Below are 243,793 nucleotides of genomic sequence, written 5' to 3' on the forward strand. Positions count from 1 at the left end.
CGTCGCTGTAGTTCTAATACCTCGTAACCCAGAAAAGTCTATTTTTCAGGAGAGGCAAAAAACTAGTTATGAAATGTATGAGAATCAATACAAATGATCTGGTTTTGATTAAGCGAAGCTCTTACAATATCGATGTTAGGCAAACAGTGTCTTTTCTATTACATCCGGATTTTATTCAATAATATAATTGCATCATTAGTGCAAAATCGATTTTTTCTGGGTTACTATGTATTAGAACTACAGCGACGATATGTAACGTTACAGTCTGAACTCAATAGGTTTAAAAACACATTTTTTGCTGTAATAAAAATGCCATTTTTAATCTAAAGAACGTTTAAAACAAGTTCACTACACTAGCAGAATTTTTCTATAAAGTAGGGCAATTTCAAATTCTACTTCTAAAATTATGTAACGTAACAGTCCATGTAAAAACTGTTTTAACGGTTAGGTAAGTTACAAAGATCATCATCTTTTTATTTTAACCAAAAATGTTAATTAGGAATCAGACTTTTAGCTTAAAGTATAAAATATTTGAAAATTATTCAATTTAATGGATTTTCAGATAATTTTGTGATAAAATATGAGTATGAATGTAACGTAACAGTCCGCGTTTTGGTCCATATGGAGATTGCTAATAAAACTATATAAAACTATTATAAAAGCAGCAAAAATTGTTCTTTAAATGAATATCAAATACAAACTTAATTTTAACATTTGTTTTAAGTAAAAAAATATATTGTAATAAAATGTATGTGCAGAACCTAGTGCATTATTTTTAGGTACAATATTAATAAAATTGCTTTAATTCTTTAAATTAAAAAGAAAAAAACTTATAATCTGATTTATATTTGAATTTAATTTTAAAATAATATTACTCCAAAAGCTTTATGATTTTTTATATGTACAAAAATAAGAAACACAAAGTTAATTATGGTACATAATTATTTTTTTTTGCTCCAGTAGTTTTTGTGTTTTGGTCATTTCGCTCAGTTATATGAACTTAGCGAATCAAAAATAAGTTAATATTTTGTTGCTGGATAGTAACGTCAGCAAAATAGCAACAAAATTTATAAACTTATTTTTGGACTCCCTTACTTCATATAAACTGAACGAAATAACCAAAAAAAAAAACTACTGAAGCAAAAAAATTAAAATGACCCTAACTAATTAGCAACAAAATAATAAACTTCTCCCAATTCGATTTGCGAAAAGTGTTTCGCTAAGTTCACACTCATTAAATTTGTGCCTCGAAGCTGTCATTTATTTATCAACAACTTACAGCAAAATACACTCAATCCGAAATCTTTACAAATGTAAAAAATCAAAACAGCAAACTAAAGATTGATGCCAGAATAGAAGTCACACTCTATGTTTGGTACATAAGCCATAACAATGAAGTCAGCCAAATAGGATGTTTATTTCGAATTACAGAGTTCTCTGTTTGGACTGCAATTGTCCGTGTAAGTAATTGGCTAATCTCCAAGGGCCACGAATACATTAAATGGCCTCAAGGAGATGTCATTTCTGAGAATTGTCGTAAATTCAAAGCCATAAAGCAAATGCCAGGTATAATTGGCGCCATAAATTGCTTGCATATTCCCATTGAAGCACCTAAACGAGATGCCAAATCTTATTTAAACAGTCCAAACCACTATACCATAGTTTTACAAGCAGTTGTCGATGCTGACGAAAAATTCGTCGATATTTGTTGTGGTGAACCAGGTTCATCGACTAATCGAACTGTATTAACTAAATCTTCATTATACAAAAGAGTTCAAGACAATTATGTTAAGTTATTTCCTTCAAATACATTCCTTTTGGGTGGTGATGCATATGATGCTACAAATTGGATTGTGCCACCTTTCAAAGACAATGGTGAACTAACAGATCAGCAAAGTTTATTTAATAATTTGCACTCTGATACATGGATGGTGGTTGAAAATGTTTTTAAAAAATTAAAAGGGCGATTTAGACGGTTGAATAGATTTACACAACAACAAAATCCAAATTTAGTTAGCAACATCATAGCGAGTTCCTGCATTTTGTATAATTTATGCATCATCAATGACGATCAATACGATGTATTAATTGATGACGAGGAACAAGTTCTTGCCGGGGATAGCGATGAAGGGGATGATAAGGAGAATCTGGAAATATCTATGGATCGTCGTCAACTTTTGTTTGATTATCTGTGTCAAAAAAATATAATTTAAATGTTAAAAAAAACTATAATTTAAATGTTAAACAAAAACCTAGTTGTTTTATTTACATTTTTTTGTTAGTTTCCTGAGTTTATTTTAATCTTTTTCAGCACAATTGTGAGGGTAAGCGAACTTGTATTTGGAATCTTTTTGCTATGTGTTGAGCAACATGAACGCATGCTCATAAGGTCGAAATTGATTATGTGTTCGCTAAGGCATTGGCAACAGATAAAAGATGGGACGGGTAGCGGGAATATTCTTTAGATTAAGATCTTCTCTGTCATTATGTGAGGCTCTGAGGCCATTTGTCAACAATCTGATAGGTCCTTATGAGAGTGACTTTAGACCAGGAAAGCCAAATATTCACATTACGGCAGGTCTTTGAAAAAAAAACTGAGGGAAATCAAATCTATACTCACTAGGGCGTCAATTATTTAGAACAAGGCTGAATTTTGAAAATGTACAGTGGTGGCAAAATAATTAGAAACGTTCTCTTTTGTTTACAAAATGTTATTTTTTTCTTACTATGTATAAATACAAAATATTAACAAATTTTTAGCAAACATGAGTGATGATACAATCCTTGTAACATTTTAGGAAAAAAATTTTAGAATTTATCCAACAAAAAAAAAATATTGCAAAAAATCTAAAATATAGTCCAATTTTGTGTGGAAATATAATTAGAAACATTGAGGAAAAATTATTAAGAATTATCCTGTTTTTGATTTTTAGCATTTACATTTGGAAAACTTGGTGAATTAATTAAACGTACAATTAATAAAGAGGACTATCACCAACTGATATCTATAAGTTGGTTTATGTGGTTGCAGTCCTCGAAAATGCCACATGTTCCGAAAAAAAAAAAAAATAAAACGTCCTTAACAATTCCTGACAGACCAACCTCTTATATTTGAAAAAAAGGAGGTGCAATAAAAAGCAGATCCTTAATAAAGTATCGAGCTCTTCAAATGTCTCTGAAAATATTTCTAATATTTTTTATTTATATTAAGAACATACATACATTTTGAAAAGAAAGAGTGTGTTTCTAATTATTTTTCCACCACTGTATACGGGCTGAAAAGTTTCTAAATAAAATTAAAAATTAATTTTCAATGTTTTCATACAAAATATCGATAAATTGCAGGCAATTTTGAAGTGTTTTATTTAAAAGCTCAGCAAAACTGTAAACATTGATAGACATTTTTCAAAGTTAGTAAATATTTTAAGCACTAAAAAGAGTGCACGATGTTTAGCCAGTTGAAAATAACCGATAATTTTGTTGTTTTAATGATATTGACGGTTATTTTTTTATTGCTCAACATTTTCCTAAAAAAATAAAAATAATTTTTTCGCGCACTCTTTTTAGTGCTTAAGATATTTACAAATTTTTAAAAATTTTCTATCAACGTTTACAATTTTGCCGATTTTTGTCCTTCGCACCTCACATCACTAAAAACATAAAAGAGTAGTTCAGTGCCAGTGGGGGGCTGTCCTATATCCTCTAACTGACAATTTGTCTAGTCTAGAAAGTTTATAGTGGAAATTGGTGGCTGCCTCTTACACATTAGAGTTTTTGCACAAGATTACAAGAATCATTTTATGGTGAACGCTGAACAAGGCGATCATAGCTGATCTTCATATATGTACGTAAATTTATCATGGTGTGAAATTCTTTGTTCCGCTTTCAACATGACTGATTTGTGTGCAACTTCAAGAGCTCTGTGGATGATATCTAATAGAAAAGAAGGTCAGTTCGTGAACCGATTCATTCACCAATTGCGTGTGCAGATGGCACCAGGATTATTAACTGCTTTCAACAAGCTGTATTAGTATGGTGCAGAGCGATGGAAGAACAGACAAGACTTGTTCGGTTTGAAAATCGCTGAAAAACCAGTAATGGCCAATTCCTTAAAGCTACAAAAATAAATAGTTGTTTCGACACCAGCAATTGCATAAACGAAAACACCATAGCAAAGAAAATCTTCGAGTCTCAAGGATTACAAAGTAGTAAACTAGGGATCGTGTACGATAGTAATCCAAAGTGTCAAGAAAGATACTGAACACGGGAAAGGAGCTCAGTGTTAGCTTGTAAGTTATGCTGTTTCAAGATATAATAATTCATTCCAAACAAAACAAGCACTTACAGATTTCTTACCAAGTTCAAGCCTCAAGAGAAAATTTAGTTTAATATTTGCAACAATTTTATCAAAATATACTTACTTGGAAATAATCTGACTCATCATCAATGACTTCGGTTCTCTTTTCGCCATTACGATCATACTCCAATAGTCGATCTCGTTGTTCGAGTGCTTTTCTTAAACCTTCACCGCCACCTTTTTCCTGCAAAGTCTTTTTCAAATGATCACCTTTTTTGGTAGAAGATTTGATCAATAGCATTTCTTCATTTGAACAAACCAATTCTCCACAGAAGAGACATGGTCCACTGCCTTCTTGTTCGCAAACAATCCGACCGCAACCCAAACAATTATTAACCAATTTATGCTCGGTGGCTTCGCAAACACACGGACGACGTCCCTTGAGCATAATTGTGTTTGGAACTTTGCCATCATTCGAAAATAAATTGACAAATTTATTTTTCTTCTTTCCGCCAGCATTTTCAATCCCCGATTGAGAGACAGATGTGGTTCTTTCTTGTTTCTTATTGGCAATTTGATTTTTTGTTTGCTGTTGGTTTTGATTAGGGGCTTTTTTATTGGGAATAGCTTTGCCTAGAATAAACAGAACTTATTCTTTAGAAGAAATACTTTTATTTAACAGAAATAGAAACATACTGAATAGCCTTTGTTTGCAATCAACCATAAAAATACGATGTTCTTCATAATCAGGATTTAATAAACTTGCGAAATATTCATCGAACTCTTCCGAGGATTTCAAAGTCATGATATACCTGTGATGAGGATTATGTTAATTTTTTAATGGTTTTTTAATTAAAAGCAACTTACTTGATCATATCATCTGGAACTTCAAAATCTAAACAAGTAGATAGACGATCTTGAATCCACTTTTCCATTTTAGTTTTTGAATTATTTGAGAATAAAAATTTAAAATTTGTTTTTTGGGAAAGAAAAGTTTTTTTTCTAGTGTTGTGCGTTGTCAACGCCAGATCTGTCACCTGTCATTTGAGAAGTAAAAAAATTGTTGTGGAACACATGTCCAAAAATAGGCGCGTCCTATTCCTTAAAAAAATCATCTTTGGGGAACTAGTAGAGCATTGACCACTTTTTTCAAAACAACGAAAGTAAAAATTATTTTTCTCGCTAGCGCAATTTGTTTGTAAAAAAGCGCATACAAATTTATTTTAGACAAACAAAATAAGCTTTCTGCATCATTTGTTTTAATTTTTCCACCCGAAAAACTATACTAAAATGCGTTTAAAATTATTCACTTTTTGAGCCGATGGTTTGAGATTTCGGAAGAGCTTGTAAAGATATTTAATACAGGTCTTATAAAAAATATTGAAATTTTTTTGTCCTTGATGTTGTTTTTATAATTTCGATAAGACTTGTATTAAAGAGCTATACAAGATCTTCCGAAGCTATCTATCGAATCTCAAAGCTTCGGCAGAGCTTCGCTAAAGCTTCTTATAGACCTTTTAGCTTAGGTAATACCTTTACCGAAGCTGAAATGTTAGTTGGGATAGGAGCTATATAGGTGCGATAGCACTTTGGTTTCAAAATTCAGAAGCGAAATTGTTAGTTAGGTATTTTAACAAAATTCCAAATTGGAACGTCAACGTTCAGGTGTGGATTTTTTTTATACAATTACCTGTACCGCAAACCTTTCCGGTGTGGTCAAGCCTTGATTCCATTAATTAGTCTTGATAGTATCCGTTTTTTATCATCCCACTTGATCGTGATCTTGCTTTTCATCAGGATCACGAATCGTGATCTCATGTAGTTGTTGTAATACGTGTTAATTAATGATCTATGTATATGGATCAAGTGAAATAGTAAAAACTGCTAGTATTTTTAAAAAGGGTATATTGAGGGCCAGTTGTACAAATATTTAATCCGTGGATCAGCAACTTTTATCTTCTGTAATCGGTGGTAAGGTTCCGGTTTAACACTGGTGCAAGGTCCACAATTGTAAAAATAGCCACATCCATGCTTGAACCGAAGTTGACCCGCAGCTAATCCGCCGAAATCGGTGGGTTAAATTCCTGATCCGAGGCTGAACCACGTTTGTACAACTGGACCTGACAGTTCTGTGACAAAATTTCTATCACGTCAGGGGTCGAATTACGGCACACGGTTACGATCATACGTTAACGTTTTTACTATTTCTGTCTCTATTTAATTATTAGAAAACGATAGGGACACATATAGCAACCATTCGTTAACGAACGTATGCCGTAATTCGACCCCAGCTGTACATTCGATTTATTTTGCTATGATATAAAGTATGTTCAGCGAGGTTTTTTCTAGATCAGAACAGGACAGGACAGCACAGTTTCGTGAGAAACGTCAGATCAAGTTAGAACAGTCATTTAAACGTCAGTTGTCAAAATAAAAAAAAAAACAAAAACAAATTGTAAATTATATGAATTTTTTGCTTATCGGTTCTCGTTAGTTTTATTTATTTTTTGAGTTTTTACTGCGGAAAATATAATGAAAAATTGTTTTTAGTTAGAAAAACCACGAGCACCCGAGAAATATTCGCACAATTAAATCAAAACAAAAATAAAAAATGACAGCTTTGCTTTTGACACTTCTCACGCATCTGTTCTAACCTGATCTGACTCAAAAGCAAGAACAGAAAATCCTGTTCTAAACTGTTCTAGTTTTGTCAATGAACAGGAAACTAGAACAGTTCAGCACAGAAAAAATCTCAATGAACAGCAAAAAGCTGTACTTTTCTGCCTAGAACAGTCCAGCACAGCGTCAGTGAACAGACTTATAATTCCTTTTGTGCTGGTGTTGTAATCATCTTATAACAATAAAGAAAAATATGGGGTATTAACGAGCTCCAATACAAATTATCGAAAAAATAACTTGTATGGGAATTTTATCTCGGATAAAATTTACATTTATTCTGGCAAAACCTCACAAGAACCTAACAAGGTGAGCTGAATTTGATTTTGTGAGGTCTTTTTACCACAAAAATTTTCGAATTTGTGATCTGCTCTGAAGGAGGTCACAACTCACAAAGTTGGATTTTCACTTGTATGCTTGTATATATAAACTAGTTTATATATACAAGGCTTGTATGAAGTTTGTGAGATATAAATCCTCACAAAATAGAGTTATGATCACCTTGGGAGGTTTTTGTGACTTGTGAGGTTTGCCAGAACAGGGGGGTTTGCTCGATCTGCGTACCAGGCTTAAAAAAATGTTGAGCCAAAACTATAATTGTCGGATGCATCGGACGAAACGGAGCGGAACACGGAACAGCGCTCGCAACCGCACTCGACGGATGAAAACTTGTCAAAAAAATCAAAGAAAACAACAACAGAACATGGATTTGACATTAGCTTCCCACTGCTTCCTCAATTATATTTCTGGATTTACACTTTTACAACGATACAAGACCATTTGCATCGAATCGTGAAACCCCCTATAGTTTTCAAATGATATCCCAAAAAGCATTACAACAACACCACAAAATCCCCACTAGAAAAATCGTCAAATGTAAATTATTCCCATGTAAACCCAAATTCAATCAAACTTTTGTCCATAAAATCAAACTACCTTATCATTATTTCATTTTTTCTCTTCACAAGATATTTCTATTCCTAAAATTTTATTTCGTACTGTACACTCCACCACTACTTTCATATAAAATTTATCGCTGTCAGAAAATCCAAATGGGCGGAAAGCAAAAAAAAAAGAAACTTCTTATATTTTTCTCTCTTCAACCCTGTTTAAGACAACCAGAGCAAGTGAACAAGATATATAAAACGAAATAAATCCAAAAAGAAATAAGCAAAAAAAAAATCATACTCCAAAAAAGAATAAACGGTTTTTTTATTCAGTCAAAGAAAAGACGTGCGGACGACGGATAAATAAAAGAAAAATAAATTCTGTTATTTTGTTTTTTCCCCATCAAAAATTATATACATAAATATATATACGTCCCGCTATATTCCTCTCGAATTTACTTGAAAACGATTTAAATCAGCTGTTGCAATTTACTCTCTCAATTAAAAAAAATTGAAAAAACAACCTCAATATCAAATTGGAAATTTTTATTATCAAAAAAAAAAAAAAAAAAGAAATAAAACAAATCCAGATTCAGATTTGTGTGCGTCTCGTTCTCGTCTCGCCTTCGTCGTTGTCATCCCAGACTCTGGTGTGGATCTCCTTTCTCTTTGTGGCAAATTTATTTTTTTTTATTCGTATTCGATTCTCTGATCTGCTTTGGCATCTCGGAATTCACTCAAAAAGCATACAAAAAACAACCAAGAAACAAAAATGTCTTGTGGTTATTAAAAAAATCTTGGTTTTCCGTGTTTTTCTGCGGCATAGTGAAATTTTTGAAAGAAAGTGCTGTCAATTGTTTCTTTTCTGGTGTTGATGTCAGCAGCCAAGCTTTATAGAAAAATCCATACGCACACCCCTTTTTCACTCTTGTCGTCTTCGTCGTTGTCGTAACTCTCGTAACAATAATTCTCCCATTGCCACCCCTAAATCATCCATCGTCGTCGTGCGTTGTTGTTTTTTTTTTCTCTATTGTTCCTTCTTCTTTCGCTCTTGTGAAATTTGTTTATGCAAAAAAGGTTTTAGGTTTTCTATCGACCAAAGTTAACTAAGAGCTGTGTCGGTTATCGGTTGTTATCCAACTAGAAAGAAAAAATCGTGAGAAAAAAAAGCCTCTTCCACGACGTAACTTTAGTCTTTTATCTCATCGTTGTCGTCCACCCACTTTTTACCGACTTTTCTTTCTTTCGTCACTCTTCACTCACTGATTTCTTATCATGTATCGTATCGGTCCAATTGGACGTAAACCGAATTTCCATTCGCGTGAGAAATGTCTAATTGGCCTTGTGTTAGCGACCTTGTGCCTATTGTGTTTTGCTGGAATTTTCTTACTTCCCGATAATTTTGGGGGTGAGCGCGTGCTCAAGGTTTATAAGAGTTTCCAAAAGGCCGGTCCGGAAATTTTTATACCGGCTCCGCCATTAGCAAATAATGGACATGGTAGCAAGGATACAGATCCTCATGTGTTGGGTGATCGGGTGAAATTACAAGCTAAAATTAAAGAAGAACTTGGTGATATTCTGGATAAACCAGAGATTCAGAGGAGAGGTGGTAGTGATGAAGCTAATGGTGGTGGTGAAGTTGTTTTAAATGAAAATGTTGGTATGGCACCGGTTATTGAGAATGACCTTCAGTCACAGCAACAACATCAGCAGATATTAGCAATGCAACAGCAGCAACAACATCAAGTTGTTGGAGCACTGCCACCACCAGCGCTGAAGGGTTCATTGAATGATGATGGACAAGAGATGATGCCAGTTGGAGATGTTGCTCAGATGCAAATGCCTATGGATGGGCATCCAGATCCTAGTGCGGCGGTGGAGGAGAAACGTATGAAAGTTAAAGAGGTAAGTGATATTGTTTTTGATTAAAGTTTTGTTTAAGTTAATTTTTTCGTTTCTAGGATATCTTGAAAAGTTGACAATAGTAGGGTTCAAGAAAATCTTCTCTAATTCATATCTATCAAAAGAACCTAGAACCTATAGATAATAGCCTTTTAAAACTTGAACTTGTGTAATTTTATTACCTGGCAACAGAAACAAGTTCTTAAGAAAGTAGTTCAAGACTAAAACAGAGGTTATTCACCTTATCAAGACTTAAATTTAAAGGGATTTACATAACCGTTTTAGCTCATTTAAGAATTCTCAGGTATATCATTCTCAGTCCCGTTGAATTGTATATAAATGATCTCATTGATGTAAGCAAACTCTCAATGTTTTTATAATTAGATGAAATTCATGGAAAACTTAACGTCAGTACCTACCAGTACCAAAGTTGTAAATGATAATGAACAACAAATTACGCAAGTTAAATAAATAATATGTACAACATTTTTTGACAACCGCAAGCAAAACCACATATAATCCATATTTTCTTATCAGTAGTTTTGTATTAGTGTTTGTTTTACTTTTTTTGTGAGTGTCAATAAAAATAAATTTTATTAGTAACATGTGTGATGAGTTTTACTGTATTGCCACATAAATGAGTAAACAATTTAAATGGTTGGAAGAATCTTGTGAATTTAAAGTAGGTATTTTTTTTAGCATTTTTTTTTTTCAACATATTGAAAATAGAAGAACATAATAGCTGCGTTCCTTTGGAAATATTTATCTACTGCTTAGTACTTAAAACTACTTTGAACTACTTTTGCTATACTGAAAAAGTAGTTCAAAGCAGCTTTAAGTACTAAGCAGTAGATAAATACAGTCAAACTTCTTTATAACGAACTTCTTTATAACGTAATTTTCTCTATAGCGAATTTCATTTCGTTCCCCTTCCCCTTAAAAAACATTCCATACGAATTAGTTTCTTTATAACGAAGTTCCCTATAACGAAATTCTCTTTATAAAGAACTAATTTTTTTTGACCCAAGAGCAAATTCGTTTCTTTATAACGAAATGTCAATTTTCAAATTTTAAAAAAAGCTCACTAGATTTGTATACCGAGTTTTAAAAGGGAACTCCCCGTTTTGGCAAGAATTTTCTTAAAGTTATTGTATGTATGTATGTTTGGATGCATGAAAAAGGGTACATGTGTTTTAGAAATTGTACGCATATAGACAGGTGAATCGTTCGTTTGAGTTTACATTTTAAGTTAGCCAATCACAAGGCTATTTCGCTATGAGAGAATATTGATAAAATTAAAAGTGGAGAAAAGAAAAGTATGTGGCTGAAAAATTTGATGTGTCGTTTAGTACACTATCAACAATGTTAACTAAAAATTTTAAAGTTATGATTCATGTGCATGTTCAATTTCAAAGTTGATATGTTTTAACTAAAAAATATAAATGAATAAATTTCCTTAAGATGAGTTCTTTTTTGTACCATATTATTTTAAAAGAACACATGCAGTATTAAAAAATAAATTTTCTATATAACGAATTTTTTATAAAACTTCTTTATAACGAAGCAATTTTTTGTTCCCTTGAAGGTTCGTTATAAAGAAGTTTGACTGTATTTCCAAAGGAACGCAGCTAATACATCAACAAAGAGATATGTACCTCAAAATTCTGCAAAGTATAAAGTGTTTTTGTTTTATAAAAACACTCGATATAATTAGACGGAAGAAAGCAGTATCAAAAGATGCACATCCAAAATTTGTTTTGATTTTCTATTTACATTTGAATAATACTTATAAATTTTCTAAAAGTCTAACCATAAAAATATGATAAGCGTAGAATTTAATACTGCTTAATATAGTTAAAACAAAAACCTCTACCTTTACCCCCTGTCCATTCTCAACAGTTTTCTATCTTAGGAATGTCCAATACAGGCAGTAAAAATAAAGTTTTTAAATAAAAAAAAATAAAGTATGTACTTTGTACTTGCCTGCCAATAAAGGGTTGTCACAATGGATCCATAAGGGTCTAAGTGTGTCAGGTAATTTGCCTGACAACTACTACAACCTAATGGCAATAAAGAATTTATTGACACGAAAAAAAAACTTTTCCTCCAAAATCTTGCAATGAACTTACAACAGTCCCAAAATTCCAAAGTATTTCGCTTGAACCAACTTTACTGATTATGAAACACAATAAGGCCCCGCGTTGTGTGTGGCATCACAGTTGAGTTCTTTAATAATTGAACGGATTGTATTCCTCATTCCTCTTACAAACCCTTATTTCGCGATATTTAAAAAAAACTGATGCATATCATACAGAAAATTCACTCTATTACAATTCTATATTACAGAATTTCTTTTTGGATACAAAATTTTAATGGTCTCATCATTTTTGAAGAAGAATTTTGTTGTTTTCAACAATAGATCACATTTTCGCATTAACTAGCATAGCCAGAAAATAAGTTGAAATTATTAAAGAAATTATTTGTTTGTTGTGTAGACTTCATAGCAGCGTTTGCAATAGTCAATCTGGCATGGCTGAAAGTTCTTGATGGATTATAGAAAAGTATTATCTTTTTCAAGTGCAACTGTCTGTGGTACATCTGCAGGTGTATTTTAATCCTTCTCATTTTAAATGGTGACTTTAAAGATTATCGAATTTGGAACTCACTCGAACTCGAACCACATTGAGCGTAAGCTTTGCAGGTAATAAAATAAAAACACTCCTCTACGGTAATAACTTGGTTTACAAGCACACAATCCTTTTACTTTTCAACTGCAAAAACACTAAAATATAGGATCTGCATATCAACTTCTTGAAAACAAAAGTAATGATTTTTGAAAACCGACAAATAAGGCTTGGAAACTCAATGACCAGTCGATAAATTTAAACTTTTCACACGCGGGAAGCAGTACTCCCTTTGTCTTTCTGAGCCCACATCCCTCTAGAACACCTATACGTACGGTGACCATATTTCTAGAAGCCGGGACAGATACAAAATTTGTTAGATAATTTTGAAAATAAATATTGATTTTTCAGAAAAAATATACAAAAAATTAATTCTTTTAAGAAGACTTCTCATATCGACGGTTAAACTTCATAACCTCGTAAGTCGTTCTTGCAAGTTTTTCAGAAATCAAAAAACAATATGTTGTGTTTCTTGTTTTTGTATGGGATCTATCAATACGAGTTTTTGAATTTCGTCATTTCTGAAAAATGTTCAAAACAACATTGTTGAACTGAATATAAGAAAAGATAGCTCTGAATTTTCTGAATTGTTTGCATTAATAATATTTTTTCGAATTTTTTTACTTACGAGGTTATGAAGTTTAACCGTCGATATAATTCTTCCTTATTTTGATATCAAGATTGAAATGATTTTTGGGAAAATTTTCGTTGAAATTATTTAAGCCGTTTACGAAATCAAGAAAAAGGTTTTATAATAGTTACGTACTGTTAATAACTTCTAAGAAAATATTTTTTCAAATAAAGTCGTAAGACCTGTTTTTTTTAACATTAAACATTTATTTTAAATGATTTTTAAATTGTATAGTAATTAATTAAACTTTTAACATGTCCTTAAAAGTTTTGAAATTTACCTGGGTTCTTTACTCTTCCATTTTAAAAACTAAAGCCTAGTCTAGAGGCGAACCGAAAATTTTTATATAAAACCAGCACAACGAAGTCATAATTCGTAAACAAAAATTTTGCTTTTCGTTGCACATTACGCAGCTTAACCAACGAAATTCTTACCTGTGCTTGAATATTTGTAGAGTTTTTTTTATCATTAGTCACTCACATTTAACTGTCCAGGTAATTTTTCTTTATCCAAAAGTTTTTTGACTCTGAATACCTACATACTTAGAAACTTTTTTGTTTTGGTTCAGCAGCGTAGGTACTTTATCCGAAAAATTAGAAAAAATATTCATTTCAAACCACTGTTTTTCCTGTTTGTCGTACAAAGTTTTTATTTTGAATAAAAAAATCTGAAATTTGCAAATACGGGACAGTCACGGGACAAATTACAAAATACGGGACACTTTAATAAAAACCCGGGACAAGCTGTAGAAATACGGGACAGTCCCGGGTAAACTGGGACGGATGGTCACCGTACCTTTACGTCAAGCCCTCGTTGCAGGGTTGTAGAATCTTTGCTTTTTGTAATAGCTCCATCGTCAGCAAATAATAACAGATGCACTTTTGGGTCCGTCACTTTACCTTCAAGCAGGTACTTGGGGACTGCAATAAAAAACAGAAAGCTCAAGACGCTTCACGAAATAGCCAAAAATCCACAGTGAAAGGGGTAACAGTTTTCTAAGTTTAACCATTTTTTTTAACGACTTATTCTATCAAATCCAACAGATCAGACACCAAATATTAGCCAAGACTCAATACTACTTAACTTCTCTTTATCAGTTAGTGTCTGGTTATTATTCAACTGCTTTTTTGTTTCAGGAAGCATGAACAAATTGTTACAAGTTTAAATGAGATAAACCGGAAGGATTAAGTGTTTGTACATCGAAATGACAAGTTTATTCACCTAATGTTACCAGTTTCATGCACATCCAAACAAGACTATACTAATTTTTTTTTATATTCGGTGTAGATTTACACTCACGTTAGAGTTAGCTCATCTTGCAATTTATAAAACTTATATTTTGGCCAACGCGATTAACAACCAGTTTCTAAAGAGCAAAAGATCTATTTAGTAATTTATTAATTAGTGACATGCTGTTGGTTTAGTCTGCATTCGCTTTATGACTTTCGCTGTTTTTCCACTGCAAAACTTGATATCTCTCGACTACGAAAGTGAAAACATTTTGATGCTAAAAACTTGATATTAGCAGAAAGTGAAACATGTTGTATTTGTTGGTCTTTCATAAAGATTTGCATAATTATAACTAACACAAGATCATCATTATCTCGTTTTTTTTTTGTTTGTGTTCGCTTGAGGCATTGGGCCACGTTCATAGTTTCATAAAACCACCTTAGAACAATATTCTTATACCTACACAAATATTGTTGCGTTGACATGAATCACAATTCAAAGAGCACAACAATAAATTTTCAAATTTGAATAAAGAATTTTTAAAGAAGCTATTCTCTTCTTTCTATTCTCTCCTCTGCTAGGTATCTTTTCATTTGCAAATTCTTTTTATAGCTCTTTGTTGTTGTTGGTAGCTATAAACTGATGGTTTTCATTCAATTCAAGACTAAAGGTATATCATCTACAGACCGGCCGGCATTTTTCATTTGAATTGTTTTTTTTTTTTTTATTAAAATTTCAAATAAAAGAATCTTGGCGCCAGAATTAGTTCAAAATGAACTCAATGATAAATTACATTTGCGTGGAAATATATTCAGAAAACTTAAATAATTGTTTATGTTTGTGGTAAAAAAAATTGACAGGTGGTTTCAATTCTGATGTGTGTAGTTTAACTTGCGGTATTTATAAACTATACAGAAATATACGAAGGCAAGTTTTGGAAAAATTGATATTTTGACGCTTTTGTTGAATTTTACTCCCACTTATATTTCAAATGTATAGATTTGAATATTTGATTGAGTCAGAATATACTAAATAGAAATAAACATTTATGACTTCTTGAAAAAGCTACTTACATTAATGAACTTTTAAACGGTTATTAAAACAAATCCCAGTTATCAGTAAATATTATTATCAGAAATAATCATATTGATACCAATCTATGGCACTTCAAATTTTTAAGTACATATTTGTCTAAGCTTATTTCATTCAATTGAAATCTTATCTCGATGAGTTTATAGTCTAGATTCAATAAAAAAAAAAACTGATGATTGTTATCAGCAGCGGTCACTTAACTTTACAACATTTTAAAGATAAGAACTGCAAATATGTATGTAGACATGCATTCGTATTGTGTGTTTAAAAAAAAACTATAAATATATTTATACAAAAATCAATGTTTGCATATTTGTGTTCTATGGAATACAATACCTTTATTGCAAATAAAATAAAAGTTTCCAACGTCGTAGGTGCGTGCTATGGGAATACAAAATGCAACACAGAGATGTTAAAATAAGCTTATTTAAATAAAAGGTTAGCAAACCTAAGCTATAAGCATTTAAAGACTTCACCGAAAGAAAAAAATTAGAAAAATCTAGATTCGATGGGCGTTGCTGTGATCGAGTTTTTAAGGTTTGTTTATCAAGGGGCACCGTAGTGCCCAGCCAAGTTCTCTAGCAACTTTGGCACTACACCCTTATTTACAGGAAACAACTCAGGCCATTTTCGACCATCTCTAACTTCCATACAAAAGATGCCAAAAAGTTCAAACTCGCTTCATTTGTTGAGCTGTTCAAAACCAAACTCCTTACAAGAGTTCCACTACTTACAACTGTGTTCATAAAAATAGCAGTGCTCTCCAAATAAAACAAAAATGCCTATATTATCGACGTTATAAAATATTTCACAAAAACTTCAAATAACAAATAACAAATTAAAGTATTTTATTAATTTTATTAATATTACCAGAAAAAAATTAAGATTGATTTTTTACCGTTGCTTTTGTCACAGATATATCAATTTTAAAAATTTGTGGTTGTTCACAAAAATATCAGTGCATAGCATTGTACTGCATCTATAAGGCAAAAAGTAAGAAAAACTATAAATATAACGTATAATATATGATCAAATAAATAAACTAATAGGTATTGAAAGTGTATTAATTTTAAGATTACAATTAATTCTTTGTGGATTAACCGTTATTTTAATGACTGGAATGCATCTTCGCGGCCTAAAGTCCATTTAATTTTGACACCTCTCGACTGGTATTGAAATCCACAAATCTCGCACTAACTCCCACAATTCTTTCGAATTCTTCGGTTTCACCTCATGGACCTCATTCTTTACATTCCCCCACAAGTTTCAAAGTGGTTAGGGTCGGGGGATTGTGTGTGAAACTTCATAGCGCATACCTTTTTCTCCTGAAACCATCATTTTGCCCCTTTGGAAGTATGCTTTAGGCCATTGTCTTGTCGGTATACCCAAAACAACTGCATTTCCTCTTTACCATAGGGTAAAATAACCTCCTCGAGAATTTTTACATACTCCATTATACCCTTGATGGGCCTTGATGGGATAAAAAGGCCCAACCCCGTTGTATAAAAAGCACCAGTTTCGCACCGCCATGCTTCACTGTTTTCACGGTGTATCGTGGATCGTTTGAAGCATTTTTTGGTCTTCTCACATACTCCCGACGACCCTTGGATCCCAAGAGGAGTAATTTCAATTCATTATAAATGAAACGTTCATGCCAAATTATATCACCTTATCACTATTAAAACCTCTTCTTACACCAAGGAGTTTTCCCACCAAGGCACTTCCAACAAATTATAGTAGCGTAAGAATTCTTTTTTTAAATCAACAATAGCGTCACCAGTTCCAGTTAGGCCAAGCTACTTTGTGAACACATTATATGGGCTACTCAGACGTATTCACAGAACAGGTCTTTTAGGAGCAGCTTAGCCGACCCCTCTTCCTTGGATTCATTAAAGGACCTGGATCTTCAAGTTGGGGGCTCCTGCCACTGGGGTCAATATCTAACATCCTAAACCTACTTTTTCTGAGAATAATTATATTATGACTGCTTCAAGAAAAAAATTTGAACCAAATGTTTTAACTTGTTATTATGAAGTATGTCTAAAAGCTTAAAAATTACATATTCTCAATACTAATTAATGTAAAAAAAAGACCAAAAAGTTTTAATGAAAACTAACCGAGACAAGAAAAAACCTTGAATATTTGTTTCCTTTAACAAACAATTGCGAAATAATTTAGTGAATTTAGTTCTATGTACTTTCCATGGCCTTTTTTCCCATAATTTTCCATAGCTTAAAACAATTTAATGTGTGTATAGCAAGTTAAAACAAGTTGAGGTTAAGAAAACCTTCAAGCCATGAAATACATTGATTGTCATGCATAAGTGAACATCAACCACATCAAATTAATAACATTGTATGGATAAAATCAATAAGGCATGAGTACTCGAAAATATAAAATTATTTTAAACATTAAAATAGGTATTCCAAACAACATGCTGCTAAGATTTCGTGTTTCCAAAATAATTTTTTATTTATAATCGACTTTCTTATCTCCATTATAATATACTCCAATCATATAAAGTAGGTATAATATTTAAATCGACCGGAAATCATTTCGCCGGTTGCTGATGTTTACAAATTTTGTTTGTATTAAAAAAGCAATAAAACAAAACAAAAAAGAGAAAGACAAATATCCCCCTTTCTGATTTCTACAATTATTTTAAATCGAATCAAAAAACTACATCGCAGCAATAAAAAATAAAATAATATTTTTTGAACAAAAACAACCCAAAACCAACTAGTGTCAGTGAAACATTTTGACATTGGCAATCAGCCAAGTGAAACGCACGCCACTATTTACCGGCGAAATCCCTGGCATTTCTTTTCACCGACTCTTCAAGCTCTTATGCACTGGCTTTGAAAATAAGTACTCATACGCCATACGCTATTTCGATTCCATCTGCACACTTATTCATGTGTCTGTTTGTTTGTGTGCATGCAATATGGAATTCCTTTTGTATGTTTAATCAAATTACCAACACCTACACAAATTTGGCTGTGTCATTATTATTGTCACGTTTTCTAGATTTTCTCTTCTGGCGACTATCAAACTAAAAATGCTGCTGGCAACAACGGTGACTGATCAATAAAAATAAAAAAAAACTGTTTGTATTATACTCGTACGTAGGCAATCGTAGTGTTGTAGGTATAACAATCTCAAACCGAGATTGCTCGAGATTTTTGTTGAACTTTGTACTTTGAGATCAATTTTGGTCAAGTCTCCAATTCCAATGCACAGACATACACATTGTAGACTAAAAATTAAATACACATTTTTGTTTAACTTGTCTTTTCAGTATTGTTGTCAAATGTTCTAGTTTTTTTTTTCGATGTCTCTTTCTGTGAGTTAAATTTATAAAGAACACGTAAGCGTTGTTGTCGTTGTTGAATCACAAATAAAGCTTAAACATAAGGGACTTATATTGAGGTCACTACCAAAAAACATAAACGAATGCTAGCCAGCGGTTCTTTTTTAAAAACAATTTGAGTGCAAATGACCAAAGCTTAGAGTTTGTTAATTCACAAAACAAAAATATAAAAAAAAGAAACAAGGAAATGCTTACTGTTTGCTGATTTCAGAATTCAAGAAACATTTCCTCATTTCGTAGAATGAGAAGAAGAAGAAGAAAATAAAATACACTAAAATTAACTGACGAAATGTGTTAATTTGGTTGGAAAGATTTAGGTCAGTTAGTTAATGAACTTGCATGTACATTGGTGATTTTTGTTATAATGAACACCGAGAAATAGATATTGTACTTAGTTATTTATGTTAAGCTTTGTTTTTAAGATATTTACTCATGTAAAAATTAATTAAACTAAATAAATATTTAGGAAGAGGTTTATTTCAGTTTGTTTTTTTTTTTACGTGTTAATCGATTCATCGTAAGGAGAGGGAGAGTCCACAGTACAGTCTTACTTTTAATTTCTTCGATCTCGTCAAAATACAGTGCAAATAGTAGGGGCTTAAGCAGCACCCTTGTCTAAACCCTATCTGGAAATTGTTCAGATACTTTGTTCAGATACTTTGCTATAAAGGGTCAATGCAGAAATTGTTGAATCGTACAACAGTTCTAAAATGTTTTCAAACTTTGTCAGGTAACTTTAAAAGAAATTTCTTCGGTCATGACATCATCCAAACTTGTTCAACAGTGCAGAGAGCAACTCTCAATACTAAGCGGAAGCCTCACAATCACTCTTGTCTGGATCTCAGAACATAGTGGTTTTGAGGGCAACGAAAAGGCGGATGAACTGGCCAGGCAAGGATCGGCCCTTCATGAGTCGCTAGCGGAAGCAGTAAACATTCCAATAGGAGTCATGAAGGGCAATATCTTCTCAAACTATTTAACAAAAGCTAATAATAGGTGGCACAGTTTGACTAGCTGCGCCATATCTAGGAAAATCTGGCCCACCTATAATAAATCCAAAACCAATGATTTGATCTCCAGACCCAGAAAAGACATCAGCAGTATCGTTGCGGTGTGCACAGGATATTGGCCGATAGGGGAACATGCAGCAAAGTTGGGTATTAGGGTGACCATCCGTCCCGGTTTACCCGGGACAGTCCCGTATTTCTATAGCTTGTCCCGGGTTTTTATTTAAGAAACTCGGGACGTATGAATGTCCCGTACTTTATAATTTGTCCCGTAATTTTCCCGTATTTCTACATTCTTTGAAATTTGTATTCAAAATTCTAATACTTTGCACGGAAAACAAGAAAACAGTGGTAGGAAAATAATAATTTTACTAATTTTTCGAATAAAACCATTAGTTTTTAAATCTTTTCGTCAATTATTTAGTTCTAGCTTGTGTTTTTCAGGTTGAAAAGCTACACCAAAAAAACTTTATTTCAAATAAGAAACAACATAAAACTTTTGAAATTAGGCTGGATTCTTTCTTAAGACATATTAAGGCCGTTTGCGAATTTAAATAGTTAACCCCGTGTAAAATTTTTTGACGCTATTGAGGTGAATAAAAATATTTCAGTTGTATGGCTTATTGTTTAATATTTATTAATGTTAATAAACAACTCTCACTATTTTGATTTAAAAAGTATTTTTTTAGAAGTTGTTAATAGTACCTATTATAAAACCGTTTTCTTGGTTTCTGACTTCCTCGTCAACAACTTAAATGATTTTAACGAAAAAGTTCCCATAAAATAGTTTAAGAAATTCCGATATCAAAATTTGGAAATTTTATGAAAACCCATTTTATTTAGGTATTTTTTTTTTTGATAATGAATGTTTTCAAAACGATCCAACGAATTTTGTATCTGTACCGGGTTTTCCCGCTAGAAATATGGTCACCACTTTTTGCTGCTAGAAATAGGTATACCACAAGATACTTACTTTGGACCAGCAAGAAATAGAAACGGTTTTTCATTTTTTTGCCCATCTCCTGCCCTCGCTAGGAATGGAGTACTCTATCTGGAGAGTGAATTCTTTAATGTCATAGATACATAACATCTCAGTATCAAAGATCAAAGACTTGATCTCGTTCCTCAATGCAACAAAGTGGATTTAGGAATGCCTTAACACTTGTTTTTCCCCTTTTTAAAACCAATTAAAAATTGACTTCAATTAAATCCATTTATCACTCACAGGTTTCATGAGTTTTGGTATTAAAACGGTGTATTCTGCGCTAATTGGGTCATCAAGCTAGGTTTGCTTTGACCGCCATCTCTACCTATTTACCAAGGCCGATTGAATAAGATATCCGCGATTTTTCATTTAAAAATTTGCAATATGGTCTCTAAAAGTCACTGAGGTAGACTAAATCGATTTTCTAAAGTCACACCCGTTACATCCTAATTTTAGGAGATTGTGACGTTGAAAGGCAGGTTAACAAAATTTAATTTTAAAAATATATTAACCATAAAATATATTGGATGTTGAAGCTATTAAATACCTTATTTAGTGAAAATTACACAAAAACAGGAATAAAAATGAAGTAACTGTTTCACTCCCGATACAATGGAAACACCCATATCCTTAATCCATGTGAAAGTGGAGAAAATTTATGAAGATCACAGTTTTTTTTTTTTTTTTTTTTTGATATACTTGAGTCTATAGGTTTTTTTGCTGCCCCGAAATCCAGATTTGGGAGCCGTAATGAAATTTTTAAAATTGTTTCCTAATCATTGCGAGAAGCAGTAAAAAGAGTGCTAGGTCTCCTACCGGACAATTTTTGAGGGTTATTAGTAACCTGTTCTGGTATAATGTTTTGAAGAGCAGTTTCTACCATCTCAAATCATAATTTAAAGGCGGATAAAGTGATGACATTTTCAGTTGACTAGTTCTTTTTTGCTGACGATGCTGCATGGATTGCGACAGGTTTGGATTCTACGTCAAAATAAACGTTTATATTTATTTAGTTCAGCATTCAAACTACTAATAACATGTATGATGGCAAGATGCTGCTGTATCTGAATACAATCTATATATAAATTAAAAATTTTGACAAACCACACTTTAAAGCGTAAAAGCACCTAACTGACTAACCTATAGAAAAATTCAGGGGCAAACATTTAAAACAGGTCAGAGAACGGTTTTGAGTTTACATAACAAACAACAAAGTATCTATGTTATCAGTTGATACAAATTATTGCAAATGTTCTACTTGCAGTAATTTGTTTTACACTGACTTAAGCAATGGTGGTTGCAATTTCTAAAACCAATTGATTAACACCTTTACACATTTTAACCAAATTTACGTTATTTGATTTATTTGGCAAAGAAAACTCCAAACAGGTTAAAAGAATTGTGCCAAGTCTAACATCGATGTTCTTGATACTTATTTTGAGCTGATTGATTGATTTCAAATTGACAAATCTATGTATGCTAGAAGAACATAGATACAACATGTGTTGTGTTACTATGACAATATTGTTTGTTTAAAACCTGACATTATCTTGTTTTGATAACTAAGAATCCCTGGTGATATAACCAAAAATCAAAAAAAAAAAAAATTGAATAAATATTAACTGAAGCAGTATTTGTTTAGGTTGACATATATTTTTTTCTCTATTTTTAAAATTACACATAATCTTAATGCGATACAATACAAAGTTCTTACAAATCATTTTCAAATTCATTATCACTTATCACTTTTACTTTTTTGACCTCGAATTTTTGTTGTTTATTCATCCATAATCAACTCATTGCGTTGTTTGTATAAAGAAAAGTGTTGTTTGAATACACAGAAGCCCATGAGCCATGAATAATCTACCTAACGCCTATTAATACAAAGTTACCACTCTTTATTGATGTAAATTCAAGTGGAATTACCTACTTATAAAGATAAATATAGAACACCGGGTATATTGAAGTAGTTTAGTATTTGAAGGAAGTTTGTAAATAAAATAGAAGCCAATAAAATTTATATCAAGTGGTTTGTTTAGGAAGGAAATTGTGAGCAAATAAGGTAATAATGCGGATAAACAAGCGTATTCACCTTTAGGCTATAAGTTCTTATCACATTTTCTATAAACACTTAGCACCCACGTTGACTCTTGACAGGTATTTGTATAACTTTGCATAGAACATTATCGGATAATGTAGTTCAATGGCTTTTTTATCATCAGAAAATACTTTTTACGTTTCACTAGCTTTGTAAATGCTCTTTGATTAGTTTTTTACAATCTTAATTTATGGGTTCATAGGAAATAGTAGAAAATATAATACAACAATATTTTTTGTTTTTGTTTTTTTTTATGCAGTTTACTTGTATGTACTTAAAAATTAATTAGCCTTATAATTATCATGGAGTGCTAATTAAAATAAATTTTGTGAAATGTTAGCTGACAAAATTCCTCAAATATTCTAATAATTTGACACTGTTTTACAAATCGGTGCATTTGGAATTGCTAAGACTTTTAACGATACATACCTAAATTGACTGATCTTTAAACTATTTAAACTATTGAAATATTGTTATTTTTTTTTTTCTGAAAAGACCTATAAATTCAACGCTTATCCATTTTTAGGATTTTAGAGAAGCAGTAATTTTTTGTAGATTATAATAGAATGTGAGTACAAAATCAGTCCTAATTTTTAATGAAATCTCCCGGGAAAATGTTTTCGGAAAAAGAGCTCACAATTAAAAAAAACTTAGAGAAATTTGGCTCCTTTTTCGGTTTTCCATCATTATTTACGAGAAATAAAAAAAAGTATAAAATTAAAATGAAAAAAAGAACGATATTCTAATAATTTTGTTATTAACAATTATAATTGTTTGATTGGGAGCACATCTCCCAAACACATTTCCCCGGGAGTTTTCATTCAGAAAGAGGCTGAATATTTTCTGATAACTTTAGTTAAAAATGTTAAAAAAAAAAAACAAAATACTAACATTTTTAGCGCGATTGTTAACAGAAAAAAAAATGTAACATGTACAAACTTTCTTTGAAATTGTTAAATTAACATTAACGATTTATGAGCTTCTCGAAAAAAAAAACTGGTATTTTCAACAATTTACGTACTTTCGACATTTTATCTTGAATAACTTATTAACTTTATAATATGTATGTATTAGTTTGAATTCATTGATAAATTAAAGCATTTAGTTTTCAGTGAATTTGATATGCCAAAAGTGAAATTGGTTTACAAAGGAGTTAATTTAATTTGCTTGCTACAATTACTCCAGTCAAAGCGTCATTTGACCTTGCGCACAGAGGCACTGTCAGTTTTTATTTCATGGATCGATAGGGGTATATTTGAAAAGCTTAACCCCAATTTCTCACCACCTGATCATTCTTTTTATAGGCCAGTCATTATGTCGGAAAAAACGGCTTAGAAATGCAAAATGACCGAGAAAGCTAAATTTTGAATTTGTTGTAGAGGATGCTTAAAAAAGCTTAACTTGAAGTTTTCGACCAAGATTTCCTATGAGCTTTTTCCGCCATTTTGAAAGAAATGCAAAATGACCGAGAAAGCTAAATTTTGAATTTGTTGTAGAGGATGCTTAAAAAAGCTTAACTTGAAGTTTTCGACCAAGATTTCCTATGAGCTTTTTCCGCCATTTTGAAAAAAAGGATAAAATTGGTTTTTTGACAATAACTCGGCTATCTGACGAGATGCGAAAGTTTTACAAGCAAGTTTTTTGTAGCTTTTAATGAGTTCTACAATTCATGCTCACAAATTTTTTGTTTATCATGAACCGTTTTCGAGATATCGATTAAGAAAGTCAAAAACTTAGGACATGCCATTTGTTTTTTGACATAATCTATTTTTGGGTGATGAATATCGAAAAAAAAATCATGTGTGCAATTAACACGTGGTAGAAGTGAAACCTTAAAAAATCATTTTTCTTGCAAAAAAAATGAAAATCTACCTATTTTTATTCTATCACCTTCAAATCCATGTTTTTTATATGACAACCTATATAAATTTTATATCATCTGAAAGTTTGTTGTCTTAGCTCAAAATATATATATCGATCAGCTCTATGAGACATCTACAAAAAGATCTAGAATTTTTTGAACTCGATCAATTTCCATAAAAAAAAAACGAAAAAACACGTATTTTTATCTTCTCACGCTATTTTTACCTAACAACCTATACAAATTTTTACACCATCTGAAAGCTTATTGTCTTAGCTCAAAATATATATATCGATCTATGAGACATCTACAAAAAGAACTAGAATTTTTTAAACTCGATGAAATTTCATCCAAAAAGCAAAAAAAAACATTTATTTTTATGTTCTAATGCTATTAAATCAATTTTTTTGTTTGACAACCTATAAAAAATTTTATTCCATGTGAAAGCTTATTGTTTCACCTTGTATAATGATGCATAAATCTTACTTCAAAGATGTCTACAAGAGAAGTTAGAATTTTTTAAAGTCAACCATGTCGAATTTCCAGACTGAGATTACGGTACTTCCTACACTGGTAGCTGGTCATCGCCAACAGATCTCCACATGTGTTTTGAGGTATTAAATTAAATTTTTTTCAATTTAAGATTGTGTAACTTGTAGAGCACGTAACGTTATGTGTGATATATCAAATAAAAGGTTATATTATCAGCATGCGTGTTAAAGTTAAAAAAAAATTTGTATGTGCACTAGATCAAAAGATATAACGTGTGTTGGAAAAGAACATCTTTTTATCGTTATCTCCGAATTTTGAATATGAAATTAATTGAAATTTTGTACAATTATAATGTATTTAATTACCTATCTACAATACAAATTTCATTTATCTATCTATTAAAACAAAAAAGTTATAACAAGTTGAAGTCGTGTCGCGTTTTCGTTTCATCTTGTTTCAAATCACTACGATACTAAAGAAGTTTTCACTTCAAAAATTATTGAAATAAAATTTGTAGACCACATTCAGACCTACAATGTCGTATTTTTATATTTTTTTTTGGACACGATAGAAAATATTATAAGGAAGAGAATGTATGTTTATTTCTTGGTCTACAATAATCTGGAGCAAAGATATTAGCTTAGAAGTAAAATATCCCAAAAAATGCATGTTTGTGAATAACTCCGCTAAAAAGAATGATCAGATGGTGAGAAATTGGGGTTAAGCTTTTCAAATATACCCCTATCGATCTATGAAATAAAAACTGACAGTGCCTCTGTGCGCAAGGTTAGGCCCTTTTTTCCGACGCTTTGATTGGAGTAAATGGTGTATCAAAAAATTCGTAGAATGGCAGGGAAGGGAGAAAAATTTAGCATGTGTTTATTTTTTTCTGTACAATATATTCTTAGAAAAGTGTAGGTACTTTTTCTTCAAAGTCTTTTTGCAGTTTTGGGAATAAAGTAAATAAAAAGGTCGAAATCTTAGTTTTGAGTTGGGTTATTCTATATACCGAAATTAAATGTATTTAAGGCAGTCGTCAGAAGACAAAACGTCTTCTGAGAATTGCAAAACCAGATCCACATTTGTCCACTTTGCTCTTATATTTTCTATGATGATCCCTTTTCTACTTACATATATGTAGCAATTGATAAGCAAAATCCGTTCAGTAGTAGTTTTATGAATAAGGTTTTCGTGTTCAGAGGCATTGTAAGGAGGAGTTTATGAATATGGCTATGTATGTTTAATGAAATATGCTCAAATTATAGAACCCTTAAAGACTAAAGATGTAATATTATCGGTTTTTTGTTTGTATTTCTTCATTTTTAACCCTCTGTAGTCACACCTCTTTTTTGCGAATTTGGTTTATACTTTTTCATGGCGCTAGAACTTTTTTCGGTCTCACTATTTTATGGAGAATCATATATGAAATTAATGTAGAATTTTCCGAGGAATTCGAATACCGTATTCACAATTTAAAAAAAATATATTTTCACCCTTATAAAGACACTTTTCTGTGACCACTTTTCATTTTTGTCCTGCCAAATTCGCACCCGTGTGCCGACAGAGGGTTAAACATAAAAAAATCTCAAAAAACATAGTGTTCGTGTTAATCTTCAACAACATTCAAATTAAGTAATTAACTTGTTCGTTTAAACAATTTTTAATTGACAAAACATCTTTTTACCATACTCTTACAAGTGCCAACTTCCCATTTGCACTTTTAAAAACGTCTTACGTGTTATGCCTTCTATGAAAACTCATTGTTGTCATCTTCTGGGTATAAGTATATTTTCCCAGATTTTCACTTCTCATAATTCCCAACGTGTTATGACTGTTGTCACTAGGTGGCTTTTTCATTAATTTGTGAAATGCCGTCAAAGTTTTTAATTTTTCTTTTTAATTATCATTGCAGAGTTCACCACTCTTTTGGGGGGCGATGATTGACGGCTCCAGTACGACGACAATGACAACATCGTTGTCGTCGTCGACGACAGCCATTCTACGTATAAAAGCTTTATACATATAAAATACAAGTGCATTTTTAATTAAATGCGATTAACTGAATATGAAAATAAAATGCACACCGCACAAACTGCATTAAATGACGCTGTCAATGTCTTTCTCTCCTCTCTGTATTTTTGTGTGTCTCTTTTTTTTTTAAATGGAACTATTCAAAGAGCATTCCGATGAGAACGTCATCATTTGGCTGGATTGCAAAAGCTATGACAATCTCCCTCGAGAACGATACGTAAATGTAATTAACGTCTCTGACAGTTCGTTTCATTTAACTTGTATTATTTTATCACGATAACTATACTCGTCGTTGTACTCGTGTCGTTAAGTTTTAATGTTTTTTTTTGTTTCGTCTTTTTCAAAGAGCATATTTCCGAGACGTTTAACAGATGCACATGTGCAATATACATTTTAGGTACAGTGCTGTTAAGAAATTTTTTTTTTTTTAAGAATTTATCTTCTGATATGATTTGGAAAAACCTTAAAAACTTAGGCGTGTCTTAAAAATCGAAAAACAATGCTACTTGAAATAAACGCACAGTTTGTCAGCGCTTGCTTTAAATTATCTCCCGAAGAAAATCCTGATCCTGACATAGCCCTCAAGCATGTACCTACAGAAAAACAGCAAAAAAAAAAATAAAATGTGTGATTATTTCACCAGGGGCCTGTTTCAGAGTAAGCTACATCTGCTACCTCAAAAACCAATAGGTGAACGTCTGGAAATACTTTGTATGGTCTAAATAGTGCAAATGTTCAAAAAAAAAAAAGCTTCGAGAAGTCCAACAGGCCGCAACAATTAATGTTGAAAATCGTTGATGTAGTTGATCGATGGGTCATAGGTAGTTAGGTACCTCGTATAGTATTCGTAAAAAAAATCGAACTCATGGATGCGATGTGCTTTAAACTTTGTAGTTAAGAGTTTTTGGTAATACCCTAGGGAATAAATTGAAAATTTACGGTATTTGTCATATGAATAAAATGAAAAAGTTATTTTTCTCAAAAACGCTATAAGGATTTTGAATAAATAAAACACGTGTTATTTGGCAAATAAAGTCCTACTTTTGAAATTAAAAAAACTATTTTTTGAACCGTTATTGACAAAACCTGCTATAGAACCGTTTTTTTATTTCTGGCTTCCTCATAATCGACATTCCGATTTTAAAGAAAATTTTTATAAAGAAGTGTCTAAGTACCCGTAATATTTATTGTCTTAAAATTGCAAAAACGTTAAATTTTGGTTTTTTTCTTTTGAAAAATACATTTTTTTTTTAAAACAGGCTGATAAATTTCTTTTAAATTTTGTTTTTATGTGTCAAATAATATTTTTTTCAGAATATATCAAATATTAAAAAAAAAAAAATGTTTTTTTGAATTTTTATAAAAAACAAAAATAATTAACCCTTTCGAACCCAAGCTATGAAAATCAATATTAAAAAATGTTTTTTCAGTATTATCGTATCAAAAACATAACAACTAAGAAATATGAATAGCAAAAAGTTATTTTCCAAAATAATCCAGTCAAATAAGGGTTTAACCTCGGAATGAATGTTAGTAGAAATTTTTTTTGCTCAATATCTTCCTTTTGCCATTCTATAAAATATCTCAAAAGTCTAGAAAAATCTCATGTCCGCTTGTCGCGATTTCAAGGTCAAATCGCGAAATGGAGATTTTCAAAATTAGCAAAAATAGGCTATGGTATTATATACACATATGATACATGATTTCAAGGTATTTTTTAATGCTGATTCCAAAAAATCTAAAATCAAGACAATCTGACGTCTCTGGAAAAAGTTATACCTGTTTTTCATCTGTCAACTCATATTATTATAACAGTTGCAAACTTACTGCCGAAAAACCCTTAAAAGTTATGGTAGATGAACCAAATTTTGCATGAAGATTTAAGAATCCATCATTATTAAAAATCAAAACAATCCATTACAAAAAATATATATACCTACGAAATAATGGTATTTTTTGATGGAGCGGCAAATTTTAGGATATGCACTAAAGAAGATTCTTGTTCATCTAAGGAATAAGTGCTAATAGGCTAATTTTTTCATTTTAATCTTTGTTTGGATATTCTTTAACTACCCTCAAAAATCTAAAAAAATCTCATGTCCGCAAGACCTAATTTTCTTGGTTTGAAAATAAGGTGCAGATTTTGAAAAATTAATAAGAAAAGTTTAAATTTTTATATGTATACCAACATAAGCGACATGATTTAAAGGTATTTTTTAACACTAATTCCAACAAAACTCACAAACAAGTCAACCTGACCATCCCTGAAAAGTAATGCACCTTATTCATGTTGATCTGACACCAAAATCTGAAGTGTAGTTTTCCAATTTTTTAAAATCTGCACCTTATTTTCAAACCAAAAAAATTAGGACTTGCGGACATGAGATTTTTTTAGATTTTTGAGGGTAATTAAAGAATATCCAAACAAAGATTAAAATGAAAAAATTAGCCTATTTGCACTTATTCCTAAGATGAACAAGAATCTTCTTTAGTGCATATTCTAAAATTTGCCCCTCCATCAAAAAATACCATTATTTCGTAGGTATATATGTTTTTGTAATGGATTGTTTTGATTTTTAATAATGATGGATTCTAAAATCTTCATGCAAAATTTGGTTCATCTACCATAACTTTTAAGGGTTTTTCGGCAGTAAGTTTGCAACTGTTATAATAATATGAGTTGACAGATGAAAAACAGGTATAACTTTTTCCAGAGACGTCAGATTGTCTTGATTTTAGATTTTTTGGAATCAGCATTAAAAAATACCTTGAAATCATGTATCATATGTGTATATAATACCATAGCCTATTTTTGCTAATTTTGAAAATCTCCATTTCGCGATTTGACCTTGAAATCGCGACAAGCGGACATGAGATTTTTCTAGACTTTTGAGATATTTTATAGAATGGCAAAAGGAAGATATTGAGCAAAAAAAATTTCTACTAACATTCATTCCGAGATTTACCCCTTTTTTCTCCTTATTTTACTGTATTAAAATAAAAAATAGCAAAACTAATGTGTTACTCTCATGTTACATGTAAGTAACATGCACTGCCTATGACCACCAAAAAAAGTCGGACAACTGAGAAAATAACTTTTTAAGCCAAAAAGCAATACACTTTCTTGATTTACATTTTTTATATCTTTTTTTCAAAATTATGAGCATATTAAAAAAAAATTTTTTTGCAAAAAAAAAAAAAATGTGAAATTCAGTTTCTTTTTCGATAAAAAAATTAGAGGTATGATATTTGACTAAATTTTTGTAATAATCCAGTAACTAGGCATCATTATCTTTCAATGAAGCCATCGAAACCTAAAAAAATATTTTATGGAATATTTTTTACGAATTTTTAAAAATATGTTACATGAGAGTAACGCTGGATCCGAAAGGGTTTTAAAATAAATAGGTTCTTTCACAGAGAAAAATAGACCACATAAAATAGAACAAAAGCAATAGGATTTCTCTATAGTTTTCATCCAAGAAGGAAACCTTATTAAAAAAATCGGGTTTTCCTTATTGTTTTAAAATCTGCACTTGTAGAGTCTTGCCAAAGAAAAAAAAAATACGAACCAACGCACTATACAAATATTAGCTACAATTTTTGTTCCAGATAAAAAATAAAAGAATCAAATTTTAAGAAGATTTGTTCATGAAAATAATAATAAATCTCCATGGAAAAACCATATTAATCGTTGGTTTTTATAAGGTTTCTTCATAAAACAGTTCAATGAGGTGATCTGTTGGTTTTTAGGTGGTGATATTTTTGTCTGTGTACAATTTTTGAAAAAAAAAAAAAAATCCAAAAATCATTATTGTACGAGAAACTAAATTGCATACTCAGTTTAAAAATTAAAACCATTCAAAAGGGTGTTTTCATTGTTTTCAGAACAGTTTTTAATTTATAATCTTTGAACAACAAGAACATCTTGAAGCTGCTACCACCAAGTGTTTATGGCTAGAGTTACAACAATCATCAGACTCCTTTATTCCATTTTTATGTGGAGTCTATTAATTTTCAAGTTTAAATATTATAATAGAATTGACGGAAAAAGCAGCCTAATTGCAAGTATTATGAAACTTAATTTTTAATTTAATTTTTATATTGATGAAAAAATCAAAATCAAATTTTTGTTTTATTGTGCTTTTTCTTTTCCTTCTGATTTTTGTTTAGAAAATTAGACGCTACTAAAAAAAAACATCAATCATATTTTTTGCACGATTTGCGGAAAATTCGTCGAAAACAATTCGTCGAATTACAATTCATCGAACACAATTGATCGAAAAAACAATTCACCGAACAACAATTCTTCGAATGACAATTCGTCGAATAACAATTCATCGAATAACAATTCATCGAATGGCAATTCATCGAACACAATTGATCGAAAAAACAATTCACCGAACAACAATTCCTCGAATGACAGTTCGTCGAATAACAATTCATCGAATAACAATTTATCGAATGACAATTCATCGAATGACAAATTCATCGAATAAATTATTAAAAATCATAGGTTGCCACCACAATATCGTGACATATCTTTTTGTAAAGCTAGTAACTTTTACTCTAATTTTGCATTTAAATAAAACCGTTTTATTAAACCTTTTTTCCAAATTTTTTTTTTCAAACACAAAATTTTGAAAAAAAAACTAAAACAAAAATTTCAAACTAATTTTTTTCAAAATTTTATGTAATTAAAAGCTAATTTTGTTTTCAAAGATAAATTTTAACATTCGTTTTTAAGGAAGCAAAGAAAACCCGATGCAAAAATGTATTGTCGTTTTCGAGAAATTAATAAAAAAAAAAAACAAAACAACTTTTTTTTAAGAAAACACTTAATTATTTGTTTTACGTGGTTGATTTAGTGTTCATTTTCTTTTATTTTACGATGAGTTTGGATGCATTTTCCGCAAATTCTTCGAATGAAAATTCTTCGAATGACAATTCCTCGAATGACAATTCGTCGAAAACAATTTATCGAATCAACATGGTTTCATGCTAAAAAGATCAACGGTTACGAATCTACTTTCATTTTTGCAAAATTGCTCCTTCGCTTTAGAAAGTGGACAGGAACTCGACTGCATTTATACAGACTATTCTAAGGCTTTTGATCAACTTTCTCATGACATCATAAAATTTAAATTAAAAATGTTTGGTTTTCCTATAAGTTTTATCACTTGGATTTCTTCTTACCTTAAAAATAGATCATATCAGGTGAAATTCAGAGGGACCTTCTCAAAATCGTTCATTGCCAAATCGGGCGTCCCGCAAGGTAGTCACCTGGGACCTCTTCTTTTTATTTTAGCTATTAATGACGTACCGTTATGTTTACGTAAGAGTGAAATTCTTATTTTCGCAGATGATATGAAAATTTACAAAAGCATTAGCTCTGTGAATGACCGCATATCCTTGCAAGATGATCTTGATAGATTTGCTATTTGGTGTACAAGGAACGGTTTAAATCTCAACCCGACTAAGTGTCAGACGATGACCTTTTCAAAGAAAAAAACTCCTAGTCTGTATGATTATAAGATATCTCATCACACTTTACTCCGTGTGCATAGCTTTAAAGACCTTGGTGTTAACTTTAACTCCAACCTCGATTTCTCAGAGCACATAAACCTGATTGTAAACAAGGCCAATTCTATGTTAGGTTTTGTCAAGCGTTGGTCGAAAGAGTTTAGGGACCCTTACGTTACATTAGCTCTTTACAACTGCTTAGTTCGCCCCCACTTAGAATACGCATCTCAAGTTTGGACACCTTTTTACAGCATCCATATAGAAAGAATAGAATCAGTCCAACGTAATTTTATTCGTTTTGCCTTAAAAGGCTTACCATGGACGGACCCTTTTAACCTTCCTTCCTATGAGCATCGAATCAATTTACTGCAGATCCAAACCTTGTCTCAAAGGAGAGTAAATAACGACCTTGTATTTATTCATCAACTTATAACGGGTGTAATTGATGGCCCGGATCTGCTTAATTCTATTAATTTTAACTACCGGAGAGGTGCTTATAACTTTCGTAGCTTAGATTTAATAAAATTACCCCAACACCGTACTAATTATGGTATGCATGTGCCCTTAACTCGCATGTGTAAGCTTGTAAATTTGAATACTAATCTGTTTGATTTTAATATTAATAAAACTAGTCTGAAAAAAATACTAAAAACCAGTGTACCACGCTCATAAACTTTTTTTTTGTATTTATGTTCAATGTTTACTGATTCTTTTCTCATTTAATGTCTTTATACCTAATTGTATGTACATATGTATATTGAATTATTTTTTTATCAACACTCTTGACTATTAAAACATTTTTGTTTTAAAATTTTGACACTTTCTGAAAATTAAACATGAAATATTAAATTTATTTTTTTGTTCATTTTAAATTTTTTTTATTTTGCACAGATATAATAAATGCTTGTACTAAGCAGTCCCAATCTTTGACCTTCCTTTGATATTCGTATTACCATTCTCTTTACTTATTTAGTTCTTTTTAATTTGTTTTTACCTTCAAAAAACACTAAAAAGTGCCGATACGATAATCATCCGCAAATGACTTCGTACTCGGTGAAAATGGACCCCAGCGCGTGCGGTATCTGGGGGGGAAAGAGGCGTGGGAATAAAAAGAATCACAATTCATCGAATGACAAATTCATCGAATAAATTACTAAAAATCATTGGTTGCCACCACAATGACGTGCCATACCTTTTTGTAAAGCTAGTAACTTTCTCTTTTAGTTTGCATTTAAATAAAAATGTTTTAGGGAATTTAAAAAAATTTCAAAATTTTAATATTTTTCTAAGTCCTAAATGTGAAAATTTTTCTAAGTCCTGAAATATGAAACATTTTTCTAAGTCCCGAAAAAAAATTTCTTAGTCCAAAAATATGAAAAAAATTTCTATATAATATTTCACGACTTAATAAAATTTTTCACATATTAGGACTTAGAATAATTTTTTATATTTTTGGACTTAGAAATATTTTCAAAATTTTTAGTTTGAAAAAAAAAAAATTCTTAAAACATTTTTATTTAATTTCAAAATAAAAGTAAAAGTTGCTCGCTTTACAAAAGTATATGGCCATTGAATGAAAATTCTTCGAATAACAGTTCCTCGAATGACAATTCCTCGAATAACAATTCGTCGAAAGCAATTCATCGAATGGAAAATTCGTCGAATAAATTATTAAAAATCATAGGTTGCCACCACAATGACGTGCTATACCTTTTTGTAAAGCTAGTAACCTTATCCTTCAGTTTACACTTAAATAAAAATGTTTTAGAAAATTTTTAAGAAAATTCAAAATTTGAAAATTTTTCTAAGTCCTTAATGTGAAAAATTTTTCTAAGTCCAAGAATATGAATAATTATTCTAAGTCCAAGAAAAGTACGTAAAAGTAAGAATTTTGCTGGGAAAAAATTCCAAAATGTATTTGGACTTCAGGACTCGAAAGAGTATCAAGACACGAACCGAAAACCACATTTTGCACAGTCGGACCTAGAGTCATTTGGCCGCCATTTAGTTTTTTATAAAAATTTTACTTTTTCACATAACTCACGTATTTTGGAATCTACAGAAAAATAATGTATTGTAAACTTGAAGATAATTTAATTTCCTACCACAAATGTTAAATAACTTTTTTCGATTAGCCCTCCGGTTTAAGAGTTAGGGTGGTTTTTTTGAAACACGTCAAAAGGCGATTTTCTTATTTTTGTCATATCTTTTTTATTTAAGCTTTTTTTGAAAAATAGTTCTTAGTAAAAGTTGTAGATCTTTTTATTACCTTCATTTATTATCCTGACGGTTTTTCGATTTGATACACTGTTTTCGATCTGTAGGCAATAAACTTCAAATATTGCCACCATCTTGGAAAAATGGTAAAAACTATTTTTTTCGATATCTTGGAAACCGTTAGTCTCACAGAAAAAATATTAAGACTTTTTTTATTGAAAATTAGTTTCTCTACAATTTTGATTAAAGGACTTTTTTCTGTAAAATTGAAAATAAAGAAGTTATTCTTCAAAATAGATTACAATTTTCCATAGATTTTTTCTTGAAACTTTCAATCTATTTTGAAGAATAACTTCTTTATTTTCAATTTTACAGAAAAAAGTCCTTTAATCAAAATTGTAGAGAAACTAATTTTCAATAAAAAAAGTCTTAATATTTTTTCTGTGAGACTAACGGTTTCCAAGATATCGAAAAAAATAGTTTTTACCATTTTTCCAAGATGGTGGCAATATTTGAAGTTTATTGCCTACAGATCGAAAACAGTGTATCAAATCGAAAAACCGTCAGGATAATAAATGAAGGTAATAAAAAGATCTACAACTTTTACTAAGAACTATTTTTCAAAAAAAGCTTAAATAAAAAAGATATGACAAAAATAAGAAAATCGCCTTTTGACGTGTTTCAAAAAAACCACCCTAACTCTTAAACCGGAGGGCTAATCGAAAAAAGTTATTTAACATTTGTGGTAGGAAATTAAATTATCTTCAAGTTTACAATACATTATTTTTCTGTAGATTCCAAAATACGTGAGTTATGTGAAAAAGTAAAATTTTTATAAAAAACTAAATGGCGGCCAAATGACTCTAGGTCCGACTGTGCAAAATGTGGTTTTCGGTTCGTGTCTTGATACTCTTTCGAGTCCTGAAGTCCAAATACATTTTGGAATTTTTTCCCAGCAAAATTCTTACTTTTACGTACTTTTCTTGGACTTAGAATAATTATTCATATTCTTGGACTTAGAAAAATTTTTCACATTAAGGACTTAGAAAAATTTTCAAATTTTGAATTTTCTTAAAAATTTTCTAAAACATTTTTATTTAAGTGTAAACTGAAGGATAAGGTTACTAGCTTTACAAAAAGGTATAGCACGTCATTGTGGTGGCAACCTATGATTTTTAATAATTTATTCGACGAATTTTCCATTCGATGAATTGCTTTCGACGAATTGTTATTCGAGGAATTGTCATTCGAGGAACTGTTATTCGAAGAATTTTCATTCAATGGCCATATACTTTTGTAAAGCGAGCAACTTTTACTTTTATTTTGAAATTAAATAAAAATGTTTTAAGAATTTTTTTTTTTTCAAACTAAAAATTTTGAAAATATTTCTAAGTCCAAAAATATAAAAAATTATTCTAAGTCCTAATATGTGAAAAATTTTATTAAGTCGTGAAATATTATATAGAAATTTTTTTCATATTTTTGGACTAAGAAATTTTTTTTCGGGACTTAGAAAAATGTTTCATATTTCAGGACTTAGAAAAATTTTCACATTTAGGACTTAGAAAAATATTAAAATTTTGAAATTTTTTTAAATTCCCTAAAACATTTTTATTTAAATGCAAACTAAAAGAGAAAGTTACTAGCTTTACAAAAAGGTATGGCACGTCATTGTGGTGGCAACCAATGATTTTTAGTAATTTATTCGATGAATTTGTCATTCGATGAATTGTGATTCGATAAATTGTTTTCGACGAATTGTCATTCGAGGAATTGTCATTCGAAGAATTTTCATTCGAAGAATTTGCGGAAAATGCATCCAAACTCATCGTAAAATAAAAGAAAATGAACACTAAATCAACCACGTAAAACAAATAATTAAGTGTTTTCTTAAAAAAAAGTTGTTTTGTTTTTTTTTTTTATTAATTTCTCGAAAACGACAATACATTTTTGCATCGGGTTTTCTTTGCTTCCTTAAAAACGAATGTTAAAATTTATCTTTGAAAACAAAATTAGCTTTTAATTACTAGCCCAGGGAAATTAGTAATTTAAATCGCATTTTTCACGTTACAAAATTTTTTTCATGAAATGTGTTCGGGTGGTTGTCCTTATCATAAAAGTCAATTTGTTGGGATAATTGGAGGTTGGGAACAGCCGCCATCTTGGAAAAGAGATTGGTATCGTTTTTATTGAATAGCTCCATTGTTATTCATTTTAACAAAAAATGACAAAGGTAAGACTTATTAACAATAAAATTATCTAAGAAATGATATACAAAACAATTCCGTGAGTTGATTAAATAAAATTTTATAGTTGGTCAAAGTGCGGGCTTGTATCGCAAGGTTGGGACAAAATGACATTTTTTCATATATCTGACGAACTTTTGATTTGTTTGGATAATTCTTCATGAATGAATTGTTGTACTTATAATTACCTATAAAATGAGCCCACAATCGTTATTGTCACAATCGTATTGTAGAAGTAATCTAACTCCGAATCTCTCCATGTACTAGTCAAAAGTAAGAAAAAAGCTGTTTTTTTGCTAGTAGGCCGAGAAAATTTTGGGAGTAGAGGTACAACCAAAATATAAGTACGCAGTTTTGCAGCCATACGCGTGTTAATGTCGATTTCGAAGGTCTGACAACTCTAATTTTGTGCTTTATACGGTTTTTGGGGGGTTAAATAACGTAAGTTTTCCAGTTAATGTGAATGGGCTAAATTTATACTATTTGAAATTATAAATATACAAGCTGATGCTCTATTATTTTTCCTAAATCTGGACACCCCAATCTTGAGGATGTGACCAATAGAACTATATATAAACCTTTTATACGATTATGTTTTAGAAGCTTTTTTTGTTTAGATTTTTGTTTGTTTATTTGAATTGAAAAGCCTGATATGGTTAGTTAAAAAAGCTTATATCGTGAGTTCTATTAACCCCATAGCCAAGATTGAGGTGTCCAGATTTAGGAAAAATAATAGAGCATCAGCTTGTATATTTATAATTTCAAATAGTATAAATTTAGCCCATTCAAATTAACTGGAAAACTTACGTTATTTAACCCCCCAAAAACCGTATAAAGCACAAAATTAGAGTTGTCAGACCTTCGAAATCGACATTAACACGCGTATGGCTGCAAAACTGCGTACTTATATTTTGGTTGTACCTCTACTCCCAAAATTTTCTCGGCCTACTAGCAAAAAAACAGCTTTTTTCTTACTTTTGACTAGTACATGGAGAGATTCGGAGTTAGATTACTTCTACAATACGATTGTGACAATAACGATTGTGGGCTCATTTTATAGGTAATTATAAGTACAACAATTCATTCATGAAGAATTATCCAAACAAATCAAAAGTTCGTCAGATATATGAAAAAATGTCATTTTGTCCCAACCTTGCGATACAAGCCCGCACTTTGACCAACTATAAAATTTTATTTAATCAACTCACGGAATTGTTTTGTATATCATTTCTTAGATAATTTTATTGTTAATAAGTCTTACCTTTGTCATTTTTTGTTAAAATGAATAACAATGGAGCTATTCAATAAAAACGATACCAATCTCTTTTCCAAGATGGCGGCTGTTCCCAACCTCCAATTATCCCAACAAATTGACTTTTGTGATAAGGACAACCACCCGAACACATTTCATGAAAAAAATTTTGTCCCGCGAAAAATGCGATTTCATGCCCATATTTTGACTAATTTCCCTGAGCTATACATAAAATTTTGAAAAAAATTAGTTTGAAATTTTTGTTTTAGTTTTTTTTTCAAAATTTTGTGTTTGAAAAAAAAAATTTGGAAAAAAGGTTTAATAAAACGGTTTTATTTAAATGCAAAATTAGAGTAAAAGTTACTAGCTTTACAAAAAGATATGTCACGATATTGTGGTGGCAACCTATGATTTTTAATAATTTATTCGATGAATTTGTCATTCGATGAATTGTCATTCGATAAATTGTTATTCGATGAATTGTTATTCGACGAACTGTCATTCGAGGAATTGTTGTTCGGTGAATTGTTTTTTCGATCAATTGTGTTCGATGAATTGTAATTCGACGAATTGTTTTCGATAAATTTACCGGTGACCTTTTTGCACATCACTGTATTTCACTTGTGATTTAGGCTTTATAAAGTACCGTCATTCACCGTAATAAAACAACAGATGCCTTTGTTTGGATCGCCCTAGTTTCTATTAAATAAAAAAACCATGCCATTTATGATTTAGCTTTTTGTTGTATTGTTGATGTTTTATTTTTCGAACAAATCCCTCTCAAAAACGTACTTAAATAATAATTATTTTGACCTATATTTTTTTTTACAAAACAATAATAAAACAAACCACAAAACAATAGACAAGTAGGACAATGTTCATTAACACCATGCATTTGAAATGAATTCAAAAATTTATTTTTTAAAAACCAAATTCCCATCACAACATGAGCTTTTATTTCACTGATGGTTTGTGATGGGAATTTATAGGAATATCCTTCTAATATTTGAATTGAATATTTTTTTGTATCCTTGGCCTGTGTTTGATTGTGTGTTGTGTATGTATTTGTGATATAATAATAATTCATCTCTCTTTCATTCTCTGTGGTGTTACTGAAAACGACATCGTTTGAATTTTCCACTACGAAGGATGCCAGAAAATGGCAAATCGATTTTTATTAAATTATTACTTTTGAGAATTTATAGCTGAAACATGTTTTTGATTTCAACAACCATGGAAAATGAATATCAAGATTTAATAGATTGACGCATGGGAGAGTTTTAATATAGCAGTAAATATATCTAGTAGATATAAAATTCTTAATTTATTGAAATGAAAGGTATCAATCAATTGAACTACATGGGCAATTGAATTTTATGAAATTAACTAATTTGCAGCTTCAAGTTCTTAATTTATTGACTTTTTATCTTCAAGGCTTATTTTTAAGGCAGTGTTGTTTTTTGCTTGAAACACTACGATTGTATTTCTATCCACTGGGCAACACGACCAAAATATAAATAGTTTGAGATAATTATGCTATTGGAGAAATTTCTAAAGTTATTACCAGACAACAGATGCAAACCGTGTGTTTTTTCGCTTATTAAAACAAAAATAAATAGTGACATCTGTTCTCAAGGCATCTGTTTTAGGTTTTTGTTATTTTCATATGATACAAATTCCCTTGTTTTATTTATTAGAGTCCTAATAAGAAAATTAAAGAAATGTTCCTCTACATCTGAAACCGAAATCGGTATGGCGGGTATTTCAAACGTTACATTGCTTATAATTTATTTTGGATGCAGGTATTAAAATGATTCTTGAAATGAACAATTTTATAGAACAATTTATTCAAAACAACAATTAAAGTGAAGTAATTTCGCTATACTTCATTTTCAATTGGAGATTGCTGTTTTGCCAAAACTTCGGTGCGAGATAACAACCTTTTCTTTATGGACTTTTGTCCCGCTCAAGTGAGACCAGAGTTTTTTTTTTAAGCTTAGAAAAAAGCAAAACTTACAAGTTAAATTGCAAATGTTTTAAAATATACAAACATGTCTCCCCCACTCACGTGGGACAAAAGTCCACATTTTTGTTGTTGTTGTTGTAAAATGTGGGACATAGGAGTAAAGCTGAGGCTGCTATTGGGATAGCTGCTTTCAATTAATCTGTTCTTTTACTGAGCAGAGATCAGTTGCGATTGCTCTTAAATATAGCTGCTCACTGGACGAACAGGCGGACAGGCCTCTGTCTTACAAAAATTCAACCTAATCCGATTTGCTGTGTTCTTTTTTTTTCTTTCTTATACAATTAAGAACATAAAGCGATCAAGTGAACAGGGAGAACAGTAAAAATAATCTAAGATCTTAAAGATTTCATAGTTTTTTATAAGAAAAACTGCTCTCTGTATTTTGTAACTTCACTGCTCTTTTTCAAAAATGTTCTCGACTTTTTGAAATTTCACTACTTTTTTGTGAGCAATCTTTTTCTCATAAAATTATTTGATTAACGATAAAAAAAGGAAGTTGAGTAAAGTTTACAATTATGATGATCAAACAGAAAAATTCAGTTTGAAATTCCATTGTTTCAGTGCAGGCATTATGGGCGTTATTTTTTTGATTAACAATTTCGAAAATGGTCACTTTTTTCAATTATTTTTTTGTATTCCATATTTTCAATCATATTTCAAATCAGGATGAATTTTAAAGAGTAGTTTGCGGCGTCAACTGCAATTCAAAGAGTGATTAAATAGCTGCTATTAAAAGCTGCTCTTTGTACATATGTGCTGCTCACTGCTATCACTGCTCTTTGATCCATCTTTGACTGATTGTTATTAATGTAATTGTATACCGGAGCGAGAGTCAATGTAGTTCTGGTACAAATAGAAGAGTCATGCTTTTATACATACACGCTGCATTTATAACGTATTTATAAAAATCTTTTAGATTTAAAAAAAAACTTTGGAAAAAATAAAATGTCATCGAAAATCCTCACTTTCCTAAAATAGCCCAAAAATACCACATACCATATATGAAAAGAAACTAACATATTTCAATCATTTAAATTTTCTTATAGTAATCCTTCCGTGCAATCCATCAAAGGTGTCAAAAAAAAAATTTTCTCTCAAGATTGTGATTGACATTAACTAAAGCTTAGTTTGTCATCTTATACAAAAAAAAAATAATACAATCACTTCCAAAGCTTGTGTGTGTTATGTACCCGTTCAAAAAGGTACACGAAGATTGTAAATCTTTTTTTGCAGAAGTGACGACAAAAAATTGAAAAGAAGAATGATGGTGCATTAAAGTTTTAACACTTTTTTCCCCTTTCTTTTTTGTATTATTTTTTTTTTTTTTGTTCAGGATGAAAATCGTTTCTATTCACAAATTGCGATAAGACATCATCTCTCCTTTTTTGGGGTAGGTACTTCGGATTGATGATGGAACACAACGCGCTCGAGGGCATTGTTTGAAAAATATCATACACTTGAACTATTTCGTAGACGTTCATGACTTGATAATATACTTTTTTTTTGTTGTTGTTGTTATTCGTTCTAGACAGTACACAAAAAAGCATTATAAAAAGGGGGTTTTTGAGATACCAACAGGGTGTTAAAGGATCTAAATTTTAAATAAACTTTACAGTTTTTTAGAGGTTATTTTTAAAAGCCATGGCCAAGGTCTTAAATTTATTATCAAGGTTATGGTATATTACTCAAGATTAATGGATCTATGAAAACATTAGGAAACTGTTGTTGATTTTTTCCCATCCTTGGTATTTTAGACAAGCTTAATATTTCATATATGAAAACACATACAAAAAATCAGAACACTCTGTTCCATTCCATTTATAAGAAAATCATTGATGCAAGTTCCTTGGAAGGAAAAATTCTAAAGAAATAGGACGACGACAAAAATGAAAAGATTCATAGGGATAGTGTTAAGAGTTGTAATGAATGTGCATTGGCCCGAATAAAAAGCTTTAACAGAGTAAATCCATGAGAGATGCATTTTTAATAATGTTGAAAGCAAAAAATAAAAAAAAAAAACTTAAAAGACGACAGCTAAAAGATGCTCTTTTGTATTCATTAGTTTGACAAAGAGCATCGATTTCTATCAAGGGTATATGTTGTCTATATCTTTCTTCATAGACATAAAACTGGGGCTCATAATAATTGTGAATGTTTGAGTTAAAGTAGAAGAAATAGAAAATATAGTACTGACATTGAGTAAGGATACGATATTGAAAATGATAAAAAAAACATTGCATGTTTGTGTGTTCTTGAAATTTGACTTTTCAAGGTTTTTGCATTTGATAAAAATAAATCAGAGAAAAACAAGAACATCAAACGAATGATAACTAAAAGCAAAAATCATAATTAAAAAAAAAAAAAGAAAGCATATTTGATTGGAAAACAAAAAACCATGAAACTGATTTCGACGAACATGTAAGAATCCTTTTTTCAGACATTATGATTGAAATATTTCGTTTTTTGCTTTTTTTTTTATTTTGATTGAGCAACCTCAAGGGTATTAATAGATACAAGATATGTAATTGAAGAAATATTTATTTTTTAAGTATATTTATCAGAGAACAGTAGGGCTTTTCTGTAATTGTAAGCACCAAAAAAATCATGAATTATCGACCTATTTTTCATGAATGTTCAAATTTATAGTTGCTGCGGTTTTTTTTAAGTTGGAAATAAAAAAAAAAAAAATTATGCAAAAATTGCAATTTTATTATATTGATTTTTTTTTAAATTTTGGTTTTTGATGTTTATAAATAAATTACTACAAAGTGGCACACATATTTTATTTATATTCTTTCTTTCAAAATAATATTTATTACAAAAAATATTTTTTTTTTACAGTTTTAATGATTTTTCTAATTTTTTTTTCTAAACTTTTTTGGACCTCAAGTCCAAAGTACTTTAACTATAACCTATAAATTTATTTAAATACAAGTTTAAAAAAATTAAGTTACTTAATCTTCAAGGTCTTATTGTAATTGTTTTTTCGATAAAAGTTTATATTTAAGCAATAACGGGATCAATCAAAAATAACAAAAAAGGGCAGAATTATGTCTGTACTACCTACTACGTTATTTAATGGCGTTTTGACCAAACCTGTTTTTTATTTTTTTATCTCACAATGTGAAATGAAATAATTTTGAGATAATAGTGTGGTGGCCTCGATTCCCGATCATTTTTTTTAATCAATCCCAAAACAAGCGTTTTTGGAATAAAGGGACGAGTAAAAATGGAAATTGAATTAAAAAATTTCCTTTTTTTTGGCGTAAAAATTCAAGAAAAACTAGTTCAAAAAGTAAATTGTAAAAATGACTACTTTTATTAATATAATGATTCATTTTTCTAATAATCCAAAAGTTGAAAACTATTGGAAGTTTTTTTGACTCAATTTTATTTTAAATTTAAAAGATCTATGACTAAACTCAACTTAAATTTAATCTTTGACTATTTCTGAAACATTTACTAAAAAAGTTAGCTGTCAATTTTTGCGTATTTGAGTTTTAGAGAAATTTTTATAAAAAAAGAGATTATTTTTATTCAAACTAGAAAGTTATGTGCGGTCTTGTGGAAAAAATCGAAAATTTCAGGTTTTTCATTCAGGTTGCGTGGCATCCGCCCAATTTTGCTGAATTTTCATCAAATATTACAGAGCACTTCTGTTCATCGCAGAATCTTTACACTTGGTAGAATGATAAAGCTGGTAGTTATTACAGTGAAAACATTTTAAAAATTAAGATATTTATTCACCCACGTGTCGTGATATCCGGCAAAAAAAAAAAAACAAAAAAAAGTCGGGACCAAGAACTTTGTTAGGTGATTTTCATTAAATTTATTGTGCTGAATTCAAAACTTTTTACAGATTTATTCTATCATGTCTACTTTTTGAGCTACACTCATCACTCTTTCCGCTATAAAGTCAAAAAAAACTAATTTCCAATTAAATTTTTTTTTTATGTTTAGTCAAAAATAAATATTTTCCGTAATATATTTTGAATTTTTAGGTCCAAATCAGAAGACGCGAACTGGAATTTCGTTCAAAAAACCATTCATTACTTTGAAAAAAAAAAAAAAAACAAGCATGATTTTGAGTTATTTATAATAAATTTCTTTATTCAATATCTTTGAGAAAAAAATAATTTTGAAAAAAATAAATACCTCAAGGACATTTTAATATGGTGTTTAGAGACTTCATAAGTAGAATAACTTAACGGTGATGTAATTCGACGTCAAATGTACTAAAAAAACGCGTTTTTGACCTGTTAATATTCAAATATTTCAAAAATGTGACGTTCCAGTGAAATTTTGACTTTGGAGAGCTTTTTTTAATGACAAATCATCAGCACATAAAAATCCTTTAGAATAGTAGTATTTGATTCATGCTCTATTTTCGTTGACGACCACTGTATTTGATCAACAAAAAAACATATCTGTTAAAAAAAGGCTTTTTTTTTAATGACAAATCATCTATAAAAATATTACAAAACTTTTAAATTATATGAAAATTTATATAAGTTAGTATTTTCTTTCTTTTTTTATAAACACTTGTCCTCATTGATTTTAAAACCCTTCATTTTTCATAAAATAAAAGCTTATTGAAAATTTTTAGGCCAAATAAAATTACCTTAATTGCTTTCACTGCAAATAACAAGCAAAAAAAAATCAACAACAAATTTTTTGAAACTCGTCAAATTCATAGCTGTATGTTTTACGTTTATAAAAAAAAATTATTAAAATATCTCAACCCGTTCCAAAGTTATTAATTTTGCAACGAAAAATGAAAATCTGGGACACTAAGCGGCGGCAGTGGCATATTCTTTCTACAATAATTAATTCTTATTTTCCTAATTTGCATACAACAGGCTGATTGATTCGAACTTAACCTAACCAACTGATTTTTTTAGATAACACACAAAAAAATGGATCACAAGGTATCTATCTGATAATTTTACTCGAATATATTACGAGTGGAAATGATAATTTTATTCGTCTTAAATAGTTAAGGTGAATTGATATTGAATGATAAAAATTGACTCATATTTTTTTCATTAAAATTCAGTCACGGAAACTTAAAACGAACAATTGACGTCAACAAAATATTCTTACTTTAGAAGATAAAGATTAAATTATTATCGATGCAATGAACTAGAAATTCTTCTAACATCACGATGTCTCTGATTCAAATTATAATCCAAAAAATTTCCAAAGTTTAAGTTCGTGTATACATTACGGTGACCATCCGTCCCGGTTTACCCGGGACTGTCCCGTATTTCTACAGCTTGTCCCGGGTTTTTATTTAAGCAACTCGGGACGTATAAGTGTCCCGTATTTTGTAATTTGTCCCCTGATTGTCCCGTATTTGCACATTCTCTGATTTTTGTATTCAATATTTTAAATAACTTGTACGGAAAAACAATAAAAAAGTGGTTGGAAATTAAAATTTTTCGGATAAAGCCTAGTACGCTGCTGAAGCAAAAAGAAAATTTTTCTAAGTCTCCAAAGTCAAAAAACTGTTGCTGCAAGAAAAATTGCCTGGACAAATAAATGGGAGTGACAAACTATTGAAAACTCTCCATATATTCTTGTAAAGGTAAGAATTTCGTTACCTTAGCTGCGTATTGTGCAACGAAAAGCAAAATTTTCGTTTACGATTTCGTTGTGCTGGTTTTGTATGAACATTTTCGTTTCGCTTCTAGACTAGGCTTCAGCTTTTTTTAAATGTTCGTCAATTATTTAGTTCCAGCTTTTTTTTGTTAGGTTGCTACACCAGGTAAAAACGAATAAAGAACAACATATGGAAGAGTAAAGATCCCAGATAAGTTGAAAAACTGTTAAGGACATTTTGTGTTAAAGATCATACAATTTCAAAATCATTTGAAATAAAATTGAAATGTTAAAAAACATCTCTCCCGATTTTGATTAAAAAAACTTTGATAAAAAAAAGTTATTAACAGACATTATTATAAAACCATTTTCTTGATTTCTGATTTCGTAAACGACTTAAATGATTTCAACAAAAACGCTCCCATAAAATCGTTTAGAAAATCTTGATATCAACACAAGGAAAAATTATGAAAACTCATTTAAAAAAATTTAATTTTTTTTTTAAATCAATATTTTCAAAACGATCCAACGAATTTTGTATCTGTCCCGGGTTTCGCTTCCAGAAATATGGTCACCGTATGTATACTTAACTTCTTTCGTTCAATTTGTCTCCGACTTGTGGGCGTCTAGAAAATGATTTATACATTTTTTTTGTTCATCAAAGTTCACTGACATTTTACTTCCCATAAAAAAAAAAAACAAATTATATTCATCAAAAATGTATCGTTAGGGGTGGCCATTGTACTCGTATATAATAAAAGAATTATAATCACTGCACTGACTGCCAAGCATTGTCATCAATTCCATCATCATCATCATCTTCATCTCAAAATGTATACAGAGTGCATCAGAGACAATTTGCTATTTTTAAATGTACCGTATAGTCTAAATGCTCATTGGAAGGCCAACAATGTCTAGTAAAGAATCTTTAACCAAACGAACACTGACTTGTCGTCGTCTGTGTCTGTGCAGACGTAGAGGGTAAATTCCACTTCAAATCCGACTGTAAAAAAAAAAAAATCGATTATGCTTCATTCAAAGTGAATGCTAGATACTTTTTGTGTTTCTTTTGTCAAATTGCATATACTCGTACTCGGTACTGATGCTTAGAGTCTGGCATCAATCATAATGGAAAGGGGTGGATATTGTTTCTTTTCTATTTCAATCACAACTGATGTGTACTTTTTTTTTTTACTTATTTATTATTTTACGAACCACTTAAAATTGTCTGCTGCTTATTTTTGCGCAATCTTCTTAAATTTTTTTTTTTGATTTTAAAAAGAACAAAAGAGTTTTTTATTAATGTTGATGAAAGGTAGACCTTTATTTACGTAAGCAAAATAAAAAAAATTATTTTTATCACTTATACGAATTTACTTATTTTGTATGACAGAAAATTATTCTTTGACAAAAAAAATTAATTTCAGAAATCATAAAACGAAAATTCAAATTGATAAAATGCATGACTAAAATTGCATTTATAAGTACCAATACAGTACTGGTAAAATAGTATAAAACCATTAAAAAAATTGTTACCCCCATGAAATTGGCAAACAGATTTTCAATAAGGATTTAGTACCAAAATAGTTAAAAAAAAATAGAACCAGAATAAGTACCTACCTACCACAATACCTAACTGTGATAAAAATGAAAATTGTCAAAATATGTTTCATCTACCGCAGAAAACAAATATAAGCTGTCTATAAAAATATTTTACGTGAAGGTTTTTTTCGGGAAATAATGTAAAATCCGCGATAAGTCTAAAAATCCTTAAAAATCAATGTTCAGAATGAATGGTAACCATAGAAAATTTATTAAAAATGTTGTCTTTGCCATCGAAATTAGGAATCGAATAAGTCTATACATTTTTCATGTGAAAGGGTGTTTTTTTTTAAGGTAAAGAGTAAATTCCGGGTTATTGCTAAAACTAAGTAGAATAATGTTACCCTTTTAAAATCAAGCAACAATGTTACATTTGATTTAAAACCAATGATTTAGGAGGATTGGGATCGACGCAGTGAATAGAGGGACCGATAACAAGTAAAAAGACGCATTACCTAAAGTGAAAATGCCCAAAAATGCAGATTCGCGGTTTTGGCGTTGTGCCGTCTATATGTCAATTTTAACAAAAAACAAAGCCGTATTTCTGTTTAGAAAACTTAAACCTCAGTTTTGTTATAATTACTTATTATAGTCCGGCGACCGTCGAGTTACTTAGTTCATAAGGTAAGAGGTTAAAGTTGGTGTCAAAAAAATAGGGTTGCCACTTTTAAAATAGGAACTTCTATGTGGCATCGTGACAACCCTACTTTTAAAGAAAATGTTCACATTACTAACATGTACCATCATATCTTTGTAGTTTCGTAAAATAATACAATTTTTGAAATTCCAAATAATAGCCTAAATAGTGACAAAAATTAATAAAATAATATTGTGAATGGTATTATGGTTACCCTATTCAAATAAAAAATAAACCACTTTTTGAACAAAAGAGTACAACTCTTTACTTAAAAGCTATACAATACACCAAACTTTAGCTGATGCTCTCTTCACTTAAAATGTTGGGTATCACCTCTTTAATACGGACAAGTACTCGTCAACCCTTCGCAAATGCTAAAAATCGCTTTGGGTCATAATTATGTAAGTTCTTCGGTATGATAAATTTCTTTATTTATTATTTCAATATCTTCGAGGAAAAAAATAATTTTGAAAAAAATAAGAAAAATTAGAGTCTTAAGAACGTTTTAATATGGCGTTTCGAGATTGCATAAGTAGTTTTACAAAAAAATAACTTAACGGTGATGCAATTTGACGTCAAATGAACCCATAAAATAGGTATTCAAGTATTTCGAAAACGTGACATGCCAGTGAAATTTTGACTTCGAATTCGGACTCAGCACACAAAAATCCTTTAGAAAAGTAGGGTCGTTGCTGACCAGTGTAATCAGCCTTATCGTAAGTTGCACGTAATCAAGATTCCACCAGGAAAAATTGAATTTCACTTTTGCATTAAGAATGAGTAAATTTTAAAAGTCTATACATTTACTTTCAATCTTGTGTTCATGTTTGTTATGATCAGAAGAGCATTTATAAATTATATAGCTTCGAATTCTATAAAATTTTTTAAATAATTTTTGTTTAGGTAGTGAAAATAAGTTCTAATAAAACATTTTATACTTTATTTTCAGGTAAGTTTTGGAACTTTGTTTACTTCATAAATTTAATTGGGGGTAAGTATTTGTTTTTTTCAAACATATTGTTTTTTAATACATATTTAATACATATTGTAATATTTATTTAAAGCAAACGCAAAATTAAAACTGATCTTGAAATAAAAAAAAAATTAAATGTAGGTAATAGAAAATGGTGTCTATTAAATAACGACAACAAACATTTTCAAAACTTTTGTCGTCATTTTCTTTTAAGTTTTTTATATGAATAGTTTGTCAAACTTCCTTTTTTTGAAATATCTTCCCTGGGATATGGAAACATTATCTGTAGATAGAAATTACTACTATACTACATTCTGTAAACCAGATGGTTTTGTGGTCTAATTGAATCATTTATTTGCAAAACATGATAAGTCCACTTTTTTTCAAAATTCGTTTTTTTTGACTAAATTTGTACTCCAGGGATAACCACGTCTGTCTTTAAAATATCAACTATCTACTCCATCTATATCCGATTTTACAGCTACGCGAAATATTTTTTTAGCATCAAAAACAGAATAAGTCCCGGACTTATCATCTTTTGAAAATAAACAACAGCTTCTTTTTATGTAAATGGTATATTAGATTAATGGCTGAAAATCTTAAGTTTAAAGCTACTTTAAAGTTAAATTAGCAGTCCGGACATTGTATTTTATTCTCAAATACAATTGATTGATAGACTGGGGCTAAAAGCAAAATTGCATATCCATTTAAAAACTAATTTCACATCCGTTTATTTTCAAAGTATGATAAGTCCAAAAGCGTTTTTATTTTTTATCTTTTGAGCTATCGCTCCAAAAATTAAAAACGAAACGGTATTTTGTAGCTAGGCAAGAGTTCTAAAGAATATATTTTTTATAAATTTTTCTACGCATATCAAAAGAAAATAGAACGTTTTTTTCTTCTCCTGAAAAATTTAAAATCATGGACTTATCATGTTTTGCAAATAAATGATTCAATTGCCCATTTACCCCTGTTCACTCTATTTAATACCTGAAATTAAAAAAAAAGTTGTTAAGCATTCAGAAGCCGCAAAGTTATCACGCACAGCTTTTTATCATATATAAATTTTCATGAGGCAATTTTATCTAACAGAAAATTGTTTCCAGAAGAAGTTTTTTCTTTTATTTTTACTGAAAATAATAGTAGGCTGGCATAACTTTGTAATTCTGATTAAGAAATATATAAAACAAATTAATAAGCTGAATTATTTTCTGCTTCATCATCATAGCACAAAGTTATTCTTAATCAATTCAATTTATCACACCTCACTCAGTTACTTACAAGTTAGATAGAATGTGTTTCATTAAGTTCGCCTACGAGAAAAAAAAAAATATTTAATTAGTTATGATTTTCTTTCTGTGAAATGAAACACACAAATGGTTTTTCATATCTCACAGAAATTACATAACTAATTGGTTGTACGCAATCAAAGAGTCCAAAAACAACGATTTAAGTTACATATATCGCCTGCAGAAGGCTTTACACATTTCCATTTATTTCTATTGTCTGATGGAATCTACAATTGTTTTGTTGTGGTGCTCAGTACAAATGATAATGATTAAGTACATTTTGGGCCAATCACTTACATCTGTTCATACAAATTTGCATATGTTGACTATTAATTCGTCTTAAGTCAATACTGTATGGTCAAAAGGAGAGATTAGAATCCTTGTAGTTTGCAAATAGTCACTAATTACATTTAAATCTACAGGAAATACTGTATGAATACATGTGTGTACATTTGCTGGTACAAAAGGAATATAAATTCCAAAGTAAAACAACATAAAACCTTTAGAATGTCACTGTAAACCAATAACTCACATTCACCCCCTTTTTCAAGTCGTTCGTCGTTTATATATATTTTTTTTAATTGAGTGTATATCACACGAAGCGGTGTGCCTCAAAGTAGAAAAAAAGCCTCAGAAAGGAAGGAAAACAAACATGACCTTGACTTAAACATAATTCGCGTGAAAAAGTTTAAGGGCTGCGGAAATATTACGTTGAAATTGAATTAAATTAAAACGTGTGTAAACTTATAAAAGGGATTTCCTTTTAAAATAAAACGCACGACTGGTTCGCACGTTTTTTTTGTTGGAAAAAGTTTTTGAGTATAAGAATATAAAATTTAGTATGAAAAGAGTGGTGTTTTCGGATGTAAAAAAGGAGGAAGAGTAATTTTTTTTAAATTAATTAATATTTTTTTTTCAATGGGGAAATATTTAATTTAAATTAAAAAGCCAGTTAAGCTGTAATCTGATAGTCGTTATTATCGATTAATGGTTTATATATCGATTCATTGATTAAGAAATGTAATCGAAATTGTTTCGATTGTATTGTGAATACTTTAAGCAGAGTTTTTTTATAAATATGATTTAGAAATAAAATTGCAAAGGGCATCATATATCAAAAGAAGGTTTAAAGATCACAGTACATACATAAGGAGGGTCAAAAAATTATTTTTTTCAAAGCTTTAAGTTCTAATAATAAAAAAAACATTAAAGATAAAATAGTTAAGCATAATGAATTATACAAACAATTCAAGCTTAACATTATGTCAAAGTTTTAGCACAGGACTCATTTATTTGTGCTTAAAAGTAACACCAACATTTTTTTTCTTTATTCTTCAATATAATTTTTCCTTTTTTTTACCTGATTATCATTGACAAAGATCTTATCACCTTCCTGCTGTGCCTTAGGATATAGGAAACTTTTCTTTGAGGTTGATTTTTTTTTGCTTCTCAATCAAATTATGTACCTAAAAAAAATAGTACGTATACGCCGTAGGGATCATTTAATTAGTTTTCGTTATGTTTCGATTTCCGGTTGTTATTAGGAAGTTGCAATCGAGTTTCAAAATATACATCATTCATATATTTTCTTTAAATTAACCAATATAGCACTTTGAAGCTTTTAAATAAAAATTTTTTATCAAATTTATCTTTGTTCGAAAGTTATTTAAAAAATTTACTGATTAACTTCGAAAATAAAAACAGCCACAAATACACTTAACTTACTAGAAATACAACTTTCGATTTATCTAATCAGACCAAACCAAACAGAAATAACAAATTAAAATACAGCTGTTACAAATTGTTGCATACACGGAGACAAACTGCGCTTTAAAAAACTTTTGACGTGAGCCTGAGCCTGAAAACCGAAATGCCTTGCAAGCCAAGTTCTCTAGCAACTATAGCACTACAAACTTATTTAAACGAACCAACTCGGGCCAGTTTTCAGCCCCGTTTAAAATCTATACCAAGTTGTCAGAAATTATAATCTCGTTACATTAGCAAATCAAAAGCATCTTCCTGAAAAAAACTCAGTGACTAAAGATCCTGAGATATAAGACTTCAAGAAATACAAAAACCGTAACTAACAGACTGACACTCACTGACAGATCATCGAAATTATACAGCAGTTCAAGTTATCGCAAAAAATTTAAATTTTGCTCAGTGATTAAACTTCTCGTGCAAAAAAGAACCTTTCAGAATACAAAAACTTAAATAATATGGAAAAATTACCTAATAAAAAAGTCGGATTTCTTAGTGCATTTTTTTTACACTACGGTTCATTGAATTAGAGACATGTAAAAATTTTTAGTGCTTAGTTGGGCAAAAAAGTAATATTTGCTTTAAAACTGATGCAGCTAAGACAAAATTTTTAAATTTTAAATTTAATGCATTTGGTAGTAGGGTTATTCAAGGTTCCGTAACAAAAGAAAAAATTGAGAAAAATTAAGATTTGTAATCGCGGCACATGAAAAACCGTCACAGGGTGATCATTTTTTCGATTTTTTTTTCGAATGCCCATAACTCACAAAATATATGGCTCCGATTTTTTAAAATTATTTTTCTGATAACCGTCACGACCTACCCTATCCACCGTTTTCGTTAAGACGTTGACTTTTGGGACACCCTGTATGTACATAAAACCATTAAGTGTGCACAAGGACTAGGAATTCATATGTTTAAAGTCTACTGTTCTCTACGTGATGTTAATGATTAAAAAATTATTTGTAAAAGTCCATTGTTTTCATTCAAAAGAAATATCAAAAATTTGTGAAAAAATGATTCCACATACTCCACAGTGACCGCTTAAGTTTTAAATTTGAACATTTATACAAAATTAATAAATAATGAGTACAAATTGATTTTTTTGATTGTTCTGTTTCTCAAACTGTCTGTACGTGACGGGTTTTCTATTCAATTTTGTTGAGAAATTTAAGGCAGTATATTCAAAGTTTTTATGGTGTAACAAAAACCTGAATATTACGAAAAATAACCCCAATACATCAACAATATATCCTACGTAAATACCTGTAAACGCTCTTAATGTCACCTAAAAGTAGTCCTATAGAATGTTTCATAAGATTCAATCGGTCCATTAACTAACAGTTCTAATTGACCAGTTACCAAAATGACTGAACAGATATTAAAAAAAAACTTAGCTTTTTTACCTTTTATATCAAAATATCCATCCACTACACATTTCAAAAACACATTTTCGAAAATAAAGGTGTCCCAAAAACACCTTCAGTAAATATCTTTACAATAGCTTTTATTTGCTCCAATTAAACACCTTCATTTTATATTTGTACTTTCTCTTAACCATGTTTGGATTAAGTATTTTCCTTCAAGCCCCCAATAATCAAACCACCGCATAATAACAATTAATTTTCTCTTCCTCCACCAGCAAAACAGCCGGTATAGTCTTCTTCATCGTTAACTGTATTATTTTTTGCTGTTCAATACCAATTCCCATCTAGGGTAAAAAGCAAAACCACTTATTTATTGCATTAGCTTTACCGTTTAGTAGAATTTTTGCCGCCCATTTCGACTATGCCTTGGGTTTTTCTTCTTCTTTTCATTTTATTACTTTTCCAATCAATTTGCCATTTGTGAAATAACCTTACATACACTCTGGCGCCCTCTATCTCTCTATTCTACAAATATATATGTAGGTATACCACTTCAACTATTTTCCTTTTTAATGCTGTCATTTCGCTTGAATTGAATTTAACCCTTGGCCGTGATGGCGCTGTAATACGGTGGTGGATGGTGGTATTCTTATTGTCAGTGTTTTTTTTTTTGTATAACATTTGCCGACTTTTTTGTGTGTGTTCCGCACTGAATGTAGATTATTTGTTCTTTTTATTGGTCAGGTTAGGTATTTGTACAGCGTATAGCCATCCAATGGTGTGTACCTATATTTGTTTTGTAATCTAACTTGCCTGCTTTTAATGGCTAACTGATGGGGCTTGGTGATATTGCTTTGCTTGGTTTGGATGGTTTGTTGATTGCGGTCTCCCAACCACACAACCCATAACCATCACTTTTGATATCGGTTCAACTATTTTCTATATAATTTTCGTTTTTTTCTTTCTTTCTCTTTTTATCTGATGATATGACCGTGGCAGCGACACCATATGGTTAATTGTTGAAACACTCATAAAGGGAGACATTATATAGATCCACTTGTCTAGACAAGAGCGAACTCCATCCACACTCCATTTGGATTAGTTGTGTATTTTCTCTTTTTTTTGTCATTGTGAATTACCCCCAACTTATGTTTTCTGTAGTGTGTGGATAAAAAAGTTAAGCTGTCAACCTAGTTGCGAACTATTTTATCGCCTGAATTAGAAACTGCTGATTCGGAATTAAGCCCTCTCATTACCATCACAGATTTAAAGTTCTGAATGAGATATTAAAGTTTTGACGTTTTCTATTGTGAATGATTTAAATGGCTTTATGTCATTATTTCGTTTTGTGATCCATGAAGCACAAAATAATTGTTGCATTCACATAGACCTTGAACTTGCATCAGAACGAAAATGTTTTTTCGTTCTCGTAAATCATAGAGAAAAGGGAGAAGTCAGAAAACTCTATTAAAACGATATTAAGGAACGGCATCCTCTGTAGACTTCATAGTACAGAGCCGAGAGCAAGCGCTGTAAATCAATTCACTAAACGTCAGAACCAAAAATACCTCAGGGATATGGAGTAGGAATAGAAAGAGGTTCCGGTTGGCAGTTTAATACAAATAAATGAATTAAATATGTTTTGCTGTCAGCTCTGTTGGCTATAGTTTGCCGACGCTCTCTCTAATATTTGCTTTAATATCAACATTCAATCACAATAACTTGTGTGGTGTTTACTTTCTATATGCACGCCTGAAGTCATTCACATTACAATGGTTTTTAATATGTGTCTACCATTGAACCTTAGACGCACCCATTTCCTCCCAACTTCTGCATAAATATTCATTCACCACCACCCACATCCAACAGCGCAAAAAAGATTCTATTGAATAAATACGCAACACAATATTTAACATTCGCAACAACTGACTGATTTTATTATTGTGAATTAAAGGAAGACACTTGTTTGTTTGAATTTTCAATTTTCCCCCTTTTTTTTTTTGTTTGTAAGACATTAAACATGATTTCAATTCCGATTATCATTATCATTAGAATTAATGTGACGTTTTATTATTTTTTCATACCTATTTTCTTTTTTATTTTAATAATAAATATTTTCACAATGTTATGGTGTGTAGGTATACGATGATGGTCTTGTAGAATTTTAATTTTATTGCGAGAGGAATGTTTCAATTCAATTTTGTTTCATATTGTGTGCGGTGTTAGGCACTGGAAAAATGCATTTGAAGGGGAAATTTTTATCTGCGAGAAAACAGAGACAGATAGACAAATGTAAAAAGCTTTCTTGTTTAATGTAGCTCAGTTGTAGAGTTGCCATGCATTGAATAATGGGCATAGACTTGGAAGCTTTTATTTTTATAACAATTGAGTACCTATGGTCAGTTAGACAAGAGAAATAAGTTGCGGGCGAGCTTAAACTATACTTGAAAGCTGTGAAAAATGTTTGAATGTTATTATGTGAAGAAATGTAAAAGAATGTGAATGATTTTCAATAAAATACAGGAAAAAAATATTTTTTTGAAGGTTATTGAATGAATAACAACAACTTCTGAGTGCTATAAAAAAAGTTCCTAGGCTGAAGTTTTAGCTATTTTTCACAGGACCAACCCGTTTGATAAGGACGAACTCAAGTATCTCAGAATCTTCGAATGAAATATACAATTTTCAGTATTTTTAGAAACGTTAGGTACGAAATAGTTTCAAAAAATTGTTAAGAGGCACACCTACGGAGGGATAGAACTATTTAGTTCCCTCAATGTCTTGTGTCGCTTTTATCAACAGTAACAAGAGGAATAAGTGTCGTCTCAATGAAAATAAACAACATTTTGTTTTCGTACCATTAAACAGTTCTTGGTTATACTTTAAAGAATTCTCACAAGTTCTGTACTCAAGATCTATTTGAAGAATTCTCACAAGTTCTATACTCAAGATCTATTTGAATATTATAACGAATATAAAACGATTGAGGGTGTACTATACAAAACAATAAAGTGGATTATAAGTTTCAGATAGAAAAGATCATTTACAAGAAGAAGAAAAAGAATTGGTGACAAGATGAAGCCCTGTGGAATACCGGTTCTTATTTTGTGATTTAAAGCAGAAACACAATCGCTTTGCCAGACGGGTCGTCGCGTTACGTTCAGAAATCCTCAAAGCGCGCTTTGGCTTGGCGGATAACTCCTGGTGGTAATGCTTGTATTAAAGATAAAACCTCATCAAGCAATGAATTGAATTCAGTTTCTTCGACTTTTAGGCATCCTTTACGTAGTTGTCAACATCGAAATAAACGTTTTGTAAGCGACGGAACTCAGTCACATATTATTTTAATCAAAGCCGATGATGCAAAAGGAACAAAAAATCATCAATGCACACATCGGCATTGTACTAGGCTTAATGCACCATATGCTTAAACTTTTTGACAGCTTCAGCCGCCATTTTATGTCATTTTTCGTTAAAAGTTATAGTTTTTGCAACGAAAAAAGTGATTTTTGTACATCAACGCCATACTGACAGCAAACTTGTTGTACGATTCATCCCTAACCCCCCCCCCCCCAAAAAAAAAATTCATTTCTTTGCACATCAAATTCACCCTCTTGCAAATCAAATTCACTTTCTAGAAATCATTTGTGTAATCTACCATTATGATTACAATCCTGTTCTCCTTTCATGGACATTGAAAACCGCTATCAAAATCGCCGGTAACAGCTTGTAAGCATAGGAATTTCTGTCAAAACATATAAATTTATGCTAAGGCAAGATTTCTGAAGACAAGGAAAAAAAAAAAACAATTTAGGACCTTCCGAATCGACCAAGCTTCCAAAAAAATTGAGAGGGAAAATAATTCCGTTACAGTTTATTGTGGCAGGCTAAAAGAGTCGTTTTCATGATCGCATAAGTATTGAAATTTTATTTTCATGCGAAATTCTTTTGTTTGCAGAACTTGTTGACCTCAAAAACAAGACAAAACACCATTAAGATTCCTGATGCCAAGCCTCAAATGCAATAAAAATCTTGTATGTCAACAGAAGATATAACTGTACTACAAAAATGTTGGTAACAACAAATCGCTAACCACAACTCTCTGCCCAATGTAAAACAAAGCGAGAACAGAATTTTTGTCATCGAAGCTTTTCTGTTAAAAGCTTTACAATCATTTCTAACAGCAGTTGCTTTGAGCAACCCCTTTTTATATATTAATGCCTCTTTTATGACATCGTTCTCTGTTTACGTTTTACCTCTGCTTCCAGTGTATCCATAAGCTCCACTGGAAATAATATTGTTTAACTGCACATATGGGAGGATGGAGCATCCACCAAAAAGTTGGTTGTGCTGTCGCCGCTAGCTTTACTAGCTGATGCTTGGTGCTTGTGCAGCTTCAGCTTCATCTAGTTAGTATCTCTGAGCTTATAATATGCTGCTGCTGCTACTCCCAGTAGGCCAAATACACAAACTGATTGCTAAGTAAATTCTTGCGATAAGGTTTTTCCTCTCGCAATAATTCTCTTCTCCGAGATATAAAACAAACAACCACTTTTTTTATCACATCACAAGCACAAGCATGCTCTCGATTCATCTCGCTTGCTCTTGAGCAAAGTCCTAACCCAATGCTATATATATTTGTCTTTCGGTTTTTTATTTCAAATCGACAGGGTATACGAGACGCCGCACCGCGCTGCTCTGCCTCAAAAAGGGTAGAGTCTCAATAGCTCTATAGAGCTCTGTGCGAGAAATTTTCACAACAACAACAATGTTGGTGTACAACGCGAAATAACAAAGGAAAATCTGAGCCACACAAGATATAGTATAGGAGGGAGCTCAAATAAAATTCCACTCCGCTCCACCGTGGTACTGCTTGCTTCTACTACTTTTGCTGCTGCTGCTTTTGCTCTTTAATTTTTGTTCTGCGAAGTCACCACTTAGTTGTTTACTGTTAGTCGTCGCGATTTCTGTCTGCGGTTGCCCTTAAACCAAAAAAAAAAAGATTATTCTTTTTTTTTTTTTCAATTTTTAAGATTAAAATCCGGAAAAAGCGCGTACGACGGGATGTGAAGAATTTGTCTCGCGACGAAATATATCTTTTTTGTTTATTAACTGCTTCGCCTTTCGCTCGTTTTTTATTTAATCCTGTTTCTTGTTCTTGGTTTTTTTGTGATGTTTTTTCTCGCCAAATAAAGAAAAATTAAAAGCAAAGTGCAAATAAAATAAAGGTGCTAAAGAGAAAAAAAAAATGTTTGGAAATGCACTTTGATCAATTTCACATATAAATATAACAAAACGATTGTTTACAGAGGTAATTTGGTTGCTCTTTTTCCAATTCGCCGTATTATTTCCAACCAAAACAAAACAAAAAAAATAAAAACTTTTTTGATCAGCTGCTTACGTCACATTTGACAGTTGTTTACATTAGAGGCGTGATCGAAGGCTAAAGTTGGAGATATAATTTTCTTTGCTCTCTTCAGAGTTCGAATTCGCCGTAAAATTTTTGACAAAGTGTCAGTTGTTAGATAGCATTTTCAAATGTTTGTTATCAGAATACAATTTGTGTGCGTTTTGATCAGTTTATGAAGAAAAAGAAGTTAAATAGTGATTTGGCGCAAAGAAGTAGTAACTTTTAGAATTTTCAATTCGCCGTAAAAGTTAAGCAAAGTGTCATCATAGTATAATATTTGTTATCAGAATATAAATTTCGTGTACCTTGGTCAGTTTAAAAAACAAGAAGTCAAAAAGTATTGCGGCGAAAAAAAATGTTATTTTTCAATTCGCCGTAAAATTCAAATATCTTGAATTTCAATCAGTTTAAGAAATAAAGTGATTGCTGACAAAATTCTTCAATAAAAGTGATACATTTTCAAAATCTGAATTCGCCGTAAAAATTCTGCAAAGTTCTTATATTGTTATTATAACAAATTCATAAGAATTTGTTTGTATTTTTGTGATTTAAATGATATCAAAGTTGATTATTTTGTTTGTCCATTTTGGATTAAGTAGTTGTTCGCCGATAACTTAAGGTAAAGTGTCAGTTGGTATTACACAAAAAAAAAACTAAATCCAAAGTAAATAAAAAGAAGAAAAAAAAAAAAATTTGAAATACAAAATCCTCCCAAATGAAAATTCTTGGCAATAGTTTGTATTTGTTTTACGTGTGCACGCCTCTATATCCTAAAGTGCAGACGGGGTTAAGTGTGCTGAGAGAATAATGAATAGAAAAGAATTGGGTACAAATTCTTATACAGTTGAGTGCACAATGTGCTCTAGCGAAATCCTCAGGAAAGCGATAAAAAAAATGAAATACAAAAAAAAAAAAAAAAAATAGAAAAAAGCCGCAGGATTTAGCCATGCAATGGTGTGTCTCATATTCGCTTTCGCTAGCTGGCTAGGTTCCTCTTTATTCCTTCCGCGCCGTTTAATGCAAGGGTCTCCAAAAACCTACTCTATCCAAACAATTCTCTGCTCTGGTTTGCTCTACGTGGGGATCTTTGCTGTTTTTCACCAACTATACGACGACCAAGACCAAATAGCGTACCGTTATAGTATAGCGTTGATGAAGGATAACATTTTTCTCTTGTATTTACATACACACATCCGCTTTTTCATTCGCAAAATATATCTCCTATTTCGTGTTTCTATCTTTTTTTTTTTTTTTTTGTTTTTTCTTTACAATTTTTTTTTGTATGTGTTTTGTGTTGTTTTGTTCTGTGTTGTGTGTGTTTCTTTAGTGTGTCCTTTTTGAATTTTAATTATTCAGAGCACATAGTTTTAGCTCCTTGTGGGTAATTGTATCCGTGAGGTGGTTTTTACCTATTCCCTACGTGTCCTGCAGAATATAGTAAAGCCACCACCGTTTGTGGAGTCATGTTCCACTGCAACGTCACTTAACGTGGATAGATAGCATAGGTAACTGCAGTATATTCCGTAGCGAGTATGTATCAGTTTTTTTTTTTTTTTGGTTCAAAGGACGCTTCTGTTTCTGGTGAATTGGATTTGTTTATTTTTGTTCTCTCCTGTTCCTTGTTTGCATTTTTTTTTCCTGGTTTATGATGTACATCTTATATCTTTTTTTTTTGCTCAAAACTTCCTGGATCCTGCCCTTTGCACCTTTTTTTATGCCCTTTCAGTATGATGGTATCACTTTTTTTTGCAAGTCTTTTGTTTGAATACAAATCGAAAATTCATTGACACTCTTTTTATGATTTTTGTTCTTTGCTTCTCTTCATTTCTTTTGTGTGCTTCATCCTTCATGTAAACTACCTCAGGGTTCCTTGACTTCTTTTCTTGTTTGTTGTGGACAAAATGCTGCTGGAGAGTGAGTCATGGCAGTTAATTTACAGTTTTGTTTTCTTTTTTTATTTTTGTGTTTTGAAACTTAATGCCATTAACCGAAATGTAGTTTGCAGTTTTTTGTTATTTTTAAATTTCATATGTAGAGATATGTACCTGCAGGAGCATTGAGGTCGTCGTTTTGTTAATCCAGAAATGAATTCGCCGCAATTTCGGGTATAGTTTTTTATTATTATGGTTTTTATTTTGAATCGTTGGTTGCGTTTTTTGTTTTGTTTATGGTCTGGTGGGAAACATGTTAATTACTGTTATCTCTCTTTCTGTGTCTGTGCAATGAGAACTTGCTTGTATTTTTTTGTTTAAGTTTTTGTTTTTTTTTATCTTGGCATGTGAACTTGAAGATTTGTTAGATTTTGTTTACATTTTTATGAGTAGGTAGGTAAATATGTAATTGGCTTAATTAACGAACGAGTAAATCATGTTTTTGTTTTGTTTTAATTCACTTGTTGTTATGCGAGTATATAAACAACGTTTGGATTTTTTATCTTCATCTCTTATCTTGGGAACCATGAAATTGTTTCGAAAAATTTTTTTTTTTTGATAAGTTTTTAACTTATAGCTGTGAACTTTAAGTTTGAATTTTTTGTCTACTATAGGGAATTTTACAGAAACAAAAGTTCTAGGGGAAATGTGTTATAATTGTAGGGAATTAAGAGGATTTTTTTCAGTGGCATTTAATCAAATTAATATCGTGAATATCTTTTTAGAAAGAGATATTTGTATGTATAGGAATTTGTCTATTTTTTGTTCGTTTTTGTTTTTTAATAAATACGTTTTTTTCCGTAGGGTGCCTCTAGAAAAAATTATGTAGGTAAAGGAAAGGAAGTACATACCAAACAACTTGAGATTTTCTGCTTAAAAATAGGATGAGGGTTAACTGAAATTAAGCCAAACATGCAAAACATAGAACATCAATTTTACAAAACAATGCCTAATGGCTGAATGGAGGACTATCAAAAAATGTATCCTCTAGAGACGATATGGAGATGAAAATCTATAGTTAAAAAAAAAAAACAAAACAAAATATCGACCCAATTTACGCGGTTCGAAGTGTCCTTGACTATTTTTAGCTTAAAAAATCATAACTGTTTGGCAAATAAAAATTTTGTGATATTTGCTTTTATTAGTAGAAATTTGAAATGGATTTAAAGTTAATTCAAAAATATAAAAGCTTTTAGTAGGTATGTGATTTGAGGTAATCGAATGTCTAAAAAATTCCAAAAACTATGTTGTTTTTTAAATAAAAACGTTATTTTACTTTTCGACAGCTAGAGTGAATTCAAATCAACAATGCACAATAAGTAGAGAAAAAAACTTATTCGCTATTATAGGTACTCATGTACCTTAATTTGACTAACTGTTTGAGCATTCCACTGTCACGTACAGACAATTTGCCTTAATATTGTTCATATTTTCAGACTTTCTAGTTTAAATTAATTCTTATAGATTGTATTTGAAAATGACATACCTATTCATATTCGAGGTATAATAAAAAAAATCTCTTAAAATAACATATAAAAACTTGTATTGTCACGTATAGAAAAAAAGTTCTATTATTCGTGGGAAGACCTGTAGGTAATATATGTAATGCATTTAAATATATTTAATAAAGGTTTTAAACGGTTAACAAAATAGCCTGTCACGTATAGACAAATAGCTGCAAATGTCCAACAGAGTTAAAAAATAAATCATTCTTATGTATTTTTCTTTAAATACATAGTTGCGTATTGTTGTTCTTTTGAAAACGGTTCAGCACACCTATCATTTCTTGTAGATTTCAATGAAATACAAATTTGAAATTCCAGTGACGTTTGGCAATGGCAACGTATTCATTATTTTATTACATTTTATAAGATTAAAACACACTCAACAAATACCAAGGATTAAATTTTTTAGACAACGGTCACTGTGGCGTATGCGTAATATTTTTTTAAAAATACTGTTGGATACAAAAAAATTTTTTTTTAAATATCTAAATATTCCAACTAGTTGACCTTTGTGAAGGTTTACTTTTTCCAAATCTTCGGCGCAAATCAAAATTTTTGTAACTCCATAGGATTTGTTAAGGGCTTAGATCAATTTTGTTTTCTGTCGACGATATTTCAAAACGACGTTTATCTATGTTATTTAACAGCGATTATATTGACTGATTATGGTGTGAACCTACTAAATTTTAAGAGACATGTTCACACAAGCACGACATTTTTTTTGATAAAAGTGAATTTCAGTGATTGAAAAGTATAACTTCAATCGCGTGTAAAATGAACATGATGTATACAAAATCCTTTTTTAATTAAAAAAAATTATGCATTCAGCATCTTTTTCCTGTTTATGTGTGGTTTTTTGATCATATCATTTAACTTTAAAATTTTATATTTTATTTTGATGATATTTATTATTGGATGCATTTAATGAAACACTAATTCATCTTGTTGTTACTCTTTCCAAAAAATCTCAAAATCCTAAGAAGCGCGTACCTAGAGTGGCCAAACCCCTTGAGGTAGTTTTTCTATTCAAGTCTCTCCAATCATTTTAGGCATACATTGTTTGTCTATTCACAATTACACCTCTACAGACTACCAATTCATTCAACTCAGTGTCATAACTTGCAGACCTTAACATTGTATCCATATCATCAACATTGTTAATAAACTTTTTTTTTTGTGTTTTGTTCCATCTGTCAGAACTTGTCCTCTAATCTAAATTGATATTACATATGTCGAAAAATGATACTCCTTTGAATATAAGTCAACTTTTATTTGTATAATCTATGGAAACAATAGATATCAAATTACGCAATTAAATTATACTCAAATATGAGAAAAAAATCGAGGTTATAATAATAATAATTGCGGTATCTTATTTCTACTTCAATTGACTTTAGTTAGACGGAATTGTATCTACTAGAAAAAAATAACGTCATTGTTAGCCATGCAACCTAATGGATAGAACACCTTAGACATTGAGAACTATAAAACAAGTTCATACAAAATTCTTTTGTGGTATAATATGTAATTATGCACAAGGAAATGGGTTATCTCAAATTTAGTAATATGTAATTAAATGTAATTTTTTTTGTTATTTTTTGTGAAGTGTGACATAAAAGAGTATTCACTATTTTCAAATTTGTTTATAAAACTCATATCCGTTTATTATATATACATAAACTTAATTGTTCTATTCTAAGTGAATCACTCTTTAATTTCTATTTGCAACCTAGCAACGTACCTAATTAATTTTTTTTTTTTCAAATGTTGTTTTTTAATTAGGTTTTAATTGTCCACAATATATTTGTTTCAAAAATAACAAACAATTTAATCATTGTTTCATTATGTTTTTCATTTTGGTGCAAAAACCGCACCAACAAAAAAAAAAGTACGCATACGCCACAGTGTATTCGTTCACAAACATGCCTTAAATGTCAATTGGGTAATTAAAAAAAAAAAAAAAAACACAATCAATATTTAATCAGATTTTTTTTTTAGTGTTGAACAAAACCAAATGAATGTGATTAAATAATAATTTTAAATTTATTGAAAACTAAATACCTGTGGCATTAAATGCAGTGGACTTTGTCGGTGATGGAATGAGGTAATTAGAAAACCATTCACGCAAAAATCAAATTGAAAAATAATTAGAGCCATAACGTGCAATCATTGCTCATCATATATTGAACCAATACATATTCTATGCATTCTCTAGCATTCAACAAAAATGTTAATATTGTCATTTTACTGTCATTGCTTGCCATGCAGGTATTAAATTGGTGCGTTCAGTTAAGGCTGTAGTTAAAAAACGACAATTTTTTAGGTGAATTAAACCAAGACAAAAAATATTCATTTAACAGAAATGGAGAAAAGTGGGGCACATAGATTTAAGTTTTTGAATTTCTTTAGTTCTAAAAGTAAGCTATTTTTAAGTGAACAACGCTGAATTAAAAATATATTGTAAGTCTTCATTCATAGAGACTACAGTGTTCAGCAAGTAAAGTAAAGTTGAACATCATCAACGAATAAGCCTTGCCTTCACATAACATTCAGCCTTATCGTAAATAAAAATTCCCTAGAACTTTTTCCCGTCTTGGGAACTTTTCTACATTGAGGAGAAATTTTTGTTCAATAAAATCTTTTTTTTTTCTTACTTGACTTTTTTGAGAAAAACTTAAAATGCAGTTATATTGCAATTGTGTTGTATTACGTACATATGCAAAGTTTAATTAAAATCGTTTTCGAGAAACTAGCAACAAATTGAAAATTTTGTATGGGAGGTGTAGGTACTTTCTAAGCGAGATATAAAAATAAAACAAAAAAAAAAAAACAACTTTCAGAATTCCATAAAAATCATGTTCCAAATTTGAAAAAAAAAAAATCCGTCCACCTGTTAAGGCTGTGGAAATATATACAGATGGACGCACTGACGCAGAGATGGACGACGGACGGAATTCCGAGACCCATTTTTTGGACTTTTCCATCATCGTAATATTGGTTTTGATTAAAACCTCAAATAATAAAAACCATTCCAACTCACACTTTTGAATTATCAATCCAATTCCTTAACCACTCGGCCACCTTTTCAAGTTTATGTGTTTGTAGTTTGTTGTTATAATGTTAAATTAACTTGGAAAATTATTAACCCTTTCGGACCCAGCGTTACTCTCATGTAACATATTTTTAAAATTTCGTAAAAAATATTTCATTAAATATTTTTTTTAGGTTTCGATGGCTTAATTGAAAGATAATGATGCCTTTACTGGATTATTACAAAAATTTAGTCAAATTAAAGTCAAATTAAGAAAAGAACAAATAGATAAATCTCAGAAAAAGTTTTGATTAATTTAAATTTATTTTGCATTTAAAAATTATTTTTTTTTTAATTCACTCAGTTTGTTTTTTTTTTTAATTACTTTCAGTAGTCTTTTTTTTGAAAAAAAACTTATTTTTTTTTAAGAAAATAAACTGGGCTTTAATAATAAGCTCCAAAAATTAATAGTCATTAACGTGTTTTTTTGACTTAATTGATATGAAAGTGTAAAAAACAACTTAAAAAACGAAGAAAATTGTGTTTGATGCAAAATGTCGGAGAAACGGTTATCCGCAGAAAAAAAGTTTTGAGACAAACCTAAACTGTAATAAATTCTTGATTGGTTGTAAAAAAAATCATTCGAATCAAACGTCGTTAAAAGAGAGCAAAAATCATTAAAAACGTCATAACTCGAAAACGGGACGAAAACGAGAAAATTGCCACTTAAGTTTTTCGACTTAAAATGACCTCAGGAATCCATGGTTTTCATTTGGGGCGGTGACTGTGGGACACCCTGTATATAGTCATAATTTTGAAAAAAAGATATTAAAAAAAGTTAATCCAGAAAGTGTTTTGCTTTTTTGGCTTAGAAGAAGTAGCATATATTACACTGGTCAACAAAATTAAACTTCTTTTTGTTACAGAAACGAAGGTATACTTTTCTATAGGATTTTGATGTGCTGAGCTCGAATCCGAAGCTAAAAAAATTCTATCACATCACGTTTTTGAGATAATCCCGTTAGAAAATCGAAAATGCCGCTTTTTACCAGTTTTCTAGATTATTTCTTGGCTTTTGGTTATTTGTTTTAAATAAATTTGTAACGGTTTATAGTAGAACTAAATCAATCGCTTTCAAATTTTGACACAACGTTTCATTTACATTCCTGTAAGTTCTTATCTTATTTTTAACAAGAAAAAAATTATATTTTTCTCACTAGTAATTATTTAGTATAACTATCTGACACGGTCACGTTTTGATGTATCTCACCGCGATTCACCACCTTCGCAAATATAAAAATTTGCAAGATTCTAAATGGAACGTTGTGTCAAAATTTGAAAGCGATTGGCAAAGAACTTTTCGAGATTCGCTATTAAAAGTCAATAAACATGAGATATACCAAACACGTTGATTTCAATTTCAGATTTCTCAAAGAAGAAAAGAGATATTTAAAAGATTTAAACGGATTTAGAAAGACAAGATTTAGTTCTATTAGAAACCGTTACAAATTTATTTAAAACAAATAACCAAAAGCCAAGAAATAATCTAGAAAACTGGTAAAAAGCGGCATTTTTGATTTTCTAACGGGATTATCTCAAAAACGTGATGTGATAGATTTGTTCTGACTTCGGATTCGAGCTCAGCACCCAAAAAACCTATAGAAAAGTACATCTTGGTGTCTGTAACAAAAACCTTGTTGACCAGTGTTATTGTTTTATAAAAAGTTTTTTTCTCAGTTGTCCGACTTTTTTTGGTGGTCATAGGCAGTGCATATTACTAACATGTAACATGAGAGTAACACATTAGTTTTGCTATTTATTATGTTGGAAAATAACTTTTTGCTATTTATATTTCTTAGTTGTGATGTTTTTGATACGATAATACTGAAAAAACAATTTTTAATATTGATTTTCATAGCTTGCGTTCGAAAGGGTTAAAACATTAGCACGAAAATCTTTCGGGGAAAATATTGGCGATAGGGCAATTTATAAACAATAAAGGGCTAAAAATCGAACCTCGCTGGACTTCATCACTCAAGAATACATTAAAGAAATTAAGTTTAAGTTATAGATTAAAGAAATCCACCATCAGTATAACGAAAAGATTTTTTTCAAACCCATGTTTGTTATGTACATGAAGTAGAAAACTATTTCAAAGCAATAAAAACAAAATTCCCTAATTCTTGAAGATTTTTATTTCTTACGCTAGATGGCGCCCCACGAAAGTTAAAGTTTTTTCTTATTAACAATAGGTATATTTTGACTTATGAGTTCATTTTTTAAAATAATAAAAGATACGAATTTTTGATATTTGTTCTTGTTATTTCATTTCATTGAAATTTGAATTTTAAAATATCAATTTATAATTTATACTATTGATTGACTTTGGCTGTCTGTACGTTATGGCTTTTATGTTCTTTTTTCTTCTTAATTATTGTTAAGGAAATTCCTCCAAGTTGCTTGTTAAAATAAAAGACTAAGGTATTTTTTTCTTCTTCTTTTTTTTTGTTCAAAACTATTATAATCTCTGATTTTTGTCATTGATAACTATGTAACTTAAAAATATGTCAATTTAATTAGACAAGGACGAAAATGCAAAAGTTTCACACAAAATCACTTTCGACTTTTTAAAAAACAAAGTTGAAATAAAAAAAAACCTTTCCGGTGAAAAACAAAAAAACGTCAAAAAAAACGTCCCTCATCTATCTTCTGCTGACCGGCCCCATCTATCTAGCATAAAGGTGATAAGTATTGCTTTTTTTTGTAATTTCAAAAAAGTTTAATGGCGTTTTTTTATGTCACCCAACCTGTCAAATGAACCTGATTTCCTTTAACATAACAACAACACTCCAACACTGGTGTCATTAAAAAAAAAAAAAACAGAAACAAACCCTTACTTTGAAGTAATTATAACGCATCCCTGGTGATAACCAGATTATATATATGTAAAAAAAAGTAACCCTTTTTTATATCCGCGTGTCGGTCACGGCTTAAAAAAATAAACAACAAAAAAATAAAAAGACTAACCTTATCCGTGCTCAACACCCAATGCTCGTTAAAGTGTCCTCAAAAATTTTGTTTTGCCACTTTTTTGTGTTTTGTCCATATCATCATCACCGTGTCGTCGTCATTCGTTCCTAGTCGACATCGTAGTTCACCTTGATAATGATGGTGATGATGAATAATCATAAAGTTTCTATTCACTATAAAACTGATGGGTAGTGCACATCACTTTAGTATTATACACCTTAGTATTCCCTTCCTCATTAACCCTATCAGCTTTTCTACTATAAACATAGAACAACCACAACGACGACATGAATTCCTAGTTGTAAATCCCAACAAAGCATAATTTACGCAGCTACCAAAACCAGTAGGATGTATACATAACATTTTGTATAAACATAGATATCATTATAGCACAACAGAGAGCCCAGCCAGAGGCCACAAGGCAACCTCAGTAGAAGCTTTATAGTAGAAGCCTATATACAAACATATTTATGTATGTATGTTTTCAGTTCTTAATTAGGATGGATGCATAGTACTAAAAGCTACCGCAGCAGGAATGATGCTGCAAATACTTTGTTTTTTTTTTATTTTACTCTGTGTTATTTATTTGTCTTTTTTTTCTAAGATTTAATTATGACAGCAAAACATATCCTTGTTCTTCCTTTTTAACTACTACTGCCCATCGACGCCACAAGGCTGGCTGACCTTGCATCATTATCGATAGACAGTGAGGTGGAGAAGAATGTATCTTTTCGTTTGAAGAAAGAGATATCATTCCAAAGTTCTTAAAGGTTTCAAGGCTGTAATTTACTTAGAGCTGTTACAGTTTTAACCAGATACAAGACTTTGACATTATTTTTATTTTAATAAATTTTAACATTGCAAAGTGTTTAACTTAAGAATATAATGTTCTATTAAGACTGCTATGCAACACGAATCCGTTACTGAATCAATATGATTTCGTGTAAAATTCACAATGCTCCTTGTGAAATCTACATGAATCTTTGTCAAATTGATGTTATTGATCTTGTTGATTTTATTTTTTTTAACATCCAATAAAATAACATGATGTGTTGTAAAATTGAAAGTATATAACGTGAATTCTACATGAACATTTGTTAAATTAATACACTTGTTCATGTTAAAATTAAAAGTCAATTAACTGCCATTAACTGTCTACTATTAAATTAAATCGCTAATGTTTTAAAACAACATGACTCCTATTTATATCACGGGGTCAAAGTTCAATACCAACATTGATAAAGTAAAAAATTTAGTAAATGGATGGTTTTAATAAACTTCGTTGTAATTCTGATGGAAGTAAGCAATGCGTGGTGGTAAACGGACACTCTTGTAACTTCTTTGATGTTTTAACTGGAGTTCCACAGGAGTTTTAATTTACAATTTGTTTTTAAATATTGTCTGATTCATGCAGCTCATTATAATATACAGCTTCTGAAAGCAAAGTGATCCCATTACATTAATGAATGAGAATCTTTTCCCTCTTTGATGTTTGTCTGAAGACAGCCACCTCTGTCTAAATCCTGTCAAGTAGAAAGTTCTTTATATATTCCAAAAAATTGTTGATCTATGTATCTTTTCAAGGTACACATTATTTAATTGAAATTTCCTAATAGTTTAGTGGCTCTCAATACTTTATAAAACTTAAGTCCTACCTTTTAAGCGATTTTGAAATAAATAAATATAAAATATTATAATTCCTGAACTCCAGAAAAAATTAAATTAACCCAAATAAATGAATACTAATTTTTTCTTCAATTAAAGCACTTGTGCTGGTCACTAGTCTATAGTTAACCTTTTCTGTTACGAAGATTCTATCAGCCGGCTTTTAAACTAAGCTAGAATCAAGAAAAATGTCGCCATTCCGAAATATAAATTTCCTATGTTTTCCTATCAATTTTTTTGATAGTGTTTATTTTTTCATATCGGATTTTTAATGTCAATATTTTTTCTTATATCGATATTTTGTATGCCTTTATTTTTTTTCCATCGACTTTTTTATTGTATCCTTATTTTTACTTGGATTCGTAAAAAAAATCGAACTCGAGATAACAATTTTACATGACATTACGATGATGGAGAATGCCAAAAAAGTGGGTCCGGCAATTCTGTCTGTCTGTCTGTCTGTATATACCTCGAGCTACAGCCTAAACGAGAGAAGTGATTTTCTTCAAACTTGGTAGTTAGCAGTTTTTGGTGATTCCCTACAGGGGAAATTGAAATTTTTTTTTATGACCAAAACTAACGGTACCTGCCATATAACGGAAATATAAAAGTTAATATTGTTCAAAAACAGCTCTAACGATTTTGATTAAAATTTTTGTGTGTACTATTTCACATAAGAGCCAACTTTTGAAATAAAAATAATATTTTTCGTTATTAACGGTACCTGCCATAGAACGGTTTTTTTGGTTTTTGAATATCTCGTACAAGATTAACCCGATTTCAACGAAAATTTTTATACAAAAGTGTTTAGGTAAAGGTAATATTAAAATTTTAGAAAATTTTCAAAAAAATAATTTTTGGATTTTTAATAAATATTTCAAAATTTTTTTTTGAAAAATCAATTTTTTATGTAAATTAATTATTTCTTCAAAATGGCATACCAACTTTTTTTTTGAAAAACGTTAGAAATTTTTTATATATAAAAAATTATTAAAAAAAAAAACGACTCTAACGATTATCGAAATTTTTTTTCTAAAAATACCTGTTTATATAAGTAATAAAATGGCATACTTCGTTTTTTGTAAAACCTAATTTAAAACGGTGTTTAAATATGAAATTTCTTAAAAATATCAAATTTTAAAATTTTCCTAATTTTCTTGAATAAAAAGCTTTCAGATAAGAGTTACTTTTAGCATAAGAGCAAGTACGTGCGACCCCAGTCGTGCATTTTATTTTTATTATATCGATTTTTATCTTATATTAGTATTTTTCGTATATCAATATTTTTTCTTATATTTTCTAATAACGATATGTTTTCCTGATACCGATATATTTTTCTAATATCTACCTATATTTGTCTGATAACGATATATTTTTCTGATAACGATTTTTCTGATATCGATATTTTTTCTTATGTCTATATTTTATTTTTGTCGATATTTTTTATTGTATCCTTATTTTTTTTTTTATAAAATCATAAAATATAAAATAAAATATCTTATATTAGTTTTTTTTCTTTTATCGATATTATTATTATTATTATTTATTAAGAGCACATAAATGTACAGATAATAATACAGGTAATACAGCGATAGCTACCAAGGCTTATACATATTGATATTTTTTGTGTATCGACATTTTTTTCTCAATCGATGGGTGTATTTGTTTCTAACATCGTTCTTTTTCAACTTCGATGTTTTTCAAAATATCGATATATTTTCCAGTATACCCATATTTTTTGATTAAATAGCGATAAGAAATCTTTTTCATTTTTTATCAAAATTAAGTTCTATATCTCTCCATATGATTCTGTTCACGCAAAGTAAATATCAACTGAAAGAAGCAAAGAACTAATAGATACCTATTAATTTTGCACATCACTGTACCTATCTGAATTTCCTAAACGGAATCGCTTTAGCTTATTCCCCCCCATATATTGCAGAGTATTCATCAGAAACGGAAGTCGTATATGTATGGGTTTTTGTTTTGGTTCATTTTAATGACAAACACACAGCATGCAAGCAAGATTTGATAAAACTGAAATGGGGATATAATACGAAGGAACCTCAACTAAAACATAGAGAGGCACCAAACTAATCAGATAATCTTGACACGTTCGATAGACAGTATTCCTTGCTTGTACTTGTACTCGTACATCGATGCATTTTTGCAACAAAAAAAAAAAAACAACAACTGCTTCAATCAGATGGAATCGGTTCTGTTTCGGATGCGGATTCGGATTTGAATTCAGATAGAAATATAGGCAATTTCACTTGCAAATTGCAACTGCAACAGCAATATTGCATGATTTCACGTATGATTATCGCACATATGAAATTTGACAAATTGCAAATTGCTGTTGGATAGTTAAATAGACAATGGGTACCGTTTTCATTTTCATACATCTATTTATTTGTTGTACGAGTCGAGTGTAGCTGGTTATTATAGATCGTTGCACATCAGCAGCGACAGCGGCATAACAAAGACTCGATGACATTTTTGAGCAGCAGAACAAGCATCAGAGTGATGATAGGATGGTGACGGCGGGCATGCGGCATAAAAATGACAATGTGTTGAACGTGATTTGAAAGCCGGAAATAAAAATTTACTCTCGAGTACAATATTGTCGGTTAGGGTGATGTTTCTTCATGTTACTTACAACTGCTAACTGACTGACTGACTGGTTGGTGCCTCCTTTTTTTGTTGTTTCTTGTTTTTGATTGTTTTTTCTGCTCTGCGAAACAATGATAGAGATCAGTGCTAGTTACGTTTGTTAGTAGAAGTTCTCTGAGAGAAAAAAAAGCAAAAAATATATGAAAAAATGGTGATGTTGAAAGTTGTGTAAGAAAAACGAAAAAAATACAACTAAAAGTGATTACATCCTCTTCTTAATGGTTTGACTCTGTGATTGTGGAGAGAAAAAAAACTTTTTAAAGATTGTTTTTGAAGTGTTTGGGGGAAAAGTTTACAAGTCGCCCCATAGCTGAAAGGTTTACTTGTATTTGAGTTTATTTTTTTCTGTACGTAAAACTCGAGATATTATGCTTTTTCGTGATAGATAAAAAAAAATAACTTGGATTTTCATACAATTTTGAATGGCTTCCTTTAGCGTAAGTGGATGAAATGAGCATTTCTTAAAAAAAACTTAACAGTTTAGTTTTTTTTTTCTTAAATTCCTTAAATTTCCTGGAATAGTGAATGGAAGTTAGAGATTAAATAAAATAGGTACTTCTTGTATATGGAGTGTAAATCTCATATATGTTGAAGAGTTCTAAGCTCTTCTTTTCGTTATTTCAGAGTCAGAATAGAACATATCGGCGGGCGATCTCATACCAAAAACACATCACAAGCCTGCTTCGAAAAGTTTAATTGATTAGTACAAAGGTTTTAGATTTATAAAGATCGCGAAGTTCGCTTGTGAGTCATGCGGCCTCCTCTAGTTCTCAGAGTCATCGAGTTCGGTTCCGTGAGGTTAACTTCAGATTTACACTTGCGTAGATTCCTTCTTCAATCTTTTACAAAACGTGCTTTTCAGATTACCCACTATAATTTTCTCTTAAACGATTGAACTTTGAACTGATTATTGCTCATTTTTTTTTTATTTATCCTCATATATCGTAGTTTTTTATAGATAAATATATATTTGAAGGTGATAATTATTCGCATTTATATTGATTGAAGCCACACACTCTTTATTCATCATAAACGTATCAAAGTTGTTAAGACATGCAAAGCCTTTCAAAGGTTTTTATTTCCTATTAAAAAGAAATTACTTTTGCAAAGTTGTTAATTATTTATAATTCCATTCGCATGTGCATTATGAACAGAAAATTTAATGACAGTAATTGGTTAACTAACAAAAGAAAACAAAATATATATAATATGAAATAAAATGAAATAAATTAAAAATCGTGTGTGGTATAAATCACAGTTGAATTATTTTGAAAAACCTGCCAGATCAATCAAAATTAATTTAAAGTTCAACTTTGTCAAAAGAATTTTGTATTGCTAATTTGTGCGAATCATTTGGAAATAAAAATATGTACAACAAAAAACAAAATTTTACTTAAAAATTGCTTTATTCTGAATTTGAATTTAAATTGCTAATAAAGTAGTTCAATTTTGTGTGTGCTGTCAATGGAAATTAAATAATTTTAAAAATTAGCCATGTGTCCAGCTTAATCAATTTCACACCAAAATATAATTATCTGTTGCAAAATAAAAAAGAAAAGAGAAAAAAAAAACAGATTAACAATTTTACTGTCAATTTTAAATGAAACTTAAACTTAAATAAGCAACACATTTAATAGCTTGTTTTTTATCATTAAATAGTTTTTTATGTAGGTACCTAGGTATTCTTTGTTCATTGTGTAAAAGGTAAATTATGACAACTACTGTCAGCGACTAGTTTTTTTTCTTTCAAACTGATTTATGGTAAATTTAATTGTGTATGGTGTTTAGACATTATTGGCTTTTAAAACGTAAACATCAAATGCAAAAATTGAAGAAATGAAAATGTGTTGATCCAATATAATATACACTTTTATATTTTCATATGTTTGAAATCTTTTACCAAGTGACGAATTATGTTTGAAAATTTTGAACATGGATTTGTGATAAGACAAAAACTTATAAAAGAAATCCTGAGTTAAGTCCAAGATCTGTTAAAAAAAAAGAGTTAGTTCTTATATCATTTCAAACAGGCTTTCTTTCTTTTGACCTCGTCATAAATTACTCAAAGTCAAGTGTCGAAAATATCGTTTTTTTTTTCAAATATAAAATCTAAACGGTTAACGCTATCGAAAATTTTCAAAAAAAATATTTTTTTTTTCAAACTTTTTTTCCTCTGACTGTTAAGAAGGTATCGTTATTAAAAAAATTAAATTTTCGTAAATATAAATGTTTAACTCATAAACCGACAGTTTTAATGAAAATACACTCATACAAAATTATTGGAGCTGCTCGTTATTCTTGAATAAATTTTAGATCGGCTTAATTTTGGAGAGAAATTTGTAATAGCACCTATGAACTTAAATTTAGCTCGATCTGCATACTAGGCTTAACTCTTAAGCACCGAAATTTTTAACAAATATTTTATGCTCACTTTATATACCTAGATTTCTGTTTTACAGCTTTGGTGTAGAACTTTTTGAAAGATGGAATTGTTTTGACAAAAACAGGAGAGAAGAAAAAGTTATAAAGTTTAAATGAGGAATTTTCCTTTACAAAAAGTGATTTTAGACAATAAGTAAGAAATTTTGATCGGAAGGTGGAAGCGATACAACAAAAACTGCTTATTTTTAAGACTTTTTTTCCCTTTTAAAATAAGTCTGGAAAAGTATAATTGAATTTTTAAAGTCGTTATATTGTCTTCTTATTTTACTTTGCGCAAACGCAAAGTTTTTATTCTACTTTTAGCTAACCTTCAAAATGTTTAACTTTTTGTTTGGACAACGTCTAATATTTATATCTACTGATTTGAACAAACCTAGATAATAAATTTCTACCCGTTTTTAAGATATAAACTAATACACAAAATTGGGCGTGGCAGGGCGCGTGAAAATTTCGTTTAATTTTGTAAAACATGTTTTTATTACATTAACAACATCTTTGTTCGTGCATTAGGTTAAAATAGTTTTGGAAAATTGGTTTTTGGCCCAGTGCTTGGATTGTATGGCGTTGCATATAAATCGCTGGTCGTCGTCGGCCTTCCAATCGTTAGGTACTCGCTTAACCTTGCGAACTGTATAGGTACTTAAACTTATCTCAAATTTCAAATAAAGTGGAGTTAACAGGTTTTCACTCTAAGGCGACAATAAATAACACTTTTTCATATCAGCAAAATTAAAGCGTTGAAAATATAGGTTTTTCGCATGAAACTCTTAAATTCTTACAACTTCTAATTAATATGAAGATCAAAAGTCGAAAAATGTTTTTTTTTCTGTTTTCTCATAGATGTATTTTTTTCTTTTCTCGTAAATGGGTAGTTGTCGAAAAAAATTACACCCATTCAACAGACAAAATTATTTCCATGTCAACTTTTCCAATACGAGCAATCAGTTTAAAGTTATTATGAGTTCAAAAGTTGTCAAATTTCAAAAACACCATTTTTCGGTTCTTATTTAGTTTAAAAGGTATCAAATTCAATAAGAAATGACATGTAGAATGCTGATAATTTAAATGTACAGTCTTTTAACTGCTTTTTTATATAACCAATCGCGAAATTAACATAAGTCAACATAAAAACAAATTTATTTTGACACTTGACTTAGAGAATACCCCCAAAGAAAGCACAACTGAGTGTGGTTACCTAAATTTTTCCTCCAGTTTTGTTTTTCATTTTGACTTCAAAAATTTTGCTTAATATATGCGAATGTATGCGCCAAGGTCTCTTTACACTTTTAGTCCAAGAAGAAAATTCAATTATTACAACAAAACACAAAGAACAACACACACTCTCACTGCACTTAAGTAATGCAAATTAATTATCCAATAAACTTTGACGTTCCTTTTTTTGCAAATAAAGAAAAGTACAAAGTCTTACAATGGTGAGCTGCAATTTTATATGCAATTCTTTGAGAATAATAAAATTATATCTGGTTACAAAAGCCAGCATAACCAACCACCTATCCAAGTACAATTTCCTTCCCCATTGCGAATTACACTTTCTTTTAATTAAATGAAAAACAAACGCAACAAAAGCGAATGTGTGCTGAGATTTACATAAAATTCTTTTGATAAGTCAAATATAAATAATTTAACAGTTTGCCCTACTTATAACTTGGTTAATTTATTTGTCATCTAAATAATTGTTCTTTATAGTAGTTCAGCAAAGTTGGAGTTAAAACAAAAGGTGACTCTTTTGTTTGTAGTTTGTGGTTAGATCGAAAACAATGCAATGAAGATGGTATAGAAATAGAATGATATCTGAAAAATTAATTAAGATTGACTTTTTTTCTCTGCAAGATATGTGGTTCGATTAAAAATAGTTTCTTCCTACTTGTTTTTTTTTTTCTTCTTTATTTTAAAAGTTTATTCTCTTTTGTTTTCATTATTCTTATTAAAAAGTTAAAGATTTGTAAAAAAAATCGAACTTTGAACTAAATCAATCATTTTAGCGAATGCTATTTATTGATTTGATTTATTGATATTTATGGAGTGTAAATATTGTTTAAAACAACTAACTACTTGATAAGTTTGAAGATTTTCTACCTACTTTTTAAATTCTTCAAAATTTTTAAGTACAACACTCGAAAACTACTTGTAATTTATCGATATTTTGTATGGATAGAAAAGAAAAAGACTGGAAACTTGGAGATTTGTTTCAATAATTTTTTTCGAGTCTTGAGTCCGTAAAGTTTTATAATTTCCAAAATAATGGGGACACTAGTCTTCAAGATGCTTTAGATTAGATACCAGATTCTATTGAACTCCCCCGTTTTTTGTCAGGACTCTGCTCTGTTCATCACTTATTATCAGTCAGACAAAATTGTTGGCGATAAGCAGCCCTGGCTAACTCCACTTTGAACTTCAAATTCAACAGATAATATTTATCCAAGGAAGACATGGAATTAGCAATAGTCTTATGAGGGATATCTCCTCTGCAAAAGCAAGCTATTGAAAGCCTTGTTGAACTCGATGAACAGTAGAAGTAGACAATTAGTTTTCAACTTACTGAATAATTAGTACAGGAAACTTCTCCCGATTTCCTTCTTGTTTAAGTGAAACAGAAATTACTCTAGAGTTTTTGCACTTGACCTTCACATTTTTAAAAGTTATCAGGGGTAGCGGTACGCAATCGGGAATTTGTTGCTTCAGGCAGATCAGCATCTGGTTGCGGATCCAATGCAACCGAAACGAAACGAAAACGAAACAGAATTGAAATTTTTAAATCGCGAAGATACATATTTCTGCAGCGTTCAAACTCAACTTTTTTTCTTATGACATGACTAAGCCGTTTAGGATAAATGGTATATGAAAGGGGAAAAAACAAATTGGGGGAAAGGAAGTGGGTGGGAGAAAAAGCGGGGTGGATTCCAAAAATCGTGGGTTTTTACGATTTCTGTGAAAAGTAGACATCCTTTCGAAAAAAACTTAAATACAAAAGTATACAACTTTTACTCAAACCATTATTTGGTTTTTTATTTTTATCTTTTTACAAAAACTTTGTTATGTTTTTAACCTTCTTTTACCTAAATGTTTTTTGAGCAAAATATTAATTTTTGGATTTTTGGAGAATTTAAATTGAAAAATTACCTATTTTTCAATCAAAAAAGCTACCGAACAAGTTTTTGGTTTTTGAAAAGTTTGGAATGCATTTATTTAGATTAAAACCTTTTATTTGAGAAAATATTGAGAAACAAGGAAAAAAGATAAAAAAGATTTTTAAGATCGATTTTTCCGTAAATGAAAGTAATACCTATTGGCAAGAAATATTTTTCCATAGAAACCAAATTATACTTTTATAATGCCTATTGACCTTCTTTATTTAAATCTAGCAAAATTTTTGAAATTTCGAATTTTGATCTTCCCAAAATCCTGAAATTAGGCTACTGAAAGCTGTTTTAGTCAGTAGTAGTCTATCTTTCCATGCGCTTCTAAGTGACTTTCCTGAGGCATCGTTATCACTTAATTTGCTAGATCCCAAAAATTGTGAAAATGGAAAATGTAGTACGAGAAGGTAGCAAAAAGGTTTAAAGTTCATCCTATATTCGTCTTCTTACTCTTCTATATTTCCAAGATACCTATTTACTCCAGTCAAAGCGTCATTTGACCTTGCGATGAGAGGCACTGTCTGTTTTTATTTCATGGATCGATAGGGGTATATTTAAAAGGCTTAAACCCAATTTCTCACCACCTGATCATTCTTTTTAGCGGAGTTATTCACAAAAATGCATTTTTTGGGATATTTTACTTCTAAGCTAATATCTTTGCTCCAGATTATCGTAGACCAAAAAATAAACATACATTCTCTTCCTTATAATATTTTCTATCGTTGTATGTAATTTCATTGTATTTGAGTGAGTAAATATAAAATGGCAGCCATTTAAAGTCAAATTCTTGTTGTTAAAAAACACATTTTTGTCATTATTTCGAAAAAAGCTTATATCATGATTGACATTTTTCTAACCTATTTTGTAGCCCTGTTCATGTCCTGCATTTCACAGAAAAAATGAGTTCTTTATCACCAAAGATGGCCGAGCTATTGATAAATGAACGCATGTAAAACCGGTGCGAAAACACCCAAAAATATCGTTTTTTGGGAATAACTCGACTTCAGAATGTCCTACGGCAAAAAATAAAGCAATGAATTGTTCGTTTCAACATTTTCTATCAATTTAGTGCACAATCTTTTTGTTGAAACAAATAAAAAATAAGTAATATTAAGTCAAAGTCGTTTTTTTGTTTAGCAAACTCTTGCCTTATTATTTTGCAAACGGTTTAAGTATTGGCTAAGAAAATAAAATATTATTGTAGTCCTTTTAATTATCTACAATTCAAAAAAAAATTTAGCTTTCTACGACCCACGGGAGCCGAGCTATTATAATTTTAAGAAAGCATTAATCCGTACGAAAATTCAAAAAAATTTCCCTTGTTTATGATTCGAATACTAGTTCTCAGTGAGAGGGGTTGTTTTCATTGTTTCTTGTTATAAGAGAATTTGTCTTATGTTTTTTCGTTGGTCATTTGGACCTTTTTTAAAAAATTAATTTCTCGGCTCGTGTGGGTCGTAGAGAGCTAAACTTTTTTTTAAATTGTAGATAATTTAAAGGACTAAAATAATATTTTATTTTCTTAGCCAATACTCCCACCGTTTGCAAAATAATAAGGCAAGAGTTTGCTAAACAAAAAAACGACTTTGACTTAATATTACTTATTTTTTATTTGTTTCAACAAAAAGATTGTGCACTAAATTGATAGAAAATGTTGAAACGAACAATTCATTGCTTTATTTTTTGCCGTAGGACATTCTGAAGTCGAGTTATTCCCAAAAAACGATATTTTTGGGTGTTTTCGCACCGGTTTTACATGCGTTCATTTATCAATAGCTCGGCCATCTTTGGTGATAAAGAACTCATTTTTTCTGTGAAATGCAGGACATGAACAGGGCTACAAAATAGGTTAGAAAAATGTCAATCATGATATAAGCTTTTTTCGAAATAATGACAAAAATGTGTTTTTTAACAACAAGAATTTGACTTTAAATGGCTGCCATTTTATATTTACTCACTCAAATACAATGAAATTACATACAACGATAGAAAATATTATAAGGAAGAGAATGTATGTTTATTTTTTGGTCTACGATAATCTGGAGCAAAGATATTAGCTTAGAAGTAAAATATCCCAAAAAATGCATTTTTGTGAATAACTCCGCTAAAAAGAATGATCAGGTGGTGAGAAATTGGGTTTAAGCCTTTTAAATATACCCCTATCGATCCATGAAATAAAAACAGACAGTGCCTCTCATCGCAAGGTGAGGCCCTTTTTTCCGACGCTTTGACTGGAGTAATTGCTTTTGAAAAAAAAAAAAGAAAATCGTAATTTATAAAATATTGATAGTAACATCATAAAACAACATAGAAAACTTGACTTCTTTTTCGTAAGTAAATCAAACAATCAGAAAAGACTAGATTTTTAAGTAGGTATCATTTTTATTGTTAACAGTATTTCTTTTTAAATTATAATTAAATCTTCTCTAAGAGATAAAATAAAATTATTGATTACATCAACACGTTTTTGAACTCAAAGGTGCTCCATAATACCTATACTTTATTTCTGTTGTCAAGAAAAATCAAATTGAAAATGACAAATGCCAGCACCAAAATATACCCTTTTTCATTTATTTGACATTTTTACTTACAGATAGTAATTTAACATTAAAAAAAAAAAAATGTGTTTTACAACATTTCCTCTTTTTATTTTTTATTTACTCTTTTCTTGACATTCTTATAACAACAATAGTCTCTTTTGTATAGTTAAGAATTTATTCAAATTCTATATTTACTTCATTGTGTGCCTTTATTTTTCTCGAAATGAAAACCTTTTTATAATTAAATCAATTCCTCCACTAAACAAACAATCGTACAATTGTTGGAGACAATACACAAAAAGAGGCCCATTACGTGGGACTCTCACAAAATATACCTACTTCGAAGGATTAAATTATTTACATCATGTTTCACTCAGTGATTTAAACAATTCTCTCTCGTAACCATGCAAAATAAAAAAAGGTCCATCAATCAAACCCTTTGACGAGAAATAAAAACAAAATACCTAAATTTATTGGCTTTCATTTTTTATTGACAATAATCCTTGGCAAATATTTCATTGTTTGTTTGTTTGTTTTTGTTTTATTTGTATAAATTAACCAACGAATGATGATGATGATGACATTATTTGTAGGTGGAAGGTATTATGTTTATCCACGTGTGTTGTCGAACATTATCCCTCAATTTTTTTTTATGTAGTAAATCATCCAGACCTTATTCCTAATTCAAATCCATATGCGACCTAATTCTTTTGCATATAAAACATAAAAAAAGTATATCTTACTCAATCCTGACTGCCACAAAATAACTTCCGGATTAAGTTACTCATCACTCGGAGCAGCCAGCATCATACAGATACACAAATTTTACAAATACAAAAAATTGCAAAGAATTTTCCACCCCAACACCACGACAACAAGGAGAAAGAAAAAACGCATGTGACAGCTTACTCAAACAGTAACCCCCCCCCCCCCCCCCCACCACAAACACATACAAACTGCTGTCAGTTGTTTTTTGGTTTCATTTTACGCATTCAACGCTGTCACATGCGGAATCAATTCATGTGCCGCAAAAGCCCTTGTTTCTATTCAAAATAAAAATACAAAAAATATCCTCCTTCTCCTTCTTCCACCAGGTAAAACGAGAATACAAAAAAAAAAAAAAAAAATAGAATATAAAAATAAATCTCCGTAATCAACTGACATTCATATCGTTTCGGTTTCATCTCTGAATTGTGTGTGTCGTCGTCTGACAACAACACCATTCACTCATTGCAAACCGACCTGCTAACAAACCAAATGTAGGGGAGAGTGGGGCCAAATGTAACACTTTTTTCTGAAATCGATGGTTCTCCTATAAATTTGAAAGTGGGTCAACCAGACCTTTTTTAAATTAAAGACCCATGTCTTAGCTCCAAGATCCCTCATAAAAATTTAGCAAAACATAACGGTAATGTTGAAAAATAAAGCTTCCAAAAAAAAAATCGTGTTGTTTCAACTTACCCCACATACGGGGCAAAGTGTAACACATACCGGGGTAGGTTGTACCAAGAACTAAAAATAAGAGAAAAATACCTTTATTTGTTTATATTTATTTATTTTTAATTAATAACAAGAAAAACAAACCTCAGTCATGAAATTATGGTGCGAATTTGTAAAAAGTGGAGCAAATCCAAGATTTCCAGAGAAAATTTGACAGTAGTCTTAAATAAAAGTTATTCGAATTCATAATTCGTTTTATAAGCTTTATGAATTCAAGTGGTGGTTCAAAAATGGGTTTCCAATTTCAAAATAAATACAAATTCAATTACAAGCATTCATATTCAGGGTTGTTAATTATATTAGGTAAACAATTTTTCAGTATAGGTAGGTTTTTACATGGTACAACTTGCCCCGGAAAAATGTTACAACTAGCCCCAGCATGAAATTTGGCACATAAAATCAATTTAAAAAAAAAGCGAAACTGATATAGACATAACATATACACGCAATTTGAGCCAAAACACAGTTGCATATAACAAAAAAACACTTAGCACTCTATCTTTTTCGGGTAAAGAGGTAGACCAAAAATAAAATTAAAAAAAAAAGTTACAAACATGCATTTTTTGGGCACCACTAGTGTAACTTCTCACCCTGTCGTCTAATCTTCATCTGAAGAAAATGTGCCGGTAGATATGCAAAAATTGAGCATTTTTCTCCTTTACGCGTTTCTTAATATTGAAAGGAACATCGCTTTTTTTAGCTGTTAATTCTTACCCCTGTTACATTTAGCCCCACTCTCCCCTACACATATCTGTATCCGTAGAAAAAAAAAGTGCTTAAGAAAAAATAAAAACCTTCAACAAGAAAAAAAAAAGTGCCTTCCATTATTTTGGATTTTGTGAAAAAAAAAACAAAAAAAACGACAAAAAAAATTTATAACATCTCTGCCTGCCGCAGGCAAACAAACGTCAACTCTCAACGATGTGCAGTACGAAATGTTGTCGTATGCCAACTCTGCTTGTCATTGGTATAACGATAACAATAGTCCTTGTCTTTATCACTGGCATCACTTTGACAAACAGTCTCAACATATCGAATATAATTAAGCTACGCGAAAAAGTTGCTAGCGATTCGGTGAGCGCTAGCGCCCATCACCATCAAGGCAGGGACTATAACAATTTGTTAGCGACAAATCATCCGAAAAATTTAAATCGCAATAAAATTGTTATCGAAATCGGTTTAAGGAATTACAGCGAATCGAGTGATGGGCCGATAAATGCGGTTGCCATTGGTGGCGGAAATGTCGATTCGATTGTGTTTAGCTCGAATGGTGTGTTGATAGCGGATGCTGCTGCTTCAGCGTCTTCGTCTTCGTCACCGACAACGACAACAATGTCGCCGCCATCATCATCAGTTAATGAAAGTACTATCACAACACAAAAAGCAATCGAAGAAGAAGAAGAAGAAGAAATTGATGGTGAAATTGTAGCGGCTGTCATGTCAAATAGCAATCAACAGAGATTTGACAGAATAAAAGCTGTGCGGAAAAATCTGTTGGATATATCGGATAGTAATCCAGCCATGATTGACTTTGAAAAGCGAGAAGTTGTTAAAAAGGTAAATTTTTATTTGTATGTATATTTTTTTGTTAACATTTGTATTTAGATGGTGGGTGTGAATTATTTGATGTTGTTTTGGTTTGTTTGTGGTATCACATGGAAATGTTTTGTTATTGACAAGAAGAAAACGATTTAAATATGTTTTTTTTTTTGTATCTATTTGCATATTTTAAAAGGAATTTAGAAAATGATTTATTTTTGATAGCTGTCAACAAAATGTGAAAAACGGATTGGCTAACATGTAGGTTGTCAAATATTGTAAAATGATTCGTTTTTCAAATAAGAGTGTAAACTAAAAGTATAAATATTTTTATATCGTTACTAGCAGGCCCATACGTGTATTATTTTGCATACTTTAGAAACATTTTCAATAAAAACCAAAATTAAGAACTAAAATTATTTAATTATATTTTATTTATTTAAGTTAGTTAGAAAAAATGTTACGCATACGCCACAGTGATCCGCAAATAGTTCGATTTTTAATTGAAGGTTCTGTTAAGTACTTTTCCCAAGACAAAGCTGAACAAACATAGTTCAGTTATCAAAATATTTTGAGGATTTCTTTGTTTTCTTAATTTTAGAAACTACATACCTACATAGTACTGCCCATAATCTCGTAAAGGCCCTAACTACATTTTTTCTCATTTTTGAGTTATAGAGGGAAACACTAAATCTAATATCGCAATTTGCATATAAAAATGAAAAAAATCAAAAATTTCCTGACTTATTTGAAGACCTAGGTTGAAAAAATAAATGAGAATAAATCAGAGACAATGGCCTAACAAATATGCAAAAAAATCAAAATCGAAAATTTTGTAGTTAGGGCCTTTACGAGATTATGGGCAGAATAGTGGCACACTTATTAAGAACGACTCGAATCACTAACATACAGGGTTGTAAAATTATCAATTTAAAAAAAAGGTCTTGAAATTTAAACAAACATATTTGTTGCGAATACAAAAATTGCATTAAAAAAAATGTTTTTTTTTGCAACTGAATAATATGTATTTGCATTGAAAAAATAATATTTATTGCAACTAAAAACACTTTGCATAAAAAAGAAAAGTTTTCTAAATTAAATATAAAAAAAAATCTGTGCAAAAATCTGTGCATTAAATATTTTTTTTTTTTAATTTTCTTCAAATTTCTAACAATTTTTATTATTTGAACACTTAATATATATGCACTAGAAATTTGTTTTTTATTTGTAATTTGTCAATAAAAATAAAAGAGCATTATCATATAAAACCAAATGGTCAAATTATTTGATCAACAATGGAAAATTTTTCTAACAATTTAAGCTCTATAGAAAAAAAAATTACGCATACGCCAGGGTGTCCCGCTTTTCGCTTGAATTATCTCCCCAAAATAAAGCTAGAACAAACATAAGTGAAAGACTTCAATATGGGATTACTTTATAGGTAAAGAAAAAATAGTATATTTTGATAAAAATTTCTTCATTTCTTAATATGTATTAAGAAAGGTCCCATAAAATGTGATAATGAACTATACATTCGACTTTTTACTTGCGATATAGGTACTAAAAGGCAAATTTAGGATTCGGAAAAAAATCCAAATCGAGATAAAAATCAGACATGACATTACGATGATGGATAATGCCAAAAAAGAGGGTCTCGCAATTCTGTCTGTCTGTCCGTCTGTATGTACATCGAGCTACAGCCTAAATTATTGGAGCAATTTTCTTCAAACTTGGTAGTTAACAGTCTTGGGTGATTCCCTAGAGAAGAAATAGATTTTTTTTAACCAAAACTAATGGTAGGTACCTGTCATATTAAATAAAAAAAAATATTTTTCTTATCGTTATCAACGGTACCTGCCATATAACGGTTTTTTGATTTATGAATTTCTCTCAAACGACATGATTGATTTGGACCAAAATTTTTATACAAAAACGTTCAAATAAATTTTATATACAAATTTTACAAAATTAAAAAAAAAACAATTAAATGGGCGTGGCAGCCGCCCATTTCCGCTGAATTTTCATTAAATATAATAGAGCATTTCTGATTATCGTAGGATCTTGAAATTTGGTAGAATGGTAGAGATGGTAGTTTATACAAAGGAAAAAATTTAAAGTTTGAGAATTTCAGCCAGGGGGCGTGGCAACCGCCCATTTTCACTGAATTTTCATCAAATATAGAGATTTTCAATTCTACAGCCATACCTTGCAAAAAGTAGTGAAATCACAACAAAAACATTACTGTTAAAAAAGGAGCCAAGTTCTCCTATGTTGAAATTATGCTGGCACAAAAAGTACTGAGATGTAAAAGTGTACCAAGTTCTAAAGTTTGGGTTCAAATTCGTATCAATAAAATTTTGATTGTTTACTTGGCAATTTTTGAAATAACTTTAAAAATCGGTAATTAAAAGAAAAATTGTCAAGAGAACAATCAAAATTTTATTGATACGAATTTGAACCCAAACTTTAGAACTTGGTACACTTTTACATCTCAGTACTTTTTGTGCCAGCATAATTTCAACATAGGAGAACTTGGCTCCCTTTTTAACAGTAATGTTTTTGTTGTGATTTCATTTAAAGTAATGCTTTGTTTAAATGGCCAAACATAATCTTTCCTTTAAATTCATGTTTCTTTGATTTTGAAACTTACAACAAATAACGCTTGATTTAAATACCCACTTTTCTTTGCAAAATAGTAGGTCCTCATGAGAAATGTTTTGCCAATCAAAAATTAAGAATAGCTTAATCTTTGAATCCCGTTCTATAGAACATTGCTAAAGAATGACTTCCAACACTAAAAAATGTACTTAATGTTTAAAACTGACTTTAACATGAATAATTTATGTAAATTTTATTTATCTTATGTAATTTAAATTTAAAAAAATGCTTTTTATCAAACATTCAGAAAATGAAAAAAAAGGAAAAAATAATCATTTTTATCAAAAAAAAAAACAAAACCGAATTCCATGGATCAAAACTGGGTTTTTTTGATTTTTTCTAATAATTTCTATGGCTAGAACTGAACGAAATTGAAATGGGACCACACTGCAGCCACCAGCTTTGAAGTAAAAATTGCTACTCAATAACACATTTTTATTAAAATAATTAATTAAAACTACAAAAAGCTAAAAAAAAATCCTAATTAATTTTCTTAATAAAAATGTGTTATGTGTTTTGACGAAAAAATCTTAAAAATCTATCAATTAATTCAAACGCTCTAAATCTCTATGACAATTTTTTTCTGCCTTTTGATACACTGTGTATTAGTTAAAAAAAAAAATTGAACCATTTTGTATTTGAGAAGAAATTAATAATCTTGAAATGTTTTTCATATGTCAATTTTAGAGTGTGCTTATTTAACTTATTATTTATTAAGAAAAAAACCTTGTTTAACTTTATCTAATTGATTGTTAGTCCTTAATCCTAACATGTCTTCTGCTTTTTATTATTACTTTTTATTTTATCAAATTATTCAAACAATCTAACCTTGACTACAACCATGTCAATAATGAATGTCAAAAGTGGTAACACACATATTCATTACATAAACCCCAAAGTACCAGCTGGCTTCAATAAAATTGAAAGATAAACGTTTTCAAACCGCAGTTCATCTATGTGTACATTACAAACATACACCCCATAGAAACTATACAAACATACGAAAGCAATAAAAGTGGTTTTTCCAACAAATCCTTCCCCTTAGTAGCACATCCAAAGCACATACATACAAATAAAAGCCAACCAGCCTACCAGCAAGCGCCATTCAATAAATTTCCAGCAAATATAATTAATTCCATCATTAACCATAACCCAGTGAATGTGTGTTCATAGCTGATAACACAAAATTAAACCACAAATCCTTAACCACAAAACCTTTTGGCTCCCAATGAATGTCCTTAAGCAAAATGCAATTGTCACAGCACAAAACTACGTCATTTTGAACAAAAAAAAAAAAACCTCTTACCAACTTTTCGTGTTTGCATTCCATTGCGCCAATTATTATCCACATTTTTGACCTCTTTCTTGTGTTTTTTTTTATTTTTAGTTTTTGTTTTAAGTTTTTGTTCCGCCTAAAGAGTTTCAAACAAAACATACCTTAAACGCATTCCTCGTTTTATGGCTTTTCCATTTTGAAAGTCGATTTTAGGGGTCGGCTTATATTATAAAGATGTGCAAGAGTTTTGAAAGGTATTGGTGTGCTCCAGCTTCTTGTTTGAACTGCTTTCCTGGCTAACAACAATTCTAACAATTTCCTTTGTCTTTTGGGGACGGACTTGGGACAAAAAAGTTTTTTGATTACGTGAAGAAGCGGATTGAGAGAACTTAATAGAAAATCTCTTAACAAATCTTCTTAGCATTTCTATTGTTTTTCAAGAGAATTCCCCATCATCATCATCATCATCGGCACACACAAACTAAAATGCGACCTTTTGGCCCGGATATACATTTCTTATTCTATTTGTCCGTTCGTCTGCCGTCGGTAGTTGGTAGTCGGTCGTCGTCGGCATATCGGTCGGCTGAATTGTATTTATAAGAAAATTAATTTAAAGCTTGAGCCATAAGCTCTGATTTCAATTTACTCTCATAGTCTTCATTATTTTAACTCTCCTTCCTTTTTGAACAAAGAATAGGCAGGAGTAAAATACACAAAAAAAAAAAAAAAACTAAGTAACAACAAATTTTCATCCTCAACATCTTTTGAATAGAAATTCCATATGCTTTTAGTTTTTTTTTTTTGTTTCGTCCTTGTTGTGCTTAAAGTCTATTACTATGTTTCTCTCCTTCTTACTCTTGTTTGCTCTTTTTTTTTTTTGGTATTTTTTTGCATGATGCTTCAAAAGTTGTGGAAGAAGTTTTTCTGTTGAGAAGTTTTGAAACAAATTTTATTCACAATAGAGGTTGACTTGAGACTAACAAAATAGATAATAATAAAAAAATAAGAAAAAAATGGACCGAAAACTTTCCATCAAGATCCTTTTTAAGGTTTTTGCTTTATTTTACTTATTTTTGTTTTGTTTTGTTTCTTGTTTAATGTGCATCCTCTCTTAGTGTCTTGTTCCGGAACGAAAATTTGAATAGATTTTAAGTTATATAGATTTCAGACTGAACTTAAAGACGCAGTCCACATATTAAGGGTGATTATTGGATTTGCAAAAAGAAAACAATAACGGAAGGAGAATTTGAATGACCATGCGAAACCAATTTGCAACTGATTTGAAACTTTTTTTCATGGTTAAAATCATGCAATTGTGTTTAATCTAGTTTCCGTTTGAGCTAGAGATTTGAAATTGACAATGCTATTTATATTTATGTTATGCAACCTGATATGCAACCTTATATGCAACCTGTTTTGCAACCGACGCGATTGGTAGCATGCAATTATTCATATAACCTTTGACTTGACAAAGTATTTAGATCTATGCGGTTGGTTCGAAACCACATTGCAATACATTTGAAACCGATTTGAAGTGTGTGGATTTTGAAAAATTGTCTTTAAATTAATTTTCGTATAATTTAAAAGATTGAAACTTCAGAAATGTAATATAGTCTAGATCCAATGACCTCCGCTCTAAACACATGTGTAGCTTCGTAACAGTGAATAACTTATAAATTTACACGCAATCAATTTCAAACTATTTTGCAACTGAATTGGAAGTAATCTGAAATTGTTGAATTTTGCATTTCAGTTATGCATTGTTCAGAACTTTTTGTTAGTAAGGAATTATTGTTAAAAATTATTTTTTGTATTGCAATCGATTTGAAATCAATTTCCAATTTTCTTGAAACAAGTTTGTAATTTTTTAAGGGGGAACATTGACTCAATTTATTTTAAATTCAATTTTTAATGAACTGAAACTAAAATATAAAATATACCCAACTGATATATGACATTGCTAAACTAACCAGTTTGCAATTGGTTTGAAACTAATATTCAATTTTCAAAGTTAGTCATAGGCATGTAACCAATATTTTTTTTATTAATATTCTAGTGACAGAGAGACTTCAAACTATCTGTAGCAGAATTAAGCAGTTTTTAATTTAATTTGGAATTGTTATGCAACCAAATTGCAATCGATTTGAAATTGTAATTTGTTTTAAGTTTTCAAAGTTTCCCGATGAGCTTTACACTAAAAACCTTATACATAAGTCATAGTTGGATGACAAAACAAAAAAATATAAAAATGAAACTACCACGAAATCGATGCAATGCAAAATATGTTTGTTTGTTTGTTTGCAAATCGATTTGAAACTCATGGTTTCAACGTTTTAATTTTGAAATTAATTTTTAACTTTAATACTTTTTAAACTATTTAAACATCTTAGAACTGAATATTTTTTTAACAGCATGCAATTAATTTGAAACCAATTTGCAATCGCTTTTATACTAATTTGTAGACATTCAATTGATTTTGTATAACATTTTTTAGATGTTCTTAAAACTTGGAATTTGATCAGAAACCCAAAATTGCAAATAAAAATGCAAAATTAAAAAGCTAACAATTGTTTTACAACTAATTTTCAAAATGTTCCAAACTAATTTGCAACTTATTTGATGGAAATTGTTTTGAAACAAAATACCCGAGCGATAAAGACTTCAAATTTTTAGACAAAAGACAAAATGAAATATTTACTACATTGCAATCGATTTGGAACTAATGTGCAACGGATTTAAAAGTGTTTGCATATTTTTGCAGGAATTCCGCAACACTAATCTTCCGATAAGATTGAGGCTAGAAACCTTACACATTCATAAATTAGAACTCGCTGATAAATTAATAAGATATTTATTACTATGCAATTGAACTGAAACTGATTTGCAATCGAGACGAAACTTATTAGATTGTGTTGCAAAAAAAAAATGCAAAACTTATTTGGATGATTTGAAACTAATTTTAAATTTCTAAGAATCGAGTTATGCAACCAATTTTTTTTTTTTTTTTGCTATCAACTTCAAACCTTAGTTTGCAATGAGCTGAAGTGTGTATTAAATTTAATACCAAATCAATGTTTAGGCGTTTGCACTTTATATGAAATTATTTTGAAACCGAATTTAAACCAATTTGCAAACGATTTGAAACCTATTTTCTTTTAACTTGCAACCAATTTGTAACTTATTTGATTTAACCATTACTTCGCAGAGTTTAGAAGGGAACTAAAAAATATTTAAAAAAAAGCGCAAATCTTTACAACCAAGTGAGCCCTTAATTTATTATTGAATTTTCATTCAGTAGCAATGAAATGCTGAAAGACAGAGCATCAAAGAAAGAATGATAGGGGGCAAAATAGAATGCATAAAAAAAGAACATCTAAAATCTTCTTCCAAAAAAGGAGGGCGTTTTTTTTTTTTGTTGGGTGTGTTTTTAAAAGCTATCCTCTTCGAGGTATATGTGTCTGACTTTTATGCTTAAGCAATAAACATTTCACTTGGCCCCTGCTATAAGCATGCATGCCATACACAATGAATATTTGTTGGATGTGGTCTGGTATATCATCATATCATATACTATAGACTTCTACAACCTCCTACTCGTACATCTTTTTGGTCCTCTGCAAAGAGAGGAATAGAAGTGATTGTTTAAATGAACGCGGGGGTAGTTGTGTGTGAGTGCTCCCTAATTCATCCCCTTAAGTGCACTATTATTGATGGGCTGGAATAGAAAGAATGTGTGATGTGTGGCCGTTTATGGGGCTTTCACAAAAAGGTAGTGTTTTTTTTTGGCAGAAAGAAAAAAAAAATATCCTTTGTCGTCCTTTTTATTATTCTTTTTGTTGTTGTTGTTGTTGTTGCTGGTTTGTGTGTTTGTTGAGAGGGGCTTACGCTTATGGTGCCTTGTAAGATTTTCTTCTTCCTTTTTTTCCTTTTATTGACATAAGCCTGGTATTTATGGAGATGATTTGATGCTCTTTAAGAAAATACCCAGTGAAAGTGAATGAGTGAAGAAGAAAGATTGATGGAAAGTGCTTAAGCTTGAAGTAAAAAAAAAAAAAAAATAGAAAAACGAAATGGAAACGAGAAAGCAAAAAAATGCAAATATGAGAATTTATTTAAAGGGTTTCAGCATTCAACATAGACTTGTCGAGTTGAGTTTTTGAAATAAAAAAGACCTTTTAATAGCAAGGTTAAATTTAATTTGATGGAAATGGAGGTCGATTTTATTAATTTATTTGTGTTAAATTTTCCATTTGTGTTATAAATGAATTATTTATGAAACAAAATAGTATCTTTTTCTATTAAAAATAATGTTCTCACTATGTATTATATTGCCTTAAATGAATTGAGATAAATTTGAAGAAATATATTTAGAACTCAGATACATTCTTAAAAGGGTTTGTATGGGTTGCATCCAATCGATTTTGTACATAGTTCTTTTTATATCTATATAAGGTAAACAAATACTGTAAACTAAAAACTAACAGCTACAGCCTATAAAATACAAAATAAAAAATACAAAATACAAAAAAAAAAATACAAAATACAAAACACAAAACACAAAATACAAAATACAAAATACAAAATACAAAATACAAAATACAAAATACAAAATACAAAATACAAAATACAAAATACAAAATACAAAATACAAAATACAAAATACAAAATACAAAATACAAAATACAAAATCCAAATACAAAATACAAAATACAAAATACAAAATACAAACTTCAAACTTCAAACTACAAACTGCAAACTACAAAATACAAACTACAAACTGCAAACTGCAAACTGCAAACTACAAAATACAAAATACAAATGCAAAAACACAAAGTACAAACCTAAAACACAAAACAACTTATATGGTAAACCACCGAGCTTAAAAAATAATTGACTGTCTTCTCTCCGGATAAAATTTCTTGATTTAATTACTATCATTGACCTTTTGTAAACATTTATCAGCATGTTTTGGTTTTTTTTTTTTTCTTAATTGTTTTAAACTGTATTGCCCTACAATTCAATTAAATTTATTGCACCATAACCGTATCAAATCTATTTTTAGAAAGAACTTTCATTCCTCATCTTAAAATAAAACCGACATCAAGTTACTTCTATAATAAAACCGCTATTCAATTTCTTGAAAGGTAATAATTAATTAAAGTGTTTTACACACACACACACGACCGCCATTCAATCACTTTATAATTCCAATTTAACAAATTAATATGCTTAAAAATCGATTAAACAAAACACTTCAATGCAGCTTATTTATACACAAGTCTCATATACCTACTTCATACTTTCCGAATAATATTATCAAGACTTATAAAACCAATTAATTTTATATAGACTCTTTGGCAAAGAAGTATAAAAACGGAACCTTTTTAAAGCTTTGAAATTATTATTACACAAATAAATATAATACAAAATTTTTGGAAAGCATTATGGAATAAGTTCATACACACACACGCATACAAATATAACCTCTAAGATCTTCTTTTAGCTGATTTATTTATAGCTAAGGCTTCTTGTTTTATAGCCATCTAGTGTCGAAACATCGAACCTCTATATTTTCTCACATTACGAATATATTAATGTGTACATAAGCCATAAACAAAGCACCCAATAAAGTTTATAACTTTATTAAGGACATCATATCAGCTATAGCAAGCACACACACACACACAAGAAAAATCCTCTTCTTGGCGCATATCGGCAGCAAACATAAAAGGGGCAGAGTGAATATTAAAGCAATTGGCAGGGGGTGGCAAAAGCCTAATTAATTTCGTATCCTTTTAAAAATAGCTCCTAAACAAATACAACAAAAGATACTTAATGAAGTAGAAGATGAGTGTGTGAATTAAACAGGAGGTTCATGTCGGAATATGAGTTTTTGTTGTGCGTAAATTGCCAAGAGGGATGTGAATTCTTAATCAGGAAAAAAGAAATCTGTGATTTAAAAGTCAAATCAAAGGCAACAAGCGATAAAATTATTGACTTGGTTAAAGCTTTAATTTGAATGACCAAATCTAATAAATTTGTTTGGTTTGTTGACGGTCCTTTAAGGTCCTTAAATCTTTTACTTTTCTGGTGTATTGAAATTTTTTAAAAAAGTCCTTTGGAGAAATATTTGAAAAAACAGGCTTTCAAAAATTTAACATACAAAAGCGTTCATATCGTTTGTAGTTTAGTGAAAAGAGTCTGCAAAAAATACACGGTCAATAGGTAAATATCAAAAGGTAGTTAAATGTCAAAACTAAGATGTTTTGAAACCTCAAAGGCGACGTGATTTAATTGGTAGTTGGGGTAGCCCATTGAATGCTTGTAAAATTCCTTTTCAAAGCATTACTCAATGGATAGGAACCTCTGATATAGGATCAGTGTTGTAAAAACTCATACATGTGAAAACTATAAACAAAAGTCAGGAGTTAAAAGAAAAAAAATGTCTGTATGTAGCGCGTACTTCAAAGAGCTCTTTGGGTTCCTCTAAAACTTGAATTGACTGTAGTTGTGATAGATTTGTTTTTGCAGTTTTGGGCACAAATGGATCGTTAAAATCGTTTTACTTTTACAAAATTCAGCACTGATTTAAGTTTTTAGTTTTTGTTTTTAGTTTTTAGTTTTTAGTTTTTAGTTTTTAGTTTTTAGTTTTTAGTTTTTAGTTTTTAGTTTTTAGTTTTTAGTTTTTAGTTTTTAGTTTTTAGTTTTTAGTTTTTAGTTTTTAGTTTTTAGTTTTTAGTTTTTAGTTTTTAGTTTTTAGTTTTTAGTTTTTAGTTTTTAGTTTTTAGTTTTTAGTTTTTAGTTTTTAGTTTTTAGTTTTTAGTTTTTAGTTTTTAGTTTTTAGTTTTTAGTTTTTAGTTTTTAGTTTTTAGTTTTTAGTTTTTAGTTTTTAGTTTTTAGTTTTTAGTTTTTAGTTTTTAGTTTTTAGTTTTTAGTTTTTAGTTTTTAGTTTTTAGTTTTTAGTTTTTAGTTTTTAGTTTTTAGTTTTTAGTTTTTAGTTTTTAGTTTTTAGTTTTTAGTTTTTAGTTTTTAGTTTTTAGTTTTTAGTTTTTAGTTTTTAGTTTTTAGTTTTTAGTTTTTAGTTTTTAGTTTTTAGTTTTTAGTTTTTAGTTTTTAGTTTTTAGTTTTTAGTTTTTAGTTTTTAGTTTTTAGTTTTTAGTTTTTAGTTTTTAGTTTTTAGTTTTTAGTTTTTAGTTTTTAGTTTTTAGTTTTTAGTTTTTAGTTTTTAGTTTTTAGTTTTTAGTTTTTAGTTTTTAGTTTTTAGTTTTTAGTTTTTAGTTTTTAGTTTTTAGTTTTTAGTTTTTAGTTTTTAGTTTTTAGTTTTTAGTTTTTAGTTTTTAGTTTTTAGTTTTTAGTTTTTAGTTTTTAGTTTTTAGTTTTTAGTTTTTAGTTTTTAGTTTTTAGTTTTTAGTTTTTAGTTTTTAGTTTTTAGTTTTTAGTTTTTAGTTTTTAGTTTTTAGTTTTTAGTTTTTAGTTTTTAGTTTTTAGTTTTTAGTTTTTAGTTTTTAGTTTTTAGTTTTTAGTTTTTAGTTTTTAGTTTTTAGTTTTTAGTTTTTAGTTTTTAGTTTTTAGTTTTTAGTTTTTAGTTTTTAGTTTTTAGTTTTTAGTTTTTAGTTTTTAGTTTTTAGTTTTTAGTTTTTAGTTTTTAGTTTTTAGTTTTTAGTTTTTAGTTTTTAGTTTTTAGTTTTTAGTTTTTAGTTTTTAGTTTTTAGTTTTTAGTTTTTAGTTTTTAGTTTTTAGTTTTTAGTTTTTAGTTTTTAGTTTTTAGTTTTTAGTTTTTAGTTTTTAGTTTTTAGTTTTTAGTTTTTAGTTTTTAGTTTTTAGTTTTTAGTTTTTAGTTTTTAGTTTTTAGTTTTTAGTTTTTAGTTTTTAGTTTTTAGTTTTTAGTTTTTAGTTTTTAGTTTTTAGTTTTTAGTTTTTAGTTTTTAGTTTTTAGTTTTTAGTTTTTAGTTTTTAGTTTTTAGTTTTTAGTTTTTAGTTTTTAGTTTTTAGTTTTTAGTTTTTAGTTTTTAGTTTTTAGTTTTTAGTTTTTAGTTTTTAGTTTTTAGTTTTTAGTTTTTAGTTTTTAGTTTTTAGTTTTTAGTTTTTAGTTTTTAGTTTTTAGTTTTTAGTTTTTAGTTTTTAGTTTTTAGTTTTTAGTTTTTAGTTTTTAGTTTTTAGTTTTTAGTTTTTAGTTTTTAGTTTTTAGTTTTTAGTTTTTAGTTTTTAGTTTTTAGTTTTTAGTTTTTAGTTTTTAGTTTTTAGTTTTTAGTTTTTAGTTTTTAGTTTTTAGTTTTTAGTTTTTAGTTTTTAGTTTTTAGTTTTTAGTTTTTAGTTTTTAGTTTTTAGTTTTTAGTTTTTAGTTTTTAGTTTTTAGTTTTTAGTTTTTAGTTTTTAGTTTTTAGTTTTTAGTTTTTAGTTTTTAGTTTTTAGTTTTTAGTTTTTAGTTTTTAGTTTTTAGTTTTTAGTTTTTAGTTTTTAGTTTTTAGTTTTTAGTTTTTAGTTTTTAGTTTTTAGTTTTTAGTTTTTAGTTTTTAGTTTTTAGTTTTTAGTTTTTAGTTTTTAGTTTTTAGTTTTTAGTTTTTAGTTTTTAGTTTTTAGTTTTTAGTTTTTAGTTTTTAGTTTTTAGTTTTTAGTTTTTAGTTTTTAGTTTTTAGTTTTTAGTTTTTAGTTTTTAGTTTTTAGTTTTTAGTTTTTAGTTTTTAGTTTTTAGTTTTTAGTTTTTAGTTTTTAGTTTTTAGTTTTTAGTTTTTAGTTTTTAGTTTTTAGTTTTTAGTTTTTAGTTTTTAGTTTTTAGTTTTTAGTTTTTAGTTTTTAGTTTTTAGTTTTTAGTTTTTAGTTTTTAGTTTTTAGTTTTTAGTTTTTAGTTTTTAGTTTTTAGTTTTTAGTTTTTAGTTTTTAGTTTTTAGTTTTTAGTTTTTAGTTTTTAGTTTTTAGTTTTTAGTTTTTAGTTTTTAGTTTTTAGTTTTTAGTTTTTAGTTTTTAGTTTTTAGTTTTTAGTTTTTAGTTTTTAGTTTTTAGTTTTTAGTTTTTAGTTTTTAGTTTTTAGTTTTTAGTTTTTAGTTTTTAGTTTTTAGTTTTTAGTTTTTAGTTTTTAGTTTTTAGTTTTTAGTTTTTAGTTTTTAGTTTTTTAGTTTTTAAGTTTTTAAGTTTTTAAGTTTTTTTTTTGTTTTTTTGGTCCTTTATAAGATAAGTCTCCAGGTTAAGAATGTAATGATTTTGTTTCGCCACAAGGTCAGGTTAGTATTTATTCATTTTCCCGCTGTCAACGGAAATTTCGTCATTATCAGCCTGTCATGTGTTTAAGGCTTCAACTGTGGATTTACTTAAGTAACAACCGTACATTACCTACCTAAATAAACTACAAATGTCTCCAAAAACCATTGAATTTCCTTACGTTTACCAGTTGTAGTATATTTATACAAGACAAACATTTCCATAGACAAATTTATGGAGCGACTTTGACAAATGGCCTTCGTTACTTGGTTTAACTGATGTAATAGCTGAAGGCAATATTGTTCCTCCCGCCCTCTTTCATCAAATTAAACATACAGTAGCTTATGTTTTAACATTGTTGGACTATATTTGCTTCAGCAAGTCTCATCTGTCAAAATGTTTTGTGCGATTTATGGGAGTCTCATTAATCCTTCCATATATACATTCCTAGGATGCTGCGACATAGACTCAAACTCGTATTACAAACATTTTTCTAACGTTGATTTTGTTTATTTTTTTTATTGTGTCACTCTAATTCACTGGACCTTCGTAGAATGTTGTTGTTGTTGTTTGTTTTCGTTAATCTATAGCCGCAAGAGCTATGAAGAATAATAAACTGTGGCATTTGATTTCTTGTTCAATTTGTCATTTTAACTATTCAGTAAAAGAAAAGAAAAAAAATGCTACAAGTTTGTATTCAGGATTGACAATAAGGTTGACATATATTTTTAATACAATAAGGAGGAGTTCAGGTTATATTTTTCTAAGATACAAATGTGTGTATAACATGGCCTTTAAGGTTTAAGATTAAGCCTTATAAAAAAAGTTGTTTAATCGAATAACTTTGAGAGAAAATCACAAAGAAAAAAAAAACTGACACAAACTGCACTCTCAAGTTAAAAATAGAAGTAAGTTCAGTTCAAATAAGGCTGACAACCTTCGAAAGCCTGAAAATCGTATTTGGCCAAATATCTAACTTGCTGCCGGCTGCAGTCTTCTATGGCACAACTGGTCTCTGCAAATGACCAACCAGTCTATGACCATCGATAGATTGTTGATTTTGACTGTAAACCTTATGGTCTATTTAGTACGGTTATGATTTTAATGTAAAAAAAACTTTTTAACCACCGCCACTCACTGGAACTAGTTTTGTGACCATAAACTCATTTAAGGTTGATTTGGATTGATAAGTTAAATAAAATATTGGACTTTTTTGTGTCGCATGAAACAGCTTTCAAAGTTTTATGATTTCTATATCCAATAAATTTCTAGAAATCCGGACAAAAATGTAAAATTATGAATTTTGCTTAGGAAACATTTTTTTTTTTAATTTACTAAAAAAAAGTATTATTCTGACAAAAGTTTCGAAATTATTTTTTTTTGTAAAAAAATCTTATTTTCAGAATAAAATTTATATTACCTAATAATTTTTTATTTTTTATTTACCGGTAAGTTTTGGAAATTCACACATTGTACTGTATTGCGGTATGTATTTCGAGCTCAATTTCGGTTATCTAAAAATCTGCAAAGGCTGAACATAAACATTTTTTTCCACCGCAGACTATTTCTGAACGAAGTTATTCAGCTCTTAACCGACCTTATTCTTCAATAATATAGAGAAACAGGCCTCTGATTTTACATCGTTTGTATGACATCCTGACAGTGCATTGTTATTTTATGCTAATTAACGGATTTTTGTATTTTTAATAATAACAAGTATCTCAATCAGTTTTGTTGAAAGAATTTTTTTTTTATTTGCATCTAGAATACAGCCCCTTTTTACACTTCTGATTTAAAAATAATTACATAAATCGTTGTATTCCACTAAAAAAAAAATAAGCAAGTGTTTATTTAATTACTCGTTATTTTTTTTCTCTTATTTTTTTAATTGTTGCTGTTTTTTTCGGATTTATAAATGAAACTATGCTAACTTATATCTACATAGCATATATGTATGATTAAAAATCTGTAATGAATACTTTGAAGATATACTAATTGTCTCCGGACTAGACATGCGCTTTTTAAAGCGTGTGACTTATCTCGTCAACATATTAGATCTTATCTTTGAAGTTTAACCGACAACCGTGACGACAATATCTTTTTGGAATGAAAACAGTTTCCAGCTGAATAAAATATCTATTGTTATTGCTTTTGTACAAGTTTTAATTAAAATTCAAGCTGTTTAAACTTTAAAATATAGAACAAGTAAATCAAAAATACCCAAATAATGAAAACAAAAGTTTCAAGTATTCTTTAATGGATATGAAAATAAGTAACGAATTTATAGTTTTAACTTTTTTAATAGATTTTAAATATATTATATTTAATTGTTTACAAAATTAAATAAAAACAAATGAAATAAATATTCCAAATTCAAAACTTTTTATTGCAAATAAAACATTTCCTCTGACGCATCATCACGATGATGGTATATAAATCGTTTTCATCTCTATAAAGTGTGCATATTTTGTGTCCTTCAACTTATACACTTTGTGTGTTAAAATCCCTGTCAGACGACAATATGGAAATTTAATAATATCACATATACAAGGACAATAAATTATAATATATACATATCTACTTTTACAAATATAATGGAAATAGAAAAAAAAAAAAAAAACTTTTAGTCGACTCTACACAACATGATGATGTGCAGATCTCTTTTATTATTATTCGAACAAATTCTTCATCCTTTGCTGCTCCGCTGCTGTTACGTTTCTGTTCGTGCAATCCCAAAATATGCTGTTCTTGGCATCGCCAGTATAACACGATATGATGATACTAACTATACTAACGTCAATTCTGCTGTTAACGCAATAATTGTCCTTGTTGAAGAGCAAAGGGGAGAGTGGAGTGGAAGAGACATATAGAAAAAAGAGAGTGAGAACTAGCAGCACCAAGTTCAGAATATATAACAAGAGGAGGAACAAAAATCCAACAACCCAACAACATACAATGAGGTTGTGCCATGTGACATCCTCTGACATCCTTTTTTTTATATGTTGTATCCTGGCAGCAACACATTTGAACACATTCGAGAGGGAGCAAAAAAAAAAAAAAAAAATGTGACTCAACAAAAGTTCAACAGGTACGAACGAATACGAGTATAGCTTGGCTTTTTATTCATTACCCACCCACATCACTGACGACGACGATACAAAAAGTTGGCCTCTCTATTGTAATCTAATAACAATACACAACACAAAATAAAATAAAATGTATCCTACTACCAGGATTGCCGGATTGCGATGCACATGGTCATGATGTTTAACAAAACGTGATATTCTTTTTCTTTTGTTCTGTTTTCGGAACTTTGAATATTTTTTTAGGAAATAAACTTTTTTAAAGTTTAATTTTATTCCAATTAATTTTGCCAGCAAAATATTTTTAAGGGAATTCATTCAAGGTTAGATCTTTGTAGTGTGGACAATACCTGTATAATGTTACTTTGTATGAAAAGTTCCATTAGGTCGAATTTACCCATTGACACTCATAATTTTCCATGAATGAAGAAAAAACAAACTTTTGATTTATGAAATGCAAATCAATAAAGGTTTTTAGCACAAAAATGGTCTAGTTCTAGCTAATTTAGTAAAATAAAAATGCGCAGCGAGAAAAAAAAAATCATGAAATTCGATCTTTTAACTGGTCAACTATTTTTTTAACACAAATTTAATTAAGTTTAAGTATTTACAAATGCTTAGTGACTTACAACTTACAATTTAATTAGTTTAGTATAAGTGGACCTATGTATATAAAATTTTCAAGTGAGTTTCTAGATTTACTTATTAATGAAAGGTTCTGTCAATGACTTGAAAAAAAGCAGAACGTCTGGTGTACGTCGTCGCCCTACTATGCCCCCAAATGTATTTCAAAATTTTGTTGTGTTTTAAATTAATTTACGAAGCTATGAAAAGCAGTATTTTGTAAAACTGAACGGAAATAAAACGCACATTTTTTAAATTAAAATATTTTACAAATTTTCAAAAAAAGTTTTTCAAAAAAAATTTAAAAAAAAAAGGAAATTTATAATTTATTCTTGTCCCTCGATTTTGTTTTTTCTTTTTCTTCAAAAGCTTTATTTTTGAATTGTTATCTCACAAAGGTACTTTGAACAACATTAGCAAGAATTTCCGACTAAGCCGTGCTTTTTTTTTAATTCAAAAAATATTTTTTTTTTTATTTTTTAACTATTTTTTTTTTTTGTTTTATTTTCTTAAATTTTTTTTTTGTATTTTTTTTATATCATTTTTAATTTATTTTATAATGAATAGAATTTTTTAATGATTTAGTACATAAAATAATTGTTTCAATTAAAAAAAAAATTCTTCTGAACTACAAACTTAAAAAATGATATGCAAAAAATATATTAAAAAAAAATAAAATCAGCAATCACAAAAAAACAGTATAGTCCAGTGCATTTGTGATGTTTATATATGGACGACCCAGCAGTTTGTACCACCCCCAAATTTTGTTTGCTCATTCGATAGAGCATTGGCTGAATATCATTACCCTGATTTTTCGCACTCGCGAAATACACCTTTCGGCCGCCATCTTGGATTTTAGCTTTTGTTGAATATCTCGATTTCTATTTATCCTACATAAAAGTTGTGTATGTAAGAAACGAAGGCAATTAAATTTTGCGTCTTTTATGTTAAGAACACTTTTTCGATATTCTGAATATTAAAAAAGTTACAAGCCAAAAAAGTAAAAAAAAAAAAACGAAAAAATGACAATTTTAAAGTTTTGAGAACTTTTTATCAAAATAATGAAAAACGTTCCGAAAAAAGATTATTCACCTTAAAATTCTCTACAACTCTGCCATACAATTTTTTTTTATCTCTATAAATACAAAAGTTATTAATACTATTTTTGTTAAAAATGCTCTTTTTTGTTTGTGTTTTTTATCTTTACTTTTTTCTTAAATTTTTTTTATCAAATCTTGAATTTTAAATGATTAGTGAGTATTTTATAGCTCTATGTTACAAGAGAAAATTCAGGACCTGCAATTTTTTTATATTTAAGTCTTTTCATTTCGTAAAAAATGGGTATTTGTTAACAAAAAAGTATTCATAACTTTTGTATCTATAGAGATAGAAAAAAAAGTTGTATAGCAGAGTTGTAGAGAATTTTAAATTAAATAATCTTTTTTTGGAACGTTTTATCATAATTTTGATAAAAAGTCCTCAAAACTTTAAAATTGTCATTTTTTTCGTTTTTTTTCCTTTTTTGGCTTGTAACTTTTTCAATATTCAGAATATCAAAAAAGTGTTTTTACATAAAAGACGCGAAATTTAATTGCCTACGGTTTTTATATACACAACTTTTATGTAGGATAAATAGAAATGGAGATATTCAACAAAAACTAAAATCCAAGATGGCTGCCGAAAGGTGAATTTCGCGAGTGCGAAAAATCAAGGTAATGATATTCAGTCAATGCTTTATCGAATGAGCAAAAAAAATTTGGGGGTGGTACAAACTGCTGGGTCAAATTATAAATGCACTGGACTAGTATTCCTGGGTCAACATCAACACCATCGATACCCCCGGAAAATTATCTCCGACCACAAATTCTAGAATTTGTGATTCCCACCGACCAAAATGGATGAAAAAGAAGGCGTCAAAATCCCAACATAAACAATGTATTTACCAATGATTGGTGACATCTACAAAAAATCAACAAGACCAGAAAGCATAACTTGGACTCCTTCAGAAAAAGTAGCCGCATTTAATGACCTTCTTGTTAACAGTTCTTTGGAATAACTGAGTAAAATACTACTTTTTACATTCAATCAGCCTATAGATGCATAAGCAAAATAGAAAAGAAAAAACTTTTTCTTTGAAACCAAAATTCCAGTATGGATTTCGAATAAAGCACTCAACCAATGATCCTCTTCTGATTCTCCACAGGCACATCAACGTCGCACAGTGGCCCATTTAGGCAAAAGTGCTTGCAATATTCATTTTCGGGTAGTTCTATAATGAAAAACTTTTTAGATCACTGGATTCACAAATGTTTGGAGCTCGAGTATTTGAAAAAATTTTCAATTTGGGTTATTGGTGTGCCTTATAGAGCAAGTCAAAGTTAATAATTTTTTATTATTAAAAAAAAAATCTGTTTTTTTTATTTTTTTTCTTAGCTTTGTTAAAACTAGGAAGAGGGCTTCTAAAACGTTTTGATTTTTATTTTTTTTTTTCAAATGCTGTGTAATTATTTAAACCAAAAATTTAAAAAAAAATTAAAAGTTTATTTTTTTAATTGTATAATTTAATGTTTCTTGTACACTTTTTCGACTTCAAATTGCATAGAAAAAAAGATTCCTACGTAATAAAATCAAGAGTAACAAATTCGTGGAAAATAAGTAGTGGGTGGTTCAATGTGACAATTTTGTGTTTTAAGGACGCGTGTTGAGGGTTCGAGAGTATAAACTGATTCTCGTGTTATCTGGACCTTACGGTCTAACAATTCTATTTCTTAATGTACTGCGAGTGTAGTTAGTACCTATTGAGAAATAATTTCGGTTTTTATCGGTCATTAATACTTTGAAATAGTACATTAAGTAAAATCTGGCAACTCTGATGTATCTATTTTTACCTCAACTTCAACCCCAATCTGAACCTCAACTTCATGTTTTTCATTCATTTTATGGTGAATAATAATTAGTTTAAATGAATGGCGCGCGATGGCGAACTGTGACCTGTCAGACAACAAATCCCAAATTCGAATTCGATTTCATTGTTCAAAGATTTTCATTGCACGATTTATTATACTGATAGAAGGTCAGTGTCAGTGTACCACCTCTTTTATAGAAAGAGGATGAGAGTGTCAGCATCACCAACAGCCAAACAAGCAATGGCTGCCACCGCCGACAATACCACACGACGACGACGATGACGATGCCGATGCAAACGTGACGCGCTCAACAGAGCGGTAATTAAAATTTAAAATTGCGATACAGAGGTGAATTTAATTTACCACTTGGCTTTGGGTCCCAATTGAGTAGAAATAATATGAATATAGTCTGGCTGTGTGATATTCAAGATGGGTCCAGTCTATAGAAGTATATAGACAGACATTGTCTGTTTGCGACATGGGCATAGATAGCTCTTTGGTTTGAATAGGAGGAACTTTATTGCAAAATAATGAAAATCAAATCTGAAAATTAGAATTGATTACTCTTTAAAAGAGAAAAAAAAAAAAAAAATTGAAATGGAAAACATTTCGCTGTTGATGGGTTTGAAAGTATTTTTTATTATTTTTGTTTGGTTCTTTTTTTTTTCTTGCTGAAAAGAAAAAATCAAATTTTATTAAATTCGTGGTGATTCCAGTTTTATCCGAAAAAATCTTTAAACTGACAAGACTAAGACTAAAATAAATAAGCAATTAAAAAAAAGCAAAACCTTTTAAGGAATGGAATTAGCCTGAAGGTCGTTTGTTAACCTATTGCAAAAAGTGCAAATATGATGCGAAAAAAGTTACTGCTTTTGCAATTGAATTTATTCGAACAATAGAGACAAATTTTCAAGCACAGTTTCAAAAAAAATCAATTTTTCGTAAACCGAAACGAAATAAATATCTTCTAAAAATTTTTTATTATGAATTTTTCTCTTCAGAAGTTTTTTTTTTAATGACCGATTTTAAGGTTTTTTACTACAATTATCATTTTTTAGGACAAAAGTTTAATGCATTTAAGAAACAAAAAACAAAGTTTCATCTTGTATCTATTGTTTAAAAAAAAATTTAAAAAGCTTTCTGCTCCAATCGAACGAATTTGTATTGGAATTGTCTTGACCGTTTAGGGTTCAGAAATGAAAAAAAATGAGGGAATGTGGTTACGTATTTCTGTGAAACGCTTTTTTTCTTTCCAATAATAATGTCAAGCGGCTTACATAACTTGTCAACTCAAAAATTCACTGAAGTTTATTTTTTTAAAGGAACTCTTTGGAACTATACATGTAAAATCCTTTTTTCTTAATTTTTGGAAAGCAAAACGAAAACACAACTCAAAGTAAAGTTTTTATTTTTAACGAATTAACGTCACATTCATGCCAAAATAAACTCAAATATAACAAGTAGGTATACAAACACTGTAAAATTCACCATAAAAAAATCCATTTCCCTGCCAATTGAAACACAAAAAGTTGATTTAACTACAAGTACTACATAATAATGAACTGACCTGAATACATGTCAATAATTATACAACAATCTTCATGTTATTTTCTCCAATCTGTAAAATAAAATAAAAAAAAAAAAAATAAATACTTTAAGCATAATGTACAACTTGTTTACCTCTCTTACCATTCGGGATATATACTCATATAAACAAGTACATTCGAGTACTGGGCTATGTTATACACTACTCGCAGTCATACATTCATACTCTGACGCTCTCTTGTTAATTTCGGCCCATGTGCTTTTTTTGAATGCAATTATAATGAAAAATCCTGAAGGTTTTTCCTCTCTTTTGCTATAGTTTTTTTTTTTTCCTTTTCAACCGAAATGCAACGAATTTTTTATTTTTTTTTTTTTATATTTTTTTTTTATTTTTTCTGAATTAAACGAAATTCAATTATATTTCCTGTGGTTGAAAGTGATACATCATATTTACGCCAAAAAGACTGCTCATATAGTAACCCATTCCTTCTACCCTTTCATCACAAGTCAGCTTTATTTGTTCCTTTTTTTTTGTAAAGTGAAGATCAAAAGTAAAGTCACACTTAAATTAATTATGTTAATGAACACGTGCATTTTAAAAAGATACATAAACAAGGAAATATTTAATTAAATTAGTGTTAATAATATTCAATATTTTATTTCAATTTTTTAAATAGGTAATTAAAAAGTTATCGAAGCTTAAAGAATAAATATACCTAATTTATTTCAAGGATGTTTCATTACTTTTTCTTCATACTGTATGCCTTTTGCGCGTGCATGTGTATTTTGTTGTGTGTGTATGTGTTGTGTATTGTGTACTTTTGCTGTCATCAAGAACTGGTGTATTTCCGTTTCACTAATTGAATTAAAATTCAGTTTTCAACCAGGGATGTTGAGTTTATTTGTATTTAACTTGCATTTAAATTTTTTTGCTTTCAGGTAAGATGATGAAACAAAAACCATTTATATTTTGATTTTTTCTCGGTGAGTTATTATTTTAACAAAGATTTTATTCATACTTGAGTAACACTTTTTTCGCGAACAATTTATTCTTACTCCTGTAAAAAAAAAACTTTCCAAAGAAATACAGAAAAAAACTTAATATTTGTTAAAAGAGAAAAGAAATCACTGACCTTTAGGTTGTCATGTCGTTGTCAAGATTATAACCGACTTCTGACACAATGCGGATTTTATACTTCAAGTACCTTTTCCCTATTTTCTCCTAGAGAGATACAAGAAAGTTTTTTTTCTTTAACTTTTTGTCGGAAAGGAAATACAACACAAAGTGAAGACATGATTATGGTTTTGGAAGTTGTAAGCCAAAGAAGTAGGTACGTCGACGTAGATGAAGAAGTGGCAACACAAATTCATCGAAGGATGTTGTTTTATAAACTTTTGCTGTCAGGATAATGAGATTTTACTTAGGTTTTTTTTAGGTTAGGTATATATAGAAAATTGACTTATGGTGATGGAAGTTTTTATTAGAGAAACTTGACGAGTAAACAAATTCAAATGTCAAGTTAAATAAATGTAAACAAAATTGATGAATTTTATTTTTGGATGAAAGGACATAAAGATTTTTCTTGGAATTGGGTAAATTTTGAACGGGGAAATGCTTCTGTTTTTAAATATTCCAAAATTCTTTTATTTTGGATAGTAATCACTTTATACGGACATCCAGGTTTTTTTCTAATAAATAATTGACAACAAAAATTTAAATTTCGAATAAATAGTTTTATAATTTAAAGAGACAATGTAAACTTTTAGAAATATGTTAATTTGTTTATAAAAAAAATTTGAAAATTGCATAATTTTCGGAAAGCATGGTAACGTCGAATATTAAATAAAAGTACTATAATCTAGTACTTATCGTAACCAATTTTCAAAATGAAAGTTTGTTTATAGAAATAGCACAACAAAAATTCAAAGCATTAGGGTACCCAATTGAAAACTGTGGAATTTATAAAAACATATTTGGACATATGAAATAATTATACAGAAAATGGATTATCCTCTTGGTTGTAATTTCATTATTTTAGCCGTTGTATTTGAAAGTGGTATAAATAAATGTTTTGAGATATTTAAGGGTTTGCGTTGTAAATAAATGTATAACGTTAGCGAATTCAGGTGATGCATTTTATATTATTAACATGTTTATTTTTAAAATGCAATCACATTTATTAAAATACTCAAAGAAAGTTAACGGGGTGTGCTGAACTCAAATGCAAAGTAAAACAAAAATTAATCAGCTCCCGTTTTTGAAATATTACCGTTAGAAAATGCAGTACTTCGGACCTTATTCTTTTATATAAGGAAAATTGTTTGAGCATATTTAGTAAAGGTTTTTATAAGAACTATTTCCCACCTTTTTAAATCTGTTTAAATCTTTCTGATATCTTTTTTACTGCCCGAGATATCCTCTGTTCTTAGTATTTTCATAAATCTTATAACGTCATTATCTCCTTTATGATATATGAAGCCAAACCCACTTACTTCATTTTAAGATATCTCAGGCAATACAAAAGATATTGAAAAGATTGAAACAGGTATCGAAAGTTTTTATAGAAACCGTTACTAAATAATATGCTGAAACAATTTTCCTTATACAAAAGAATAAGGTCTAAAGAACTCAAAAAAAAAACGTTTTTTTGCATTTTCTAACGGTAATATCTCAAAAACGGGAGCTGATAAGTTGTTTCTGAATTCGGATTCGAGTTGAGCACACCGAAAACCTTCAGAAAAGTATATTTTTGTTTCAGCAACAAAACCCTTGTTAACCAGTGTAATCTACGAGTAAACTTATATAAAAGTGCTTTGAATTGAAAGAGTAAGGAGGTGCTTCGTGCATTTTATTTATTATATTATTAGAATGAATTTCAACACCGAAAAAAAAAAAAATTGATAATAACAGCTATCAAATTACATAACATTTTTCAGTGACAAAAGTCGTCCAACAATTAAAATATCAATTTTGATATTTTATCATATCATTTTGACATTTTTCAATTTCAGGTGGGATAGTGAAAATTTCACTTTGACAATTAAAATATCATTTTGACATTTTTTTAAGTTTAAGTGGATAGTGAATGTTGACTAGATTTTAAGTTTTAGTTTATTATAATGAAACCTATTTCTTTCCTTTTCATTTTTATTATTTTTATTATTTTAAGAATTTTCTTTCTTTTTTCAAAACTTACTGAAAGGGAATATTCTTTACAAAATAATGGTGATATTATTTTTTCTATTATAGGTGATATAATTGTTTTGTTATTTTCTCCCAAACTATGTGAAGTAAGATCTTAGTGCCGATCAAATTTTCTCAGTAAATCATACATTTTACTTCGAAAAAACACAAAGCGCCTTTAAATTAGTACACATTAAGAATTTTGTATTTAATATTTTTCAATAATTTGGAATGAGAAATTGAAATGAAAAAATGAACATAAAATATAAAAAAAAAAATCCAAAATGTGACATTTAAATATAATCCTGATAATAAAAATGTTGTTTTAACATTTTAAATATCATAAAACACATTTTATAGAGCATTTTTGGCTGATAATTAAAAAATGTTAATTTGATATTGTTTTTTTTTTTTTTTCGGTGAATGTGTGGAATGTTATACCGCTGAATACCACTATTTCAATCAAAAATATAATTTAACTGAGAAACTCAGCAGCTTAAAACTATGTATTGCTCAAGTCACTAAAATGATTTTGCGAAAAGTACTAAATTAAAATTAATAACTTGAAATATTTTTAGTTGAAAAAATATAAAAATAAAAAAAAAATTCTGCCAAAATATTGCAAAACAGGAGAAGAAATTAACCACAGCTTAATCTCTCAAGAGAAGTGTTGCCAGCATCTGCTTAATATTTTTTTAATGAGGTATAGATGATTTTAAAGTCATTTGCAAACTTAAATGAATATAATGATTTGAGTGATTCTTAAAAATAGTTTAACAAATTTTGGTAACAAATATGCAAATTTTTTAAAACGACTTTAAAAAAATTAACAATTTTTAAGCTTTATTGATTTTTAACTTTCATAGTTTCAATAACATTGAAAAATTTTCGTTACATAAAATGTAGGAAATTTACCTAATTAACTTCATTTATTGTCTTAAATTTTTTTAACAAAACCTAAAATTTAAGATGATGACCAGAAGGTGAATTTCACAAGTGCGAAAAAGTAGTTTCGTATAAGAGAATAAAAGTTGGGGTTGGTAATAATAATAAAAAAAAATTCCCTTGTTTGCAAGATTCATTTTTTCTCACAACAGTATTTCTACAGGATATTTCGCTTTCACCAATAACTAGGAAAACAGCATTAGTTTTTATTTTTTTAACGCTGTTTTCTAAATTTTCACAGAAATAAATTCAGTTCATCATAAAGTTTTTGTAACTCAATCGGGTATTAAAAACATTTCTGCACCCAGCGTCTTTAAACTAAAACTACATCTCACAGATCCCCATGCGAGCAAATACACCAATATTTTATTAAACATTATGAATGCTAAAGTAAAAAAATTTACGATGAAATAGTTACTTTTTCAATGTAGAATTCATTCCCATTAAGTATAGCAAATTAACTCTTGTGAACTAAAAATCAGTTCAAAAAAAAAAAAAATACATTTTAAAGTTTATCTTATTTTTACGGGCTGCCGTAAAATTAATAAAATCCCTTTTTTAAAGCTTCAAATTAAATCTTAAAGACACATTTTTATGTATGTTTTGAGAAAAACAAAAACATGCGACGCGCAGTCAAGCATTTAATATTTTCAACAAACAAGCATCAGGTTGCACATGCAAAGAGTAACTCATTCTAAACACGCCACATGCCATGCATAAATAGGGTTATTTAACGATGATGGTAACTTGGTTGGCTGTCAAAGCTCAATTGTAAGGTGGTAAAACTAATGAAGATATGTAAAGACACTGATGGTTCATGGTTTCATCGTTATTTTTTTTTTGGTCCCCATAGCACGAATATAAAAATAAGAACTTTCCAACAACTATTTTTAGCTTTTTTTTCATCACTAGAGTACCATGTACCTTCTTCATTCGTACTTGAAAAACTATTTTCCATGATCAGAAAAAAAAATGAGAGTAGTTTGTGTGCATTCGTGCAGATGCATACAAGAATCTGCCAATCGGACATTTTGAATTGCTTCTTGACCTGCAGGGCGTGAACACTGAACAGAAAAAAAAAATTAATTAAAAAAAAAAAAAGTGAAGAAGTGCATAATTCTGGAATCGTTATATGGCATGTCATGATTCTGTGCTACCATCCTTCTCTCTAGCTATTGCCTGAGAGTACGCAATTACCAATGTTCATTGTTTTCATATAAAGATTTAATTGGTTTCGCAGATGTTCTTCCAGCAAAAGTACTTGGCGCCCTCTGAATTATTTCCATCCATTCCATTGTTTTGAAAAGACACATATAACACTCGTTTCAACACAAAAGCTATATACAGATTCACAAATATTTTATTTAGGTATAAATTTTAGTGTTTTTTTTTTTTTGTTTCAAAATTTTTGAATTGTCTGACTTTGGTACGTGTGACGCGTGAGAAATTCACAAAATGACTTGAAGCTATTGCTGCTAAAGTGGAAGAAGATATATGTACTCGTACCTTCAAAAACTTGAGTTGTTTTCTTGGTGATATTGAGCGTATATCCTTTTCATTTTTTTTTCTGTTCTTGTTTTGTTTCTGCAGAATAAAACTAATTTAGGATTCAAGGAATTACGTGCCAAAAATAGCGGATTATTAGATTGTTTCTTAGTTTTTATATTTGCGTTTCTAACACAATTGAGGTGATATTTTTTGAGTTTTTTGTTTTTTATTTCCCAATGTAATAACTGTGGAGCAGGTGCAGATACTGCAGATTTACTTGTGTTAAGGTTGAATGGAATCCTTAATAACAGTCTAAAATTGAGTTTGAGAAATTATAAAGGCCTGCGTAACATTTCAATTTAATGTGAAGTTACATGGCATATAATTAGCGGACTAGCAAGGCGCTTCCAATAATACCTCATTTGTCAAATAACGAAAAGGATTTCAGAAGATATAATCGAACAGATGAACGTACATACCGATCAAACACAAACTCTCATTTTGAACGAAATGTGATTTTACTGGGGAGGGTGAGTGATCCGATTTAACCTAAGAAACTCTGTATTTTACCCAAGGAAACCCGTTGTTTACCGGAGAGACGAATTTACTTACTCAATGATCTACTTAATACACTATTCAACAAGGTTGTCTACCTTCCAAACCAAAAATCTAAATTCTATTTTTAGTCCAGTGCATTTATAATTTGACCCAGCAGTTTGTACCACCCCCAATTTTTTTTTTTTTCTCATTCGATAGAGCATTGGCTGAATATCATGACCCTGATTTATCGCACTCGTGAAATTTACCTTTCGGCCGCCATCTTGGATTTTAGTTGTTGTTGAATATCTCGATTTCTATTTATCCTACATAAAAGTTGTGAATACAAGAAACATAGGCAATTAAATTTCGCGTCTTTTATGTTAAGAACACTTTTTCGATATTCTGAATATTGAAAAAGTTACAAGCCAACAAAGTAAAAAAAAAAACAGAAAAAAAAGTTTTTTTTTTTAAGTTTTGAGCACTTTTTATCAAAATTATGAAAAAACCTTCCGAGATAAGATTATTCACCTTAAAATTCTCTACAACTCTGCCATACAATTTTTTTTTCTATCGCTATAAATACAAAAGTTATTAATACTTTTTTTTGTTAAAAATGCTCTTTTTTGTTTGTTTTTTCTATCTTTACTTTTTTCTGAATTTTTTTTTTTACCAAATCTTGAATTTTAAATGATTAGTGAGTATTTTTAAGCTTTATGTTACAAGAGAAAGTTCAGGACTTGCAATTTTTTTATATTTAAGTCTCTTCATTGCCTTAAAAAAGGGGTATTTTTTAACAAAAAAGTATTAATAACTTTATTAATTATAGCGATACAAAAAGAAAGGTGTATAAAGAGTTGTAGAGAATTTTAAGGCGAATAATCTTTTCTCGATACGTTTTTTCATTATTTTGATAAAAAGTGCTCAAATCTTTAAAATTGTCATTTTTTTCTTTTTACTTTTTTGGCTTGTAACTTTTTTAATATTCAGAACATCGAAAAGTGTTCTTAACATAAAAGACGAGAAATTTAATTGCCTACGTTTCTTGTATACACAACTTTTATGTAGGATAAAAAGAAATCGAGATATTCAACAAAAACTAAAATCCAAGATGGCGGCCGAAAGGTGAATTTCACGAGTGCGAAAAATCAGGGTAATGATATTCAGCCAATGCTCTATCGAATGAGCAAAAAAACATTTGGGGCTGGTACAAACTGCTGGGTCGCCCATATATGAACATCATAAATGCACTGGACTATTTTCTACCTATCGATCGTGTCCGTGTGCTATTTACCTTTCACCTCAACCTGGTACGATCACCTTTTCTCTACATTATCATTGTTTGTTTATGAGAGGAACAATATTATTTAATTTTATATGGAATTTTCTATTTCAGAACGCATATAATTCATAGTTGGTTGGTGCACAATAATTCACTAGTATTACCCAAATGTGATGGTTAAATTAAGACTATACTTCACAGGATCATTTCTGTAGTAAGTCTTCTTTTACTTTTGAAGAAATTCTAAGTAATCCCAACCTGCGATGAAGATGTATATCGTTTTGTCTTGTAGCGTGAGGTTTGACTTTTGTCCAGCGATTTGTTCGCATTGGATTAACATGTCGTCGATGATCGCTCGGTAATAAGGGACAAAACGACTTCTGAGTGGTTTTTTATTTTATAAATATTCACAAATTTTATTAGTAGGATTAGATTTAAAAAATACTAGCTGACCCGACGGACTCCGTTCCGCATTTTTCTAGTATTTATTTCCAATTTTTTGCTTTGCAATGTGTTAACCTTTTCTAATACAAAAAAAATCGGGCCACATATTGATATATGGAGCACAAACATACATACAATTGTATAAAGTATTAAAAAAAGCAAACCATTTGTTTGAAAGCTATTATAATTTTAATTGGGGTGTGCACCAAGTTAACAACATAAATCTTCAGTGGAAAGCAAAATGCTGTTATGTCCTTAACAGATCCTATGGAGTTATAATAATTTTGCTTTCCAGGGGATATGTATGTTGTATGCATGCCACTGTTTTTTTCTGGTATTTGCACGGGTTTTTTGTGTAAAATAGTATAAAAATGTTTTTAAAAACAAAACCTTGTGTCTCGAACTCCTCTCAATCACTTGCAATCGCTACTAAAATTTGATATTTTGTGGCTATTTAGGAAATCCAAAAAGGAGCGATCTTTTTTTGTAAATTGTAAAGAAAACGACTTAAAATGAAAAGATTCCGTCTTAATTCTATGCATACGTCTAAATATTAAAATATTTTCTTAAAAAGATTAAATCATTTTAAATTAATGCGGAAATTGTATTAATAAATTGGTAGTTGAAACAACTTAAACAAATTTTAAGTTTCAGTTTATCATACCAAGTTTCAACTGTGAGATAGCTTAGTGGTAAACAATTTTAATTGAGGAAATAACAATTTAAAGAGTTAAATCATGTTTATTTATTAGCCTTGAATATGAGCTCTTTGAATCCCAAATATTGAATTTCCTCATAACTTGACAGCAGCACCACGTACCAGGTCCAACTATAAAACAAAACCTGTCTCGAATGAACCTTATCAAACGCAAAAAATTTCATAAAAGTCTATACAGCCGTTCGGACTCCAAATATGGAATTTAACTAAGGCGAACTTAACTTGACATCAGCGTCAAGTCTTTCCAACTCCAAATATGGAATATTTGCCTATAATTTGACAACAGCGCCACCTACCAAATACAATTATAATTTACAAAACATGGATGGACCTTATCACACTGTCTTTCGGACTCCAAAAATAAGAAATTTGTCTATACATACTTCAGCAACAACGCCACCTACCGGGTCAAATTTATGAAACAAAACATGTTTCGAATGAATTTTATCGGACACAAAAAATTTCACAAAAATCTGTCGAGTCGTTCGTTCAAAATATGCAATTTTCCTAGAACTTGACAACAGCGCCATTAACGACTGTCCAGTCGTTCGTTCAAAATATACAATTTTCCTAAAACTTGACAACAGTGCCAACTACTGGGTCCAATTATGAAACAAAACTTGTCTCGAATGAACCTTGTCATAACACAAAATTTCACAAAAATCTGTCCAGTCATTCGACTCCACCTATGGAACTTGCCTACACTGAGGGAAAAAAAGCAACGTAAAATGTAATACGTTCAACGTTGATTTAATGTTGAAAAAACTAACATGAAACATCTTTAAATTAAAATTGAAACAACGTAAGAAATTTTTTATTTTTGTCGGACTTCAGCTTTTGTTGTATTTTATCACCCTTATTTTCAACAGCTAGATAACACGTTGCTAAATCATTCGCCTGGAGATCCAAGAGTTGTAGGTTCGATCCCCAGTGGCTGCCAATTTTTTTCTTTTTTTTTAATAAATTTATGCATTTTTTCAAAGTTGAAACAACTTTGGTTTAAAGTTTTATAACGGCAAACCACTTTAAAGTAAAGATGTTCATTCCGAAAAAAAGTTGAATCAACGTGGTTTTCGTTGATTTTAAGTTGTTTTTTTCCCTCAGTGTATAACTTGAAAACAGCGCCACCTGCCGGATCTAATTATAAAACAAAACCTGAAACGGATAGACCTTATCACATGCACAACATTTCACAAAAATCTGTATAGTTATTCGACCCCAAATATGAAATTTGCCTATAACTTGACAACAGCACCACCTACCGGGTCCAATTATAAAACAAAACCTGTGCCTGATGGACCTTTTCACATACATTTCACACAAAATTTCAGAAAAATCTGTCTAGTCGTTTAGGAGTAGGGTCACAAACAAACGCACAGGAGAAATATATATAATATAATAGATACAAACCATAAATCTTATTAATGACACTTTGCATAATGGTGTCATACACATACTTTTGTTGATCTTTTAACATCGGCACATTGGTTTGCACAAATACTTTTAATTGATTAAACAATTGTATTGCCTTTCGCGTAGTATTTCTGATCAAATACATCTTGGTCTGCACGATTTGGAACAACCAATCCTAACCAGTGCCGGTTTAAGCACTACCGGCGCCCCTGGGCAAGATTGCAAGTGGCGCCTCTAAAAAAAAATTCGTCTAAAAACAATTTTTTAAAATCACGAAAAAAAGCAATAGCAGATTATGTCTTACCTCTCATATACTTGTTAATGCATTTATTAAAAATGTGCAGTGTATTAACTTAAAAAGGTTAACTTAAAAAAAAAATTTATTATTCATGTCATTTAGGCTCAATTGACAAGACTACCTTTATCTCTGACTTTTTTGTTTAAACACATTTAGAGATTAGGTACAGTTGGTTTTATTTGAACAATATTTTTTCAAAAACTTTTTCAACTAGGTACATTAATGTCGTTTTCGATTGGAATCACTCAATGATTCACTCATTCTGAAATCCAATAAAAAACTTTGAATCGCTTCCACCCAATTCTAAAAGGAGATGGGGCAAAATTATATGGGACCTGGGCCATGAGCGTACATTAATGAGACTAGTCTTAAAATGAAACTGAAGGTTAGTTTATTCAATCTATGAATTTTTTTCAAATCGTAAGTCAGGGTCTTGAGATACAAGGCTCCAAAGTTCGTTCTGATAACCCTTACAACTCCCTTTTAAATGCAAATATGTATCATGAGAGCTACAAGAGGTATATTGATGTTTTTGATGTCAAATGAAAGGTTGTTAAGTACTATGTAGTTAAAGACTTTACAAAACGAAGAAAAAAAATCGTTCCAAGAAATATATTTTAAACTTAAACTGAGATAAGAGTGGATTTATCGAAAATCTTCTTTAGTATGTATTTTGTAATCTAGTTTATGTAAACAAGAGTGTAGCCCAGAGTTCTTCACAAGAAATTATAGTTTTTGTGTCTCTCTAACATAATTTGGTCAAATAAACAAGCTTCTAATCCGCATTCTAAAAAATTAAAACAGTTTTATAACTACACCTGTGTGTTGATTGTAAGCATATTTAAATTGAAAATAAATAAATATTTTGAACAAAAATCGATTTTTTTAAATAACATTTTACTTTTCTTTATTTGTTCACCGTTTCTTTGTTTTTGTGTAATATGTTTTTTATATTGTTTAAAAGGCACTAAAACAACCTTTCATTTGACATCAAAAACATCAATATACCACTTGTAGTTCTCATGATATTTGCATATAAAAGGGACAAGAGTTATCAAACCGAACTTTGGAGCCTTGTATCTCAAGACCCTGACTTACGATTTGAAAAAAAATTCATAGATTGAATATACTAACCTTCAGCTTCATTTTGAGACTAGTCTCATTAATGTACGCTCATGGCCCAAAAACGCCCCATCTCCTTTAATATCTGTATTTATAAGTATTTGGTTTGTTCGTTGTGAGCTCTAGGGCACTCTGGGTCGCTCCGAATTCGTTGTCAAGCGTTTTTTGTAGCTCCTTTTTCAACCAGAGTTATTTCCTCTGTGTTCGATGTTCGCTGATGAAACTAAAGCTCTGAGGTGTTCGATGTAAAATGAAAACCCGAGAAACTCTGATTTTTTTCACAGTTAATTGAAATGACTTAGAGTGCCCTGGAGGGGGGAACAACGAACAGACCTATTTTTTTATTCTCACACACAAACGTAGTTTTTATGAGAAATGGAGAAGCTGTCAGTTTTTGGCATTTCTGGATTTTGGGTTTTCGGGATTTTGGGATTGTGGGTTTTCGGGATTTTGTGTTTTTGGGTTTTCGGAATTTAGGGGTTTCTGGATTTAAGGATTGCTTTAGTCTTTCAAAAGAAATTGGGGCGCCTTGTTCTTCAAAGATGAACGAAGATTTTGGACAGCATTGGCTTCCCGGAAGCCAAATAAATTAACCCAAAATTGGGGGGCGCCTTCATTCTTCAAAAAGTTTAGGACAAACAATACGAGCGCTGTTGAAAATGTAAAATAGAAAAAAAATTGGGGCGCCTTTGTGAATGTAAAAAAAAATAAAACATCGATTGGAAAGACTTCGTTATTTATATAACTTTTGTAAAAGTTCGGGGCGCCTGCGGCGCCCCTCAATTCTTGCGCCCCTGGGCGACGGCACAGGCTGTCCCCCCCCTAAAACCGGCTCTGATCCTAACTGTGCCAATGCTTTACTCGCAGTGGATTTAATGTCACAAGGCGAATAATTATTTGTTTCACTCAAAATCGGGCTTTTTTAATTATTTTGAAAGCTTTACAAACTAAGCTTAGTTAAAATTTTTAAAAAGCGAGAGTGTTTTTTTACTCGTACAAATTGACAGCTATAAAAAGATGCGAGAAAAGGTATTATTTTTTTTGATACAAACCATCTACATATTAATACCTTTCAAACAAAAAAAAAATTACCAAAATCGGACCAGCCAAACGCGAGTTTATCGGCCACACACACTAAACGAACTCATTTTTATATATAAGATTTTCTTTTTTATAAATACAACTCATTAAAAAAACTAGGGAGCAGATATTGTTTTAAGATTTTGCTTTTCTGAACAAGGAATTTTATGAGGCGGATGGGCGATTTCGTCTAATTTCGACACATTTTGACCCACACTGGTATTCTGCAACTACGAAACTTATTTTATATATTTTTGAACCGCTACTGCTAACTTTTTATCGTCCTTCAATTTGTAATAATAAAAATAAGGTACAAAAACTAATGGATATACCTATAACCTATCATTTTTTTTTTCTTTCACATCGAAGTTTCAGCGTGGGTTTTTAATAAAAAAAAAAAAAAAATAAAAAAGGATTGAATGAACACAAAAATAGATAAGGTTGATAAAAAGTTGAAGTTACTTTGAGAGATATCCTTTCCTTATACTTATCATTCGAATGAAGAGTATTTCTATTACAAATAAAAAACAAGAACAAACAAAAAACACAACATTTCAACTTGTTTGTACAAATTAAGAGTAAAAGGTTATTTATTTTAGAGAGATTGAAAAAGTTTCGACTTTTCGTTCTCATTGACAAACAAACCCAACTTGGGTTTTGTTTTTCTTTGTGTTCTTATATGGGTTAGGTATCGGTAAAATAGTTATTTTTTTTATCTTTTTTTTGTAGTCCCAGTTAAAGATTATTAAGTTCAGTTGATGCTATTCTGGGTTAATGTGCACCATTTAAGAATAACTTTTGTACAAAATGTACAGAAAAAGAAAAAAATCTGCAGTTTTCTAAATGCACATTATTCCAAAAATTTCTAGAAATCGAATTTAACCATTAAAAAAAGTCACTATTTGTTAAAAGTTGACCACAGTAGTGGGCCTTCTTATATTACTAAAATAGCTTCTCAGCTACTTCTGTAAATCCTTCTCTAACAAATTAAAAATTTATTAAAGAAATCACTTGTTCAAATTAATGTCTGCCTTATTTAACTGAATTAAGACATTATTTTCCATTCCTGTGATCACTTACTAGCAGGAAATTTAAAAAAACAAAGATTTAATTGAATAAATTGATGAAGTCAGTTAATTCAATTAATCTCAGATAAATGTTTATCAATATAAAACTAGTTCAAGTATGCATACTGTATTCTAAGAGCAAACAATTACATTCATTCAGCATTGTGAGAATAATGAAACACCCAACAAAATCAGATAAAAGTTTGACCTATTTGTGCAACGCGAATTGTTTTTTGCCAACAAAAAGCTGTTTATTGACACCGAACTTTGATCATACAACAAAAAAAAAAAACACACAAAAATAAAATCCCCATCAATTTCATATCCAACATCCAACAAAAAACAAAGCCTTTTCTATAAATAATCAATTAGTCGGGGCACTGTTGCATGACATTAATTGCAGAATAACGAAATTGTTATTCCGATCTTTCAGTGTGATCTTAGGAACTTCAATCTACACGTCCAACTTTTATATACAGTAAAGTATCTATGTTTATTTGTTTATTGCAATAAATCTCAATGCAATTATTATATATTGCATGGATATAATTTATGACAAACCCTCTACTTGTGATGATACTCACTACTGGCTACTCTATACAAGTTAAGATTGATAACAATATGCTTCATTTCGATTTTAATAAGCACGTGAACTTTTTTTTTAACTGAGGATGAAAAACCTCTAAGCTAAAAGCAATCTTAAAGCTTACAGCGCAATTGAACGTTAAGACATCTAATAAACGAAAATGATTATAATCTTTTTAATAAGATGCATGCAAACGAAGAAAAGAAAACTAAAAAAAAAAAGTATTAAATCTCAGCTCAATGTTAGTTTGCATTATGCGTGCTTGTTTAAATTATAAGGAATTAAATTTTACATGTGCTCGTAACAGCGTACATATACTCGCCATCAAACATACCTATAATTTTCTTCAATTATCCTGTTAAACTTAAAAAAAAAAAAAAATAATAAAGTAAGAAAAAATTAAAAAAAAAACAAACTTGAAATGAGCACAATGATTTAAAAAGTCGATAACGTTGAGAGTGTAACATTTCAATTGAGAATAAAACTGTCAGAACATGCAATTTTGACTTAGTTATCATTAAATGTTATTTAGCAGACAAACAACAATTAAAATCTTATTTGGCTTTGAGATAAATACAGAGAGTTAATTTTTAAAATTCCAGACAAATTTAAATGAAATTTAAATATGACGAAATTTTAAAATTAGTCTCCTTTTTTTTTAAATCTAGAAGTCTTGATAATTAGTTATATTTTTGGACAAGCTCGTTTATCTTGGATCTAGACCATGCGTTAAATCTGGTAGTTCTGATTCTTAACAGTTGTTTTTGGTAATGCCAAATCAACATTGTGGTTTTGGTTTCATAATAGTATTTTTATAGCTACTCTAAAAGTCTAAAATGGAATGCTACCGAATTATTAGATGAAATGCAGTTATGTGCATTAGGGCGTTCGTTATTTTTGAATCAAGTTCCTAAGTGGAAAAACTGTTTCTAAATAATAAAAAAAAATCCCCTAATTTTGTACACATTTTTGATGAGGTTCTTTTCTATATTAAACACCCTTTTCAAAAAGGTATAAACCATTTTTCTAGGACCAGGGGTTTAGTCAGGACATTCATGTCTTGAAAAGCAATATTTTGGGAATCATTTAGCCTATAGAAATCAATTTATTTAAAATTTTACTGGGTTGAACTTCGTGATAAACATTATTTTTTAACAATTAACATTAACAATTTTGATTGATTACAATATGCTTTATTTCAATTTTACATTTTGAGAATTTTTCGACATTTTATTCATTTTTTTTTTTACAATTTTTGACACTTTTGACTTTTTTCGGCACTTTTATATCGAGGTAGAATTTAACCCTCTGTAGTAATTTCAATGTTTGCAAAAGTTGAATATTTTTTCAAAGCAATTTTTAGGATTTTAAGACATTTTATGCATTTTTTACAATTTTTGACACTTTTGACTTTTTTCGGCACTTTTATATCGTGATAGAATTTTACCATCTGTAGTAGGTTCAAAGATTGCAAAAATTGAATATTTTTTTCAAAGTAAAATTATAACTTAAGAAAAAAAAAAACTGTTAGAGATAAAAGTACGCTAAATATTTTTTTTACGGGAGAAAGTAGTTTTTTGACGGAAAAGGGACCTGTGAAATTCGATGAAGACTTGACTTAAAAATATTATAAGCTTTTCTAAGAATTAGTTTTTCAGGGCTAAAATCGTAAAAGTTTGGAAAACTTGGGTATTTTTGAAATTTTTTGTTGTTGGCTTTTTTGACAAACTTAGGGCCGGTTTGTTCACACTCGATTATCTTTTAATCAAGGAATTTTGTATGGAATAATCCTTGATTAAAAGATAATCGACTGTGAACAAACTAGGGCTTAGGATGTTTATTGAATCATATTTTAAAAGTACTGCACCGATCTTTGAACACATAATTTACGAAGTAACGCTGCACAGTGGGTACCGCCTTATGTCAAAAATAAAAAAAGTAAATGTCAGTTTTTTAAAATCCAAAGATTAAACAACGTTCTACAATCTCCCATAGAACCAAAACCAAAAAAAGTTTGACGGTTACTCTTTTTTTTCATTTCTTAATAGCCATTCAAAGTCGGTATATAAAAAAAGGTACAGTTTTCTTATCGCTGCAGTTATAAGGTGTGAACTTGCGATAGTTATAGCGGGTGTTAAAAAATTTTGAACAGTATTAAATTTTTATGGATATTAAACGAGAAGGTTAATACTTCCTAAAAACATAAATTATATTGTTAAATAACATTAAGGTTAATTGTAATGGGGCTCGTTAGTGAAGCAATTTAAATCATTTTTATTTAGCTTAATTTTCATTTGGAGATTTAGTTGGTTTGCCTTCTAGTGCCCTCTACAATTTAAGTTCTCAAATGAAGAATACTGTCCTACCTTTCGAAATAATAGAGCAGTTTTTTTTCCCCTTTTCGAGTAATACGAGTTTAAATGACGATACACGGAGAAAAAAAAATTACAACGTAAAACTAAAAAAATTCCTTTTTGGCACTATTATTTCTATAAAAGACTAAACTAGAGGGTAAGAATAAGGTGCTCGACTGAGAGTCAGGTTCCATTTCTGGCATTAACCATTTTTTTTAATTCAAAAAAAAAAAATTTTTTTTAATTAAAAATTTTTTAACATTTTTTATCTTTCTTTAAAATAACAAAAATTTAAAAAAACTGACTTGATGCATTTTTTGCAATAATAAATCATATAAATGATAATACAGGCGTTTCATTAAAAAAAAATGGTCATTACATTTTTGTCCGCACTTTGTATGTGAGGGTACCCATTGTGCGCTGGAGTGTTTTTTTTTTCTATTTTAAAATAACAAATCCGCCGAGTTTTTCGCTTAAAGTCCCGTTTTTCCTTTCAATTTGTTGTAAAAGAGTGAGAATTTGAAATTTTAAAAAACCCTCCCAGTGTTGCCTTCGCAAAACAATTATTTTACGAATGAATTTTGGATTTCACATGATCCAGCAACAAGTAATAAGGGACACCGCAATTCTACTTTTTTCGAATAATTGCTGCCATTGTCATTTTTTTTTATATTTCTACGTGAAATACTAATATTACATTAGTCCCTCGATAATGTGAACTACCGATAATGCGAATTTCTCTAAAATGTGAATCGCCAAAAATTTGCATTTTCATCTCTATAATGTGAACTTTGAACATTTTTAGACTCTGTAATGTGAACTTCTTTTGTAAAAGCTTGTGTGTTTTTCTTGTTCGTGCACGCAATTTTTTGAAGTTATACTTCTTATGGGAGGGTGAGTATGAAAATTCACTTTTTGACAAGAATGTCAAAGGGATTATGACGCGATCACCATGGGTAGCAGGGATGTCGTTTCACCTTTAGAGTAGTCAGTACTTTAGTATTTAAAAATGCAGTACGCCGCAGTACGGCAAACATAAAACACACAACACGTTGCAAGTTACATGTTTCATGTGGCAAGTTGCATGTGGCAAGTTGTATGTGGCAAGTTGCATGTGGCAAGTTGCATGTGGCAAGTTGTATGTGGCAAGTTGCATGTGGCAAGATGCATGTGGCAAGTTGTATGTGGCAAGTTGCGTCTGGCAAGTTGCATGTGGCAGGCTGCATGTGGCAAGTTGCGTGTGGTAAGTTGCATGTGGCAAGTTGCGTGTGGCAAGTTGCATGTGGGAAGTTGCATGTGACAAGTTGCATGTGGTAATTTCCATGTGGGAAGTTGCCAGGGTTGCAAAAAGCTCACATTTCAGCTCAGCTCACAGCTCAGCTCAAATTTGAGCTAGCTCACTTTTGAGCTAGGTTCCATAGCTCAGCTCATTTGAGCTGAGCTGAAAGTGAGCTGAGCTGAAAGTGAGCGCCCCCAACTTCCAACGCCTATATCTCGGAATTTTGAAGAAAATGAAAAATAAAATTTTTGATGCCAAAAGGTAGCGGGGACTCTAACCTACATTTGGGTACAACTCTTATCCCTGTAGGTCCACGCGTTCTCAAATCGGGAGAACTTAAAAGTAAAAAAAAAATAGGCACGATTCTGAAAAAATTGGCATGATGTGGCGGTTTAACATGGAAGGCGATTTTTTAAAAATCTGACAATGTGCAAAGCGTAGGCCCATGATACAAGCTATAATTTGGCATTACTCCCAAAAATTGCTCTCAAACGGTTTAGCTTCCAGGAGCGTTCAAAGATTCGGGGATTTTTCGAAAAAAAATTTTACCCTTACTTTCAAACACGATTTTCTCGGAATTTTGAAAAAAATCGAAAAACCGGATTATACCACTATCAGGTAGCTGAGAATATAAGCTTTCATATGGCACCACTCCCCTGTTTCTAGATCAAAGCGTTCGAACGCCTGTATCGCGGAGTTTTGAAGAAAATGAAAACAAATTTTTTGATGCCAAAAGGTAGCGGGGACTCTAACCTACATTTGGGTACAACTCTTATCCCTGTAGGTCCACGCGTTCTCAAACCGGGAGAACTTAAAAGTAAAAAAAAAATAGGCACGATTCTGAAAAAATTGGCATGATGTGGCGGTTTAACATGGAAGGCGATTTTTTAAAAATCTGACAATGTGCAAAGCGTAGGCCCATGATACAAGCTATAATTTGGCATTACTCCCAAAAATTGCTCTCAAACGGTTTAGCTTCCAGGAGCGTTCAAAGATTCGGGGATTTTTCGAAAAAAAATTTTACCCTTACTTTCAAACACGATTTTCTCGGAATTTTGAAAAAAATCGAAAAACCGGATTATACCACTATCGGGTAGCTGAGAATATAAGCTTTCATATGGCACCACTCCCCTGTTTCTAGATCAAAGCGTTCGAACGCCTGTATCGCGGAGTTTTGAAGAAAATGAAAACAAATTTTTTGATGCCAAAAGGTAGCGGGGACTCTAACCTACATTTGGGTACAACTCCCATCCCTGTAGGTCCACGCGTTCTCAAACCCGGAGAACTTAAAAGTAAAAAAAAATTAGGCACGATTCTGATAAAATAGGCATGATGTGGCGGTTTAAAATGGAAGGCGATATTTTAAAAATCTGACAATGTGCAAAGCGTAGGCCCATGACACAAGCTATCATTTGGCATCACTCCCAAAAATTGCTCTCAAACGGTTTAGCTTCCAGGAGCGGTTAAGATTCGGGGATTTTTCGAAAAAAAATTTTACCCTTACTTTCAAACACGATTTTCTCGGAATTTTGAAAAAAATCGAAAAAGCGGATTATACCACTATCGGGTAGCTGAGAATATAAACTTTCATATGGCACCACTCCCCTGTTTCTAGATCAAAGCGTTCGAACGCCTATATCGCGGAGTTTTGAAGAAAATGAAAACAAATTTTTTGATGCCAAAAGGTAGCGGGGACTCTAACCTACATTTGGGTACAACTCCCATCCCTGTATGTCCACGCGTTCTCAAACCGGGAGAACTTAAAAGTAAAAAAAAATTAGGCACGATTCTGATAAAATAGGCATGATGTGGCAGTTTAAAATGAAAGGCGATATTTTAAAAATCTGACAATGTGCAAAGCGTAGGCCCATGATACAAGCTATCATTTGGCATCACTCCCAAAAATTGCTCTCAAACGGTTTAGCTTCCAGGAGCGTTAAAAATTCGGGGATTTTTCGAAAAAAAATTTTACCCTTACTTTCAAACACGATTTTCTCGGAATTTTGAAAAAAGTCGAAAAACCGGATTGTACCGGAATTTTTTTTTTATGATAAAAAAAGAAATATTTTACTAAAAAAAAATAGAAATATATTTACTTTAAAAAAAAAAAAAGAAAAAAGATCACGAAAAATTATCTGTTTTATTTATAAAAATATCCATGTGTTAAAATAATTCCATTAATAACTAGAACCAAACATCTTAAGCTATGGTGTTTTATAAAAGTTTAAAATATCTTCATATTTCACTATACTTTCCAAATAAAAATCAATGTATCCTCTCACCCATCACAGCTCAGCTCACTTTACCTTAGCTCACCCAACAGCTCAGCTCACCCAACAGCTCAGCTCAACCTTCAGCTCAGCTCACTTTCAGCTCAGCTCAAATGAGCTGAGCTATGGTACATACATAGCTCAAAAGTGAGCTAGCTCAAAATTTGAGCTGAGCTATGAGCTGAGCTGAGCTAACTTTTGAGCTTTGTAGCAACCCTGCAAGTTCCATATTGCTACTACTAGTGCTGAAGCACACACAATTCTCATAAAATTACCATATCGCACATTTTATGCGCAATTCATTTACTTTCGTTAACCATATACCGTACGTTCTGAACCGCACAACATGAGTAAATTTCACAGAATAAATTGAAAATTACATGGACTCAAGGAGGATGAAAGAATTAATTTATTGTTCATTTGATAAAAATGTAAAAAAAACTAAGTGTGGATTAATTACTTCATAATAGAAATTAAAAATATCAAATGAAATTCATTTACATATACTGAATGAGAAGTATAACTTCAGTCGCGTGTACATGTGTACACACACTCTTTTTTTTACAATCCTGAATAATAGACAACTGTTATTGGTTTAGATAAATCTTAAGATATATTGAATGCGATGACTTTTTTTTTGATGTTTTGAAATGGAGTGTATACTCGTAATTACTTGTATTGAAATTTTTTTTTCAATAAATGCATAAATTTAGCTTGAAAAAAATATTCTGTATTACATTCATTGCTTATAAAAATGTTATAGGGCCAGTTTTTCAATACTCAGTTAAACAGTCAGTTAGTACGTATTTCCCTGATAGAGAAAAAATCATTTTTTCAACAGGCAGATATAGCTTATTCCTAGGAATAAAACTATCTGCTCCTTTCAGAGACGAATAAAAATTATTCTAAGGAATAATTTCAACAAAATATTGTGTCAATTGTCAAAGCTGCTTTGAAAGAATTTTGACAAGAAATACAGAGGAACACAAGAAAACAAAAACAATTATGAATAAAAATGACGTTTAATTTCGAATACTTTTGTATTTGACAATTTTTTTTGTTATGCTGTAGAATAAATTATTCTTGGTTGAAAAATTCAATGTTGTTATCTGATTGTTAAGAAGCCTAATAACTTTATTCGTCGAACAGTAAACTGACTGTTTATTAGAAGATTGAAAAATCGGGTCTTAATCAGTTTAATGAGAATTAGAAATAGTTCCAGTATTGTGAATCCTTCTAAAATCCGAAAAACGCCTTGTTTTAATTAGTTCACTATGCCCATTTTGAATCAACATTTTTTTGTATCAGTTTTTAATGCATAAGCTTAAAAGGACACTGAGATGTATGTGTAACTTTTTCCTCTTGCGCACTTAACACTTGACATATTTAGTTACACAAAGTTTATCTCAATTAAAAAAAAAAAAATGAATTATGTCAATTAAGATATTATAACCTTTAACTGTAGGAATTATTTATGTTAATGATGTTTGTTCGTAATTGAAATACACATTCTAGAATACACTGAATCAATTCGAAAATTGATACGACAACAAATAAGGAAAAAATTTTATCTTTCTGAATTTATGAACGAAATCATTTGAAAGGACATTCTAGAAAAAAAAAACGAAAAAAACTTAACCCAACACAAATTGCCCTAACGTTATATTAAATTCATGAAACTCTTTCAAGTGTGATATCAAATAAATTAAATTGTTTTCAAGTTGATCAAAAAACTCAACCAACCATTGAGAACCTTGTTACTTAAAAATTTATGACTTTTCAATGTTTACCTCTCTCTTTATTCATCAATATCAACAACCCATGAAAACAATGACGAAGCAAACAATAAGAACTAATGTCAATTCTTCTTACATAAAAATAGAATTAAACAATATTTTCTTATAATTGTTTTGCTTTCCTCTTAAATAAATTGTCAATACTATCACCATTATACCTACTTGGTGGTTCCTTCTAATAACGCTTAAAGCATTTAATTCGAAGACAATTTCGGAAACGACCACCAATTGATTTCAATCCACTTAACAAACATTGACAAATTATCCTTTTGCTTTTACTGTAAATTGTACAAACAAAAATAAAAAAAAAAAAACAAAAAAAACACAATCAACTCGCGGTTTTACTCTTCTCTCAAAACAATTCGTTTCTCTATTTTATATTTTGTTTTACATAGAAAACCGTAAAAATTAATGAAATACGGACACAGCCCAAGGAAAAATGCCTCCATCCTAGTATAACATGACTACAAAATAAGTCCATTAGTATGTAGTATGAGGAGGGGAGGGGTGATCGTAAGTATATTCGCAAACCAAAAAAAAAGAAGGGAACCCTTCAACTATGTGCTACACCCTGAGGCATTTCGTCCAATTTAGCACCGAACCAACAGCATCAACGTCACAGCTTACAGCTTTCAGTTTCAGTAACACAACGGAAGCAAGGAGCACCAGCAACAAACAGCTACAAGGGATGTGTTCACAAAGTGTGTGTACACCACAAAACAAAAAAAAAAAAAAAAACATACTTATTGTTCGACGCGTTTTAAGCAAAACCTCACTCTCTTATTTATTTCTGCACCTATTCCCGTACAAATATATGTGAGCTAGTAGTATATTCAAGTGGAAAAGTTGTATACAACATTATACGACGACGACGGACGAGTGAGAGAGTGTATACGAAAGAAAAACATTTTTATTTTTTGTGATTTTAAGGGTGGTGATAGCAAAAACAAAAAAACCTAAAAAAAAAGAAAGGCACACGCCTATTACAAGAACAAAAACACAACAACAAAACAGAAACAACCAAAATAAAGGCAAATTACAGCATATTTATGTTTTCTGTGCCAAGGAATTTCGTAACAAAGTCAGGAGAAACCAAGGTCGGATTTGGGCTTAATAAGACCTTAGTCAACTTGAATAGAAATCAGTCTATTCCAGCTTGAAACTAAAACATAATTAGGTTAAAGTTGTTTCAAGTATTATGAGAATGCTAAAAAAAATCTATGGACACAAAGCCGATTAACCATATAGGTATTGTATGCAATTGATATTGAAAGTTATGAAACAAAATTTTTTTAGAAATTGAAAGTTACTTCTTGTGCATAGACCGAGGCATTTGACCATTTCATATATGAATTGAACAATAAATCCTAGTCAAAGTGATAACAAATACGTTCGTATGCCAGGATATAATGGCGAGTATAACTAGAAAAAACACATCCAAAGTACTATTATTCTGAAAATCGATTAGGTTAGGGAAACCACTTAATATAAGTCGGATCCGGAGCCCCATGTCACCGGTCACCCAGCTAACGAAAAATGCTTATGAGATATCTTTAACTCGCGCGGGCAAATAGCCAATTCAATTCTTATAGGGCGAAAACCACGATAAGGGAGCACAGCACGCGGCTTAACTTGGTATATCGTACAATGCCCATTGTCGAAGTTTAAGGCTACACAAGAGTAAGAGACCCTAGATCATTTTCTCTGGACCTGCTCAGAATTAAAGATTTTATACTTTTTCTAAACAAAACTCAATGGCAAAAACGACATGAATGAAAGAAATTTACAGAAATCCTTTTGAGTAAGAGACTTGCACATCGGGTCATGCGCTCTTCTAAGCTAATCCAGGTATCTGACCAGGAATAGTTCAAGCCAACAGTCTCTCTCCGGACGAAAACGATCAGTGATCGCAATTTTTGTCTTCCTTGTCTAGAACCACACTTAGCTATTCCACAAGCAATTGAGGTCACAAGAGTTATGGTATCAAATCAGCGCTAATTGCGCTCTCTGAGCAGGTGCTCTAAAGGGCTTCCTTACCTAATAACAAAAAGAGTCCACGACAAGTTTAAAAACTAATTTTGTTATTTCATGATCAATAAGATCCAGTTTAGATTTTAAAAATCGACCTTCTGGAACTTGAAAATTTATTTTTTTTTTGGAAGTACATACTTAGTACCTACCTATTAGGGTGGGTCAAAAAAAATCGAAATTCGTTTTTTCGATTTTGTACTCCGATTGTATCAATCGAGCAATACGAATATCTTCTAAACGGTTGAAGCAATCAATTTGATGCCAAGAACGTTAAAGCCCCTACAAGAATACATCTTGCTAATTTGAAAAAAAATTAAGTTTCAGTGAATTGGAAAATTTTTAAAACTTAAAAATGTTTTTATAATTTTTTTTAACTTTGACCTCGAATATCTTTCAAATGGTTAGAATAATAAAAAAAGTTAACAAGACCTTTTTTGTGGAGCAATCTGTTTCCTACAAAATTATTATAATTTTTCAATTTGTTTCTCGATTTTTGGACCTCAAATATCTACTAAACGGTTAGATAAACGAAACAAGTGTTTGAGACCTTTTTTCTAGAGCGTTCAATTTTCTACAAGAATACCCGAGTCGAACAATTGGGACTATTTAAAACCTATTTTAAATCCAAATATTCTCCGTTTAGATTTAATAGGCCTTAAATATCATCTATTTTGTAAAGGAAATAACCTCTACTTAAGACCTCAAACAGTCGGTTATCGGAAAAAATCCCATTTTGGGTAGTTATTTAGGACCAAAAATATTATCGTTAAACCCTTCTTAGAACCTAAATATTCTACAAAAACTCATTAAGTCCTATTTATTCTACGTATTTCTAAGACTTCTATAGGCCTTTTTGTGACTCCGACATGGTACTTATTGTAAGTCCCAAGTCACTTTACGTCTACTTACCCCAAACTTTAAAAAAAAAACAAACAATTTATTTTGCCGCCAAATAATTTTTTTTTTTATTTTATCAAGCACTTTTATTTTGTTAAGAAAAAAAAAATTGTAGAATATCTCTGATTTTGTTTTTATTTTATTTGGTCGAAAAATTTTGTCGCAGGACAGCTGCGTTTTGTTGCTGTTGCTGTTGTTGGGATTTTTAATCCATTTGCTTTCCCTTACAATTAGAGAAGGATATTTGTTGCAAATAATAAAAATTTTTATTGAGAAATTTATTTACAAAAAATAAAAAAAAAAAAACTACATTGCAAAAATTTAATCAATGAAAAATGTGTGCATCAATTTGTTTTAATTATGTTAAATTTCTTACAAGTTTGACTATTTGAACTTTAATATTAAAATTTATATATGAGGCCAAATAGTCAAAATTCTATAACAAAATTTAAGGCTTACATTCTATATGACATTATTAAGAAACCACAACAAACGAACGCGCTCCTCTGAACGTGGTCAGACACGTTCAGAAAAAAGAAACACTACTTATTTATTTATTTTTTATTTTCACTAAAATATTAATTTTTTATAATTTTTTATTTTCTTTCACTTTCACTTTTGTTCTTCATATTTATTTCACAATTTTTTCACACTTTTTTTATATTACGTATAGGTACATAGGTACGAGTACATGACGTAGCGAACGCTGTTTTTTTTCACTAAACTAATATAGTACCTACATGTACATTAGTTTACTTTTTATTCAAAAGTTAGAAAAAGCTAAAGAATTAATTTTCTTAACTTTGAACTTTTTTTTATTTTATTTTTTAATACCGAAACCGATCCGCACTCCCGATCGACCTACTTCGAATGCCATATAAAAGTACCAAGTGGCCAAGGAGTTTCCTGTCTGAGCATGAATTTTTAAGACTTAACTAGCATTTGGAGTTTTGAAAGTCTCAACCTAGGTTAAAGAGTACAAATTCAGGGGTTAAACATTCTAGGCACATGAAGAACATTAAAAAAGTTTGAGTTTCAATAGATTCAACCTAGCTTAAATAGTGTTAATAGTATCTACCAAGTTTAAAGAGCCTAATAAGTACATAGTAAGGTCTAAGATTGTGGACACAAATAGAATATTTAGGATTTAACTAGTGTTTTCAGTTTTAAAAGTCGTAAATCATCAGTCATGAAGGTTTCACAGGAGATACTGAGTTTAGCAAGTATACAAAGTTCTAATTTAGGTTCATTTTAAGATGAAAAGTACTTAAATAGATTCTATAAAGTACTTTGAGTTTTAAATTCGTACATAAAGTTCGACTCGGGTATGTAAAGAAATTTGCTAAAAAGTCAATTAATAAAAAAATGAGTTTTTTTTAGTTAATAAAAAGAGCTCATATTTGGTGTGTATATTCAAGAGGTGCCTAGCAATCGATTTTTCGGAGTACAAAATCAAACAAAAGAATTTCGATTTTTTTGACCCACCTATGTTTTGAAACATTTGACCAATGACCCGATATACAACTTTTTCTGCATTCATTTACAACATCAATTTAGGTCTAGAAGTAGAAGTATTTTGTGATAATTGTCGAAAATTTCAGACACGTGCGAACGAGTTTTTCCAATACGTTTTCACATCATATTTTTGTTGAACGATGTATTTGAAAAAGACCTGAGCTCCTTGTCGTTTTCAGATTTTTTTTTGAAATCATTCGAATATTGATGTTGTGAAAATTGATAAGGGGCATATTTCACGGGATACTACATTCGTTACATCAGCTCCATCATCGACTTTAAACATTAATTGGTGCGGTCGGTTACATCTATACGAATGTCGTTTAACTGACTTTTTGGTACAGTTTAAGTAAATTAGAGGTTAGCGGTCGGTAATCCGTTTATCTTTTTTAAATATCACATATTAGTCCATTGAAATGTTACATTAACCTTGCATTTTAGGTAGGACAAGATTTTTTTGTTTTGATCTGTAGGGGAGGTTAATGTGAGTATACAATCCAGTTTTCGGGGTTGAAAGCCCCCCCATTTGGCCCCCATCTTGGAAAAAGGGGTGTTAACTGTTTTTTATCGATATCTTGCGAACCGTAAGTCCCACAAAAAAAATGTCTGAAGGAATTTTGTAGATAATTTATTTTTCTACAATTTTGATTAAGGCACTTTTTTCTGTAAAATTGAAAATAAGAAAGTTATACTTGAAAGTAGATGTACATTTTCAAGAAAAAAATCTTTGAAAGGCCATAGCTTTTTTTCTACAACTTTTAGTGAAAAAATACTCATGACAGTTTTTAAAGATCATTTAATTTCCAACAATTTGATGTGCTCATTTTGCAGATTTCGTTTATATAAAGCTGCTGCAATGGTTTTACAAAAAAAAGGTAACAAATTATTTTCGTACTTTTATATGTTTATTTTATTTTTTTTACTTCAATACAGACTGATTCAAAAAGATATGTAGGTTGGGTTGAAACAAGAAAAAAATCAAAGTACGGGGGGTCCATTCCGTACCGTTTAGTGAGGAGGGCAATTTTCAAAAAAAAATGTCTTACTTTTGAAAAAAATTTACTAAAAATCAACGGTTACACCCATTTCAACGTGTTGTATTTTTTTGTAAAGCCGAAAACCTTTTCTTTTATATTATTTTTAATTAAACCTGTTTTATGGAATAGCTTTTCAAAAAATAATTTTCAAAATAAAAACTTTGAAAAAAAAATACGAAAAAAATATTTTGAACTAATTTTTTTCAAAATTTTATATAATTAAGCAATAATTAAGTTTTCAAAATTCATTGCTGTAATGTGTTTTCAAACAAAAACAGAAAACCGGATGCAAAAAAGTCTTGTCGTTTTCGAGAAATTAAAAAGAAAACCTGTTTTATGGAATAGTATTTTGTGAAGGAAAAATAAAAATAAATACAAACTATACAAAATTTATTGAATAATTACATACTTTTTTAAAGTAAAAACAAACAATAATGGGGTTATTAGAAAAAAGTAGTTATGTTTTCTTTTTAATTTCTCGAAAACGACAAGACTTTTTTGCATCCGGTTTTCTGCTTTTGTTTGAAAACACATTGCAGCAATGAATTTTGAAAACTTAATTATTGCTTAATTATATAAAATTTTGAAAAAAATTAGTTCAAAATATTTTTTTCGTATTTTTTTTTCAAAGTTTTTATTTTGAAAATTATTTTTTGAAAAGCTATTCCATAAAACAGGTTTAATTAAAAATAATATAAAAGAAAAGGTTTTCGGCTTTACAAAAAAATACAACACGTTGAAATGGGTGTAACCGTTGATTTTTAGTAAATTTTTTTCAAAAGTAAGACATTTTTTTTTGAAAATTGCCCTCCTCACTAAACGGTACGGAATGGACCCCCCGTACTTTGATTTTTTTCTTGTTTCAACCCAACCTACATATCTTTTTGAATCAGTCTGTATTGAAGTAAAAAAAATAAAATAAACATATAAAAGTACGAAAATAATTTGTTACCTTTTTTTTGTAAAACCATTGCAGCAGCTTTATATAAACGAAATCTGCAAAATGAGCACATCAAATTGTTGGAAATTAAATGATCTTTAAAAACTGTCATGAGTATTTTTTCACTAAAAGTTGTAGAAAAAAAGCTATGGCCTTTCAAAGATTTTTTTCTTGAAAATGTACATCTACTTTCAAGTATAACTTTCTTATTTTCAATTTTACAGAAAAAAGTGCCTTAATCAAAATTGTAGAAAAATAAATTATCTACAAAATTCCTTCAGACATTTTTTTTGTGGGACTTACGGTTCGCAAGATATCGATAAAAAACAGTTAACACCCCTTTTTCCAAGATGGGGGCCAAATGGGGGGGCTTTCAACCCCGAAAACTGGATTGTATACTCACATTAACCTCCCCTACAGATCAAAACAAAAAAATCTTGTCCTACCCAAAATGCAAGGTTCGGTCAAATTTTTGTAACATTTCAATGGACTATATAAATTTCGACTTTTTTTGAGTTTAAAAGAAACCTAAAGGCTACCAAATGCTATAATGTATATTACAATACGATTGTAGACATTTGTCATTCCGAGAAAGCGTCGAGATTATTTGATATTCTTAAATCCACATTGAGCTCGTACTCTTTTAATCTTCGAAAAATTTAACGCAATTTACACTCAACAAACGAAAGTTCTCCTAAATTACTGTTGATTAAACGTTTTAAAGTTTCCTCACCTCAAAACCCAAAAGATTTTATGAATACTACACTACTGGAAAAAATTAAGGAATAAAAAAAAAATTCCAAATATTTGAGCAAATTTCAACAGGCCGTAACTTCGAAAGAAATGGTCGTACAAGAAATCGATAAAGAAGGAAATTGTAGCTTCAAGTGTCTAGTTTTTGGATTAGAACTTTAAAAATTTTTAACCTCTGCGGTTTTTGAGTTGTCGTAGAAAAACTAGCAACCAACTAAGCTTAACCACTATAAGGATCGGATACTTTGTTCATTTAGCTTTAATTTGGTTTTTTGAACACCTCGATACGTCCACTTCTCGCCGAGATATCGGTCTTCAAATGGACAAGGATCCTTTTGTCTTTGATTATATCTCAGCAACCAATGATCGCACAGAAAGTTAAAGGTGGGTTTCAAGAACTTCAATGAATTTTCCTTAACGACTAGCCATTGCTTTTCCGAAAAAAAATTTTTCTTATTGTCACATGAATTTGAAAATGTAACAAAAAACGGGTTTTTGGTTGTTTTTTGGAAAATCGAGCGCTAGATCGAAAATATTAATAAAACCACTAATGTTAAGTGTGCCTTTTACAGTTCAATATGGCAAAAAAAAAAAACCCTACAAAAAATCAAATTAATCCAGCCAGCCGTTTTTTTGTTTCACTCGATCAAATTTTTGAAAAAATTAAATTATCACGTTTTTTGCTCTGAAAAGCTCATAATTTTAAAAAATTAAAAAAAAAATTGTTTTTCCTAGCTTTTTCCACATTTTTGCTCCAGAAAAAGCTTAAATTTAAAACAAATTTTTCCACGCCCGTAGACCAAAAAAAAAAAACTAAAAAATTTTGAAATTTGATTTCTTGTACGACCATTTTATTCGAAGTTACGGCCTGTTGAAATTTGCCCAAAAATTTGGAATTTTTTTTTGATCCCTTAATTTTTTCCAGTAGTGTATTTTATGAACGTCTTCTTCAGCGACCTTTATTTTTAAGTTAGCACGAATTTAAACATTTTTTTTGAGAAACTGTTGATATTAACAATCGGACGCAAGTCGGTTTACTTAAATATTTTTGTAGTCGCGGTATATTCTGAAGTCCAGAGAATTTTTTTTCGGAACCATAAAAAGTGGTAAAGCTATAGCAGTGGTTTTGAAACGCCACACATGTCTAAGTCGATCATTTTACGAAAATTAACGATTCCATAGGGCATTGAGGTCACGCATCAACGATTGCTCCGAATTTGTTGGAATAGAAAAAAAAGTGATGGAGATATAGTGTTCGCGGAAAGAAAAAGCTGATTGTAGTTTTTACTAACAGCTCGTTGGCCATTAGATCGTTGGCTAAATCAAACTTGTGCAAAGTCAGAAATAACTTAAGTTAAAATCGAATGCGCGTCTTAGATCTGAACAAAAAGTGAATGGTGAGATCAAGCTGTCAAATGCGTTAATCAAAGGTATAATTCAAAGATTCTTAGAAACCAAATCTCAAAATAATCATCGTTTTAAAAGGTTAAACGGAAGGCCAAGCTAAATTGGAGGTTTGTTCACAAATTTGAGGTAAATTTCTGTAGTATCTGGGCGAAAGAATAATGAATCAGAATCAAGCATTGATTGATAGATTTTGAAAATATGCTGCTGTTCTTCTTACAATTCTTCCATTTAACTTCGTCTCAAAAAAATACCAGAAACACTGTACGCAATTAGCGTCTTTTTTTAATAAACTCGCCTACTAAACTTATTATTTCTTTTTTAGTCTGTCGACACACGGGTGCGAATTTGGCAGGACAAAAATTCAAAGTGGTCATAAAAACGTATCTTTTTAAGGGTGAAAATACATTTTTTTGAATTCTGAATACAGTATTCGAATTCCTCGGAATATTCTACATCAATTTCATATATAATACTCTATAAAATAGTGAGATCGAAAAAAGTTCTAGCGACATGAAAAAGTATAAACCAAATTCGCAAAAAAGAGGCGTGCCTACAGAGGGTTAAGGGCCTTATTAAAACTCGCGACTCGAACGTTTGTTTCAAGACAATATCATTTTTAAAACGGTTTATCGCTTATTTATAGCTCAAGTCATACTAAGCGCCTAAGTTTTTTGTTCGGTTTATACATAGATTAATAAATTAAATTGTCCTAGGGTTATTTTTAAGACTTTTCTTGATATCCAAATTTTTGTATTCAAATTATCTGCAAGTTCAAATTCATAAATTAAATGTAAATTGTACTGACCTATCCCATTAGTTTTTTTTTTGTAGACCTCCCTCCTCTTTATTTAAAAATATGTATTATACCTTTTAAATCCCAGACTACCTTAAAAAAAGAGCCCTTTGTAACTAACATTGACAATCCAGCCTTTTAACTAGGGCTGTATGAGTATTTTCTAGTTGTGAAAGTTAAGTGAAAATTTGAGTTAAGTCGTATTTTTATGTTATTACTGGGATGGTTGAAGATGATTGTACTCAGTTAAATGTTGTATACTACAAAAAACCCTCTTTCAGCTTCATTGTTGGGGATTGCAAAAAACGTAGAACAGCTGACTTCGGCGGTTATTTTTGGCTTAAAGACCCAAATATTTTTTTTTTTTACTACGAAGGGTATCCTACTAGTGTTGTAGAATGTAGATACAACAAATTTGACATTTTTTCGTACAACTTCTAAAGAAGTGTCATTTCGGATATAGCTTGGGGTTTGTTTTTATTTGTATTTTTTTTTTCCTTAAAAGAGTCAACAGAAAAAAAAACTCCTTAAAGATTAACGATTGTCATTAAAAGCTTCTTCGCTTGAAGCTATTCGAAAGTTATAAATTATTATCAGCAACAGTGAGTCGTATATCACATTGGGTTTCTTTTTTTTTTTTCTTCATCTTCGTTACAGGATAGTCACAGTTTTTTTTTTACAAAGAGAAGTTTTAATGTCACGCAGGAATGGATAGAAAGATAAAGAGTGTAATTTGTGACATAAAGCACGGATTATGTGTTTTTCTTATATATTTTTTGACGAAAAGGGAAAACACCCTTAGGCGTAATGAGATTAACCAAAAAATGAATAGGTAGGAAGGATGTTAGTAGTTTTTCTTCGTCTTATTTTCCAAATTTGATAAATGTGACTTATTGTGGTGCGAGTAGAAGGGGGGATTGTAAAAAGTCATAGGGCAATATGTTTTGATAACTCACAGTGTAAGAGAGGTCACGTTTTTGGATTATAGGATAATATTTTATCATCCTTGAATTGGGAATTGAAATGTATTGAGGGTTATTTTTTTTTTTTGGAAAGGGAGACACTACCAATGCGCAACTAAGTATCCTTTGGTTAAACAAAAGAGACAAAAAAAATATACGAATTTTTATATTGTTCTAGGTCAAGGATAATGGAAGTGAAGAATTTCAAGAGAACCGCATCGTATTATAATATAAATCGTCTTGTGGTTTTATATGAAACCGTGTTAACAAAGGGTATTACTCGTACATATATATCATATAAATGTATGTAGGAGTATATTATATCTCTTGTTGTTTGTTCAAGTGTGAGAGATCACTTGAGAACACTTAAGTTAGAAGAAGCATTTAGTTGTAAAATAACAAGAAAATGGTGTAACTGCACTCAAGTGTTTGTTTAAGGATGTTGGGGAGGATATATTTTTGCCGATTCTAAAGGGGATATAACTGAACAAATGGAGAAGTTGAAACATGAAGACTTTAAAATTCCGGATACAAACAAAATGATGAAAAAAAAACCTCATACAAAGACTATGTTAAAAACAAAGGTCAAATAAAATTTTCAAATTCGTTACCAAGAATGCAATCTCACTTAGGAAGAAATAAAGAGTTCAATTATCACTTTTGGGTATATTGATTTTTTTTTCCAAAAAGTCATTCGGGTTACTATAATAGAAAAATTCCGACAATATTCTGAAAAACATGCGAATGCTGCTCTTTATTGTTCCAAAGAACTGTACTATAAGCTAGGAGTCCTTTCAAAAATGCTTTTCAATAAAGCAAAGCTCCAAGTAGTAATTAAAGATTTTCTGAATGTGACACGTCATATTTCGATTCGGGAAAGTATTCTTTTATTAAAAAACGTTAATATAGAGCTGGCCGCATCCACTACCACACTGGTGCTTTTCTAAAAAAAATTATTTGAAAATATTAATGCTGATGTCTTTTTATGAAATTGGTAGGAAATAAAATGTTTACAAACCTTTAAAAAAAAAGTTTTCGAAAAAATAAAAGTTCATAATATTTTTAGCCCAATTTTTTGTATTTTTCTTCTAATCAACAAAATTAATTGTTTTTTGTTACAGAAATTATTTTTCTTAAGAATTTTGGTGTCTTGAGTTTGAATTTTTTTGAAAAATTTTACAAAATTTTTATATGAGAAAATTGGAATAGGTACTACCTGTTTTTTTTAGGTATCCATTCTTAGCGAAAAATTAGAAAAAAAACATTAAAATTATCACTAGGTACCAAATTTTAAGAAAATCCGTAAACCGGTAAATACTGTGGAAATTTGTACAGTTGGGAGCACGAAAACCGCTTTTATAGAAATTGAAATGATATTGACATTGAAATTTTTTTTTCGCCACTAAACTTAGAATCGAGGATAAAAGTTGAAGAAAAATCAAAAAGAGCACTAAATCACCCCTACACTGAGGGAAAAAATAAATTGAAGTTGAAACGTCTTTGTTTCAAAGATGAACTACTTTGATTTTTGTGACTTTAAGATACGAAACCATCAAAAATTAACCTTTTTCCACGTTGATTTTAAAATGTTCATCTTCAACGCAAAATCATTCCGAATAATAGTTAAATCAATGTGGTTTTCATTGATCAAACGTTGTTTTATTGTGGCTTTTCCCTCAGTGTAGCTAAAAATTCTGCTTTCAAAATTGTGTTTTTCAAAATTCTGTAAAAAATAAAAAAAGTTTCCTTTTTTAGTTTTTTGCAGAATTTTGTAAAACCATCTTTCGCAAAATTTGCTGCGTTTTTGATTAATTACTTACTTTCTCAATTTTCTGAATATTACTATTATTTTTTAAATTGATTAATTTAAAAATACTAAATAAAATTTAAATATTAAAAAAAAAAAAATCATTAAAAAATTATAAGTTTTTGATATAAAAAAATTATGAAAATTCATTATTTTTTTAAATAAAAATGAATACTTGAAAAATTTAATAAAAAAAGAATATTTTGAATCATTTTTCTAATAAAAAAGCAGAAAGATAAAATAGAAATAATGCAGAATCTTGAAAAACAGAACTGTCGTTAAAAAAGCAGAATTTCGAAGACCAGAATTTTAAAGTCAGAACTTTCATCCGTTGTTTTAGCAATTTCTCATATTTGCCGCGAAAAAAAATTACTGTCAGCTTAAAATTCATGTTCCCGAAATTGTAAAATTGCCCACTTAAAATTATTACACTAGAACTTTCCACTTAAAAAAAATAAACCATTTGACTAAGGTGAAATATTAAACTATTTATTTATTTAAATTAAAAAAAAACAAAATATTTTATAACAAACAAATTGTTTATTGGAAATTAATTGGTATTTTATATTATGTTGTAATCAAAATACTCTTATAATAAAACTTATATTAATAAATTTTAATTTTATTTACAGGTAAGTTATGGAACTTGATGTGTTATAATTAACTTAATGGGGTAAGTATTTTTGTAATCACAAATTACAACTTGGCACAGTTTAAAAAAAAATCCCCTATTGGAAAACTCTTGAGTAAACTCAAAAAGATCTCAATTCCGTTATGAGAAGTTGAAAGTTGCATTGAAATTCTTTTTCAAAACTACAAAATCCTACAAACTATAAACAATAATCTCGACTGCAAACTGTTTAGTTAAATCTTAATTTAAAAGTCCATATCATTATTCTGTAGATGTGATAAAGCAATTACATTCTCGGTGCATATCAAACGACCTCAATAATCCAAGTGTTGGCCCCAATTAGTTCACCGAGCTTTTGCGCCGCTACAAAACATCTCTGTTCAAAATGTGATTTTTTATTCTTTCTGGTTTTTACCCCGTAAAAATTGATACAATTCTAAAAACCATTAATAAGTTAAGTTAATTGTTTTCTTTGTAAATAAATATTTTTCACTCAACCAATACTTATCCCTAATTATCAAAAAAAAAAAAAAAATTAACTCACGTGTGAAATTCATTACATGATTAATATAACCGGCGGATAAGTAGTTTGTTTTTGTTTTCAAAATCAAAACAAAAGTTCATACGAACACTAACAACAACAACTACAAAAACAAAACAAAAAAACTGTTTACATACACCTTCTATTAGCTTCCATTAAAGCTTTATATCAGCTAAAGCATCATCCAGCGCAGCAAAAACCAAAACTATCTATCCCTCATCGATTTCAACTAACTCATCGGTTTGCCTAGTCGATGAGCAATGAAAGATGTATAATTGTCCCGAAGCTAAAGAACCGGCAAGACCCATAAAAAAAGCTTATATTTCTTCTACCGAAACTCTTTTCAGTGTTTGTTTTCATTTTCTACAAAATATGAGTACCTTTAAGTGCGCTGGCGCTTGGAGAATAGCTTTTGCTGCCTCTGAAAAAATAATAAAAGCCCGTTAAACGCCGAGTAAAAGAAATACTGTGATGGTGCTCTGAAAACTGATGAGTGTAGAAACCTGGTGGAGTGAAGCCAACCAATCATCCCCAATTCTTTTTATCTCTCCAATCTCCATTGGCAGGGCATTTGTTTATTAGCGCAAAGAAGCTTGAGCATGCTTCAAGTGTGCTGTGCTCCCTCCGCTGCTGCTCTATGGCGCTCTTTTTTTTCTTCTCTGTTTCTGTAGAAATACTGCCACAATAAATGGTGTTGGAACGAGGGGGCTATAGCTAGCTTGCGGCCACCATATCGGCTTGCGATGGATATGCATCATCATCCAACCGATCCAAATACAACAAACAAAAAAATGAAAAAAAAAAAAACGTATCTAGGGGAGAGAAATACAAACAAAAAACCAACCTAAAAGATATATATCAAACTTGCAGAGGAGTAAGTTTTGGGACGATTCCATTTTGTTCCACTTGCAACAAGGCGACACCGAAGACAGTCGACATCGCGCAGCAACCATGAACAGGTTGCTGGTGTACATACGCGTTCAGCTCTGGTGTCGTCCTCGGTTTAGTAGTTGCAATAATTTATTTTTCCTTTTCAAGCGGTTTTTGATGTGCTGAAAATAAAAACAAACAACAAAACGAAAGCAAAAAAAAAAGGAATCTTCTTTTAGTTTTTTATTTTTTGGTGCAACACTTTTGTTTCGGTCTTTTTTAAGTTTTGGTTCAATGAGATAATTAATTTTGTGTTAAACAAAAAAAAAAAAAAAAAGGACGAAAAAAAAAGGATAACGTAGTATCAAAACCAATGGTATACAAAAAAAATATATCTAAAGTGTCTGTATACCAAATAGAAAGTAACAGTAACATTGATATAGTAGAGTAGTCGTAGCTCCTTGTTTACATTTTTCACCTTCAACGTTCACCTTCTTTCTTTTTGGTGGAATCCTTTTTCTATTGAATTACATATTTTTTTTATTTATTTTTTATTTTGCAAACACATCTATCTTCTACTCTCTATCTACTCTCCATGTGTATCTACATTTAATTTGAAATATATCTAAGAGATGTAAATGTCATTGAGTGTGTGATGGATTGTATGCTTGGTTGATCCTTGCGTGAAGGTAGATGAATATACACAGGGATACTCTTACTCAGTTCTCACGAACAGCAGCAGCATGCTTTTTTTTATAGGGTGGTGAATATATGTTTGTTTTTCATAGAATCCACTTTCATATAAAATATATATATTTTTTTTGTGTTGTTGTGAAAATGAGTGACAAGACGTCTGTATATGGAATTCATAAGGATTCTTATAATAAATAAGTAGTGTGAAACAAGTGCGTTCTTGCTTTTTTCAGAAAGAAATGAAAACAAAGAATTTTTTGTTTATGACACGTGTCGTTTTTCGTTTGTGTCAAAATACAGATTCAGGGTTACTATTATGCTTTTTTCGTATATTCGGGTTCAACCGAAATTCAGAAGAAGAAAAAAAAAGGATTCACGAGAAATGACTTTTATTCAATTGTTTGGAAAAATATAAAAATCGAAGAAAATGTGGAAAAGGAATTTCACTTTTTTTTATTTTTTTTTATTATTAAAAATGATTTATGCGTTGATTTCTCTTTTTTGTTTTCTTTGATATTTTGAAAATACCCATAATGTCAGTTTTATTTTAATATCATCTGAATTCCAATTTAATACGAAAATGGATGCTGTTTCCTTTGTTTTAAATTGAAGAAAATTACTTAGAAATAATCGTGAAGAAATGTTTTATAACAATGAAAAATGTAACTTGCAAATGCATTTTTTTTAAAGAAAATTAATTTCACTGAGTATTTTAGAAATATACATACATATTGTATCATGTTTTTCTATCTGAGTTCATCTTAGATATGCAGCATTGGTATGTTGTTGGCATCCTGTCAAAATCAAATTATATGCTTTTCAAATTAAATTTTTTTGAAGCAAAGAAGCCTTTGAATTTGTAACAAAAAGTTAGTAGGTAAGTAAAACAAACTGCGCAAAAGGAAAGATTAGTAATTTTCATTAAATTTCAGAATAAACAGTCGCAATTTCGAAGTTGCATTTTGAAATGTTTTTAACCGACTTTAAAAAAAGGAGGAGGTTCTCAATACGTCTGTATTTTTCTTAATATGTTTCGACTGGGTGAACCTTATTTTTCAAATGTGGCGCCTCAAGTATCGTTCCATTTCAATTTTGCCATCCATGACAAAACCATAGATACTATAATTTCCGAAGGTTATTATATTAACATTAAACTTTGAAAATCTTAAAAACTAGATCCAAAACTCTGTGTTGTTTTTATATTCTCAAAATTACATATGAGTGATTCAGCTGTTTGTACCACCTAAACGATTTTGCTCAATCGATAGAGATTTGGTTGAAGGTAAATCAAAACCTTGGTTTTTCGCATTTGCGAAATTTTGACCGCAATTTTGGTCTGCATTTTAGTTCTTGTTGAATATTTTAGTTCCATGTTTATTCTTGAAAAAAACATCAATTATATAAAACTAAATTTCCTTAATTTCATGTTAAGACACATTTTTTGATATTATTGATATAAAGAAAGTAACAGGTTAGAAAAGTTAAGTAAATTATATTTCAAGAAGGGCCAGTTGAATTTTTTCACCATTAAGGAAAACGTTTGAAGTTATAAGATTATAAAGATTCCTCTAACTCCAACCAATTTTCGATTTAGAGGGAGTTGACTATACTTTTCAAAATTTAGGCCATTTTTAAACATCTCTTGGCTTGATTTCGAGTTCTTGATCTGTTCTTACTTTTGGAAAAATCGAAGTTCATTTAAATGTCAGAAAATTGTTCGAATTGTTTGTTTGTTTTTTTTTGTCCAGCAGTAGTATTTTTATATTTCAAGATCTTCTAGAGTTTGACACGAGTCTTCCTTGAGCAAAATTTAAGCTTTTTTATATGACTGGAATGTTTTTTTTTTTAAACTTACATCTACAATTTTTAAGTGATAAGATAGGTACGTAACATTTTTTTTTTTTTTTAATTTTTATAAAAACCAAAATTAAATTACATACTTCGTTTAGAGGTAAAAACCATTTTAAAAGTTGTTTTTGTAGCTTTAAATTTTTTATAAAGTGCAACTCAGATGTGCATTTTTTTTTTATTTCGCATATTATCGTAAACGACTTTTTTTTTTTATTCAACGATTTTCTTAATTCGTATAAATTATTTTCTAATAATTTTGTACAAATAAGAACTCTCTGATAACTTTTAAATACTTCTCTATGAATCAATGGTTCTTTGCCAAAAAGGTGATCTTTAAAATCATGAGAAATTTCAAATTAGTAAAGCTGTAAGATAATTTCTTAAAACTATACGGTCACTATGGTGTATACGTAACTTTTTTCATTCGCAAAACTCTTTCTTGGTTACCAAATATTAAAACCTGTTGACATTAATTGACTACACTGATCTTTAAATCAAATTATAAAGTATTTCAACAATAACCGTGATATAGTAGAAGGTAAATGGCGCTGTAATCTATTTCGTCAATTTGGTAGGAAGGAACGAAACTATTGAAATAACGCCTTAATATTTTGTGATAAAAAAAAAACATCTTTACACAAATGCAGCATATGGGTATTAATATTTAATTTCATTTCTAAAACCTTTTTACCTCAGCTATTTTTTTATGAACACTTGATCCTAAGTTTTAATGTCAATTTTTTCCGAAATTTGAGCGCAAATGCACGGGGTAAAAATTTAATCTCTTTTGATTTATAGCAAATTTTATGACTGATATATTTTTTCACTATGAGATGAGATCCAATTATTTAATAAAGTAAAAGTTCTGGGTGAAGATAAAACCTGAACAATCTACAATGATCGTACATATAATCCCATCTGGATATTATTGGGATGTATTCAAGATGATTAATACGATAAGTTTATAAACAAATCAATTAAGTTTTAGCATGTTGAACGTTCTTTGACCATTTCAAGGACAGTTTTGGTCTTACTGCCCCAATTCTGAATAATTTCTTTGTATGTTCTGGCCGCTCCTTTAAGTATAAATAACTTTGTTTTGTTAATGGACAACACAGTTTTGCATTGGAATCGAAGACGTATCTAAATATATGTATTTTTTAGTTTCAAATTGAGATAGAATAGACACTGACTTCTTCAAACCTTTAAGCATGATTATCAAATTACTCGCATAAATTCTTATACAAATACAAATTAGCTCCCACGATCCCCCACCTGAATACGACTTTGTATGAAATATTTAATAAACAAACAAAAAAACAACGAAGAACAAAAAAATCGAACTTCTCAACATTTCTTCACACACAAACCAATTGACATTTATTAATCTTTTTGTCATCACAATTTGCGTGGTTATATTTTTGGAGAATTTTGTTTTTTTTTCGGTTTCACTTTTAATGATCGAGCGAATAATTGTGATGAATGTTATTTTAATTTTTTCGTAGATCTAAATATTATTTAAGAAAAAATAAAAAAAAAAAAAAATATTTAAACAAAAGAAACCTTAAAACATGTGCCATGTGTGTATGACTTTGAAGATCTGTTTAAGAAAAAATAAATAATGCTGGTATCCGATTTCAGTCTTTCGAAAAGCTTAGAACGGATTTCGTCGTTGTCGCTGTAAAAGTAAATCCGTTTATATTTTTTCTCAATTTTGTTGTTGTAATTTGTTTGTTTTTTTTTTTTAACGTTTCTCATAACAATGGATAGTATTCACATTTGAATACTTTGTTGTAGCGTGGGCTTACACAAACAAAATTCATTCATGGTTTTAATTTTTAAAAAATGATTGTTTTTTGTTGTAATATTTTTTTGTGTTGTTAATTTTAGTAAATTTACTTTAAGTAAATAATTCTTCAAAGAATAATATAATAAAATCCACCTGATGGAACTAATTCACTTTTTGACTGCCAAAACATTAAATTGAAAAATGACTGAAAAGTCTTATTCATGATACTGAAAAGCTAATTTTACCTGCCTTAAATCTTCAGAATCAACTACGTTGTGAATGCTTCACCTTGCAAATCAGTTTGTATCAAAACGAAGAAAAATGAAATCCTTGACGACTTGATTTTGAATCACTTCAGTGTACACAATATTTGTATTCCTTGAAGTCTCCAATATGCCTAACAACATGTTCCGTGTAAGCCAATTTCCTTCGTTGACATTTAAACCTTCTCGCACGAACATACACAGAGGATTAAGTTCGTTCCGCAGCAACTAACTATACCCCTGATTTTCGATAAACTATTCAAGTAAACTTGCATTTACATAAAAAAAAATCAAAAACAACAACACCAACAGTTTTTAAGTACCTCTGGTGAGTTTTTTTTTTTCAAGTTAAGCTACACGTTTCTAGGTTTTTTTTATTTTTTTGAAAAAAAAAAACTCACATAAATTCTAAAAGAGTTATATACGTGATGGTAGGATTTTACAGCAATGGGCGCCTCCCTTAATTTATAAAACCCGCAGTATTGAGTTTTGCACGTTTTGTTTGGTTGTTTGTTGTTTTTTATTTGTTTACATATACGAAAATCCTTTAGAAAAAAAAGCACACACGTATCTTGAGTCCGAATAGGCATCGCGTACAAAACAAACAACGTCCTTAAAGGACAATTTTTCGTTTTATTTTGCACTTTTTTTAAGGTTAAAAAAAAAAAAAATAAAAGTCTTTATAAAAAAATCTTTCCTTGTCGTCACAGTCTTTTGCATTAAAAATAAAAAAATATAAAAAAAACTGCAAATGAAATAATTTATCTACAGTGGGGTGTATCCACCATTAATGCATTTTTAAAATTATTGTTCTAACTAACTGTTTTAAATTAAATAGGAAAGTTCAATTTTTTATTTATTTTTTAAGGTGGGTTTGATATACAAAAATTTGTTGTCAGTGCATTCCAAAATATTTTGGTAACAAATTTAACTTCTGAAAAAAAGTCTCATTTATGAGTTGAATTCTGTACATTTTGGTAAAATCTAGGGCTATTATTTATAATCGTTGTTTAACTTTAAACAACTGCTTAAATTTGGAAAATCTGTTCAAAAACCTTGTTTGTAGTTGTCCTATAGCGGTCAAACTTGTGTCTAAGTATAGATTGTTTTAACTTTGAATAGTGTGATACTTATTTTTATTAAATGAAGCATATTTCCCACAGTTTGAAAAAAGTTAAGCAGTGTTTAAGTAAGCAAAAATCAGGAGTTTCGAAGGATCACCATTGTTTACAGCACCCAAGTCAATTAAGTTCTTATTTTGATATTTTTGTATGGGTTTAAAAAAAAAATGATTATACAACCATTCGTACCATTACCATTGGTAATGACAATTAGAGCTCAGGCTGCTCACTCTGCTCTTCTCCTGAGCAGAGCACAGTTATGATTCAATATAACTGCTCATTGCTCACTTAGTCCTTAGCCTCACAAAAATCCAAGCAAATTCAATTGTTGTGTTTTTTTTCTTATACAATGATAAATATGAAGCACTCAAATAAACATGGAAACCATTAAAAAAGTTCTTTGCTCTTAAAGATGTCACTGCTTACACGTAAAACTGCTCTATTTTTGTAACTTCACTGCTCTTTTTCGGAAAATGTTGTCGGCTCTTTAAAATTTCACTGCTTTTTTGTGAGCCTTCTGTTCTTCGTATCTAATGATTTGATTTACGGTGGAAGAAGATGTAAATAAAAGTTTACTATGATGATTACGAAACAAAGATGTTAAATTTGAAGTCACATTATTCAATTGCAGGCATTCAAGGAGTTATTTTATTTATTTTATTTTCCATATTTTTATTCATATTTCAAATCAGGAAGAAACTGCTTAGCTGCTATTTTTTAAATGCTGATTAAATGCAGCTATGAATAGCTGATCTTTTTATATGCTACTCATTGCTATAACCGCATTTTGAAAATCGCTCTTTAACAAACCCCTAATGACAATGTGGATCTTTCCAAATATTGCATTTGACATTATTGGGATAACTTTTTGATTTGTGGTTTTGTTTTAAAGGATCATTTGTTGTTTTTGGAGATCGCTAAAGAAGGGAAATAAGGCCGTACAAAACTAAGATAAGCATATCTAATTTTTATCTTATCTAAGGTTATGACAACGGACTGTAGTGTCATTTTTAAATGCTAAAATGAGTGCTTCAATTGTCAAGAGATATAATGATCAAATGAGTACATACACCTTTTAACGTTTTTCAAGTGAAAGTGAAAAAATTAATCCAAATTTTAATTAAAACACGTAACATTGTTTGATGATAAAAATAAAAAAAAAAAAAAAAAAATGTTTTCAAGAATTTTTGTTTTGTTTTCGCGACAGATATTCGGTCCTTCCGGAGCTCTTTCAAATTTTTAGATCCCCAAAGGTAGTATTCCCCAAATAATGTACGAAATACTAATCTTGTTTTAAACTGGAAATTTTGTATTGTTGTCCGTGTGGTTTACTATACTTGTTCATGATATAGAAACTTTATTTCAAAACGGTCGAAAACATTTTTTTTATTGAACCCTCAAAATTTTAATGCTTCAAAGTTCTTTAAATTAAATTTAGAGCTAATTTTTTTTTGAAACCTTAGTGGAAAGTTTGTTAAGTAGGATATTTTCATATTTTCGTATGCAAAATAAATTAATATAACACTCCAGCATAATATTCTCAAGCTCACGTAAAAAGGAACGAGGAATTTTTCGGCGCTTTGTATGTCTTGTAAGACTTAAAAACTTCTTTCATTTGAGCACCAATTTTTTTGGAAAAAAAAACCTTTTTTAATTGCTTGAAGTTGATGGCATATGGCTTTAATGCTTTTAAGTGACTTCAAAAATTCAAGATTTTCGTTCTACACACTTATTTCCGGCGTTTACTTCTGCATGCTAAATTTTGAAGAACATTACCTTAAGAACCTTAAGATGAAATTTGTCTGCAATAAAAATAGATGATCGATATCTGGTTAAAATTTTATATTAAAGAGCTTGCCTGTCATCCTTTTATCCTTGAGCTTGATTAATTTCAGAAATCTGTGTGTTTTAAAGAATATGAAAGACTTTTCCAGCGATTTTTTTTTTGTGCAGTAATTCTTCGATATTTTGTTTACACACTACATTTCCACAGCATTGTAGATAAATTTGTGTACGTGTAACGACTTGGGAAGAATAAAAATTGCCTCCTGCAATTTTCCGCTCGGATTTAGTTTTTTTTTTTTGATAAAATTTCTTCTTTAGCTTTAGCAATGGATGATGAAGATTTTTTTTTTGTTTTCTATTTTTTTTTTTTCGAAGGTGGTAAAAGGGTGGTAAACACAAAAAAAAACCAACCCAATCAACATCCAACCACTACCAGAAGCCAGCCAGGAATAGCTAGCGGCAGAAAGCAAAATTAGAGCATGCGGAAGCCTACTTCAAGAGCTTCTAGGTAGCTGCTTCTGCTGCACCACCTTAGTTTTTCCTTTTTAACATAAAGTACCTACACGTACATTGTACATTGGTGCACTTACCTATGTATACTAACAAGGAAGAAAACAAAAAAAAATTTAATTCACACACACACAGAGATAAATCTACATCTACACGATTTACATTAGTTACGGTATTGCTTGCATACGAATCAACTTTTTCATTTCAAACTCTTAAGTTGACATTTAATATCTTTATACTCTCTCTCGTAAGGTTTAGTGCGAGAGTAGGTGCATTTTATACATTTTTCTTTTTAAAAAGAAAACATCTACACACACATACAACCACTTTTTAAAAATACAAGGGTTTCTTCCTTTTTCCTCTTTTCACTATAAGAATTGCATCTTAAAGATTTATCTCTTGATTCATATTTTTTTTTATAATATTTTTTCATCTAAAAAAGATAAGCAAAGAAGAAGATGAAAGAAAAGGAAAAGATGAGCGAAAAAAAAAAATCTCGTGTATCCTTGAATTATATGTAAAGTATATGTATGTTTTTTACATCAACAAAACTTGGACTTACAACATGCGACGACCATCATCGCACCGAAAGACAAACGAAAGGATAAAATAAGACCGTTTATGAGTCCTTTTTACTTGCGATATAGGTACTATAGGGCAAGTTTAGGATTCGTAAAAAAAATCGAACTCGAGATAACAATTTTACATGACATTACGATGATGGAGAATGCCAAAAAAGTGGGTCCGGCAATTCTGTCTGTCTGTCTGTCTGTCTGTCTGTCTGTCCGTCTGTCTGTCTGTAAGAACCTCGAGCTACATCCTAAACTACTGAAGGGATTTTCTTTAAACTTGGTAGTTAACAGTTTTGAGTGATTCCCTAGAGGAGAAATTGAAGTTTTTTTTTTAGGACCAAAACTAACGGTACCTGTCATATAACGGAAACAGAAAAGTTGATTTATTTCAAAAACGGCTCTAACGATTTCGATTAAAATTTTTCTGCTTACTGTTACAGATAAGAGCCTTCTTTGACAATAAAAAAAATATTTTTTGTACCGTTATCAACGGTACCTGCCATAGAACGGTTTTTTTTATTTATGAATTTCTCATAAACGACATAACAGATTTCGACCAAATTTTTAATACAGAAACGTTTAATCAATCATTATTTAAAAAAATTTAAAATTTTTCAAAAACCACATTTTTGGATTTTAAAAAAATATTTCAAAATTTTTTTTTGAAAAATCAATTTTTTGGAAACGAGTTGGTGAAAAAATTTGAAATTTTGTTTTTATGTGTAAATTAATTATTTATTTAAAATTGCATATCAACTTTTTTTTTGAAAAATGTTAGAAAATTTTTATATATAAAAAATTATTTTTTTAAAAAACGGCTCTAACGATTTTCGAAAATTTTTTTCTAAAAATTCCTTTTTATACTAGAAATAAAATGGCATACTTTGTTTTTTGTAAAAGATCATTTAAAACGGTATTTTATTATTTATAAAAACGGATTTTATTTTTTTTCTACCACTAACGAAATTCCGTGAAAATGTCAAATTTTCCCTAATTTTGTTCAATAAAAAACTTTAACATTAGAGTAACTTTTACCATAAGAGCAAGTACGTGCGACCCCAGTCGTGCAATTTATTTTTTCATCTCTCTCAATTCTCAAGTATTAAGAAACTAATTTTGTTTTTCAAAACTAAAAGTGTACGATGAGATTATCTCTCTCTCTCAAGGTATAGGCAGGTAAAAAACAAGAATCCTTAAAGCTAAAAAAAATTTCTATATTGATGTTGCTACCTGTTAAGAAAAGGGACTTTTTAATGTAGGTGGGTATACAACTCAAAGATACAGACAGCCACCATTGGTACAAGGATATTTCTCTGTCATGTGTGAGAGAATTATTATTTCATATACAAATATATCGTGTTCTTTCCGATGTAAAGTTTACTATTTTCTTTCAAAAGGAAAAAAAAAATATACTATAGAAAAGGAAGGAAGGATGTTATGTGTGTGTAGAATTGACTGAACTTGAAGTTTGTGCTAAATTGTGTGTATAAATTGTTGTATAGGGTTGAAAAATATATATATTTTTATAAATGCTATCTTCAAACTTATACTCTTTAACTTGCTGTGGTTCTGGTTATATTCGAAGTTGTTTTTGAATTGAGTTTAAGGATCTATATATGAGCACATTACCAGGAAGTTAATCGCGTGATTCTTATTTAATTCTAGAAAAGAAATGGAAACATTTTCCATTTGAACACAATTTTACTTTTTCTTTGTCTGTAATTTGTGGTCATGCTATTTACAAGTTTTATCGTAACGAAAAATTTTAATTGGTTTTTTAAAATGTTATTGCCTTTTTAGTTTATGGAATTGGGATAGAGTTGAAAATTCTGTTATCGCAGTGCCCACGGGCGAAATGGAATAGTTCTTAACGTAAGGTAAGGACGATGTGTTTTATGCTTCCAAAACGTTTTGTTATCTAGAAACTTTGCAGAAAATTGTCATATCACACAAAATCTAACTTTTGAAAAAGACGAAATGTTTTTATTTTTTTTTTAATAAAGGCGAAGTTATTTCTATACGTGACTTTTATCAATTTAACATTATACGGGATTTTTGTTTTAATTTCAGAAAATGATTATTAAGAAGTGGAGGATTACAATAACTGTATCGTCTCATAACAATATGTTTTATTATATTTCCTGATATATAAGATCTTCGACCTAGAAACAATTTTGTGATTTAGTTTGCTTGTCTGTACGTGAAGATTATTTGTTTTTATCTTAAACTCCTAGTGACAAAAAAAAGGAATGATGTCTTCCACGCATAGAATTTATAGAAATTACTTTAAACGAGGATTGTTCGTGATTGGATGTTTTTTCTTACGTCCTTTCCTGTTTCCTATATAAAAAATTGCAATCTTTTTGCCCCTCCCCGCCTAAAACTATACAATTTTTGAAGTGAAAACTTCTTTAGTATCGTAGTGATTTGAAACAAGATGAAACGAAAACGCGACACGACTTCAACTTGTTATAACTTTTTTGTTTTAATAGATAGATGAATGAAATTTGTACTGTAGATAGGTAATTAAATAAATTATAATTGTACAAAATTTCAATTAATTTCATATTAAAAATTCGGAGATAACGGTAAAAAGATGTTCTTTTCCAACACACGTTATATCTTTTTATCTAGTGCACATACAAATTTGATTTAACTTTAATACGCATGCTGATAACATAACCTTTTATTTGATATATCACATATAACGTTACGTGCTCTATAAGTTACACAATCTTAAATTGAAAAACTTGAAAAATATCTCAAAACACCTGTGGAGATCTGTTTACGATGACCAGTGTAGGAAGTACGGTAATCTCAGCTTGAAATTTCGACATAGTTGGCTTTAAAAAATTCTTATTTTTTTCTAGGTATCGTAGAAATATGATTCATACGTCATATAAAAGGTGAAATAACCTTTCAGATGATATAAAATTTACTTTAGGTTGTCATTTAAAAAAAATTTATTTAATGGTGTTAAAAGAGAAAAAAGATTGATTTTTTTGCTTTTTTGATGAAAAGTGATTTGGTTTGAAAAAATTAAGCTCTTTTTGTAGATGTTGTATAGACATGGACGATATAAATATTTTGAGCTGAAACAATAAGCTCCCAGATGATATAAAATTAATAAATATAGGTAAAAAACATATATTTAAAGGAGATAGAATAAAAAATAGGTAGATTTTTTCTTTTTTTTTGCAAGAAATTTTTTTTTTAAGGTTTCACTTCTACCACGTGTGAATTGCACACATGACTTTTTTTTTTCTTGCCTGAGTGCAACCTACACGCCTATTTTTTTTGTTACATCTATTGCAAATTACCCTGTACTATGTAAAACCTTTTTCCTATATAAAAAATTGCAAACTTTTTGAAGTTTTTTTCCTACAGATCGAAAACGGTCTGTCAAATCGAAAAACCGTTAATGTAATAAATGAAGGTAATAAAAAGATCTACAACTTTTACTTCAAATTAATTTTTAAAAAAGCTCAAATAAAAGAGATATGACGAAAATAAGAAAATCACCCTTTGACTTGCTTCAAAAAAACCACCCTAACTCTTAAACCGAAGGTTTAATCGAATTTAGCATATTCTGTAGGAAATTCAATTATCTTTAAGATTGCTATACAATTTTTTCTGCTAGGTCCAATAATACGCGAGTTATGTGAAAAAGTAAAATAAATAAATTTTCAGAAAAACTGCATTTTCAAAACCGTCTGCCGAGGGTTTGGCCACACTCAAAATGTCTGCCATGGGTATTTTTGTTATCAGGGAGTCCATCGCTATAGGATGCGATTAATTTTAGGTGGTTACCCCAAAGTCTAAAAACGCCAAAAAAACGCATTTTCGGGACAGTCTGCCGGGGCTTTGGCCGCACTTAAAATGTCTGCCATTGGTATATTTGTTATCAGTGAGTATGTGGCGTTGGTTATCAATAAATTTTAAGTGGTTACCCTCACTAAATCGATTTTCAGAAAAATGGTACTTTTGATGCGCTTTTTCTCGACAACGGCCCAAATAAATGCAGGCAGACTAAGGTATTCGTCATCACCATTACCCAAGCTACCTCTGACATTCATATGAATCGGTTACCTCTCACGCAAGAAATCTGCTCCCGGCTCTCGGTCTATATATTTTTCTATATGTAATGAAATATGTATGAAACTTTCGATTCCCGAAAACAAATTCGGAAGACAAACGACAAGAACTTTTCGAAAGGTAAACATTCAGGTGACGGAAATAAGTCTTGTCCAAAGGCAAGTCAGTATAAAACCCTTTAAAACCACAACTGATCCTTAACTGTCTCTTCGCATAGCAAAACCGGCAAGCACAAAATGGGATTTGCGTTAAGAAGTTTAGTCATATTTCTACGGTTGTGAGACCGTCTGAAGTGCATGTAGGCAATCACAACGGATATTATTAAAAATATTTAAATTACATAGGTACTTCATAAAACATATTTTCCTTAAAATATTTTTAAAATTTTACAAAAAGTCAAATTTCGAATCCGAGTAAATAGCCAGACCTTTTTTTATTTAAAGTCTGAGCTCAAATTTAAAGATAGAAATACAAAATTGTACACTTAAAAAAATTGTCGTTTGTCAAAAAAAAAAATTTAACTACTGTTGTATGTCCAGGTCCACCTTCATCAACTGAACGAAAAATTAATTTCAATGTCTCTTATTTGTCTTAAAAAAGTGCCAATATTTTATTTAATTACTTAATTTACTCTTCGACGACATTCTCTCTGATCAATTAAAAAAACTGAACGATGAATTTATTTTATATTTATTTCCACTAATCCTCCTGAATTATTGTCATTAAAGTAAACAATAATATCGAATAAATCTATGCATAACTGTCTCCAAATTACAAAAATATAGCAGGCAATCATAGCTCCACTGATGATACCGTCCGTTTTTCTTTTAAAGTTTATCCTCAAATATGGAGCAGTGTTTGTGCAAACTATACTTAGAAAAAGATTTTTGAGAGAAAGAGGTGATTTGAGGGAGTGATTGCTGGAAAAACGTGATTCGATGAACTTTATTCGGGTGAACGGTTTTTAGGAAAACGTTTTATTAACTCCGGAATTAAAATTCGCTGAAAAATAGAATGATTCCGTTCTAAGAAAACCTTGACGTGAATGGTTTTTCCTGGTGATTTGTTGTATCATCGTTGTTTTAAAACCCTCTGATGCACTGGTTGGTTACTTTCAGTCGCCTTTCGATTGTATTGAACTTTCCAATGAGATTGATAACGTTTTCATAGTTCAAACAGAGGAAACAAGTGCACAAGATAGTTAAAATGGACTGGTACTGATTGTTTTTCAATTTTAACGAAAACAACTACCTTATTGACGTAAGCTAGTTAAGAGCTAAAATCACAAATGATTAATGATGAAAACTATTTTAATTTTTTTTTCTGATGAAGCTCAGATTTCATTCCTTTATACGTTTTTTTTTTTAAATAAGTATAGAATTCGAGTTTACAACCAATTTTAGAAGTAATAACTAAAATTGATATTTCATCTCTTTTCTTATTTCTGTGGGCATTTCTAGAAAACTATATCATGAACTTATTAATTTTTTTATTATAATATCGAATTGGTTCCAAAAATTATAAATAAAAAAAATGAAGCATTTGATTCTTTGCAAAACCTTGTTTTCTCTCTACGGCCCTGATAATATTGATGATCACGCACATCTCTTTTTCTTTTTCATTAAAACTTCTTCAAATATAACTCATAAAATATTTGACATTTCTTTAATAACTTAAAAAAAATGCCGCCTTCAAAGTTTCATCAATTTCGAACGTCATTCAATTGGTTAAAACCGGAACAAGGAATACAAAACCATCAATTTTCTTCCAACCAAGATGTTGATTTTATTTTCGTATCCAACGTGTTTAATTGATCAAATTGTGTCGCTTCGACACTTTTTAAATAAGAAAACAAAGCAAAATAAAATCTCAACTCACTTTCAATGCAAAATTATTATAAATAACTTTTCTATATGAAGTCTCAGTGTCATTAACTGACATCTGACTTGTCATTTAAAAAAAAAAAATGTCATGAACTTCATTCATCAACATGTGATGCAAAAATTCAAATCTTCTCAATTCAATCAATAATAATAATAATGTGTCATAAAGAATTGTTGATTTTTTTTTTTTTTAACTTTCTCACACATACACATCTGTCAATTAAGCGCCGATCATATGCTTGCAATGACACACTAAGATAAAAGGCAACAAAATGACAAATGATGGCTGTCATATTTGAAGTCAAGATGTGTGACTTTCAATAATAATTTTATTAATCGTTTTATTTTTTTTACTCAAATTAAGAAAAAAAGGCGAGAAAAAAAGCTTAATGACTTTTATTGTTGTTTTATAAAGTTTTTTTTTTTTTCTTAACTTGATTTCATAATAATTCGAGTGGTTGTAATGCCGTCAATTACTTGCATACTAATGATACTGATGATATGAGATATATCACATAACTCTTACTGTCTTTAATAGATGTTTCATTATTCTGATGAGAAATTAAATCCTGAAGAGAGAAAAGGTCAGTTAATAATATCCATACAGTTTTTTTTTTTTTTTGCTAGTACCCATCATCAGACCCACCCAAGCTCATTAGAAGCTCTTTCTAAGCACTTTTATAGCTAATTGCTATAAAAATACACCAACGTTAGGGTTAAACTAAAATACAAAAAAAAAAATAAAAAAAAACACACCAACAACAACAACAAGAAGAAAAGATTACGTAGACTGTTTGTGGAACGTTTAAAGCCTAATTACGGCTATTTTGCGTGGAAAATTAACGGGCTACCCTCATTGGGTGTGTATGATTATAAAATATGATGATACATAATTTTTTTTTTGCTTTCTCCCCCTTTTTTTTAGGGATTTTGATTATGGAAAGTTTTCTGAATTAATTTTCTGAACTAATATCTTGGTTGATTTTTTTTTGTTGTTGTTGAGGAAATGAGAGTTTAAAGGCAAAGTGACGCAATAACATTAAATTCGTACTAAGTAGATAAAAGGTGCAAGTCGACGATCCGATAGAATTAATTAAGAAAGAATACTAAATAAAAAAAAATATTAGATAACGAAGTCAGAAATTTAATACAAATTCAAGACAAAATAAACAATGAATTAAGAAGTCTCTTACTGAAATTATAGTATTTTATGTGCAATTTTTTTTATTATTCTTACTTGAACAACATAAACGGGTTATTTTATTACAGACTTTAAACAGAAATCTGACAAGAATTGACTTTGCTGGAGCCTTTTTTCGATTTCTTTAAATTAACAATTCTAAGCGATTTCTAAGCGAAATTCGAGTCGTGAGGAAGAGTTAAAAGTAACTCTCAGTATATGTATTTGCATTTGCACTCAGTAGCCTAAAATCTTGGGCCTGTTTCACAAGCAACATCAACTATATCAGCGACTAAAAATATGAATAGTAGAGCCCGATGGAACGTCGAGAAATACTTGTTATGTTCTTAACATTGCAAATGTTCAAAAAAGTGTTTCGGCAAGTTCAACAGGCCGTACCAATTAATGTTTAAAGTCGTTGATTAAGCTGATGTAACTGATTTTGAAAGCTGCAAAATAGGCCACTAGTCTTTGACGAAACTATCATAACAAACCTTTTTCTGCTAATAACTGATGCTTTATTAGGTATCTAAGAAGGCAATATCCACAATATAAAGAAAGATGACCTGTTTAAAGAAATTTAAAAAAAAAATGTAAATTTATGAAGATTTTGACCTTTTTTCGAAAATTTGAATCTTATTCTAAATTCTTACGTTAACTTTTTATTTTTGATGTGAATAACTTGGTTTAATGGTGATAAACAAAACGAAAATACGAAAATATTGTAATAGTATGCCAACTTCATTGAATCAGGGTAGTATAATATGGTTATTTCGAATAAAGCCTTTCTTCAAGTTTCCCTTGAAAGTCCAAATCTAGCAATTAGTCCAAAAGGCAATGAGATTCTCAGTCGAAAGATTTAAAATAAATCAGTTTTTTTTGATGAGATTCAGACAAAAAATTTAAATTTTACAAAATTTTTAAATTGTACATTTTTGTACAAAATATTTGCATTTTTACAAATTTTTGTTTTTTTTTTTTTATTGCAAGGTACAGGTTTTGTAATATTTAAAAAATTTATTAAAATCTTAAAAACTTTTTAAATCTTTCAAAATTTGACAAGACTTTTAATTAAAAAAAAATTGGACTACACAGGTTCATGGATTCAATTTTTTTTGTATTTAAACAATTTTTTTTTGCACAAAATTGTAGATTTTGGTAAATTTTTTTATTTTTCAAAACATTGCAGTCAAAACTTTCGAAAATTTTTTTTTAACTAATATTTTAAAACTTTTTGTCGCTTTTTTTTGTATTTACAAAAATTTTGACTTTTGCAAATTTTCGGTTCAAAGCTAAATTTGTACACAATTTCCAAATTTTACATTTGTCTAAAATTTAAGTTCCTTAAAAGTCCACACTACAACTATTTAAGCTACGCTTAACTACCCTTATCTCTAGCAAATTTGGTCAACTGCAACATTTTCTATGAGTTTTTAAAGATTATATCTGAACAGTCACTGTGGCGTATGTGGAACATTTTTTTTTTAAACTTAATAAAATAATACAAAAAAACATTCACTGACCCAATGCATTACACAGGTCAACACGAAATTTGTGCTTGTGTTGTGACTATAAAATTATGATAGATATATTGATACTCATCTGGAAAATATTTTTGATTTTTTTTTTAATTTGCTTTTGAAGTCAGAAGAGCAATTTCCAGTTTTCAAGTAAATCTGTCTTTTACAAAAATTGTCGTGCGTAATTTTGGCAAAAACTCGAGAACTTCTTAACCGATTTGGCTGATTTTTGTTTTGTTTTCTTCATTTTAATGCTGTTTTCATATTCATATTCAGAAAAATAAATAAAAAGGACATTTAAGAAGAAAAAAGAAAAATTAAATCGAAATTTTCGTTTTGTTCGAATTTTTGTGAAATGGGAGCTTGATTCATTATTTGATACCTTCTATTTTCAATATTTATGGTAAAAGTAATTCACTCTGATGGTATTTTTATTATACAAAAAAAACTGCTTACACAAATAACTTGTAGCCAAACTAGTTCATATTGAAATTCTTTATTTATTGATAAGTTAAATTAATTTGTTTGCATATTTTTTTTTAATTTTTTGTTGCATATATAGGGTGTCTAAAAAGTAATGGATTAAACGAAATGGGTTGATTGGCTAACTTAAGATCTCTCAGAATTTGGTAACTTGTTCATCCCAAATACTTACAGCTCTTGTGAAATTTCGAAAAATCCCTACTTTGCAACAGTATTTTGCTTCCTCTGCCCATAATTGATTTTTGTTTTTTACAATTCTTTCACTAAAACATCGCCTAACAATAAGAAACAATTAATTAATAAAAATATTTTTATTTCATACGCCATTTTTCTGCAAATTAATTAACAGTTCCGAGTTTCATAAAAACTCAATTTCTTACTTACCTATATTTCAGAGCAACAAGACGAAAAAAATTTGTGTTGTGTGACTCTGGTTTATTATTTTTAAAACTTGTCCCGGTATTGCAGTTTTCAAAAAAGTATAAAAGTTTCCAAAGTTGAAGTTAGATAAAAAAATATTACAGTTTGAACTCAACAAAACAGGTTTTTTCGGAGAAAGCAACCTTTGTATTCTTCATAACTTTTTTCTTATAATTTTAGTCGATTAAAGTGATTTGGCAAAAATGTAGAGCTTTAAATTATGTACATTTTATGCCTTTACAGTTTTTTTGTACAATGCACGGTTCTTGCACTATAGCTCATAAGACTCGAGTTAGGCTCACAGGGTGTGAAAATTGTATTTTTGCTCCTAACACTACAAAAGCAAATCTCAGGAGGGGAAAGGGTGATTATCTATTGTTTTGGTTTACCATGAACCCAAAAAGTGCAAATTAAACCCAAGCACAAAAAATATTTTTATTTTTGTCGACCTGTGTTATGTGTTCAAAAATATGTAGAAAGTCATTCAATTCTTGAATGTATTGTACCAACAAGGTTTTTCCTCAAATCTTTTTTAATAAATTTCAATATATTGACAATTTTAAAAATCGAAGTTTTGTACCTTTCTTCTATAACACGTGTCATTAATGATAGAGTGTCCAAGTAAAAAATTCCTAAGCTCTGTCTTTTCATTGATATGTAATGTGCAATCGAAACGAATTGGTTGAATAACTTCAAATGTATAGTAGTTAAGGCGAAAAAAATGCTCTTATTTCACAACAATTTCAACAAATTTATAAAAATGAATATTCACCAACCTAACGTTAAAACAATCTATTTAGTTTCAAATTATATCAATTTTTACTACGAACCTCAAAAATTGTTTATATTGTCCTTTTCAGTCTCTATAATTTAGACATCCCTTTTGAAATCCAACCCAAATACTAGTGGTCATTCTAATTTCTATTTTCTGTGGTTTTATATAATAAAATAACTTCTCTAGTAATTTAATGCTTCGTTACATTTTGCCATTCAAATAGCTATTCATTCAAAAAAAGCTTAATTTACATTTGCCTTGAATTTAAAACCTCATTAGAGAACCGAATGGAATTTATTAACTAAATTCTATCTCCCCTAAAAAAAATTAGAATTAGTGTCAAATTTACCGCGCTGTCATTCTGGCAGCTTCCGAGTCATCGAATATTATGTCCAAACAGGAAGTTAGCATTTTAATTACCGTAACCACAAAAACCGTACATCCAACCACCATTAACACTTGTGTGGTGTCTCATTCCCATACCCTCCCCCTTATACTACACTAAACATTTTTATGTATGTGTGAAAAAAGTGACTTAAATAGTAAAATTAAGTGGCACCATATAAATATTAGGAGGGTTGGGGGTATAAAAATTAAATGAGGACAACATTCTCTACACTGAACCAAATCCTTACGTAAATACAACGAAAAAATTCGTTGAGCCAACGAAAATTTAATTAATTTTCAGCCGATGAAAAATTTAATTGGCTCAACGAAATGGCTTTCATACGTTAATGAAGAACTTCATCAATTAACGAAAACTTTCGTATTTTAATGAAATTTTTCATAAAAATTTTTGATCGAAAATTAATGAAGTTTTACATCAGTTTACGAAATTTTTTCATCGATTAACGTAAAATTTAATTAAAACTTTCGTAAGCTAACGAATTTTTTCGTAAATTTTATGAATATTTTAATTAAATTAACGAAACTTTTCGTTGTACCTATTAATTTTTTTTTTGTAGATTATAGTATATATTTATTGGACTTGTTAAATTATTAATTTAATACAGTCCAAACTAAAAATTGGCGTTTCGACCCGGTGGAGCTCACTTGGACTTATCGTGAGACACCTTGTCAAAACGCAAATATTTTTTATATTCAGCTCAACTTACATAGATTTTTAAACAAAAACCTAATGTGAACTATATCCAACAAGATTAAATTTTTAATCATTAAAACAGAAATGCACACAAGTCTATGTTTTTTTTTTTTTTTGTAAGGCAACGATTTTTTTTTTCGTTCACTGATGTATTTTTTCATAAGCCAATGTAATATTTCATTAGCATATGAAGAATTTTCATGGTTAATGTTGAATTTCATAAGTTAATGAATTTTTTCGTTACTTAATTAAAACTTTGATAAAGTAAGGAATAAATTCTTAATTTTATTCTTTAAAATGAGTATGAAATTTTTTGTTAATTGATGAATCTTTTCATTGAATTGGATTTTTTGGCACTAAAAAGGGAGAAAAAGTGTATGAAACGTTTTCATTAATTGATGAAGGTTTTCATATTACGAAAAATTACATATTTTCGTTGAGCCAACGAAAGTTTCGTTGGGCCAACGAAAATGTAGTGTATGAAACGATTTTCGTAATTTTACGAAATTTATTATTTTCAGTGTAAAACCCCAGTTGATGAAAAAAACTCAACACACTCGCTCTCTCTAACTTATAAAGAAAACCATCCCTCTTCTACCCCCCGCATCCCTCAACATCATCACCATCATGAAAAAATGAGTGCATTCAGCATCCAAAAGAAGAACATTGCTCTTCAGCATGTTGACAGTTGTATTATGTTCATGCAAGGATACTACCCTACCAAGCATCCACAACACACACAAACACACTCACACACATGTGCATAATTAAAATCACCACATAACATTAACTATTGTGTCTTACCGACATACTATATGAAGCTGCTAAAACAAAAAAAATAATAATATCCCCCCCTCCTCATTTTTTTTTTTTTAAATTTTTATTCTCTAATTTGCACGGGTTGTTGTATGGTGGCGATGTGCTGCTGCGGTGGGTGCTAAAAAATGTTGAAACAGTTCAAGTGCTCCTGCTGTGTTCCACATTTTTTTAAAAAACTCAACAACAATAATAACAACAACAACAACGACGACAACGAATACGTCGACGACGTCGACAATATAGTGAATGTGCTTGTAGCACAGACTCAGTGTAATTTATAATACCGTTAAGGAAACGTCAAAAAAATAAATTGAATTTTTTTTTTTTTTGAAATTTAAAAAAATGTGTCAAAAAACTCAAAAAATCCCCCTTCTCCTGGTCGGTGGGGTATGCTTTGTCATCGTTTTGGTATCGATAACCGGCATTACCCTCATAAATAATATAAATCTGTCAAATATTATCCGTTTGAATGAGAAAGTTGCTAGTGATTCGGTTGGCGCTCACGAAAATCAAATAAAAGAATTGAATTACGAAAACAATCATCCGAAGAATGTTTTTAAATATAATATGACATCGCAATCGGATAAAGATGCTGCGGCTGAAGAACGGCCACCAACCGTAACTCGAACATTTACCATATCGAATGAAGAAGATGACAATATCGACGATGATGATGATGGTAGTATAGTGACAGAAAGGGTAGCAGCTGTCATTTGGAATGATAAATTGCAGTCATCGTCGACATCGACAAATAATAATGACATAATCGAAGGAAAAGTGCGGCCAAATTTAGTCAATTTCACTGATAAGGATCCAAGTTTAATTGACTATGAAAAACGGGACACAGTTAAAAAGGTAAAACATATATGTAGTTTTTTTTTATTTGTTTTGTTGAATAATTTATATTGTTTCAATTTAAATGCGAGTATAATGGTTGACCTTAAATAAAATGTTTGGAGAGGGGTCTATAGAATATAATGTTAATTCTCCAATGGGTGTTCTATTGGGACTAACAATAAAACTGAAGGTAAATGTGTGTACAAATTAGACCAATATAAAATGAGGGCATTTATTGTGTTGCGTTGCACCTGTTTTTTTTTTTTTTTTTTTTTACAAAACATTTAGTTTTTTTTTTTCTTTATAGTGTGTGTACATTCAATTCTATTTTTAGATATTTAATGTACCTACTCGAATTGTGCTAAAAAAAGAATCGAATGTATTAGCAGTTTGTTGCTAATTTTAGGTTAAAAATAATTGATAACTTTTTGCAACTAATTAAGGCTAGATTATATGTAAATAAACATCATGAAAGTATACATAACTCCAATATAAGATTTTTGAAGAGTTGAATTTTTCTCAATAACACTCTAACGAATTCGATAAAAACAAAAATAATTTTTTTTGGATTAGAGCTTCAATAATAATAATTTTATATTTCGAAAATCAATATAGAACCTTTTTTAATTTTGATTTTATTTTTTCTTAAGAAAAAAATTTTGCGTTGATAACAATAGTTTGAAAACCAAGTTTAAGACACTCTACTTTTCGTAGAGATTTAAACCCATCTAACTCGAAAATTTTATCTTAGAAAAATTTTTATGAATAGGTTTTCGAGATAATGATATTAAATATGTATATTTATTATTCATTTTTATTTGAAATATTTAATAAAATTAGAAAATAGTTTTGGGATTAAGAATAAACTATATCATATGAATTTAAAAAAAAATACGTGTAAAAGCCGTGTGATTACCACAAAAAATAAAACAAAACTACTAATAAGCTTTTGTAAAATGTGTTAAAAAAATGTTTAAAAAAAAAGTCCATATTTTTTCAAGTTTAGTCGTATTGAATTTTTGTGACCGTCATGGTAAATATTAAAGTATCTTCTTTTCAATTTTACGTGTTCAATATCTTTAAATGCATACAAAATTTCTTTTTTTCTCTTTTTTTTTTAATAGTTTTCTACAATGTTTAATTTAAATTTTTTTTTAAAAGGATCCATATAGATAGGAAATCTAATTATCTATAAAAAGTAACTTACAAATATTTTTCAAATTGGACTTGCTTTACAAGTTATATAGACACAAACTCCCAAAGTAACAAATAGAATCGAAAAATTGATCTTTACGAAAATGGTCATATCGTTAAAACTTATCCATGAATTTTTAAGAAAAGTATCTTGTTATCTTTGTCAGGAAGTGTTTTACACATACAAAATTTAAATCTGCGAGGATTCGAAAGATTTTGAATTATCCTTTCAGTTAGAAATTTGTTTGAATGTTTTGATACATTGTACTTAAACATCTGAAGTGACACAGAAAAGTCTTTCGAAGCTGCAATCTCGGTTTTACACTAATGATATCTTTTTGTCTTTAACAAAAATAGCTTCTGTTTCAGGTAAGCTTTAACGACTAAAAACATGACTTCATTTTCCATAAAAAAACTTGGTGGTAAAATTTTTTTAATTTTTGAAAATTAAAATACAGCAAACAATTTGGTTGATGATGCAGAAAAACTTTACTGTCAAAAAAAATGAAAAAACACAAAAAAAAAAAAATTTTGTGATCGATTTAAAAAAAAATGGATTTAAAAAAAAACTTTTAAACTTATAGATTAAAAAAAACAAAAACATTTTATAATCACCAAAAACGTCACTTGGAAAATTTGCTATTTTTTGACAAAGCTAAAACTTTCTTGAAACCAGAGCTGTAAAAATTTTTTTTTATGCATTTGCTTCCCATTACAAATTTTTAAAAAAATATTTATTGCAAATAAAAAAAATTGCATTAAAAAAAATTATTGCAACTGAAAAATATTCAAATATATGAATAAAAATATTTATTGCAACTAAAAATAAAAAAATTTCGGCATTGAAAAATTATTCTTCGAATTTCTTTTAATTTTGCCTGTTTAACAAAAAAAAAAAATTGAAAAAAAAAATCGAAGAATATTAGAAAAAAAAGCACGCATTTTGCATTAACTTTTGTTTAAATGCATACATTTTTTTATTTTCAATATTTTTTTTTAATGCAAAATATTTTTAGTTGCAATAAATATTTGAATGCAAATATTTTTTAGTTGCAATAAACCATTTATTTTTCAATGAATGTTTTTTTTTTTAGCTTGCAATTAATATTTTTATATTTGTTATAATTTCAATTAAATTTCTGTAATCGATACTTTTACTACTCAGCTTGAAACATAAAACGCACATTTTTGAATTTTCAAAATTATAATAAAATTGAGGCGCATCGCAAAATTAATCAAACTTCTCTCAAAATATTTGCAAAAATGTGAAAAAGTTTCTCCGAATTAAAAAAAAAAAAACAAATTAATTTTAAATTTTGCAAATAAAAAAAAAATAATGAACAAAAAAATGTCTGCCCCATAAAACAATCATCACAAGGAAACAATAATTTTAGTCTACATACCTGCTGTTTTGAAAAATTCCATTCTATTTTCTATTTTCCCACAATGAATCATCAATAAAAAATGTTCAACCATTAAATCTTATATTCTTCATATAAAATTTATTTAAAATGAAAAATTCAAAAAAAAAAAAAAAAACAAACAAATTATACTATTGACCTTGATAGAAAAATATAAGAAAAAAAAAAAAAAAACAAAATTGACTCAAGTAGCCTATAGCCTGGCAATAGAGTCCTTCCGAAATAATAATTCATCTTTCATTTGATTCGTTGGTAAACAAATCTTGAGATTTGTTGGCATTTGTGTTGGCCCCAACAAAACATAGACACAATACCAAATAGATAAAAATCATTTTCCAATAAAAACGAAAAAAAAAATATGGGCCATGACAAAACTTTGCTGTACGAATGCCAAAAAAAACTTAAATGTTGGCGGCTAATATTTCCTTTGTATGTGTTTGTGTTTTTTTTTCTTTGCTTTGCACATTTCCCATAAGAGAAATAATTCTAATGGCATTTTTTTCAACTATTTTTTTTTATAGTTCATATGTTAGACTTGGTATCCCATAAGAATGCGGCAGCAAGTGGTGTCGTTGTGTGTGTGTCAAAATAGGATAAAGAATTAAATTTTCATATTTTAACGCCTGACATAAAGATTACTAAGTAGATCATATTTTCCGGGCACACACATTTGTGTGCGGTGACAAGTTTTTTATTTTTCTTCACTTTTTTTTTCAATTGAACAGAAGAGTCTTAGCAGCAGCACGCTTCAGTTCACGTTTCATCACACGACAATGGCTACGACAATGGCTACGACAACGTAACGACAAACGCGACACACAACGGAAATAGGAAAAGGAAACTATTGTGGTTTATATTCGTGATGTTTTCTTTTTTGCTTTGTATTTTATTTATTTTTTGTTCATATTTATTTTATAAAGAAGGTGTTAGATGTAGTTTAGTGTGGAGGAGATGACATCTTTGACGGCTGAAATTTTGTGACAGATTTTCACCAATTTTCATGGGAAATTTTATGTTTGCCTGTTGAGAGAGTTTTTTTATCATCATTTGTTAAACGTGACAGACAATATTTTGATGGTGGGCTATAAATTAGAAGAAAAATGTACCAAATAGGGAGAAAGATGTTTGAGGGAGGGATTGCAAAGAAATTCTTTGGTGTACAACAGGAAAGGTATAAGAATTTTCTTCAAAATATTTCTAATTTCACTCAATTAACTAAGTTGACATATTTTTTGATTAATTTAACGTAGTTTTTTTTATTTATTTTATGCTCGTGTTTCTTAAAATTACTGAGATGAATATTAAATACTTATTTATGAGGAGCGGATGAGTTATGGGGAAAGGAAATGACTTGTTTGTACTAATTAAAATCTTTGGTTTTTATATCTTTATCGTAAAATCAGGCGGGCGATGCTTTCCAGATGAATTTATTCTTCTCTTAAAGGTATCTTACGACATTTCTTCCTAACCTTACCTAAAGTTAACTGTGTTAAAAGAGCAAACCAATGCTTTTCCAACAATATTGCATCACAATAGAATTAAAATTCATTTTTATTTTCAATAATTTGTTTTTAATGAATATTGAAAAAAATTAAATTAAATTAAATTTTTTTTTATGGAAAACAAAACAAAAAAATTAAAATTAAAAATTTTGAGAAATTATTTTTTCCGAATCAAATATTTGGTTGATTAATCCTCTTTCGCACATGAGTGTGAATTTGGCTGGACAAAATTTTAAAATTAAAAAAGGTGTTCGCAAAATATTATCATTATAATGTTGACAATACATTTTTTAGGAATTGTGAATACAGTAATGGAGTTCTTCGGAAAATTCTACGTCAATTTCATATACATATTAACTATAAAATATTGAAACCTAAAAAATAATGACATGAAAAAGTTCAAACCAAATTCGTACCCGTGTTGCTTTCACACAGGGTGTGCCTGCAGAGGGTTAAGAATTCGCACAAAACGACATACCTACCAACTTTATTTTTAGTTTTTATTTTTAAACTTGTTTACATTTTTTTTTTCAATAATGCATTAATGAAAGAAAACAAGCTATTACATTTTTTAAGTGATAAAATTCATTTTAGAAGCTTTTTTTTTATTGCGTCTATTAAATTTCTATATGTAAAACGTTTTAACTCTAAGAGCAGGTTCATTTGATTCAGTCAGTTGTACCATTTATTTTTAGAAATATTTCCCTCTGCGAAGAATTGACAAAGCCTCCAAGATTATCACTGTCATTTTTTCTAAACTTATACATTTTTGATCCAAAATGTTTATGTTTCGATCGACAGTAGTGTGGTCCAAAAAAATATTTTTTTCGATTGTCGATCGGGCCACGCGCTAAATGTGTTCCACTTATCTAAAACATTAACGTTGTGAAATTTCAATTTGCTGTCCTAAGCGCAAAAAGGTGCTGGTAACAATTCAATTTTTAGGTTTTGTAGGTAATCTTGATTTGTTTTCTTTTTCTTTTGAAAAGCAAATATTTTATTTTAGTTTTTCTTGTATTTATAAAACATATGAAATATTTTTTTTTTTCGAAAATAAAGTGAGCAAATAAAAAGTCTGTGTACTACCTGTTGAAGAAATTTACTTGGAAGTGGCCCCAGAAATTATTATTTCGATATTTTTAAAAATAAGTTATAACCACAACTTTTAAGCAATTTTTTTTTACTTTTTTTCCATAAACATACAATTTTTCAATATCGATCAGCACCCACTTCTATATTAGATAGGAGGCTGAAAATTCAACAGTATGATACCAATAAGATGTTGAACCAAGTTAAGGGGTGGCTAAAAGTACAAGCATGGACCACCTTAATCGACAGTCTTAACAGTTGATAAAAGTGTATTCAAACTTCTGAGTTAGGGCTTTACTTTTCCTAATGAATAAAAAGTTGTTTTAATCTACCTATGTTTTTTTTTTTCTAAAAACGGATTAATTTTTTTTTCCAATGATCATTTTTATAAAAAAAAACCCACTTTTATGAATCGAAACTTATATTATGGTGTCCTCATGGATGCCATATATTCAGAACTCTATCAGATATGATTTTACAATTAATTTTTCTGCACCAAAAATGACGTAACCCGTCTAACCGATTTTGGAAATTAATTTTGATATTAATTTTACAGAATTATAGTCTAAAATTGTTTTAAAATTTATTGTGAATTAGTTTCAAATAAGTTGCACAATTTTTCTCATCCTTATTGCCGAAGAAACAGTGTTATGTAAAAATTTTTAACGAGTTTGTTTAATATAACTTACCTTAGTTTTAATAAACAAAACATATTATCCAAACATAAAACTTTAATCCTTTCTTCTTTTTTTTTCAGGTATGTCAACTCCGATTTTCTACAAAATATGTTATGGGTAAATATCATAAACTCTAAACAATAAATAACTTTCTCATAAAAGTCCTTGCTAGTTAAAAAAAAAAAAACGAAAAGAAGAGAAAAGAAAATCATTTATCACTTGTGATTATAGCTTCAACCGAAACATATTTTTTTCAACTTCTATTTTATATAACATTTTCAATCTTTCTCTATAAAAAAAATCCACAGTTAAGCAACAAAAACCCCACCAAGAAGAAAAAATCAATTTTATAAAAATAAAAACAAATCAACAAGATTAAATTCATTACCAACGAAATTAATATCCCAATAAAAAGCATTAAAAATCCCGTAAGTCGTCCTTACTATGGTGCTTTATTATATAGAAAAGTCCCTTGATCCCAATTGAAAAACTTCCATCTCTGTGCTGTGCTGATTCCTGTAAATCACAACACAAAATCTACTTTACTTTTGGTATAGATTAATTTTGTTCCTTAAAATTCTATCTTAATTTTTGCCCTAGCGCGCTTCATTGTCGTCGTCCTAATTTCACAGAGTTCACATCACTTTCATTCGATGTTACGTCACTCACTCGTCCTGTCATCGTCATCGTGTCCGACCGACCGACCGACATAACGTGTATGTACCGCATTCTGGTGCTCTAGTTTCAACATTTCATGTTCCTCTTTTCATGATGGTGGCGGTCGGTGGTTCGTTCGCTTTTATAGCAAGATGGATGTCATGTCAAATCCCACCGAACTTTGTATCTAGAGAGAAGAGGTTGAACTTGAGAGCTTCTTCAGTTGCAATTAGTCTTTCGTGTATATCATAATGACAAGGGATGAAAGGTCCTTCCTTTATATTACGACAACGACGAAGACACGAGTACACACGACAACACAGACGACGAATAATTTCATGTGAGTGAAAGTGAAAGAAGATATTATGCAACCATCAAGGAGTTTATTTATATGTTCTTCTTAATTTAATTAAATATTTTACGTTGGAATCCACATCCTCTCCACCTCCCAACAGCACCTCGCCGCATCGCACACTTAACGAACACACTCCCGCTGGTGCCGCCATCTACCGTCGTCGTCTTCGTATTCGCATGCATCACTTGTCAAATTGTTTAATATCGCGCACATACCGACTGACTGACACCTTAAGCGCTAAGCTCTATATTGGTATGGCACCCACATGACAGCGGGCATGCCAAGTAATAAATTGCGCGCAAAGGGGTTTCTTCTTCGCTTCTTCGCATCTTTTTCTTTTCTTTTTGTTTTTTTTTTTTTTTAATTTTATTTGTTTCAATTGAAATTTATTCCTTCTTGGATGGATTTTATGGTTGAATATACATCACTAAGATAGATGTTAATGACAGGATTAGGTGTACTTTATTGAGTGTCACCCTGCTTTTGTGTTGTCTTCTGCGTGCAATGTGTGTCTTATTCTTTGGAGTGACTTATTATGTATTATGTGTTTTTTTGTTCTTTGAAGAAAATTTTATCGAAGTTTATAATGTTTTTGTAACCGCTGCGAACTAAATGTGTTTCCCCTTTCGAGGGGGAAAGACATGTTTAAGTTTTAATTAAAAATCTTAATTGGAACTAAAAAAAAAATTATCATCAACATGTCATTAGTAGTGTTTTGAAAAGATCAAGGTCAAACAATGCAAATCCGTGGGATAATTAAAAAAAAAAAAAACAAGAGTAGGTTGATTTGAATGTACTTGGCAAGAAACAAATCAAACAAAATGAAAGCGACAATTTGTTAAAAAAAAAAGATAAAAAAAGACAATCTTCTCCTGCTGAAGTTCGTTTTTAAATATAAATAATAATTTGCTTTGAAACTTAAAGGATAAAAAATGAAAGAAGTAGAACTTATTCAAATAAAAAAAAGGCTAATGAAATATGGAGAATTTTTGCGGCTGCCGGAAATAAGACAAAGCAACGAAAAGTTCAAAATTATTCAATAGAAAAGTGCACAGTACTGTGCAAAAAAATATTCAAATTAATTTATTTTATACATTTTTGTTCTCTGCGTTAGAGCTTTTGTGTCCTAGTGCTTAAAATTAGGATTACCTACTAAAAATTTTAAATTTAAGTGAACTAGTAAATTTTCCAGCAAATTCATAGTGTGACTCCTTTTTTATATTTAAAACCTTAAAACTTTTCAATGATTTAGTTATCAAGTAGTATAGGCTGGTATAAGAGTGCGCAAAGCGATTTACTACGATTTGACAGGGAATATAAGACTGAATGCAATTATTTTGAAGAGATATAAGTGAGTTTGATCTACTGCCAAAACTTCATTCAAATGTGTTTGTAAACAGAGGTGCTAGGTAAGTTTTAGTTTTTTAGCTCTTTTTTTCTAATTTTTCTTGATAAACAAATTTAAATTTTCTGCTTAACTACAAAAAATTACAATAAACAAAGTACGGGATATTGAAAAGTCGACAAAAAGAAAACATTTGAAGAACACGTAAGTTTGGTCATAAAGTGCATTGTAAAATACATATTTATTCTTCGATTACAAATCTGAAAGTGTAAGAGTGCTCACCATGATGAAGTATAAGAGTACGCGGGTTATAGGATCCAATGCTTCAAAATAACTGCCATTTGCCCATATAGCAGCGAGCAGAAGTTAAAAAAAAAGCAATTCCTACCAAAAAGAATCCAAATACGCAAGTTTGACAAAAAACAAGCGAATGGAAGTAACTAGGATATGTTAAAATTTTCTCGGAACCATTAGTCGAAGACTACACTGAGGGAAAAAACAACTTAAAATCAACGAAAACCACGTTCATTCAACTATTTTTTAGAATGATTTTGCGTTGAAGACGAAAATTTTAAAATCAAAGTAGAACATCGTTAGTTTAAAGTGGTTTACCGTTATAAAACATCTTTAAATCAAACTCATTTCAACTTTTAAAAAAAGCACCAATTTATTAAAAAAAAAAGAAAAAATGGGCACTCTTACACAATAGTATGTATAAGAGTGCGCAAATGGCCTAATGTGGTTTTTTGTTTATAACTAATGAATTAATGATTTTTTGTTACCAGTTTTAAGCTTTTTTCGTTTATAAAAAAAGTGGTTAAATTCTTTTTGTTATTGTTTTATTTGGTGTTTTGTCTAAAGTGCGCACTCTTGTACCACCTTACCCTAGAAGTATAAGTAAAGTTTACTTATTGAATCAAGCTAAGGTCCTAGCTTACATAATTAAAAAAAGAATTTGCATGTATGTAGGTACCTTAGTTACAAAAAAATTGTTTTAAATCCCGCATTGAAACAGTTAAGGTTTACGGTATTAGAAACATATTTTTCATAAGAATATTGAACACAGTCTACACAATTTTCTTGTAAAATGTATGGCTTTTCATTTGTCAATATTCAACAGCAAATACTACGACTAGACCATTTAAAAAGAAAAATTAGGATCAATCTGAAATTTTCGCGGTCCAGATTATTAGCAATACCTACAACTATCATTTTGACATCATCGGCATACATTAAACACTTGAAAGTGTTTTATTGCTATGCTTAAAAACGTACGGGAAGACACTGGATTTTCATTTTTTGTTAATGAAGTTTCAAAAAGACTTAGGGCCGGTTTGTTGACACTCGATTATCTTTTAATCAAGGATTTTTGTATGGAATAATCCTTGATTAAAAGATAATCGACTGTGAACAAACCGGCACTTAGGATTCATTTTCAAATTTGGTTTGAAACTTCTGTTTAAAATATCTTTACAATAATATTGTTGAAGTCCTATCCAATTAAGTTTTTTTTGTTTTTGTAGCGCAACCCAAAATTTGATTCTACGATTTTTTAAGAACCAAACTTCACTATTGTACCAACACGGAGTACAACATTTAGTATTTACAGAAATCAAAGTTACAGAAAGTAAAAAAACTATGAAATAATTTGTCATAAATTAGACCAGTTACCAAACTAGTGTAACCAAAGTCCACTCTAAAGCCACTTCATTGCGGTGATAGAAGTGATAAAGCCTTTCATCTTTGATTGATTAGAACATTTACTCCTCAAATATGAAAACAAAAAAACAAAAATAACTGATGTTAAGTGAACCTTTTTGAAAACTTATGATTTTCCTAAAAGCTACAAAAAGCATTCGATATCATCTCATTGTCCAATCCAAAATAGCGCCCTTAAGTTAGAAAAACTGATTTAGATCTTTTTATTTTGATTATTACGATAAATCAAGTCAAATTTATTTGAACTAACTGTTCATGGAGACAACTATTTTTTCGAACCTGTTATTGCGAAAATGTCAAAAATAAAAAAATTGTAAGGATTCGACTTTTAAGTAGAAAATTAATATTAAAAAAAAGTATATTTCATAGCCATAGCACCATTGCAATATTGACAATATTTAGTAACTTGAATAAAAATCCATTTTCGTTTAAATTTATTTCAATCAATTTCAGGTTTTTAGCTATAATTGTCCTCATGTTCTAAAAAAGTACAACAGGAAGTCACAAATATTCATAACCGACCTGCACATTTTGCTCGTCTACAAACTTCTATTGATTATTTCAAAGTTCCATTGCATAAAGTCACGTTCTTTTAAATAAATTCTACTCCAAATATTTTTCCACTTATAATTTGGAAAATTTTTTCCTTCGGGGTCTCAAAATAATCCTTCCATAAACTAAATTTTATTTGGTCTTCCATTTCTCACACACAACTCAAAAAGCCAAACTGCATATAAGAAAATTCAAAAATTCATGCCAAAAAGCAATTATCCTCCGGGCAGAATATTGCGGAATTTGATGAAGACCAGAGCAAATACCTACTTGCTTAATTCACTCTCGCATACAAAAATATTTAATAATAATTAATAAAAATCATAATCATAATTTTGTCCATGTCATCAGCCGCGCCGCCTCCCGAATTATATACCTATGTATTTCAAGACGTGCACAAATAAATCGATTGACAACGAAAAAAATAAGTTAAAATTCTATGCATGCCATCGAGGTAAAGAAGCAGCATTTCATTTGTCAGCCAAAAATAAAGGAATCCGAAAACCCTAAAGGCAAACTATAAGCGATAAACAGTGGGGCAGATAGGTTAAAAAAAATGATATAAATTTTACTTAGGAAGCTTAGATCAATAAATTATAAAAACCTCACTCATACCTGATAGGAACCCTTTCTGCGAGGAACAACTTCTTGTTATGATTTGTATAGTAAAAAAATAATGATTTACTGTGCGCCTATTTCATATGACAACTGCACCACTGTGGTTGGTCGAATTGAAAATCACCTGAACGTGAGACAATTTGTCATCGTGGTCGTTTTAATTTGTAACCTGCCTCCTGTTCACTCCCAATTCCACATTCACATTCGTTCACCTCAATTGATATTTGACATTAGAACCACCACTACCACCCAACTTATTCGGCTAAAGGAACTCTTTTTTTTTCGGCCTGAATTTTTAAGCATGGCGAGGAATTGAATTTGGCCTCGAATCCCTAAAGAGAGGTAGCAGTGGCACACAGATGGTTGTGATTTAGGGAGTAGCGCATAGCAGCAGCACTACCAACATATCGGCACCAGCAGGCAATGCTCTCCTAATGTTCCTAATATGTGTGTTCAAGAACAACCCAAAAAGAGAAAAAAAAACAAAAGTCCAACAGTGAAATTCCAATTCATTTTTGAACTTCGTGCTCTGAAATGTGCTTTTTTTGCTTTAGTTTCGTTGGTTCGTTTTATTCCACATCGAGGCAGGCTTTTTTCTATACGAACAAGAGGAGATCTGCTATTTGTTGGAATATGTTGCAAATATGTGGTGAATTTTAAGTGCAAGAGTAGGTAATTGCTCTCACAAAACTGTGGATGGGTGCTTATGGTTAATCTTAAAATACTTCCGCCCGCATCCTTTTTGTTGAATATTTTTTTTTTTGTTCTTCTTTTTGTTGTTTTTTTTTTGGCAGAAAGTTTATGTTGGAGGAAAAGTTTGCACTCTATATAAAGCTTAAGTCCTGGCTGAATGCCGGAAGCTGTAGAAAGTTGCTGTGGTGGCGGTAATGCAATCATCACCGAACCTTGTCGTCATCAGGCAACCGCTTCTATAAGATGTGGTAGACTTTGCAAATAAGTTCTTCTACCATCATCATCATCGTGCAGGAAATACAGAGATGTGCAAAGTTATTTTCTTAGTGTGCTAAAATCGAGAGATGAGGAATGGGCTTTTGGCTCAGAGGTTAAAAATTTTGCAGGCTCTTAAAAGAAGTTTTAAAGTGTCGAATCTACCTTACATAGTTGTTAATCTCGTTGTACTCTCGTTTCCAGGTATGCTAGAACGGCTTAAATAGCTATTAAGTGCACATGGAAGCTCAAGCCCAAAAAAGTCTTTGGTTTCGACGATTTACCAGAAATTATTTCTGAAGTCCTGAAGTGGTCTTAAGGTCATACATTTTGAAAATTCCTAATTTTGTATGAAGACTGTTTTCTTTCATAGATTCGTATCTTAAAATATGTCTTAAAGTCGTACTTTTTACTTCCTGAAGTCCTGATTTGTCATGAAGACAAAATTTTTAAAATATTCAATGTCTCGTTTTCGACATTGTTTCAAAAACTATTTTTCTAAAATTTTACTTCTGATTTATATTAAAATTATAGAAATGCTTTTGTATAAAAATAAATTCGTTCAAATTCAATTACCTATCAGTTTTTCAGAAAATCGAATTTGAAAAAAAAAAAAAAAAAACGATTCTATGGCAGATGGCAGGCGTAAATTATTTTGAAAAAAAAAAATGTTTCGTGCAAAGATAGACCTTGCATAAAAACAAACATTTGATTTTTTTTTAACAAAATCGTTGGAGCCATTTTCGAAAAAATTAAATTTTTCCGAAATTTGTTTATGGCAAGTACCGTTATTTTTGGTCCAAAAAAAATTAATTTCAAAAACTCTTCTAGAGAGTCCAAAAAAATGTCCAAAAAATGTTTGATGTTAATCGGATTACCTGGTTAGGCTGAAGCTCCTTATACAGGCAAGCGGACTTCCGGGATCTACTTTGTGTGTATTATGTAACATCTTAATGTCATGTCTGATTATTATTTCTCCAGAGGGGTTTTTGGAATTAATTTTTTTCGATAAAAAATAACGGTACTTGTCATACCGATTTTAGTAAAATTGAAATATCTCGAGAATGGCTCCAACGATTTCGTTTAAAAAATTCAAATGTTAGTTCTAAGCTAAGGTCTATCTTCTAATGAAAAAAATTTTGTTCGAAAATCATTATTAATGGTACCTGTCATAGAACCGTTTTTTTTCAAATTAGATTATCTCCGAAACTGCTTATTCGATTTCAACGAAACTGTTTGTGAAGAAGCATTTATATAATTTAAATATAAACCAAAACTAAAATTTCCAAAAAAATTTGAAAATTTTTTTTTTGAAAATACAAATTTTCGAAAATGGGACAATGAATTTTTTTGAAATTTTGTTTTTAGATGTTGATTAGTGATCAAAATGGCATACCAATTTTATTTTAAAACTTTTTTTCCAAAAAATTATTTATAAAAAATTAGTTTTTTTAAAAAACGGCTCTAACGATTTTGAATTTTTTTTTTTCTAAAAATACATCTTTATATATTAATCAAAACTGCATACTTGTTTTGGAGGGCAATTTGATTTAAGATTTTATTTAATTAAAAAAAAAAAGAATTTTATTTTTTTTTCCAAATTTCTATATAAAAAGTCTTAAAAATTTAAGCAACTTTAACTCTAAGAGCAAGTTCGTGTGACCCAGTCGTGCATTTTATTTTTTTTTTGTGTCCGATATAGTACCTACAAACATATATTAATATGTATATCGCAAGTAAAAATGTAGCGTAAAAAATGTGCTTTAAAGGTATTAGCTGAACAATTTATTTTTTTTTTTATGAAAATGTAAAAGTCACATTCCAAAAATCAAAATGCCATCTTGTGTTACCCAGGAGGAAGCAGCGCAAAAATATGTTGGCATTTCAACTGTTTATAAAAATTTAAAAAAAAGTACCCCCTGACGCTTATTGTTTATACAAATATTTAAAAATAAAAATTTATTAAAAGGTTCATTTTATTTACAAAAAAAAATGGTCCATTAAAAAAAAAAAAAAACAAACAACATCAACTGTGCATAAAAATGACTATCAAAACGCCATTTTGTTTGCATTACTATCGTACATTGAAATGTTTTTTATGCATAAATTTATTTCATACTTCGGATAGGTACACATAGTAGCTCTTATAAGTATGCAAAAACAAAAATCATGAAAAAGTTTAATAAAATAAAATAGGCAAAAACAAAAAAAAAACACCCATTGGACTTTACACTAAATTGTTTTTTTTTTTTCAACGAGCCAACTGTGACTTTTTTTTTCTTCTTGTCGCATGGAAAACAGAAAATGGACAAACACCTGCTGAAAGCAAAGAATAATAATAATTCAATGCAAGCTTGTTCTATTTAAATTTTAAAAAAATATAAAAAAAGGACATACAAAAAAATTTACAAAAAAAAAAATATGAATGAATTACAAAACTTCTGCCACTAGGGAACCATTGAAAAATTGAAAAATGGTATAGTACCAACTTTTTCTCTCTCAAAAAAAAAAATAGAAACAAAAAAAAAAAACAGTCACGTTCATAACTGTATACAATATCCTTGGTTTTGAAATAGAAATAAAAAAAAATAAATATAATGAACAAAAGGACATTTCACCAGGACTAAGAGATTTGTATACCTACTTTTTTCGTGTTTTTTGAGTAGCCTTATCCTTGACCTCGATACCAGTTGCGCGCTGTTATATTACTGAACACACCCCATTGACCTTTCAAAGTCTTTAGAATTTATTTTTTTTTTCTGGTGAACACCAATTAAACTGATAAGTCAAATGTCATTTTAGGATAGATTTTTTTATAGTTGACCGATTTGGGTTTTCTTTTTGAATTTTTTTTTTCATCAAATAATGTTCGACATCCTGTTCAATATAAAATTTCTGCGGGCAATATAAAAAGAATAGCCATCACCATCACACAAAAAAAAAAGATCTGTGTAAGAAATCAATTTAGGATCAACTTTGGTGTTGGCCTTTTATGGGTTATTCCTCATATATCAGAAAGCTATCAGCAAACCATCATCCAGAGTTGGTCTATTATCCTTGATGGGGCACATAAACATGTGTCTTTTTGAAATTGAATTTCTCTTGTGTGTTCCTGGTCTGTGTCCCTAAAGTAGGGTTGCTAGCTGCTGCTGCTTTTAACAACACAACATCCCTTTGGTCAATTCAATATCCTTTATGAGATATTCTGACAACGACGACGGACAACTCCATCAGTATATGTACGAGTATTGTATATCTAGACCAACTCTGCAATTGCTAAGGGATGTGCTCTGAGTTTTAATTGCCTTCAATTAGCTCTGTTGGTCTGGGACCTGAGCCGGCAGAGAAAAAGTTCACTTGGGACGAACGGTATAGGTATAGTTGTTGGCTCTTTTTTTTTTATTTTTCAATTATCCTTCATAATTGCTGAAATATTAATGTTGGCCGTTGAAGGCTTCAAAATGAGATCGAATATAAATGAGTTCATTTTGAGTCCTGGTACAAGATTATTATATTTACTCGGGACATTACCAGAGTTATCATTGGACTGGCTAGCCCTTGAGGTTTTAATATTATTTTCATGTTTAGAGACAGACGTAGTTTTAAATTTTTTTGTGAAACTTTACTAAAATTCCCTTAAAAGGTTGGAGACTTTTATATAATAATATATAATAATAAAAAAACTGTATATGCATATATTCAATTTGTCTTTAGCTTTGTGTGTGTTCAAATGAGTTGCTAAACAGGTCAGTGCTTTTAAATAACCTTATTTTGCTTTGGGAATTTTCTTGAATACTAATTTTTTGTTCGTCCGATTAAAAAAAACGACTCGGAACATTAAACTAATTTCATTAGAGTTTGTTCATGCATTTTAATAAAAAAAAAAAGTTTCCCAGTGATGGAAAAAAAAGATCAAATATCATGAACAAAATTGAAAAATTAAATTAATATAGGGAATAATGACCCTTGGAATTGTCGAAACATTTAAAAATAAAGTGGGCGAAAAATTGACTGTTCAAAAAACCTTTTTTTTTTTTTCGTTGAAATTGGAGAACATCCAAAAAATCAGCCAATTCATTTTTTGGCATGATGTCTCGCTTTTATTCTACACAATCAATATTGAATTGTGAATAGTCAATTTCTTAGTTCAATAGATATCAAAGCCTTTTGAACTATTAGTTACGATTCTTTAGTATCGTAGTGATTTGAAACAAGATGAAACGAAAACGCGACACGAACACTCAACTTGTTATAACTTTTTTGTTTTAATAGATAGATGAATGAAATTTGTACTGTTAGGTTATAAAATAAACTATAATTGTACAAAATTTCAATTAATTTCATATTCAAAATTCTGAGATAACGGTACAAAGATGTTCTTTTTCTACACACGTTATATCTTTTGATCTAATGCACATAAAAATTTGATTTAACTTTAATATGATGCTGATAACATAACCTTCTATTTGATATATCACACATAACGGTACGTGCTCTACAAGTTACACAATCTGAAATTGAACAAAATGAAAAATACCTCAAAACACCTGTGGAGATTTGTTGACGATGACCAGTGTAGGAAGTACCGTAATCTCAGTTTCAAATTTCGACATAGTTGGCTTTAAAAAATTCTTACTTTTTTTGTAGGCATGGTAGAAATGTGATTGATACGTCATATAAAAAGTGAAATAAGTTTTCAGATGATATAAAATTTATCATAGGTTGTCATTTAGAAAAATAGATTTAATGAGAGAAAAAAGATTGATTTGTACTTTTTTGATGAAAAAATTGATTGGGTTAAAAAAATTCTAGCTCTTTTTGTAGATGTTGTATAGACATGGTCGATATAAATATTTTGAGCTGAAAAAAATAAGCTTTCGGGTGATATAAAATTTATTATAGGTGGGTGGATTTAAAGGTGATATAATAAAAAAAAGGTAGACTTTTTCGATTTTTTTGCAAGAAAAATGATTTTTTTGAGGTTTCACTTCTATCACGTGTGAATTGCACACATGATTTTTTTTATAATATCATTCATATCAAAACTACTTAAGATATTTTTTGTTTTTGAGTGAATATTTTGTTTTTTGTATTTAAAATCGCGAATCATTTATCCCAGAATAAAAAACAGTTTTTGACAATCTAGCTTACTGATTTTCTGTGGTTTTTGTCTGACTCTAAAACTTTGGGTATTATGTGTTCGTGGGTGATACTTATTAAATATTAAATACTATATATATTATTTAATTAAATAAACCTTAAGTTATGGCTATGGATTTACTCGTGATGCTAGTTTCAAGCTCAAAGTTTTGAGTATTTAAAAATAAAAAACATTTCATGCTATGATTTCTCACGGTTTGACTAAATGTAGAAATATCAAACTTACAGAGTATTTAGTTCCAATTCTGAACAATTGGTCCTCAGAATAAAAGATTTGCTATTTGCATATTTTCTAAGTTCGCGCGGAATTATGTTTTCTCATTAAATAGATCCTCATGTGAGCAAATTTTTTTCCGCATCGCGTTTTCCGTATTATAACAAACATATCTTTGGTGTTCGGTATTAACATACAATAGTACAGTGCATTTATACTTTAGCTGGGAAGAAAATCCGAGCCGAATTTTGACTTTGGTATTTGATAGACCATCAGTACACAAGCCGAAAATCACATTTTGCACAGCTCCACCAGATGTATTACATGGTAAATTACCGTCAAGATATTTTTATTGAACTAATTAAGAGTGGCATCTTTCGTTTTATTACATATTATTTACACCAAGCCATCAGAAGAACAAAATGCTAACAGCACTTTCTACTGTATTGCAATACAAAAAAAAAAAAACAAAATAGACCGTTCTATAGCCTTCAAAATGGTGATTTCTAGAAGTCAATGATAAAAATACCTTCCAAAGTCGTTTATCATTCAATAACTGCTTGTAAGAGGCGATAATAAATGGTACCTACTATTTTTCTCATTAACAGATTGAAGATATCAAAATTCTCCACCATCAATGTGTCTCTAAAACCATTGTATTTCTCAGATAATCTTACGAAACATATTTTAGAAATGTTCTTAAATTTAAAAATGTTTTCATGATAAATTAACAAAGTTTTCATTGAAGATAAAATCGTACAAAAAAAAATTTGTTACTACTTGACAAATTACTCTCAGCCATACAGAATGTTCCATTTTACTTTTAGAAGAGGGAACAAACAAAAAAAAAATAAAACATCAATTTCAGTCAAATTTGGGTGTAAATGGACCCCCCTTGTTTGGAAGTATTTGCTGTTTTATCAAAAAAGATATTTCCTCTGCAATCGAACTTCATTTTTTACTTACTAGGTACTAAAGCTCCAAGTAAATAATAAATTGTAACAGCTTAATTTCATGAATCCGTATAAGATTAATGATAAGCTAAGAAAAAAAAAAACACATTCCGTCGTTGTCGTTGCCCCCTTCCCAAAGACCGGATGAATACATATTCCCTTGACTTGTTTTTGTTTGAAAAATGATGCGATGAAATCTCACTTCACCATAATGACGAAATGATTTGAGTACTGATCGGGTGAAGACACATTGGAACACACAGGTGCACGAACAAACCTCTTCTATCTTTGCGCTGCTGTCTGCCTTTAGTGTCTAGAGATATTTGTCTTCAGCCAATAATATGCTTCCGAAACGTTTTCAAAAGAGTAAGTAGCTTGGGAATTCCCAGAGTTAAATCTTCACACACCGGATGGCGCTCCAAGTGACGATGATGATGACGACGGACGGGACGATTCGACGTATGCGACGCAACGGAGAACGCAAATAAACGCCAGATAATTTATTATCTCGTTTTTTTTTCTGTGCATCTGGTGTGAATATACACAAACTGTGAGAGAGATACATTTTTGCCGCAGATGCTTATTCACTGTCGGATATGTAAATTTACAAAATTTAGCGTTATATTCAGTTCAGTTCAGTTCAGTACCAAAAGGATAATGTGTGAGTGTATATAAGTCTCCATACGCACTTAGGATATTGTAGAGATATTTTAGTCAACAAAAGCGTTTTATTCGCAGTTCGTAGATTCAATTCGATTCGATTTGTTGTTGTTGTTCATTTTCAATTTAGAAAGAGAGAGAAGTAGATATTTAATGTTTACAGAACATGCAATTGTCGTCGCACGGTTATTGTGTTGCTTTCAAGTGGAAAAGGTGTTCACCTTGAAAAAAATAGACAAAGCAAACAAGTGCGTCCTGAGTGTTAAATTAAATGTTGCTACCGACACGCTCGCTACTGCCACCCGACCGCACCGATGCAAGACTTGCACGCAAGTCGGGCAAAAATATATTATTCTTATTCTTAAACAGTTCAATTTGAGGGTATTGGCAGTTGAACATGAACAACTCTATAACATGAGCATTTGACGACTTAAAAAAAAAAACTGTGTGTGCACGAAAAGGTGAAAGGTTAGTGAACCTCTGACATCACGATGCTGACGGGTACATATATTTTAAAGATACAAAAGTCTAACACACTCATGACTGAATCATGCATAAAGACTCTGGTAGTCTGAGAAATTGTACATACTTCTCATACAATTGTAATCACTTTTTGCGTAATGAAAACTTTTGCAAAATGCGGAATTCAAGAGATTAAGAAGTTTGTGTGCGGAACGACGAGGGGGGGAATGAATAATTTTCTCTAAAACGCTTGTGGGAATTATGTAAATTCTCAATGAATTCGAGCAGGCAGATAGAAGAAATGTTAGGAATATATTATTTTGTTTCCTTTAAAAGGACTTTTAAGGAATCTTCTTCATAGAAGATATTCCTTTAATTAGGAATTTTTTTTGTATTTTGTATTTGAATTTTAAACAGCTTTTACAGCATGTGGCTTCCATTGGCTTTAATAAGGAGTGGGTTTTTTGGTTCAATTTCTGTGAGATATTATTTTCTTTAAAAAACTGACTTGAGGTGCTCTGTTTAGAGATGAAAATCAGGGGAATTATATTATTATTATGACGTAGCTGTTATTGTAATGTTCAAAAGTGATATGTAGATAAGAAAATTCTTTAAGTTCAACTTAAGTAAGTAAACATTTTGATTGCAAGAAAATCTTGAAAGTAGATGACACTTAGATAAAGAGTTCGAAATAATTAAGAAAAATTAACTATAATAATATATATATAATAATTTAAGGAGTAGAGTCAGCGATATAGACCTTTTGCAGCTTTATTATTAAGCTGAACATTTTTTGACCGTTTATTTATGGTACTTTTCATGAGTACTTATGGTACTTTTCATGAGTAGCCGTAGGTAATATTAATATGTATAAACAAAATTTAAAACCCTCTATGTTGGATTTTTAAAAAGTATTAAAATTTTTTTTTCTTCGAAAATGCGACACGAACATTCAACTTGTTATAACTTTTGTTTTAATAGATAATTTGTACTGTAGATAGGTAATTAAATAAACTATAATTGTACAAAATTTCAATTAATTTCATATCCAAAATTCTGAGATAACGGTACGAAGATGTTCTTTTTCTACACACGTTCTATCTTTTGATCTAGTGCACATACAAATTTGATTTGACTTTAATACGCATTCTGATAACATAACATTTTATTTGATATAACACACATAACGGTACGTGCTCTACAAGTTACACAATCTTAAATTGAAAAATACCTCAAAACACCTGTGGAGATCTGTTGCCGATGACCAGGCACCAGTGTAGGAAGTACCGTAATCTCAGTTTCAAATTTCGACATAGTTGGCTTTAAAAAATTCTTACTTTTTTTGTAGGCATGGTAGAAATATGATTGATACGTCATATAAAAAGTGAAATATGCTTTCAGGTGATATAAAATTTATCATAGGTTGTCATTTAAAAAAAAAAAAATTTAATGAGAGAAAAAAGATTGATTTTTGTAATTTTTTGATGAAAAAATTGATTGGGTTCAAAAAATTATAGCTCTTTTTGTAGATGTTGTATAGACATGGTCGATATAAATATTTTGAGCTGAAACAATAAGCTTTCGAGTAATATAAAATTTATTATAGGTGGGTGAATAAGGTGACAGAATAAAACATAGGTAGGTAGATTTTTTCTTTTTTTTTTGCAAGAAAAATGATTTTTTAAGGTTTCATTTCTACCACGTGTGAATTGCACACATGATTTTTTTTTGTGTCGAATAATATATGTATGCTCAGTTATAAAAATAATATAGCATACCAAATTTTTTTTATGAAAAATTTTTGAAAATGTTTGTTTAAAAAAAAAAAAACAAATTGTTTTGAAAAACGTTTCTTACAATTTTCAAAAAAATTTCAAAAAAAAATCTAAAAATTCTATATTATAATTAAATAGTGTACTTGTTTTGGAGATTAAGACAGTTTATAAATATGTTTTCGTAATTTTGTTAAACAATTTTCAATACTTTTTTGTACATGTTTTACAAAATTAATGATAAAATAAAATTAAAATTATTATTTTATTATTGTTATAAATTTTTTAATATCCTAAGTAACCAACCATTAGAGCAAGTGCATACATACGACCTAGTTGTGCATTTTTTATGAAAAGCAAGAGAAACGCTATCTTTTTAATATAAAAAGAGACATCCATTCTTTTTTTTTACCGACTTCCAAAAAGGAGGAGATATTCAATTCGCCTGTATTTTTTTTTTTTTTTTTATGTTTGTTACCTCATAACTTTGGACTGAGTGAACCAATTTTGATGATTCTATTTGCATTGGAAAGCTGGTGGCTGCAATGTGGTCCCATTTCAATTTCGTTCAGTTATAGCCATAGGAACCAGTTTTGATCCATGGAAGTCGGTTTTGTTTTTTGATAAAAAAGATTATATTAGGAATAAAATCTTCAATAAAAAGGAAAAAAGGAAAAAAAACGGATGATTTTGATAATTTCCTTTTTTAAATAAATTTTTTTCAAAAAAATGCTGATAGTTCTTCATTCAAATGAATGAGTATTCCAAGAAAATAAATATATTTTTTTTTGCTTTCGAAAGTTTATAGTTTTGTTCATTTTACAACTTTAAATTAAACTCTCAAACTAAATATTTTATGAAATCGACAAAAATCTAAAGGTAGCATTCTCATAAAAACTTAATCAAACTTTTTGTTTCCATATTCAAATCGATACTTTACACTTTTTAGCTTACGGCAAATGAAACTTCATTTATTCATTTTTGAAAAGCCACTTTCTCGAATGTCTTTTCCACATCCATACCTAAACTATAAGAATAAATTCCTAAAAGAAAATTTAGAAAACTACAAAAAATTTATCATACATTTAAGCTTTGCATATATAAAAATTCTTTTACAACTTTCCTCTACGAGAGAGTGTTTTTGTTTTTTTTAATTTTCAAGGCACGTTGCACATTTTGTATACTCTTCATTGAGCCGTCAAAACCAAAATAAGCAAAATACATTACGACTTTTAACAACGGTTTTCCCTTTTGTTCTTTTGTTTTTTAATTCACCAGAAATAAAAAAAAAAAACAGCCCAACAAGCAGCAAACTTTTCAAGTTTTCCAATTTTTTTTTCTTTTTTACTTATTATATAAATAAAAAAAAATGCAAAATTAAAAACTTCCTCTCAGCAAAATAAAATAAAAAAAAAAAACAAAAATAAAAGATAAGCAAGGACACGAAATAAAGCGAGTCCTTCGATGACTCTGCGGTGTGCCTGTGCATTTTGTGCAATTTCTAGCAATTGGTGAAATGAAACTCCATTTCCATTCACAGGACGAACAAAAATAAATACAAAAAAAAATAAAAATAAGGAAAACCCCGGAAAATAATTCTTAAAACGATACAAGCCAAGCAAAAAACACATAGAAAACACACAGAATATTCAACGAGAATAAAAATTGAAAGGATAAAGGAATATAGAAATCCCCACGGGCTTTTTGCCATGGCTGAATGCAGAATTTTGAAAATATAAAAAATGACTACGTACGAGTATTTTTATTTTTCTCGTTGTCCTATGTCATTTTATGTATTTTTTTTTTTTTTGTTAGAGGGGAGGAAAGTTTACATTGACAGATTGCATATTTAAGTGCTGCCAAATCAAATAGATACAAAAATACTGTAAAAAAAACGAACAAATCAATCAAATTTGTTATGAATAATTCAATATCAATATTTGTTCAGCTAAAATATTCATTTTTTTTTGTCAAATGTATTTCATATAGGCATATTCTCTCATAAATTTATAGTTTTAGTGGAAATATTAGCTGGCGGATTGGGCACAGTAGTTATTTTGCGTATTATCGTGGGGATTTGTATAAAACTATGTGACGCGATGTTCTGGAATAAATACGTTCTATATGAATCTAGATATAGATGCAGAAACTTATCTATTTGTGTGTATTGGTTTTGCATAGGTACTTTATTATTGGAAACATTTGCGAAAATTGCGTTTTATATAATTCAGCACTATTATTGCGAGTGGTTAAATCGAATTTTGTAGCTAGCAGCAGTTTGTTGGTGCGGCTTTGATAAATAAATAGTTTAAACCGCATTGTGAAATTGGATTTGAGTTCGATATATACGGAAATGAGAGATATAAAATTAGAAGAATCTGGTAATTGCTGCTGCGATTGTAAAGTATACAAGGGCAAACACACAATAATAAATGAGAAAACAGCAGGACTCGAACGCAATAAAGGTTACATATTCAGATAGCATTGCCAGATAATATTTGCGATATTCAAATATATAAATCCAAAAATAAAAAGTTAAAATACATAGATAGTTAAACAAATTAAGTTTCTATTTTTTTTTTTTTTTTTTCATTTTCAGATTCTGGTATAGCTTTCAGGTGGTCAGTTTTCAATGTTGTACATTGTGACACAGTGTCGTATTTATAATTGAATTAAATAAAAAAATGCTGCTGTGTTGTAACACACAGAAAATGTTAATTTTTTAGTTTACATTCACTTTTTCCAAAAAAAAAAAGACATAATCAGCCCTTTAATGAGTTTCATGTGAATAAGATTCCGCCGAACTATTCAATTTAACTTTCCCCTATTGTGAGTTCTGGGCTTTTTTTTTATAATTCAAATTTTTTTTCGCTCTTGAATCGTTAATTTTAATGAAAAAAAATCATAGATGACAGTTGAAAGTTGATAGTTCACAAATGGATATCAGATAAATGATGGTGTTCAAATTGGACTCAAAAAAGGCGGTTTTTGTATTTGTTTTCTCAAACATACTTCATGGTGAGAAGGAAATAACCCAAGGGAGGCAGGATTTTAAAAATCTGTAGCGGTTTTTTGACAGACTCATTTTGAGTGGAATGTGAACCATCAATGACTTAAAACTTATATGATTGACAGATGGTAGTTGACAGTTGATAGATGATAGGAGCTCTAACACACTCACATAATTTAAATATGTATGTTAATTTTGTAAATTTTTGCAGGGGAAGCTAGTAATTTTAAAACAATGTGATCAAAACCCGAAAATCAATGCAACAATTCAGAAAACCAAAAACTAGGAAATATACAATTTCTTAAACGACAGAGTTCATCACCGTAGACTTAATGGTTATTTTTTTTTTTTTTAATTTAGTTTTGGGTAGATACTTAATTCACACCACTTTTAACAATTTGTAAAAGCAGTTGCCTAGTGCAAGTGTTTTAGGATCGATCAAAAGTGTAAGTTTTTTCTTTTTTTTCGAAATAAATGAAATAACTTTCATTTAAGGGTGTTTTTTTGTTTAAAAACTACTATAAACTAACGTTGTTCTGCTTTGATTTTAAAATTATCGTCTTCGACGCAAAATCATACCGAAAAAAAGTTAAATCAACGTTGATTTAATTCAAGTTTTCTCTCTCTGTGTAAGTTATAAAATATATATTTTTTTTTTAAGTATATACTTCTGAGATATTGTACATGGCAACACTGTAAATGGAATTTATTTTATACTGAAACTATAAATATTTGATAATTCAATGGTATTTCAAAATACCTAATAGGTACTTAATTTTATCTGGTCTTTTGATTAGGGATCTTTTATGTTGTTAATTAATACCGAATTGTACATGAGTTTTATTAACGATATATAGAGAAGCAGTAAAAGTGCGAGAGACAAAAAAGTTAAAAAAAATGTCATACATGTTCGTATTAAAAGTTTATGGGAGTTGGGGTACCCCAAAATGTTGTTGGCGATTCAAAATATTAGAAATTTTATACCTCTAAGGCAACACTTTTTAGAATTTTTTAAAGAGATCTTAGCCTGTAGCAGGCTCCCGCGTATATTTTTTTTACCTCATCATCATTTTAATAATTTCGAAAAATTTGCCAAAAATCTGTGTTTGCATCAAAAATTCTGTTTATTAAAATTCTTGTTTTTAATTTTTCAAATTCTACGAATTCAGAATCCTACATTTCAAAATTCTATAAATGGAAAATAAATGTTTTGATAGTGAAAAAAGTGCACAGATCTTATCATTATCAAACATTTTTTTTTCTTTTTCATGGTTTACAAATCAATTTTAAAATATAGAATTATGGGTTTAAAGAATTTTGGGTTACCAAAATTTTAAAATACAAAATTGACAGAATTATACATTTTGCCACACTCGGAATTGGCAAATATAAAAGAGAGCGGGTCAAAATTCGGACCGCAAATTCTTGGTTTTCAAAATTCTTTAATATCAAACATTCTGTTTTCCAAAATTTTATTTTTTTTTTCAATTCTGTATTTCAAATTTTTTCTTTTTTTAATTTTGATTTGCAAAAAATTAAAAAATATTTGAAAAATGTAAAAAAAGCACAATTTTATAAAAGAAAAAAGAATTTTGATTTGACTAAAATCGATGGTGGCGGCCTAAAGGTGAATTTTGCAAGTACGAAAACTCAGGGTTTAAGTTTAGGGTTGGTACAAAATGCAAGTTCACCCATGTACAATTTCATAAATGCACTCTACTATAAAGAAAAATGTCAAACAGTCAAATTAACGAAATATATAATGTAACAGAACTAACAAAGTTACTTTAGAACACGATTCAGAAGTGAGTTTTTTTGTGGTAGAAATTTTTTTGATCAAAACATGTGATTTAGCAAAATTCAGCAAAACGATTTTGTTTCATGAAAATGCTATAAAAGGCAAAAAGCTCCAATGAATATCATTTAAGAGAGAAATACTCTTAAGTCAATTGAATTGTTTAGTTGAAGAACCAGTTCCGGCACTAAATAATATTTTCAAGAAAAACTTTTATTTTCTGGTCAAATTATTTCTGATAATACAATTAGACAGTAATAAAAATAATCAAAGAGCAAATATGTATGTAATTTATAAATTTGTAAGCTTGTACTTCATTTCCATAATCACCCACTCAATTTCAGTAAATTGATAATTTATTTAATAATAGTTTTTCTTGTGATTTCTTTATAAGCTTTTATTTACAATCAAATTCTGAACAAGCTTGAATAATTTATGGTATTTAAATTCTTTGCTTTTGCTTTGGACACAGTTAAGGTATTTTGCAAGTTTGCTTCTACGGCTTAGTAAATAGTTTCTAGAGAATTACTTAAAATTTTCATAAGAAAGAGTATTAATTGAATAGTTTGTTCCCGAAAGTTCTTTAACATAGGTTTCTCGACTGAATAATCTTTGAGCAATTGATTGATACATTTGAATTATTATTTTGGATCTATTTCAGTTTCAAAACCCAGAAGATTAATTAATTTTAATTTTTTTGTATTTTTATTTAAAATTGTATTAAATATTTTTTTTATTTTTCCTGCAAAACAGCTTACTAATTATTGTTTTTTTTTTTTTAATTTATTTCCAGGTATGCATTCGCAACTTGGTTATACTTACTCCCATGGGTATAGTTGGTAAATGTCTACATTTTAAAATTTATATTTTTACAAGCTTTATATCTCATCAATTACCCGATGGATATTTGTTTTATATTCAACATTAATCGTTAACAAAAGCAGACTACATTCTGCACCATCATTTTTTCTTTCATTTTTTGTTTTTAATTTGAAATTACAGAAACAAAAAAAAAAATATTGCATAACTGCATGTCTGCATCTGACATCAATAACGTTCTCTCCCGAATGAATATAAATACATGAATGTATATATTTTTAATTGTTTCCAAACAAAAGGCTTTATTTTAAAAATAAACATTGAATTCTCTTCGCCATCATCGCATGCAGGAGGTATTTAACAACACATGTCTGGGTATTAAAAGGCCTTCACCATATAGCTTTTGCCAAATTACCACCAGCCTTTTTTTTTGTTTTGTATAGGGGGAGCAAAATATATACATTTGTTCCACAATAATGATGATGGTGATGACAACAATAGGAGGCTTCTGAATTGATTGAAGCACAAACAAAAAAAAAGTAAAAAAAAAAATAAGGAAAAAGAAACAATACATGATGATACCAATGATGAAGATGTGTTTCGTTTCTTTCTTCATCCTATTTATCTCGTTTTGTGCTTAATCATCATCATTGCTCTCTATCCTATAAGCATTGGCAAAATTTACATTTTTATTCACAATTCAAAAAATTATAGTACACGTCTCTATTGTCTAGCTCCAAGCAACTAACAGCGCCCTCTGTTAAATCTACGAATTCTGAACAATTGATAAATCAACCCTACACCTACAATCAGATGGAAGAAGCAAAAACTAGGGAGGCGATTTTGATTATCGGCCCCCAACATGACTGCTTTATTAATTGGAACCCCCTGGAAAATCCTCTCTCGCCTACAATTCATGATGATGGGGTTGTTCGCATTCTTATTCATTTGTATGAATCAGGAAAATCCTGCATTCAATTCCTAGGCATTACAATAAAAAAAAAAAAAATAAATAAAAACAGAAAAACCACAACAAAACGAAAGAAGGAAATCCCCAAACCCTAGAGAAAAATTGAAAGAAAATCACTTTTTGTTAGCATTTTCCTTAGCAGCAGCGCAGTGAATGCCAACAACACTTTATATTTCCCTACTGGAGAGCAAAAATTTTGCAGACAGATAAAATTGATGTTTTTTTTTTTTCATTTTGTGTTTCTTCTTGGTCTGTGAATTAATTTGAATACATTTTTTTTTTCTTTACTTCTGTTTTCTCTAAATGTGTCCCCATAAATTTCTTGTTTCGTGTTCTTCAGAAGGTGGCGAATCAACAAGCACAACTTCTGTTCTTTTATTTTTTTTTATTTTATTGTTGTGTTTTTTTTTTTTTTTGTATTTAAATATTTTGTCGTTGCATCTTGATGATGGTTTTGTGTGTAAGTGAAATAAGCAGATTTTGTATTATTATTGTGTCTATATTTCTTTTGTATTATTTTATATTCATTCAATGACAGGAAGAAGAGAGAGGTAATAAAATGATTGTTTGTTGACACAAATTCTTTTGGTATAAAAAAAAATGTTTCAAGCAAAATCTTAATTTAGAAATTATTTAAACGACTGGAAATAATTTCATTTACAAAAAAAAATATACATACATATATTTATAAAATAAGAAAAATTCTTAAATGAATTCTCTCTCGATGGTTGAACATTAGACTGATTCAAAAAAAATTTTTTTTCTTTTGTTCAAAGCATTGTTGAAAATATTGTTGGAAATGACGACAAAAAAATACTGTAAAAGTTTCAGCCCTTAATGTTAACATTTAGTACCGCCGCATCGCAATTTTCTATTTCCCATACGATTTGTATGGGAAAGATTGTGTATTTGTGTTTAGAATTTTGTATCTTTTTAATGGTTCATCAAAAAGGCTAGATTTAATCATTTTCTTGTATAAAATTGAACGCTCTACAAGATTGCATTTATGAAATTAAAAAAAAAACGGACGCGAAAAATTAATTAAAAAAATTTTTAGGTGAATAAATGAATAATTCGAATTTATTGAAAAAATCTAATATGATAGTTTTAGGGGTTTGTGAGTTATATAAAAGGGTCTGTGAAACCAAAACACAACATAGAATACAAATATTCGAAAATTTTGCCAAATTTTTTGAAAAACATAATAATTTCGTCAAAAAATCGGAAAAAAATGAGAAAAAATTACTTTTTATATTTTAAAGTTGAATAACTTCGAAACGCGGGGGTAAATCAAAAAAATTATTAAGAGCTTTTTTGTAGAGCGGACAATTTTATAAAAGAAAATGATTTTTTCAAGCCTTTTGGATGAACCATTAAAAAGATACAAAATTCTAAACACAAATACACAATCTTTCCCATACAAATCGTATGGGAAATAGAAAATTGCGATGCGGCGGTACTAAATGTTGACATTAAGGGCTGTAACTTTTACAGTATTTTTTTTTCATCATTTCCAACAATATTTTCAACAATGCTTTGAACAAAAAAAAAAAAAAATTTTTTGAATCAGTCTATTGAACATGAAATAATAATAAAATAAAAATGAATTACTTTTGAAAAAAAGAAAAACAAAATTAAAAAGAAAAGATAAAAAAAATATTACTCATACACCACAGTGTACGTCAGGAGGAAAATCATATTATTGTTAGTACAAATAATTTGAAATATTTTGCAATAGAGAAATATTATTTTGTGGAGCCAATTATTTCAAATACATATCTTAAAATAATCTTTTTGACTTGTTATTGAACATATAAAATATTGCTATGAGTTTATAGGAGTCCCAATATTATGTTGGAATTCAAAGTAAAATGAGTTTGATGCACTTTCAAACTCCATTTTAAAAAATAATGTTTTCACAAAATCCTCACACTGAGATTGCAATTACAAGCGATTTTAATATCCGAAGGAAGGTATTTATTAATCTCCGCCGAGTTAAATCTTTTAACTCAGCTTGTTGAGGAGCAGATTTGGTTCAAGATATTTCTATTCATGCTGCCAATACACTTAAGATTTTTTCTTTCTTCTCATCTAATAAAATTTAGTGTTAAATTATCATCTCCTCTAGACACATCGTACCATTGTGCTATGGGTGAAATGAAAATTGGAACAAATCTTTAAACTACTTTAGATAATGCAAGATTATTGCGCTGAATATTTCCAAACCATTTAATAAAGATTGGCATCAGGCTTCTTTGATCGAAAATGATGAATGCCTTCAATGTTTTTGATACGTAAATCCGATATCCACTACATAAATGCTGGTATGCCTCAGGGTTCCGTTCTGTCACCGACTCTATTTCTGAAATTTATAAATGACCTCTTATCTTGAACTTCTAACTCACTGAATTGTTTTGTGCAGCTTCTAATATTCGTTTCCAACTTCTCGTCTAATGATAAGTTCAATGAATTTTGATTTTGACAGCATTGTTAAACTATGTAGAATTGAATGCTTCGAAAATCCAATTCTGTCTTTTGTCGTTGAATTTCAATGTACCCTCTCTCATACTTATTGCCATTATCCATGAATTTTTTCTATCTGGATTAATGAAACCAAAAAGCTGTTAATACATATTTCAAGGTGCCAACAATTGTGCTAAATGTTTTTGATTCCTCAAAAAGTGCATGAAATTTTGTACCCCTTCTGGTTTGACTGCAATTTACAAAATCTAAGACCGTCCTAAGCTAGAGAATAATACACATATCTGGTCAGGCACTTCCCATACATCTTGGCGCCTACTATAAAGGCTACAAAGCTGAGCAATTAAACTGATTGAAAATATAATCCCGACAAACAATTTTGGTTCTATAAAGCTTTACAGATGTAATTGTTGCTTCTGTAAAGCATTATAAAAGCAAAATTGTTAGTAGGGATAGGGAGCCTTTAATATTTGTGGGTATTAGGACATTCACGTAGCCACGCGCTATTTTTAAATGATTTCAGGTTCATGTAGGTGTTTCCACTGTAACGGGTGTGACATTTTATTTTTTGTTCCTTATTTGTGTATTATTCACTAAATAAGTTATTAAATTGCTTCAACACCTAATGTAATTTTGTTAATATATTTTTAAATTACATTTTGCTAACCTGTATTTCAACGTCACAAACTTTTAATATTAGATGTAACGGGTGTGACGTTAGAAAATCGATTCAGTCTGTTTTGGTGACTTTTGAAAGCGTATGCAATATGAAAGGAGTTTTTATAATGTTTCCAGTTAGAAGAACATTTTTATAAAAAAAACTGTAAATTTATAACAATTCAAAAATGTAAAGGTAGTGACATATTTTTATAACGGGCGTGACAATGTATGGAAAAAAGTATTTATACAATATAAAAACATTAAAAAAAAATCAATAACTTCAAATACACTGCTCTGCAAAATTTAACTTTTTTTTTCTCCTTCAAATAATTTTTTAATATTATGAAAGATTAGACTTTTCTGAACATAAATCTGGTTTCAGAAAAATTCTATCAGGTACCATTTTCGTAAAAATGGTTTTTGAAAAATGTGGGTAGTTTCTAAAAAATCACCCTTTTAGATTCATTTTAACTTGTATAAAATAAAAACTATTTGTCGCATTGAGCTCAAATTTAGAGGACTTATTTTTAATAATATGACCTATCGATTGACACCAAATATGTCCTTTTACATTAATGTTTGCTCATTTTTTAAAATACTGATTGACAAAAAAATCAGACATTTCGAAATCCTTCACTTTTTAGTAAATCCTACATGAACAAAAGCATCTTAATTAAGGAAAATGTCAAATATCAATGCCCATTATGTTAAGAAAGTCAAATATGTAAAGAAAACCATTATAAAATACATAAAACAAAATTTTTACGTGTTTTGTAATTTTATATACTATTTTTCTATTTTGAAATATCTTACTTGTAATAAACCATTCGATAAACTGCCTTGTAAAGCTTCAGATTTGTTTCTCCTACTTTTCTTAAAGTTTTTGATGTGCTGAGTTAGAATCCGAAGTCAAAAAAATTCTATCACGTTAGGATTTTAAGATATTCGCATATAATATATCTCAAAAACCAGAGCTGACCGAAATTTTTTTAAGTTTGGATTCATCAGCACACTAAAGTCCATTAGAAAAGTATACTTTTGTTCTGGGGAGAAAGATGTATTAATTTTAAGAGATCAGTTTCTTTATGGTAATATATGCCAAACCTACTAAACTTACTTAAATTAAGATATCTCGGAGAAGAAAAGAGATATTGAGAAGATTGAAACTGAATTTGAAAGAAAAAAATAAGTTCTTTCATAAAGCGTAACAATTTTAATTGAAAAAGATTACATTATGCCAAAATATTTCTTCGAAAACAGCAAAAAAAAAAAGGGTTTTTGAGATTTTCTAATGGAAATATCTAAAAAACGTGACGTGCTAGGGTGATTCTGACTTCGGATTCGGAATTAGAAAAGTATAGTTTTATTTAAAGGATGATTTCCTTGCAGACCAGTGATATCAAATAGGTATTTTAGCATTAATTACACAATAAATAAATTTATTAGGTCAGAATCTTAGTACAGAACAGAGTTATTGACTCTAAATTTTTCTTAGCAATTTCTAAACAATCCTTACAGAAGTCTTTATACCTGTCCTTCAATGTTTAAATAATATTTGACACTTAAACAATAACCTTATTATAATTTTTATGTTTTAAATGCAAATACATCAAATTGCAACATAAACAGATTATATTTTGTTTGAAACCAAAAAAAAAAATCAAAATCCACATCGATTATTATATCGAAAAACACTAATGGCTTTAATAAAACTTTAAATAGAATATTTAAAACATATAAAATATACTTTACTTAATGGCTATTTCATTAAACTTTCCCAATAAAATATCTGTATACATTAACTATAAACATTCCTACACATTTTTGTTTGTAATATAAAAAAGATACATCCTCTTAAATATACACATACCTACGATAGCTTATTAAGTATACATTTCAACTTGAAAAAAAAAACACTAAAAGCAAATAAACTATAAAGTATACTACTTGTTGATGATAAATGAATTGCTTCCATATTTTTTCACTTAAATTGCATATAACGGCCATAAAACCAAAAAAAAAAACAAGTGAAAAATATAAAAATCAGCAAAAATGTTCACATTTTTGTTAAATTTTGTCACCCGCAAGACAAGCATATCAGTCATTCATATTTTAAAAGCTGCGATATTAAATTCTGATGTCCTCGGCGGCGGCAGCGCGCACATCAAGCCTCAAACACTCATGCCAATTGCCATTATATATTCACACGCACCTTGCTGTCATCGCAGACGACACTAACACGGTGGGGCACATATCTCATCATGGGCAAAAGTCATCCCACGCAAATAGTTTGCAAAATCCATCATCAAAATCACTTTCGTAAATTCGATTTAATAGTCCAATCCATTTAAGGAAAGATACAAAAAAAAAAATACATCAGAAAAAGAGAGAGAGAGAGATAGACGAATATCAAAAACATTATGTAGATTGTACATATGTTTTTATATAAGCATTTTGTTTCTGTTCTCGTCCTGATGGTTGTTCCCTCCCTTCGCTTTGGCAGAATAATATTTATAACATCAATTTTGTTATTTATTCGAACTATGTTTATGTGAATGTATGTCACTGGAGTGGAGTGCCGAATGTGATAAAACCAAAAAAAAAAAATAAAAACACCCTCTCTCAAACACGACGAAGAATCCCTACTAGATAAATGTCATGGAAAGGACATCAACCACACTCTCTGCTAAAGTATTCGTCGTAATAGCACCACTAGCACCAGCAGCAGCAGGTTGATTTAATTTTATATTTTAACTCAATGGATGTGCGGCACTTAAAACATTCTTTGTGGTAGGCACCAACTATACCACAACGTAGTGTTGTATAGCGTGCTAAATTTTATCCTTCAGACCGTGAAGAGTGGGCTACCAAAAAAAAAAAAAAAGCTACAATAAAAAATGAAAAAAAAAAGAAAAAATAACACACACGTGGGAAAAAATGTACACAAACAAAAAATGTCCTACCATCAGAAGTCGACCTTGCCTTGAAATGTACCTGCCTGCAATAAAATTTAATTTTAGGAAAAACTACACATAGTGTTGAACAAGTTTTGATATACCCTATTTAAACTGGACTAAATTTCAGGTTTACACCACAAAAGTTATTAGTACCTACAGTTTTCTTTCATTAAGTTGACGTTTAGGACGTAAAAAGTCTTCTCGTTAAATTTTTAGAAAATCATTTAAATCATGTTAAAATTTGAATGTATCAATGCCTTTAAGGCAGAGATCAGAAAAATTATCTGCCATGTTAAACCGCCACATCATGCTTATTTTTTCAGAATCGGGCTTAACTTTTTTTTACCTTTAAGTGCTCCCGGTTTGAAAACGCGTGCACCTACGGGGATAGAAATTGTACCCAAATGTAGGTTGGAGTCCTCGCTATCTTTGGGATTAACAAATTTTTTTTTAATTTTTTTCAAAATTCCGAGATATAGCCGTTTGAACGCTTTGACCTAGATATAAGAACATCGGTCTCCTGAAATATTCTAAATTGCATTGGTTGTGCTTGTCGTCCCAGTGACTCAAATCACAGTGGAAAACACATTTTCGTCTTAAAATTTTACTTTAAAGAACTTTAAGAGTCTATTTAGTTCAAACATTATTTAATACATAAACTTAGAAAAAACATCCTTTTCATATTTATTTTTGCAATATAAAGACATTCTTGACATATTCGACATTTTCCTTTGAATTGACCATTTTTGATTTATTTTCAGCGAAAACGGTTAAAGGTTGACCTTTTCCATTTATTTTTTTTGTAAAAATCTCAACCGATAACCTTTATTTTTGATTTTTAAAAATAAATCTCAAACCTTAACCGAAACGTATTTCAAGCAATATGGTAACTTTCAGAGAGAAACCGAAGGAAAATAAAGGTTGACTGTTATTTCTGGTCTGTGCTTTAAGGCAATTTCTAGTTTCACATATAGTCTCTCAGGAAGAATTATGTTACACATACGCCATAGTGAACGGTTTTTGAATTTTTCGGGCTTAGGATACATTTTTAGCAAAACCACATGTTTTATATCGTTGGAATGATCTGAATTTTAGCCAGTCAGCAGAAATGTTTTGCATTGGCTGATTCAAATTTTCAGGGCTTAGTGAAATTTGTACATACTGTTAATCATATTTTTAATTAACATCTTAAACCAAAAAAAAAAATCAATGTCACGTTTTCGAAAAATTGCTAATTCAAAAAATCTTTTAAAATGTTTTAAAATATTAAAAGTATAGTAAAACTTTTGTTAAAAAAATTTGTTGTCGTTTGTCCTCCCTTCGTTTATGAGATATTCAAAAAACAAATTTTAAAAATTCCCAACAAAAGTTACGAAATGGATACAAATCAAAAATCATTGTTTGTCTCCCTACGTTTAGGAGATATTTTAAAAACAAATTTTGTTTTGAGAAATTCAAAGTCCCCTAAAATCCCATAGAATCCCCAAAAATTACTTTTTTTTCAAAATTCAAATTTCTGTCTAAACGAGGAAAAATAGACACCCTCATCCCATGCAATTTTTTTCTTGTCTTGACTCAATCTACACGATCTTTCTTTTTGGTACACTCCTCCTGAATCATCCCGTTTATCATTTCTCTCAATGGTTGCGAATCCAAAAACCACGTTTTATAGCTTTGGTGTTCATAGCTCTGGTTTTTCAAAACATCGGTTTTTCATAATTTCGGTTTTTCATAACTTCGGTTTTTCATGAATTCGGTTTTTCATAACTTAGATCTCTAATAACTTCGGTTTTTCATAACTTCGCACAAAGAAAAATAGACCACATAAATTTTTGTTTTAAAATCTGCACTCGTAGGGTTTTTCCAAGAAAAAAATAAAAAAAACGACAACCATGCCTCCCCGGGATCGAACTGAAGACTTTAAATCTTAAGTCGCACACCTTATCACCTGAACCAACCTGCTATACAAATATTGATCTCGAGTTTTATTCTAGTCCCAAGTTCAAAAAAATGAACTTTTCACTCAAATTTTAAGACGATTTTCTCTATAAAAATAATAATAAATCTCTATGGAAAAACGTTCTTAATCGTTGATTTTTAATAAGATTTCCTTATACATAAAACAGTTCAACAAGGCATGACCATGTAAAAACTAACAGAGTTTTTAGGTGTTCATATTTTTCTTTGTGCGGTTTTTCATATCTTTGACGCAGATTACGCGAAAAAAACGAGATTGCTTCTAACTTAAAAAAAAAACGATTTTTGTATTTCTTTTTTTTTAATAGGTTTGAGTTTTTATTTCATTTTTAAAGTAAAATTGTAAAACATGTTAAAACAAAACAAAAATAGCTTTTGGAGTAGTTAACAAAATTAACGATATCGATATTTGCGACTTTACCACTTATAAAATGCAATATATTGTTAATGATATTTCGAACACGAAAAATTGTTTAAACTTATTTTGAAGATGAATACGTTCTTTATAAAAAGAAAAAGTTAAGTGTCGAAATTTTCCAAAACGTTTTTTTGTTTTATTTCTTGTCGAATAACATTAGATATTTTTTGCCTTAATATTTTTTGTTTATGTGTTTTTCATCGACCATTTTGTGGTTGTCACTTTAAAGTTTTATGAAAATTTTTCTACGTGAATTCCACCAAATGAGCTCTTAAATTTAAAACCAAACCATCGATACGTTGCCAAATATACTGTTAGCTTTATGAAGACAATATCGAATGCCTTCAAGGTAAGTTGTAAAAAATCAGAACATTGACCTATGTCATGCAATAACTGATTTTACTACTGGTAGATATTTGGTTTCCTTAGTGCCCACTAAACAGTGCAGAAATTTAATCTTCAAAAAAATAACAAATAACAAAATCAAACAAAGAAAACTCACCCTATTACACGGGAAACATAAAATCACACAGAAAAAAAAACATGACATGACAGACAAAATGCGGGCACATATTGTCTGAATCTATAGCAATTCTCGTATATTCTAAAATTTACAGCAATTGTGTTTCATCTTTTTTGTTAGGTATAGAAACATTTTTATGAATAAAAAAAAACAACGAAACAAAAAAACATCTCTAAAGTTATATTTTTCTTCTTTATGGAAATTGGAAAATTTTGCCTCCAGGCGGGGATAAAATGATAAAAACGATCTCCCGCTGAACTTAAAACAAAAATAAAAATAAAAAACATCAGAAAAAAGGCTGAATATTTTTTCTTTCTTTCCGCCAATGCCACCAAATATCGCATGAAAATATAAATTTGGTTGAAACAAAAAAAAAATTCAAATTATGGAATATATTCGTGCACATCAGAGCAAGCAGCACCCTCGGCATGGGGTCGCGTTTTTGAGTCGGTCGCTCTGTTTGGCGGGAAAATGAGAACTCTTAACAGCTTTTCTCCAGTCAATAAGTGTATTCGAAAAGTTGTAAACTTTTTCTTGTGTTGCACATTATAGCTGATGATTGACGTAATAAGGGAGGAGGTTGGTGCTAAATAAATGTATATAAAACAAACAGAAAAAAAAACTATATCCCGCCAAAGTCAAATGCCGCTGTTTTTGATGCAGCGTGCAGCACAAAATACACGCCAAGAAGTTTTCATTTTCGCAATGAATTTATTGGAAAAATGGGATAAAAACATTTTCAATTTAAATTACAAAACATTTTAAATACAATTTTTTTTTGTTTTCTGTTCAAAGAAAAATAAATAATAACTAAAATACAGAAAACAAAAAAAGAAAGAAAGTAAAATAAACATTTTTTTTTTTGAACGACGAACGACGTAAACTTTTTGACTTTTATGTGGATTTATTTTTGTGGCGCTTCAAGGCAAGAGCCATTAGCGAACGAGAACAAGAAGAACAACAATTTCGTGACTTTTTGTTTTGAATATAAATTTTGATTTTTGAGATTCGACAGTTTTTGTTTTCGTTTTGAAATAAATTTCATGAAGCTTCTTGAGTTTATGGAGATTTTTTCGTTCTAAAAATATTATTGTGATGGAATAAGTGCAATTTATGATTCGGATTTTAGTTGTCAAAGTGACATAAAGAAAACTGATTGATGGTTATTAAAACTAAGTGGGTTTGTAACTCAATCAACTAGTTAATATTCGTTTAAAAAAATGTTGCATTTTTTTAAAGAATGGTATGGTTTAGATCACGAATTATGGGAAAGGAGTGTAGGAATTAGGCCAAATTAAAACATAAAAGGAAAATATTATTGCTTGTAATAAAGGAAGAAAACTTTCAGCAGTTCCGATTATGTTTTTTTATTTAATCGAAACAAACATAACGATATTGGTATTAAAAAATCGAATCAAGACGATTGTTCTAAGTTCTAAGAAAAGTAACCGATAAGACACAAAGGTACTTTTTTTTATTACAACAGTTTTAATATAAAAGAATTTCATGTTTAAAACATGATAAAATTTGGGATGGGGGGGTCTTAAATAAAGCAGCGCAAAGAATCTATAAGGTTCTGAATAAGAGGTTAATAAGTTACATGTGAGAAAGGTATTATAACAGCTGACATGAATTTTGTTTATTTTTTAAACTTGGTCAAAAAGGTTTCGTTTGCTATAAGAACTTAGAATCTATAAAGTCTGCAAAATTATATTAAATGAGAGGGTGTTTTTTTTTTTTCAAAGAAAAATTAAAATTGAGATTTTATACCATGAACAATCTGTAAAAAATGATACTTTAATCAAAATTGATAATAATGTTTCATTTACAACTGAAACCAAGAATCTCAGAAGTCTAAAAAATACTTTAGGTGAAAGGGTGTTTTTTTTTTATTCTTAGAAAAAAAAACGAACTCGAGATAACAATCAGACATGACATTACGATGATTGAAAATGCCAAAAAATGCTTTAGCGATTTTGAAAAAAAAAATTTTTTTGTGTGTAATGTTACAAATAAGACGCAACTTTTCAAATAAAAAAAATATATTTTTTGAACTGTTATTAACGGTACCTGCCATAGAATCGTTTATTTGGTTTCTAAATATCTCGTAGGTAGGACTACCCTGATTTCAACGGCAGTTGTTATACAAAATCGTTTAAGTCACCGTGATATTAAAATTTTGAAAAAATTTCAAAAAACCCATTTTCGGATTTTTGAAAAATATTTAAATTTATTTTATTGAAAAATCAATTTTTTAAAAAAGGGGGTGAAACATTTTGAGATTTCGATTTTAGGTCTAAATTTTCGAAACAAATTTTTTTTTTTTAAACGGCCAACGATTTTCAAATTTTTTTTTCTAGAAATTTGTTTTCATATAAGAAATCAGATGACATACTTCGTTTTGTGACCAAAATCATTTAAAACAGTGTTTCATTAATTATAAAAACAGATTTTAATAATTTATTACATTATCAGAAATGCTTTAATTAATATACTTAATTATTATTTTTTTTTTTATAAAAAGAGCTACTTTTACCATAAGAGCAAGTACGTGCGACCAGTCGTTCATTTCTATTGTATTAAACCCACATTTTGAATACCCCTACAGCCTACACAATTGAGGCTGTAGGGGTATTCAAAATGTGGTTTTAATTTAATAATTTTAATTATGTTTCATTTGACATTAGCCCTGTTCCATTGGGAGGTGACAAAGTACTACTAGTAGTTTACTAGCGATTTTCAATGGAACGCACTTTCAACGAATTCAATACAAATCGTATCTACTCGGGAAGAAGAGCATGAGTAGATGATAGTACTAGATTAACCAAAACATCTACTAGTAGTAAACTACCACCTCCAATGAAACAGGGCTATTGGAAGCAAGAATCTTATGTCTCATAAGAATATCATGATCAACAGGGTGTTTTTTTTTTATTGAAAAAATCAAGATTTGTTTAATTCAAAAAATGGTTTTTTTAATGGAAAAAATTGATGGGTTAACTTAATAAAATTTGGTAATAACGCTACATTGGTGATAGAAAGCGGAAGTAAAAAGAATTTATAAAATAATTTGGGGTGAAAGGGTGTTTTTTTTTCGAGGAGAAATTAAACTCTGTAATAAGTCTATCAGAACACTGCAGCAGTGTTGGGTTAATGAGCAATACATTAATTTCATAATGATTTCTGTGACAATAAACTTTCTTCAAGGATCTGCAAAATTTACGCTTTTCGAATTTGATTTTCTATATAACATATGCCCAAAAATGTATATCTACGGTTTTAGAAAAGCATTTTTTTATAATTGACAGTTTCTACTTATGAATTCTCTAAAAAGTACAACATAGTACAACAATGTAAGACCGACATACTATCCATCATCCCGGTGCCATTTTTATGAAATAGAACTCAATTAAAACAAAAAAGAAAAACCTAAATGCCTTACATCCTTGGTTTAATTTTTGATTGACATAATTTTGTTCAGCATAAAAATACTCTGTATTTCGTTTTCATTAGTTTAATGTGTTTATGTAATATAAATCCTATATAGTGTCATAAGTTCTTTTCATAAAAAATATAATAAATCATATAGGACCGAAAAAATATATGCAGCACTGCATTATAAGTATCCTCCTTCAAAAAAGGTTCCAGCCAAAATATAAAACAATTTTTTTTTTCATGCACTCAAAAACACCCTCCAATTTCCATGTGTGCACTTCGTTTTAAATTTCAATTGAATATAAAAAATTTTTAAAAACGACTGAAAAAAAGAGGTTCATTTAGCTCCGGATGGCTTATCTATTGTGTCGATGGCCATGTGGTAAACGAAATTCCATTGCAAAACACCAAGACTCTGCAATAAATCAACTTCAAAAAAACTTTTTTTACACCTCCTTTCCTTCCACTCCTACTACCTCCACCATCTGGCTGCATACATTTTTTTTAGTTGCTCTTGCTTTTATGCAAGTCATATCCACTTTCCCTTTGTGTTCATAATAGGAATGGAACATGGAGAAAAGAAAAAAAAAATGACAAAAACACACTCAGATGTAACTCATAGTCTTGACCAATTCTCATGGTCAGCAGCAAGGGGAGGGCATTGTCAAGGCCGTATTTACGAGGCGCCATTGAATAAAAATATATTTTCTTTATGAAGGTGAATAGTATTGTGTTTTTTTTGTGTATAGGAAAGACTAAAGCTGTTGAGTTATTGAGGAAGAAATCGTAGAAAAATTTAAAGTGTTTTTGTTTGTTGAAATTATAGACGAATTAGAGATTTTGAAGGGTCTTGTAAATGAGAACTGGAAATTTAAATGCGGCGTGAAATTTTAAATGCGCACTGCCTTACCATTCATAAACTTATGTGTTGGCCTTGAAACTGGCTCTTAAAATCCGTAAAGACATACAAATATAGAACTGATGATTTTGAGGTGGTTAAGTAGCAGAAAACAATATGTTCAAATTGGTAGTACTACTTCTAAGACAGTTAAAGTTTTTTTCGGGTGTACCACAAGGTAGTCACCCCGGTCCGCTTCTTTTCAATATTTTTATGTAAAGAAAGTTCCATTGCAATAATGGTTGATTACAATAATTTTCGTTGCTTGTTGTTTGCTCATGGTGTTTTTTTTTTTTTTTCTTATCGAATTAAAAGTTTAAATATTTTGCAAATTTTTGAAACATAAATGTTACAGAAAGAAGAAAGCATTAACGTGATTTTTTTAATGTTACTAGACACAGATTTAACTATGGTTGCAATGTTAAGAATCTTTCAGTAGATGTTTTAAACTTTATGATAAGTAATGCAATGAAATAGATTTGGCAATAAATAGAATTGATTATAAAGTAACAATATTGTATTTATTGAATTAATTTATTTTATAGTGAAAATTGTAAGCAGTTAGATTCAAAATGTGTAAATGAATAAAAAATAAATAAATAAATAAGTGTTTGAATGGTAATGCAGTGCAATTATACATTTTAAACGGATCGGAACACTTCGATAGTGACGTGAATAATGCAAATGAACTTATTATCGACTCAAAACTGCCTTATCATTTTTAATAGTTTCACTGAAAGATGAAAATATCTTTTATTAGTATGCAAATAATAAAAGAATATGGCTGAATTCCTTAATGCAGTACTACTTTCCATAACAGCTTTTGAGTTTGATTCTTAAAACTACTTTACCTACAAAACATCAACTCTTTGATTCACACTTTAATATGCTTGTGATAAAAAATAAAGCAGCATTTAGGAACTGACTTCACACTATTGGGCATATCGTTTATGAGTGAATGCAGTCCTATTTTTGAAAACAGTTTTCTGCTTTATTTCACTTAAGGAACTCTCTATACCGTCAAAGGAACTTATCACAATCATCAACTTCAAAACCTCGGCATTTTTAATGCAGCGCATACGTATCCTGCAAAATTTTGTTCACCGGTCGTTTTGTTCACTGCATTCTAGAACACTGCTTTGTGTGGATGCTTTTTGTATGGCTTTGAACACTTCCTTACCTCCAAAACAGAAAAAAAAACTTAACAAAAAACGCATTTAAGGATAGAGTCAAATCGTTAAATTTAATTGAGCCATTGATTTTATTTTTGAAATCAAACTACCTTATCATTCTTAAAAATCTGAGCCATAACGTCAAATGAATCTAAAATAACCTCTAAATAACCCATTATGATTTTTAATGCAGCGCATGCGAAGTTAGCAAATTCTGCTTCATAGAATCAATACTAAAGTAGATATACGGTAAGGTAGTGTTAATTTTTTTACAAACGAAATATCGATACATGATTTTAAAAAAAACTGCTTTAATTTCAAAGGACGAGCTCTTTTCATTAGATATCTTTGTGACACAAAACACAGTTAACACTAATTTAAATGCCGGTAAGGTAGTTTTAATTTAAGATATGAAGTATCTTAAGCCTCCAATATTGGTCCAAATTTGTAAATTTAAGTGAAAATTAGATGAAATCAATCTTACATTTCACATGGCCAACAATTTACATTACAATTACAACTGGCCAACAATTTTCAACTTTTTAAAATTTTCCAGAAAAATTTATATCTAATTTTATAGATTTGGGGTCAGGAAGCTCAAAAATCATATTGATTTTTGAAATATTTAATTTTGCATATTTGGGGAATATTCATAAACATTTTTCAATTTTCCTTATTTTGAGCGTTTATTAGAATTTTCCAGAAAAATTTATATTAAACTTAATGTATTTAGGGTCAATAAATTTAAAAATCACAATAATTTATTTCTAGGAGCTCTCTATTTTTTGAAATATTTAAGTTTTCCACATTTTGGGGGTTTCGTACTAATTTTAAAGTTATGCTTATTTTAACTGTTTGTTAACATTTTCCAGAAAATTTTTTGTCGAATCTAATGCATTTGGATTCACTTAGACTAAAAATCACACTGGTTGCTTTCTAGGAGCTCTAGTTTTTTTAGATATTTTCATTTTTCACATTTTGGGGGTGATTTCATACTATTTTTTTTTAGATTTTATCATTACAAGCATTTTTAAAGTTTTGGTCGAAAAATTTTTTTCAAATATTTTGTATTTTGGTTCAGTAAGTACAAGAAAAACACAAAAAAAAATTTTAAATAAAAAAAAAAATTTAACAAAAAAAAATTTGTATGAATTTCTATGCCTTTTCATGTATGAATAATTTAAGAACTAAAGCTGCTAGAAAAAAACGAATGTTGTTTTCGGAATCAGCACCCTAAATTTAGTAAGAAATGATAAACAACGGCCTGGAAAATTTTTATGTGTTGGACAGTGTTATTTATGTATGATTCTAGTTTTCCTTTTGGCTTAATGAACAAATTACCTTTTACCCTTTTCTCTGGTTCTGTTTGAATCTACTCCTTATTTTGCTTCTACCTTGCATTAATATTAAGCCATTGTAAACCTTGCTTCATAAGAATTTACCTTCTCGATTGGTTAATTCACGGCCTTTAAATGACATTCAGAATAACGAAATTTTTCCAATACTTCCCTGCCTTCGGTCCAGCTTTACCAATTTTCAATGGTGACAATGGAAAGAAAAAAATTGAAAACGGCCTGCACAATAACGAAGAAGAAAACCCATGAGAGGGAAACGGAAAATCAAGAAAATTCATATGCTTCGTCTGTATTCAAGGGCAGTTGTAGCTTTCAGCAGAAAATGTGTATACTTATATGAGCTTGACGTATACACTACATTACCATGACGTAGATAGAGAGCTATATTTTTAAACCGGGAATTTCCTTGTTCGCCAATGACATTCTCGCCTCGTAACCTCGAGCGCATTACCGGATTACGCTGCTGCTGCTGTTGCTTCTGCTTAAAGAGTGGGTGGCGATGGCAGCGGTGGTGGCGTATTAATGTGTAAACCAACACAACGATGATAATAGTATTGCTGTCCATCGAATAACTGGTCAAGCATAAGAAGTGGGTTAAGTACGCTTGGCGTTGCTGGCTGGTGCTCTTGTGTCGTCGTTCGTCGTCTTCCGTCGCACAGTGTGGCCAATCACGAATCTAGCTGGACAAAATTAATAACTCGTGTTAAATCGACTTTTTTTCTAAATAGTTTTAAACAAATGAATGTGAATAGGTAAAATTCTATAAAAAAGAAAGATTTAAAAACAACAAATCTATAATTTCTGCAAAAAGTGGGTCAAAATATAGACGAAGAAAATGCATTTTTATAGTATTTGAACTTATGTTTCCATAAACATATTCTATGATTGGATATACCTAATTATTTTAAAAAACGCTTGAAAAATCTCAATAAATAAAAACTCTATTGCTATTCACGAAAAAAGAGAGGCAGAATAATAAGTTTTTATTAAGAAATAGAACTTTTACACACGTTTTTGACAGGTGACATACATGATTTATTTTCTCAATATCATGCTTTAAATTAAAATTATAGCAATAATTTTAATTATATATGTTTCACAATCATACAAAATGGCATCACCTTTAACAATATCTGCAGATAATTTAAATGCAAACTTGAAACATAAGGCCTATTAAAAACAGCTGTGTTTATATTACCTTCGATGTTTTTCAAGCTAATAATTCTCTAAATTTCTTCGTGACCCTATGTCTGGCCTTTTACACTTGCTTGCTTTTTGGATTGAACTTCAATCAATGAACATCAATGATAATGCCTCATAAGTTGAAAATTCCAGTGGTTTAGTGGTTCCAGAGGATCAGAACTTAATCTTTTATACATTTTGATCCTTCACTCAAAGAAAATTTCTATAAATCCTTCACGGTTTTATAGGAATATGATTTTTCAATTTTGCGGAGAGCGATTCTACTGATTTTAACTATTTTCTAATGGATAGGTGCACTTAGGTGACTTTTAACCTTCCGTTTGTTATATTTTTCCCGTTCTTTAATTTTTAAAAATTCTTTTCTACTTTTGTTTCACTATCTACTGTTTTTGTTTATTTAGTTACCACATAATATTGGTCAGGTAAAATGAAATTCATGTTTAAAGAGCGGTCCAATGTGTCTTCCACCTTTTTTGTCTTTTTTTTCGCTTAACTTGAAGCACAAAATTTGTATATATGTTTTTAATTTTTGTTTATCGTCAAAAATGTTCCAAAGATGATACCTGCTCATTAAAAGATCAAAAAAACTGTCTTTTCGATCTTATTTGGCAGTTTTGACACATTTTTCGAAAATTTGTTTTTTTGAAAATCTTGACTTCATTTTGAAAAGTGAAAAAAGTTGTATGGCGGTCGAGAAAACGCGAGACATGTAACTAGCTAATCTTAATGACAACACTTCACAAAACATTAATTAATTAATTTCAGACCGGAAAAATGCGGAAAAATTAACTTTACCTCTATTTGAAAAACAAAGATATTTTTTTTTGCACATCCTAGCCTTCTTACAGAATTTATTTTTTTTTTAAATAGTTGCAATGGTAATTAAAAAATAAAAATTATAATACTTTACCTCAAAATGTAGATTAACAATAAAAAAAAACAATTACAACAAAAAAAGTACCACAGCGATTTTAATCGGCAACCAAACTCAAGCGAAAAATAGAATACTTTGTATTATCTCCATCCAACTGTTGACAAGAACCAACTTTCAAGCTTAGCTTACGCTAATCCGAAATGAAAACAAAAAAACAAAACATGAATTACAGTTACCCATTGTATTGAGAAGCTCAACTCATGATTTAAAATCATGTGGCTAAACTTTTTTTTTTCTATTTTGTCCAGTCAGATTGGCGAATTACCACACTGTGCGTCGGCTTGAAAGTGTATATAATGCATATGCACAGGCACACACACAAAATGCAACATAAAATGCCTTTGCCTTTGCTCTGGCCTGGCCTTCTCTTGCCTTGATGTTGACAATGAATGTTGTCGGTCACTGAATGACCATGTTGGTTATGTGTCAAGTTTTGTTTACTCTTCATCGATGTGATATTGTGTTTATGTGAAGAAGTATGCGTATTAAGTCTATGTGTGTGTAAGAATGGTAACTTTCTGCCTCTATGCCATTAAAGAGGATTTGTGTAATAGTCATCATGGTATAGTTAAAGCAGTGACACAGTTTTCATTACACAATAGGCAAACTTCGATCTCACTACTTCGAAATGGGATAATACACTCTTCTATACTCTCTTGGTGATAGATGTTTGCACTTTTAAGTCATTTGGGTCAGTTAGCCATTTTGCAGCTCTATACATAGACTTGTCGTATTGTATAGAATGTTGGTTCAAAATGTCATTTTCGGCACGATTCGATTGTTGCTAAGGTAATTACTGGAATTAATGGAGTATAAGCAAATGCTCTTTTCTCTATCTCTTTTGATGATGATACGTTTTCAAATACGATATGGGGAATGGTTTAATGGGATTTTGAAAGGATTTTGTTTCAACAGGGATCTGATGTAGGTATTAGATATATAAACGAAAAAGTAGGAAGTAGTAAGGATTGATTTTTGGAATTTGTTTAGGTTTTTATTACCATCGTAATGGGTTAGCAAACATTTTGTAGGCATATAAAGAAATGACCATTTCATTTCAATGCAACTTTTTTTTTAACCAAGTTTCAATCAGAAGTGCCACAAGAGGTATCCCTTCTGGTCTTCACGGAGAAAAAAGACCACATAAAAACAAGCGGATTTCGTATTAAATCAAGCGGATTTCTGTATGGTTTTTGCCAAGGTGACTTTCGTCTTAAGTTAAGCGGACAAATCTTCTTAATTTCTTGAATTTGCAAATTTAAAAGAAATCCACTTAATTTAAGCGAGAGATCATTTTACTTTTACTTGGAAACATTTAAATTGAAAAAAAAAATCGCACACACTGGGGAGCGATGCTAAGACTGTTGGGGCACTAGGCGAGCGCTTTACCATCAAGCTATCACGCTGTAAGAAATAAGTATGATAAACTGCAAGTAATGCTGAAGTCTGACGATAATTTAAAAAAAAAAATTTAGTCTGTTTCTTAAGATGAAAATTCTCATTAAAAAAAATGAAATTCAGATTAAATTTAAGAGAATTTAAGCGGATTCCACTTATTTTAAGCGGAAATTCTACTCGGAGAAAAAAGGTCAATTAAAATAAGATTATACATACCACCTTAATTCTAATCCTATTAAAACAATACGATTTCCACTCAAAATATATACAAGTGGAATCCGCTTTAATTCTGTTGAATTCAAGGTGAACTTCATTTCATTTTAATGTGAATTTTCATTTTTAAAAACCGACAGAAAAAATTTCAAAATTATCATCAGACTTCAGCTTTAGTTGCAGTTTATTATAGTTTTTTATAAGAATAATATAATTTTCCGCTTAAATTAAGTGGATTTCTTTTGAATTTGCTCATTGAAGATATTAAGAAGATTTGTCCGCTTAATATTAGACGGAAGTCTTCTTGGCAAAAAACATGCAGAAATCCGCTTATAATCTACGCTTCTATAATACGGAATCCGCTTATTTTTAGGTGATATTTTTTCTTCGTTGTATTGTTTTAAGGTTGTGGGATTTAAAATGGGCATCATCTTATTTCAAGGTGGCTTTTTTTCTCCGTCTAGGGATCAGTATTCTTCACTGGTACTTGCCGGTCAGTAGTTTAACCAGGGACCTCACTAGTACCAGCCTAACACTGGTACGACCAGAGGAATATTTAGCACTTGCTGATTAGAGGGTTCACCAATTGTCTAATTTGTACCCATAAGGGTCCTCACTAGTACCTTATGGTCAATAGTGTGACCAAGGGTCCCAATGGTACAAACTCAAACGCATTCTCACAATTTTCTTCAAATTAGTATTGAACTGATTTATTCAATTTGTGCAGCCGTATTTTAATGAGGTTATTGTGTAACACCTAAACCAATCAATTTTATATTTAACCGAAGTTAAACCATCCTAATGTTGTGTATTAGATTAGCAATATGCAATTTACAAGACCGATTTCAGTAACACAATAATAAAAAGAAACCAGTTAACATCAAGAATCACGGAATCAAAGTGAAATGTTTGTTTGAATGGAGTGTGAGGAGCTATTATCGTACACAACGTAGGTAGGTACATTTGTACAACAAGCAATGCAAATCGTTCAATGTACTCATCCAGTGCTGCTGCTTTCTGTTGCTGCAGCTGCGATGAAATCATTCAGGGTCAAGTATTATGCAAGATGATGTGCTTTGCTTCGAGGCAATCAGATGTTTTACTTCCTTTTCTAGTTTTTTTTTTCTTTTTTTCATTTCTTTTTTTTTAACAATATGCACTCTCTCTCTGATGCTGGGTGCTAGTTTCATTTTTTAGTGCCATGTGCCGGAAGGAAATTTGAGGAAGTGCTTTAGTTGGATTTGAGTGGTAACAGTGGTTTGTTGTAGGTATACGGTCCAATGAAATAAAATGGGTGAAACGAGAGAGAGTAGTTTATTTTTTTTTATGTTGAACCTCATAATAATATAAACGCAAAAAAGAAATAAGTACCTAGACATAGATTTTATTAAAATTAAAATAATTCTTTTTTTTTAGATTTTTTATTTATGAATGTATAATTTCTGAATTCATGACTATGAGAGGAAAGCTGAAAATGTTAAAATATAATAAAGAAAAAAGTTGGCCGTCTGGGTAAACAGATATTAGTTTGAAGAAGACCTGATTCAAAATTAAAGGTTTATGTAAGAAATAATAACATTTCAAGGTTGAATTATCCAAAGTTCGACAGTGGAATAGAATTACCCGAAGTTATTCATTATACTTTGGATCAATATTACAGATTTTATAGGTAGTAAATCTGCATGAATAAAAGATAAACGCATATTAATACATATATTATATATATTAATTTGCCTTTTCAAAGGGGGTCTCGAAAGTCCACCTGTTTGTCTGTGGGTCTCCACTTCAAATTTGGTATGTTGTGGTTTTTGGACACTTTACGGAGGGCTTTTTTGAATTAATTTTTTTTGACTAAAAATAACGATAGGTATCTTTCATATACCAATTTTGGAAAAGTTTAATTTTCTCAGAAACGGCTCCTACGATTTTTATTAAAAACTCAAGTAATACACAAAAAGTTTTTTTTTTCAAAAATCTGTGTACCGTCAGAAGGTACCGCCTCCTGTAGAACGGTTTTTGAAATTTCTAACTATCTCCTAAATAACTTGTTTAATTTTAATGATTTTTTTTAAGCAAAAGCATTTATATTGCCTTAATATAAATCAAAATAAAATTTAAAAAAAAATTAATTTTTGGATTTATAAAAAAAATTGATTTTTTTTTTTTTTTTTGAAAAATCAAATTTTCGAAAAGGTGGACTAGATTTTTGTTGAAATTTTGGTTTAAGGTGTTGATAAAAATTGCTACAAAATGGTATACCAATTTTTTGTTAATATTTATAAAAAAATTGTTTAAAAAAAAAACAGCTCTAACGATTTTAACTATTTTTTCTAAAACTGCATCGTTTTTTTAAGGTCAAATTCATTTGAAGCGTTGGTTTTTTTTTCATTTGAATTTTATGTTTTAAAATTTTTGTTTTCATATTTACCAAATTTGTATATAAAAAGACCTAAAAATGTTAGCATTTTGAGTCTTAACAGCAAGTTCGTGCGTTTTTTTAATAAGATGTTTAGGTATAGTTTTCCCGGTACTTATGGTTTTGTTTCAATAACAGTGATTGTTTTTATAGTATTCTATCGTGCAAGAGCTCAATGAATCTTAATTTCGGTCTATGGCATTTTAGCACCAAGTTCTAGTCAGTATAAAATCGGAAAAATTAAAACAATTTTTGAAATGTTTATCATTTATAAGTTTATCTGTATCTTAATTCTGCACCACTATTTGCAATATGGTTTTGATCTTAAAAGATCTGTTTTATGCCGTTTTAACCGTTTTTTAGAGTCTGATTTGTAGGACTAATTTGCTATTTTGATTGAACTTGAGCTGGTTAAATTGAGCATTTTAATGTGAAGAACAGAACTCCATACTTAGTTTGAAAAAAATAAAAAGTGATTTTATCCCGTTTTGAAAAGTCCTCAACGATACCGAAATATTCTATTTTATAATTTCTATTTTCCACTGAGTGAACTGCATTACCAAATATCAACTTGACCCAACTGCATTCCAGACACCAGTGAACTACGTACCTACTGACTGCATTACCGACGTGCTCCGCAAGAATCCGATTTATTTCATTTCACGACATAACATAAATCTGATAATAAAATCTACTTCCAGTTCTCTTTTTTCTTTGAGGCATGAAGAAGGTTTAATTATGTATACCTTTTATTTTCAAATTGATAACACCAAAAACGTTTTTCATCACTCCCTACAATCTTTGACTTATTTTATTTCTATTTCCTCTCCCAAAATTACAAATTCCTATTAAATCTTTTTTTTCCTTTCTTTTTGCAAAATACACACATAAAACAAAAAATAAGAAGGAACAATTCGAGTCAAATTCATGCCTAGTAATGTAACGAGTAGGCAATTAAGGGAATCTGGTTATAAGCTATGTTGTAATCAGACAAAGTCTGCAAAGCAAGCAAGCGGGTTAATATGTTCAGCCCCTAATTGCCGGAATAAATCTGGTAGAATTAACCAGTTAACCTTGACATGTAGTAAGTTGTATAAATATGTACGTGTGTATGTTGTTGGCAGAAGCTGGAATACACTAAAGGGAATATAAGGGCAAACACACACTAACACACTTTTACCTATTATAAACGATGAGATGATAAATTATTTCGTTCCGTCGACACAATTGTGTTTCAACATACACACACTAACACGCATATTCATGAATTTCTACTCTTTACCTGCGTTGGAAGAGGTATGTATTTGTTTTTACTTATGGCCCGTTTTATATTGTTATGTCGTTTATCATGATGTGCAGAATGTGAATTGTACCTTAAGTGGATATCGATAAAATATTTTAATTAAGAGAGAGGTAGAAAATCCTTATCCTTTTTTTTTTTGTGTATTGTTTTGTTTTTTGTTGTGGATAGAGCTTTTAATTAAATTTGGTAAAGTGCGGTGAGAGTTTATCCGATTACAGATGTTCAATTAGGATGGATTTGTTATATAGATTTCCCGGTTTAAGATTGGAGGTTCTGTTTTTTAAATTACTAATTAATATCGCTTTGTTTGACATAACCATCGGAAAATGACTGCGGATTATATTGACTTGATAAGAACAAAAGGACATAATGATGATGCCAGTAGATAACGTTTGGTTATTCACAAAGGCACTAGCTGAGGGTTGATTTGGGTTTGTGGAAAAAAAAACATATTTATACCCTTTTACCATTTTTGATGGCAATTTGTTTGAGCGCTAATATTGGAAGTGAACCGAAAGTGAAAACAAAAAGTAAATCTTTGAAATGATAAGGTAGTTTGAGGTCGATAATAAATTCATTTGATGGTTTCACTTACTGAAGAAGAATTTGCCTTTTGAAAGGAAAGAAATAAAAAAAGCGTAAAGAATGTTTGACATCGAATGAATTTATTTTATTTTTTTTCTTTAGGATCAAAGTATGTTAACACCCTGTTGTCTTTAGTTTGTTTTAACCATCATGTCAATTCTAGTTCTGAAAAGAAACGATTTCACTTTTTTCAGCTCATTTTGCACTTACTCTTACTCTTACTCTTACTCTTACTCTTACTCTTACTCTTACTCTTACTCTTACTCTTACTCTTACTCTTACTCTTACTCTTACTCTTACTCTTACTCTTACTCTTACTCTTACTCTTACTCTTACTCTTACTCTTACTCTTACTCTTACTCTTACTCTTACTCTTACTCTTACTCTTACTCTTACTCTTACTCTTACTCTTACTCTTACTCTTACTCTTACTCTTACTCTTACTCTTACTCTTACTCTTACTCTTACTCTTACTCTTACTCTTACTCTTACTCTTACTCTTACTCTTACTCTTACTCTTACTCTTACTCTTACTCTTACTCTTACTCTTACTCTTACTCTTACTCTTACTCTTACTCTTACTCTTACTCTTACTCTTACTCTTACTCTTACTCTTACTCTTACTCTTACTCTTACTCTTACTCTTACTCTTACTCTTACTCTTACTCTTACTCTTACTCTTACTCTTACTCTTACTCTTACTCTTACTCTTACTCTTACTCTTACTCTATTAACGCTGGTCTATGAAAATTGACCTTCAAAAATTATAATTAAAGTATTTAAATAAGTTTTCACAGAACCATGACTGAGAATCAAGTATGGATCTTGATTATTATCTCTATTTTCTAGCGACATGATTGATTGAATGTAGGTGTTTTTAATTGAACACATGCGAGGTTTCTCGCATGAGTAAGCAACTTAATCGTGCGACCAACTTATTTGCATATTTTTCGTTTTGCATGAAACAACTATAAAGTTCTTTTGCTACGTTTTGAGTACATTTTCCAAGTTTTCTTCCCACAATACTAATAAAACTCATGCTATACGCCCCCATAAACTGCATCATTAATTAGTTACATTTCGATCATGAAAATGCAAAATCAACCTCATCTCGCCAAATGGATGATAATAATGACAATCCATTTGCAGCCATAACCGCACATCCAGGGTCTAATTGAATTTTATCAATGCATCACTTGGTGCGCACAGAAAATTGCGTTGTTGTTTTCGTGTATAGCCGCATTTTGTCCTTCGTCAACATAGCAAAGGCCGAGATAGCATTTTCATTGCAATCAAGCGTGTCCAAGGGGTATATAAGTAAGTCTGTGCCAACCGAAAATCCACACTTTGGAACAAATTTACAATTAACATTTCACCCAATTGATAATAAGGAACAATTATCCGCCCATTTTGTACGAACAAATGTGAAGTTACACAGTGCGGTTGCAAGAGTATAGCAGGGCAAAATATTGAAATGGGTAAAGAAGAACTCTTCAGGTGCATTTGCCTGTGTCGGTTCTGGCTTAGAGAGAGTGTGGATTCTATATTTATGGCGGCAATTAGCTCATTTATAGTTCCATCAGTTCGTCACTATTTGATGTGAAACATTGTTCATTGAATCGTGCTACCATCCGGTGACAAAGCCAACTCAAATCAGGCTAGTCCTCATTGTTGTTTAGTCTTCGGACTATTCATCCCACCCACTCATCCCAGGTTATCGAAAACTTATGGTTATTCTATGAGTTTAGAGTGATTCTAAAGTTAATAGCCAACTGATGGATTGTAAAATTAAATTTCACTTAATTTTGTGACGGATGAATGATTATATTCATAATGACCGGTTAACCTCTACGACATCATCTATCATACCGCAGCGGAAAGAGGAAATGTATTGGTTGGAGACGGAGAGTGTTGGTTTTTCGTTAAGCTTTGTTATTTTGAAATGGAAGTGAGAAAATTCTATAACCCCATTTCAATACGACAAGTGTTAATTGAAAATGCTTTGTCAAGAGAGTGCTTTGGTTGTAATTCGATAGAAAATCGCTTAGAAGTGGATTTATTAAAATAATATTGGCGACATATTGAACATGACAGTTGCGCATGTTGCTTTCAAGTATTAATAAATCAAAAGTGGGAGGTACAACTAAATAATTAGAACGTTTTTCATCAAAACTAATGAAATTCAAATTAAATTAACCGGAAATTAAAGTCTTAGGTTTTATAGTTAACACTTAATTTTGGGAATGGTAAGGTAGTGTTTATTTTTACATTTTTTGTTAACAGTTGTGTTTAATCTTCTTTGTGTGAAAATGTTTATCTGACAAAATTGAATGAACAAAATACAATTTTTGCTTTGGAAACTCGAAACTACGTTATGTTTTTGCGTTAATGCAGATGTGACAGTAAAATCCATTTAGATATGATAAAGTAGTGCATATTTTTGGGATAATTAGTTTCAAAGAATTTTTAAATATCGAGCATTTAAGTGCCACTTGCAAATAAGTTATTGCTTGTTAAAATCTTACAGATGTAAGAGCCTTACATTTACCATTTTTATCTTTCTTAGATGAAAAAATCCAAGCTGGTGTACGCTTGTTATGAACTCAGAATTTTCTGGCGGCATATCAATCCAGCGCATTTTAACCCAACTAATTCTACATAATTCTCATTCGAGCAAGTGTCACTTACTATATGCAATTCTGGAATACTTTAAACTTAATTACCAGATTAAGAGGCAGCACATTTGAGTAGGGTGGATAAGGTAGTGCATTTTTTTGTTCATTTACTTACTATTTTTGGATGTAAGCATTTGTTGTGGAACCGGGCTTACCCTATTAAATTTCTGTAAAATCTTAAACAGTTTGAATATAGTTAAATATTTTTATAGACTGTTGGTCTCACAAATAGCCGTTCTGGAGAGAGTTTCGAAATCAAAAAGCAAAAGTCAACAGTCGGTTTTTATGAATCCTAAACAACAGCAGTGACAGTTAATAAAATCAAAAATAAACCTCAATTTTCTTGCAAAAAATTACTCTGGTAACCCCAAAACTAGCAATTTTAAATATTGTTCTCGTTATATTGTTCGTTGTTTATGTTTTCAACTAAAAAAGACCGCAAACGTTTTTTATTGACCTACACCATAATATTTTTATCGATAAAATTGGTTGCTTTTGCTTTGCAGTGCGACGACATTAGTTAACATAACGAACGCTAAAAGGCACTCAATTCTAGTCTGGTTTTTGTTAATAATGGCAATGGCCTTCATCAATATATTTTGTACACTATACTTCGACAACCATCCTTTGTTCAAAATTTTTTTTTTTTTTTGTGAAATATAATAAAATATTTAAAAAAAAAAATCGAGTGTCTAGTGTTAAGAATAACGGTTATTGCTTGAACAAGCTGAAGCGATGCGACTTACAGTGGAACAATGTTATTTTAAATTGAAAATAAAATGCTCAAAACTTAATCCATTTTGTTATGTACTCCTTCAAACTAGATACGCTTTAAGAAAGTTAATATTCAAACTCGGAAGGATATGTATTGGAGAATTTATGCCGATGAGTGCTTAAATAAATGAAAATATGGCTCGTAACACTACCTTACCTACAAAGCATAAACACTTTGCTTCTTCATTATGAAATAAAGCCATAATGGCTGCATTCCTCAATACTACTTTGCCTCACTTACATAGGACTGGTAATTTGTAGGTAAGGTAGTGTTTTGATCCATTCAAAAAAGTAGTGATGCAAAGTAGAAATTACTGCATTCAATTACTGAATTCGAATAAAAAACTTTAATATCGACCCCTGAAACTACCTTATCATTTACTAAAACTATCTCACGATTGATATTGTAACGATGAATTACTGAACTACTTTTAAGATAAAAGTCTGAACACACTACCTACTCCTGCAAAGGTAGAAATGTGAACGGACCTTTAGTAATTAAGAAAAATATCTCATTGAACACATCTAAAAATATCCCACTGAACACATCTAAAAATATCTCACTGAACACATCTCAAAATATCCCACACTGAACACATCTCAAAATATCCCACTAGACTGGAAGTATGAAGTGCCCTTCCTGGAAAGGAAGTTTCGAGAGACAGGGACGAGAGCCTTCGAGGACGTTCTCGAGTCTCGAGATTCCGGTATAAAAGGCAGCGTAGACACCGACCGGAGACAGTTTAATCTTGAAAGTGAAAGAGTACAGTACAAAGTGAAATAAAGTGTTGCGAATTGTTAGTAGTAAATAAAGTGATTTAAAAGTGTGTTTGTTTGAGCGAATAATAAAAGTAAATTGAGTTGAAATAAAGTGTGTTCTTATTTGAACGGAAATATAAGTGGAAATTAAATAAGTTTTATTGTGAACCCGGAATAAAACATTACATTGGTGTCAGAAAAGTGGAATAAAACTTATTTATTTGTGCGAATCAGATAATTTCGCGAATAAAATAAAAAGTGCGCGTGTGTTTTAACAATAAACAAAGTGTAAAACATTTTGAAATAAGTAAAAGTGCTCGCGTTTTGAAAAGTTAAAATGGGTAAAACACTAAATCAGTTAAGTTTGACTGAGTTGAAGGCGGAATTGACTAAGCGAAGTCTTCCTACTGCTGGATCGAAAAATGATCTCATTATTCGTCTACAGGATTATTTAACCCAGAAAAACGAAGATTTGGATACATTTCAATTCGAGGTTGAAATGATAGAAGAACGAGTAAGTACTAGTTCCGATATGTCATCCATGATGGCTGTTCTCCTTGCAAAATTTGAAGAACAGAAAGAACAAATTGAGACACAACGCAAGGAACAGAGAGAACAAATGGAAAAACAACGTACCGAGCAAAGGAGTGAACAACAGAGTGTTCTCGAACAAATGGAAAAACAACGTACCGAGCAAAAGAGTGAACAACAGAATCTTCTCGAAAAATTAGATGAACAGAAAAACATCATCCAAGGTAAGCTTGACGCGATCGAGAACAAGTTCGTTGCTATTGATGCTTCCATCAAATGCGTTGAAAAGCAATCTCAAGAAAAGTTCGAGAAAGTTGAAGAAAAACTCGAGAAAGTAGAAGGAAAGTTCGAGAAAGTGGATGACAAGTTTGAAAAAATGGAAGTTAAAATGCAAAGTATTACTGAGGAACTTGACAAGGTTCGGAAAATTAAGATTCGAGAAAGTTCTGGTGAGTACCCAAAGAAGAAGGAAATGCATCCACCAACATTTGATGGACAAAGTTCTTGGTCGATCTACAAGAAACAGTTTGAGGCAGCTGCAGCAACAAATGGCTGGGATGACGAAGACAAATGTATAGCGCTGACTCTTGCTCTTAGAGGTCCTGCTGCTGAGTTGTTACAAAATTTACCACCAGAAAAGAATGGTAACTTTAACGCTCTTGTCCAGGTCATTGAAAAACGCTTTGGAGATGGCCATATGCAGGAAGTCTTCCGCGTCCAACTCAATACAAGAGTCCAGAAAAGAGGAGAAACTCTGCAACAACTTCAAGCAGATATTGAAAGGTTGGCTCATCTGGCATATCCGACAGCAGGAGACGACATTATCAATCAGTTTGCGACAGAAGCCTTTGTACGTGCTGTATCTGATATAAATCTTCAGCGAGCAATTCGAACAGCTGGAAAACGTTCCCTTCCTGAAGCATTAGCGTTTGCACTGACTATGGAAGCAGCAGAACAGGCTTCTCAAGGCGTTCATCGGGTAAGAGAAGTTGCAGCGGAGGAATGCTCTTGTCAAAAACTCGCATTCCAAAGAAACCAGCGAGACGGAGCTGCTCGATGCTGGAACTGTAACAAGACAGGACACCTCCAGCGGCAGTGCAGATTGCCCACCAAGAAGAACTGCTTGCGAACACTGTGGAAACAGGAATATTGCCCAACAACAGGTAAGCGATACAACTAACACTCATGCTCATCTTGATTCCCATTCGGGAAAACGAGTAAGAACCAACTTCGAGGGGCAGAAGCTGGTTTCTGGTATCGATGGCCCCAGAACCACAATTCAAGTCTCACAGAGTAAACGAGACAACAAAAGTCTGACAGTGGAGGCGACCATAAACAACAAACAACACGTGGCTACAATTGACACCGGTGCCACCGCCTCTATTGTACGAAGAGACTTGGTGAAGATGACATGGCTACATAACACCAACAGCTACCGTCTGAAGACAGCCACAGGAGAAGCAGCAAGGGTGTACGGTGAAGTTCGTCTTACGATCCGTATGGCAGAACTAGAGTTTTCGCATGTGTTTTTGGTGGCAGATATATGTGACGAGTGCATCATTGGAATCGACTTCATGAAGGACCATGAAATCATTTTGGATATAGGTAATCAAGTCCTGAAATACAGAAATGTGGAGATCCCAATGGTCTATGGCAACGAATATTCTACAACAATTAGAACTGTCATCAAAGAAGACATGTGCCTGCCTCCTTCTTCAGAAGTTTTTGTGTGGACGAAACTAAAGGGGAATATTGGAAGCCATCGATACCTCATGGTTGAGCCAGAAGTTAAACAAAGTTCCCAAAACATCATCATCGGGAAGACTCTTGTGGCACCAAAGAACAACATGGTACCTGTACGCATACTTAACATCAAACCGTACCCAATCAAGCTTAAGAAAGGAGAAGTTGTTGGGCAATGTGAATCTGTGGCCGCAATAACTAAGATCAACGAGGTGGATACACAGATGACTATGAACTCGGAGAAACTAAAGAAACAAATTCTCAAATCAGACAACTTGAGTCAACATCAGCTTAATGTTGCGGGAAGTCTTCTTCACGAATATGCTGATATTTTCTCTTCACCCAGCGGGCAATACGGCCGGACACAACTGGTGCAGCATCGAATCGATACAGGAGATGCTAGGCCGATTCGTCAACCAGCAAGACGTCTCCCGTTGGCCAAACAAGGTGAAGTTGAAGAAATGATAACAACAATGAAGAAAGACGGGCTAATCGAAAATTCCAAAAGCCCTTGGGCATCACCGGTAGTTCTCGTCAAAAAGAAGGATGGAAGCACTCGATTTTGTGTCGACTACCGCAGGCTGAATGATGTGACGAAGAAAGACAGCTACCCACTGCCAAGAATCAGCGATACTCTAGATGCAATGGAAGGAGCACAATGGTTTTCGACTTTGGATTTGAAGAGTGGCTACTGGCAGGTAGAAATCCATCCAGAAGATCGGGAGAAGACGGCTTTCTCCACAGGAAATGGTCTGTGGCAGTTTAATGTCATGCCGTTTGGGCTATGCAATGCCCCAGCTACTTTTGAGCGCTTAATGGAGTGCGTTTTAAATGGATTAACCTGGAAATCTTGCCTAGTCTATTTGGATGATGTCATCATTTACGGGAAAACATTTGATGACCATTGTGAAAACCTAAAGGCTGTATTCCAAAGGCTACGAGAAGCACATCTTAAGTTGAATCCAAAGAAATGTGCACTTTTCAAGACCGAGGTTAAATATTTGGGGCATATCATCTCATCCCAAGGAGTGAAGACTGATCCTGAAAAGGTTGACACTGTGAAGAACTGGCCAACCCCTCAGGAAAAGCATCAACTTCGGAGTTTCCTCGGTCTGGCAACGTACTATCGACGATTTGTGAAGGATTTTGCGAGAATCGCCAAAAGCTTGCACCAACTTACGGAGAAGGGTAAACCCTTTAAATGGTCAGGTGAGTGTGAGAAAAGCTTTCAGGAACTGAAGCTGCGGTTATGTGAAGCTCCTGTGCTGGCCTATCCGACTCCAGGCAAACAATTCATCATTGACGCAGATGCAAGTAATGTTGGAGTTGGTGCTGTTTTATCGCAAGTTCATGACGGAGAAGAAAAGGTCGTTGCCTATTTCAGCAAGGTACTCTCGAAACAAGAAAGAAACTATTGCGTGACCAGAAGGGAACTTCTAGCTCTGGTATTGGCAACAAAGCACTTCCATAAGTACATCTATGGACAGAAGTTCCTTCTTCGCACAGATCATGGTGCACTAAATTGGCTTTTGAACTTCAAAAATCCAGAGGGTCAAGTAGCAAGATGGATCGAGATACTTCAGACGTATCAATGTCAGATTCAACATCGAAGAGGAAAACTGCATTCAAATGCAGACGCATTATCTCGACGCCCGTGCAAGCAAGACTGCAAACATTGCACACGACTAGAAGAAAAGGAAGTTGTGGCTGTTAGAAGAACGAGAGCTGATCCCATTTGCGGCTGGAGTAATGAAGAACTCAGAATGGCCCAACAGGAAGATTCGGACATCGAACCCATCCTTGCATGGAAGGAACATCAAGAGAAACCAGAATGGGCCGACATCTCCGACCGAAGCCCCACTCTAAAAGCATATTGGGCACAATGGGACTCACTTCATGTGCAAGAAGGGCTACTCAGGCGTAAGTGGGAATCCGCAGATGGTAAATCCTATGTAATGCAGCTAGTCGTACCTCAGTCAAAGGTAAATGATGTTCTCCGAGAGATGCACGGTGGAACTTCTGGAGGCCATTTAGGCATCAACAAGACGCTGGAAAAGCTACGACAGCAATTCTACTGGTTACGTATGAGAGAAGACGTTGAAAAGTGGTGCCGAAAATGTGATACTTGTGCCGCTAGCAAAGGACCAGCTAGAAAAATCCAAAGCAAGATGCAGCAGTACAATGTGGGTGCACCTTTTGAGAGAATTGCAATAGACGTAGCAGGTCCTTTTCCCGAAACCAACAACGGAAATCGATACATCCTTGTAGTGATGGACTACTTCAGCAAATGGCCTGAGGCATTTGCCATTCCAAACCAGGAAACCAAAACAGTTGTGGATAAGATTGTCTTTCATTGGGTGAGCAGGTTCGGAGTACCCATGGAACTTCATTCAGACCAAGGAAGGAACTTCGAATCTAAGATTTTTCAAGAGGTTTGCTCACTCCTTGGCATCAAGAAGACGCGAACAACACCGCTTCATCCACAATCTGATGGGATGGTTGAGCGATTTAACAGGACACTTAAGGAACACCTGTCAAAAGTAGTCAATGATAATCAACGAGACTGGGACCGACATATTCCATTATTCTTGATGGCTTATAGAAGTGCAACACATAGTTCTACTGGACATACACCATCGGAAGTCCTATTTGGCTCAACAATACGTCTGCCAAGTGAGATAAAATTTGGAAGTGTTCCAAACGAGCCACATGAAATGGATGAGTACGTAGATAACCTGAAAGGAACACTGGCTGACATTCACCAACGGACAAGGACAAATATAAAAGCGTCTAGTGACAGGATGAAAACAAGATATGACGCACGAGCGACAGCAACAGGGTTTCAAGAAGGAGAACTTGTGTGGTTTTACAATCCCCACCGACAAAAGGGACTATCACCGAAGCTACAACAAAACTGGGAAGGCCCTTACACAGTAATAACCAGAATTAACGACGTGGTTTACCGTATACAAAGAGGGGTAAGAGGCAAACTTAAGGTAGTTCATTGTGACCGTTTACATCGTTATAATGGTGATAGAAGCAATGGAGTTGTTCGGGACGAACAATCCTAAGAGGGGGGCAATGTAACGATGAATTACTGAACTACTTTTAAGATAAAAGTCTGAACACACTACCTACTCCTGCAAAGGTAGAAATGTGAACGGACCTTTAGTAATTAAGAAAAATATCTCATTGAACACATCTAAAAATATCCCACTGAACACATCTAAAAATATCTCACTGAACACATCTCAAAATATCCCACACTGAACACATCTCAAAATATCCCACTAGACTGGAAGTATGAAGTGCCCTTCCTGGAAAGGAAGTTTCGAGAGACAGGGACGAGAGCCTTCGAGGACGTTCTCGAGTCTCGAGATTCCGGTATAAAAGGCAGCGTAGACACCGACCGGAGACAGTTTAATCTTGAAAGTGAAAGAGTACAGTACAAAGTGAAATAAAGTGTTGCGAATTGTTAGTAGTAAATAAAGTGATTTAAAAGTGTGTTTGTTTGAGCGAATAATAAAAGTAAATTGAGTTGAAATAAAGTGTGTTCTTATTTGAACGGAAATATAAGTGGAAATTAAATAAGTTTTATTGTGAACCCGGAATAAAACATTACAATATCATTCCTCGCATTCAAAACAGATTTTTTGACAGATGACAAATTATACAAACATAGTTTCTATTTTTGCATTGAACGCAAATATTGTTGACATGTATTAAGGAAAAACTATGATAAAAATAAAAATATACTACTTTATCGACAAAATGTTCTCCTTCCAACGTAAATCAGTCTAGACTGTGTTCCACTCTCGTCGAATTTGGTTATCAAAGTTCAATTCAATGTTTGTCAATTTTCATGACACACAATCCCACTGTTTATTGTTAATGGCGCGATTCAGCCCCAAAATGACCATCCTTTTTTTCTGTTTGAATCATAAATAAAATGTACAAAACAAAATACAAAAAAAAAATCTTACCATGCGGATAATATAGTTCCGTGTTGGTTTTGGAGAAACAACAACAGTACCGACATCTCCCGCAGTAATTATATTTTTATTTACACAAATTGATGTTGAATGCGGCAAACCAAAGTGTGTGGTATAAAAATATGCAATATAATACAGAACTACAATACACATTACACACATACCAACATACATTTTCAATTCAAAGTTGCAGAAGAAGAGCTATTTTCTATAGTTACCCCCTGTGTCGGTAATTGTGGAGAAAGAAAAAGCAACGGGTGATAGATGCGTCAGTATCGATCTTGAATTTTTTTTTATTTTTTTCTTTCAAGTGTCAATTGGAAGTCTATTGATAGCTTGATTTAGATCAAAAACAGGGAAAGTGTTTAAAAATAAAAGAATGAAACTTCCTATAGTATAGCTAATGTTCGGTGGAAGGAAGAGGTGAAATGTCAATGCCAGTTTTCATCTTGCTGCAGACATTCTTACAGAAAAATAAAAAAATAAAATTGAGTATGAAAATAGAATTGAATAGGATTGAATTGCTTAACTGTCAAGTTCACACAAGTGCATTGAAACATTGAAAATAAAAAAAATAAAAGGGGAAGTTTTATCAAAGCTCTGTTGGCCGCGCACATGGACACAGCCTTTTATAACTTCGTTCATAGTTTTATAATTGACTTTGCGTAAGACAATCATAAATTGAGAAATGGTGAACGATGACAAGGCGACCTACGGACGGACGGTCGATGAAAGAAGAGAAGTTTTTTTATTTTTTTAAATGTTCTTGCATGAAACGGTCACTGATGCTGCAAAACTTCTTTCATCCTCAGTTCATCAAAGTGTGATGCAATTTATGATCCCAAACGCTATACGGATAATGGAGAAGGAGAACAACGCAGATGCCGTGGCTGAGTCTGTTATTATTACTGTCAGTGGCAGATATAGGTTAAATATAGATTCGTTTCTGCACTGAAAGAAATAACAAATTGTGACATTAGTGCATAAAAATATGGATCACAAACAGATCTAATGCAAAATACTGATGAACTGTAGGTAAGGCAGTGCTGGATGCTATACGAAAAAGCAGTGATGCCAAGTAGTATCGCATTTTAGAACACAACATTTTTTAATATTGACAGGTGACAGTTCTTCAAACTGTGAAATATTTTCAATTTCAAAGGCGTGTTCCCGTTTCTGAAAAAAAGTTTTCCATAGTCGTTTTTGACATCTAAGTCCAGGGATGGTAAAACAGTGCACTTTCATGCTAGATTTAGGAGTGACTTAGTCCACTTTCATAATTTAGGGCACATTAACCTTGTTTGTGGCATTTACATAGTTGTGAAACTGAGCCTAAACAGTCAATTTAATATTTCTGTTTTTTTTTTTTTTATTAAAACTACTATCTTATGTTATTTCCTCTCAGTGTATTTCAACCAGCTGTATGGATGAAATCAGAAAATATATCAAGTAAGAAAAAAGGGGGAGGAGGGTGATGTACTTGAAAATTGTGAATGGTGTGAACTAGTAATTGGAAAATTTTCAAACTATGTGTATTTCATTAAATATCTGAATAAAACATTGACGTTGTTGGTGTGAAAAGGGCTTGACTTGATTAACACCATCAAATCGTTCTGAGCTTCTCAAAAGTTTTTTTACCGCTTCAATATTTATAGGGTGTTATGCAAGTTGTTCGTTTTTTTTTTTTTATTATTATTATTCTGATTCTCGTTAAGTTTGCATGATGTTTTTTATAGTTTGTTTTTTATATTTATTTTAATTGTAATATATAATTTACAATTGAGGGCAGTTATGCATTGTTTTAAGTACATACCTGATCGAATTAGAAATTTTGTATCAAACAAAATGGAAAGGGACAAGAGAATTGTATGCACACAAGTGGAATACTTAAATTCATTAGAAATAAAAAAAGATGATTGGGTGGAGTACAAATATGAGATTCATGTTTAAAAAGGAGTCTTAAACAGAGTGCTTTCATAATTCCATGGTTGCTTTGTTTACATGTGGTCATTTGTGTATAATCAGACTATTTTTGAGAATTTACTTGCGCATCTATTTTTATTTGAATATATGAAATTTTTGAAGTTAAGATTTCGATTCTTAAAAATAGATTCCATATGGTTTTTTGAATACATTTGACAGATATGAACAATAAAAGAGAACTATATTATCGTTTACACATACTTGTCTCTATCTTTAACATTTATGAAAACCTGAGGTTTATCATTTGTATTAATGAAAACTTTGCATTCATCATACCTGCGTAACCCTGCATTTATGAAAGTACCATAGTTTTTTTTTTCAAAACTGCAGTGATAAGTCCTGTTTAAAAATATGAACTACCTTACCATCCCTTTTTTAAGGTGTAGACTCTGAAACAATTTAATATCTTTAATTTATGCAAATTTATTGACAAATGAGTTGTTTGCTCGTCCAAAAGATGAACTTATTTATCGACATTTAACATTTAAAAAGTTTATCTTTGGAATGCTTTTTTATCGACACAAAACTATATTATCATTTATCTCACACAGTCTGGAATTAAGGTTATGTTAACTTAAATTAGCGAAGATGGGATCCCTTAATATTTGCTTTGTAGGTAAGGTACTGTTTTCTTTTAATTTCAGTTTTATGGTCAAATTTTTTAGGTTAGTGAAAATTTCACAGTCTACACATACACGACTGTGACACTTTTTACAATATCGGGCACCTAGTGCCGCTTGCACTCATAAATGTAGTCAGAAATGACAACCAGATTTTTTTGTCCACAACTTAATTGCTTAAAGACGCAAAAAAAACATTAGGGTATCTTTATTGTAACGGGTGTGACACAGTTACTTAATTTCTTGTTCCTGAATTGTGTAATTTTCACTGAAAAAGGTATTTATTGGTATTTGTTAATATATTTTTAAAGTTAAATTTGGCATTCTTGGTCTTAAGACAATTTGTAAGGGGTGTGACGTTGGAAAATCCATTCAGTCTGCTTCGGTGGCTTTTAGAAGCCTTATTGTATATGAATGAAAGTCGTGGTTTTCGTATTCAATATGAAAGAAGACTTTAATATATTTATAGGAAGCATTTTTTTGTTTTGTTTCAGCTATCGATCTGTTACTTACCTATCATTGATAGTCCAATTTTGTATTATATCCAAGAAATTAAAAAAACAATATCGCAGCAGATGTACGGTAATTTATAAAAAGCTGTGTTATAATAATTCAAAAATTTAACAGGTGTGACACATTTTTGAAACGGGTGTGACATTGTAGGTGAAAAGCTTGACAGACTACATTAACCATTTCGAGACCTACATTTATCGTCTAGACATGGGATTTTTTTCTCAACATATTTGCAACTACGTAAAATAATAACCCTGAACCGTTAAACGAAGTTCAAACAATCCCTTTGTACATTGTATTCTCTCAGGTTACACACGAAATAACAATTGATCATGTCTCCTGTTTAAATTATAAACAAACACATATTAGGTAACTCTTTTGTTGTCTCTGTGACAACCAACAACTGATCACATTATCATTGTTTATTTTATTGAATTTTTCAATTATTATTTTTCATGCAAAACACAAATTCTCAACATTTTGTCAATTGTAATTTTTTTTTAAATGCACCGACTCATTGTTAAAAAAACGAGAAAAAAAAAACAAATTTCACCATCGACAAGTGGGTACTTTTCAATTCATAAACAACAACAACCACTTGTCATTCTAAGTAGCGACAAGCTGTCTTGAGCATCCATTGTTTTCTTGTTTTTTTCTTTTTTGTTATTTTCAAAATATTCTCATTGAGCTTTAATAATGCATTGTTAGTGTGTCACATCTCACATCACATACCTAACAAAAAAAAAAAAAATAAAAAAAACAACCTCTCATCTTTCAAAGAGAAGTCTCCATAGTCATTTATTAATCGATTTAAATACTTCTGGATAAAACGCAAAAAAAAGAAACAGATGTGATGAAAAAATGTCGGTCACATATCTCGAATTACCTACGAAAATTGAAGGCACGTCGTCGTCGTCCTTCTCATACTGTTGCGGTATCGACAACACAATATGACATTAATTCTCGCAAAAAAATTCATGGTCGAATATTGAGTAACCCCATCCATACCATACCAATTTCTACTGGAAATACCCTCAAAAATATGCAAGTAGCATCAGCAGACATCCAGAGCAGTGCTGCCATTTCGAAATTTAAAAAAAACATGATAAAAAACATGATTTCAGTTCAAAAAACATGATTTATAAAAAAAAGCAAAATTTGAAAGAAAATGAACAAAACAAACTATTTCGAGTGCATTTTAGAAAATAGTATAAAGTATCAGAGGTATAACTACAAAGGGTACTTTTTGCAAAAATTCTTAAAGTGAAAATTATCAAACTCATTTTATGATGGAGAATTCTTAGATCTTGGCTTCAAACGTTTATAGTTTTTTTTCGGGAAAAATTTCCCTTTGAAGGAAAAAATAATTATTTGCTTTTGTAATCTACCCACTTTTTTTTCTAAAGGTGGCCATTGTAATTATAACTTAAATTACAAAAATGGCTCGAATAAAACTTGAAAACATAAATCAGGCTATAATTTGTACTCATTTAAGGTTAATTTCATATATACATACTTCATGTAGGTATTAAATGACTTATTGGGCCCTATCGTGAATCTCGAGGGGAATTTTGTTTCCCTCGGAATATTTTTTTCCCTCGGAATTTTTTGTGCGATCCTGAATCTCCCTCGGAATTTATTTCCAGGGAGCAAAAAATCGTAAGAAATGATGTCTAAATTCCCCTGGAAAATTGATTGCCGATACCAAAAAATTCCGAGGGAATCTTTTTATGATCATTTTCGCTCCCATATTTAAAACATGGGAAACATTTCGAGGGAAATTTTTATTTATGATAACCCCCATTAAAAATAACAGTTCATCTAGTGAAAAAGATTGTTGGTTTACAAAAAGATTATAAAGATTTTTCTCTTGGATTAAAAAAAAACATGATTTTGGGCACGAAAACATTAAAACATGATTTTAGTTCAAAAAACATGAAAATCATACTAAATCATGATTTCTGGCAGCCCTGATCCAGAGTCAATGTTTTTAATTACATTGTGTATGTCGCTTTGTTGCGAGAGACGACACACATATTCTCGATATTCGATATGACCGACAACAATGCCGACAAATTAAACCAAATGAGTAACGACAACTGTACTGTATCAACACCATTTCACTACCACCCGGTCAATTTTGTATTATAATGGATGGCATGGCAGTTCAAATATTGCCCCCAGATTGACATAAAACCTCTGGACATATCGGCGTTATTGATACTTTTGTTTTAACACAACAATCTTGTTTTCATTTCATCCATCCATACATATGTCGTGATGGGCAATTAAAATTATAGAAACTTAATGCGTCATGTCCGTCATTTTAATAATTGTAAATATTCCCCAATTATAGGGTATGTTTGGTTTGATGAGATGTTTAGGTTTCGGTTTGTTTAAAAAATTACTTTTTAATCTTAAAGGCCCAACTTTTACATGGGCTAATGTCGAAATGGCATGGCGAGTGAGCGAAAACACACAATCCCATAAAGCTGACTATAATGCATTTTTTGCACGAATAATAGAAAATAAAAATGTAAATTATAACAGAAAGTTGTTTGTGAATTGGTTCATTATGGTTGGTCCACATGTGTATAGAAAAATGACATGCTCATGCGAGCTCAAAAACGGTTTTAAGAAAAGTCTATCATTTAGCGAAAAAAATCTTTTTTTTTTTTAATCCGATTTTCTGCGAAACTACCAATTCGATTTCAATGAAATTTTTTGTACAAAAGCATTTATATAATTTCAATATAAGCCCTTAATAGAATTTTGAAAAAAGAGTTTTTGAATTAAAAAAAAAATTGATTTTTTTTTTTTGAAAAATCAAGTTTTTTGAATTATTTTTTTCGAAAAATTTGTTAAAAAACGGCTTTTGAAAAAAAAATTCTAAAAATGCATCTTAATAAAAGAAATTAAACTGCATTCTTATTTTGGAGCTTATTTTGATTTATCATGCTGGTATTTTATGCTTAAACGTAACCTATCAATTATAACTTTTTGAATATTCATAAAGCTTCTTTTATCTTTTAAAAATTCAGCACTTTGTGTGAAAAATAGAAATTAATTTCTGAGAGGTCACAAAAATTAAATTATTTAGAAAAAATTATTTTTGTTTCCGTTATTTATGAACAATATTATGCCATTTTGAAAAGACAACACCGGCACAAAAACCAGAACCAGAACCTATCTTTCTATCTATTTTTGGACCCGCTGAATTGGAATTTCAGGTCCGTTTGGTCCGGTCACCCTTCATGTTTGAGTAAAATGCAAGAAACTAAAAAAAAAGGAAGTTTTTTGCCTTTTTTGGTGTTTTTTTTTGTGCATTTTTTCTTAAAACTAGAGGGTGACCGGGCAAAACAGACTTGAAATTCGGATTCAGCGGGTCCAAAAACATATATAGAATAGGTCTGGTCCCTGGTACATGACACTTTTTTTTTGTGTGCCGGTGTAATTGAACACACCAACTTTTAAGCTAACTTTCCAAAATATCGTAGTGCATTTTTCTTACACTACGGTTCATTGAATTAGGTTCATGTAAAATGTTTGAGTACTTAGTTGGGCAAAAAGTGATGTTTCCTTTAAACAGATGCAACTGAGTTAAAATTTCGAATGCATTTGTTAGTAGGGTTATTCAAGTTTCCGTAGTAAAGCACATAATAGATCGTCACAGGGTGACCATTTTTTCGATTTTTTTCGAATTTAGGTATGGGTATGATTTTTAAAAATTATTTTTCTGATAACTGTCACCGCCTACCTTATTTACCGCTTACGTTTTGAAGTTAACTTTTGGGGCACCCTGTATGTATGTATATGTACAAAAAGTCTTAAAAATTGAAGTATCTTAGCTCTAAGATCAAGTCCAAGCGATCCAGTCGTGCATTTTATTTAGAAAGTAAAGCTTAATTAAAAGACGCATTATGAATAGATTTGTATCAAAGTGAAGTGAAGAAGTGATGCTTGTAGGTAAGGTAGTGTTGTGTTTCTCACAAAATAGCAGTGATGCTAATTAATATGGTACTATTTCTATATTCTATATGAACAGTTTGTCAATTTTTGCTTCTGACTCAAAAAAGTTTGATGTTAAATGTTTTAATATTTATAAAGTTTGTAAAAATAATTATATTTATTTTATTTTGCCTTTATACCTCTAATATGCTTTTAACTTCCACTTGCTTTAATATTAGCATCTTTTCTTTATTCAAACAAAACAAATAAAAATCAAACATCACGAAGTAGTGTCAGTCTAAAAGATTCTAAATCTCAAACCCGTGACTATAGATCACCTGCTGCTATTAGCTAATAAATAAAACTTTTTTCTTTATTTCGTTTAAAAATTTGTTAGTTTCAAATAGAATAGTGTATAGTAGGTACATACTTGTCTTATTGAATATATAAATATCTATTCTATTAGTAGCTAATCAATGCATGATCAAGATCTGTTAAATTACAAGTCTCCGATGACTTGTCATACAAATATACATACATCAGATAATGAATAAATCAAATAAAAATACTCTCTATATCTAATTTCAATTACAAATGGGAAGACAGTAGCAAAAAAAAAAAACAAAAACCCCGTTTTATTTCGATTAAATCACATTAAGTGTGATCACTGCAATTGACCCTATAAGAGAGATATGGGGTTCTGCAAAAGTATGAGCCACTATGGGTTTCAAGTTGCTTTTATGAATGTTAAGTGTCGTTAATGTCGTCGTCATGGCAGTCATCTAGATACCCCCTACAATAATAATGCATATACACATATACATTTAGATATAAATTTGCCTACCGAATGAATGGACTAAGGCATTTAAACTTCTTAACCCTTTCTCAAAGTGTCAAGTGAATCTCAATTGTATTAATTGCTGTCATAGACGTGAGTTATTGTTTCTTCCTTGTTATTTCATCGATGAGGTAGGTAAACCTCTTGATAAACGAGATGAATAATTACACTGTGTTCGAAAATGGAACTTTATTTTTCCGACAGAGGGCTCTCACGTCTACTAAAGATAATTCGAGTATGCTGAACACGATGGCGTACTCAGTTTTTCTGGATTAGGTCAAATAAGAAAGAGTTTTGTGTTTGAAATTTTGTTTGCACATGCCAAAAATGAGAATATAAAACACCATATATTTTCCAATTTTTAATTTTTTATCGATGTAAAATGACGGAGAATCTATTTTTTGAGAAGTATTATTCGTAAAAGAAGTTATCGAAAAAAAAATCTGTCGAATGTCATTTGAAATCATTATTTTATGGCAAAAAAACGTCGATTTTTCTTCAAATTTTCTGGTATTTTTCGTTTTACTTAAATTAAAATGCAGCACTCGGTGGCAACGATTTGATCTTGTGTTTCGGGATAGAATATGAGAGTGAAAAAGTAGCAGTAAAACCATATTTTTTCTCAAATTTTTAGTTTATAAAACAAAAAAATTACAAAATGTTTAAATGCAATACTTATGTAGGGGAAGTGGGGGGCAAAATCGTTTTTTTACTATGTTGTATGACAAAAAAAAAAATAAAACTGGCAAAACTTGCAATATGAAAAAAGGGGCTTTTGGTACGATCGGCCATGTCTGAAAGTATGAGCAAGTTTTTTTGAAACTCCGAAAAAGTTACGGCAACTTTTGTGATTTTTCAACAAATCATTACAGTTTATGTTAAAAGTAAGTTGCACTTTTAACAGTGAGATAGTTAAAGTTTTTAACTTATTCTTTTTTATAATGAAAGTTGGATATTCAAGAGTATTTTTTTGTCAAAGAGTGAATCTCAAAGGTATGAACCTTAAGAAAAAAAATAGTTTTTGAACTTAAAAAAAATTTAAATAAAAATATTGATACCATGCCTGATTTTGTAATTAAATATCTACATCTACATATGTATAATATTCCAGAGTACTAACACATAAAAGGTGTGTACAAAAAAATTTTTGAATTTTCGTATAAATTTGTACCTTTATAGTTAAAAAATTTAAGAAAAAGTGAAAAAAAAGTCGACGTCTTTTGCCATAAAATAATGATTTAAAATGTCATTCGACAGATTTTTTTTCAAATAACTTCTTTTACGTATAATCCTTCCAAAAAATAGATTTTACATCATTTTACATCGATACAAAATCAAAAATTGGAAAATATATGGTGTTTTATACCCTCATTTTTGGCATGTGCAAACAAAATTTCAAACGCAAAAATCTTTCTTATTTGACCTAATCCAGAAAAACTGAGTACGCCATCGTGTTCAGCATACTCGAATTATCTTTAGTAGACATGAGAGCCCTCTGTCGGTTTTTTGAACTATCACAGTGTTATTATAATTGATTTATTGCATTCATCATGAACTATGTAATATGCATTAGAAAAATAAATCACTTAAGACGCATTTAGTTCCGTGAAAACTGAATTTTGTTTTCTACAAAATTGTCATACAAAAGGATTTAAGTGAATACAATCCTAAAAGGCTTATAATACTTGATGGAGTTAATGTGTAACGAAGTGTTAATTTTTACTTTTAGTGCATTCAAAAGGGTTATTCCGAAACCCTTCAAGCTTAGCAATTCCTTGAAGCATAATCAAACTCAAAGCTTTTGAATGAGAGGTTTCTGAAAATAAAAACAAACAAAATCCTTGAAATTGGAATTATGAGAATGTTAAAATATTAGCTCTCTCTGGTTTGTACTTTTCTCTTCTTGACTAATCTTGAATTGAAAATTAGCTGTAGGTTACCTTTAAGTGGTTTTTAACTATCCAGATCCCTCTTTCTTTTTCAAAATCAATTTTTGTGATCTGAAGTTGGCATAAGGACATTGACAAAGAAAGTGTGCTGGACATTTCTGCATCTTTTGCAGTCTTGCCCTTAAATTATGAAGGCATTGAGTTTTTTTTATGCCAAAACAACTAGAAAACAATTTTTTTTTACTTTTAAATACCTACTTTACAAGATTTTTACAGTCGAAATTCACGTAAACGTCAAATAGGGTTATGCTAGCGCTACTTACTCGAGTATCGGGTATTAGAATGAGAACGTAGATTAAAAGTAAATCGGATCGGATTCACGTGAATAGCAGAATATAGCGTTTGTACAGAGTCAAAATTTACTTTGTCAATGTCAAAAGGATTAACTACACGGAAAAAATGTTTTTTTTTGCAAAGATGACTTCTGTCTTAAATTAAGCAGAAATTCAATTAATTTAATTTGGACATCTTCTAATTATCATTAAAATAAGAAGATTTTCATTTTAAATTAATTGGATTTCCGTTTAATTTAAGACGGAAGTTCTCTTAACAAAGAATCATGCAGAAATCTGGATGTCCTTTTTTCTTAATTAGTTCTCATAATTGTAAAAAGGGAATTTCTTAGAGTGAAAAGTATAACTGTGTACACAAACCTTTTTTATATGGAAAAGTTTACTTAGTTTCTATTATTGGACATTTCTTTGAAAGATAGATACTTAAATTTGAAACTAAGTCCTAAAAGTATTTAAATTAACGTCTTCCTAAGAACTATGTAGTTAATTTGTTTTTTTTTTTTTAATCCTTTTGGGCGTAAAATGACTTTTCTAATGAGTACATTATTGATTTTAAATACCATTCCAACTCCAAAGATAAATTATTTGTATTTTAAAATTTTATTTAAACAATCGATAAAATACTTAATCCTTATCTTCTTAAAATATCCTAAAGTCAAACTAAACTCTTCAAAAACTTTCCCAAAGATGTTAAGTCAAAAGGTTTACCATTTATCATTAATTAAAATTTACCATTCTTCGAAACTTTCAAATACATACATATATCTATTATTGCTGAACAAAAATCATTTCTCCTAGAATTTGTGTGTAAAACCACACACAGAATTTGTGTTCCTCTATTTATGCAAATTAGTTTAACAACAAGTTGAACTGTTGAACGCGCTTCTCCCTATTACACACATGAATTTATAAACAATCTTTCTCTATACAGTTAGGTATGTTATGCAAACAAAAACTTAAAATACAAAACATAAAACAAAAATTGCCCATTAATTAAAACTTATAATTAAAATTAATTACAGCTAAACTGGAAAACAGAACCCAAAAAGCTCTGTTTCCTCCCACAACACAAATTGAAATTTTTAAACACATCCTTTTTGTTGTTTTCCCGCTCTTGTTCGTGTATACTATAATACCACACGCACAATACACCACTTCAACTACCTTACCTACATTTATATCTACTACTCATTTTCTTCTTCTTCGAAAAATTGTAGGCGCAAAAAGGAATACAAAAAATGTTCTCAAAGGAATCTGCTTGTATACGGAAATTCCTTTGTGAATTGAATTGCAAAATGAGAAAAAAAAATCTTCAAATGTAAACAGGAGAGGTTCCGAAAAATATAAGGTAATGGAATGGGTCGCAGCTGTCTGCTCTCGTATATTTATTCTGAATTTCAATGTTTCATCAAAAATTAATTAAAACAGAGCTTAGAGAAAGTAAAAATTTATGGGAGACATGATAAAATTACATAAAAGATTAGAAGGGTGTTTTGTTTTCGTACTTTTGAATGTGAATTCTTTTAATTTTTCACTTTTTTGCATCACAAACAGACACCAAACGGATGCATTGTAGATTAGGCAGTGTAGTTAGAACTAGACGATGCAGAACTACTCTGATTGACAAACGGATTTGATCAGATTGAAAAAACCAATGCATCATTATGGGTAAGGTAGTGTAGCAATTTATTTAAAAAAGTGATGCCAAGTAGTCCTGCATACATGAATTCAGCCAAAAATAAATTTTTGAATTCAAATCCATTACATTGTCCTTATATTTTCAAAAATTAACGGAACGAAAAAGTAAAAGCGGATACGTCATGTAATAGTTACCTACGTAACACGTAAAAAGAAAAGTATAGGTAAGTCAAACGAAAGAAAAAAAGTCCTTCAACACACAACACTGTGTGTTGGGTCCTTGGAAATGAAAAAGAAAGAATATTTTGTATTTTGTATTTTTTTGCCCGCTTTTGTATTCATTCAATTCCTTGTCGGCCGTGGTAGTGGCGGCTTGTTTAATGAGAAGCGGGTTTTTTTTTTTTTTTTTTTGTTTTCTTAACCAAGCAAAGCCTAAAACACAGATAATTACTTTTCTAATAACTCGTTATTTGTGTGTGTGTGTTATTTCTCTTCCTTATGTAAGAGAGATAGTAATGGAATGTCCTTTGCTTTTGGTGCCCATGAAAATTCTATGAAAGAACACTATAGTTGTATACTTTCAAGAGATGTTTGTACTACTACATTAAAGCTGCCACAAAAGGTGAGGTGTTGTTTTTTTTTTTTTTGTAACATAAATACGAAGTCGTCAATTTGTCCAAATAATGAACTTTTTATGTTGAGATATAGTCTTAACGAGAATAAAATAATGGTACTTTTGAAATGTGTTATACAAGGTTTTTGAGACAAAGAACACTGAAGGTACTTTGAGGTCTTATGAATAAAAGCAAATGCTAATGAATTTTTCAGATTATGTTGGTACTAGCTTTTGGTTTGTTCATTACATTTTGTTTTAGTTTTAAAATTTTTTTAAGGACTTGAGAATAACGTTAAAAATTTCTTTTGAAAATTACCCTTTTTACTTTACTTTACTTTACTTTACTTTACTTTACTTTACTTTACTTTACTTTACTTTACTTTACTTTACTTTACTTTACTTTACTTTACTTTACTTTACTTTACTTTACTTTACTTTACTTTACTTTACTTTACTTTACTTTACTTTACTTTACTTTACTTTACTTTACTTTACCTTTACCTTTACCTTTACCTTTACCTTTACCTTTACCTTTACCTTTACCTTTACCTTTACCTTTACCTTTACCTTTACCTTTACCTTTACCTTTACCTTTACCTTTACCTTTACCTTTACCTTTACCTTTACCTTTACCTTTACCTTTACCTTTACCTTTACCTTTACCTTTACCTTTACCTTTACCTTTACCTTTACCTTTACCTTTACCTTTACCTTTACCTTTACCTTTACCTTTACCTTTACCTTTACCTTTACCTTTACCTTTACCTTTACCTTTACCTTTACCTTTACCTTTACCTTTACCTTTACCTTTACCTTTACCTTTTACCTTTTACCTTTTACCTTTTACCTTTTACCTTTTACCCTTTACCCTTTACCCTTTACTTTTATACTTTATACTTTTATAGTTTTGGAGAAGCTGCCGAAGCTCGTGCTTTAAAATCACAAGATTTGCCCTTTACCCTTTACCCCTTACCCTTTACCCTTTACCTTTACCTTGGACGGCCTTTTGGAAGATTTTTCAGACGACTTTTCGTGCCCTGTGGTTTTTTAATTTCCACATTGTCTTTAAAAACTACCGATAATGGCCAATTATAGTAGTTTGGAAGAAACTCTACTGCAAATCATCTTATATCTTGATACACGTTTTTCAGTCCTGAATAGACGTGTGGTGTCAGACAGTGTTTTTTGTAAGGCCCCCACTGATTCGCCTCCCCAATCACAATACTTTTGATGGTTTGCCAGTCGCCAAACTGCTGTCCCATCCTTAAATTACAATACATATTTGTTCAACTTAATTACTTACTTAATTCTTCTTTTGAAAAAGCTTCCTTAATCATTCTTCTAATTCAATTTTTGTATTCTTTCTTATTTTTCCAGATGATGATTCACGCCTGGCAAAACTACAAACTCTATGCGTGGGGCAAAAATGAACTGAGGCCACTTAGTCAGCGAGCACATTCCGGCAGTATATTTGGCAGTTATGATCTCGGTGCAACAATAGTTGATGGCCTTGATACATTGTACCTGATGGGCCTGGAAAAAGAATACCGTGAAGGACGTGATTGGATCGAAAGAAAATTCTCATTAGATAATATCTCAGCCGACTTATCCGTTTTCGAAACGAATATTCGTTTTGTTGGTGGCCTTTTGACACTGTACGCCTTTACCGGTGATCCAATGTACAAAGAAAAAGCTCAACATATAGCCGATAAGCTATTACCTGCCTTCCAAACACCAACCGGTATTCCATATGCATTGGTCAATGTTAAAACTGGAATGAGTAAAAACTATGGCTGGGCATCCGGTGGCAGTTCGATTTTGTCCGAATTCGGAACATTACATTTGGAATTCTCGTATTTGAGTGATATTACTGGCAATCCATTGTATCGGGAGCGAGTTCAAACAATTCGACAAGTATTGAAGGAAATTGAAAAACCCAAAGGACTCTATCCAAATTATTTGAATCCAAAGACCGGTAAATGGGGACAACGTGAGTACTCTAAGTTTTACCTTCTTTTGAAACTATTTTCAAAATGAATCATTTTTTTAGTTCATATGTCACTTGGAGCATTGGGAGATAGTTTTTACGAATATCTGCTTAAAGCTTGGTTGCAATCTGGCCAAACTGATGAGGAAGCACGTCAAATGTTCGACGAAGCTATGACGGCAATTATTCAGCGTATGGTTATGACAAGTCCTAGTGGATTGACTTATGTTACTGACATGAAATTTGATCGTCCTGAAAATAAAATGGATCATTTGGCCTGTTTTGCTGGTGAGTTTAGAAATTTATATGTTCTATCATCAAAATTAACAATTTTCTTTTCAAAAAACCAGGTGGTCTATTTGCCCTTGGAGCAAATACAAGACAAAATGAACATACTGAAAAATTCATGGAAGTTGGTAGAGGCTTAACAAATACATGTCACGAGAGTTATATTCGAACTCCAACAAAACTTGGACCAGAAGCTTTTCGGTAAGATCTTGATATTTTTATATTGAGAATCTATTTAATTTTTGCATTTTCTATAGTTTTGGAGAAGCTGCCGAAGCTCGTGCTTTAAAATCACAAGAAAAATACTATATACTTAGACCAGAAACTTTTGAAAGTTATTTTATTCTATGGCGACTGACACACGATCAAAAGTATCGTGATTGGGGATGGGAAGCAGTGGAGGCCTTAGAAAAACACTGTCGGACACCACACGGTTATTCAGGATTGAAGAACGTGTATCAAGATATTCCGCAAAAGGATGATGTGCAGCAGAGTTTCTTCCTTGCTGAGACATTAAAGGTTTGATAATATTATTATGGTGTTTACTTTAATTTCAACGAGATGAAAATAAATCCCGCAGGATATTTTTCGTTTTTCATTTACTTTAAATAATGACATTGACCATATTAAAATTTAAACTCTTGTCCTAAGGCTATTTATAAAATAATATATAAAAATAATGTTTAATTCAATTTGAGTTTATTCAACCGAACGTTATAACACACAAAATCAAGTTTTCCAACTCGTTGGCCTCAATTTAATAAGAAATGTATATTTTATAAATGTATTTTCTATCAGAAACCATAACAATTTCTAGTCAGCTAAATTTATTTTAATATTTGTGGAGACATATCGTTTCTGCTTTCTAAATTCTCTTAAAACTGGTCGGCAAAAACAAACAAAATAGCAAGATTTTTGTTATGTATTTATGACTTTAGTGTGCCTAATTCAAAATTGATTACAAGTTTGTTGTAAGTAACACTCATCACTTTTCGATATAAATTTTCAAAAACTAATTTTTATTGAAAGTTTTTTTTTTTATCCAAATTAAAAGTCGCAAAATGAAATTCGATTCAAAAAATCATTACTTATGTTAACCACTAAGATTTTGAGATATCAAAAATTTCTTTTTCGAATATCTTTGAGAGAGGCCTTTTAAGTTTGCATAGGTAGGTAGTTTGTCAAACAAAAAATTTAACGGTTATGTAATTCGACGTCAAAAGTACTTACCTAAAAACTTGTTTTTCATCTGTTTAAATTAAAGTGTTTAAAACATTTAAAAAACGTGAAGTTGCAGTGAAATGTTGACTTTGAATTTGGAATGTGCACACCTGAAATCCTTTATGGTTTGGTTTAAGCTATATTTTCGTTACCGACCAGTGTAATTAATTTAAAAAAAAATTTAATCAACCATTGCCTTAGCCGATTCTACCCTTGAAATCGAATAAGAAGTCATAAAATACCTGAGGTTTTTGAGATATATTAAGTTCCAAATTCGTTTTTATCTTTACGTTATGATCTAAAACATACTAAAATTTCATAAAATCTGACTTTTCTTCTACTAAAGGTTCCGATAATTTTTTCAAATGGGATTTGTGGCGACTTTTACGATATTACCTTAAATAATCTCCATTAATAATGGTACTAAATATTTTTTCCGAATCAAAATCAAATTACACTTGAAAATTTTAAAATTTCAAGTAGATTTAACAATATGAAAACTCCATCTAGGAGAATTCTTTTATGAGAACAATAGGTATCTAGTGAAGACCAATGTTTAACCCTATTCATTAGAAGCTCCGAGTGGTTCGACTAGTGATTTTCTAACTCCCTACGTGAGTCGCGTCTTTGCTATATTTATGAGTCGCGTCTTTGCTATATTTATGAGAAAGCTTATGCAATCGAATCTTTCCAAAAAAAAAAAAAGCTATTTAAAAGAAAGATTGAATTTTAATGAAAATTTCACCTGCAAGGGTCTTATTCTTACATTAAAACCAAGAGAAATGTAAAAAATAAATGTCATTCTCAGAATCAAAATTCAAGTACTTGCAAACAATTTATTTATTTTTTGAGTCCACTATAAAATCATCTAGGGTTTTTATTTTTATGATCCATATTTTCTATTTTCTCACATTATTTACACATTCTTCTTCTATATCATCTTATTGCAATCCCTCAAGTCCTTGAGCAATAAAATATTATTCGTATTTTCCTATCAAATTGACCGAATAAAAACATTTTTTTTTAATTTTTCATTTTTAGTACCTGTACCTGCTGTTTTCCGATGACTCACTGTTACCCTTAGACGAATGGGTATTCAACACAGAGGCACATCCTTTACCCATCAAAGGTGCCAACATATACTACCGCATGGCGACAACATCATCGTCGGTGCCTTCATCAAATACACCTTAAGGCGATTCTCCATTAGTTGTAATTTACAAATTAGGTCCATTAATACAATTATTTATGCATCTCTAAAGAAAGTGATGGCTTGGCTTCAATGCTAAACCATCACCGACAAAGATAAAAAAAAAATCTAACGATGACGATGATGATGACGACGATGCGATGACGATTTATATTGCATTCAATTTTTTTTATTTAATTTTTTTGAAATTAGTTTATCGTCGTTAAAAGTGTTGCAAATGAAAAACAAATTAGAAAAAAAAAAAACAGAAAAATATGTTCGCGGTCATTTCCGCAATATTGTGTTCTTAAACAAAATGATATTTAAAAAAAAAACAAAATTATAATAAATTAATTAAAAATAACAACAAAATTTATATACATAACAAAAAATAATAATTAAACAACAACAGTGAAGTGATATGATGTGTGTGTAAATATTGCTGCAAGAGACAGTCTCAGGGCATATTCTTGAGACCCCTTAAAAATATTTTTTTTTAATTAATTAATTAATAATTATAAATAAACTTCCATTTTATTATTTTTTTCTTTTTTAAGTTGCATTGTATTTAAGCTAAATCAAATCGAATATTAGTTTTTGTGTATGTATAAAAAAAAAAATGGACTAGCGAAATGTAATTTTTCGTGATATAATTGTTACAGGCAGCTTAAGTAATTTTATTATTAATTGTTAATAATTTTTTTCCCTAATTTTAATTAAACACTGTTACTGTTTAAATATTAAAAAAAAAAATGAATAAAACATACAAATCTTGACTCTGGGGTACTCATCATGTATGTAAGTGTGTGAATAAACTAAAAGGGCTTATTACAGTTCTCTTTATATCTCTATATCTAACTTAGTAATCTCATGTGTATGAATTTATAATACAAAAAATCACTTTTTGGGAAATTTTCCTATTTTTACATCAAATTTTTAATTTTTGTTTGTTTAAATTAATTAATTGCATAATTGTATAATGAATAAAATGTATAACAAACAATTAGTTAATAGAACTTCGAAAACAAAAATTGAACTAAAACAACAACAAACAAAAAAGAATACAAAAATCTCAATTGTAAATATTATAAACAAAACAAAAATAAATAAAATATATTTAAATATTTAATAAAATTTACTTTTTTTATTTTTTGTTTTTAATTATTTTTTTTTGTTTTTTTTTTTTTTTATTTGTTTAGGTAATTACTATTATTATTATTAAT

General features: G+C 30.2%; 3 protein-coding genes and 1 non-coding gene across 6 annotated transcripts in view; 3 read left to right on the top strand and 1 right to left on the bottom strand.

Annotated features, from left to right (window-relative positions):
- The window catches only part of LOC129908779 (uncharacterized), a 5,194-nt gene extending 2,964 nt beyond the window's left edge, over window positions 1-2,230 (top strand). Inside the window, exon 3 of the mRNA XM_055985539.1 lies at window positions 1,282-2,230. Coding sequence (XP_055841514.1) covers window positions 1,282-2,213 — 932 coding nt within the window. The 3' untranslated portion in view covers window positions 2,214-2,230. The remainder of the gene's footprint in view (window positions 1-1,281) is intronic.
- Window positions 1-5,328, bottom strand: part of LOC129908776 (activating signal cointegrator 1) — a 12,700-nt gene extending 7,372 nt beyond the window's left edge. Inside the window, exons 1-3 of the mRNA XM_055985537.1 lie at window positions 5,165-5,328; window positions 4,994-5,109; window positions 4,422-4,930 (exon numbers count right to left, since the gene is read on the bottom strand). Coding sequence (XP_055841512.1) covers window positions 4,422-4,930; window positions 4,994-5,109; window positions 5,165-5,232 — 693 coding nt within the window. The 5' untranslated portion in view covers window positions 5,233-5,328. The remainder of the gene's footprint in view (window positions 1-4,421; window positions 4,931-4,993; window positions 5,110-5,164) is intronic.
- Window positions 5,329-8,174: 2,846 nt separating this feature from the next.
- Window positions 8,175-243,332, top strand: LOC129908772 (mannosyl-oligosaccharide alpha-1,2-mannosidase IA). Of its 3 annotated transcripts, none has more exons than XM_055985532.1 (6): window positions 8,175-9,765; window positions 239,263-239,875; window positions 239,936-240,160; window positions 240,223-240,361; window positions 240,418-240,679; window positions 242,423-243,332. In XM_055985532.1, exons 1-6 carry the CDS (start codon window positions 9,136-9,138, stop codon window positions 242,573-242,575), a joined length of 2,022 nt encoding a protein of 673 aa, XP_055841507.1. In that variant the 5' UTR covers window positions 8,175-9,135; the 3' UTR covers window positions 242,576-243,332. The 3 variants fall into 3 exon arrangements, with proteins under 3 accessions (XP_055841507.1, XP_055841506.1, XP_055841508.1); XM_055985531.1 differs by lacking the exon at window positions 8,175-9,765 and adding an exon at window positions 83,493-84,179; XM_055985533.1 differs by lacking the exon at window positions 8,175-9,765 and adding an exon at window positions 162,482-163,211.
- LOC129912825 (small nucleolar RNA U3) lies at window positions 113,069-113,273 on the top strand. Its single transcript, XR_008771922.1, has one exon. It is a non-coding gene; the product is annotated as a small nucleolar RNA U3 (small nucleolar RNA).
- Window positions 243,333-243,793: the final 461 nt, after the last annotated feature.

This window comes from Episyrphus balteatus, chromosome 2, assembly GCF_945859705.1.
Source record: "Episyrphus balteatus chromosome 2, idEpiBalt1.1, whole genome shotgun sequence".
In the NCBI taxonomy this organism is placed as follows: domain Eukaryota; kingdom Metazoa; phylum Arthropoda; class Insecta; order Diptera; family Syrphidae; genus Episyrphus; species Episyrphus balteatus.

Coding starts and splice junctions, on each gene's coding strand:
- LOC129908772 (XM_055985531.1), top strand. CDS start 83,544: ATGTGCAGTACGAAATGTTGTCGTATGCCAACTCTGCTTGTCATTGGT. Junction 239,876..239,935: donor GACCGGTAAATGGGGACAAC/GTGAGTACTCTA, acceptor TCATTTTTTTAG/TTCATATGTCACTTGGAGCA. Junction 240,680..242,422: donor TCCTTGCTGAGACATTAAAG/GTTTGATAATAT, acceptor TTTCATTTTTAG/TACCTGTACCTGCTGTTTTC.